The 227985-nt window shown below is 42.8% G+C and overlaps 4 protein-coding genes and 1 long non-coding RNA gene across 10 annotated transcripts; 1 reads left to right on the top strand and 4 right to left on the bottom strand.

Annotated features, from left to right (window-relative positions):
- Nucleotides 1-8288: 8288 nt before the first annotated feature.
- On the bottom strand, nt 8289-26012 carry CHRNA1 (cholinergic receptor nicotinic alpha 1 subunit). The gene is made up of 9 exons (XM_053410633.1): nt 25731-26012; nt 23749-23894; nt 20878-20922; nt 19996-20105; nt 17840-18035; nt 15436-15673; nt 13400-13623; nt 11206-11445; nt 8289-9865 (listed from the first exon to the last, which is right to left on the bottom strand). Exons 1-9 carry the CDS (start codon nt 25771-25773, stop codon nt 9734-9736), a joined length of 1374 nt encoding a protein of 457 aa, XP_053266608.1. The 5' UTR covers nt 25774-26012; the 3' UTR covers nt 8289-9733.
- A 10770-nt stretch (nt 26013-36782) lies between these two features.
- On the bottom strand, nt 36783-139115 carry CHN1 (chimerin 1). 2 transcript variants are annotated; one of them, XM_053410612.1, is made up of 13 exons: nt 138685-139114; nt 115642-115680; nt 113300-113355; nt 105982-106013; nt 102706-102819; nt 78862-79150; nt 68881-68958; nt 54570-54654; nt 46195-46368; nt 45196-45273; nt 44071-44208; nt 42252-42357; nt 36783-37872 (listed from the first exon to the last, which is right to left on the bottom strand). In XM_053410612.1, the coding sequence occupies exons 1-13, from the start codon at nt 138701-138703 to the stop codon at nt 37701-37703; spliced, it is 1380 nt and encodes a 459-aa protein (XP_053266587.1). In that variant the 5' UTR covers nt 138704-139114; the 3' UTR covers nt 36783-37700. The 2 variants fall into 2 exon arrangements, with proteins under 2 accessions (XP_053266587.1, XP_053266578.1); XM_053410603.1 differs by lacking the exon at nt 105982-106013 and having other exon boundaries at nt 138685-139115.
- On the top strand, nt 138559-158432 carry LOC128424449 (uncharacterized). Its single transcript, XR_008333027.1, has 3 exons — nt 138559-138692; nt 152673-152850; nt 157886-158432. It is a non-coding gene; the product is annotated as an uncharacterized LOC128424449 (long non-coding RNA).
- Nucleotides 154106-194319, bottom strand: ATF2 (activating transcription factor 2). 5 transcript variants are annotated; one of them, XM_053410560.1, is made up of 13 exons: nt 194175-194318; nt 185836-185910; nt 185218-185287; nt 180612-180708; nt 178464-178582; nt 177471-177599; nt 176625-176803; nt 175691-175805; nt 174435-174521; nt 164477-164626; nt 163021-163227; nt 160684-160789; nt 154106-156987 (listed from the first exon to the last, which is right to left on the bottom strand). In XM_053410560.1, the coding sequence occupies exons 3-13, from the start codon at nt 185263-185265 to the stop codon at nt 156761-156763; spliced, it is 1464 nt and encodes a 487-aa protein (XP_053266535.1). In that variant the 5' UTR covers nt 185266-185287; nt 185836-185910; nt 194175-194318; the 3' UTR covers nt 154106-156760. The 5 variants fall into 5 exon arrangements, with proteins under 5 accessions (XP_053266535.1, XP_053266545.1, XP_053266563.1 ...); XM_053410570.1 differs by lacking the exon at nt 194175-194318 and adding an exon at nt 193235-193360; XM_053410588.1 differs by lacking the exon at nt 180612-180708 and having other exon boundaries at nt 194175-194319.
- Nucleotides 194320-197543: 3224 nt separating this feature from the next.
- ATP5MC3 (ATP synthase membrane subunit c locus 3) lies at nt 197544-203491 on the bottom strand. Its single transcript, XM_053410546.1, has 5 exons — nt 203369-203491; nt 203143-203254; nt 201513-201590; nt 200317-200513; nt 197544-197788 (listed from the first exon to the last, which is right to left on the bottom strand). The coding sequence occupies exons 2-5, from the start codon at nt 203182-203184 to the stop codon at nt 197674-197676; spliced, it is 432 nt and encodes a 143-aa protein (XP_053266521.1). The 5' UTR covers nt 203185-203254; nt 203369-203491; the 3' UTR covers nt 197544-197673.
- Between the last annotated feature and the right edge of the window lie 24494 nt (nt 203492-227985).

The raw sequence follows: 227985 nt of genomic DNA, 5'->3' as shown, positions 1-227985 counted from the left end.
AGTTGTGTCCGACTCTTCGTGACCCCATGGACCAGAGCACGCTAGGCACTTCTGTGCTCCACGGCTTACAATACCTCAAACAAAGATCAGTAACAACACTATCAAACCATGAAGCAAAAATAATGTCGGTTTAAAAAATACACGACCCAATATGGCTAGGGCCAAACAATAAGCAGAAGAATAAGCAGAAGAGCACAATCAAAACCAAGCAGAGGGAAAATAACTTTTAAAAAAATGCCCACCAAAAATAACAATAAAATCCTGGCAGTTCCCTCCCTGCGAGAATTGAGGTTACAAGGAACCAGGCAGAGGGCCTTCTCGGTAGTGGCACCCGCCTTGTGGAATGCCCTCCCATCAGATGTCAAGGAAATAAACAACTGTCTTACTTTTAGGAGACATCTGAAGGCAGCCCTGTTTAGGGAAGTTTTTAATGTTTGATGTTTTTAATATTCTGTTGGGAGCTGCCCAGAGCGGCTGGGGATGCTAATATGATGATGATGATGATGATGATGATGATGATGATGATGATGATATCCCTCCCATCTAGCTGGGTTGCCCCAGCCACTCTGGGTGGCTTCCAACACATATAAAAACATTTTTGAGAAAACACATCAAACATTAAAAACTTCCCTAAACAGGGCTGCTTTCAGATGCCTTCTAAAAGTTGTGTAGTTCTTTATCTCCTCGACATCTGATGGGGAGGCGTTCCACAGGTGGGGCACCACTGCCAATACAACAAGTGGCATATCAATAATGACTATGGTTTGGATTATACGCCGTCCTATAGGAAATTGTTAGGGAGAGAGTTCTGCCTTTGAACACTATGACAGCCTTGGCATCTCCGATTCGTATGGTTCTCTGAATTTGCCAAGGCCTCAATTTCTATGTTTCATGTATCCATCAAGTCTATGAGTAGATACACAGTGTACATGCTGTATCCCCCCCCCTCTGGCAATACACCTTGTGCCCCTCCATTTGTAGACTGGAATCTGGATTTTAAAGCCATTGACTTAGAAGTACATTGTATTTCTTTCAGGGCAGTTTGACTCGTGCGAAGGTGCTTTGTCCCTACGTACCCACAATATCCAAACGAGGTGCTTTGCTTTGAAACGCTCCCACCAGTGTCCATTGACCTCCCAAGAGTTTATTGTCCTTGCCTTGCCTCTAATGGCCTCGATTACATCTATCTGGGGAGGGGGGGGAAACAGTGGTGCTCTGGGGACACAGATGCCACAGGCAAAGGGGCAGGCAGAAGAAAAAGAGCCCCATTAAACAGTAGGAGAGAGAGGCTGCTGCCAACTCTGCTTTCTCAAGTTGCAGGATGTGCAGAGGTGTGGAAAGGTCAATTGCTTCTTCAAATGATGCCCGCAAGCATCCCATCTTGATTCACATAAAAAATAGCATTAATAGGCAGGCTGTACAACTTTCCGGGTGTTTCTCCTCCACCCCTCTTCTCTTCAAACTTAGTTCTGTTTTGGTTTTTGCTCTAAATCTTCCCTCTTTCCTTCCTTCCTTCCTTCCTTCCTTCCTTCCTTCCTTCCTTCCTTCCTTCCTTCCTAGGCTTTGGGGAAAAATCCATCTTGTGCCATTATACAAGTTCTTAGGATAGGGCTTGCTTACTACTTTCTCAGGCTCAATGTCACAAAACGGGACATTGCATAGCAGGGAAGTTTCGGGTACATTGTGGCGCAAACATTTAGTTGGGGTGCACTGGGACCCAGGCATAGCTGTCAACCGTCCCTTATCTGGCGGGAAACTCCCTTATCCCAGTGCCGTGTCCCGCTGCTGTCCCAGATTGATGATGTCCCTTAAATTTCCCGGGTTTCATGCTCACCCGGCTCGGGAGGGAAGCAGCGGCTCGGGGTCCTCCGCCTCAAGTGAGAGAGTGGGCACGAGCTGCCACGTCTCCGTCTCTCCCTTTTCCCCCTCAGGGGCGCATTGTGAAAGACGGGTGGTGGCGGGCAGACAGGCAGCCCGTCTCTTGTGAGGCTTCCCGCCACGCTGCCAGGGGAAGCCGGAGGCGGCAGCGGCGGCGGCCTGAGGGAGGAGGAAGAGGAGGGGATGGGGAGGGTCACAGAAGGGCGGCGCTTCAGCAGCCGCAGTGGCGCTGCCACCGCCTCATGCCGGGCTCACAAGCGGTGTGGACAAGAGTCTCTCTCCCTCCCTCTCGGGAGGAACTCATAAGCTAAGCAAAATCCCTTATTTTGGCTGCTGATCCCTTATTTTCAAGGCTGCTGGTCCCTTATTTTCAAACCTGTAAGTTGACAGCTATGGACCCAGGTCTCTAATCATGCTCCAGGCCAGGTGTGGGGAACCTTTGGCCCTCCAGATGTTGCTGAACTGTCAGGCCCAGCAGGGCTGGTCAGTGCCATCTGGTGTCACAGTATGGAAGCAGGAACTGAGCAATGGGAGCTCACCCCGCCGCAGGGATTCGAACCGCCGACCTTCTGATTGGCAAATCCTAGGCTCCGTGGTTTAACCCACAGCGCCACCTGCGTCCCAGTAGTTTGACTTGAGATACGACAAATTCATATTTGCACACTCGGAAGCCCTGCATTATGTTGCTCAACATTTAAAGGGCAGGTGAGCCAAATATGGGGCAACTGAATAGTTCTGCTTTTGTTTTTTAATGGTTTTGGAGATTATTTAAGTAAAGACCACCCGGTAAAATTTGGGACCATGTTTTGATGTGGTAAAAGAGTAACTGCTGAAAAATGCAACTTTTGCAAGCCACCAGCAAGGTAAACAAACCCTACTGGTGATGAAATCCATCATTACGCAAGATTGCTTTGCTGTGATATTCCACCATGAATGATGTGGTGTTGGTGTTGCTCTTCTTAATGAGGCCCAGGCCCAGGATGGATTTTTAGCACTGCAGAGAGCTGGGCTGATGGATGCCGTGAAAAGAAATATCCAGCGCTGTTATCCTAAGCCCTGTCTTTTTGCCTTTGCTTCTTCCTGCAACTCCTTCTTGCAAATGTGGAAACAGGAACCACTTAGTCAGCATGAGACTCATAATGCCTCTGGGAGAGAGGAAACCACAGCAAAGAGGACAAATATACACTTAAAGTGAACAGAACAGTGGAGCTGTTTGAAAATCCAGCCCTAACGAGAGAGTGAGCACAACAGGAAATGTTTTAAAACTGTGGATCCAGCAGTTTGTGACTTGATGAAGCCAAAGATGCTAAGGCGGAATTGACATTTGCAAGTGTTCGATTTCTGAGCAGCAAAGGCCAGGAAGCCGAGACAGAATTTGTTTTGCTGTGGCTCACTTCCAGACAGAAATTAAAATAGAATTTCTGTTCGGTGGCATTCAGTTGAAATGAAAATGTCCAGTTAACATTTCTGCACTGTGGGCATAAGTCCCACTGAAATTAGGGGGACTTACAGTGGTACCTTGGTTCTCAAACGCCTTGGTACTCAAACAACTTGGAACCCAAACACTACTAACCTGGAAATAAGTGTTCCGGTTTTTGAACTTTTTTTGGAAGCCAAACATACTCCATTTTGAGTGCCACACTTCCATTTTGAGTGTTACGCTGAAGTCTGTCTGTTTTTGCTATTTATTTTGCGTTTTTGTTTTTGCAGCTCTTTTTTTGTTTTTGTGTCTGTGTGGAATCCAGTTCAGCTACTGATTCATTGATTGATTGTGTGACTGCAGTACCTTGTTTATTGTTTTCATTTTATGGATCAATAGTCTTGTTAGATTAGGCATAGGCAACCTTCGCCCCTCCAGATGTTTTGGCCTACAACTCCCATGATCCCTAGCAAACAGGACCAGTGGTCAGGGATGATGGGAATTGTAGTCCCAAAACAGCTGGAGGGCTGAAGGTTGCCTATGCCTGCGTTAGATAGTAAAATTCATGCTGTTTTAGGGGTAGTTTTTAAAAGTCTGGAATGGATTAATACATTTTGCATTACTTTCTATGGGAAAGCGTGCCTTGGTTTTGGAACGCTTTGGTTTTGGAACAGACTTCCAGAACGGATTAAGTTTGAGAACCACTGTACTTCCAAGTAAACATGTATGGGATCAGAGTTTAAATGCTTCAACCCCAATTACATTTGCTTGGGAAGGAACACTTTTTCTTTTTTTAACATTTCGACATGAACGAGTTTAATATTATGTACACATTCCCAGCTTAAAATGCAGTGGGGTCATTTTCATTTGCAGGTCACTGTACGCATTGGTAGGATTGGATGTGTTTCCTTGTCTCATGCTGTCTGTCCAGACTGGAGGGGGGGGGGGAAAGAGGCAGGGATGTTGTTATAGGGCATATGTTTTCCAATCGGATCAAAGCTGGTTTGCGGGGAAATGCATTAAAATGCAGCATTTCTCAAGAAACTACAGGATAGGTGTGGATTGCAGCTAACATCGTGTGTCCAAGGCTTGAGAAACCAGTGGTAGGGAAATTAACATGTTTAACTAGAGAAAAATCATTATTGACATTTATTACAGAGTGGAAACTTCTTATGGACTTTTTGTGTGAAAGAGAAAAATGAACTGGCAATATCTGGATTTGAAGATGGAAAAAATATTGGCTTATAGAAAATAGAACAGCTGGTTGTTAACGAGTGAATACTACATTTAGTTGCAGGACAGAGAACCCGAAGTCTTTAAAAACTTTTTTCATTGTCTTTTCATTTCATTTTTCTTTTCTTTTCTTTTCTTTTCCCTTTTCCATTCTCTCCTCCTCCATTCCTTTTTAGGTTAGATTTCAGAAGCATTTCTTTATTTTAGTGTACATATTATAAAAAGGCACTTATCTTTGGATAAGTATCAATAAATATAATTTTTCTTTAAATAAAACAGTGGTGTGAGTGCACTGGGTGTAGAATAAATGGCAGTGTGCACACAGCCTAAGAATAGGATGCAAATGATTTGAGATCTTCTTTCTCAGCAAGTCTGAAATCCTAAGTTCTCTTAGAAGTCCCACTGAACTCAGCAAATCTCACTTCTTAGTAAACATAACATAGGACTGAACTGCACACATGCACTGGAAGAAGGCAATCCACAGTCCCCGGCCGATGGAAATTATTTGTCTCCCTTGATTGTCAAAGATCAAGATTGCAACCCATAAACCACAGACCATCAGTTGAGACTCTCTCCATGTTGTCAGGATCTGTGGATGGCAGCCAGCCACAGACTGGGGTCCCACATGATAATAATGAACTCATATCTGAGCGTGGATCCTTATTTAGCAAAAATGAACAATCCAACACAAGAGGGAAGCATTATCAGACTCAGGGGAAATCCCAAGGTTTACAGAAGTAGATATTTTTAAAGAGAGGGGGAAACCCCCTATGGCAGTGAGGTCCAGCGCCGAGGGCCTTCTGGAGGTTCCCTCGCTACAATAAGCCAAGTTACAGGGAACCAGGCAGAGGGCCTTCTCGGTAGTGGCACCCACCCTGTGGAACGCCCTCCCATCAGATGTCAAAGAGAAAAATAACTACCAAACTTTTAGAAGACATCTGAAGGCAGCCCTGTTTAGGGAAGCTTTTAATGTTTAATAGGTTATTGTATTTTAGTGTTCTGTTGGAAGCCGCCCAGGGTGGCTGGGGAAACCCAGCCAGATGGGCGGGGTATAAATAAATTATTATTATTATTATTATTATTATTATTATTATTATTATTATTATTACGAGGGTTGATGAATAAGGGTGAATGGGGTTCTCTCCCACCAACCTTAGTCAGTTGTTAGCCAGCCCCCATCTGCCTGTCTTCTCACTTACACCAGAAATTGTGCGATCTGTCAGATTCCTCCTTAATCTGTGATATGTAGAACTCAGCAGGGAGGAAGGGGATGGGGACAACCAGAATTAGTTGGCTCCAGCTTTCAGCCACCTGCTGTTAGCCTCTCTGCTTTCCACCCTACTCCTAATGGGCATCAGCCACCAGTGCTCTAAGAGGGAGAGGATCCAGCAAACCCCCCAGTGAGGACTTTTCGGTGGCCAGGGAATGGTGATTGTTGGAGTGAGCAGGGGTGAGTGGAATAGGATGAGGGAGGGATGTAACTGAGTGCTCCGAAAGGAGGCATGGCTGGCTGGCTCCCTGAACAGGAACACTGTACATTGCAGTGCCTTGCCGAAGGTCCCACTTGTGCAAATAAATTTCTCAGGCAGTTCCTACCTTGCTTACAGTTTGGACCCTTCCTAGGACTGGAGAGCCTCTGGTCCCTGCTCACCACAGAATGCAATCCTTCCTGAAGCACTAGACACCTCTGGGCCATAGCTGTCAACTTACAGATTTGAAAATAAGGGACCAGCAGCCTCAAAAATGAGGGATCAGCAGCCAAGCCTGCAGCCAAACGAAGCTTCAAGCGGTGGTTCCCACAGCGCAGCAACCCGGCAAAGGGGATGCAGCAAGGAAAACCACCGTCACCTCTCCTCTGGGAAGTGCTGAGCAAAGGCGAGTCCCCAGGCAACGCGGCCGATTTGATCAGCACAAGGAATACAAGCTCTACCCCCCAGTCGTTCTTAGACTCCTTATTGGGTGAGCAATGCAGCCAAGTAACACAGTTGGAGCCTCCCTCCTCCCTGGCCGGCAGGGAGGGAGGGAGAGGAGCTGCTTCCTTTGAAACCTGGGAAAGTTAAGGGACATCATCAATAAGGGACAGCAGCGGGACACGGTGCTGGGATAAGGGACTTTCCCGCCAAATAAGGGACAGTTGACAGCTATGCTCTGGGCATTGATGAAGGTGGAAATTTCTTTTGTACTGAGAGCTTCCTTGAGCAAAGCACACACAAAACAGAAACCATTTTTCTGCCAGTTTTTTTCTGGTAGGGATGTGAGTACTGTATAGGTGGGGGGAGATGCTATTTGAAATAGGCGGCTCTGCTTCTCTGCCACGACTTTTCAAGGATATGTGTCAGTGGCTCTTTGCAACAGCCACAGGGGCATCTGTGTTCCAAAATGGGCAATAAAGTTTTGACAAAGGGGAATTATTTTCTTTAAAGGCCTTGATGTTGATGTAGGAAAGGCCGAACAGCAGTGCGAACAAATAAATACATATCTGAATTTATTTATTCTATCCTGTAGCATGGCAGGACTGTGTTCACAGGCTGGATGTGTATCTTATTATCTTCCATGGTAACTTAAACCATAAAATAGAGGGGGCGAGGAATATATAGCATAGCTGTCAACTTTTCCCTTTTCTTGCCAGGAATCCTATTCAGAATAAGGGAATTTCCCTTAAAAAAAGGGAAAAGTTGACAGCTATGATATATAGACTGAAGGCATGAACCACATTTCCCTTCCCCATGAAGACGAAGAAGTCATTTTGGTTCTGACAAGTTTTCCCAGCTGGTTAAATGGGTCTTTAACACAAATGTCCACTTGCTAGGGTTTTAGTCTTGTTTAGAATGCAAGAGCGAAACTGGGCTTTATTCCACCCAGGTCAAAGATCCAGTCTGGCAGACATACACACACACGTGTGCGCACACACACACGCATGCCAATTTGTGTACACACACAGAGGCCAGAAGTCTCAATGGCGCTCCTCTGGAGGCTTCACCTGGGGCAAAAAAACACAACATGGCTAGCCCCACCCCCCAATAGCTACGGCACTATAAAATGAATATTGTGGTGGGGTCAGGGTTGTGTGTGAGGTCAGATAGGCTAAAAGATAGTGGCTAGCCTGAGGTCACCCAGCTGAGATTTGAACCCTGGTTTTCCAGGTTCTAGGCCCAAACTCTAACCACTAGACCACACTGGCTTTTTGTGATCACCATGGTGATACATTGTCTATGAAGGGAGCAAAAGCGTGTGAATTCCAACCTATAGCTAAACAGCTTTCTTTCTTTGTCAATTAGTTCAAAACCTTGTTCTGGAATAAGAGTTGGCTAACTTTCCACCAAGGGACACGGGTGGCGCTGTGGCTAAAACCTCAGCGCCTAGGACTTGCCGATCGCATGGTCGGCGGTTCGAATCCCCGCGGCGGGGTGAGCTCCCGTCGTTCGGTCCCAGCTCCTGCCCACATAGCAGTTCGAAAGCACCCCTAAGTGCAAGTAGATAAATAGGTACCGCTTTATAGCGGGAAGGTAAACGGCGTTTCCGTGTGCTGCACTGGTGATGGCTCGCCAGAGCAGCTTCGTCACGCTGCCCACGTGACCCGGAAGTGTCTCCGGACAGCGCTGGCTCCCGGCCTCTTCAGTGAGATGAGCGCACAACCCTAGAGTCGGACATGACTGGCCCGTACGGGCAGGGGTACCTTTACCTTTAACTTTCCACCATGCCACTGACTTTACTGCTCCCGTTGTAACCGTGTCCATTATAGAAAGTCTGTGTTAAAGGGTACACCTGCAGAAATACTGTATTTCCACCACAGGAGGGAGCCTGTGACTCACAAATTCGACTGCAACTGGCATTTGCTTGAAGCGGGGGAGGGGGCGAACATTTTTTGGGCTGGGTAAAAATTAAAATCTGAAACATTTAAATTCTTATTTTATACAGTGCCCTAAACTGGGTGCTTGCATGCTCTCAGCACACATTCTCCAAAATTCTAGTGAGAACAACCAATAGTCAGATGGGCAAGTCCCATAGAATTCAATGGTGCTTATTTCTGAATAGCCCCACATAGGATTGCGCAGGATATAACAGTTTTTCCCGTTTGGCTTTAGAGCATGCATGTGAAATTGCGACATTTAGAATTGCAGTCAATTGGCCGGCTTATCTCATATCCGAGCATGTGTACAGGAGACATCTAAGTACTCCTTTGGCTGCTAGCTTTATCCCTGACTGTGAGAATAATGCTAAGAGGATCAAGTGAATTGTGAGTATTGCTGGCAACTGAAAAAATAAATCCCAAAGCAGAACTGAGATTGGGGTGGTGGTTCTTAAAAAAGAAAGAAAGAAAAGAAAATGAAGTATATTACAGAAGCACATTTAATAAAAAGTAAGTGCTCAGAAGGGGCTTCTGAATATTTCTGAGTAAACATGGTTTTGATAGGCCTGCAAGCAAGAATCACAGCTGAGGAAAGAGAAGAGAAAACAGCTTGGTAGGTAGACGTCAGTCAGTGACAATTTCCTCTTCTTCTGCATGGGCCACTTTCAGCAGAGTGTGGGAGATTCAGATCACAGATGTGCTCAGCCAAGTTTCTCTGACGGAGTCATTTGGAACATATCTATTTATTCAAAAAAGCAGCAAGGAATGGGAAGTGAAAAAATTGTGGGTTGAAGACATGTTCAATTTTTGCATCCTAGATTGCCAGTGATTAGGGACAACCAATAGACAATGAGATGAACCATTGGTATACAGCACCAATGCTGTTTTCTTAAATACCCAGAACAGACCGATGTCCTAGGCTCATTGACCTGGTGATTTGAACAATAAGAGGTTCTGACCCAGTGCTTTAGCAAGCTGGTTAGGTGCGACGAAAGCCATGCCGGTTGACATTAAAGACGCCAGTCAATCAAAAACTTTTAGCAGAATCACACTTTCTGGAGCCTGAAATTGCCAGTTCGAAAGAGGTTATCCCTCCATTTAGCCCCGTTTAGGCAGAGACATATTAACAACACATTAAAGATATAGGCTTGGATCTTAAGGTAAGCAAAGTTAAGGAAGTTTCTGGAAGGAAAGCTTACTGGCTGCAGCTCCCTACCCTACAAGCTTCTTTGAAAGGTTTGCTTTGCTGAGGGGATGGAGGAGAGGGAGATGGAAGACTTTCCTTCCATTAACTTTCTTAAGTGAGCACATATTCAGATCTAAATCAAGCTATCCCACTTGGTTTTCGCTTTTCAGCCTTGCTGCTGTAACTCGATGAGGCGACCGGCAAAGACAGCCAGTGTTCCAATGATGCAAACTAACATGAAGATGCCAAGCAGAAGGTGATCCACTACCATGGCAACAAACTTCCATTCTTCGGCAGCCTGAGGATGGGGAAAATAAAAAAAGACAAGAGGCAGTTAGAATGATCTTGGGCCTAGTCACTGTTTGCACTAGGGAGTTGGCACTTTTGAGCATTTATGCTTCTCTGTCTTGGAGGAAAAAATATGTTATTCTGTATGTTCTCCATTGCAGGAACAAACTTCAGTATGTAATGCATTCTAGTCAAAAACATGTCCTTGCATCATTGTGAGAATGACCTGAAACAGAGGAGTTTGACTATCAAAAAATATGTGTGTGATTTGGTGCCATTTTAGTGCACATTACAGAGTATATGCTGCCCCCTGGCCGGAGCTTGATGCACCATGAATTATTTCCATGAGTCATTTTGTTAGGCCTTGGGTCACAAGAGGGAGCCAAATACCATAAAGCAGCGTTTGTCCAAATTGAGGCTGAGTGGAAAAGGAGAAGAAACAACAAAAGAGACTCGTGGCAGCTTAGTTTGAGACAAACTGGCTTCTGGTGGCATCCGCTTTCATGCCACGGGATTGATTCCTTCTTCCTTTTCGAACAACAGATTAATACAGCTCCTGTTAGGGAGCCAGATATGCGAGAAAGGTTTCCACCATCAAGGAACAGCATTTTGGTTCCGTATCAGAAGCAGGTGTGTGTTATCATGAAGGCGATTCTGAGCCCAAGGACTCTGAAGCAGAAGGACAAGATTTCCTCAGAGACTCCTCTATAGCAGGCCTGAGCCTTGACTTGCGCCAGGCCTCACCTTGCCAGAGATCAGTGCTTGCCTCACAACAATAGCCAGGAGATTAATAATGGTATCCCTTAAACCAGGACTAGGAAAACTGTGGACTTGCCAGATGTTGTTGAACTCCACTTCCCAGCCACCCTGGCCAGCTCTCTCCACCTCAGCATCAAACCGTCGCTTGCCTGAATACAGTCTAGATTTCAATAGCACAGGTTCACTCATTTAAAACAGATTAAATGGTAAATCTGGACTATTTTAAAAGGATGCCCTCACAAACCCAAATTTGCAGGAAGCGTGCACTGATTTAGGATTTCATCTTTAATCCTGAAACCACTCTTGCTTGCCCACATGTTCTTTCTTCCCCTCTGCACTTAGGAAGCACTTAGGTTTTAGAAAAAAACCTCACATGCTGTTGATAACTCTTAGTTATCATTCTTTAACAGGTGCGTTAGAGACATTACAGCAGAAATGGGGAAGCTGTGGCTGGCCAGATGGTGTTGGACTACGACTCCCATCATCCCTGATCACTGGCCAAGCTGGCAGGGGCTGATGGGAGTTGAGGTCTTACAACATCTAGAAAGCCAAAGATTCCCATCTCCTAAAACAGAAGGAAAAGGTCCTTACATTGGTGGATTCCTGGTCTGACTTCATTGTTTCAGCAATGTATTTGATGCCCTCAATAGCACTTTTCACATCTGGGTTTTTGGTGAGAGAAGACTGGAAATTGACAGCAGCCGGACTTTGCTTCCCGGAGATTTCAGAAATATCAATGTCTTCAGTAAAAATCCTTTTCTCCTGCTTGTTTCTGGAAGGCCGTTTCATGGTTGAGAAGAACATGACGTTCGGAATCGTCTCGATAAAAATCTGAAAGAAGTTAATATTTGTTTTACAGGCAGTGTCTTTTTTTTTAATAATAAGAAAAAATCAGAATGAAAACAAGGGGCAAATATGTTCTCCATCTTGGCCTCAGAATAAAAAGGTTTCCTTTCTGAGGTTTGGGCTTTCTTCTGCTTGTGATGCCTGAGGCCCCAGGAAGCTGTCTGAGTTTTTCAGGTGAACAGATCTTTAAGACTCATTTAAGTGAAACCACATACAGATGGATACTAACCCCAAGTAATGCACCGTTATCAAATCAGCATGTGAAACTGAAACTCTGCTGACTTGATCAGTTTAGGATCCAGATGTTGTTTTTATTATTATCTTATCTGTATTGGGTGGGCCTCCACTGGCCCCAAAAGGGCTTTCCTTCTTCACTCCTTCCCCTAGCCCTGCCGAGGCCTCCCAAAAAAAGCACAGGCTGTTGCTGGATGTGGGAGTCAGTAGAAACTATGCACAACCAGATTGCCTTCGACTCACACTAGTGTGACCACCTCCCCTTTACTCATTTGTGAGCAGTGATGCTACCAGGACAGGACTATGGGGCAGAAGTCACCCATTCAGCACAACAGAGGTATAGCATAGTTGGTTAGAACATGGTGCTGGTAACAAGAAGGTTGCAGGTTTGATCCCTGTAATGGACACTTGCATACTCCTGCATCACAGGGGGTTGGAATAGATGATCCTCAGGGACCCTTCCAACTCTATAAAAACAAGGAGGCCCCAAAATTCACCTAGCCAGGCTTATTACATTTTTAAGTATGTCAAATAATACACATTCCCCCTCTAAAGACCCTGTAAGGTCATTAGACTAGGCTAAATTTCTGTCCATGGAGTTTTCTTGGCAGGGATACTGGAGTGGCTTGCCAGTTCCTGCTCCAGGTGGATCACATTTAGTCAAAACTCTCCACTATGACCTGTCTGTCTTGGGTGGCCCTGCATGGCATAGCTCATAGCTTCTAAAAGACGCCTGCTTATTGGGAGGAAAGTGATAACAAACCTAGACAGTATCTTAAAAAGCAGATACATCACCTTGCCGACAAAGGTCCACATAGTTAAAGCTATGGTTTTCCCATATTGAAAACTGAAATTAAACTGGTACCTTGGAGACATAAGACAGGGCCATGGGTGAATTAGGATTTGAACCCAGATCCAACACTTTGTTGGGGATGCGGGTGGCGCTGTGGGTTAAACCACAGAGCCTAGGACTTGCCAATCAGAAGGTTGGCGGTTTGAATCCCCACGACGGAGTGAGCTCCCGTTTTTCGGTCCCTGCTCCTGCCAACCTAGCAGTTCGAAAGCACGTCAAAGTGCAAGTAGATAAATAGGTACCGCTCCAGCAGGAAGGTAAACGGCGTTTCCATGCGCTGCTCTGGTTCGCCAAAAGCTGCTTAGTCAGTGCTGGCCACATGACCCGGAAGCTGTACGCCGGCTCTCTCGGCCAATAAAGCGAGATGAGCGCCACAACCCCAGAGTCAGTCACGACAGGACCTAATGGTCAGGGGTCCCTTTACCTTTTACCAACACTTTGTCAATCTTTATCCTATAAAGCAGGGATGGCCCTTCAGATGTTGCTGGAGTACAACTCCCATCATCCATGACCCCTGGGGCCATGCTGTCTAGGGGCTGATGGGAGTTGGAGACTGGAGGGTCTCAGATTCTCCCCATTTTTGCTATAATAAATGCCACCCGGTCCGAGGCAGCAAGCCCAGCCCAGCCTTTTCTCTTAGCCCTGTGTTCTGTTCTGAGCTTTGCAACTGTTCCAGGGGACATGTTTCTGACTATACGTCCGGAATTTTCAGGACATAGCCAGTATTCAGTCCCCTTAACCAGCGTCTAGGCGAAAATCGCTGAAATGTCCAGGGAAAACCCATAGATATGGCAGCCCATGTCCAGATTTTCACTTTATGAAATATGGCAACCCAACTATAGCTCATCTCACCTTCCTCACCCACTGCGGCATAGTGTGAGTACTTGGAGATCGGTGGTGGGTATTGATCACAATGACAGTGATGATGATGGAAGCTATGACGAAGACCATGGTGAACAGCATGTATTTGCCAATCAAGGGCACTGCGCTAGAAGTGGAAGGAATCAGCTCCACAATGACCAGAAGAAACACCGTCAAAGAGAGCAGGACAGAAATGCTCAGAGTCATCTTCTCTCCTGTGACAAAGAGTAAACAAAGAACGTGATTTTTTTAAATAACATTTTTTTAAAAAAATTCTTAAACATATTAAACATCAAACATATCAAACTCATTTTTTAGTATTATTTTATTTATAATTTTCAATTTTATACATTTCAGTAATTTTATAATCATTTTAACTTTTCAAAACTTGACTCCTTCCCCCCTCTTTCTGCAGTTCCTTAAATTTATTTTTTTAATATTTTCAGCATATCCAAATGTAACTTAATTTGTTCATTTATCCATCTACTTTAAATATACGCTCTTAAAAAAACCTTCAGGTTATTACAATAATCCTGCGTATGTCCTTATCTGTTTATACTCAAACTCATTCATAAGAAAATACAAAAACACAACTGGATAGGAAAAAGAAAGAGAGAAAAGAATAGCGAAAGAATAACGAAAAAAGACCCTTTATCACATTTATGTCGTGAATATCATATCGTTTACCCACACACAGCGAGGCAGATTCCCCCAGCTCTCATCTGGGTGCTTACTTACCCAGGCAGAGGGCCTTCTCGGTAGTGGCGCCCGCCCTGTGGAACGCCCTCCCATCAGATGTCAAGGAGATAAACAACTACAGTCGTACCTCTGGTTACGAACTTAATTCGTTCCAGAGGTCCATTCTCATCCTGAAACTGATCTTAACATGAGGTGCCATTAGCGAAAGCGCGCCTCCTGCTGTGCTTCCACTCACATCCCGGGGCAAAGTTCGCATCCGGGAGCAACTACCGTATTTTTTGCTCTATAAGACTCACTTTTTCCCTCCTAAAAAGTAAGGGGAAATGTGTGTGCGTCTTATGGAGCGAATGCAGGCTGCACAGCTATCCCAGAAGCCAGAACAGCAAGAGGGATTGCTGCTTTCACTGCGCAGCGATCCCTCTTGCTGTTCTGGCTTCTGAGATTCAGAATATTTTTTTTCTTGTTTTCCTCCTCCAAAAACTAGGTGCGTCTTGTGGTCTGGTGCATCTTATAGAGCAAAAAATACGGTACTTCCAGGTTGGCGCAGCTCATAACCCAACGCGTGCGCAACCATAAACGTTGGTATCCAGAGGTACCACTGCATCTGACTTTTAGAAGACATCTGAAGGCAGCCCTGTTTAGAGAAGTTTTCAATGTTTGATGTTTTATTGTGTTTTTAATATTTTGTTGGGAGCTGCCCAGAGTGGCTGGGGAAACCCAGTCAGATGATCAGGCTATGAAATTATTATTATTATTATTATTAAATTATTTTTCTCCTAGTCTCCCACCCTGAGAGATCCTTCCTACCCTGCCTTTTTTGCAGGGACCTCCCACCTCCAACTGTCCCCTTCCTGTGTGTGCCCTCCTATATATATATATATATGATGTGAATCAGATGGGATAAGAGGCAGAGAGAGGCTTTTGCAATGGCTGATAACAGATAAAACTACTTCTCCAACAGGGAAGCCAAATTAAGGGACAAGCTACCATGTAATTTCCTAAGCCGCCATCAAAACAGATGAATAATCAAGGTAGGCCTGAAAAGGGCAGGTTGTTCTCCCTGCCTGCTAGTCGCAGTACAGTGGTACCTCGGGTTAAGAACTTACCGGTAATTCGTTCTGGAGGTCTGTTCTTAACCTGAAACTGTTCTTAACCTGAGGTACCACTTTAGCTAATGGGGCCTCCCGCTGCCACCATGCGATTTCTGTTCTCATCCTGAGGTAAAGTTTTTAACCCGAGGTACTATTTCTGGGTTAGCAGAGTTTGTAACCTGAAGCGTATGTAACCTGAAGCGCCTGTAACCCGAGGTACCACTATATTCCACATACCTGAATCTGTAGGCAGGTAAAACACTAGTCCGGTTAGGAAAGAGAAGAGGAGACAAGGGATGATGACATTGACGATGAAGTAGAGAGGCAACCGCTGCAACACAAAGTGATAGGTGATGTCCAGGTAAGGTGTGTCAGGGCAGCAGGCGTAGGTAACCCAGTGCTTCCAGCCTCGGTAATCTTTCATGATCCATTCTCCGCTGGGCATGAAGTTACTCAGATCTGGGCGGTCACTTTCCTGAAAGGAGGATGAGCGCCATTAACATATAACTAAGGCCCGATGCTCCTTTACATTCAGGAAACATTCGGTTCCATTTAAATACTGTAAAATCAATATCTCCTTTTGTTGTCAGAATAAAATAAACACTTAGCCTGTTTTTCTGAGGGGGCAAGAAGTTACAGCGACCCAGGGTTTTCCAAGGTTTGGTTTCGTTTGCGAGGGTAATGGCATTTTTGTAATATAGTTATTTATTTGCAAATGTATAGGCTGAGCGTAGGTGGGTCAAAAGTTCACTGCTACCACATCCAATCTCCAGAAAGACAGTCCCTTAAAAGGTTTTCAGAGCCCAAATTCTGCTCTTTGTGCTTTGGTCTAAAATGGCACGTCATACAATCGAAGCACATTGCTTCCCACAGAATCTTGGGGGCCGTAGTGTACTCCTCATGGCGCTATAGCTCCCAGCACCCTTAAGAAACTACAACCCCCAAGCTTCTCTGCGGAAGCCATGCGCTTTGAACACATGGTGTATCTAGCAGCTGGGAAAGAGGAAGATCTGCCCTTCCCAAAATCGTCCAGTTATTTCCTACCCATTAAGAAAACTTAAGAAAAATGGAGAGACAGTTAGTTCCCATGGAAACACATCTCCAGGCTATTCACACTCTTTTTCCACATCTGTGGGCCAGCCAGGTATTTCCTCAGAGCAACCCACATGGTAGCCCCGCTGACAGAAACTGCATAAGAAACCTATAACAATATGTAATTTCCCCTTATGCACAGTGTTTAAAAGAACACTTGAAAAATAAAGAGCCATTCAGCTTATATAACTATATGCTTCAAAAATTTTTTCCCCTACCTAAATAAACTCCACACACCAAACAATATATCATGCAAATATATGAAGGGGTGTGTGTGTGTGTGTGTGTAGGGGGGTGCTACCTCTCCCCCCCCCCAGCAAAAAAAGAAAAGAAGAAGAAGAAAGTAAATAAATGTTTAAAAAGTTAGAACTTTTCACAAGTAGCAAAGATGAATAAAAGCAGCTTGGCACAGATATCCAATGAGGTTTCGAAAGAGCTTTGTGTCTCATTCTATGACTCTAACAAGGCCTTAGGATTCTTGAATTGCAGCCCCCATCCCTCAATACAACAAAATGGCTGGAAGTGCAACAGCCGGGAACAGTCAGTTTGCAACCTAATGCCACGAACTGGCAGGACAACGGGGAGCAGGAAAAGGAGGATCAGGATGGCAGTGAAGGGTGTAGCCGGGACTGGAACACACCGGGGCAAGTTGGGGTGGGGAAGAAGAGGTTGGGATGGACTCATAGGGTGAAGGAAGATCAGGGTGAAGGAACCAGAGCAGCAGGACCCATCACCAGAGCCAGAGGGGGGTATGGAGAAGCAGACAGGGTGCTCCAGGAGACTGAGGCAGACACAGGCCCACAGCCCATCTCCCTAGCTAGCCAGGTGGGGCTCGCTAGCTCTGGGAGGAGGGGTGTGATTCCTCCCTTAGAGCAGGTGAGGGTCACCTGCCTCATCAGGCCCAGGTGCTGCAATCAGCCTGCAAAGTCCAACAGGAAAGCAGAGCTGAGGGCTGTGTCTCCTCAACTGCCCATGTTGATGGGCCTCAGCTTGGATGCTCTGGGATCTCTGAGGGAATTTGGACATGTGGATTGTCCCTTGACCGGAGACTTGCCGCCAGGTAAGCCACAGGTTTGGGGCACCGAAAGGTTAATTTTGTTAGTATTGAAGTCAGCTAGCTAAGAGAGGTATGGGGTGGAGGTGTTTGCTTAGCAACCAGGGAGAGTGGCATGATGGTTTGCTGAGGTAACACATGTGGATTTCTGAGGGAGTGCTCTCTGTACGCTTGGTTGGGCGTCTCCTTGCCATATACAAGGCAGACAAAAACTCCCTGTCCTTTTCTCCTCAGACTATGTGCTGCTTTTGTTCAGTGTTATCAGGATTTATTTTCTCTCTGGGCTCTGTCTGCATTATTTAAGCGGCTTTGCCAATGAAGACAAATGACTTTTGACACCGAGGGAAGCTTCAAAAGCCCTTCAAGCACAGGACTGTCCTCCAAAGTAGGAACACACAGGAACTCTTTTCCAGCATAAGGGCCCCATTCCTCAATACCAAAACACAATGGCCTTTGGACTCTGGTCCTTGTCTCATATGCCCCGATGTTACCTACCGGAAAGATGGCGACCATTGTGCCATCGTATGTCCATGTGCCCAACTTCATACTACAGTTCTGCTCATCAAATGGAAAGTGGGTGACTATAATTTCACAGTAGCTTTTGAAAATGGCTGGAGGAGTCCAAGTAATGTGACCTGTATAGTCTAAGAGTACTTTGGTATCCTGGACGATAGCAAAATCTCCATCTGCACTGTAAAAGGAAAGAGATGAACACCAGTGCTGTGAATCCTATTCATTTTCACTGGCAAATGAGAAACAGCAGCTACCAAGAACTTTGGGAAGGCTGAGGGTTAATTTAACAGTGGAGTTCTATACAGTGGTACCTCAGGTTACATACGCTTCAGGTTACACACTCTGCTAACCCAGAAATAGTGCTTCAGGTTAAGAACTTTGCTTCAGGTTGAGAACAGAAATCGTGCGGCGGCAGCAGCAGGAGGCCCCATTAGCTAAAGTGGTGCTTCAGGTTAAGAACAGTTTCAGGTTAAGTATGGACCTCCGGAATGAATTAAGTACTTAACCCGAGGTACCACTGTACAGATATAATATGCAGTTTCCAGTGTTGAACGTGGGCTAACCCGGTCACACCAACCAAATGCAAAACTACTACTCCATATTGTGTGAAATATACTCAGTGTCGCAAAGTGATTTCATGCTCTTTATTCAGCTCATAGTGGTGAGGAGGAATGAATGAATGTCCCCTCAAAGTATCTGCTTTATATACATTATTTACACAATGGGCTGCACATGATTGGCTAATTCCGGAATTCTACTGTAAGCCAATCCGGTTGTGGATTCACTTCTATCTGGAGCATGATTGGGTGGTTCCTGCCAACCAATCATACTGCTGCCTTGTTCTAGGACCAATCAGACTGCTGCATTCTGAATCCTATTGTTCTAGGACCAATCAGACTTCTGCCTTTTGGATCCTATTGTTCTAGGACCAATCAGACTGCTGCAGTTTGGATCCTATTCAACTCAGTACATAACATTGTGTTTCTTGTTTGATCTGAAATACAGCAAATGTCTTGCATCTGCTTGAAGACATGTTAGGGGGGGGGAACAGAAGTTGGAGACAGGAACTTCCTGTCTGCCCTTTCCAGTTCTTTGGCAAATTTTTTTCATAGCACATAGGGTTTATATTTCACTTTTTCTTCCCAAATGAAGCCCAAAGCTGCAACAGCCAACACAAGAGCATCTCAACCCCCACCAGCAAAACAAAACTATCAGAATATTCAGTACAACAAAGCAAGTCAAATTGACACTCATGTCAAAACAATAAATCCATTCATCTGATAAAAATTTATTCAACTCCAATTGTCCACCATTTGGCCTTGGTGCGCCCATCTGATGTGCCCATACTAAGCTTAATTTGTACAGTGATGGGTCTCATCTCAGGGAGATGATCGTGGCCACTGATGAGTAAACCTGAATATTCTTCTACCTCTGACCCAAATTTCTTCATCCTCACATGCAGTTGGAACCTAAGTCATCCCTCAAATGTGCCTGTATGACAGCTTCTGCACTTCCTGACCACTGAATATGCTGGCTGGGACTGATGGTGCCTTGAATCCGAAAACTTCTGGAAAGTCACAAGTTCCTTAGCTTTGCCCTAGTGTTCCTCTTGCAGACCCTTACCTGCCAGCCTGTAAGTGCCCATGGCAGCCATGGGTAGCATCAGGAATTATGCAAAACAAAGCAGTTCTTAAAGGTAAAGGGACCCCTGACCATTAGGTCCAGTTGTGACCGACTCTGGGGTTGCGGCGCTCATCCCGGTTTATTGGCCGAGGGAGCCGGCGTACAGCTTCCGGTTCATTTGGCCAGCATGACTAAGCCGCTTCTGGCGAACCAGAGCAGTGCACGGAAACGCCGTTTACCTTCCTGCCAGAGCGGTACCTATTTATCTACTTGCACTTTGACATGCTTTTGAACTGCTAGGTTGGCAGGAGCAGGGACTGAGCAACGGGAGCTCACCCCGTCACAGTGATTGGCAAGTCCTAGGCTCTGTGGTTTAGACCAATTGGCTAAAGTTAGTTGGAGCTACTGGGGAGAAATGCTCTCATCGCAATTACGTAGTCACATACAGCACTTGGACTCTTTTGCAGCCTTGCTATGTGACTGCTGAACAATTAACATGAAAGAACCTTACTTACTTGTTGTACAAAACCAAGTCTGGACGCCAGAGTTCGCTTGAGGCGATGCGAATTTGTTTCACACCACCATAATCTTCTGGCTTCCATTTCAGGTTTACATCTTTCCATTGCTAGAAAATGAATTTAAGAGAGTTTAAAAACAAACAAACACCCAAACAACTCTTTCCTCTAGTGTTGAATGTAAGCCTAAAACAGAGCACTTATTTTATAGGGTGAAAAAATTCTGCAACTTATTTTGCCCTGTGTTCAAAGTAACTGGAATAATTGCTTGAAACTAATATGGCCATTTCTTTTTTGAGAATGAATACCTGTATGTACCCGTTATCAGCAATTCTCTGCCCACATTCACCATACATTTAAGGTGCTATGATACCACTTTAACTAGTCGTGTCTTCTCTCAAAGAATTTTGGGAGCTGTTGTTTGTTAAGGGTGCTGAGAGTTTTTAAAAGACGCCTACCCCCGAGCTAGAATTCCCAGAGTGCTGTAACAATCAATCCTTCTTCACAGGGAACTCTGGGAACTGCAGGGAGTTCTGTGAGGGAAATGTGTGTGTCTCTTAACAACACTCTCAGCACTCCTGAACTACAGCTCCCAGAATTATTTGTGGGAAGTCATGACTGGTTAATGTGGCGTCATAGTGCCTTAAATGCATGGTGTGAAAGTGGTGGCCTCTATAGTTAAAATCAGTGCAGTTCTGAAAGGTTAGGTCTGCCATCTTGATACAAAATGGCATCCAATTTCATCCCAAAATAGATGAAAACCTGTCCCTATTGTGCAAGATTGGCTTAAGACGTCTTACGAGGTGTCCAAATGCATAGTGAACAAACAGACAAGCTTGTTAAATGTGCAGTAGATTAATGAAAAGGGTGACAAAGAATTACCTGTTTTAGACGCACGTTGGTTGCTACAATCTGATTCACTTCATCCTTAAGAGAGCAAAACACTAAGATTAAGGGGAGAGATCTTAGCAGGCAAAATGTACAGTAAGACTTACTGGTAAATAGCTATCTGCTACTATTCCTGACTTTTCCACCCTATTCCTTTCTTCCCACTATCAAAATGTAGATTGTAAATGCCTGCTTTGTTTTAGTCTGCATACATGTCGTACACTTAAATCATGCAACTGTCCCTGAAGAATTCCGGGAGCTGTTTGTAAAGGGTGCTTGGAACTGTAGCTCTGTGACGGAAAAACTACAGTTCCCAGAATTATTTCCGCGAAGCCATGTGCTTTAAATGTGCTTTCGTCGTACACTGATGGCACTGTATAAGGGCACTTTATTGTGGACTCAATGCTGCAGAAATACCCTACAGGAATGTTAAATTTCATAGAATCATAGAATCATAGAGTTGGAAGAGACCACAAGGGCCATCGAGTCCAACCCCCTGCCAAGCAGGAAACACCATCAGAGCACTCCTGACATATGGTTGTCAAGTCTCTGCTTAAAGACCTCCAAAGAAGGAGACTCCACCACACTCCTTGGCAGCAAATTCCACTGTCGACAGCTCTTACTGTCAGGAAGTTCTTCCTAATGTTTAGGTGGAATCTTCTTTCTTGTAGTTTGGAACCATTGCTCCGTGTCCGCTTCTCTGCAGCAGCAGAAAACAACCTTTCTCCCTCCTCTATGTGACATCCTTTTATATATTTGAACATGGCTATCATATCACCCCTTAACCTCCTCTTCTCCAGGCTAAACATGCCCAGCTCCCTTAGCCGTTCCTCATAAGGCATTGTTTCCAGGCCTTTGACCATTTTGGTTGCCCTCCTCTGGACACGTTCCAGTTTGTCAGTGTCCTTCCTGAACTGTGGTGCCCAGAACTGGACACAGTACTCCAGGTGAGGTCTGACCAGAGCAGAATACAGTGGCACTATTACTTCCCTTGATCTAGATGCTATACTCCTATTGATGCAGCCCAGAATTGTATTGGCTTTCTTAGCTGCCGCGTCACACTGTTGGCTCATGTCAAGTTTGTGGTCAACCAAGACTCCTAGATCATTTTCACATGTACTGCTCTCAAGCCAGGTGTCACCCATCTTGTATTTGTGCCTCTCATTTTTTTTGCCCAAGTGCAATACTTTACATTTCTCCCTGTTAAAATTCATCTTGTTTGTTTTGGCCCAGTTCTCTAATCTGTCAAGGTCGTTTTGAAGTGTGATCCTGTCCTCTGGGGTGTTAGCCACCCCTCCCAGTTTGGTGTCATCTGCAAATTTGATCAGGATGCCCTTGAGTCCATCATCCAAGTCGTTGATAAAGATGTTGAATAAGACCGGGCCCAAGACAGAACCCTGTGGCACCCCACTAGTCACTCTTCTCCCGGATGAAGAGGAACCATTGATGAGCACCCTTTGGGTCCGGTCAGTCAGCCAGTTACAAATCCACTGAGTGGTAGCATAGTCAAGACCGCATTTTACCAGCTTCTTTACAAGAATATCATGGGGCACCTTGTCAAATGCCTTGCTGAAATCAAGGTAGGCTACATCCACTGTGTTCCCTTCATCTACCAGGCTTGTAATTCTGTCAAAAAATGAGATCAGGTTAGTCTGACATGACTTATTTTTCAGAAATCCATGCTGACTATTGGTGATCACAGCATTCCTTTCTAGGTGCTCACAGACTGTTTGCTTAATGATCTGCTCCAGAATCTTCCCTGGTATTGATGTCAGACTGACTGGGCGGTAATTATTTGGGTCCTCTCTTTTCCCCTTTTTGAAAATAGGGACAACATTTGCCCTCCTCCAGTCTGCCGGGACTTCGCCTGTTCTCCAGGAATTCTCAAAGATGACTGCCAGTGGTTCTGAGATCACATCTGCCAGTTCTTTTAATACTCTTGGATGCAGTTCATCTGGCCCTGGAGACTTGAATACATCTAAACTAGCCAAGTATTCTTGTACTATCTCCTTAGTTATTCTGGGCTGTGTTTCCTCTGCTGAATCATTTGCTCCAAATTCTTCAGGTCGGGCATTGTTTTCTTTATCAGAGAAGACTGAGGCAAAGAAGGCATTGAGGAGTTCAGCCCTTTCTGTGTCCCCTGTTTGCATTTCACCATCTTCTCCTCTGAGTGACCCCACTGTTTCTTTGTTCTTCCTTTTGCTACGAACATACCCATAAAAGCCTTTTTTGTTGCTTTTAACCTCTCTAGCAAGCCTGAGTTCATTCTGTGCTTTAGCTTTTCTGACTTTGTGTCTACACGTGCTGGCTATTTGTTTACTGTATTTTTGAACATATGTTTTATATCTATCCCACTTTCCAATAAATTCTTGTTTTGAATTGCCTCTCAGGGTATTTGTTAACTGCGCCATTTCAGCAAATTCTTGTAGCTTGTTGGGGGGTTATATTTTGATGAGGACAATGTTGAGTAGACATCATGGAAAGCTTTCAATGGTTAGCCAAGTTGTCTGTCGGTTAGACCTGCACACATTTCCACTTGATAACTTTGGGACAACTTTGTTAGACAAAATCCAAAGTTACTTGAACTTAATTCTCATTGAAATCAATTGAACAGGCTAGGTATTATTTAAGTCACATTGATATCAAAAGGACTAAGTTCAACTGATTTAGCCCAGATCCAACCCTACATCAAAACACACACACACACAATCTCCTGCCTAGTTAAAGGGGTGCACCATTTTAGTTGGTTAAACTGTTTATAACCGACTAATCAATTAAACATTACACCCTTCAAATAATTAAAACTGCTGCTTATTACTACTACAACTAACAATAATAATGGAATAATTGAAATTTGTACTATACCACATTGATCAACTGGATAAGCTGTAGTCCAACGGTAACGTTAACACTTTCAAGGTGGTTGTTTACTGGACGAATAACTTTGTTATAATGCTCGAATAAATCGGCAACCAGACGAGTTTCATGATCAGAACCCAGGACCAGAACAACTGCAGGACAATATAGAGCAAGACTTGTTAATTTGGTGTTGCAAAATTACTATTATTTCATCCTATTCCTGTAAAAGAGTCTGGAGTTTGGACAGAAAAGCATTAATGGGTCCAGAAAGTCTGATAAAAGTTGGGCAAATCTGCTGGCAAAGCCTGGGTTTACCTTCTTTTGTGACTGAAATTGCTGGCTAAATGACTAATAGATGCATTGTGAATAGCTAGGAAAAAGCTGGAAACTTCTGTACTGTTGTGTTCTAAATGGGAACATACCTTTTGCCATAAAGTAAACCTGCATTCTGAGATAGTTTTGAAGTAGGGAGACTGAGAAAACTGCAGAAGGAGGGGTGAGCTGAATTTTGAGGCTTTCTATCTGGGGACGTAGAGATGCCACTCTCTGGAGAAATAGATGTTCAGTGTTAAAGTTTTTAAGCTTCCTCCTCCACCTATGCCCAATTCACATCTTATCTGACTATATAATAAAATTGTAAGGTGTCGTCGCTCTGTTTTTATTGTCTGTTTTCCAAGGTTCCAAAGGCAGGTTGCTCTGTGAAAACAGTGTGCTAATGGCAGGGGGGTGCAGAAGTGAGCAAGGGCAGGTTAATACAACAGGTGTAGTCCTCTGGTGGCAGGCCAGAGGGAAAGTGAAGGAATTGGGGAGGGGCAAGTGAAGGGGGCATTTGAAGAAATAAGAGGGAAGGAGGCGTGTGTGACAGTTTTAGGCTGTTAGTGATGTTGGAGGGAGAAAGTTGAAGAGGAGGAGGACTTGAAGAGGGGACAGGTTGTGGGGCTGGAGTTAAAGGGGACATTTGCAGTGATGTGGAGGAGCAAGAGGATACACTGGGAGGAAAGAAGGGGAATAATGGTCAGAGGAAGGTTGTGTCTGTGGTATTTGATTTAAGAAGGCTTAAAGAAGTAAATCCAACTTCTTAAACCACTGTTTTGCTTTTTTGTTTGGTTTGCTTTACAAATGTTGTGGAAAGTCGATGATTAGAAGGAGATGGTGCTATGGTCGTACAAAGACACAGCCCAATCTTAGGCATGTTTACTCCATGACAAATCCCATCAAATTTAGTGAGGATTACTCACAGTTAAGTGTGCATTGGGCAGAAGCTGCAGTTTACCACAAGACCTTTGGTGGAACGTCTACATCTTTTTTTGAATGAACTAGAATCCCGAGGAGTTTCACCATTCATAAGTTGTTTGTGCTATTTAAAAAGGGACATGGAGGATCCTATTTATGACTGCAAATGCTGCTCTTAAAGAATGCGGATGTCTGTATCTCAGAAAACAAACCATCTCCTATTTCTTCTGCAGACCGGAAAGGTCTAACATTTCAGAGGGTACGTTTAAGACCCATTAACAGTCTTTTGGCAACACATGGAGCTGTCAATCAGTTCTGCTTCCATATCAAACTTCTGTACAAATAGAGGAAAAACATTCACCATATTATATTATACTTTAAGCTTTACCGTATTTATTTCATGTCCCCACATACATTTTAAAAACATCATATTTATTCTTCTTTTTGTTATTTATTATTTAGTGTTTTTTGTTTTGTTTTTTTCCACTGAAGCTTATTGTTAGTTTTACCCCTCATATTTCATTCTTTTCTGGTTGCAGTTTGGGGTTGGGAAAAAGATCTCCAACATATATATAAAACTGTGTTCAGCTAAAGCTCATCATAAAGCTATAGGAAGAATCTTATCTTTGTAAACACATGCTCTCTCCATCTATAACACACACACACACACACACACACACACACACACACACACACACTCATTGCAACGAGGCAGAAGCCACACCAAAATTATACTGCTGGTTGAAATGATTTACCTGGTCCAAGGAGCAGGAAGATTGGTAGACCACAGACGTCCATCCCTTTCCCTGTTCCAGAGGGTTCAAGATCTGTTACTGAGTAAAGCTTCGCCACTTCCAACTAGGGCATTTAGGAAATGTGACCACGGAGTTATTGTTTCATGACACCTGCTTATGGGGATGGCAGCTGGAAGCCAGCAGAACTCTTTGGAAATGGGAACAGGGTCTATTTTTGCCGAGCGCAAGTCCCCATGGCTCACAGTCAGGATTCTTTTTGTCTAAGTTACACATTCCATTGTCATGTGTGTGTGTATAGCAACTAGCAACCCAGGTTGAAGACCATTTGTTCCAATCCATGGAAGAAAATGAGGCACATTCTAAAGAAACTAGACTTTGTGTCAGATTGAGACCCTGAGGCCAGCTTACACCTATTATATTTCCATAGGTTTGGAGCTAGTACATTTTCTCCCCCAGTCAATACAACATTCATCATCAGAAGCAGAACAATCACCGGCCTTTTGGGCTAAGTTCAAGGGTAGAAGCAGAGCAATCAGTTTCTTTCTCTGCAATTTTCTCCAACCCTGCTGCTAAGGTGGAGTTGGCCAAATGGGCTGCTTTTGAGAGCTTCTGTTACATAAGCTTTCTAGCAGTGATTAGTTCCCCCCTCAAACAATAACAGGAAAGTTGTGATAGCACAAACACTCAGTGCACTAAAGGCTTTTTCTTCTTACAGTTATATCTAGCGGTTTTGCTCTTTTGCTTTCAAAAAGACATTCCGAGTGTTTTTCACCACCATGTGTAAGCTAGCTCAGGAATTAAGCTGTTTAGGAGATTGTTTTCTTCACTGTGTTCTTCCCAGCTTAATGAACCAAAAAAGCCTATTTTATTTCCCTCCATCATAGACACGGACAGATATGACTACTCAAGGTCCATATGGTTTAGCATCTTTGACTAGTGGCAACTCGAAAAGGTATTCTCTGGAAGCTCACAAACAAGTACTACTCTTTGTTGTTGTTTAGTCATTTAGTCGTGTCCGACTCTTCGTGACCCCATGGACCAGAGCACATCAGGCACTCCTGTCTTCCACTGCCTCCTGCAGTTTGGTCAAACTCATGCTGGGAGCTTTGAGAACACTATCCAACCATCTCGTCCTCTGTCGTCCCCTTCTCCTTGTGCACTCCATCTTTCCCAACATCAGGGTCTTTTCCAGGGAGTCTTCTCTTCTCATGAGGTGGCCAAAGTATTGGAGCCTCAGCTTCAGGATGTGTCCTTCCATTGAGCACTCAGGGCTGATTTCCTTAAGAATGGATGCGTTTGATCTCCTTGCAGTCCATGGGACTCTCAAGAGTCTCCTCCAGCACCATAATTCAAAAGCATCAATTCTTTGGCAATCAGCCTTCTTTATGGTCCAGCTCTCACTTCCATACTACTCCAGTACTACTCTACCCTACTCGTGTATTCCCACTATCTACTAATGTGAGTTATGCTACCTTTAATTATGGAAGTTCTTAACTATCATGGCTAACAGCAGCTAAACATCTTTTTGGGAAGGAAATTAAGGATAAGGCCCAGTCTACTGAATGTCCTTTCGAATGAGCCGTTTCTATACTTTGGCCCCCACAGATGTTGTTGGACTACAACTCACACCATCTCTCATGGCTTAGGTTGGCAGGTGTTGGAATCTGGCAGCATCTGGAGGGCTACAGGTACTACCCCCCCATCCCTTCTATGTTGGAAATTGACCATAGAGAACCAGCTCCAAGACTGGGCACTTCAGAGGGTGTAACTGGTGGTGACAGCAGCCCCAGGATATTGTGTGTGGATGCTTGGGCTGCAGTTGATTCATGGATTAGATTACTTGTTAAAAAGATCAACTGAAAAGGAGTCACATTAACTAGGGACCTTTTTTAAAAAAGTTTATTTTTAATATAAACCATGCCAATGATCGGCCACATGTTCATGAACGATAATGGCTAAACACCACCACTTATAATTATAATTTATTATTTAAACCCTACCCATCTGGCTGGGTTTCCCCAGCCACTCTGGGCAGCTCCCAACAGAATATTAAAAACATGATAAAACATCAAACATTAAAAACTTCCCTAAACGGGGCTGCCTTCAGATGTCTTCTAAAAGTCAGATAGTTGTTTATTTCCTTGACATCTGATGGGAGGGCATTCCACAGGGAGGGCGCCACTACTGAGAAGGCCCTCTGCCCGGTTCCCTGCAACCTCACATCTCGCAGTGAGGGAACCTCCAGGAGGCCCTTGGAGATCAATCTCCGTGTCCAGGCTGAACAATGGGGGTGGAGACGCTCCTTCAGGTATACTGGGCCGAGTCCGTTTGGGGCTTTAAAGGTCAGCACCAACACTTTGACTTGTGTTCATAAACGTACTGGGGTAGAAACTAGGGTAGAAAACAAGTTCCCCATTTCTTTCATGATCCGGACCTCATGAGAATCTCAAGGGCAGATTCCTCCTTCAGACAAACCACTGTATTCTCAGCCATTATGGCCAACCCATTTAAAGCACTCTTATGCCACCTTAGCAGTTACGGATCTTTCCTTTCCCCAAAGAATCCTGGGAACTGTGGTTTGTCAAGGGTGCTGAGAGCTGTTAAGAGACCCCTCCCAAAGCTACAATTCCCCTTTCACAGACTACAGTTCCCAGGATTCTTTGGGGGAACCCACAACTGTTTAAAGTGATATGACACTGCTTTAAATGTATAATGTGGATGGGGACCAGGTTTTGGGTGGTCTGTTGAGTTAGGAGCCTGGAGATGGGTGGTTGTGCGCAGCTGCCCCATGTGTTAAGCTACTGACCTACCGTATTTTTCGCCCCATAGGACGCACCGGCCCATAGGACGCACCAAGTTTTTTTGGGGGGAAATAAAGGGGAAAAAAATTATTTCCCCCCCAGGCGCTTGTGGGGCCGGCAGTGGGGAGAAGCGCTCTTCTCCCCGCCACCCGCCTTCAGATCAGGTCCGGGGACAGCGGGAAGACGCGCTGCGCCTCCCCACTGTCCCCGGAGCTTGCGGGGCTGGCGGCGGGGTCTCCCCGCTGTCAGCCTCCAAACCACTTCGGGAGACAGCGGGATGGCGGCGTTCCGCCTCCCTCTGTCCCCCGACCTTGTGGGGCTGACGCTGGGGCTCTTCTGAAGCCTGGAGAGCGAGAGGGGTCAGTGCGCACCGACCCCTCTCGCTCTCCAGGCTTCAGCGAAAGCCTGCATTCGCCCCATAGGACGCACACACATTTCCCCTTCATTTTTGGAGGGGGAAAAGTGCGTCCTATAGGGCAAAAAATACGGTAAATGTCCTATGGGGCAGTTGTACACAATTCCAGGCTCATGTCCCAGCAACACCCCCTGCCCCTAACAGCCATAACATGGCTTTCTCCAAAATCGTTAGGGACCAAGCTCTAATTTAAAAAAAAATTCCCTGTATAAGAAACAAAAATCTGCCCTTATTCCCTTATGGGGAACACAAGAGCCTGTATAGAGTCCTTTGTAGGTTCTCCATCGGTCAGAGAGAATAACAGAGGTCAACCAGAGAATACTGAGAAGCAAAGCAGCTAGCAAGCCTGATTTTTATTGAACTGTTGCAACATGGTGCCCCCTTCACACACAGGAGAAGGAGGAGGACACCAAACAAAGCTGTGCCCACCCTTATATAGACATTTTAAATTGCCCGCCCTGGAGTCCAAGACCACCCCCAGAAAGGGGTGTAGCTCAAGACCACCCCCCAGATACATCATACCTACATCACAGAAAGGGCGGTCTACAACAGAAATCTGAGTGTGTTGTTTATCTCCTATCTGGCAGACCTGTTAATGGTCACTTGAGTGGATACCCTGGGGAGCCTGGCCAGTCTTTTGTAATGACAAATACTTAGTTCCTGAGCCAGGTCACAGGCTTACCCTATTCATACACAGACATACCCTTAAGACAGGATTTGTGAACAAAAAGACAATGGGGAGGCTTTTCCGTTTTCCTTTGACCTTGCAGAGAAATATTTGAGGTCAATTTGGGAGGGACAAAATGGTTTCAGGACTTTTTCTGTGGGGTTTCAGACATGCGGTTTATATATGCAGTTATGAACATTTATCTCATATATATATATATATGAGATATATCTCATATATATATATATATATAACCTTAATTTTTTTTATTTCACCTGCCTAGACGAGCTCCTTTACTCCATCTCCATTATGAATAACTCCAAGACAAAATCTGAATATTTGAGAATCAGATGCCATTTCCAAATTGGCTTCAACCACTGTCCGAAGTAAGCCAATGTGAAATGGATACATTTCAAAATGCTTCGAACGATAAACAGGGAATGAAGCAGTCTTAGCAAACCTTTGTTTGAAAAAGGAAAGCATTCTGAATATGCGGACAGATCACAAAAAGAAAACCCACCGTCCATTTCACCATGATTCCGAGAGCAAGCTTTTCTGAGCAACATTTGACCCAGTGGCGTAGCGTGGGTTGTCAGCACCCGGGGCAAGGCAAGTAATTTGCGCCCCCTAACCCGTGGATTTTAGCACTCGAGTGCGAGTGTGCCCCCCCAGATGTTGCGCCCGGTGCGGCCGGCCCCCCCTGCTCCCCCCACCCTACGCCACTGATTTGACCAGTTCTGGAATAGCGTGAGAAAATGCCACATAGCTCTCTAATTATTAGGAGTTTGCAGTGCATTAATCTACAATTACATCGCCCTGAACAGTAACTCAGACGGATTTTATCATGCTTGACGTCCCTCATTTATAGTCATGATTTGTTGTACGGGGGGAGGGCAAGGGGGGGGAGAGGGAGGGCGGTGTTTAGCTGAGTGCTTTGCTTGTTATAGAAATGCATAGGGATTGTAGAGCTTGGCAGAGTGGACTCTTACCTACTCATTAGCTAATTGTACAAGAGGGGGAGGTGTGCAAGGGCCCAGCGCACGGAAGTGAGAATAATGCAGCCCAGCTCCCACTCCTGCCTCTCCCCACAGAACTGTTTGCCAGCGAGCTCGGCTCTCAATGCTGAAGGCTTCAAAAGTTCCCCATGACTGTGGGTGGCTCTTTCTAAAGCTTGATTGACAAGGCAGCCCATGGCTCCTGTGGGTGGTTCTGAGCTCATTGTGGAAGAGGACTAAATATTGAACCACAAAGTTTGTTCCCTTTATATACAGGACTCACCTCCTGCTATAAAACAAAAACGAAAGTCCCCAAGGGAGGGGAACTGCCACCTCCGAACCAAAAAGAAAGAAAGAAAAGCCTGGTTTGATTGCTAGTTGGAGTTATGACTAGAACAAGATAGCACACACTTTGGATAAGGATCTCTGAACAGCTGCCAGCGTTGTTGAGGAATAATCATTAATTCTGACAGCTGCTCTTAAAAGTGAACAAGGCAGTCCCAACTGAAAGCAACAATCTGTTAAAACACGAGGTTCTTCCGCCGATAGTTTCTAATTTCTAATTGGGAGAGCATAGCTAGAAAGAAGGAATCCAATTATCCTAATTGGGCCTCATTTATAATGCACTATTTACCTTCTGGAATGCCGAAATCAACAATTCAGAAGTAAAATCAGGGGGATGTGCTTGTCTGATCTAGTGCAGTTGTAGTGTTTTCAATAAGATATGGAATATATATATATGTAAGTTTTGCAGTAACCCAGGTTAAAGGTATTTGCAAGACTTAACAAGGTTCATCTTAGGTTTTCCTCAGCAAGGAATCTGCTTCTGTCTTGTAAAGAAAGGTAGTGGAAAAATCACAAGGTCATGCCTTGGCAGGACCACAGATATTTGTTGGGCCGTTCCTGATGGTGATTGCATGATTTAGTGCTAAACAGAGAACTCAGTACATAACCACACACAAGAAAATGTAAATTTTCTTCCAGCAATCCTGCTATAGTTTATATTTTGGACTGAACCAGCTGCGTCTCTGCTGCTAATTCCCTGGCCTGGAGTTGAGGGGATGGACAAGGGAATTGCGTGGCCTGTTAATAGTCTGTGACTTGAGTCAGAGCATCTGAGAAACTAACCTTCTAGAACTGCAGTGACATACCAAAGCCATATTTGTATTTTTTCCTTAGTCCTGAAGGAAGGGTAACCCTCCCTTAAAGAGAAAGAAGGCCAAGCAGAAATTGAGGATTTCAGTTTTTGTCTCAATAATGCAGATAAATTTGAACTGCATGGCATATCTGATTTTACAAATAAAGAAGGCTTTACAACTTAAGTCTATGAAAGCTGTAGGATTCTAGTGTGGCTACAGAACAATGTGGGCACATCAACCGTTATCAATTTACCCAGCCAAACAAAGGCTCTTGTATCTATTAGGCCAGGGACTCCTTGTGTGCAGAGGAGTCCCTTTCTTCAGTAGGGACAAATGTAAGGTTGTACACTTAGGGAGGAAGAATGACCTGCACACACATAAGATGAGGGGGACACCTGGATTGCCAGTAATACATGTGAAAAAGCATCTAGGGGTCTTAGAAGACCACAAGTGTAACATGTCAACAGTGTGATGCAGAGCAGCCAAAAAGGTAATGCTATTCGACTTCTGGGGTGGCGCCATTGGCAACTTGGAGGGACCAGCTCCGCATGAAATGGGTCCTTTCCGCTGCGGCGAAGCGGGGACCCTTCTGGAAATCACAGGCGGATGAAGCCTGTGACCGTGGAACTCGGCGGGCACCCTTAGCGCCCCCCCAACCCGCAAAGGAACCCACTAACGGGCTCCGAAGCGACGAGGGGGAAGTGGCGCGGTGCTGTGAGTCAATTGCTTTTTCTGCGGAGCGAAGCCGCATAGCCGTTGCCGGAGAGCGCTGCCTTCTTCCTGGGACAATTTGGCATCTAAAATAACCACCCGTGAGTACTGAAACATTGAACATTTGGACTTTAATAAAGAACTGGCGAAATAGAAAGGAATTCGGACTTAAAATTTATCCTAATTTGGTACTGAAACGGGAAGGTCTAAACAGGAAGTCAGCCTTCCATTTCCTTGTAGCCAGAACAAAGCAAAGACAACGTAAACTAGAGCTTTGAAAATCACTTTTAAAGGATTGGCTTTCATCATTTAAAATCGCTGAACCCCCCTTCGGCAGCAGGAGAAGAAGGGGGATCTTTTTTGGGCTGTTTAAACCTGCAGAAGTGAGTTTAAAGCAAAGTAATTTTCCACCGTCCTGATCCTGGAGCGGGGTGTCAGAATTGATGTTTGAAGCTCATTGACCAGAAACAAATGTCTCTGACAGATAGTTAAGAGAAGAGAAACATAGTGATTCCATTGTTTCCTTTCGCATTTTAAAAGAACAAATATGGACAAAATATCTTAAAAAAGAAACTTTGTTGCTATTGTTATCAAAAGAAAGAACAACTAGAAGCTTTCCCCCTAGAGGGGGACTGTGAAATTGTAACTAATTCCTGGGAGCTTGGAGCTGCATCAGATTACAACCGTGGGAAAGGATTTGTGACCTTGTAGGACAATGTCTTCAGAAGCACTGTTGGGTGCTCTCTGCAAGATAAATGCCCTATTGGGTCAGTTAAGCCAGAAGACGGATTTAATGACTAATGCGGCCGGAACCTTTGAACAGGTAGTGGGAAATTATATGGAGCCCACCCAGGAACTAAAACAGGAGTGTGCCATGACAGAACAACTGAAAGAAGAGGATGTTGCTGAATCTTGGGCGCCAGAGACGGAGGGAGCAGCGGCCCAGCAGGAACATAAATTTTTGGATTTGACAAATCAACTTGGAAAAAACTAGACTTGGAAAGATAAAGTTTGGTTAGGTTTGGAAATGGGGGGCTGGATAGACCCCCCTATACAGGGAGATTTGGACTTTTCGAGTCTGGCAATGGGCCGTCAGATGTCTGGAGCTGTGGGGGCTCTCAATTTTGGAGGGAATCTGGAATATGTTTTTAAATACCTTATGGAGTCCAGTCTGGTCTACGGAAAAGGGGCTGATCTGTTGAAAAGGGTCCAAAGCATTACCAAGCTGGAGCTCCCACGAATGAAAGGAAAATATGAAGAAGAGCTGCGGAAGGGACATGGAAGAGACTTGAGGGCCTTGGATATAAGATTACCAGGTTAATGTGCTAGATTAATATGATAAAAAGGACTGACAAAACCCGGGACCAGGAGGAAGGGACGCTGGATGAAGATTGGATTGGTTTTTTTTTGGTTTTTTTTTATCATTAGGACTGTTCTATAAAATTGATGAATGTTAGATAAATGTTGAAATGAATTTACTTGGCTCTTGTAAAAATGTCTAAAGAATTAGATAAGAATGTTATGGTTAGGAGAAGTTGGTAAAAATAATATTTAAGTTTTAAACTTTAAGGTTTTCTGTATGATAAGATGAAAATAGATTAAGGTAATGTAATGACAGAATATTATGAATTAAGGAAAGGATTTGCTGCGATTATTATTAATCAGGATACAAGAAAAGGGAGGAGGAGGAGGTCAAAGAAAGAAGGTATTGAAAGTGGAGAATTTGAGAAAGATGGTTTTATTTTTTATTTTTATTTTTCTGGGGTTTTTTTGTGTGTGTGTGATTTTTTTAAAAAAACTTTTTTCCAATAAATATCATTAAAAAAAAAAAGGTAATGCTATTCTAGGCTGCATCAACAAAAGTTGTATTCCAATGAAAGGAAGTCACAATCCCACTCTCCTCTGCCTTGGTCAGACAACACCTGGAATACTGTGTCCAGTTGTGGTTGCCACAAGGGATATAGATAAGATGGAATGTGTGCAGAGGAGGGCAATCAAGATCATGGGTCTGGAAACCAAGCCTTATGAGGAATGGTTGAAGGAGCTGGATATGTTTAGCCTGGAAAGGAGACTGAGAGGGAGATATGGTAGCCATCTTAAAATATATTTCAAGGGCTGTCACATGGAGCAAGTTTGTTTTCTCCTGCTCTGTAGGCAGGACCCAAACCAGTGGATCCAAGTTACAAGAAAGGAGATTCTGACTAAACATCAGGAAGAACTTTCTGACACTCAGAGCTATTTGATGGTGGAAATGACCCCCTGGGAGGTGATGGACTCTCCTTCCTCCTCTTGCTTCCTTTAAGCAGAGGTTGGATGGCCATCAGTCATGTATGTTCTAGTTGAGATTCTTCCATTGCAGGGGGTTGGATGAGATGACCCTTGAGACCCCTTTCACCTTTTGTGAGCTACAATATTTAAGTCAAAGAGGAACCACTGGCACTTCTGTGTGGGCAGTATGTTCCTCATTCACTTAGCTGGCAGGGACAGCTCTGCACATATAGCCATGATGTAAACACAGACTTGTCCTCAAGACTTGGTGAACGGAAATGAAGAATTCAGTCTTTATTCTCCTCCTGCTCATTACTTGCTCCATGGCAAAAATACCACCAGATCACACCTTGTTTGCTTCTTTCTCCTTGTGAAGGCCTAAAACAGTGGAAAGACGGCTCCCAATCCAGCCTTGTTCAGCTCTTCTTCATCATCTTCCTTGCGGTGGGAGGAGTCTGGGAGGCCCCCCGATTACGGACCTCTGACAGTAAGTAGGATCTTTTGTTCATATGGACCAAATGGCATATAAAGAACACAGACAAGGCCTGGAAGTCAGAGTGTTGCATATTGGTGTTTATTAAGTTTTGACTAGCAAGATTCACAATATTATGGCTCTATGTGTAAGGGGAGAGGGGAAGAATGAGACTCTCTAGTCTAGTACAGAGGTACCTCGGGTTAAGTACTTAATTCGTTCCGGAGGTCCGTACTTAACCTGAAACTGTTCTTAACCTGAAGCACCACTTTAGCTAATGGGGCCTCCTGCTGCCGCCGCGCCGCCAGAGCACAATTTCTGTTCTCATCCTGAAGCAAAGTTCTTAACCTGAAGCACTATTTCTGGGTTAGCGGAGTCTGTAACCTGAAGCGTATGTAACCTGAAGCGCATGTAACCCGAGGTACCACTGTACCTTTCTTTGAAATAGGCCATCAAAAGATCTGCACAATTGCCTGCATAATTTGTCAAAGCTCACCAGTTTCTAGAGAATATTATATATGAAACTGTATGTAAGATAGGACAGCTATATTAAGGGACTTGCAGGAATACTGACAGCAACTTATTTGCATGATTTGCTAAACCACACATACCCAAATAAATAATTTGTAACTTTAGGTCATTTCTCCCTGGTCTGAAGGGTAGAGTGCGTGGGGAAGTCACTATCCAACAATTTAAGCTATGATTTGGATTCATTAAGTTTGGATTGCTGGTTTGCATAAGTAGGCGGGCTGGCATATCATCAGCTGTACATTTAATTAGAAAAATGAACTAGACTAGGAACTGGTGGTTAAAAGCACTCCTGATAATTTATTACGTTTATTCTTTATGCCACAAGAAAACTGTTTTAGCCCCAAGGCCACACTCCACACTGGCTGCGTGCTTCCTACCCTCAAGTTTTTTTGCTTGCCTTGAATACGTCCTTTGAACTCTTGCTCACCTGGAGGGAGGATAGAGAGGGATATGTGTGCAGAAACCAGCCTACTATGGGGAGGTGAAATTTGCTTTCCTTTCTCTGCCCACTTTCACTTCTGGCTGCACCAGCCACTGGCAAAAGGGAGTGCAGCCTCAGGCTGAAATGGTTCCCCAATCCACTAACAGCCTGATCTTGTGTTGAGTTAGGCATGTTTAGGTTCCAGATTTCAATAGGCTAAAGCTTAACTCTGGAACTTTACAACCCTGTTATCTCATAAACAGTCTTGTGCGTTTATTACAGTCATACCTCGTGTTACGTTGGCTTCACCTTGCGGCTCTTCAGGTTACGAATGCAGCAAACCCGGAAGTGTTTACTTCTGGGTTCGCCACGCACACACGTGCAGAAGCGATCTGCGTGCATCGTGCATGTGCAGGAGTGCTCTATCACGCTTTGCAGTGGCGCTCTACTTACGGACTTTCCGGGGTGCGAACGGCAGCCTGAAACGGATCACGTTCGTAAGTACCACTGCATTTGGGAACAGGCTAAACTGAGAAGTCAAGTAGGACTTGTCAAATAAGTGTGTTTTTGTTTGGGGTGGGGGAATGGGCTGCGTGTCTGTGATACTGGGGCAAAAATGCAGCCAGACTTGGTAAGGTTCCAATGCAAAACTTTAATAAATTAATACGCATGCCCAATAAAAATACAAAATTACCATTTAAAACAACAACAAACCAGTCTTCATTCGTTCAGTTTGCCACCTTTAACTGGATCTTTACAAAAAAAGGCATGACTTAAAAGTGGCAACCACAACGTAAAAGAAAAATGCACGCCATCATTAAAACAAATGCTATAGAACCCAGCTAGAAATTACCGTATTTACTCGAGTCGAATGCACCATCAAATCTAATGCACGCCTCAATTTTTCAGCACCTTGGGGGTGGGGGAAGGATTTGCTGGCGAATGTAAATGTGCTATCGAATCTAATGAGCCCCTTAAATTTCTCAACATAATTTGGCCAAAAAAGGCACGCAATAGATTTGAGTAAATATGGTATATTTCAAAGTAGGCTAAGAATGAGGGGTGATGTCAATGAAGAGCTAGAGGTCTTGGTTCACTGAAATCTGCTCCCCCCCGCAACTGAAATATCAGAAACCAATTACGGAACGTAGTAAGAAACCCACAACAGATTTACACTGAGAAACATGCTAAAGTACAATCACAGACTATTCCAGAACACAGAAGCTGTGCTGTTCCTGTTGTGTCCTTTGCAGCAGAAGCCTCACAAGAGAGGGTAAAACAAGGAGGAGACCTATTTCAGTTTGAATTTCCTGTACTATGATGAAACCCCCCAGACCTATTTAGTACTGGAAAGTACAATATATGTTCCCAACATTGTCTGAATGATACCACACAAGCAACGATAAACAAGCACCTTTCATACATCAAAAACCTCACAATCAGAATTCCGCTGCAGGCTCCATTTCAAAATATTCCTTCATCATCCCCGGATTCTTCTTTTTCTATTTTGCAGTTCATTTAAAAACATACATGCACACCCACAAACAAGTTCAAAATAAAATATCTTCGTTTTTTATAAGCATCTCCACCACAAGTCTCTGGTAACGGATATCGTTCAGGGCAGCCATTGCATCAAGTTCTGGCGCTCGCATCAGTGTTGGTCCAAAAACAATGCCCAGGTTCTCTGCATTCATCAGATTCTCCTTTTCGTGGAGCGTCACCCTGAAACAAGGAGGGCTACAGTTAAAACACAAAGCACTGGGAAGACATTATTGGTAGCTGCCAGATTGATCTCACAAACATGGAACCAGAAACACAAACCACATTGATGCTAGTAATTAAATGTTTTAACGGTCATAATGCATTTTGCCCTATTGGCAGCTGTATGTCGTCATGGCAGATATTCTCCCCAGCGGCAGAGCAAGCCGATTGGGCGCCTGGGGCAGTGCGTGTGCCCTGTGCCCAGGGGCAGGGCCAGCTGCCTGTGAGGGCGGGGAAAACTGGGGCAGGATGCTCCACGGGACCTCCACAGAGTCTGCCTACCTCCTCCCACTCAGCCGCCCTACAGCTGAGGGGGAGGCGGCGGGTGAACCATTTGGGGCAGCGGGGAGCCTGCGTGCGCCCAAGCCACTCCATCACTCCCAGGAGATACGTGTGGCTCGGACGCGCTGCAGGCCCCGTGGTGAGTGAAGGCCGGCCTTTTTTTCACCCTCTCAGTGGTGACACCCAGGGCTGCCTGCCCCCACTGCACCCCCTTCCTCCGCCCCTGATTCTCCCCTCTCTACCCATTCCCAGACAGTCTGCCTTACGATCACTGCTTTACAGAAATCCAGTTGGCTAGACTTGGTGGGACACTTGAGTCCCAACTACAGGAACCCTGAGAATTACAGTTTTGCAAAGGAGTTCTCATTCTCCAACGAACTCTTCTCATGAAAACTAGTTTCTTTTGTTAGTGCAGCAGGGGGTTCGATTCACATACGGGGCCCAGAAAACCCTGCAGGCACCCTGATTGTGTTGATAATTCTGTACTCTTAAGATCTGACCTTACTACAATTACAGCATGTGAAATCTGATGTTAAAAGGGGGTCCTTGTGATTGTAAACAGGGTTAGAAAACCAGATATCTAAGCCAGGCACCAAATGGCTCCTTAAACCCAGGGTTAGAGTTACCAAAAACAGAATGCCTCTTTGCCATTTGGGGCCCATACGGCAGGAAAGTTTTGTTTTTTAATAGGACTTTTTGGTTCCTGAAATTCATTTTGATTGTGCAGATAAAATATAATGGATAGAATCCTACAGGATGTGTTGCTAGTATGTGAAAACAGGCAAGACCCAAGGATCCCCAGGCAGGCAACTCCAGATGGTGGAGATGTCCAGCACCATCCTGGTATCTGGGCATCGTCACTTGGTCACAAGTGGCCAATGGTCAGGTGAAAAATGCTCCTGGTGCTTGGCAAATTTTGAACATGTTGGAAACTACTGCCCTAAAGGACTACTGTGAGACAGATATCCCCTTATGGGCTCCTTAGAGCAGCCTTTCTGAACCTGTGGGTCCCCAGATGTTGTTGAACTACAACTCTCATCACCCCTAGCAAGCAAGGCCAGAGCTCAGGGATGATGGGAGTTGTAGTCCAACAACACCTGAGGAGTCAAGGTTGAGAACCGCTGTCTTAGAGGAAGGATGAAAATCTAGAATTGAAAGAGGCCACGTGCTTCTATAGAAGCACACACACATCCCTTTTCATGTTATAAACAGTAAAATGGAATAAGTATAAAGCACACAAAGCAAACCATCTAAATGCATAAACATCTACGATACACAATCTATGTAGTAAATGACAGGAAAAGTGATTGTCTTCCTCTCTTCGGACTCCGTTTGAATGGCGCAGCATGCAAGCGGCTGTCTTGAGAGGCTACAATACGCTTTACGGCAGTTAATTGCCTCTCAGAACAAATTAATATTTGTAAATTAGCTGGTGAACAGATTCAATTCATATCACAGGATTACAACTCAAAATCCCCGTCAAGGGCACACATATATAACTAAATGCCCACTGTTGAGAAGTCTGTGAATTATAAATAAAACGTGAGCAGCCCCCTCTCCACTGTGTTCGTTCTATATTATAGAGTAAAATAAATTTCAGACACCTATCATGATAGCTAGGAGCTGATAACTGTTTGGCATATTGTTCTGAAGCTGGCCAACCTTTGCAGTTTCTATTTACAGCGACTCCAAATATAGCCAAACAGGCTGACCAACTGAATTTGATAACAAGACTTCATTAGCTGTTCCCTCATCGCAACACGTCTTTGTGAGCATGCCTATAAAAAGTTAGATGCTGCTTATGTACCTATGTGAAATGGGGACGGCCGAATTATTCTTGCATCTATGGTAGTCATAAGAAAATTCTGCGTGGAAATTTCTTGGCTATTGCTATAGAAAACAGCTGGCTGGCCCTCACACTAAATAACAAGTTTTTGGGAATTCTATCAGAAACTACTCTCTTCCTCATTTCTCGCCTCTTTTGCTGTTTGCATTTGCTTTTTTGCACATTTGACTTTTAAAGAGGATTTTGATTGTGAAATTATACTTGCACGAGTGGAGTATGTATTTAGAGAATACTTTTTAAAGAATAAACCACTACAAATCATATCGGAAGTGGCAAGTGCACATTTGTCAACGGATCCCATTAATATCTCGCTGAGCTTCCAAAGGAAAATGGTGCTGTTAATAAAAGGGAATGAAAAATCGTTTTGGGTGTGATAGAGAGAAAGTAACTCCCCCTCTTTTTTGTTACCTTTAATAGAAAGAGAGGAGAGCAGGCCTTAAATGTGCTTCACGTAGTCTGGATTGCGGCTTTCCTTATCCATAGCAAATATGTTAATTTTTTCAAATTAAAAAACCAAAGCTATTGCCAAGAACTAAAAATGGTTGTTCAAAGAACAGGGTACACTATCAAAATATATAAAAAAATGAAACAATTGTTCAGTAGCACCTTTGAGACCAACTAAGTTTGTTCTTGGTATAAGTGCATGCACACTTCTTCCGATACACTGAAACAGAAGTCACCAGACCCTTATATGGCTTCTGTTTCAGTGTATCTGAAGAATTGTGCATGCACACGGAAGCTTATACCAAGAACAAATTTAGCTGGTTTCTAAGGCGCTACCTGAATCTAGGGCACACTATCATTACTGGAATTTTATTGGCTGGGTACAGCAATCCTAAACCCTGGGCTGGGAGCACTGGGCAGAGCAACTACTGCACCCAAAACTTTGCTGTTCATGCCAGCCAGGGCCGAAGATGTGGCGGAGGGGGTTGCTCAATTTTTAATGTTTCAATTACAGACTCGCACAGCTGAGTTGGTTCAGCCAGATTTCGACTTAGAAACCATAGGCCAAGCCATGCTCAATGTGGTAGACAAGAAAAACAATGCTGGGCATGATGCGATAGTCCATGTAACCGGGAAAGACAAATTACCGTATTTTTTGCACCATAACACTCACTTTTTTCCTCCTAAAAAGTAAGGGGAAATGTCTGTGCGTGTTATGGAGGGAATGCCTACGGGTGGCATGCCTACGGATTTTCTTCCTCTAAATACTACGTGTGTGTTATGGTCGGGTGCGTGTTATAGAGCGAAAAATACGGTAACTACCTGAAGATCCAAAGTTTGCATGGACTAACTAAAGGCATGGTTGCTTTGGGATAATCAGAATATTACTTTGCATTGTTTTAATGGCCAGAATGCTATCCTCCCAAAGAAAACTATATGGTCAAAGAAAGTTCCTCAAAAGAGGGGGAAATAAGATGTCTTTTTGGCGGGGAAAAAAGTTTTTGCAAAGGAAAACAAAAACCCAAACCAGAGAGGATTAGGATTACACTCTCAGGGAAGTTTAGATTTTTGAACAGTGGCATGCGGTCAGTGCAACGCCAGCACCACACTCTAACCAACTGAGCTATCCAAAGGGACAGATCTCACCTGTTCTTCAGTTGAGGGGAGCAAAAACAAAGAGGCATTTTATTGGGTCTCTATTTTCAGAGGAAATAAATGGGGATGAGGGACTGTGCTGTGTGACCTCACAAGGGCTAAGTAATTCCAAAACCAATCTATGATCATTCCTCTGAATTCACAAGCAGCCTCGTTTGACATGGAAACACTCGCATTGTTTCGTAGATAGTTACATGAAGGGGGAAATATGGAATTCACACTTCTTGTTGAGAATTTGCTTATCAGGGCTCAACACATGAATAGGGCACAAAGGGTGACATTCCAATGCTGTCTCTCCTATTGCCAGAAGGCATCCACCAACAGAATTGGGAAGACGGCAATTCTTCCTTCTGCTGCAGCTCCTTTCCTTCTCTAAATCAGCTTTAGAAGTTTGGGGGACCCTCCAGTTCCTACATTTTTTTGGGGGGGGGACACACATGTGACTGTAGGGAGGAGGAGAACTGCTGAAAATTGCCACTCCCTATTGAGTAATGCCTTCCATCACTGGAGTCCTACCCTTAGGATTTAATGCCTGCAGCAGTTGGCCCAAGAACCAGAGGCAAGAAACCCCCAAGAGGTACCAAGAAGACGACAGGACCATTCATTTCCATACCTTTTTAAATGCGCCATGAGATACCGCAAGGTTTCACAGTGAGCAGGAGGCAGCAGTTTCAGGGCTTCGTGAAGTATTTCCAGCTGTTCGTCAGGATCTGTGGTTTCTGAAACAAGAAATATCTGATCAAATTGAAGCCAAAATATGTGGGGGTTTCAGGAATTTGGGTAGTCTTCCCAGATAATTCTAGTTTATTGTAATTAAACAGATGAGGAATGGTTTGTGAAGCGGAGAGTTGCTCCGCAGCTCTCAAGTTTTAAGTTAGTTTTAACTCAACTAATCAATATTTTACCAAGCGGAGACCAGAGGACGGAGTCCCAATTTTATCTGCCCTGGGAGTCTGTTTTTAATGAATTTAGACTCATTCACGAAGGGAGTATTGCATGACACAGCGTTTTTCAGATATGGGCAGCTAGCCTGTATCATAAACCGTGAACAGCTGCATTTGTCGGTGTAGTAAAGTATTACTGCTGCTATTTACAGTTTGTTCATTTCAGGTAAGAAAACAGATAGGTGCTGTAACACCTTGCACAAATTTGCTTTGGACGGGGGGGGGGGGGACCTCCAATGTAACCTGCCTTGCCTAAAGTTTTAACAATAAAACAACAAACAGGGTGATGATACAATGACTACTGCAATCGACACAAGATAATATCACCAAGGCAACCATCTGTAAACAAACCAACGTCCACAAGAATGGCAAAAGTACTGTATTTTTCGCCCTATAGGACGCACTTTTCCCCCTCCAAAAATGAAGGGAAAATGTGTGTGCGTCCTATGGGGCGAATGCAGGCTTCAGGAAGCCCTGCGCAGCCCTCGGGAGCCCAGCGCGAAGTCGCGCTGGGCTCCTGACGGCTGTGAGGAGGTGCCTGCAGCCCCGGGCTTCGCGCAGCTCCGCGCAGCCATCCGGAGCCCGGCGCGAAGTCGCGCTGGGCTCCCGACGGCTGCGCGGAGCTGCCTGCATTCCGAAGCCTGGGACGTGCTGAAGAGCGTGCCCGGGCTTCGCGCACCTCTCCGCAAGCCTGGGGAGACCGGTGCGACTTCACGACGGGCGCCCTAGGCTTGCGGACAGCAGGCTGTTCTGGGGGCTGGGGTGGGGGGAAGCTCGGGCTTCCTCTGCGCCAGCCTCATGCCTGGGGGTGGTAATTCCCCCCCTTTATTCCCCCCCCAAAAAACCTAGGTGCGTCCTATGGGGCGAAAAATACGGTAGTTTCTTTCCCAAATAGGTTTTATCTTAAACAATAGCAAAAAACAAACAAAAACAAACAAACAATGGAACCTGTCTTGCCTGAAGTTTAGCATCTAGGACAGGAGTCGCTGAAAGGAATTGAAGATGAAAGAATCTACCCTACAGTTAGGTTTTCTTATTTCACCTAATATTTCGAACTTATCTGTTAGGAGATATGGTGGTCACACGAATGCAAAAAAGATGATCGAAACAAGTTTAGCAAGTCATTAGACATTTGGTGCTTCTGTTGGGGGTGGGTGGGATTGATGAATGTTTACTCTTGCTCCCTTGCATAAAGAAGTGAATACAATAAAATATTGGAGTGTTTTGTGTGTGTGTGTGTGGTTTTGATGTTTCTGATTCTACTTCTGAAAAGGTTGTTGACTTCAACTTGCTCTTAAAGGATGACTGTATAATAAAATGTTACTCTAGCTTAAACACACACAAACACACAATCCCCACAAGTTGCTTGACTCTACAAAAACAAAACCTATGGAGAATCTAGAGGTAATAAACAGTAAAAAAAAATAATCACTAAAAGGGAGGGGGGGAACAAAGTTCACTTGAAAAATAGTATAAACTAAAACTTACTTGCAGAATCTATAAACTTTGGGTAGGCATCATATGTGATTAGCGGAATTGGCAAATCCCTGAAGTACAGTTTAAGTGCACCTGTGATAATATTGATATCTTCATAAGTATTCACAGAGATGTCTGCTTTTTCCCCATCTGTAGGTAAAAACGAGGGAGAAAAGGGGGTGGGGGAGAGGAGAAGCAAACAGTGTAGGAGGATTATTTTCATACAAAATTGAACATTTACTGGTGCTCACCTTTTTGCTGTCCCAGCAAGCCTTTTGTAAACAACTCCAGTACTATATTGGCATAGGTTTCAGCCCTAAGTCAAGTACACTTAAACCAGCTTGTTCTTCTTTTCACAAGACGTTATAAATTAAATAATGATTGCTTTACACATTAAACCAAGTCTTTCTTCCTTACCGGCGAATTGGTAGATAGTGAGAATGTTAATTTACGTATACCTCAATTTGCAAGGGCGATTCCTTTACTAAGTGAGATGACAATGGCTGGATAAATCATCCACAAACACTACTCTGTCCTCTGCTCAGTAATCAAGGCCAATTCACCAGACCTCATACTGTCAACGTATACAATGGCTGGTATGCGAAAACCTTCCTTAGGTACAGTAGATCTGCATCTACTGGTCAACCTATGGTTGATTTGCAGTAGACTGGGAAAGATCCCTAAAACTTGAGTCGTTTTACAGCAGGAGCAATGAAATGACTCCCACCCCTAAATTTTACTTCTGAAATGAAGGAAGCTTGGGGTACCTAGGAGTGATTGTTTCGTGTGTTGAATGGCATCCAGTTGTGGAACCTGAAACCAATTCCTGACCTAAGAATTATTTTCATGCTAAGATTTCGGAATGGATGGATCTTGATCATAGCTGCACTAAACCATAGAATTGTAGAGTTGTAAAGGAAGCACAGGGGTCATCTAGTCCAAACCTTTGCAATGCAAGAATCTTTTGCCCAATCTGGGACTCGAACCCACAACCCTGAGATTAAAAGTCTCATATCACAAGCTTTGCAAGTCCACTCCATTTTAAAAATGGTCTGCTACCTGGGGTTGGTGCTGCGCTTTGGAGCCTTGGCCAATGTGTTGGATGTAAAAGCTAAAACATCCAGTAAGCAATATTACCTCGGTCAAAAGCCATTTTGACATCTTCAATTAGGTCACTGAATCCAGATACTCTGTAGAGTCCTTCAGAATTGAGACCTGTAAAATAAATAAATCACTCAATTAAACTTAGATATTTATCTTTTCTACAGTCACATTTCTTTACTGCTAGCAACGCATAAATCTGAGCTGAGCTTTAAAAGCCACATCTTCCTTTCTGAGCATAAATTTCACCGCCAGCTCTCAATCCTAAATATGTAACACTGTTGTGATCAGCACCCAATAATTTTACACAAACATATTTATGATAATGGTCCCTGGAATGAGGAAGATGTCATCAAATCACAAAGGAATTTGAAAACAAACCACTCACATTAGAATATCCAAGCTTATTTACATATATTTAAATATCGTAAGAGCAACATTCAAGCAAAGAATCATTAGCAGGGGTAGACGTTGAGGAGGAAATATGTAATTATAGTGCCTAGCTATAAATATATAATTTACCTGTTGTTTTCCACAGAAATATATTGGGAAGAGCGCATTTGTGCAAGTAGAACAAGAGATCACTCAACAGCAGGCATAAATATTAAAGCACTGGGAAGAATATTTTTTGTAACTTGTACCATTAAAGAAACAGTAATGGGGATTCAGCAGAGACATTACATTAAAAAAAACAAACCCCAATGCAAAGATAAGCATGAATTGCTCAGGGAAATAGGTATGTATTTGTAAGATGTGTCATGCAAAACAGTTTCAAACTTAAAATTCAGCTAAACCAGATCAATCTAAAGCAGAGTTTTCCAAACTCTACGTGTCGGTGACACACGCATCATTCTGCGACACAGCAATTCAGTTTTACTAGCAAACCGGAGGTTAAACTAACCCTTTACCAGCCCCCAGGAGGAGTGTTCGCACGACACACCTACATACTGCAGCCGACATGCTCACACAGTTTGGAAAGCTCTGATCTAAAGGAATTATAAGAAAAGGCAACAATATCATTTAAGGATGCCTTACCTCTCGATTCAATCTCTCTAATGCACATGTCTACAACCATTGGTCTCTTTGTGAAGTGCGCTTTTACTAGTGTAGTGAGATCACAGCTGTACACTTTTTTGACATGTTTCAGGTCTGGCTTGCAGTCGTTTGGGACCATCTTGGAGCATTGCTTATGAACGTTTAAGCCACAATCTGGTGGGAAAAGAATACAAGCAACAACAACAACAAAAATGGTTAGCCCAACATTTAGTGCTATGAAATTGTAGCTATGAAATCCTAGAGAGTCTGCTATTTTAAGGATCTCTTAAGTGACTGCATGAAGTACAGGACTTGTACACAGTTTGAAGAATATTATCACCTTGGTTCTACATGTTTATAACAGGTTATCAGCATATACTTCAATATGACTTCATTGCAAGTGATGCTGCAATGAAGTGATGCTACAGAATGAACTTATTCCCCTCTGCAGCCAAAGCACATGTTCTTTCATCAAGCTATGCCCATCTTCCATGTGTACAAAGTGGCCTCGAGTGTTCTGAGTTTGGCAGCAACCCCTTTATATAAACTAATCATCCAAAATTCACTGTCAGTCCCCTTCACAGCTTCTAAAACCACCAGCCCTTTCTATCTTATTTTCAGATTATCCAAATGTTTTCTAGCTTCTCAGACCACCAAGGCAGAGATTACACTATATGTAATTTCATAAATCGCTAGAAAGCCTAGAAACATGATGAAATAGATTCTCAGATACTGCAAGTTGAACTGTCTCAGATAAGCCGTTCTTCCCTTGCACTTTTCCAGGGCATCAATGGAAACACAATATTTAAGAACAGAAAATATCGATTCTCGCATTCTCCAGTGAAAGCTGTAATAATGTGCTTTCATTAATGCATGAGCAAACACAAGACCTGTAAGCACTGTATATTAAGATTGCCCCACGAGGACCCATTTCAAATATTTGCTGAGAGTACAATAAGCAAAGCTGTCATTTTCTCTTCCACTGCTGATTTGATTTTAGTCAGCCCTAACCTTCTTCTTGCTTCTAATTCACTGGAATATATATAGTTGCTGAATGAGCTTTATAGAAACATCCTCATATGTTAATGCGCGGCCATCGTATTTTATCAAAGCTACACTGGGGAAGGGTAGGCATTCTGTCACTTTTGAGAACAAATAGAAACGGAAATAATAATAATGTATATGCCCCTCAAAAAGACAACCACAGAGTTCCTTCAGTTTTATGATTGCCATGAAATCAAAGCAGGATTTGGGGCAAGTGGATGAAATAAGCTTCAGCTAAGTCCCACCTGGGGCTAATTTTGGATCTGTGGAAAGAAAAAAAACAATGTACTTGCACTTGCTCATATTAGCTTCCATTTAGTTGGTTAAAAATGCTGGGGAATCCTCATTTGCTGGTATTGGCAGCCTAGTGGCACACCAAGTATTCTACAGATATTGATTGACCCACAAATAATAAGAGACAATTGTGGCGATAACCATCCTAAGGAAGACTTTTTGAAGGAAAGAATCTCTATTATTTTTTCCAAAGATGACGGCAAACCACCAAGGATAGAATTTGCAAGCTCTTGAAGAAAAGTACTGCCTTTTATTTGCCAAATGGCCCATCGGTTGTTCAAGCATGCTAGGTATGGGTCACTTGCAGCTGCAAACAGTGGACGCATGCTCGCCGCAGGACATCTGGAGAAGGAGCCTGGTATGTTGGAGAAACTAGCCAGCATTCCACTCGCAACCCCCTATTATCTGTTGCTAATTTCATTTATAGCCAACCTTTCCTTCAAAGGGCTCAAGGATGGCATGCATAGTCCCCCTTTCCCCATGTTATCTACTCAACAACCCTGCAAAGTTGTTGGCCTGAGAGCTGGTGCCTAAAAGTATGTGCAATGTCTCTTTTTTCAAGTTATGTATTCTACAGATCAGTTTCATTTGTTGAGACATTAGTGTTACCTTAGGAAGAAAAGGGGGAAAGAGGTGGAGGGGGCATGGTGGTTGGGGGTGGGGTCGGGAGGTGATATTTCTATTTTGCTTAACGTATGTGTGGGGTTTTGTGTCAGCGTTGCTTGTGCGGGTTCTCTTTACTATTCGCTTGTGTTCCTTTGGTGGTGAGAGAGGTTGGGGTTGGCCTAGGGTGTGGTTGTTTGTTTGTGACTGGCCGTGGTGAACTTTGTTTTCATGTGTGAGTGGGGTGGGTGAGTGCTTTCGAATCAGGTTAGCCATATTGATTCGTGTGCTGTTGGCGGATTCTTGTCATTGTCTTGTTGGGCTGTGTATGTGATAAAGGGGGGGGGGCATAAAGGCGTCTTCTTCTATTTGTCCCCGTGTCAGTTTCAGTTTCAGTTTGCTGGTTAGTTTTTCTAATAAGGCTGTTTCCCATACTATTTGGTACCATTGGTCCATGCTTACCCCTGACAGGTCTCTCCAGTGTCTGGCTATGATGCTGAACGTGTCTCTTCCCAGTCCTAGTCACATCACACTGGCTCTCAAACACTCTCTTTTGTTGCTGTGTCAGGCAACTCTTGTGCTTCAAGGTTTCCTGGGCCACAGCAGCAGTCTGGCAGCAGTGACTCCTGCAACCCACCAACCTTGCCCCCCCCCCCGCACCACTTAATACTTTTGGGCTTGCTGTGTTGTGTGTCATGAAGGGGCCCACACTGTTGGAATAAATTGTCCTAACTGCCTAGGGATGGGGTTCAAGGGGACAATGCAACAAAAGCTGAAGACTTTGAAAGTAGCCTGTGGCTCACTGAATCAGTTACTAGTGCTGCAACCCTGACCCAGCTGATTATTAGACTCCTGGAACCCCAATTCATTTTTGCTCTGTGTCCCCAAAGCACCAAGTCCTGCACGACAGCAGTTGCCACCAAACACGATTATAACATTTAAGAGTTGTGACAACTGTCCTTTGACCTTGCTTATCTGCCAGTTCGGTAGCTCACAGAATCATTGCAATTAATTCTTTTCTGTCAATTAGCTGACTAGCTTTTATGGACATAACAAAACCGGAGGTATATTACATTAGCCTATGCTATGATGTGGGACGCAGGTGGCGCTGTGGGTTAAACTACAGAGCCTAGGACTTGCTGATCAGAAGGTTGGCGGTTTGAATCCCCGCAACGGGGTGAGCTCCTGTTGTTCGGTCCCTGCTCCTGCCAACCTAGCAGTTCGAAAGCACGTCAAAGTCCAAGTAGATAAATAGGTACCACTCTGGTGGGAAGGTAAACAGTGTTTCCATGCACTGCTCTGCTTCGCCAGAAGCGGCTTAGTCATGCTGGCCACATGACCCGGAAGCTGCATGCTGGCTCCCTCGGCCAATAAAGCGAGATGAGCGCCGCAACCCCAGAGTCGGCCACGACTGGACCTAATGGTCAGGGGTCCCTTTACCTTTATGCTATGATGTGGCTATTTATTGAAGCAAATAGTTTCTTTTAACTGAACAACGCTCTCACAAAACAGCCTACAACAAGCCATATCTAAATGAATGATCCCAATCAATCAATCAATCAATCAATCAATCAATCATGGCACAGTAACAGACCTGCGCTCTTGGAAGGCACCATTACCCAAAGGAATCTTGTGTCCCTCTGATACGGAACATCTCTTCCCTTCGTTCATTGCTCCTCTGGAATTAGAGGAGACCATTCATGCCCTTCAGGGGTAAAGTGAGCTACCCGGTTTCTAAGGCTTTCATCTCCTCTTTAGGCTAAACCTCCTTCTGAGTCGGTTACAGAGATTGTCTTTGAAGCTGCCTTCTGGCCAAGCTCCTTCTTAGCCATGGCAATGCTGTTTCGCTTGATCTACCCATCACAAGTTAGTGTCAATGCAACAGCAACTGAGATGCAAGCATTTATTTATCCCACTTGCATCCCACCCATCCTCCGAGATGCTCAGGGCATTGCACTTGGGTTCATCTCCTTTTGACTGCACAACAATTCTTGAAGCAGAGACATTGTTCAACACTTTAAAAGACTTGGGGATATGCCCATGACACTTTTTTTTTTTGCATAAACTAATTTATATGAATAGATGCAAGGCTTGGTTGACTTTCAGAGTGGAAAAACAAACAAACACTGGGCTTCCTCTGAGATATAGTGTGCCAGCAAGATTTACTGAGCCCAGTATGGATTGGCCCCTCTGCTCCACCTGAAATCTACTGGCAAGGGCTGCTAATTTAGGGACATATTAAAACAAGAACAATTGTCTTTGGACAAATTAAGATGGAAGGTGGCTGAGGTCTCAGAAACTCCAACGGGTGCAGAATGCCGCAGCGAGACTCCTTACGGGGTCCTCGCCGCAGGATCACATTCATCCAGTGCTATACCAGCTGCACTGGCTCCTGGTGGAGTACAGGATCAGCTTTAAGGTGCAGTTTTTAACCTTTAAAGCCCTATAGAGCCTAGGACCCCTGCACCTACGGGAACGCCTCTCCTGGTATGCCCCACGTAGGACCTTACGGTCCACAAATAATAACATTTTGGAGGTCTTGAGCCTCAAGGAGATTAGACTGGCCTCAACCAGGGTCAAGGCCTTTTCAGCTGTGGCCCCGGCTTGGTGGAACGCTGTGTCACAAGAGACCAGGGCCCTGCGGGATTTGACATCTTTCTGCAGGGCTTGCAAGACAGAGCTGTTCTGCCAGGCCTTTGGTCAGGGTTCAGTCTGGCTTTCATAATAACTTGCATGAAAGTGGCCTCCCAATTTTTCTCACATGTAAGTTCAGCACAAACAGTTGGGCCTGGTGAGCATTTAAGGTTCCCAACCCTAATCTGTTGGTTGCCATCTGACTGGATTTTATTCTGATTCTGATCTGATTTTAGGATGCATTTTAACTGATTGTCTGATTTTATGTTAATGTGTTATACATTTGCTGTTAGCCGCTCTGAGCCCGGTTTTGGCTGGGGAGGGTGGGGTATAAATAATAATAATAATAATAATAATAATAATAATAATAATAATAATAGTTCACGAGCACTCCACTTTGTATCATGTCTAGTCACCCTGAAACAAACTAAAAAAAGAAACCAGTTTACAGAAGGGGAAGGACAAAAGATCTGGGACTTAACACCTAAGACTTGGGGCTCAGCCTCCCCTCTAAACACACACCTGCTGTGAACTGATTTCCCTATGCCAGGGGGTCAGATGCGGCCCAATCGCCTTCTCAATCTGGCCTGCGGACGGTCCGGGAATCAGCGTGCTTTTACACGAGTAGAATGTGTCTTTTTATTTAAAAAGCATCTCTGGGTTATTTGTGGGGCATAGGAATCCATTCATTCCCCCCCCTTCAAAATATAGTCCGGTCTACCACATGTCCGGTCTACCAGATTGCCGGAAGAAATATCAACAACCTCAGATATGCAGATGACACAACCTTGATGGCAGAAAGTGAGGAGGAATTAAAGAACCTTTTAATGAGGGTGAAAGAGGAGAGCGCAAAATATGGTCTGAAGCTCAACATCAAAAAAACGAAGATCATGGCCACTGGTCCCATCACCTCCTGGCAAATAGAAGGGGAAGAAATGGAGGCAGTGAGAGATTTTACTTTCTTGGGCTCCATGATCACTGCAGATGGTGACAGCAGCCACGAAATTAAAAGACGCCTGCTTCTTGGGAGAAGGTCAATGACAGGCCTAGACAGCATCTTGAGAAGTAGAGACGTCACCTTGCCAACAAAGGTCCGTATAGTTAAAGCCATGGTTTTCCCAGTAGTGATGTATGGAAGTGAGAGCTGGACCATAAAGAAGGCTGATCGCCGAAGAATTGATGCTTTTGAATTATGGTGCTGGAGAAGACTCTTGAGAGTCCCATGGACTGCAAGAAGATCAAACGCATCCATTCTTAAGGAAATCAGCCCTGGGTGCTCACTGGAAGGACAGATCGTGAAGCTGAGGCTCCAGTACTTTGGACACCTCATGAGAAGAGAAGACTCCCTGGAGAAGACACTGATGCTGGGAAAGATGGAGGGCACAAGGAGAAGGGGGCGACAGAGGACGAGATGGTTGGATAGTGTTTTCGAGGTTACCAGCATGAGTTTGACCAAACTGCGGGAGGTAGTGGAGGACAGAGGTGCCTGGCATGCTCTGGTCCATGGGGTCACGAAGAGTCGGACACGACTAAACGACTAAACAACAACAACAACCACATGTTCTGAGGGACGGTGGACCGGCCCACGGCTGAAAAAGGTTGCTGACCCCTGCCCTATGCCACTTGGCTTGATGGCCCAAGGCGAAGATACTTTAAGTTTTAATAGTACAAGCCCCCAAAGCAAATGCAAAGCTCAAGAAAATTTAAAGGCGATAAGGAAGGAAGTTTGTTCTGTGGTTTGTTCAGGGTAAAGCAGGAAGCCACTTTTAATTTTCTTCCTCCCACTCAAGGACTTGGGTGTGTGTGTGTGTGTGTGTGAAATCTGGCCCCAAAACATTATTTTAATGTAGATGGCGATGCACAGTGTGTGAAAGAACATTATATAAACGGTAGCCATGCGGGAGGCAAGCACCCACCTACATGCCAGCTTAGAGAGAAGGGGCAAGCTAGTTGCCATGGTATGTCACGCACTGCTGAAAAGATACTGATTATAAAATTTACTTTGAAGAAAATGGATTGACAAGCTCTCATGCTATAAATTAATCTACGTGCTTACTGGAAAAATCTCCACATAGCATTCCACACACCCCCCGCCCCCCCGCCCCATTATTTCTCTCTTTCTGCTGACATGCAACATTGCAAAAGTAATCAGAATGTGCTCTGTTCATTGGACTTTGCTCAAAAACAGCTGGACTCAGAATTTTATACAGTCTTCTTGCTTTATAGCTGACATTGCTTTTACATGACTAACAAGCGCCCATTCCAATTTTGGTGCTCTAAGGATTGGAATCTGACCACAGAATGCTAACTAGGACCTTGAAGGAGCAACTGTAGGCCTATGCTCTTTCGATGTTGCCCTCCAGCAAGCACCTGTTTCTGAATCTGGATTACATTCTTCGCCCACCTTGATCTCAGACTAGGTAGCTTCACAGCACCTTCATGTGCAAAAAACATCTGCCTGCCCATGACAGTTTTCTTCTCCTTTGTACTCTCTGTAATTTAATATTGGTCTATAAACATTTTTTTTTTATTTTGGGCACAACCCAGCCAAAGATGAACACTCTAGGCAAGTCCTACTAATTTCAGTGATAAGAGAAGCTGCATTTAACTCTTTGGTTGAAATCAGAGAGATTTAAAAGTCTTGATTGTGCCCACAATAATAACTTAACATGATTTACTTTAGAATAACAACCTCAACTAAGAATCCGCCACCCACATGTTTTGATTTCTACGGCTAGAATTTTATTTTAAATAAGAAACGTAGACTATTTTATTTGCAAGAATTAAAAGAAAACTTTCTGGGCTTCATCTGGTTTAAGACAGCAGTATATCTAAAGAACAGTGAGTTTATTTCCATAGAAGGATTCCCCCTGAAGCACTGCATGCCTGTCTATACAGTCTTAGCATTATTATGCTCCAAGGGAGAAGACACCATTTGGAAGTGGACAGAATGTTTATATACTTTTATTCACAAAAATCCATGTATATGGATTTGTGTTTTAGTGTTTTCACATTCCTCCACCAACATGGCTCTCCGAAAACATATATTCACGACATAGAAACAATTCAGCATTTGTGTAACAATGTACACATGTTGTGTATGCTCATGTGTGGTGATTGCAATGTTTGTTTGGCTTTTAATGCTATTTTAATTATTGTGAGCTGCTTTGAGCTCAACATTTGCTGTTGGAAAAGTGGAATACAAATATTAAATCAAATCAAATGTGTACTGGACACCCATAAGCTGACCCATTCATTCATATGGCAATAATTTGTGATAGACAGACAACCACCCTAAGAAGTAAATTCAACTGTGTATTGAAAGCTTGGGATTTTCCTTGCAACTGTATGCTGTTCACCTATATACATATTTTATTGAATCTGATTACTTGCGACTACATTTTTGTAGCTTAAAGCTTGTTTGCTTTTGCAGAATCTTCACAGCCATTTCTCTCTTGGATGCTATCAACACATAATGATATCCAACTGGAGAAACTCTGACTTTCAGAATTTATAATTTATAGTTTTGTTGCAACTACTGCTGTTTTATGATGATTTTAGCATTGTTTCAGCCTCCATTTTATTGCTTTTTTATGTTAAAAGGCAGAGTGCCAAATTACCAATATACTTTCTGATTAATATAAGAGGCTGATCCAGTTACTTCTCGTGCCAATGGGAGTCATAACATTATTTACAACTGAAGTCAGTAAAGATTGAGGGAGTGCATTTCACTGTGAAATGCAAAACCTACTAAACATTCACAGCATCAGAAAGAAATAAAAGACCCAAGCAGTTGTTACCTGCGCATTTCACTCCCTGAGCAATGAGGCCCCACATAAAGTTGGCACAATATTCACACCAATGTGGACCCCTGAAAGTGTGAACCTGAAAAACAAAAGCAGAAGTCAACAGATGAGCGCAGTGATTTGCAAGTACGCCCCCCCAAAAAAATACACCAACCACACTCCCTCTCTTTCTGTCTCTCTGATTAGCCTGGCTTCCATGTTGTACCTACTACCACATAGTATGAGATACCAGAAACACAAACTTTTACAGAGACGGATTCAAACTGGAAAAGACTGCTTCAGGCTCCGCAAGAGATGTTCTTTTCAGCCTCAGGGCAGTTCTGAACAAGGTTGCCCCAAAGGTTTTCCCCTCTGTGTGAAGCTGTAGGCTTGAGGTTTAAAGAATCTTTGTGGATGATTGTTAGGGATGCTAGACACACGTTTCAAAAATGAGATACTCTGCCAAGCTGTGATACTTGCTCTATGTAGTATACATATAATACATCCATTTTGTACTTCTGTGGAGCTATGAAGTTTTGGAGAAGCATACATTTTTTTATCCTGCCCAACTCTGAAGCTATGGAGGTGGACAAAGCATCCTTGCCCCCTCTTCCAGCTCCAGATTTGGTGAGAGGCCTGGGACTTGACCAAACAGAGCCAACTAGGCAAATCCTGTGCCCACTCTTCCTGCTCCACCAAGAGACTCGTCAAAGCTAGAATACTCCCTTCCTCTTTTCCCTGAAGCAAAGGGTTGAAATATCAAGTTATCCCCATCCCCAAGCTTTTAAAGAAAAAATAATAATAGCCCATCAGATCTGAAAGGGAGCAGGGGACAGAGCTTTCCAATCCCTACATGGTAACCACCAAGATATTCAGATAAATCAACAGAGTCACTCTCCCATTGCTTCCTTCCCAGCAGAGGCTGTCCACACGAAGATGAACAAGGTGTCCTCAGTTTCTAAATGGAAGATGAAACTAGAGTGAGCACCAAGTGTATCGGTAGAAGTTATAGCATATAAATGCATATAGTACAATTGCCAGCCATTTTTCTCCATTTAGCACCACCAGCATTGCATGTGGGATATGAATTGCACGCTCAATCCTTGTCCCATTCATTTTTAATTTTTCTATAGTATCTTTCTGCAATGCCTATTACTCAAGACAGTGTACAGTGGTAAAACAACAACAACCTAACAGCAGATAATAGCTAGAAATGCAACCTGAGCATTGGAAAGAAAAAGGCTGGATCGTGGCCTTTAATGATTCTTAGCTATTTCTCCTGGAACAGATTGATCGATTATTTAAAAATTTAATTTAGCTATTCTGCTAGATACAGCAGAAACTGAAACTCGCTTTTACAGTTAACAGACTTAAAATCCACACTGGTTAGCAAAACTAATTATTTTTTATGCTAAGAACATTGTGGTGTAGCGCAAAGCCTATCATAACCAAGTCAACATTAGCTGCAACATTAGCAGGAAGATACTAAAGGAGTTGTTGTTTTTAATCATTAGCCTTGAAACTCTTTGTGCATAGGTAAGCTTCTATTTATTTTTACTTGATGCAGTCTTGAAAAGCTTATAACCTCACCATCATTCTGAAGAAAAAACGACTTCTTTCTTTAACAATTGTACCAAAACATGAAATCTTAAAATTCCTCCTCTCAACTTCTAGGGAAAGTTAGCCACTAAAGCTGAGAAAAGTAGCCACTTCCTTCTCTATGGTTGTGATTTTTCCCCCCTCCAGCCTCCTCTGACTGTCCTGTGGGAGCCTTCAGAATTCAAAATGGGAAGAACACTCTCCTTTGACAGGCCTGCTTCCACAGGGTGAATGCAATTTATAGCCAAGTCCTTATATGGGGAACTGGAGATGGTTCCACACCTGGGAAATCAGGCCTTCAGATGAGATGTGATTAAATAACTCTATGGTCTAAGCAATGAAGTCTAGCCTCCTATTGGCCACTGGCGGATTTAGCAAGTCAAAGGAACCCATAATTCTAGTCATTTCCATCTTCTGTTGGAAACAGCCTTATACCAGTTTAGACTGCTTGCTCCATCTCATCCAGATCTGTCTACGATGATCGGCATCAGCTCTTCCATGTAACAGACAGAGGGTCTTTCCCCTCACCTGTTTACCTAATAAATTTTAACTGGGGGATGCTGGGGGTTGAACCTGCTTGCAAAGTCAGCTTCTACCAGTAAGCTATGGCTCTTCTGCTCCAGGGTAATATAAAACATGCTGCTTTCTACTTTAATATTGTGTTTTGTTCTTTGAATTTTCTGTCAGTCGCCCAGAGAACATGTTACTGGGCTGATATATACAGTGGTACCTCGGGTTAAGTACTTAATTCGTTCCAGAGCTCCGTTCTTAACTTGAAACTGTTCTTAACCTGAAGCACCACTTTAGCTAATGGGGCCTTCCGCTGCCGCTGCGCGATTTCTGTTCTCATCCTGAAGCAAAGTTCTTAACCCGAGGTACTATTTCTGGGTTAGCGGAGTCTGTAACCTGAAGCGTCTGTAACCCGAGGTGCCACTGTATAGGAAAATAAATAAAAAGAAACTACCGTTTGCAACTATTATCCGACTACTTAAATTTATTTATTTAGAAGACTGCTTTATAGCTCCAAGGCAGCGCACAGCCACACCGTAAATCAATGCACATTAAAAGCACATTGTTTCCCCCAAGGAATCCTGGGAACTGTAGTTTGCTAAGGCTGCTGGGTATTGCGGGGTAAACTACAGTTCACATAATTCAATGCGGGAAGTCTTGTGCCTTAAATGTGCTTACCAAAGATTCACACACTGAAAATTGCATTCAGATCTGGTACCAGGAACAGAAATAACATTGGGTTGCATCCAACTAGGCAATGAAAGAGAAGACATTGAAACTAGAGGGTCTTCTCCATGTATTACTCAATTTGGTCCAAATTGTGTTCCGACGGGTGTCAGGATTATTCAGGTGGCATTTCCCACCTGCATCCTTAGTCTTCTCTTGTGTTGCTCTTTGGTCGCCACCTCTTAGGAAACTGCCTACGTCTTGGGCAGAGGTTCTCTGAGCAATGGCCTCTGAGGCAAGGAGGTGGGGATGAGCAGCTGGAACCCGCTCATGGCGAAGCAAGTCTTCCCCTGATGGCAGTTGCCAGGCAACACCACCCACTGATCTCCTCTGATAAAACCAAAGAAGGAAGAAGGCAGAGGCAGGATGCTAGAATGGCGATGAGACTCCACAATTCTAGTCATCTAGAGCAGTGTTCCCCAACCTTGGGCCTCCAGCTGTTTTTGGACTACAATTCCCATCATCCTTGACCACTGGTCTTGCTAGCGAGGGATGATGGGAGTTGTAGTCCAAAAACAGCTGGAGGCCCAAGGTTGGGGAACACTGATCTAGAGGACCAAATTAAGAGGAGATTAACACATGCAAAAAATCTATATTTCAAGCAGTGGTGCTTTAGATGGCCAATCAAAAGCTGCAATCCTGCAAAGAGAAGTCTTTAAGTGCAAAAAGGATGGTCATAACAACATTCTGGGGTGGTTTCCCCCCCAGCTTATAAAGCCATCAAAAAACCTGGTCCGTTTTCAACAGCATATTCTACTCAGTATGTGGCAGAGCAGCACTTGAATTCCTGTGGTACTGACTGACATTACAGGATTACTTTTCTTCTCCTTAAAAAAACAACATGTGGCAGACAAAAAATTCCACCCAAGATTTTCCAGGAAGATTCACTTCTCAAAACACAGAGGAAACAGCCTGTTTCTTTTGTTTAATGTATATAATATATAATGATCAAAAACAGCTGCATATTGGCTAAGCGGCTGCCCTTCTGAAGTACAGAATGCAGTTTCGAAGCCCTTGTTCCACAAATCACTTATGGAGGAGTCCCAGTGAATACAGACTTCTGATACTTTTCAATGTCCCAGTCATAAAGCCTGAGATATAAGGCATCTAATCCTGCTTCCCATATATAGCAAAGAGAGGGAAGCGTTCTTATTAACAGGTCTCAGTAGTACCACCCCCTAAGAGACGCCTATATTTCTTTTTGTGACTTAAGTTTTCTATAGGTTTTAGAAATGAATAGTGTGATTGCTAGAGAGGGCAGCCTCATTCACCCAGAGCTGTGCCCCTTTAATTAGGATTTCACTTTGCCTCTCCTTGTATTACTTGGCTGTGATTGCAGTGAGAGATACCAACAAACCATACTTCTTCATTGGCTAAAACTGAGAGAATATAAGATGCTAGATTTAACAAGATAAGACTTGTAATGCCACATTTGGTGGGGAACCATTTAACGAACAGAAAGCTCAGAAGGCAGATAAGGGAAATAAATGAATTAAGCCAATACCACACGCTTAATTAAAAAAAGAGGAAGAAATAATGGAGTTCAAATGCCTCCCTGAACACATGGCCCTCTGCCATGGAAAGCCCTTTAACCTGAAGCCAAAGTTTACGGTTATTCAATACTGAGGAGCGATGTGCAAATCTATCCATTTTCCATTTCTCTCAGTTTCTCATTTTTCCAATCTCAAGTTCAGTTCTGCACATTTCCACATCAGCTTGTGATCTTAAAAAAAAAGTCCTCATGAAAATTCATCAGCATTTGAGTACAATTCCTCCCCAGACAACCTATTAATGTGTGGCACGCTTCAGAGCATGGCGATGAAAATGGGGCCAGAGACTTCCCTCTACACCCCCAATTAAGACTGGGTGAAATCCAAACAAAGAAATAAAATACCATATTTTTTGCTCTATAAGACTCACTTTTTCCCTCCTAAAAAGTAAGGGGAAATGTGTGTGCGTCTTATGGAGCGAATGCAGGCTGCGCAGCTATCCCAGAAGCCAGAACAGCAAGAGGGATTGCTGCTTTCACCGCAGAGCGATCCCTCTTGCTGTTCTGGCTTCTGAGATTCAGAATATTTTTTTTCTTGTTTTCCTCCTCCAAAAATTAGGTGCGTCTTGTGATCTGGTGCGCACGGTAGGCAGAAGAAACTTCTAGTTCCTCATCCTCCAGAGTGTTTATGTAGACTTTCTAGAATTGTGCTTCCCTAATAGTAATAATAATAATAATAATAATAATAATAATAATAATAATCATTCATGCAGAATTTAACAGAGCTGCCTCTTAACTCTGATTCAGCAGCTGAAAGAGCAATGTCACAAAGACATTGATTTAAAAAAAAACTGATACATGGATGGGACAAGTGAGGCCCACATCATTTACCCAATGAGCCAAACAACAACACACACTGAATGATAGCACTGAGAGATAAAACTCTAGCATCTACCTTATGAATGCTGTCAAGAAGTCGCTTTCCCTTCAGCTATTCAGATAAGATTATCACCTTTGAAGGTTTGGTACCTTGTATATTGCAAAAATCAAGAGCAGTAAACCAGGACATGAGATGACAAATTACTTTCATATGTGCAGCAGTACACATAAAGATGATACCAGCCCTATATCTCCTTTGATTGCAGCACCGCCGGAATCCCTGGTTGCGTGGCATTAGGACTGGGCCAGGTTAGTATTACAAGAGGAGCTCGAAAGGGAAAGCTAAATAAAATTTTGTTTCAGCCATTCTAAAACCAAATGCTGCCATTTTGGGATCTCCTCCCAGGCTGGGCTGCCTCAGGTGGGCTAGTTGTGGCATAAACTGCAACGCAGCACAGAGCAGAAGGTGGGTGGGCTGAGATTTCTGCCAGCCTGTTCAAAGCATATTAACATGCTGGGAAGGCTTCCAGAATATTCTGTTCCCTGCCAAGGGTCAGCTGTTTGGTGGGAAGCTCAAGTTCCTCCCAAACTCCACTCCTAACTTTCTTCTGTGCATTTTTAGCGTAGAAGCAAATAAATGGAAGGTGGTTCTGCTTAATCTTAATTACTGATACTTGTTTTAAAACATTTACCAATACCTTTGCTCATATAAATATCCCAGAAGTACTGAAAGCATGATATGAACCCATCTACCGTATTTTTCGCTCTATAAGACGCACCAGACCACAAGACGCACCTAGTTTTTGGAGGAGGAAAACAAGAAAAAAAATATTCTGAATCTCAGAAGCCAGAACAGCAAGAGGGATCGCTGCGCAGTGAAAGCAGCAATCCCTCTTGCTGTTCTGGCTTCTGGGATAGCTGCGCAGCCTGCATTCGCTCCATAAGACGCACACACATTTCCCTCTACTTTTTAGGAGGGAAAAAGTGAGTCTTATAGAGTAAAAAATACAGTAGTTAAAACATTTCACGAGGAAAATACTGTTTTCGTTTCATGGATGAGAAAAGAGAGGAGGATAAAGATGAAAAGACCAAGGGCACTTGGCAAAATCTTGAAGAAATAGAATTAATGTAGTACAGTGGTACCTCGGGTTAAGTACTTAATTTGTTCCAGAGGTCCATTCTTAACCTGAAACTGTTCTTAACCTGAAGCACCACTTTAGCTAATGGGGCCTCCTGCTGCTGCCGCGCCGCCAGAGCACGATTTTTGTTCTCATCCTGAAGCAAAGTTCTTAACCTGAAGCATTATTTCTGGGTTAGTGGAGTATGGAACCTGAAGCGTATGTAACCTGAGGTACAACTGTAATATTGGAGATGATGGCTGGTAAAGTATGAATCTCAATAGGGAAATATATTTTTTTTTTTGAGTGGCCTGGTGAAGATATCCAAACCAGTCAGATACATCCATATGCATGGGACCTCTTTGGCTTGTAGAGAAGGAAAAAAAAAGATATAAAAAAGTTGGCCATTCAGGAGATTTAAGCAATCAAGGTTGAAAGCAATGGATGTTCTGCAGTAGCGACAAGGTCACTGAGAAGACTTTACGCTCTGCCTGCTGTCTTTCAGACAATGCTGAAGTTGCTCAAGTATCGAGCCTGCCCTGAATTTCAGCCAGCAACTTTGTCCAGGACTTCAGAGGACAATGGGGACATTTTGCACTGGGGCACTCCAGCATCCTTTGCCGCAGCGTATAAATAGCATTGTTTTATCAGCAAGGGCGGCGGAGACTCGAATGTCGAGTAGCCAAACATTCTTTACAGCCCTCACTCATTTCCCAGCCAGAGGTTCGGCGGTGACTTGTTTCACTTCCCTGTGGGTATTAAATGTGTCAGCAGGAATGTGAACAAGTGGAAATTGTATTGCAGTGAGGCTACTGCTAAACCAGTACAGGAAGTGGAAGACAATGGAACGCACACTATTTTTCTTTTAGGGATAAAGGGGTGGTTTTAAAATTAGTATCTACTGCACAGCACAGCCTATATAGATCTAGATTCTACTGTAGGGTATGTATTGCTTTTAGCAGTAAAAAAAAGGGCAAGCCCATCGAAAATGGGAGCAAGAGCGAAACTTATTGGCTAGGTATAGAAATGCACAAGACGACTGTACAAAGCTGCAAATGAAAGGAACTAGCTTGGCCATGATGCTCTAGCTAATTTGGAGGAAAAGCTGCTGATGATAAGAGGCTGTGACACACCATATCAAGTCCTTGAGGCAAACGCCTAGGCTGCCTCATTAGAGTCCTTCTACACTTCATCACATAGGGGAGCTGCTCAGCTCCTCAGGCCATGCATGTGCCAAGGCGGAAGACTCGCAAGCAGCAATGTGTCAAAGCTCCATTTGCCTAGGAAATATATACACACACAAGTTCCTATTAACTGGGCAGGGAGGGGGGGCTAGGGAGCCTATTTTCATAGCCTTAAATGTTTTGAAGCACAGAGAAAGCAGTGGGGTACGCGACTTCTGCATTATGCATATAACACTAATGAAATGCTGAAGGTTAGAAGTGGTAGGCACAGAGTTTAAGCCTAAATGCAGCCAAGTTGCCTTCTAGCCACTTCCTAAGATGTAGGTTTTTAAATAATAATAATAATAATTTATTATTTGTACCCCGCCCATCTGGCTGGGTTTCCCCAGCCACTCTGGGCGGCTTCCACAAAGACCAAAAATACACTAATATGTCATACATTAAAAACTTCCCTGAAGAGGGCTGCTTTAAGATGTCTTCTGAATGTCAGGTAGTTGTTTATCTCTTTGACATCTGATGGGAGGGCGTTCCACAGGGCGGGTGCCACTACCGAGAAGGCCCTCTGCCTGGTTCCCTGTAGCTTTGCTTCTCGCAATGAGGGAACCGCCAGAAGGCCCTTGGCGCTGGACCTCAGCGTCCGGGCAAAACGATGGGGGTGGAGACGCTCCTTCAGGTATACTGGGCCGAGGCCGTTTAGGGCTTTAAAGGTCAACAACAACACTTTGAATTGTGCTCGGAAACGTACTGGGAGCCAATGCAGGTGTTTCAAGACCAGTGTTATATGGTCTCGGTGGCCGCCCCCAGTCACCAGTCTAGCTGCCGCATTCTGGATTAGTTGTAGTTTCCGAGTCACCTTCAAAGGTAGCCCCACATAGAGCGCATTGCAGTAGTCCAAGCAGGAGATAACTAGAGCATGCACCACTTTGGCGAGACATTCTGTGGGCAGGTAGGGTCTCAGCCTGCGTACCAGGTGGAGCTGGTAGACAGCCGCCCTGGATACAGAATTGACCTGCGCCTCCATGGACAGCTGTGAGTCCAGAATGACTCCCAGGCTGCGCACTTGGTCCTTCAGGGGCACAGTTACCCCATTCAGGACCAGGGAGTTCTCCACACCAGCCCGCCCCCTGTCCCCCCAAAACAGTACTTCTGTCTTGTCTGGGAACCCTTACTTTTTTATTTCATTTTTTTAAAGAACTGGGACAGGAAAGTGACAAAGATCAGATGTTGCGCTGTAAACGTCTATATCAAAACAAGCAACTGCAACTAACCCAGCATTCGTAGAAATGTAGGGACAGCAGGGAAACGCTTCCTGCTCAGCATTAAAATTGCTTGAACATAAAGCTCATATTTAATGAGTGCATCAGGTCTGCTCCATCGAGAAATTTAAACTTTTGTACCAGCATGTCGTCAGCTAATGACATCATGAGCAGATAGGTCCATTTCATCCATCAATTTACTAGGCAGGCTTCACAGGCAGAAGTTAACAGAATATTGTATTCCAGCCCGCCTTAAACACTGTTTTAAATGCAGGAGACAAAGAAAACTAAAACCAGAGTTAACATCCCCCCGCCCATTGCTCATCTTATTCTAGGAAGTGAACAACAAAATCTGGGCCGAGTCTAGAATGGTTAGGTAGCTTTAACAGCACCACTCCTAAAATTAAAAGATCTTAGCATTCAAATATATTGCTCCAGCTGCTTGATGGTCTGCATCGTGTCTCCTCAGGAGTGGTGATCTAAAAGGACATGCAAACTGCAGAAGGAGCTGGCCAGAATTAAATGTTTCCAATACTCAATGGCTGCAGAGGCTGCAGGTCTGGCCCAGAGCCAACGAGGACTTGGAAAAGGATAAACTTCTCTTCGCAGAGAGCGGAGCCCTGCATTACATATAGTTCCGTGATTCTTTTTGCAGACATTTGCTTGGAAAAACCCAGCTGCTGAAGCTGCAATTTGAAGGTGAGAAAGGGTCTTTGTAACTGTTATCTCTCAACTTGTTTTCCCACCAAAAACTGGGCTCTCCAAGCAACTTCAAACACAGCCAACAGAAGTGACATGGGTACCTGTATCACTTTTGCTGTAGTGGTAAATGCAGCTCAGGAGCAACTTTTTGCTGGAAAGGGGTTTGAGGGGAAAGGGTGAAGAAGCCCCTCTCCCCTATACCAGCCTACTGTTTCAAACTGTGTTAATATATATTTTTTAAAAAAACCCAGAAACTTAGTTCTGCTACAAGGTGTTGCTCAAGCCAGTATCTCGCTTTCAATCTGTCCCTTTGGAAACAAGTCTAATTATTTCAAGTAAAGAAAACACTGCATGGTTAAATTTGTTTCCTAGCTGTAAATGTTTGACATAAACTTGAACCCAATTTGTGCTTGCATCCAGCATGTTTCTCTAGCTGGTACAACCAGTGTAATGCTCTTGGTATGCAACTGGAAGAAATACTTAGCTTTTTGAAAGTTCTTCAGGGCCTCTGAAGACTTAAGAAAACGAACAAACCTCAAACTGGACAATAGATCTCCCCCTTCGCACAATGCCTGCTTCAGTTCCAATATAACACCAGTGAAATATCCCACCCCCTAGTCCCAACCTAGCAAGCTCAGGAGTTGCAGTTCCACAAGTTAAGAACTTCTCTGCACTCTCACACAACTTTTTCTAGTTTGTCATGGAGAAGGGCCATTATAGTTAAACCAAATCTTATCTTTTGAGTGTCTGGTGTAGCCACTAGAATCCCACAGCTATGTACGGAATCACACCAATCATAGATGATCATTAATTCCAGAGCTGAGATTCAATGCTTCTAAATGGGAGAATCCAATCACTTTGTTTAAACATTGTTGTTTTATCCACTTTGTCAAGGAATCCAATTTAATATAAATTAGGTTTATGTTTTCAGAATGGCATGGAAAATTTGCATTATTTAAGAGGACATCTCCTGCTTTAATTTATTTATGTTCAAAATTCCCCTTGCTATTTGCTTTTAATTCAATGCCTGCTTTTAAATATATATTTTTTATATATACCCTGGGGGCAAGTTGACTGCATTCTTAAGCTCCAAACCTAAGGGACTGCCTTTTCGGCTATGAGCAATCATAATCTCTGCAGTTAACCTACGGCAGTCTTTTGATAATGCCTCCTGTGTATCAAGTGTGATGGGGGAGGGCACAAAGGGAGGTATTCTGTACTCCTGTTCCCCATCATTCCCCTGAAGATCTGCCAAAGGCAGTATCCTTCAAACTCCTCTTTATTTTTATTTTTCAAGTGCAGGCCGTTTGGTTGCCAAGGATACGCTTCTTCTTTTTCTTCCTTGCAATATGTTTCTCCTCTCCCATTTAAATACATTTCTAACCATTAAAAAACACACAACTGTTCAAAATGTTATAAGCAGACCAAGAAGCTAAAGGACCAAGGTATAATATGCATTTAAATATAATGCAAAATGATTGAAGGCTCAACAGAGGCACTAGGAAGGTTTCCCAGTGCTCTGCCTGGACTTAGATTCAGGGTAAACTAGCAAACCACTGTTTAAGCAAAATGGATTTGGGTGCTCTTCCCACCTGCAATATAAATGTTTCCTGGAAACTGACAAATATATGAATAGAGATAAGGACATTCTTATAGCATTCATGCTGAAATGTATTACTCTGAAGCAAATGGGACAGAATCAGGGCTTGCTTCGAGGACTGAAGCATGAAATTAATAAAATCTGGCACCAATCTTAACTTATATTGTGCATACTTTAAATTAATCCAGAATATAGATGCAACTGGGCATAGGACTCAAATTACAGGTTTGGAGAGAACTGTATAGCACAAGGGGACATAAAAATAAATGAAATCTCCTGAATAAAACTGGAGCAATATGCAGGCAATTATTCCCAAATTAAATCCTGCCCCCGCCCCCGAAATGACATACAGTGATTGCATTTGCATGGCACTTTAAACCATGGTTAAGCAAAACTATGGTTTAAAGTTGAGCACACAGCCTGCTCATTGTTGTTGTTGTTTAGTCGTGTCCGACTCTTCGTGACCCCATGGACCAGAGCACGCCAGGCACTCCTGTCTTCCACTGCCTCCCACAGTTTGGTCAGACTCATGTTTGTAACTTCGAGAACACTGTCCAACCACCTCGTCCTCTGTCGTCCCCTTCTCCTTGTGCCCTCCATCTTTCCCAACATCAGGGTCTCTTCCAGGGAGTCTTCTCTTCTCATGAGGTGGCCAAAGTATTGGAGCCTCAGCTTCACGATCTGTCCTTCCAATGAGCACTCAGGGATGATTTCCTTAAGAATGGATACGTTTGATCTTCTTGCAGTCCATGGGACTCTCAAGAGCTTCCTCCAGCACCATAATTCAAAAGCATCAATTCTTCAGTGATCAGCCTTCTTTATGGTCCAGCTTTCACTTCCATACATCACTACTGGGAAAACCATAGCTTTAACTATATGGACCTTTGTTGGCAAGGTGATGTCTCTGCTTTTTAAGATGCTGTCTAGGTTTGCCATCGCCTTTCTCCCAAGGAGCAGGCGTCTTTTAATTTCGTGACTGCTGTCACCATCTGCAGAGATCATGGAGCCCCAAAAAGTAAAACCTCTCACTGCCTCATACACCAGGCTAAAATTGGGAGAGTTTATTTCCTCTTGGTTACAGCTTGTGGTTTGTTTGTTTGGAGAGAAACAAATCACAAACCTGGATTCAGATCCCAAAACACGAATTAACTCCTGGCAGTGAGGAAGGAGAAAGCGCCCATGATTTTAGACCTGTGCAGCAGCACACTGTGTTTTCACCTTTAAACCATAGTTTAGCGTAATTATGGTTTACAGCAGCGACGGAGAACCTTGGCCTTCAAGCCAAATTAGTTCCAGCAGGAGGCCTAATTTTTGGCTCGCAAGGCCTTTCACCCAAACCATGTCCACCTGCACTATACCTGACAGCATATGTGATGTCAGATAAAGATGTGACTGCAAAGGAACAATTAGGAGCCCTATTGCGTGCTCCCAATTGCTCCTTAGCAGCTGATTGGCGCTGACAGCAAGCCCTGCTTACACACTGCATACATAAATACGGCATGTATATAAAGCCAACTGGGAACTCCATGCTTACAGTCAATCCCAGGTATTCAAAGCACATCATATATATGAAGGGCTTGGAATCCCATTAGGCAGGGTTAGCGCTGGCCTATATGGTGCCCTATAGAAGTTGCTGGCCTGCCAACCTAGCAGTTCCAAAGCACGTTGAAGTGCAAGTAGATAAATAGGAACCACTCCGGCGGGAAGGTAAACGGCGTTTCCATGCACTGCTCTGGTTTCGCCAGAAGCGGCTTAGTCATGCTGGCCACATGACCCGGAAAAACTGTCTGCGGACAAGCGTCAGCTCCCTTGGCCAGTAAAGCGAGATGAGCGCCGCAACCCCTGAGTTGTTCGCAACTGGACTTAACTGTCAGGGGTCCTTTACCTTTTGAGAAGTTGCTGGACTACAACTACAGCATCCCTGGCCACTGCTCATGCTGATTGGGGCTGATGGAGTCCAACAACATGCGGAGGGCACCATTCTGACTCCACCTGCTGTGAGTCGGTATTACTACCATCCATATTGCAAATAGGGAGAGAGTGACTTGTCTGGAAGCCACCGAGTGAGTTCATGGCAAACGCGAGAACCAGGAACTTGCCAATCTGTAGCTCCTTCTCTGAAACCATTATGCCCCACTAGCTCTCTAGATTTCAGCTTGGCTTTAAATAAAGCACCACAGCAGCGGGGTTCATATGTGTCTCCAATCCAGAGCTGTGTGTATATTCAGGTGTGTGCACACAAGTATTCTGATTCATAATGAACACATGTGCAATGCATTCCCAAAGAGCGAGCTTTGTATATGCAATGGAGCGTCCATGCCTAAAACTGATCACTGGATCAGAGCACCTGAGCACTGACTGCTTTCAAAAACAAGGAATACAGATATTTTACTTCGGGAGGAGTGTGGGCCAAATTTTTATTCTGACCCCTAATGGCAACCTCTTTTCTAACATAAAACCTACTGAGGTCTAGCGGTTTCTGTTCTCTTGGAATAAGACAACGAGTAAGAGCTCATTCTGTTTACAAGACCTTAATTAAAGCACCCATTTAATCAGAGGGATATAATGAATTATCTGGAACTATCATTAGCTCAGTGTACACGTCTAAATAAGATAATTTTAAGGGTTCCCAAGAAATAGTGAAGAAGACAATTGTATGGTGTGGTGTTTTTTTTAAAAAAATAGTAATAATCAAAAATAATAATATTCAGAAGCTACATAAGAAAATTGTGTGGGTCTTTGAGAGTCACTAGCATTAAGAGCCCTATGGTAACAACATGCTCTTTTCATCACAGTCAATTCATTAATGAAGGAGTCTGGGGGAGGGTGGAGGGAGAGAAATGAGCTAGGAAGCAGGAAAATGCAGACCATCTGCTCTGCCCAGATGCAATAAAAGCATGCTTCTGGCATCTAACACTATTTAATAGCAATGCACAGAGATAAGATCAGTAAATCCTTTGATCAAAGATCAAGTCTCTCACACACAAAATCTTTATGTACCTCTGAACTAAAAGCCAGAATTTAACTAATATATTTTCCCAGACTTTTTTACTTGTACATACACACCCAACTACTGTGTTAAGATTAGGAATTAATCAAATTAATTCTACATGCAATATGTTACTTTACTGAAGTGATACTGCTAGGGTGATTTTTGCCTAGCTTCAGAATGGAACACACAGGCATACAAACAAACAACTGCCCCAAACAAGCCTGGAATAGCTGCCCAGGCACAGGTATAATGAAAGAGGTGAACTTCTTACCTTGAAACTGTGAACCTTTTCATATTTTGGAATGTGTTCGTTTTCTTTCAGAGTTGCTCTTCTGACAAGTGATGTCAGCTGCGAATAAGCAAAGAGTTTAAGAGGTTGCCAGATTGTCACGGATGACTTTTGAAAGCCCAGTCGCATTCCCAAGGCTGCCATCAATAAATCTCTTTGACGGCTCTCCTGTTTGGAGTTGTGAACGGCAGATCTATTAGCTTTTTGCCCTGACCAAGACTCTTTGGATGGCATTTTAGAAGAACTGGCAGGCGAAAACCGAAACCAGGAACCAAAAAGCCCAAACACCAAAAATAAAATAAAAACAAGAACTTTGCACCGATCTCAATTTGAGTTAAAAGCAAAACAAAGGCAGCATTATTATCCTGAAGCCTAAACTGAGCTGAAGAAGGGCATCATTGATGCAGTTACTATTTTATTTTAAAAGAAAAATCTGGTTTGGCTGTGGTTTCTTCTCTCTTGAGGGCTTTTGTTTTTTTAAAAAGCTTTCTAATTCAAGCCTGAAAACTTATGGGTCTGAATGTAAACAAAAGCAGAGTCCCTGTTAACAAAAGAAATCCCAGAATGTCTTCATCCATTTAGAAACCTATGCAGTGAATTCAGAAGAGGCAGTTTTCTAGACTCTTTTCTTCCCTATTCAACCATACTGATGACCATTTTGTATCAAAAGATGCTCACATACTGCATATAATCAGTTTCCAGTTAACAGACACTCTGCTAACCTCAGTCTAGCAAGGAGAGGGAGGAGGGGGCGGGCTTTAGCCGGCAGCAATGAATCTGACTGGTTAGATTTAGACGGCATGCAACCAACGAAGAAGAGCCGGCAATAGAATTTAAGCAGCGTGGTGCTCAGGCTCACTCATCCCCCCTCCCACAGGAGACTTTCTTGCTGGCTCAAGAGAAAAAAAAAATCAGCAGGAAGATAATGAGCAATGAATGAGTCATGCATCATTGCAAAATGGCATCTCTGCCATTTAAAAACTAAGGAGATTGCTCTTCAGTTTTAATGCCTGGAAATGTAGTGCAAGCAGGAAAGGGAGGAAAGCTGCGTATTACATGGATGATTGAGACAGATGAACACTAATCCTACTGCTCATGACTATTCTCACATGCAGGGACACAGGTGGCGCTGTGGGTTAAACCACAGAGCCTAGAACTTGCCGATCAGAAGGTCGGTGGTTCGAATCCCCACAATGGGGTGAGCTCCCGTTGCTCGGTCCCTGCTCCTGCCCACCTAGCAGTTCGAAAGCATGTCAAAGTGCAAGTAGATAAATAGGTACCGCTCTGGCAGGAAGGTAAACGGTGTTTCCGTGCGCTGCTCTGGTTTGCCAGAAGTGGCTTAGTCATGCTGGCCACATGATCCGGAAGCTGTACGGCGGCTCCCTCGGCCAATAAAGCGAGATGAGCACCGCAACCCCAGAGTCGGTCACGACTGGACCTAATGGTCAGGGGTCCCTTTACCTTTATTTTCATATGCACCTCCCTTTACCTTTTTACAACAATTTCACGGTAACACAAAATGCCTTTTCTTTTGCACTTGTCGTCTACTTTGCTCAGCCCCTTTTTTCTTAAAAGGCTGTCACCATCACCTTGCACTCTACCAACATCTTACATCTAGTGTAATGATTCCCCACTGCATCCAAATGAGTTGGGGCGATGGTACTGAAATGGAATCAGTGGTTGAGCTGGATGCCCCCAACGTCCTTTTCCAGGAACTGATGGAACCATGGCAACTGATTGTAAGAATTATACTAGAATGATCAAACTAGCATGAGTGCTGGAGGTTGCTTTGATAGGCCTGGCAAACTGGACAAAGCAGCCATCCTTTGCTGTGGAGGAAGTTCTCTTTAGTTTTCATGTTCCGGAAGGGTCCAACGTTTTGGAAAGGGAGCTCACCTTTGGAGTCTCTCTGCCCAGTTGTGGAATGTGGTATTTCTGTGTGTGAAAGTCAAGATGACACAGGCTGAGAGTGGAATACAGTGGCACTTCGTGTTAAGAACTTAATTTGTTCTGAAGGTCCGTTCTTAACCTGAAACTGTTCTTAACCTGAGGTACCACTTTAGCTAATGGGGCCTCCCACTGCCGCCGCACGATTTCTGTTCTCATCCTGAAGCAAAGTTCTTAACCCGAGGTACTATTTCTGGGTAAGCGGAGTCTGTAACCTGAAGCGTCTGTAACCCGAGGTACCACTGTACACTGCTCACCAGAAACTTAGCAAGGATGGAATAAGTAAGAGAAAAGGTTCTCGTGTGAATCAGTAACTGGTTAAGAAACAGGAACTAGAGAGCAGGAATAAGAGGACATTTCTCTCTCTACTGATGGATCAAGAATTAGAATGAGCAGTGAGGGCTTGAAGATACCAAAAATGTTCAGGGATGTTGAAACAGAAAGGAATTGCCAGAAGCTCCTAATCACTGTCTCAAAACTGGGCAAATGGGCAGTAGAATGGCAAATGCAATTCAATGTTTTTGTTCTTGTGTTTATTATGCATTTTGTGTGTTTTTTTTATCTTGTATGTTATGGACTGCCACAAGATTTACAGCTGAAGAGTGGTATACGAATTTAATAAATGATAAATAATAATAAATGAAATTGACTGGGCCTGATTTTTATACTTCTGTGCTCACTGCAAGAGGCATAAAAGGCATGTACCTGCCAAGCCCATCATATGGCATGTAACATGGTATGGCATGGAACATGCTCTCAAATTTAATGCTACAGCTATATTTACAAAGGAAGGGGTGGGATGATTAACACGTGGAGAAGCATTCAGGTGAACAATAAACTACCAGCATTTAATTTTTCCTTCCCCGCTACTGGAATGCACTTTCAAGTTTGTGAAACTCATTATATGTTGTATCCAATTCTCGAGGCTACTTTGCATTTTGTACGTAGTAATTGATACCTGAATGCAAAACGCATACAGCCTGTATCAGCTGAGAATGGCATTTTTACATCTCAACTGTTCCTAGCAAAATACTTGGGAAGTAGAAGTCCAGGTCTTTCCCATTCATTACTTCCCCATTATTCTTTAACAAAAGCAGTGACTTGAAGTGTACATGAGCCACTCTCGTTTCATGCGTGGTGTACAGATTTTGTACTGTGGTTAATTTGGGTTTGAATAAATCTTAGATAGGGCTGCCATATTTCAAAAAGTGAAAATCCAGACACAAAAGTTGTTGAGCTGGTTTTAAAGCTTTTTTTCTTTTTTTAAGGAAAATAGCCAAAATATCAACACTTCCGATATAAGCTGCCATATGCCTGGGTTTTCCTAGACATTTTTAATGATTTTTGAAAATCCCACCCAGACGGTATTTTCAACGGACAAATCCTGGTTATGTCCAGGAAATTCCGGACATATGGTAGTTTGTATTAGGTGTTAACTTTGAGATAACGCAGATGTGTTGTGGCAAGAATCCTCTTAGAAAGTCATCTGCATGAGAGTTGGGGGAATGTTTTTTTAAGAGAACGTTTGCTATCTGTGGCTTTGATAGTTACTTGTATTAAAGCAGTAGTTTCCTCTTTTTAAATCTACTGTCTTGTTAATCAGTGCATGCTTTATTTCATTTTTAAAGAAGTTATTATATCCTGTAGCCCTAGTGAAGAGGTTTTATTTCACACCTGAGTGGGGAATATTTGGTCACGGGGGGGAAAATGGCTGAAAGGACAAGCTATTTATGCAGGCTTCCTCAACCTCGGCCCTCCAGATGTTTTTGGCCTACAACTCCCATGATCCCTAGCTAGCATGACCAGTGGTCAGGGATGATGGGAATTGTAGTCTCAAAACATCTGGCGGGCCGAGGTTGAGGAAGCCTGCTATTTATGCCAAAATAGGTGGTGGTGGTGGAATAGTTATGAAAGAAGCCTGTCTTCCTGGATCATCATAATCTCCACATAAAATAAATTTTAAAAATGCCACTTGTGCTACAAACTTCCTTCAAGCAGCTGTCCCTATGGATCTATTTCTAAGGCAAGGGGATTGAAAAATTCACTCATGGAGAATAAGGCATGGCTTTGTTTACAGTGGTAAAGCAATGGCTTGTATCCAAGTAAGTTATACTTAAAAGTAGACCCACTGGAAATAATAGAAACAAGTAACATAACTCCATTGATTTCACTGGTTCCCTGAAGCTGCACTGACTGTCTAGGAAAATAAAGTATTTTCCAGTTCAATTACCAGCAGAAATAAGCAAGCCACCAACTTTGCACTTATATAATTAAGACTGCACCTTCCAAGATCCTTGAAACATCATAAATAATTGTAAGTATTAACATAAATCATTTTGATATTTTTCTTTCCTCCCATGGCAAAGAGCATGTTTATATTTTGACGTGCTTATTTCCTACTTGTCAGTTTCCCTTTTCCCTATATTTCTTAAAACCTGATTTATTTTCAATTACACTTTAGGGTCACATTAGCAGAAAATGATTTCTGGATCCTGGAAAATTAAATCTAGAGAACGCCAATAAAAAGCAGAACAAAAGCTACCTAACAGGAAAAGGTCACCCCTACACAGCTATGATTATGAAAAAGAGATTTTAATCAGAAAAGGTAGTTTTAAACTAATGAATTTCCATTCTCATGTGCCTTTCTGCTACAGAAACCTATGTAACAATGTTACAAAGCTTACATAAATTAGTGCTACCTTGATCATCTGCGGGATTTTTTTTAAAAAACCAAAAAACCAAACAAACCCAAAAACAGTCATGCAGACTTAGAAATCACCCACACCTAAATCACGCACATTATTTATGAAGTTATATATTACCCAGGCAAATAACACACCCCAACCAATCTAAGATTCAAGTTGTTTTGTATGAGAATGCTGAATACCTATTCAAATACTGTATATTCAGAACAAAATTTTCCTGGAGAAAGCACTGGACTACACTTCATATTTGAATAGATGGTCTAATCCTACACAGTTGAATTGCCTGTGGACAAGATAAACCAGGACAAAGTGTTGCCTGAATGCCACAAAACCTTATTACACTGTTGTTATGAAGATATTTTTTTTCATATTATGCTGTCTATTATGCTTTTTATTATGTTTTTATTACTGATGCACCATAAAATGTTTTCTTAATGTTGTACATTGCCCAGGGATCTTTTGATAAAGGGTGTTATACAAACTGAATTGTTGTTGTTGTTAGTAAAATGTCTGTGGTCAATTGCTTCACGTATACTTCTATATTTCCTGATGAGACATATTGATATTCAATTGCATTCTCAACTTATGTCTACAAACTCTCTTGAAATTGGTCTAGAAAATAACTGACCTGCCTGGGAGTTAGGTTACAAGGTTTGAACAGAATTTGGGATGAATGCAAAATAAGATGACTTTATAGCAGTTCAGAGCTATAATTTATTGGTTTGTTTCTATATCTATTGTGTATTTTGTGTTTTTATATTGTGGTTTTCTGTTGTAGCCACCCTCAGGCCTGCGGGTATAGGGCGGTATATAAATTTAATTAATAATAATAATAATAATAATAATAATAATAATAAGTCAGAGATATCATGTGGACTTAGGAACTCCAACAAAATAAAGAGCACAGGAAGAACACTGGTATATGTGTAAATGTGAAATGGGGTGCCCTTTTTGTGGGAACTATAGACTCTCAATCAGGGTGCTGCTCCCTAGCTACATTGGGAAAGGGAAATGGCAGATGCTTATGGGCCTACAAAATAGTTGCATCTAGTAAGATGCAGTAGTTAGTGGTTTGTACAGAAATCTGCATAGCAATTCAACCTTGGCCAAAAGCCATTCTGGAAAATCAATCTTTTAATTCAAAATGGATTTTTGAAATCCAGCTGCTGTTAAATAAAACTGCAAATTTAAGACAATCTTTGTGAATTTTCAGAAAGCCCAGAAATGCCACAGTGATGTATCTCAACACTAATATATATTTACTCATATGATTCTTGATACATACAATTTTGTGGATGTCCAGCAAGCAATACATTAGCCCTTTCTGTGAAAACATCATACCTCCAGCCATAATATTTTGTTGTCTCCACAGGCATGTGAATGAACTTGATCCTCATGGATGTGAAAGTTAAAAATCTTATCTGATGTATTAATTTTGCAGTTCTTCAGTTCATGTAGCTGATTCAGCTCTGAAGGAATTTGGTGTATTTTGCTACTACAAACATCATTTGTTGCAGATTTAATTGGATGCAAGTTATCCAAACTAGCTTTTCAGAAACTGTAAATGAAAACTGCAGACTGGCCAAAGCGTTTCAAAGTGGCCATTCACCTATCACTAACTAAAATATCTGCCCAAATAATTTAACACTTTGTCTACTGGAAAATAATTGCAAACCACAATGATACAAATTTTGCTAAAGTCATTCAGTGAAAGATTACACTTGTACTTTGTTAAAATGATTTTGCTGTTGAGCCACTGCTGTTCTAGTGAGTTCACAAAGCTACTTAGCATTTTAAGCTACAGATATCCTTTTTTTTCTCTCTAGGTAAAAGCACTTTAGAAGCATCCATTCTCAGCGTTGTGTGAAATTGAGTCGCTAAACTATCATCTTCATCCTACAATGACATGACCTAGCCTTGCCAATAGCTATTCCTTTGAAACAATACCTCAAATTGGCAAGAAATCACACGGTGAAATGAAGGATTTTGCCCAATCGTTCTTTTTATAAATAGCAACAGGACAATGAGACAGAGTCAAAGTCCACAACTGCCTTCAAAAGTTAGATCAACGTCCCTCAGTAATGTCAGGGTCCTTCTTCACAAATTCGCCTCTAGTTCCTGAATGCAGCTAGGAATTGCATGATCTATTAATACGAGACAGTCATGTCCTAGACTCATGATCCATACGGGTGAAACTGTTTCTGCGGATGATCATTTCCGCCCTGCAATAATCCTGAGACAATGTGGGGGCCAATGTAATGTGTGGGCAGACTCTCACATATTCTCATTACTTACTCACTGCAAGGATGAAAACAACTGGCTGCTAAGGAGATTTGACAAGTTACCTATGGCTGATGTATCCCCATACTATTCAATGCATAAAGGTAAAGGGACCCCTGACTGTTAAGTCCAGTCGTGGATGACTCTGGGGTTGCGGCGCTCATCTCGCTTTATTGGCCAAGGGAGCTGGCGTACAGCTTCCAGGTCATGTGCCCAGCATGACTAAGCCGCTTCTGGCAAACCAGAGCAGCACACGGAAATGCAGTTTACCTTCCCACCGGAGTGGTACCTATTTATCTACTTGCACTGGCGTGCTTTTGAACTGCTAGGTTGGCAGGAGCTGGGACCGAGCAACGGGAGCTCACTCGTCGCGGGGATTTGAACAGCTGACCTTCTGATCGGCAAGTCCTAAGCTCTGTGCTTTAGACCACAGCGCCAACGTATATCAGAGGCTAAATCACTGTGTTGGTCTTTTTCCTGTGGCTTTGTGTTAAGTTTATTATTGTCATTTGCTTTCTATTTGTTTTGTCCAGTCATTACCTTACAACAATGGTATATGGCTAATTGAGCATACATTGTTCTGGGTCTGGGTCTGTGACTGTATAATAAATGATGTTATTTTATTTGACCGTATATCGTCAAATACTACTACAAGAACAGGCTTGCAAATTGCCATTTATATAGGCCAGAATACACACACACTTGCAACCCCCACAGTGCTTATACTGTACTTTCTTTGGCAAAACCCAACTGTGTCATTGCTGGGGATTCTTTAGAAAGGCGTTACTAATGGAATTTATTATTTTTGAATGATAGCAACAACAGAATTAGAAGGCACAATACGTCTTGTATATTTGTAACGATCTTCTGTTCCATTTCAGAGCCTGGGCTGTATTTTTATTTATAATAGCCTTTTTCATGTTTTTGGTTGTTGTAATAATTTTAATATGAGAAAAAAAAATTTGAAATATCCTTCTAGAGCACCAGGAAACAGTGCTCTTCAGAAACATTTTAAGTATATATACACAGCAAATAGTCATGATATTTCTGGAGAGTAAAAAATATAGTTTATCAGGATTGTACCGAAGGCCACAATGCCAAAATATCTAAAGCCCAGGAACAAGTAAGAGGCCAGCTTTATTATTATTATTATTATTATTATTATTATTATTACAACAACAACAACAACTCAAAATTCACAAAACCCAAAACAGCCTCTTCTGTATTTTATATTTAGACTGTTGCATTAATTTTCCTGTTACCATGAAGCTGTGTTCTGTGTTGTGAGCAACATATAGGGGTCTAGCAGGATGTTAGTGGCTTTAGATCAGTGGTTCCCAACCTTTTTTTGGCCATGCCCTACCTAAGCATCTCTAAAATCCTGATCCCCCCCCATGACATATAATTCTTATTATTCAAAAAGTGAATTCCTATTCATGTGGAGGAAGCCTAAAAGGCCATTCACTGTTAATAACTCATTCTTGAATTGCCCCCCTTAAAAATCAAACTGCCCTCCTGTGGGGTGTGTGCCCCACAATGGGGACCACGGCTTTAGATCAATAATGAACCATAAGCCAAAGCAGTGCATTGGATGGATTCCGTTTGTTAGCCAAAGTGGGGCAAGTACAAGGAGTCCCTATTCCTTGAAGCAGGAATAGCCCCAAAGATGCCTCACTCAGTTCCTTGGATGCCAAAAATGCTACAGATAATGTCTGCTAAACATGAAAGTAATGTCTCAAGCTTACCATCTATGGGGAGAAGGAGAGCTCCATTGTGACTGACAGGCCAGGCTTGTAATCAGAGGGAATGATAACACCCAAACTCTTCAATTCCCAGAGGTTCGGGGAAGGAAAGTGAATCCCTTTTAGTTCTCTCTCCTGCTCCCACATAAACTTTAAAAGGCGCCAAGCACAAAACAGCACTGAACCAGTCTGTCTGTAATCTGGCCGGGTACTTACCTAAGAGGGAAATGCTTCTTGTGTCTGATATATTTTCAGATTGATTGCCCATAAAACACCAGGAAGGATTAAATAATTCCTTGTTTACCCACCACAAAACTGTAAAGGCTGGTCTTGTGGAAACCACTCTAGTCAGCCTTCTGAAATTTGGCAAGATTAAAATCCTAAGAAGGGGCAGACATGTTTCTAAATTTCATCCAATTCTGCCCCAAAACTTTAAAAGTTATAGACTATTTTTTAATTCAAAAACTTTTAAAATGTGCACACAAAAACTCCTAAAACCATTTGCCAGTAGTTTGGCAGAGCCAATCCACTCTGGAGGTACCACCAATGCCTGTAAATTTCATCCGCTTCCTTCAAAAGGGGTGGGGTGGGGGTGGAGATCCGTTTTTCTCTCCATTGTGAATGACTTTCCCTGTGAAGTGAATTAGGACTCTGAGCAAGAGTTTAAGTCTCCAAACTGGGTTGTTTTCCAAAGCACCAATTCAGGGTCCAATTCTCTTGATTGTTGCATATCCCTATCCTCGTTCTCTTTGTTAAAATTTTGTTTAAAATTATATATATAAAAAAAAATCAGTGGGGTTTTTCTTCCATTATAAACAATATTTTTGACTGTTAGCATTTACTATATTACAACAAATAGTATACCCTTTGTTCTTAAACTTTCATTACACCCTTGATATTAATAATAATAATAATAATAATAATAATAATAATTTATTTATACCCCATCCACCTGGACTTTCACAATGAAAAAGTGGGGAAGAATCTTTTTAAAATAACTGATATTTACTGAGTAAGCATACCTTACTTAAGTTACTGAAAGATGGGGTGGGGAGAAAAATAATTTGCATTTAAACACGACCTGTAATTTCTCTGTTCCTAATACACCAGATGAAACACACTTCTCAAATGTTTTTTATGCTCTAAAATGCTTTTAATTTCTTTTAAAAATACAGTGTTGTTTCTTTCTTTCATACCCACTATCCTGTACGACAATGTCTTATTTTTTTAATCAGATTAGGAACTTTGGGAAAGTGTTGGAAGAACAAAATTGTGATTGAGTAACTTACCTTTTTTTCTACTATGTCATTGTCTCCTGAAGACTCTTTGCCATCAAGTGTATCTCTCACAGCCACTGTATGCTTCTTGTTTGTTGGCTCTCTGCTTAAAGTTGTATATCCTATGTGTTCATAAATTGGATTTATGGTCATCTTGGCAATGTATTCTGCTGCCTTGGTTTCAATATAAAGGGTGATCAATCCATCTGTCACCAGGTCGTGGATAGACTCAAAACGCTTCTCTCCAACGAAGTGTTTTCCATCATAGTAAAGTCTGAAGTTTCTGGTTTGATTTCCAAATCTGCCTCAACGGAAGAGAAGAGGTGTATTAAAAACAACAACCAACCTTCAGCAAGAGAACTTTGCACATAATAAACATTCTCAAACAAACCGAGGCTAGTATATTCCGTGGGTGGTTTGAACGAGGAATACAGAATGGTCAGTCTTTGGCTTCAATTTCCAGCTTCAAGGACGGTGTACAAATCAGAACCTCATGGGAGGGGGAAGCCAACCACTGTGGATAGAACACCAAAGATGTGCTTGGCCTTGAAAGACATGCTTTGTCCTCTAGTTACTTAATTATCTTGTGGACAAGCTGAAATTTAAAGCAGCTCAATGCTCAGTTGCTTGCCTATGAAGGGAGAAGTTCTCATCACACAGGATTATCTGTTGGAGAACATTAATACAAAGATCTGATGTCGCTCTGTATCTCTGCCCCCCATTGCCTTTCTGTCGGAAGAGGTCGTTCAGGGCAGAGTCGTGCTCAAGCGCCATCAATGATACTGGGTGGAACTATTGCCAGAAGTGCAGCCATGCAGGACACACTACGCACAAGGCCAAGCATTCTTCATTCGTGGCCAAAGACCAAGGACTAACTTTTCAAGCTTTGCATAAAAGCTGCCTTGTGCCGGGCTTATTAAGTCTGCAGTTCAAGGAAATCTTTGTGGCATAATGGCTCTGCAAGCTGGCGATTGATTCTGCAGCCCAAGTTGGAAATCATGTTCAGAGTAAGCTGAATTCTTGCACTTATGAAACATCCCACCCCAAGAGTGGAATGCAAGGATGCCTGCAGTAAGTCTTAGGTGGATGAACTCCCTTGGGGACTGTTTGTAGGTCTTTAGGCCACAGTCAGCACTACTTTTCCGAGAGGGTGAAGGCATCCCCACCCAAAACAACAACACCACATTTGCTGCTGTCAAGTGTCAAGTCACTGACCAGACAACAGTACCAGCTACCAGTTTTAGCAGTGTATGAACAAAGTACTTATTTGGGGGATATAACCTTGAAATGTCCATCAGTCCACTGGATACACTGGAGGTTTTAACCTACAACAGTCAACATCCATCGTAGTGACATGTAGTCCAATTTATGTATTCAGCAGAGGGTGTTCTGGAGAAGACACGCCTGCTTTGACCGATGACACCCACTGCAGTCCCAGCAATGAGGGTCAGAACTGGGGATAGCTTACTCATAACACCCCTTAGGTAACTAATGACAAACAAATCCCAAGATGGTGGTGGCAGCTGTGATGTGTATGTTGTGTAGGACTCCTGTGCCTTAAGCAGTTGGGCAAAGAAGTCTTCCTGTAATTGGGCAATAGGAAACCTTGCCCAAATGAGGGAAATATAGCAAAAGAATACAAAATCTGGCAAAACAAACGGACGTTGATGAGGCAAGGCAAGAAAAGGAGGGATTTTGAGGAACGTGGTGCTGAAGTTATATTAAACAATACACATTTCTTTAAATCCATTTGAAGCAGAATGACTTTTCAACCAAATTTCAGCATGGTGTGTATTTCTGGCTATACATGGGGAGGCTTACAATACATGGATTTTTGGGAGGAGGTGAAGAAGAATGGGTGCTGCTGGCAATATTCGGCTAATATACCCTGTCCCTGCACACTTCTGTTGCATTATAGGGATGGCAACGCTAGCATACCTTACAGGGCTATTATAAGGCTTGAGATACTGCAACTATGTGTTTTGAACACTTGAAATGCATTTTATAAATGTTATAATCCTCTACGGGCAAACAGTCGTCATTATTAAAATATTGCCTTTCTGTTCTGTGCTTAATGTAACTGTTTTCCACTAGGAAACCTAACCTTTACACATTTTTGCACATCTTGCTAAGTTACACAGAAACGCAACGATAACACTCACTTTTGTAACAGCTGCTTTTTGTTTATTAAACAGGAAATTGGGTGTATATAATCACATACTCTCATGTCTTAACAGAGGCTCGCTGGAAATGTTATTCCACGAACGTACAAAATGGGCTTTGACAATGTCATTAGGACACTCTAAATGGAATCCATTGTGCACTTATTTGCAAATAGCAGGCCTAAAATAAATGACTTGGTTGTATTAAAAATGGTTTGGGATGACTTGACTGCTCTCTCTTGCTGACCAGCAGCATGCGATAATTTGCACAACCGGGGAGGACTAAGTTAAACTGGAAGTACAGTTCTAGCTTTAAAACCACTCAAACATGCACACTTGTGAGAAAGCAGAAGGAGGTCAGGACAATTTTCAAACACTTCTCCAGTGGTTCAGTCACCTGGCTGAGGACCTCTTCTGCCTTCCAGTGTCATCTGGCAAGAGCATGGGGAAGATAGCAGCATATCCTGCCTGCCAGAGCAACTCCTATTGTCACGCAACTGGAGTCCCCCCTCCCATCGGTTATTCAGTTTTCACCTGCCATAACATGAGGGAAGCCTGGGCATTAGAGTGGGGGCACCTATTTCCTCGGCTTTTCCTTTAGCAGGGACAAATGGTTTTAGTACACAGTGGGCTCTGCTGTGGTGCCGCTGAAGGCGTAGGGGGCTGGAGAGGTAGAAATCCATGAATTGAATGTTACAGCAAGTCTGCAACCTACGTGCATTTAAACTTGTGTGATTCAGCTCCGTTTCCACCCCATCGTTCAGCCCGGACACTGAGGTCCAGCTCCGAGGGCCTTCTGGCGGTTCCCTCACTGCGAGAAGTGAAGCTGCAGGGAACCAGTCAGAGGGCCTTCTCGGTGGTGGCGCCCGCCCTGTGGAACACCCTCTCATCAGATATCAAGGAAATGAACAACTATCTGACTTTTAGAAGACATCTGAAGGTAACCCTGCATCAGGAGGTTTTTTTTAATGTTTGTTTTATATGTGTTGGAAGCAGCCCAGAGTTGCAAAATTATTGTTACTATTAAGCTTTACACAGGTGGCAAATAGATATAAAACAATTAAAAATGGGGCACGGTTCTGGGGGAAATGAGAATCCCTCCTGCCATTGAACCCAATGGGTTTGACTATATGTGATTTTGGCTTTAGAAGTGATTCCCAGAGCGTAATCCCTCATGAATTATAGTAGATTAAAGCAGGGGGAAAACAGGTCTCTCTTACACCTTCCCTGGAGCATTCTTGTCTCTAAAGTTGCATACTTTAGAGGAAGCTGGTAAAAAAGGCCTCTCTTTTCCAGTGTCACAAATGACGTTTTGTGGAATTTATATCATTCTAAAGCACACATTCATATGATGAATGATAGGGAGCTCAAAATTCAAACAAACCTCTCTTGATGGGATACGGAGCTTCAAAAATTGTTAACCTACCCTGGTCCCAAGTATCTTGTTGAAAGAGCTTCTTGCTTTGCCCACGAGACGCAGCAGACTTTGAACTTATTCTAATTTCAGGGCTGCTTCCAGCAGGAGAGCTGGGAATTTTATTTATTAATCTGGGAGTGGAAAGATTTTGAAAATGTGTAAATCTCTTATTTGAGGTTTAAAGAAGAAAGGCAACTATATGCTAGAGGCTTAGTACCACATGCTCAACTAATGACCCCCTCCCCTTTAGCCTGTTTCATTTTAAGGGGAGTCTTATTCGTGACACAGGTTATGTTCCTTGGGAACATTACAGCAGATGAGAAAAGACATTTAAGAGGGAAGAAAACTGAAGCAAAGATAGTGCCAAACTTAAAGTTGGACAGGACTGTCTCTATCCCAATGCGTTTCAAGCAGCTGCCTAGCCTAGGAAGGTGGCCACTCCACTTCATTAAAAATGAGAGTGAATTAGAACATTTCTAAAAATGAAACCTCAGTATGATTACTAGTATCAAGACTATCTCATTTTCTAATGCAACATTTCCATAGAATCAGGAAGCTGGAATAGGCCCATACCCACCTACATATCCCCCAACCATAGCCAAACACCCAAACTTCAGCTATTCAATCCATACCACAGTGTACCAAAAGCAGTTTTTTTTGCAGTTGTTTTAAGGCACAGAGATTTGGGTTTGGTTTTTTTTTACAATTTTGCAAAACAGTGATATGTCCATTATCACTTCTGAGGACCTCAACTTTTGCAACCCAAATGTTCATAAGGTGAGGTGACTAAAAAAACAACAAGCAGCAAAATCTAGCCAAGCAGCAAATTCAAGTTACTGGATATTTCTTCAGTATGTTCTCCTGTTAGTCCCTTACGTTTAAAAAGTGTCTTTATTGCAGAAACAGGTGATCTAAACTACTGTAACGTTGTGTGTCAAGGACAGATGGTAAGTGCTTGAATGCTGTGAAATTATTTTTGCATGTTAAAGAACTCATTAACAATGACAGAAACGCACGTTATCATTTGGGGGTTTTTTTTTGTTTTACTTGAGATGTCCTTGATTTTTCTTTATCCTTTGTCACATTCGCATAATGTATTTCCCCCCAAACATATTAGAAGACCTAATAATGAATAGTTGTAAGTCTGCAACAATTGCTCCTAATTACCAACATATTTCATTGGACTTGAACTCCCGCAGTGGTGGCAAATTATTGGTACAAGTTGTGAACCAATTGTTTTAAATTCCTTTTATAATACTACAAATCCATTGATGGTGCTGGAATTATATGTAGTATAATCTGGGAGGCATCATGCAGCGGTGCGCTACAGACCTTACAAGATGCACGCATCTTTTAGAATTGTACATATTGCACATATCAGCACAAGCATGATATATCATAGCAAATTGTGTTCATCTATTTTTCCTTTTCATCATGGTTATGGAAAGTCATTTTTCAACACATGCTTCCAGGCTGAGGTCTTATATCACAAATGGGTTTGTGTTTTCTCTGTATGCAGTTAGTACATCAGCTTCCACTCATTCTGTTTTTTCAGTCAGAGGCCCATTGGGATACCCAACCAGATGTAAAAGGTAAAGGTACCCCTGCCCGTACGGGCCAGTCTTGACAGACTCTAGGGTTGTGCGCCCATCTCACTTAAGAGGCCGGGGGTCAGCGCTGTCCGAAGACACTTCCGGGTCACGTGGCCAGCGTGACAAAGCTGCAACTGGCGAGCCAGCACAGCACTCGGAAACGCCGTTTACCTTCCCGCCAGTAAGCGGTCCCTATTTATCTACTTGCACCCAGGGGTGCTTTCGAACTGCTAGGTTGGCAGGCGCTGGGACCGAGCAACGGGAGCGCACCCCGCCACGGGGATTCGAACCGCCGACCTTTCGATCGGCAAGCCCTAGGCGCTGAGGCTTTTACCCACAGCGCCACCCACGTCCCCAAAGCCAACCAGATGGGTGGGGTATAAATAATAAAATTATTATTATCATTATTACCATTTGCTATTCCACACCAATGGGTTAGGCTTGATGGAATATTACTGTGATGGATTTTATTTATGTGTTTGTTTGTTCCTTGTTGTCTCTACTTACTCTGTCTAGGGCAGGCACACAGGTATTTCTGTACTTATGTACCTTTTTAAAAAAATGACTCTTGACAGCAAATGTTGCCAGCCTCTAATTGTCATGTTTCTAGAAAACATGTACTTTTTTTGTGAAGGGGGCGAAGTCCATTTCCAGTTGGTGCCTTAAAAAAGAAAGACAGAAAGAAAAAGCAGAGATCTTGAACGAGAGTAATGTTTAGCTATATCAAGCTGCAAAAAATGGCAAAAATGTGATAAACTGGTCTTGCACCAGACCTCCATATTATTTATTTGTTGAGGCTGCAATTCCTGTCTCCAAGGTAATCTGCATTAACTGTGTGGAGATCTTGAGAAAACAGCTCCTCCAGACATGATCATTAAAATCTGGCTGTGCTTTCAGCATGAGACAATAAGCTGAAGTAGGTATACTTGCACCATTTGGGATGTAGAAAAGAAAATGGCTAGATTGTGCTCAGGTGAGGAGAGACAGAAGTAGTGACCAAGGGGTGGTGTGTCCTGTTTTTGCTGTTTGAGGCAAAGCAGGAAGTGCTGCCATGCTGCTGCTGCCGCCACCACCTCTGCCACCAGCATTGGTGAGATTGCGTGTGCTCCACAAAATCTTGCCCCAAATCAGTGTGGAGGCAGCAGGGCCAGCCCTGGAAGGGGGTATTGGTAACTGAGAGTACTAACCAAAACCACATGTGACACACCACCCCAAAATATGGATTTTTTGTGCTAACATGCTTCCATGTGGATATATAATGTTGTTGTTGTTGTTGTTTAGTCGTTTAGTCATGTCCGACTCTTCATGACCCCATGGACCAGAGCATGCCAGGCACTCCTGTCTTCCACTGCCTCCCGCAGTTTGGTCAAACTCATGCTGGTAGCTTCGAGAACACTGTCCAACCATCTCGTCCTCTATCGTCCCTTTCTCCTTGTGCCCACCATCTTTCCCAACATCAGGGTCTTTTCCAGGGAGTCTTCTCTTCTCATGAGGTGGCCAAAGTACTGGAGCCTCAGCTTCACGATCTGTCCTTCCAGTGAGCACTCAGGGCTGATTTCCTTCAGAATGGATAGGTTTGATCTTCTTGCCATCCATGGGACTCTCAAGAGTCTCCTCCAGCACCATAATTCAAAAGCATCAATTCTTCGGCGATCAGCCTTCTTTATGGTCCAGCTCTCACTTCCATACATCACTAGGATATATAATACGCTCTTTTTATTAACTGGAGTTTCCAAGGGTGGAAAAATCCAGATTAAACGTAACAAAAGTATGGACTGCCATTTTGATGACATCGAATGGACCCCGCATGAAACTTGCATATACCAAACTGCCAAGATTGCATAATAAACTCCCATCTGAAAGTGCCCAGTGTTTTTATTCACTGGCTGTGAGTGCTCAAGTGTCAAAACATTCAAGCGCTGTATACATTAGCTTATCCAAGGAGCCCAGTTGCTTAGGAAGCTTAGCAGTTTGCATATACCTGAAAACTCCCGGAGTGTTCAAAACATGTCAGGGAGATTTGAGCTCCTAAACACTCTCAGATTTGCAAATGACCAAGGGCACAAACCATACAGAAAAGTTTAGTGTGCCACCCACTTCACACATGCAACTGGAAATTAGTTAAGAGCAGATTTCCCGTAGTCTTACTTGGAATGGCTAATAATTATTATTATTATTATTATTTTATTATTTATACCCCCGCCCATTTGGCTGGGTTTCCCAAATTGTTTTATTTTTAGACTGATTGTTTTGATTAAAGGCACTAATCAAAACTGAGAAGCAATTCTGTTCCTGTTGGTGTCACAAAAGGGCTTCTTAACCCAGCCAGTGCTGTGAGCCTTCGACATCACTACCTTCCCATTCCAAACTTACCTAGTAGCAGCAGTGACAAGAGGACTCAGTGGGGCTTCTGGCAGGCCCAAAACACTGTTGGAAGCATGCATGGCAATGTCCAGAGCCAATTAGGAACCACAAGAAATCAAATTCCCAGGGGTTTTTTGGTGGTAATTAATTTCCCATGGATCCTGGCAAAGGAGGAAGTCGTATTTATAGACTATGGGTGGTATTCAACTAACATTCGGCTCAGAATAGACTCACTGAAATTAATGAACATGACTAAATTAATTCGTTATTTTCAGTAGCACCACCCTATATGTGGTATTCCCAAATCTGCCCATAAGCACCAAAAGGTTGAGGACCTCTGGTCTAGAAATATGTCATCAGGAAAAGCTAGGAAATTATAAGAAAGGAAGGCACAGTACGTAAGGCACTTAGCAGGGCTGTATTTCAGGCCATTTTGACTCTAACTCGGCTGTTTCCACAGGGTCAGCCCAATTCAGAAAGGCTCTGAGAGGTCTAAATCCCATAAATTTGCACTTCAACCACCAAAATGTTGGCATTTGTCACCCATCACTAGTGAAGAAGTGTGGTAGATTTCTTTCTCCCCAACAGCAGGTTCTTGTGTGTGAACTGATAGTGTGTTATCTATATGTGAACCACCACTTCCACATTTGAGTCATGTATTTTATGTTATAATCTGATTTGGATTGCTATGCTATTTCTAAAATTTGTCTTCACTTGCTCATTTTCACATAAGTGATTTAGGAAAGGAGCTTTCCATTAGTATTTTTTAAAATACTGTTGAATATTTTAGACAGTAGATGTCTGGCTCTCCTGTTGATCAAAAAGGTTGACTATTGATTATCTGAATTAATACAGCTATTTCAAATATAATTTTTCTTCCTACACCACCCCCCTGAACTCACAGGGAGAAGGGGAGAGGGAGAGAGAGGGAGAGAGCGAGAAAATAGAAAGTTAAACGAAAATGAAATGGGATTATATGATCAGTTTTCCAATCAAAACCTTAACTGGAAAACAGTCAGTGAAATGTTGTTGTTAGCTTAGAGCTAACAAGAAGTGTTAAACAAGTGTTATGCTGCTAATAAAAATAGGTAGCTTCACCAAATTTATTTACCCCATTAATTCTCTTGACCAGGGTTACATAAACAAAATATGAAGTAGGAGGTTTTAATTACTGCTTCGTGGTATTTGCTCATAAAATTATTTCAGAGTGTGATACCCATAAACTAATAATGTACCAATTAATATTGCTTGTCCGTTCTATATTTTTCTTTTAAACAATACTGAGCAAAACACTGTAAACAAGGGAGATTCCACTTAGTGAGCATGCAAATAATGATAATTATCCACATGCACGTATGCCTATAAAGTGTTAAGTATGATGTAAACAGGAAATCCAGTTTTGTTTCTTCAACTTTCAGTGTGGTTGCTCCTATTTTGTGGATGTCCACTCTCTGTGCTTTCTGGGAAAAACTGAAGATGTTTTTGTTTGAACAAGTTTTTCCGCTGAATGAAAAGGTCTCTGACTTAGGTGTTCATTCTGAGTTATTTGTAAACATATCCAGTAGCTTTCTGGAACTGCTTTTAATAGGATGTTTGCAAATTTGCCTGGGAGACTCATGCAAAAGGCAATAAATCAGCAAAACAACAGCTACTATTCTCCCAAAGAGAACGGCACACACTTTTCCTTTTTCTTTAGCATTTCTGTTTTTTGATTCCCTTTCAAGCTACTGGTATTCTATTCAGTTATGCAATCATTCAAAGCACGAATGAAGTATCAAAGTGCCTTTCCATGGAGTGAGGGAAATATCTGGCACAAAAATCAAAGTCCAGTTATTTAGGTAAAAAACAAACAAAAAACCAGGCCTAGTTCTCATTTATGCTAGTATTAAGTTTCAAATTTATTCACAGAAATATGAACACCATATTGGAAAACTTGCCAAAGGCAATTTCTTTATTTCTCTCTCCACTGATGTCATCCACACATTCAAAATCCTTATTAGGTGTGCAGAGTTAGGGCAGAAAAATGTAATTAAGCTGCTACTGTAAAAACGACTTCCCTGCTATACCAGTTATTTATTTCATCTTTTATTTATTGCATTTATACCCCACCTTTCCTCCCACGAGAGGGAACATGGTTCTCCCCCTCCTCCTTTAATCAGCACAACCACCCTGTGAGGTAGGTTAGGCTGAGAGGCAGTGACTAGCCCCAGGTCACACAATGAGCTTCATGGCCGAGGGGGGATTTGAACCCTGGCTTCCCAGGTCCTAGTCCAGCACTCTAACCACTGCGCCACACTGGCTGTGCTATTATTAGGGCCGTGTTGGGTCAGGTGTCCCAAGTGGTCTGCTGCAAGGGCAAGAGACCAAGTGCATCTGCCAGGTGAGGCCAAATTTCCAGAGTGTTGCATAAATTCCAGAGGGGACAGAGGCAGGTGTGCAGTCAGGGCTGGCAGATGGCCAGGCTCGAAAGGGTGGCAGTCCAACGGGAGGCATAGCATAGGAGTCCGTATAGCAAACTCTAGCAGGGAGTTGCTCAGATCCTGGAACCAAGCCTGAAGCCAGTTATGTAAGGTCAAACCCTCCCCTGTTACCTTCCCAGCTCAGCTGGTCTGGTTGGGCTGATGAGGTGAAAGCATCTCATCTCTGCCCATTTTCTGAGTGGCACTACAGCAGAGTAAACAACAAACCTGAGAGTTGCCCCGACGGCACAAAGGGTGAAATGCTGGGCCTCTTCCCTATTCAGCTTGGCTCCCTGATGTAATATGTGCTGTAGGGAACTGCTTTTGCCAACACGCTTGCGGCAGCAACAGCTTGTTCTCTGCTTCTTAGTTATGCAATTCTTGGTACAGCGGTACCTCTAGTTGCGGACACAATCCGTTCCAGGGTGCCGCTCACACCCTGAAAAGACTGCAACTAGAGTGGCGCTTCTGCGCAAGGGGCGAAACCCAGAAGTATAATTCCGGGTTTGTCGTGTTCGCAAGCTGAAAAGACACAACATGAACCTAACGCAACACGAGGTATGACTGTACTTTGGCTGAATTGAGCATATTTACATCTACAGCGAGGGACGCGGGTGGCGCTGTGGGTTAAACCACAGAGCCTAGGACTTGCCATTCAGAAGGTTGGCGCTTCGAATCCCTGCGATGGGGTGAGCTCCTGTTGTTCGGACCCTGCTCCTGCCAACCTAGCAGTTTGAAAGCACGCCAAAGTGCAAGTAGATAAATAGGTACCACTCCGGCAGGAAGGTAAACGGCGTTTCTGTGCACTGCTCTGGTTTGCCAGAAGCGGCTTAGTCATGCTGGCCACATGACCCGGAAGCTGTATGCCGGCTCCCTCGGCCATTAAAGCGAGATGAGCGCCGCAACCCCAGAGTCGGCCACGACTGGACCTAATGGTCAGGGGTCCCTTTACCTTTTACATCTACAGCAAGGTTGTAAAAACCCCAAATTTCATTGGGAAACAATGGAAAACCACAACATTGAGAAAATAGGGGGCATTCAAATAAATAATTTTGTGAACAGAACAACTTCTGCTACTGCAATAGACTTCCCCCCTCTCTTCCCCCTGGACATACCCTGTGTCATCACGATATCTGTTTCAGGGGATTGGGGGAACTGGGAGATTTGATGGGGGGCATGGGGGGAGGAGGCGAGGAGAATGTTCCAGTGTAGAATGTTCAAATTTTCGCCTTAGTGCTACATAGATAGATACAAGTTCAGCTGTGGTTTACAGGCAAGAACAGCATAATCACCCTTATGTGAGTGTGGAAAGCATGAAAAAGAAGAATAAAATAGCCAGTGCCCTGTTATCAGATGGCAGTACAGAATGCATTGCTACACATTAACTCCAGTGAGCTCATTCCTGTAAATGCTTATCAAGATTTAACAATGTGCATTGACAGAGTTTCCCTTTGCAATGCTCCCCGTTCTGCACGGGACAAGAATCTCAGCAGGAATTATTTCCTCACTATTAAAATGCATTACACCCTGCCTCTGAGTATCTTGCCAACAATTGCCGAAGATACAAGAGCAGGTGGAAGTCTGTTGCTAACAGAACAGCTAAGGGTAATCTGGGATTTCTGGCCAAGGGAATACAGAACTGATAATAGAGGACAGATTGTTGGAGGAGGCAGTGGCGGCGGCAAGGAGAACGGGAACATAGCAAGAACCATACGGGAAGAAAGAGAGATAACAGTCTGGGGGAGGAAAGAATGGTCCAGGTAATTAATTAACTCTAGGTTATTATGATAAATGCAAGCTAGAGAACCAGCTCCTAGCTGCCTAGAGTAAAAAATGCACTGACAATAAAGGATGAAGGAACATTCCCTTCCTCAAGGCCATTTCACAAATTACACAGCAGCAACCCTGGACTTTGTGCACATTCACATGCAGCCTAACAGGTAGAGCGCTGTTCAGGGAAAAGGTTCATCGTTTTTGCACCTTACATTTGCAGGTGTGCACTTAAAAAAACCCCAAACAAAAGCAGCCAGCCAGCAGAACTACCTTTAGGGCATATAGCCTTGTTTCTCGAATATACCAAGTGGCCCCCAATGCTAGGAAATTATTAAGGAACATTGGAAACAAAGCGGGGCAAAACTAAGTTTTTCGGGATCACATCACAGAGCATTGAACAGGAGCTTCTGAAGACTTATGACCTAGCACAGGACTCCCAATACTAGGGGCATTGGCAACTACCATTTTTTGTTTTCGTTCCAGGGCTGCTGCACCCTATGTGATGCCATGGGTTGTTTTTGGTACTCTAGTCTAAATTGGCCAAAGATGAATGAATGCTGGAACAGCCTAGATGGGAAACTGTGGTCCTCCAGATGTTGTTGGACTCAACTCCCATCAACATCAGGCAGTGGGTGATGGGAGTCCTTAGTCTAACAAGATCTGGAGGGCCACACTTTCCCATCTAGGCTGTTCCAGCTTTCATCTTTGGCCAGTTTAGCAGTTTCCCTGCTGTAAAAAAAGGTAAAGGACCCCTGGACGGTTAAATCCAGTCAAATGGCGACCATGGGGTGTGGTGCTCATCTTGCTTTTAAGGCCTACTGTAGATTATGCCAGAGATGTGCCGTTATGAGACACACTGGCGGGAAGTACAAGAACCTGCTAAAATGATAATCTTGCAAGCTCCTTCCTGCTGAATTGCACATAAAACTTCTTTCTTTAAAATATCTTGTGATGTAGCTTAAAATATGGCCCACTGGAAGTAAAGATGCACATGGTTCTGGACAATGTGAACCACCCTCTTCTCTCAAGGAAGGAACCAAGCAGCACTAGCTTTTTAAGAATTTGGTCCAGTCACCTGAACTCTTAGTTAATCCCTTTAATCTAATCCATCTTTTACTTTATTTTTTTAACAGTTTCATCCTAAAACTCTCAAATTTCTTTTTGAGTCTCTTCACTGTTCGTTCCTATACTATCAACTTTTTCTTTTTTAAATTCCTCTTATCACTTCAGAATGCATTGCCAGCGTAGATGCAGATTGTTCAATTTATTGCTTTCTAGTTTCTTGTTTAGGGACGTGGGTGGCGCTGTGGGTTAAACCACAGAGCCTAGGACTTGCCGATCAGAAGGTCAGCGGTTCGAATCCCTGCGACGGGGTGAGCTCCCGTTGCTCGGTCCCTGCTCCTGCCAACCTAGCAGTTCGAAAGCACATCAAAGTGCAAGTAGATAAATAGTTACCGCTCCGGCGGGAAGGTAAACGGCGTTTCCGTGCGCTGCTCTGGTTCGCCAGAAGCGGCTTAGTCATGCTGGCCACATGACCCGGAAGCTGTACGCCGGCTCCCTCGGCCAGTAAAGCGAGTTGAGCGCCGCAACCCCAGAGTCGGCCACGACTGGACCTAATGGTCAGGGGTCCCTTTCCCTTTTAGTTTCTTGTTTAATTCACTGAGCATCAATTAAAAAAACACACAAAACATTCCTGGTGCCTACAACCTGCCTGTGGTTTTTCTTGGAAAGAGCACCCTGCATCTCAATGGGGGGAAAGAGACAAAGGATGTTTTTGTCTCCCTACACACAAAATCAGCACGTCTTTGATGTCCTGCTTGGGAACTTGCAGAGGCATCTCACTGGCGACTGTTGGAAACAGAAGGCTAGATTAGCAGAACAAGCACCCCTGCCCTGCTGCCCATGCCCACGTCACCACTGGCTGCTGATGCTCGCTGCTCCCGCCTGGGCACACGATGGCCAGACCCCTGGCTCGAAAGCAGGGGGACGAGGGGCTGGGACGAGACGGGCCCGCTCCCCCCACCCCAGCCCTGTTTCACTCAGGTTGGCGCCACGACCTCTTGGCACATGAGGGGAATGGATTCCCCATGGAATTAACGTACCACAACTTCCAAAATACCATTTTTACACGTGGCGTCCTCCCCTTCCTTCATTTCTGTTAGTATTTCATGCCTCGCATGCTGCAGATGAGATTGTTGTAAATCACATACCTGTCTGAGACGAGCGTGAGAAATGGAAGACAGTCTTATTTCTTCCGCTGTAATGTACCGTACTTTCACTTTTACTTGTTCTGTTTGTTCTCTCGGAGCTGGAGAGAAAGGACACCATTGTGCCTTTGTCTGCACATAGTGTGTAAATAAATAGATTAGATCTTCGATGTCTCGCTCTTTTGCTGTGTTTTGCCAGAAGATTAAATGTGCATATACCAGCTGGTATATGTACTTGAGTGCTCTGGAGAACAAGGGAAATGCCTTTTCCAGTGCTGTGCATACTGGAAGACGCTCAGAGATTTGTGGGCTTGCAGGCACCCCCAGGGCATTTTCCGACAATTTCGCAGAGCCACAGGAGCCTCTGTGGCCTACCTGTCTTAGGAGCTAGGAGACAGAAAGGAAAATAAAAGCAGAGGAAGAGGATACAGGTAGGAAATGTCCGGGAATCCCAAAGTCTAAACTCAACAGACCCTGGCTTATGTCTCGCAGCAGGACTCAGGATACACCCTGGACCTCAGCCTTCCTCTGTTCCCTCCCTGTGTCAAATTAAAGATTGTAAGCCCCCTTGGGGGCAGGAACCTCTTTCTCAAGGGTCACACGCAGTGATGGTGCAAAGAAATAACACAAAATAAATCTTGCTATGCTCCTGCCCTGTGCAAGCTGAAGCCCACTAGAGGCCTTTCCCTTAAAACCAAAGCTGGGTACAATACACACCATCCATTTGGGGCTCCTGCAGCATGAAAAGGGGCTAAGTCTGCAGAGCTGGAGTGCTGACAGGCAGGGGCTTGGACCTTAGAAATGCAATTGACAGAGAGGGCTCTGTGTGAGGACCTTTCCCCTGCTCTCCTGGAGAGAAAGGAACATATTGCACTTCGTGTTCCCCTCTCTCTCCCTTGGACCCGTGTTGGATGCAGACATGCCTCTTCCACATGTGCCTGGCATTGGTTATGTAAATGTCAGTTTTGTTACAAAAGTTGGGTGTAACAAAACTGACATTTACATAACCAACGCCAGGGGGGGTCTAGGCACTCACCCAGGGTCCATGATTCTTGGGAGAACAGAGACACGGCGGAAATGGTCGTAGCTCCAAGAAATATGCTTTATTCTCCTATTGCGACTTCCCGTCTGCATGGAGGGAATCCGCATCTGACAGCAGGGTCCTGTCAAGAGGGGCTTGTCCTCCACAGCAGGGCAGCCCTGGAGCCCAAGGCATCTCTCCCTGGCTCTCTGATGGGCCATTAACCCCTTTTGGCATGTTCCTGTCTCTATCCCAGGTGAGACCCTGGCTTGGAAAGAAATTGGAGCCTGCACTTTCCCACTGACCTCCAATCTTCCTTTCAATACTTCAAATCCTCAAAATCCTCCCATTTATTAATCTCCAGGTTTAGGGGTGTCCCCTGCAAATCCAAAACAGTATTTTGCCTGCATAGTTTTTACTGCTACTGTTGCTGTGAATGAATACATGATAATAAAATAAGGCTCATTTTTAAACTTCTCAGCTTGCTGCCGGATTCTTTCTGAAGTGGTCTTTCTGAAGCGGACTTGCTCCAAACAAGGTTTCGCAGCCTAACTCCTAAGCATTTGGTTTTGCTGCCATGGAGGGGATTTTAAAACTCTGTTCAGCTCACATTTGTGGGTATCTGGAGGGATAAATTTCAATTAATGTATGCTCTCCTTCCTGTTAAAACCCATTCAACACAGGGGCAAGATCCTGAAACTTTGGGAAATTCTCTTTAAAAAGATCTAGAACGTGTTTAGGATCGATGAGTGTGTATGTTGCCATTTTAATGGAATGACCCCGTGATTTCAAGGTGTGATGTGAATGCAGCCTTAGAGTAAAGAGAATAGAGGCATGGAAAGGCCATATGGTTCAACCTTGTAAGCAGCCAGATATTCACAACAGAAAATATAATCTGGGGACCACAGCTGAGGACCTGCCAAGCTTTCAACATCTGTGGACAAGTCAAGCCAGGTAGCCAAGCCACATGCACCAGTGATGGGTGACAATAACAATAACAATAATAATAAAAATTCTATGCCACTCATCTCCTCTGGGCCTCGGAGCTGCTCCTACCTTCAGAGTTCCTTCTCATGGTCACTGATGGGCACACTTCGGACCCCCCTGGACGTAATTGACCCGAATAGATCCTGCTACTGGACTACTGATCCTGAAGAGCTGCCCAGCCCAGCTTCATGTCCCCCACCAAGTGCCCCCCCTTCTAGAACCCACCACTCTCAACCGACTCTCAACAGCCTCCCCCCCCCAACATTCACTCTCCCTTTCTAAGCCTCCTCCAACCTTCCGTCTCCACCAGAATTCCACTCCATCTCTTTCCCCCCTCCCTCCCTGCTTGACATTCACTTGGGAATTCTAATAGAATCACCTTAATTACCCTATTGCAAAAAGAGAGGAAGAGGTTACACATGGGAAAGGTCCGGGAATCCCAAAGTCTAAACTCACAGACCCTGGCTTATGTCTCGCAGCAGGACTCAGGATACACCCTGGACTTCCTCTGTTTCCCTCCCTATGTCAAATTAAAGATTGTAATCTCCTTGGGGCAGGATTAGACAGACCTTCTTAGTCTGATCCAACAAGGCAGTTTACATAGGTATGCATATGTTGCACGTGCTCCAAACACTGAATTCCACACCATCCCATTCTAATAGGGTGTTTGCTGTAGAATAAGTTTGAACCTGATAATGTGAGCAAGCCTGACTCTTCTGTTTTCATAGCTCACGTAAGCCAGGAATTTTCCATGGATACTATTGCAGCGCTAAGGCCTAAAAGGATTATCAGTAATCACCTGACGTACAAATCCAAAAGCTGTTACACCTAGGCTATGTGGTAGCTGCATTAGAAAATATAGATAGATAGATAGATAGATAGATAGATAGATAGATAGATCCCTAGCAGCTTATGATCTCTTCTTCCTTTGGTATCCAATCCACAGGACCCACACATCATCACCATTTGTCCTCCACTACCACCATAGCGTGCAGCAGGCATAGGCAAACTCAGCCCCCTGCCTGGTGTGCAGGAACTCCTGTTCTCGGAACCAGCTTTTCCTCCACATCCTTATCCTCCTTCCTTCAACCCTACGCCTCTTTTTTCTTTTCTAGTCCTCTTTTCCTTCACTTGCTACTTAGCTAGTCTGTAGTTCTTTGTCTTTCAGGGTGTTCACCTCCTGGGCTCAGATTTCAACCTCAAGTCTTAGTAGCATTTCTGACTCTTGCACCATGCTTGCCATAGCTCTTACCAACTTGAATAAAATACTGGGGGGGGGGGGGAATGTAAGCCCCACCTTGCGTAACCAATCACATGCATACCATTTGAATGGCAGTCCCCATTAACTTTGGGGTGTGGGCAAAGCCCCTTAAATGTTTTATTGGGATGGCCAAAGGGACCTTGGGCCCTAGGAGTTGGATCTGATGGCACGTAGTCCATATTGTTTCTAGCCTATTGTTTCTCCCACTGTTCAGCTGACAGCTCCTATTTCACCAGTGACTCCACCATTTGCAACTACCCCATGTCACATGGGGCTCTCAGCTGACAGGAAGCTCCTGGAATGGAAATGAATCCTAATGAAAGCTCTCTCCTAATCTCTCTCCAGGCAAATTTGACCTTCATTACACCCCGTCTATCCAAATGTGTTTAAAATTGCTCCGAAGTTTTCAAGTTAAGTTCCGAGTCAAATTAGTTATGCCATTTCATGTTGCAGGCGCCTTATTTCTAAACCCCACCCCACCCGTATTTCTGATAATGCAACAATAGGGTTTGCAGGAAAGGAAACTATGGCAACCAGCTAAACATCATGTAGCAACAGCAGCCGCAGCAGCTATCATCTCAAAGGAACAGAGTGTGTTCCTACACTTCCAACGCCTACCGCCGGTACAATTCCTCCTCGCTTTCCTTATTATCTTTGTCCTAATTAAACAAGGTTCTCACTACCAAACTGACACGGGGGACGATGTCTTATTATTGTCATCATCTGTTATAGGTCTTGCTGTTAAGCAGGTCCTACTGTTTGTTTAGCTGACTTTAAAGGTAGCTTTTAACACCTTCTGGAATTAATTAGGAATTTCCTGTTCCTTTCAGCTGTAAGGAATTTCTAATTCACATTGCAATGTATTCTATTACCCTTATATCCCCTCACCTGCGATCTGGATAAAAAAAGCAATAATCTGTTCTGGCCAGAGTCCCCACCCTATGCCTCTTTGATAAACTTTGCTGCTTCTGGATGCAGAGAACTAAGAACAGTGCTCTTAAACTAATATTAATAAACAGTTTGCATTAATTTCAATGCATCTCCCAATTTCTATTCTCTTTGACAAAAATCCACACTCCTCAGTTCCATGGGCATTCACTTCGAAGCCAATAATCCAGTCTATTAAACACTGGATTGAGACCAATGAGCCACAGAGCAAATGCCATCAACACAACAGACTGCAGCAGAATCCTACCACAGTTGTCTACCCATGCCAGTGACGGCTGCTTCCTGAAATACAACCTTGAGCTTATTATTTTGCTTCTAACTGCAAGGGGGAAAAGCAAAAGGCAAATTTTCTGCCTTGACTGGTTTCAGCTGACCACTGTACCCTTCTGATCTAGCTCAGTGACGATGCCAAGAATCCACTTGGCTTAAATATAAAACAACAATCTATCAAGCCAACCATATATCAAAGCAATGCCATACTAGTAACTAAATGCCAGCTCTCAAAAGAAATGGCATATGGCATTTCAAGTATATATGTGTAAGCTTTGGCTTCTGAAGAAAATCCATAACTGCTGGTCAGCCACTGGGAATAGTGTGAACACTTCACGTACAGACTAAGCACAGATACAGTATTGACGGACTTGCAATGACATATAAGAGGATGAGGCAGCGACTGGTGTGCACATGGCCCAAGCCATGGACTTTATTTGTTTGCCTTGCCTCTTCGCAATGCACAACAATAAACGTCGCTTCTGGGATACAGACAACAATGCTCCAATTTAATGTTTTTTTGGGGGAAATGTAAAAGGACACTATTCATGTATGAACTAAAAATGCAAAAACACAGAAAGAACAGGAATATAAACCATATACCACCCTGTTAGGCCTGAAATCCGCAGTAGTTGATGCCAACTTCAGGGAGTTTTGGAGCATGTGTGCTTTATTCCCACCAGGAACTGAATCTTTCGAACAGTCAGGCTGGGGAAGCGCCACACGCAGCAGCATAATATATCCTGAGGTTATGAAAAGGTATAAATGCTTGCATCCAGGTTTGACACAGCTTTCTTATCTTACGAGATGAATCACCCACAAGGAGTGCTTTTCTTGGTTGCCATGGCATTTTAGACTTCAAACTGCTAACCTAAAAGGCCACTACTAGCACCCAAAATTAATGAGCGGCTGTTGCATTCATGCCCTCCCCAGAGATACACTAGCGCATACTATTCTCCATTCCACTCTGGGTCAAGTTGATGGTCTCCTTCATCTAGTTTCCAACCATGGAAATAGAGGAAGCAAGACAGGGAAAAGTTAGGAACCCTGAAAGACCACAAAAGGGAAAGCACTGTAGAATTCCTTCCTAGTCATATGTGTTAAGAGACTGTGTGAACATCACATATTATTTATTTAGCAGAGTTCCGGCCCACTCTTCATTAAAAATAATCTCAGAATAGGCTCCGATATAACAGACACAATAAAGCATTAAGTTATATAAGGCAAATAGAACACCAACACCAGTATTATACAGATAACCCCCCAGCAACACCAAAATATCACCCAACATCTTTCTTTGAATATATATATTCACTGGCCACTGTAGCTGTCTATAACATGTGCTATAAAACAGACAAACCTAACGAGTTAACACACAATAAAAAGACTGCATTGACAGGTCCAGAGGCTTTAGTAAATGTTCCATGCAAACTCCAAACAAAATTAGAAAAAAATATTTTAATGGCTCAGATGTATGCAGGATTAAGGTATGATCAAGGCCACTGAAAATCAACTGATTTACAACACATCTAACTGCACAGGGTGAGTTGTAAGAAAACGAGACCTTGATGCACCGTGGAAGGAAAATATTAACATCTACAAAAGCTATTATGTAACAAACTGACAGAGAAGGTCTAGTGAGAGTCAAAGACAACCTTCCAGTTGCTAAGTTACTCATAACTGATTCACATATGCTTTGAGGGGGGAAAACAAGGGCACCAAAAACTTTATAAATCTTACTTTCAGAAATCATGTTTTAAAAATGATAGGAAGAGGAGGTACCCCAAATACTTTACGGTTCAGCTTTTTTGCATGCCCTCATTATTTTTTACCACATAGATTAACTGTCAGTTTATGATTCTGGTTTTTATATACAGCGGTACCTCAGGTTAAGTACTTAATTTGTTCCGGAGGTCCGTACTTAACCTGAAACTGTTCTTAACTTGAAGCACCACTTTAGCTAATGGGGCCTCCTGCTGCCGCCGCACCGCCGGAGCCCGATTTCTGTTCTCATTCTGAAGCAAAGTTCTTAACCTGAAGCACTATTTCTGGGTTAGCGGAGTCTGTAACCTGAAGCGTATGTAACCTGAGGTACCAATGTAATATGTGCAGCTTATAAGGAAATAATTAATCAGTGATCTAGTACACCAAGCATGAAAAAAGGGTAGTTAACACTCCCATAATCCATACCTATCCTGTCATTTCTTATGAAATGCTGCATTTGGTTTTTCCCCCTTCGAACCAGGTTTGATCCGGATTGAGAAAAAGAGTGACCTTTCAAGTCGCTTATGTGTGCACAGTCTAAATGAAGCACATTTGCTGGAACAGGCTGTTGCTGATGCCTGCTCGCAACACAATAGCCAGTTTATACAGGGCTTCAAATGAATGAAATGAGTCAAAAGCTTGGTACTGAGGCCTGTGACTCATTTATTCTGTAACGGTGTGGTAACCTTGCTGAGAAAGGTTCTCCATCTGTCAACAAAGACCTTGTTGAGAAACTCCAGAACAATTTCTACCGTCGCCATGTACTTGCCTAGAAAGGTAAGAGATCTATTTGCCTTATTTTCTTCAAGGTTACATTTGTCAGTCAACATTTAAAAAGTACACCATACCAGAATGAGCCCAACTTCTGGTAAATATCAATAAAATCCACTGATCTTGCTGGAAGCAAAGATCAGAAATAACCACAACAGTGGTTTTTAAACTTCGAACTCTTAGTGAGCCCTTTCCACATGAACTTGCCTGCTGAAGAATTCCATGCACTCTTAAAAGTTGCTTCACACAGTAGTGGACAGCTATGACATCAAGTGATGACATGCCTCTATGAATGGATCATCACAGACCTTTCTGTGACCTCAGATGCAAGGCTTTCCAACAGAATCAGTTCATACAATCAGCATCATTAGGCAAAGCCTTCCTCTAATGGTGCGCTGTAGATGTCTGGTAATCCAAAACTTTAGAAGTGCACCGGAGCAGCAACCCTGCAGATGTTGTTGGATGCCAAATTCCATCAGCTCAGTGTGCATGATGTGCTACAGAATGCAGAATGAGAGTGCCTCTTCCCAGATGGTTTATACACAACACTGGAAGACCACCCTGATTATGTCTTATTTGTTCACGCAGAGGTTGAAACCATTTACGTACTGCAATGCACAGAAACTCTTCCCCAGTGTTTAATAAGCTCTCCCCACATGGATCACAATCTTGACACACGGCCAGAATGTCTCTGACTGATACACTCCTTGATTTGCTAGTAACTTCATGGAGAGGACAACGCGTCAGTTAAAAACTGGCACAAAGGCTGGATAAACCAGGGAGTCCAGCCAAACCCGAGAGGCTTCTGCTCAGGGAAATGCAGCTAAGCCCAATAGAAAAACGTGACAGTTGCCTTGAACCCAACCACGCACCAAATCCCTAAATCCTCAACCTCAGAAAGACAGTAAGAAGAAAAAAGAACTATGACCAGGATCCAGAACAATTACCGAAATCCATTTGTGCAGAACACGTCGTCTATTGTACTAGTCTATGTTAGCTGTATTCATGTGTCTGCAGTTGTGTCTCTGGCTGCAGAGATTGGGAGGACAGAAACAGTAGTTTCTATGCATCAGAAAGAATGTTGGATAACACCAGGCACAGCCAGCATGGTGGCCAGCAGACGTTGGATTCCAGCTCCCATCAGCCCCAGCCAGCATGGCCAACAGTCAGGGATACTGGGAATTGTAGTCCAACAGTATCTGCAGGGCACCACGATGGCGACCTCTGCATTAGACAAACAACCCAACTAGCCTTGTTTTTTCAAGGGCAGAATACGTACATGAAAGGTTGAGGCAATTTAGTGTAAGGAAGTTCACATTACTGGTTTTGACAAGTTTGAAAATTTGGTTGAGGATCATTTAAGATGGCAGTTCTGTCAGCAAGCAATGGTTTCATCACAGCAAGTTTCAAGTTGTGGGGGTGGGAATGATGACAAAGATGATTTATTCATAACAGAAGACTATACAAGCCAAAAGCGTACAACAGCTAGACTGGTGAACAAGTTGGATAAAGTTGGTTTCTGGCTTCAAATTTTCAAAAATTAGACCAGTTCAGAGGTGTGCGGTGAAATTTTTCATATGGAAAAACAGTGTCATTGCAATGTTCTGTCACTGCACACATGCAGCATCGTGCCTACCTCCCTAAGCCTGGCATAAGCTTCCCGGGCTTTGGGAAGGAGGTGCCAAGCTTTGATACTTCAATACTCTAATTTACCAGGAACACTGAAGAGACTAGCCTAGTCCCCCTAGTCCACTGACCACAGTGGACCAGTTATAAAGATGGCACTATCTATTCTATAATTGGTTGGTGCTTAACTAGATCTTTTAATGCACACTGACTTTTGTATAGATAGAACCAGTCCTCATTTGCCTCTCACTCGTCTGCATTACAGCTGAATAAAACCATAAACTTAATGGGAAGGCTTCTCACTTGGGAACCTGAACAAGAGTCAGTGTGTGTTCTCCAGGGGTCAGCAAACTTTTTCAGCCACTGTCCTTCAGTCCTTGTGGGGGGCCGGACTATATTTTGAAAAAAAATATATGAACGAATTCCTATGCCCCACAAATAACCCAGAGATGCATTTTAAATAAAAGGACACATTCTACTCATGTAAAAACACGCTAAATCCGTGGGCCAGATTTAGAAGGCGATTGGGCCAGCTCCGGCTCCCAGACCTTAGCTTGCCTACCCATGTCCCACACTATCTTGTATCTGCTGGTGGTGTTGGCAGTGAGAGTGACGTAAACTCCTGCACTTCTAGCTTAGTGCTGCAGCATCAAATGGAAAGTGCTATTAAGCTGTTCCATAGGCATGCAAGATGGACATGATTTTGTCTAGATATTAAGACTGTATCAAAAAGCCACTGAAAGGCTCTCATACATTGAGAGATGACCCTGATGGACTGAACAGCCTATTTGTTATTCTTCTCTTTAAAAATAACAACCACTACAAATGTGCTTTTTAAAAACCATCACCTACACACACTGTGATCTGCAGAATAATGCAAGAGGGGTGGTGTTAAGAAACCCCCCTGCTTACAATTCAAGCAGCTTTCAATTAAAACTTTTGGTAGAGCGAGGGAGATAGCAGGAGAGGACAAGTATTGAAAGTAGAACAGGGAGAGAGGTAAAGTGAGAAGATTTAAAATAAGCATTTCTAAGTTTACAATGCCCCAATATTTCAATTGCCTGTTAAGTTAAAGGACTTTGAAGGTAGAACTAGGCCACAAAAATATAATTCAGTTAAACCTTTATTTCAAGAAGATTCATAAATAAAAATGGAAAAGAGCTAATCCTAATATTCCCCTCAAGAGTATTCATAAATATTCTAATAGCCTCAAAATGAAATATTAATTACCAACCTCAAAGCCAAAGTGTACGTTCCAGGTTGCCGTTGGCTTTCGCGAATAAGATAACTTCCCTCTGCTACGCTCAATAATTGATCTGCTTCTTCTCTCGATATCCTCCCATGGAACCTGAAAAACAAAGCCCATCTTCATCAGCACAATAAAAGAGTTGTTTCGAGAGAAACGCTCACCAGAAAAACACAAGCCCTCAGCGCTTTTTCATTATAAAATACAAAAATAGCATCCTTCCTTTACTTTCAAGAAACACGCAGCATACTCAAAGTCAGCCCTGAATACAGTTATGTTAATTTCTCTACTTAGCATGCAGCTGGCTTGATCATTTTCAGCTGGTAGTTCTTAGTTATCAACTTCTTTTTTTATATATAAATAAAGCCTAGGGACACTGCCACCCTATAGGCCAAGTAAATTCTGTTCATAAGGAGCACTTATCAGCTTGATTTACAGAGAGGTGTAAATCTTATCTTACATAGCTTCTCATTTGACATTAAGGTTGCATATCCTTCTGAACAATGAGCCAGACTGACAGCATGCCAAGACCCTAAGGACAGATCTTAAATTCGAATAATCATCTCTGTATACATAATTTACATACATTTCTCCCAGTCATCGGCACAACCCATCTCTCCCTCCGATGTATTTGCTTTCTGTCTATTGACCCAATGGAAACACCTCTACTATAATGTATCATTATTGTCATGGCAAGTTTGTTTTCCTAAACACACACATCACAGTGAAAGTCACCCTGGAAAGCATCAATTCAGCGAATGCTGTATGTGGCAAATGTCAATAGTCACATTTGAACACTGACAATCCTAGATGAATATTATGAACATCCAAAGTTTCAGAGGCACACCCAGTGAACGCTGACAGTTCCCTCAATGAGATCGTCAGTGTTCACTCGTGTATTTCTGGCAAGTAGGAGCATAAGGCAGAGCGTGCTGACCATCACAAAATCTGTCTGGGATGTGAATGTTGACATCCAACAGTGTACATACTGCAATGAACTACGGTGTAGAAAGAGACAATGCTGTTATTTTACTGAGATCTGCTTTCCTCCTCAGATACTGCACAAAAGTACACCACTACAGTGGTACCTTGGTTCTCAAACGCCTTGGTTATCAAACACCTTGGTTCCCAAACACCGAAAACCTGGAAGTAAGTGTTCCGGTTTTCAAAGGTTTTTCAGAAGCCGAACGTCTGATGCAGCTGTCGGCTATTGTTTCTGGGGCACCTGCACCAATCAGAATGTTTTCAAACATTTTCAAACGGATTTCCTGAACGGATTAAGTTTGAGAACCAAGGTACACTGTAAAAGCCATATAAGAAATGACAATGAAATTCTGTAAGAGAAAATGTCTTTAACGAAAAGCATTGTACATACAAAGGGCAAAAATATAAAGAATGGGAAGTTTAGTACAGCTAGGCCCTGGTCCAAACTTTTCCTCTGCCATAATGCTCTGCAGGTGATTTAGCTATGTCACTAGCACACCTTCTGATATACTATTTCCCATGTGCAAGAAGTCTACTTTGGGAGTCCCAACTGAAGTAGTACAACAACAACAACAACAACAACAACAACAACAACAACAACAACAACAATTTATACCTCACCCATCTGGCTGGGTTTCCCTAGCCACTCTGGGCGGCTTCCAACAAAAGATTAAAAATACATTAAAACATCAGACATTAAAAACTTCCCTAAACAGGGCTGCCTTCAGATGTCTTCTAAACATCAGATACAGTGGTACCTCGGGTTACATACGCTTCAGGTTACAGACTCCGCGAACCCAGAAATAGTACCTCGGGTTAAGAACTTTGCTTCAGGATGAGAAAAGAAATCGTGCTCCGGTGACGCGGCAGCAGCGGGAGGCCCCATTAGCTAAAGTGGTGCTTCAGGTTAAGAACAGTTTCAGGTTAAGAACGGAGCTCTGGAACGAATTAAGTACTTAACCCGAGGTACCACTGTAGTTGTTTATTTCTTTGACATCTGATGGGAGGGCATTCCACAGGGCGGGTGCCACTACCGAGAAGGCCCTTCACCTGGTTCCCTATAACTTTGCTTATTGCAGTGAGGGAACCGCCAGAAGGCCCTCAGAGGAGGCCCTCAGTGAACGATGGGGGTGGAGATGCTCCTTCAGGTATACTAGGCCGAGGCCGTTTAGGGCTTTAAAGGTCAGCACCAATACTTTGAATTGTGCTCAGAAACATACTGGGAGCCAATGCAGGTCTTTCAAGACCGGTGTTATGTGGTCTCGGCAGCTGCTCCCAGTCACCAGTATGTAGCCTCCTACTTGCACAAGCTGATCTATAACCTGAAGAAAATCTTTCCAGCTTGATTTTACTAGTTGTACAAGCTCGCCCTAAGTTGCTGACATTATAGCTCCATAGTTTTGAATTCCATGTTACTTGGCTTTGTTGACAACTCAAATGATCTTCACTTGCAAATTTACAAGTCCAACAAGAATGTTGAAGTCCATTAATTCACTTTGGCAACTTTAAACTGCTCTGAAGATACTTTATTTCCAGACACGGAACTGTAAATTACCTCAATATAAAGGCGTCGAGTTGAACACCAAATGGATGGTTGTGAACCCATGAATTCCAAGAGGAACAAACTATAAATTTTGAGTTAACAAACAAAAATACCCCTGAACAAAATGTGTGAATGAAATAAAAGGTGACTGAAGATTTTTCAACTGCTGAAAAATACATATATCAAAATTCTCCTATGATGTGATTGCTTGTAATCTACTTCCCAATTTCATTGTATGGGTAAAGATGAAAATTGGCTATAAATTTCCATAGCCACTCTAAAAAAAGAAGAAGAAGAAAGACAGACGGGGGCTCTAGTGTGATTTTGCTCCCCACCCTCCTTAAATAAAAGGAAAAAAGAAAAATAACTCACACATTTTATTTTATTGCCAACAATTCTGCCAAATGGAAGCAGGAATATGAAGTAAAGCACTTTGAAGTACAAAACTGCTAGCCTGTCATCAGATTTGCAGAGAAATCTGACCTGACTACTGAAGATGTGCGTGTCAACATTTCCTTATGTGACCTATTCATGGTCGAGTAAAACTGCCTATGTTGTTGAAACCACCAGTGAATTGCAAAATAATCTCATCTCTGTATCCTCGAAGACAAATTGAGATGTTTTATGAACCCATTGAGAACATGCAGAGTAGCCATTGGGCAAAGTTTTGGTATTTTTGCTCTATTAGACTGCCCTTAGCTTAAGGCAAAAAATTCAGAGCACACTGCATTACTTACTCTCGTCCATAGTACTTCGGTCTGTTCTCTACCTATTGAAAAAGAAAAAAAGAAGCATCATTTTACCAGAACAATACAGAATATGTAAAGAGTTCGTGTTCTCCCTTAATGCACGGTTTATCCTGTAATTAACTGAATAACAGCTAATAGACAAAAGACACAAATACTGTTTATCATTTCTATATCTTTTTTGCTTACCTAGAACAGGGTTTCCCAAACTTGGGTGTCCAGTTGTTTTTTTGAACTACAATTCCCATCATCCCTGACCACTGGTCCTGCTAGCTAGGGATGATGGGAGTTGTAGTACAACCACAGCTAGAGACCAAAGTTTGGGAAGCCCTGACCTGGAACATACATTTTAAGTCGGATACCACAACTTTTAGTCATGAAAATCCCTTAGCTTATTAAAAGGGCCACTTCACAACTTGTTTCATGTGGAAATCAGCTGCATAGGTGAAATTTTGCCATTTCTACCAGCAAGCCACACCTGAATTATATGCACTAGTCTGGAGACCACAGCTGGATACAGTGGTACCTCTGGTTACGTACGTAATTCGTTCTGGAGGTCCGTTCTTAACCTGAAGCACCACTTTAGCTAATGGGGCCTCCCGCTGCTGCCGCGCGATTTCTGTTCTCATCCTGAAGCAAAGTTCTTAACCCGAGGTATTATTTCTGGGTTAGCAGAGTATGTAACCTGAAGCGTATGTAACCTGAAGCATATGTAACCCAAGGTACCACTGTATGGCTATATGGAAGCCACACAGCCCAGGAGGCCCCCACCCAATAGACCAATGCAGAATACAGAAGCAAATGGGTTGTGACCAAAGTTCCCATGAGTAGAACTCCGCTCACAAGACATGGCTGGAGGAAAGTGGGCGATTTTCACTTATTCCTCCTTCTCAATACAACCCCTTCTACCTCTCAAAAATCAGAAGAGTGTGGGAACCAGGGTGCTGAAGGAAGAATTGGCAAGAACAGCATCCCGCCAGTAACTCTTCCAGGGAATTGATCTCAGTCCCTTCTGCAAAGCAAAGGAGTCCTTTCCCTCCAATGTCACCCATATTAAATAGCTAAGGACATCTACTGAATCACATAGCCTAACATCCTGTTTCAACCAGATGTCTCCAGGAAGCCCACATGGTGACAATGGTTTTCTCTCTCGCTGTTACTCCTTAGCAACTGATACTCTCTGCAGCTGCCACCTGGGCTCGCTCCTCAACAGTTCTGATAATCAAGATGTTTCTCTTCCTTAATTTAGAACTAGTATCTTGTAAACTTTGGCGCGACCTTGCGTTTGGCACAGTTTGAAAGCACTCCCGGGTGCAAGTAGATAAATAGGGACCGCTTACTAGCGGGAAGGTAAACGGCGTTTCCGTGTGCGGCTCTGGCTCGCCAGAGCAGCGATGTCACGCTGGCCACGTGACCCGGAAGTGTCTCCGGACAGCGCTGGCCCCCGGCCTCTTGAGTGAGATGGGCGCACAACCCTAGAGTCTGTCAAGACTGGCCCGTATGGGCAGGGGTACCTTTACCTTTTAGCAAAGTGCTCAGCCCAGCCCAGCTTCATGCAGCCTCACACTTTAGGGGAGTTAGAACAATAAAACAATGAGATAAAACAATAAATTCAAACAACAAAACGAAGCACTAAAAGGAGTTAAGAAATAAAAGGGAAGAGAGGATAAAAACAAATGCTAAGGGTTGGTTCTAGAGCAGAAACTTGCCTTAGAGCTCAAAACCCTGCTTCAAGCATTCGGCAGCCATCTTAAAATGCAGCCTCATTTTATTGGTAGCCCATAGATCCAATATTCACAAACACGGTGCCTAGAATTCTAGAGGCAACGTATGTGCCTGGGTCCCAAATAAGTAAGAATGAGGGAAGGGAACATGGGGGAGGGGGCACATCTGTGTGTGGGGATGAAGCTTGTAGGAGATGTGTGTATGTGGTTCCCCCACCCCAAAAAGTAACTCAACAGCAGCTGAGTTCCATGACTCTGGCCAAAAATCTTGCTCCATGATAAGCCTCTCATTTGTGATTCGAAAATGGTCTAGCACAGGGGTAGTTTGGCACATAATACTCCTTCTGCTCTTGTAAGAAATCCATCTTGCAGTGTGGACCCTCTCATATTTTGGAACTCCCCAACTCTTTTCAATATCTGTTAAAACATTTCTGTTTATCCAGACATGTAGAAGCTGCTGGGGTTTTTTTTTAGCTTATTGTTGGTCTTAATTTTTTTTTAAAATACATGTTCTTAACTGCTTTTACTGCTAATTTTATTGCTTTATCCTTTTTGCAAACCGGTTTGAGGTTTTATCACAATTTTTAAAAGGTAAAGGACCCCTGACAGTTAAGTCCAGTCGCGAACAACTCTAGGGTTACGGCGCTCATCTTGCTTTACTGGCCGAGGGAGCCGACGTTTGTCCACAGACAGTTTTCCCGGGTCATGTAGCCAGCATGACTAATCTGCTTCTGGCAAAACCAGAGCAGCCAAAGAAACACCGTTTACCTTCCCGCAGGAGCAGTACCTATTTATCTACTTGCACTTTGACGTGCTTTTGAACTGCTAGGTTGGCAGGAGCAGGGACCGAGCAATGGGAGCTCACCCCGTCACGGGGATTCGAACCGCTGACCTTCTGATCGGCAAGTCCTAGGCTCTGTGGTTTAGACCACAGCGCCACTTGTGTCTCCTTAACACAATTAAGCAGTATATAAACAAACAAACTAGGTTTTTCCTCTAGTTCCTGCAGGCCAATGTGCAAAAACCTACCTACAAGCTGTTAATTCCAGGGAACAAATAGAGGAGATGAAGGGAAAACATTTAAAATAAAATAAAAAGAGTGAAGAGGAAAGTAAAACCCCTTAGGATGCCGAAAATATCTCCAGGAACTTATTTACCAGGAAAATCACCCAGTGGCAGTATAAAGGGCTGCTTAGGACAAGGTTGTTTGTGGATACTGTTCACTCAGGCTTGCTGGTAATTAGGGTTATATTAGCATGAAGCTTTACTATACAACAAGAAGAGGGGGATATTAATTAATTCAATCATCTGGTTCGCTTGATATCTTTTCATTTAAGATTATTTTAACTCCATGGCAAGATGCCAAGCTGTGACAGCAAAGGACATCTTACATGTGTGAGTAAGCCACATGAACAAACATGCAGCAAGGGAACAACAGTAATAAAGAATCAGGCGTTTTTCTTAAAAAAAAGAATAATAAAAAGCCTTGAAAGTTCATATTACAATTGGGGAGTATTAAATCAGTTGGAGATATGGTCAGTAAAAACTCGTATCATCTGTTTCCTATAAAATTACCCCTCTGCTTCAGTGTAAACATAGCACTGTAAAAAAACCCAATATAATTGGATTGATACTTGAGAGTATTAAGACATATTTGATTTAAAGCCTCTCTATATTGATGTCGGTGTCGCTCAAAAGAAGGCTCACAGTCCTGACTCCCCTAAGCACAACACTTTCTTTTCCGAATGACCTGGGGAAATATCTGAACACACTCTGATAATAAGGTCAAGTAAACAGAAGTGATATTTGTAAAGGCTTACAAATGGCTTAACCCTAGCCAAGAGGCAGCCCTGAACAGACAATGCTCCTTGCCGCACGTTAAGTTGTCCTTCTCACATCTCTACTTTTTGGTTGGTCTTCTCATCATGTCAGAAATGATCCTTCATCAATCCGCACCGCCAGTATCAGTATGCTTTTGGGGTTAGGTAAGGGTAAAGGGACCCCTGACCATTAGGTCCAGTCATGACTGACTCTGGGGTTGCGGCGCTCATCTCGCTTTATTGGCCAAGGGAGCCGGCGTACAGCTTCCGGGTCATGTGGCCAGCATGACTAAGCCGCTTCTGGCGAACCAGAGCAGTGCACGGAAATGCCGTTTACCTTCCCACCGGAGCGGTACCTATTTATCGACTTGCACTTTGACGTGCTTTCAAACTGCTAGGTTGGCAGGAGCAGGGACCGAGCAACGGGAGCTCACCCCGTCGCGGGGATTCGAACCACCGACCTTCTGATCGGCAAGTCCTAGGCTCTGTGGTTTAACCCACAGCACCACCCGCGTCCCTTTTGGGGGGGTTCCAACAAATCCTTCTAAATTCCTAGTTGGAAATAAAAGTTACGATTTATTTCAGAATGATCTCAGTTGAACGGTTACACTAGTCGTTGTTATCGGCATCACATTCCAAAAAGTAGTCTAACGAAAAAGGATACGGGGGGCATATTCTGGAATATGATTGTTTTGGCGGCCATTTCTTTAGCTTTATTATTATTTTATCTATGGAAGCATTTCTATGCTGCCCTCTCGCAAAACAGTGCACAGCAACCAAAAAAGAACCATGCAAAAGCAATAAAATTGCTTTTTAATTGGACGTGAGATTGCTATGCCCCTTACTTCTGTTGCTACTGAAAGAAAAGTTAATGAAATGCTTTTAAAAGGTTAGGAAAGGAGGTGGCACATATACATGGAACGGATTTGCAATGTTATGCAGCAATATGCAGTAGGTTGTCTGTGTGTCCTCTCAGGAGCTACGTCTGTGTCTGTGTAATGCCCATCAGAACATCAGCCATAATGCTAAGCGACTGGGCCTCATTTGGAGAAGAAAGAAAGACCAGGGTTCAGTCCCCTTGATGTTATTGCTGATGAACTGGTTAGGGCTTTTGCCGTTGACTGGTGCTATTGCTGATTTTATGATATGTTTTTCTGGGAGAGATTTCGAGGTGCATACAGCTTTGGCAAGGATAGGAAACCTGTGGCCATACAGATGATGTTTGACTCTCATGAAACCAACTGGGCTGTTCCAATGAAGTGAAATGTCTGTTAAGAGCGCTACTAAAATCCCAATGTCAGACAAGAGAAAGGGAACTGTGTTGTACACGTTTGCAGCCGTGCAAGAGAAAATTCTTACCAGGGTACTCATTAATAGGCTAGAGAGCAAAACCTTAATTTATCCTGATCACTACTTATCTTCATGAACAGGAATCAGCATTAGCTAGATAAATAATTAAAATGCCTGCCAAATCAATATTGGCAGAAACTGTAGTTTTCTTTGAAAACGTGGGCCACTTCACGGCCATTGGAGCTTTATTTTTTTCCATCCTAGAGCTTTACAGCACATTTGGAAGAATTGCAACTGGCATATGAAAGAGAGCAGCACAAAGAAACTCCTATTTAATTCAGTAAATTAATCCTGTTTGTGATCTAAGCGGTATAAGCTATTAAGGCCATGACAGTACTGTGCTCCCCTGTATTTAAGGCTATGTCAAAATGACAAACACATTTCGAAGATTAATTTCCTCTCCCCTTGGGTACATGATGAAAGTGTTGCAATAAAATTTAAAACTTTAATCATTTTCAGCGCCTATTTAGCATGAATGGTGTTTTGTGGCTGCATTATAACAAGTCAAATTTCACGCCGTAGCATATTAAAAATTGAAATTGATGTTGCGCTGTGATCCAGCAGAGCTGGCTGAGGAACAGATAAAACGGTTTGCCTAAAAACATAAAAAAGCTCCTGACATGGTGATTGGAGCTACCAGGTTTGTAACCTTGAATAGGTGGGCAAGTTCAGCTTTGTCCAGTAAGATGAGAGAGAAAACCAGACCAACATATTCTCCCTCCGCCAAAGAGATTAGACAGCACTGATCATGTCTACTGAAGGCAACCAGGGGAGAGACCTGGAATCAGCGAACAAGAAATCAGGGCTGCCGGGGCTGAAAGCAACGTGTTCATCATCCACTGCACACCCTGATGTACAATGAGAACTAGTCCCTGAGGATGATCCAAGCATGAAACCCTGTTTATGTGCATGGCTTACTTTTGCAGGACACGTTTTGGTCATCAGATAGTGCCCCAATGTCTGGGAAGGAAGGTCTGATTGACAAATGGTTGACAACTGGTTGGTTTCCTTGCTGGTTTTTATCCAGTGAGTCCTGCACTCGTTCTCCCTCTCCCTCCTTTCACCCCTTACAAACAATTAATTAATGGCTATCAAGCAAAAAAATCCAGCAAATCAGTAATAAGTGCCTGATTTAACAAGACGGACAGGTCAAGGGTGGTCAGACATGATGATGCAAATCATAACAATGACCATTTTTAGTTTAACTGCACAGTGCTATTTTCATAGAAAAAGAGGTGCTGGAGCCTTCGAATGGCAATGGTGCCCACCTGAGAGGTGCCAGAGCTGAGCTTTGGCTGAGAAAAAAAGCCCTAGGATCTTCAAAAAAGCAGAGACATCACCTTGCCAACAAAGGTCCGTATAGTTAAAGCTATGGTTTTCCCAGTAGTGATGTATGGAAGTGAGAGCTGGACCATAAAGAAGACTGCCGAAGAATCTATGCTTTTAAATTATGGTGCTGGAGGAGACTCTTGAGAGTCCCATGGACTGCAAGAAGATCACACCTATCCATTCTAAAGGAAACCAGCCCTGAGTGCTCTCTGGAAGGACAGATCCAATACTTTGGCCACCTCATGAGAAGAGATGACTCCCTGGAAAAGACCCTGATGTTGGGAAAGATGGAGGGCACAAGGAGAAGGGGAGGACAGAGGACGAGATGGTTGGATAGTGTTCTCGAAGCTACTAGCATGAGTTTGACCAAACTGCGGGAGGCAGTGGAAGACAGGAGTGCCTGGCGTGCTCTGGTCCACGAGGTCACGAAGAGTCGGACATGACTAAATGACTAAACAACAACAACAACATAGGACTGCACTCACCCTAAGTGCAAATGAGCACTAAACAAAACAGGAATAGTACCAGCTGAGCGGAGGTGATTCTCATGGGTGTCATGGCAGAGGAAGAACGATTTAACCTTCCCCTCCCTGCATGCTGTGGTCCCAGTTGAAAAATGACTTCCTGTTCTTTTCTTGGTATTAAATCTTTCAGAAAACAGAGACATGTTTGCTAATGATGTATGGAGAATCACACTTAGTATGGTCTCTAAGAGGGCTGCAATAAGGGCCCTGTGCTTTTATATAGTAATTGGAATATTAACAGCATGATTTCCTAGCCATGTTCAGGCAGAGAACTGCCTACAAGCCTGGCTCAAAGGAAACCAGCTAAAGCTTCCATCATGTAGTGGTGAGACTGGGAAAGAGGGACTAAGGGTAATTGGCTTATAAATAATAATAATAAAAAGGGTTAGGAACATTGTGGGAAATTAAAACAGTGGCCACAGGGAAAATATATTCAAGGAGGTCCAGGGAAGGCAGTGGTGGGCTGTGCCTGGTCGTGGAGGTTTGCCAGAACTAAACTAAGCAACAATATTCAGTATTTTTAAAAGCCTTCAATTACATTTAGCTTTCACAGTAAACCCACCTCAGATGTGCAGGTAATCCTTCTAGGGTGGGGAGCTTCTTGTTGCAACTGATACACTAGGAAAAGGCAGAGGAAAAATGGATTTCATTTTTATGTTTAAGACTGCAAGGAGGTAAACACTTTAGCATTTGTTTGTTGGTATTAATGAAATAGCCATTTTTGACATTCAGGGATCTGTCTACGCCAACGGTCAGTACCCGGTTCCTTTGTATGCCACATTGACTATGTTCGAAGCGGCATTCAATACATGGGAAACTAAAAGTATACAATATACCAACTACACGTCAGAAGTAGCTAAACAGCAATGTGGTAAGCTGGAGGCAGATTTTCATCCATGGAAGACTTTTGATCCAAGGGAGGGATTCTGCTGGCAAAGGGAGGGGCGAGGCAACCTTTGCCAATTTCCTCCTCCCACCCCAGCCACCTGTTATCGCCTCCCACCTCATTCTCCAAGACTGATTGCAATGATATTAGAGTTGATCCAGACAACAACATGACTGAGGAGGAGGGAGGCAGAAGTTAAAACCATGGCTTAGCTCTGTTATGCTGAAAGCTGTTTCAGATATCCTGTCCTGGACACTATAGGTTAGCACCCAACAACTCTCTCTGAATTCTTAAGAAAAGGTAACCGAGCACATTGGAAACATTCAACGGAATTGCATATTTTGGTTGAACCATAAACAAAAAAGGACAAAAGCTTCACTTTCCTTGCAAAAGGTTATTTTGCAGCGATTTATTATTGTTATTTGCAACGGGAGACAACACACATGCATTTCATGGTGACAAGTTGCTGGATGTATGGTTGTTGTGATTAACGATGTTTAATATAAGCGACACAATGAGTGCCAATTTTATCCTTTAATCATCAGCTTGAAGACAAAAAGCCTGCTTCGAGTCACTTTGTGTGTTAATGGTTTTATATTAAGTGACTGGCTTGGCATATGACAAGTGACTGATATAATAAGTTATGACTCGAAAGCTGCACTGTGGGACACTTAAAAGGCTCTGGAGCAGACAAAGGTTCTGACAATAGTGATTATGCGGCAGCAGCTGTGGGGCAGGGGACTCTTAAAGGTACCACGGTTCCTTCGAGGCTCTGAAGTCAAAGCCTGGGCACAAATGAAATGAAATGAAGGTTGACATTAATTTCAATACAGAACAGATTTAAATCATGGTGGGACACTGAACATGAAACACTAATAATGACAGATAAGTCCTGTTGGTCCAGCTACTCAGTAGCAGGGACAGAAGCCCTAGAGTAAAAACACATTACAGATATTATATCACGACAAGAACCTCCTAATTCTCTCTCTCTCCATATACATACATACATACATACATACATATATACATATATATACATATATATATATATATATATATATATATATATATATATATATGAATGAATGAGAGATACTGAGAACTACCATATTTACTCGAGTCTAATGCACCATCGAATCTAATATGCACCTCAATTTTCAGAACCTTTGAAACCAAAAAAGGTATTCGCTGGCAAATGTAAACACACCATCAAGTCTAATTCACACCTTAATTTTTGCAATTTGGCCCCAAAAATGTGCATTAGATTCGAATATATACGGTAATATGGTGCTATCTCTTGTTTCAATTTTGGGTCTTAAAAGAATACACAAACAAACACTAGGCACACAGAATTCTAGCTACAATAAAGCCAACTTTCCTATCGTAAGCCTGGGATTGTGAAAGGTGATTGTCCAATCCAGCATCTTTTCAGGATCTAGGTTTGTGATGGTTTTGGTCTTCCTCCACTTACTTTCTGATGCGCCCACAAATTTATGTGTAGATTTAAAACGGAGAGCAAACAGTTTAATGAAGGTTCCCCAAACTTCTAAATCAGACACCTGGTCAGAAGCAGATTTGGGGATTTTTCTAAAGGGCTTTTTTCGTCCTCAGCAAGAGAGCAGATGCAAAGTGCAATATCATGAAATCCTCTCATTTCCAAAATGGAGTATACAAATCTAGCCTCTTACGTTTTAAAAAAGAAAAAATATCCCCTGGTTCAACTGGTTTTAATAGAAGGAAATAGACCAAAAAAGTCTGTGACAACCATTGATCTTCTTGGTACAGTAAGGTTCAGAACCTGTATCCTAACAATATACTTTCATTCATAGTGTTTCATTCATAGAGTTGGAAGGGACCCTGAGGATCATCTATTTCAAGCCCCTCGGTTTCAGATGCTGCAGAGCAGAGGGATTCTGAATACACCGTGTTTATAAATTTCAAGACTTACAATTTCCACCATTTAAAAAATATTAACAGTACCAGGGGTAGGGACAAAAGTAACACAATCAACTACTTACGATAAGATTTCCAAACTGGTGGCCTGTATTCATCAGTATCTGAAAGAATAACGATACTCATTAGTACCCCAGTAGAAGATACTTGAGATAATTTTTTTTTTAATTGAGAGGTTTCAAATTAACAGCATTATTTGCTTCCATTCAACCCAGCATTGGCAATCTCTGGGCCTCAGGTCTAATTAGACCTGCCAGCCCTCCTCATTTTGGCCTGTGCTGCTGTTTTGGCCATGCCACATCACCAGCTGGTCAACAGAACCATGAAAACCCCATGCCAATGTGATATAGAGCCAGTGTGGTGTGGAATAGAGAGCCAGTGTGGTGTCGTGGTTAAGAGCAGTAGACTCGTAATCTGGTGAACCGGGTTCGTGTCCCCGCTCCTCCACACGCAGCTGCTGGGTGACCTTGGGCTAGTCACACTTCTCTGAAGTCTCTCAGCCCCACTCACCTCACAGAGTGTTTGTTGTGGGGGAGGAAGGGAAAGGAGAATGTTAGCCGCTTTGAGACTCCTTCGGGTAGTGATAAAGCGGGATATCAAATCCAAACTCTTTTCTTCTTCTTCATGCACAGCACTTTGCAAGGGCTGGCGATCTACCAGTTGCCACAGTTTCCATGCACAACACTATGCAAAAAGGGTTACCTGACATTACTGTGACATCACAGTGGCTCAGTCCAAGTGTCAAGCTTTCCCTGTGGGGGTGGGTGGGAAAGATAAGGATTCCCCCCCCCGCCAGAGTTCAGCTCCAATTCTATGGCTCTATGACTCCCCACCCTGACTCAGCCATTCCATTTTTCAAACTGATTATACATAGACAGACCTTGGGGGGGGGGAGTTTCTTTTTGCCCAAATGTATTCCGTTTAAAGGGACCCTCAAATATAATAGTTTTAAAAAAACAAGAAAACGAAAGGAGGAAGATACAATGAGGAAGGTACAACTATGACAACAGCTTGAAGCAAAATGTTCTTGTTCAATTGTTGGTTGCAAATTAACGAAATGTAAGACAAATTTAAGGTTTCATACCTATAAAGGAAGCACTGGTAACTTCATTTTAATCAAAGTAGAGATCATATGTTTAAGAAATTGTGTACAGTTGTTTCTCCTGATCAGGATGTGAGCATGCTCTGCTAGAGAACTCCCAAATGGCATCATTTACAGATGCTTGCAGCTATGGCTGAGCCCAGAGACTCTGGTTCACCAGAAGCGGCTTAGTCATGCTGGCTACATGACCCAGAAGCCGTACGCCGGCTCCCTTGGCCAATAAAGCGAGATGAGCGCCGCAACCCCAGAGTCGTCTGCAACTGGACCTAATGGTCAGGGGTCCCTTTACCTTTTAAAGTCACATGACCCATGGCACTCACCACTTCTTACTTTCAGAAAGATGGGATTTTGTTCAGATTCTTAAAATATATTTTGCAACTTTCCAGTTATTGTTTATATGATTTCAGTGCGCATTTGTGTTGTGTGCATGCACATTAAGACACCTTAAATCAGCTAGAAACATAGAACTGTAGAGTTGGAAGGGGCCTTGAAAGTCATCTAGTCCAACCCCCTGCTATGCAGGACTCTCAGCTAAAGCATCAATGGCATTAGCTCAGTTGGTAGAGCATGCGATGCTTGATCTCAGGATTGTGGATTCAAGTCTCACACTGGGTGAGAGATTCCTGTACGGCAGTGTTTCCCAAACTTGGGTCTCCAGCTGTTTTCGGACAACAGTTCCCACTGTCCCTGACCACTGGTCTTGCCAGCTAGGGACGATGGAAGTTGTAGTCCAAAAACAGCTGGAGACCCAAGTTTGGAAACACTAGTCTAGATGACCCTTGTGGTCCCTTCCAACTCTAGGATTCTGGGACAGATGGTCATCCAACCTCTGCTTAAAAACCTCTGCTTCATTAACCTCCAATGAAGGATAGTCCACCATCTTCCGAGGGAGGGACTAAGATGGATCAATGTTCTGGAAACCAAGCCTTATGAGGAACGGTTGTGGGAGCTGGGTATGTTTGACCTGAGTGGAGATAAGATAAGATCTTCAAATATCTAAAGGGCTGTCACATGGAAGATGGAGCAAGCTTGTTTTCTCTTGTTTTGGAGGCTAGGACCCGAACCAATGGATTCAAATCACAATGAGATTCCAACTAAGCATCAGGAAGAACTTTCTAACAGTAAGAGCGGAATGGACTTCCACAAGAGTTGATGGACTCTTATTCCATGGAGGTTTTTAAGCAGAGGTTGAAGGACCATCTGTCATGGATGCTTTAGTTGAGATTCCTGCAATGCATGGGGTTGGATAAGATAACCCTCAAAGTATCTTCTAATTCTACAAATTCTATGATTATATGAATTCATACTGTGGGGACAGTGGGGGAGAGGGAAGTATCAAATGATACCTCCTCCTGATCTGGCAGTGAGATTCTTCTGCTAGGTCAAAAGTCTTCTGTGGGCAGGAAAAAAACCCCCTTCCATCTGCAGATGGTGAAGTCTGGATCCCAATGCTTTTCAGTGGGGAACAGTTTGTACTAAGAGTCATCAAGTGAAGTACATTCACATGTGTCTACCGGCCTTAACTTGGTGAAACTCAAGCAACACTTTAATTAAACTTCTAGAGAAGGCTGCTTTGGCAGTGCTTGGATATTCCTACTTTACTAGCAACATATGCATGGAAATACATTTTACAAGTAAATTATTTAGGTGAGGAACCATGTGTTCAACTGTATAAACAGACAGCAAGACTGCAAATAGCTTTTGGCTGGAGTAGCAACACTACGGATACATCTTCATTACGAGAAATAAAGATGACTTAACGGAAAAGACTATTTTTCACCAGAGCCAGAACATCTTGATTAAATCTCAACCAAGAAGCAAGAAAACTTTGCATATAAGCTAATATTTATAATTTGGAGGCTGAAGGAGTGATTTATGCCACGCAGGTGTTCCAAAATGTTTTTGTATTAAAGTACTGCTCTCGTGTTTTTTGTGCAACCTCAAACATCCACGCTGGAGAAAAAAAATACCAAAAGTTATCCTATAAACATATTACATCAGTGATAGCTAAGCAGAAGCGTTTTATAGTATTTTTCTGCGCCTTTTACAGGGTGCTGATATATTATTAACAGATGATTGAAGTTCCACTTCTTTGTTTTCTTTTAAAATGATGAACCTGATGTAATATTCCAAAGCACAGCGACAGCTGGGAGACCACAAGATTGGCACATGAGGCCTCTCTAATGCTGGGACTTTTTGAACGCTTAATAATAATAATAATAATAATAATAATTTATACCCCGCCCTCCCCAGCCAAGGCTGGGCTCAGGGCGGCTAACAAGCAATAATAAAAACAAGTTGAATGAATACAACTTAAAAACAAGATTAAAATACAACATTAAAATATTGAAACATTAAAATATTAAAATGCAGCCTCATCACAAGAGGAGAAAGGAAAAAGAAAGAGGGGGAGGGAATCAAATTGGCTCTGAGCCAAAGGCTAGGCGGAACAACTCTGTCTTACAGCCCCTACGGAAAGAAATCAGATCCTGCAGGGTCCTGGTCTCATGAGGCAGAGTGTTCCACCAGGCCGGAGCCAGTGTTGAAAAGGCCCTGCTCTGGTTGAGGCTAATCTAACTTCCTTAGGGCCAGGGACCTCTAGGGTGTTGCTATATATGGACCTTAAGGTCCTCCGTGGGGCATACCGGGAGAGGCAGTCCCGTAGGTATGAGGGTCCTAGGCCGTGAAGGGCTTTAAAGGTCAAAAACAGCACCTTAAATCTGACCCTGTACTCCACCGGGAGCCAGTGCAGCTGGAAAAGCACTGGGTGAATATCCTTCCATGGCAGAGACCCCGGGAGGAGCCTCGTTGCAGCATTCTGCACCCGCTGGAGTTTCTGGGACAGCTTCAAGGGCAGCCCCGCGTAGAGCGAATTACACTAGTCAAGCCTGGAGGTGACCGTCGCATGGATCACTGTGGTCAGGTCGGGGTGGGGAAGGTAAGGGAAAGGTAAATGATGGTCTGCAGCACCTACGTACCATTGCTGGCATGCTGACACTGAAGAAAAGCCCTACTGAGAGGTGTGAGTGTTAAGACAACAATGGAGATAGGGCCATTAGGAACACATGGAGAGGCAGTAGAGTTGCTAAACCGGCAAACACCTGACCAGGTGACCACTAGACCGAATTTATCCTGGTAATTTAATTTTAGCCTCCTGGACCGATTAATCGAAACAAGAGATAATGGAGAGGGTTGCATTTACATATGAACCAAAACAGAATTAAATGAAAGGCAGGAGGATTTCGGGAGCTAGGATGCTGTTCTTGGAGGCACACTGTGCATAAAGGCGAATTTGGGACAATCATTTTCTGCTAAGGATAGCAAAACATTGGCACACAATATTAGCAGCATTTAGAAGACCTTAACTCAATCCATAGCCATTAGGGAGGTTGAATTATATGAAGGGAGTGCTTGGTATTGCAGCAAAATCAGGAAACAAAGGGCTTAATAATATTTTAACAAAATTTAAAGGTCATTTGGTGTTTTCTTCAACTGCAGAGAATGGGCAGGGAAACAAAGCAAACTTATGTGCCCACCGTTTCCTTTGTCTAGCACATAAAAAAGACAAATTAATTTCCACAAGTGACATGGGTTTGCGCAAAATTTGAGAGAGATGTCTTTTGAATAATTTTAAAACAAGGAAGTGTTGGAATGTTCTCTAAGGTTAACGTAAACCTTTGCCTCTTATCTGAATTATTTTGCTTTCCTCTTTAATCTCAGAAGCTGTTTTATGGTTTTGTTAATACAAAAAAAAACACACACCAAAAAACTAATCTCCTTTCACTAAGGATTTTCTAATACATTAAGCACTAGAAATATTCATGCAGTGTTAACAATGGGTTTTAATACATGGCAGAAAAGAAATTAAATATTACGGTCTCAAGGAAGCCATAATTCAGGCCCCTGAAGGCATATACAATAATCTGTATTAGTACAATGGGAATAATTAAAAATAAAACATTATTTTGCAAAGAATTTTCTGTTGGAAGACACCCTGCCACTGATAACTGCAAAAGACAATATATGCAGATTAGTAACTGTTTCCACTATACACCAACATGCAAAATCTTACAGGACCACATTTTTCAACAGCAACATAGGTTGCATACTGTTAATATAGCCATTATCTTTTAATAATATGGATAACATCCCTAGATAATTTTATTTCTTTCAGTGTGCAAGTTGGTGACGTACTATTTTATTATTCTGGAAATCACACTTGTGGACCTTGTAGCAGTGATTTCACACTAAGTCATCTAGTATTGTTATGTATCTTGTAAGAATTGCAAATATTCCTGTGTAATTTTATATCTTATTTGGCTGTTAGATACAATAGACTAATAAACCTCGTTGATAACTTACACCTTCCTTCTTCAATTATATTATATTGTTATATTATGTCATTATAAATATAGTATCATATATTCTACATATCTAGCTATCTATATCTATATATATCTCTATATATCTATCGGAAAGTTGTTCATCCATCTGCTCTCTATCCATTTGGACACCTCTTGAGATATAGTCATCAAATTTGGCAAAATGGTTTCTGCAACAGAGGAGCAGGTCTTCAACCATGTTTGTTGGGATACCATTGGATGCCATTTTGAATCAAGATGGCGGACGAAACTTCCCTAAACTGCCACTGACTGAGGCACCTCTGAATATATTGTAGATGTCATGCCCCTGTGGGAGGAATCCTGTCAAGAGGAAGACCTAATTGCTCCCGAAGAGGAGCAGACTGTGTCAGCGGACAGCGAGACAGAACAGAGGGATCCAGGGCCCTCAGGGGTCATGGCACCCCAACATCTTCTGCAAGGCACAAAACTGAAGGCAGAGGGTGAGCCACCATCCAGCCTGGAGGAGGACCAATGCCTAAAGCTGCAGAACCCAGTTGCCAGATATTTTTAAAAAAATAATAAACCAAAAACCTAGAAGCCAAGCCTGCCAAGTCTTAAATATATATACCTCCAATATAATACCATTTTGACAGAAACTTTACTTATGAACATGATAAATCATGTAGGATCTCCATCTGTTCATTTACAATATTGCTTTTCTGTCCAGTTGTAAATCTCCTTCCCAAAATCAGCCTTTAGAATTCAACACAGCTACCTCTCTTCCCTTATCAGCTTTATAAATTAAAGAATTATCCTGAAGGGAAATTAATATGTCATACTCCAGCGGTCATCAACCTTCTGGGATCTGCGGACATGTTTACAAACCACAGAAGCTGTTCTGTGCATCACACATGCCGCAGCCAAACACACACTGCAGCATGTTCTTATGGACAGCAAGAGAACACAACTTTCAAGCCTTGTTTCTCGGCAATGGGAGGGTGGTATCCTTCAGAAACCAGCAGAACTGTCTGTGAGCCCCTGCAGGCTCCACATTGGTGACCCCTGCTTTATTATTATAGAGGAATTATGCCCAAATAAATGAATAATAGTGATATGTTTGGGGGGTTGTTGTCTTGTTTTTGCTTTATTGTGTATTTTCTGTTCCCATTTTGTATTCTGATGTTGTGAACTACCCTGTGATCTTCAGATGACACACGGTATACAGACTCAATAAGTAAGAATAAGAGTAAATTCTACTGCGCTCCTTTAGCACCCTTCAAACTAGATCCGAGCTTTCCAAACTTTTCACGTTGGTGACACGCTTTTCAAACATGCTTCATTTTGCAACACAGTAATTCGGTTTTACTAGCAAACAGGAGGTTACGTTAACTCCCTTTTCAGCCCCTGGGAGGAGCGCAGGGAGTGTTTGTGCAACACACCTGCACACTGCAGCCAATGCACTAATATGTTGTGACACATATATGGAAAGCTCTGAACTAGAGGCTAGGAAAAGGAAAACCTGTGTACATCCCATTTATCCTTATCCATCCCTCTCACCCTACTCCCAAGGCAGCGTGAAGCAGAGCCTCACCTTGCCTTGGGAGTAGGCCCACCTATTATACCAAAGGGAAGTAGGGAATAGAAGAAACAGATCTGCATCAAAATGGCATGTGCACAGGGGCAAATAAAGAAATGAGTACTATACTGTATTTTTCGCTCTATAAGACGCACTTTTCCCCTCCTAAAAAGTAAGGGGAAATGTGTGTGTGTGTTATGGAGCAAATGCAGGCTGCGCAGCTATCGCTGAAGCCAGGACAGCAAGAGGGATTGCTGCGCAGCAATCCCTCTTGCTGTTCTGGATTCAGCGATAGCCGCACGAAGCCTCTTCAACAACATTTGATTCAGAGTATTTTTTTCCCTTGTTTTCCTCCTCTAAAAACTAGGTGTGTCTTTTGGTCGGGTGTGTCTTACAGAGTGAAAAATACGGTATTTTAAACCAAAATACCTCCCCTCCCAACCCCTGTTTGTAAAGACATGCTCTGGCAGTTTGAGTATGCAAGACCAAGGCGGTTTCTGCAACACGCTGAGCTCCCGTTGCTTGGTCCCTGCTCCTGCCAACCTAGCAGTTCAAAAGCACGTCAAAAGTGCAGGTAGATAAATAGGTACCACTCCAGCGGGAAGGTAAACGGCGTTTCCGTGCGCTGCTCTGGTTCGCCAGAAGCGGCTTAGTCATGCTGGCCGCATGACCCGGAAGCTGTACGCCGGCTCCCTCGGCCAATAAAGCGAGATGAGCGCCGCAACTCCAGAGTCGGTCACGACTGGACCTAATGGTCAGGGGTCCCTTTACCTTTACCTAACAGCAAATGGCCAGAGTCACCTCCTTTGCTGATGTTTACATTTAGCCCTCATTCTCATAATCTTGTGCATCTCATATAAACTTTTTTCTACTACTAGAAGTGACTTTTTAGAGCACAATAATTCATCTGTTTTGAATAAAGCATTTCTGGTGAAGATTCTTTAAGTTTAGAAGATGGAAAGCGCCATCTTGTGGCAATTTAAATCTATAGCTATATTCATATTATGGTCTTCAACTAAATCACCATGGCTTTATTTGGATATAAAAGCAAACCTTCCAAGCATAAGGAGGGTTGAGCCTTAGGTATGCAAGCTATTTCTCCCTTCTGCTACAAGAGGGAGGAGTTTAAAAGACTCTTAATGTAGGTTTTGCAGCAAACTAGAATTTCAAACCATGGTTCAGGGTCTTGGTTTGCAAAAAAAGCATATTTTATTCACCCTTAACATTCTTTATTCACTTCTTTTTCTATCTTCTCATGTTGTCCTCTACACTGTAATTATTTTAATTTTGTTCTTTTAATGTTTCTAAATTTTCATAACAACCAGATTTGTATCATAGCATACAAACCTACAATAAACAAGCAACAGAAACCACTTACAAATAATCATAAAATGGCAATAATCAAACAGTCAATGAGTATGAGTTATTTAAAAATATGCCACAATAATATATACATTATTACGAAACTTACAAAAGGTAGAATGTAAAAATCAACAGATAAAATAAAACTATAGGATTATAAGGTAAGGTCCATGAATCAAACATCTTCTGTCAACCAATAAACCCCCTTCCTATTTTACTAAGAAAGAATAGGGGAGGCAATTAGGTATACATATGATTCTTTAACTCAAGCTAGTTGACCAAATATTGGTTGAATATTTTTATTTGAGTTACTGGCAGCTCTTTAGCAAACACATACAGAGTGGCTTACAATAAAACAGCAAAACAGTTAAAACAACATCATAAATATATCAAAATAAAAGAAACACTGAAAAGAAATAGATACGTTTGCTATTTTATGCTACCCGTAAAACAAATGAAATAGAAGCTGTAGCGAAACAAAACAAAATAACTTTAAAAGTCTTATCTGAACTATGTATTTTATGTAGTAGGTCGGTCTGAAAATGACTGCCTAAGTGCTACCTTAGATAAACGAGGATTTGAACCCAGGTCGCAAGGGTCCCAGGCTGACAGCATGCTCATTTAGAAGTGGTCACTTTGCCACTGACCCCTGTTGCCCTTTTGGAAAGCCCTACAGTTATAGCAGGTAGCCATATTTTTTTTTGCTATGCTGTTCGGTCTGCTCCCTCTGACCACTGCAGGACTAGGAAGCAAGCTGTCCTCACTCTGGCCTGTTACCTACTGTATAGAATGTAGTTGTGCAAGTGTCTTATTGAAAGACATTCTTGGGTATTATTAGATTCCTCCCTAACTCATATCCTATGCTTATTTGTTTCAATAGGTTTATTTTATTTTAAAAAAACAAAACAAAAAACAAAGTCTTTTTATAAAATGAATAGATGTAGTTGACAGTTCAAGTTGTATTCTTAAACAAAAATAAGGAAAGCTGTCTTCCAATTATCACTGCTCCATGCATGGGCGTAGCCGGGGTGGGGGACAGGGGGGCAGCCCCCCCAAATCCTCAAAAAGTATTGAAAAGCATTAAAAATACTGAATTAACTGAGGTTCTGCCCACCTTAGCAGAAGCCTGCCCCCTAATATCCTCATTTTAAGTTGATTTTTAGCCATGATCTCCCCCCAAAAACCAACTTTTTTTGGGGGGGGTCCCTAACAAAAATCCTGGCTATGCCCATGGCTCCATGTATCAAAACTCTCATTATGTAATTATTATGTAGACTTCCAAACAACTACTTCTTTTTGGAAGCTACACTTTGCCCTTCCCAGGGGCGAATAATACATCTAGGCAAATTTGTGCAGAAGAGGCAAAGCAAAGTGTCCCCTCACCACCTACACCAAAGTATTCCTTACCTGTCTGCTATGTATTAAAGGAGTATTATTCACTCACTTTTTCATGGGACATCTATGTGACACTGTCATCCAATCATCATCATCCCATATTTTTTTCCTGTGCTTTCCTCGAACAGAAAACCCATTTTTTAAGAAGAAGAAGAAGAAGAAGAAGAAGAAGAAGAAGAAGAAGAAGAAGGGGAGATCAACAGTATAATCCATGAAAGGTGCAGGTGGTTCTTGGTGCAACTCTTCCATCTTTTACTAGAGACACAGTTTTGATGTGCACAGTAACAAGCCGTGCAGGTGAACTTATAGGTACTCAGCACATGCTCACTATCACCTTTCACACTGGCATCGTTTTGACATCCCATTTACTCAAATCCAACTTAATTGGCACCAAAATATTAAAGCAGATATGAAACAATGATCAACTGACAAACAAAAACTTTTTAAAAATTATTTAATGTGCTTCCAAGTAAGTGCCATTTTAGCAACCTTCCCCTGCACCACCAATTAAAACATGTTCACTTTATTTTAAAACGATTTTTTGCAAGCCATTAAAGCTAACATATTTTTCCATCTATAAGACACCCCCATGTATAAGATGCCCCCTATTTTGGGGGACTCGGATTTAAGAAAGTGGGGGGGGGGAGATGTATCCATGTATAAGATGCCCCCTAATTTTTGACATTATTTTTAAGGAAAAAACCCTAGTCTTATACACAGAAAAATACGGTATCACGCTGAAATAAGTGCCACGCACAAAGCGTGTAATTTGATTTTAAAAGGTATCATATAAAGCCCCACCCTCTTTAAATAGCTGCTCGTGTTAATTGTACTTCATCCTTTACCCAACCACATGGTCACATCACGCCCAGTGGTGTGGACAGAATATAAACATAAAAAGCACAGTATCCCCAGTAGTGTGGAAAGTCAATAGCAATTCTGCTTATGTAGCAGAAAAGCAAAGCATGTACTGGGGGAGGATGGAATGGGAAGCCCATCTGGAAACAGCCTTGTAGAAGTACCACACAAAGGTTAAAGTGCAAAGCGCTCCGTGGCAACCCGGAAGTAACGGAGCGTGTTACTTCCAGGTTTCACTGCTTGAGCGCAGACACTCAAAATGTCATCACGCACATGCGCAGAAGCAGCGAATCACGACCTGTGGACGAGCAGATGCACGGGCGCGGGTTGCGTTCGCTTCAGGATGCAAACGGTGCTCTGGAACGGATCCCGTTCACATCCAGAGGTACCACTGTACTAGAGAGTGATGTATTAAGAGACAGGAGCTGATTTTTAGATATAGCCATTGTTTTCCAATATAATATTTATATAGGAAGGCTGAAGTCTAATCTCTCAGTCTAAATCTTCTGGACTGGTCCTTACTTTAAAATCTTCCACTTGATTCTCATTTCAGTGAAGCATGTTCTGTTGCCATGGGCTATTGAAGTACAGGGGTATCTTACTTTCTCCAACGCTACACTGAGAACCAAGTCTTAAAGAGGCAGCCCCAGAACATGCGCTCATTAGCGCAGTCAAGTCTGAGTGCGCTGTGGCAGCTACTTCCTTAGCCTTCGAGTAATAAAGTATAAGACTGCAATTGTTTCAATAGCTGCCCCCCTCCCCTGGCTACGTTAGAAACAAGCAAGGCAATTTCAAATAATGGGATTATACAAAGTAGCCTTACTATGTGCCGCGTTCCCAAGGTCAAATGGAAAAGGAAGGCTCATTTAACGCAGCAAGCATGTTGGAACCTTCTGGTGTGATGGAATCCTAATGGCATTTTTTTTCAGGAATTCCCATTAAAAGCTTTATAAAAACTATCGCAAAATACCTCTCTGGAATTTATGGTTCGGCACACATGGGCTAGTTTGCCTACGGCATCTCCATATTTAAAGCAGACGTCGCACAAGAACTTTATTACCCCCCCTCTTTTTTGTTTTTCAATGGCACACAGCCCCCCTCCCCCCCGGCTTCCTAATGCTGAGGCACCTGGTAGCTCCCCAAAGGCGACATGCCTCTTATGTGCTCAACACTGTCACAGTGTACTGCGCGGGGAGTGGCGAGTTTTAAGAGGCAAGGGGCCAGGTTTTTTAAATGCAGGAGAGCCCTGGGGCGAAAGGAGGACTGAACCCTTGGGAAGCAACAAAACCCCCCTGGGGTGTATAGAAACTTCCTTCATGTAACAGTCCCCAGTGGGCCTTACACAACTCACACGGAGGCAGATGCCATTGAAAACCTTGATCCTTCAAGAATGTCATGTAAGAGAGAACCCAGGAAACTGCCTTAGACCAGGTAAGACCACCGGCCCATCAAGTTGAGTACCTGGGAAAGCAGCTCTTTGGGGTTTCTTTTTCTTTCTTTCTTTAAAAAACAAAAATAGTTTTCAAAAGTTTACATACTTTACCATCAACAATACGTTTAATTTATCCATCGATTTCCCATCCCGCCCTCCATGATGTTTTATGTTTATCCTTTAATGCTGCATATTTTAACTGATAACACTCCATATACACATCCTAAATTATTAGCTTTAATGTCTTTCTACTGTTGCTCATACAGTCATACCTCGGGTTGAAGTCGCTTCGGGATAAGTATTTTCGGGTTCCACGCTGCGGCGACCCGGAAGTAATGGAGCGCGTTACTTCCGGGTTTTGCCGCTCGCGCATGCGCACATGGTCAAAGTGACATCACGCGCGTGCACAGAAGCGGCGAATCGCAACGCGCGCACATGCAGACACAGACGCACGGACGCCGGTTGCGTTCGCTTCTGGATGCGAACGGGGCTCTGGAACGGATCCCGTTCGCATCCAGAGGTACCACTGTACTTCAAATCCTGCTCGCGATTTCATGCAATTATAGTAGTTCTTTAGATATTCTTCAAAAGGTTTCCAATTCTCAAAGAATGGGTCATCATTTTGATCTCTATTTTTTTTTGCTGTTAGCTTTGCCAGTTTTGCATTCTCCATCCTTTTAATAAGCCATTATTAAATGGCACCTCAAGCTCTCCAGGGTTTCAACTAGGAGTCTTTCCCAGTCTTACCCAGAGGTGCCAGTAATTGAGTGTGACTTCCTGTGGGCGTTTCCGTGTGCTACTCTGGTGCCGGTTCGCCAGAGCAGCTTCGTCACGCTGGCCACGTGACCCGGAAGTGTCTGCGGACAGCGCTGGCTCCCGGCCTCTAGAGTGAGATGGGCGCACAACCCTAGAGTCGGACACGACTGGCCCATACGGGCAGGGGTACCTTTACCTTTACTTTCCTGTGTGCAAAGTATGAATTACATCATTAAGCTATGGCATTTCCCTGTTATCATGTTTCTGGTGTTTAGGGGTACACATGCAGCACCCCACACTTGATAAGGTTCTAGTTCAGTTAAATCATACAGGGGTATTTTCTACTACAAAAAGCAGTACATCCACTGCAAGGCAAATGGTGTTGATTTCAAAAACAAAAATATAGCACTTGGCTCTTACATGGAGTTTAAAAATTACCGGTACACACAGCGCAATATTCAGGAGATGTGTACCCAACTGATGTGTTTGATGCAGGATACAAATACTTTGCCTGCCCACAAGTCAAGGCTGCCGGCTGCTTTCTCCATTCACTGTAGATTCATTGGCCACAAGGTGGAGCAGCTGCACAACAAATTTCACTATTATGCTGAGAACCAGTAAAAATTATGCAATGATTTTTGGGAAGTTAATTTATTTTACTTGTTACTGGTTTTTAAAGGTTTGCAGGCAGGAGTGTATTTTGCAAGAAATAAATGCCTATTTCTCATTAGATAGGGTTTTGATTCAGCTTTATTTCTAGATTCCTGAAGATACAGGATTTTAAGGTTGGAACTCTGAAATAGAAGTATGTTTTAACAAAGGTGTTTTGCTATAGAAGACTGTACAGTTGTACCTTGGAAGTCGAACGAAATCTGTTCCGGAACTCCGCTTGACTTCCAAAACGTTCGGAAACCAAAGCACGGCTTCTGATTGGCTGTAGGAAGTTCCTGCAGCCAATCAGAAGCCACGGAAGCCCTGTCGGACATTTGGGTTCCAAAGAACGTAGAATCATAGAATCATAGAATCATAGAATCATAGAGTTGGAAGAGACCACAAGGGCCATCGAGTCCAACCCCCTGCCAAGCAGTTCGCAAACGTTCCAGGTTTGAAGCGTTCAGGAGCCAAGGTATGACTGTACTGCCCTATAACCGGCGGTTTCAGATGCTAATTCCACCACGTGCCAGTCCTCAGCTTATCTGCATCCTTCATTCACGCCTGGAGGATGTCAAGATGCATGTTGGATGAAGCAGCTTCTGGAAGTCTGATTTCGTCCACTACAGGGTGAAAGTGGTAATGGGACATGCACAAAGTAGGTGCCTTTGAGTTTTGTTTTTATATTTTCCCAACCCTGCAGAAAACTTGGTACAGTTAAAAGTATTGTGGAATGTGCCAGGCTCTACAAACAGGGTCCACATTGTGGACAGCCTTTTCTGTTGTATGTATTGCAGCCTGTCATACAATTAACTCTCCCCTCCACCATTTCTGCAGTTCTGAACATACAGCTGGCGTGCTTAAGGGTTACAAGACACCTGTTCGCAACACTAAATCACTGCATTTAAGGACATGACTTTTTTAAAAAGAGAGAGTCTGCTAATGCAAATGGACTCCACCTATACATCTGCAAATGGACTCAACCTATACATCTGCTTGCAATATCTAAAATGCTAATGGACTCTGCATTTAGCAGAACCTAGAGGTTAAATTTTAGGGGGAACGTATTTGAAACGGGGAGATAGCCCCCTGGAGGCAAAATGGAACAGAGAACAGGAAGGAAGGTTACCAGATTTAATCTGAACTCTTCCCTGATTCCGAAACTGCTCTTTGCTTTGGGTGAACATTCCCAATCCTATCATTTAGTATAGCATTTTCCCTCCCTCAGGGGTGCAACAGGCGACAAAATGGCCAAAGCTCCCTTGACTGATGGGAGCCTGAAATTTATCAGCAACCACCTCTCCAGCCAGTTGCATTTACGTTTTTTCAAACCCTGAACATTAAATGCCACACTTAACGCCACATTTAATTTGCTCCTGCATTAAATAAAAGGAATTAACCAAGGGAGCAAAAGGGGCATTTCTGGAATATGTCAAGTTGTTCAGCCCAATGTGCAGTTTTCGTCTTCCTTTGCCACTTTAAGGCTGAATCTCTTGTGGGTTAGAACTGTGGTTACACAGAACAATCTGGCCCAGAGAAGCAAACACAGACTCTTCCTTTGGAAATCACAAAAGCCATTTGTGATTTAAGGATGTGGCTTCTTTAGCAAGCTGTGACCACAGCAGTTTGATTCACAAGGAAACTCTCTGGTTGTGCACAGGTTTACAATTCCTCAGCCCGTAAGAAAGCTGACATAGTGTCTGCGGCCAACAGGTTAACCCAAAATGATGAGGACCCAATGCTTCACTTTACTCTTCCAAGGGAGTAGCCAGAGTAAGGGCCAAAGATGACCTGTCTCTTTAAATGTGGGTCTGGCAATACAGTGGTACCTCGGGTTAAGTACTTAATTCGTTCCGGAGGTCCGTACTTAACCTGAAACTGTTCTTAACCTGAAGCACCACTTTAGCTAATGGGGCCTCCCGCTGCCGCCGCGCCACCGCCGCCCGATTTCTGTTCTTATCCTAAAGCAAAGTTCTTAACCTGAAGCACTATTTCTGGGTTAGCGGAGTCTGTAACCTGAAGCGTATGTAACCTGAAGCGTATGTAACCCGAGGTACCACTGTAATATCATGCACAAAAGTGGGAAATGTGGGGTCTACACTATCAGTAATCCAACACAGGACATTCTTCTACCAGCAGGCTTGATTCTAGCGTCACATCCCTGGGTAAGGGAAGTTGACTTCTGGGGACAGATTGCAGAGAAAACTGTAGGCAATGAGAGATTAGCATGTGCTCCAATATCCTTAGCACTGTCTTATCCTGACCTCAGCAACTGTGTTTACTACTTTCCCCAAGGCAGCAAATTGATCAAGCAAGTACTGAAATTTGTCATCATCGGGTATGAACCTCAGCCTCAGGATACTCAAATTATTTTATCTGCTGAAACCAATTTACCAGCTAACAGGTCCATTTTGTTTCCTGAGTTTCCAAGCAGGCTTCCTCTTCAATTTTAGTCAAGAGAATGCACTGCCAGCAAAAAGAATAAGATCCTCTCAAGGTTACCGTCTTTATTTGCTTCATTAGATTTTTCAAATTAGATAAAGAGTTTCACTGCACCAGGTGAAGAGAGCCATTTGATTCTCAAGGCCAGAAACACTTTTCAAATGGCACAGACCTTACGGCCTCCTGGGGCAAGAGGCTGGAGCAAGGTGGGGTGAGGGCAGAGAAAAGAGGAAGATTTCTTGCTTTGCCTGCAATGCACTCATATTTTTATTCATTTTTATTGCTAAAAAAATATATATAAAAATATTCAGCTATTGAGCACACACAGGTTTTAACTGCATAGCTGCATACATTGACTTGCTGGTGACGGGTTCACAAGACCACTGGCGGAGAAAGAGGGGTGCAGGGGGAGCGCACCACCCCCGGGACATGCATCACGCCCCCAGGAAATGCACCAGCCACGCCCCCGCCTGCTCTCCACCCCCCCCCAGTGCCAGAGCATGAAGCTCCGCCACTGCACAAGACCATTTTAACTGATAGCTCAGACTGTCATACCTTTTTTTTTAGTTGCCCAGTTTCACTCAAAAGAGCAAGTGAAATTCTTTAAAGTTGTAATAGCAATACTCCACAGCTAAAGTTTACATGTTAAAATAAAAAATCCAAGAGAGAAATATATGCACTGTGTTCAAAACTTGCACATACTTGTAAAAAAAGTCATGTGCTACCAAACGGAAGTCTTTACTAATAGCTGGCACCAATTTTATTGTGTAGTGGCTACTTGGACAGAAGTGAATTTGTGCAACAAAATAAAGCCGGGTACTTATTAGGGAACAGAGTGGTTGCCAAGAGTACAGAAGTTGGACGTGTCTATACTCTTCCTAACTTCCTAGCATTTTGATAAAAGATGTAAGAAAGCATTTGTGCCTTCTTTTTGTACTATCGCCATAGAGTTTGTAGGCTTTTGAAACACAACAAAACCCACAGTTTGCAGTGGATAATAGCGGGATGAAGTGTGCACACTATGCGTATAACACCCCGTCATACAACTTGTCTGATAATTCTAAAATAATGACTGGCATTTTGTTGCTTTTTGTTGACCTTTCCTAGCATCAGTTGAAACGGATATAGCACCGGCAAATTACCAAAATAAAGTATACAATTTTACTGTTCGTTTAAATGAGAAATCACTGTACACGTTATCGTTTACTTGGCTCCCGTGTACTCCTACAACTGGTGACTGAAGCCATGTACACATGAAGGTAACCACGATCTATATCTATCCTGTAGTTCCTTGAAAAATACTGTTTGTGGATGCATTTTCAGTCAAAACAGCTTCTACCTGACTTGAAAAACTAGGCTATATTCACTCCACTGTTGAACTGGGGTTTGTATGCTTCAGAGAGCCGTTGTACATGGACAGACAGCAGCTTCATGAATCAGAGTTGGGATATGTTGCAGGCATGCAAAAACAAAACAGGTAATATGCACTGGGTAAAGGCATTCAACAACCTCAGATATGCAGATGACACAACCTTGATGGCAGAAAGTGAGGAGGAATTAAATAACCTTTTAATGAGGGTGAAAGAGGAGAGCGCAAAATATGGTCTGAAGCTCAACATCAAAAAAACGAAGATCATGGCCACTGGTCCCATCACCTCCTGGCAAATAGAAGGGGAAGAAATGGAGGCACTGAGAGATTTTACTTTCTTGGGCTCCACAATCACTGCAGATGGTGACAGCAGCCACGAAATTAAAAGACGCCTGCTTCTTGGGAGAAAAGCAATGACAAACCTAGACAGCATCTTAAAAAGCAGAGACATCATCTTGCCGACAAAGGTCCATATAGTTAAAGCTATGGTTTTCCCAGGAGTGATGTATGGAAGTGAAAGCTGGACCATAAAGAAGGCTGATCGCCGAAGAATTGATGCTTTTGAATTATGGTGCTGGAGGAGACTCTTGAGAGTCCCATGGACTGCAAGAGGATCAAACCTCTGCATTCTGAGGGAGATCAGCCCTGAGTGCTCACTGGAAGGACAGATCCTGAAGCTGAGGCTCCAGTACTTTGGCCACCTCATGAGAAGAGAAGACTCCCTGGAAAAGACCCTGATACTGGGAAAGATGGAGGGCACAAGGAGAAGGGGACGACAGAGGACGAGATGGTTGGACACTGTTCTCGAAGCTACCAGCATGAGTTTGACCAAACTGCGGGAGGCAGTGGAAGACAGAAGTGCCTGGCATGCTCTGGTCCATGGGGTCACAAAGAGTCGGACACGACTAAAGGACTAAACAACAACAACAAAGGCATTCCTGCCCCTCTCAGGTACAAATGTAACTTGAAATGCAGCGGAGGGGAATTGCCTTTCTGCATTTTTAACTGCTAATGCCTACATAGCTTGGGATGCTAAAGTCTGATGGTAGCATAATGGACTGTTCCACCTAAGACTACAGATGCAGAATCACAATTTTTTGATGTTCTTTTGCTCCCCTATGGAAAAAAAGGGCATGGAGGATGTTACTGTCCTTGCAAGTTACAGGAAAGCAATTGTGCTGGGCAACGGCCTCCTTGATGTACTAGTTAAGGATGGGGGCTTCCTGACATGGAGAAACCTTCAAAAATGGTATCCTCCACCTGCAGCTTGAAATGGTGCAGTTCGCTGTACCATATTACGGTTTCATAACCTAAATGTGCAATAATCCAATTAACATATTAGTCTGACCTGCCTACAAACGCAGCACAATCCTGAGAAGGGAAGGTGGATTATACTATTGTAGACAGGCAGAAACATGTCTGAAAGCTCCCTTGCATTAAAAAAAAATCCCGCAAAAAGCAAACAAGCGTAAGAAGGACAATGGTTCCACTTTGTCAGCGTTGTTTTTAAATGCAAGGGAACATTTAAAAAACGTGATGCCCCACTTGGAAATCGAAGCATTCTTTTTTAAAACAACAACAGGAAGAAACAGGTCTTTCCTAACACAGAAGGGATGAAAATAAAGATAGTTGGTCATTAACTCTGTATCTGACCTTTCTCTTTCTGTTTTTTTGTAGCCATAAAAACCTCCCACCCTGCAATGAGCAATAAAGCACACCCATCAAATTTGTGTCAGAGAGGACGATCAGCTTCTGCTGGAGTCAGAAATGAAGGTGCATAGCAGTGGCTTGCAAGTGTGTGGAGCCCAGAGGTACAAACAGATATGGATGGGTGTTTTCTCTTTAAAAAGAAAATCGTGTTATGAACCATTCCAGTGTTTTACAGCAGGGGAACGCATGAACCCTCTCCAATTGCTGAACTCTCATCCCAGTTCAACAACACATGAGGGGCCAAGGGCTGTGGGTACCAAGAAAGGTCTCAAGCAAACATCTTTTCTGCACACTGCTGCATAGGCAACTGACAACCAGTGTAGCCAGAAAAGGAAGGGTGTTATATGCCCTGATCATCTAGAAAGATACTGGGAGGTAGCATTCTGTACCACCTGAAGCTTCCAAATCTCCTTTAAAGATAGCCCTGCATGCAGAGTGTATTATAGTAGTCATGTCTAGATGTAACCAGGGCATGAATCATTGTATATTATACACCCTTAGGCACCAGGCAAAAACGTTCCTCTTTAACCAGGCTTTTGGCTGACTGACAACCAATACCCTTTTTAAATGTGTTGGTGGGTGGGAGTTACTGGATTGTTTCTGTTTTTGATTTCTGTATTTTGTGTGTTTACATTGTGATTTTATGTTGTAACTGCCCTGAGACCTGCAAGTATAGGGCAGTATATAATAATAATAATAATAATAATAATAATAATAATAATAATAATAATAGAAATGTTCACTTTCTCTAGATAGGGATGCAGCTGGAAAATCACCCAAAGCTGATAAAAAGCTCTATTTTTAAAGAATATTAAACATTACTATTGCTGAGAAAAGCACGACAGGCATACCTCATGTTACATTTGCTTCATGATACGCTTTTTCAGGTTGCGTCCTGCGGTGACCTGGAAGTACCGGAAAGGGTTACTTCCAGGTTTCGCCGCTCACGCATACACGCAAAATGATGTCACGCGCATACGCAGAAATGGCGAATCGCAACCCGCGCGTGCGCAGACACGGGTTGCCTTCTTTTCATGTTGCAAATGGGCCTCCAGAACAGATCCCGTTCGCAACCAGAGGTGGGGTTTCTCCCCACCACAGCCAATTTTGTGGCCCTCTTTAGATGCAGATAATCCTGTGGAGGAGGAGAGAGGGACTATATATGTTTGCCCTGTGCTGGCCTCACATCAAAGCTCTCCATGTGTTGTGTGTAGTAGAGCAGCCTATTGAATGTGGCTGGGCTGTCCCCATTGAGCACTCAGGGCTCAAGCTCACAGGGAAAATCTACATGCATTCAGCAGGCCGCCCTGCTGCAAAAATGCCTCCAACACAGGGACAGCCTTGTGGAGGGGCCTGTACAGAATGAACCTGCACTGTCCCTCCTCCCTCCCATGATTTGCCTATGAATGACTAAAGAGAAACTCTTCTGATCATGTGCTGCTAACTCGTGGATCAGGCATGTCCAACGTGATCTACCAGTAGATCTCTGGAAGATCATTGGCTCCCCACAAAGAAGCTGAACAACTGAAGCTCCCCTAAAAAAAGCTCAACATTTTACCTCCTCCCTGAAAAAACTCAACAACTTTGATCCGAACCCCCCCCAAAATGGGCCTTCCTCCTTCCTAAGAGAAGCTCAACAACTTTGACCTGAATACCCCAAAGGGGGTAGATCACTGCCAGTTTTTAACTCTGTGAGTAGATCGCAGTCTCTTGGGAGTTGGCCACCTCGTCGTAGATCTTGCACAATAGTTTCTTCAAGGGACAATAGTGTCTCTTTGGCAATGCTTCTGTTCATTTGTTTGGTACTCATCACAGGACTGATGCAGAACACAGCTGGTGTTTAGCAATAGAATAATACATTAAAAGGGCACTAAATGCAAGGACCATCTATCTATCTATCTATCTATCTATCTATCTATCTATCTACCTACCTACCTACCTACCTATCTATCTATCTATCCATGGAGAGACAGAGGGAGAAAGAAGCAACATCTGCTAACCACACAAATAATTTTACCGACTACTCAGAAATATGTTTTAAAAGTAACAATAGAGCATCCAAGAGAAGCAACACATCAATAAGAGGTTTGTAGGTTTGTTCTTTGACGTCTGGAGAATGTAGAATTGTACATCATCATCATCATCATCATTATACAATGACTACCAGGATTTTATAAGAGTTGCTGCAAGTGACTGGGCTTTTTGAGTGTGTCTGTGATTTGCTCATTAAGGTTAAATCCCCAAAGTTGGTAATTCACAAAACTACGATCCAGGTTTGAAACAGTGTTTTACACACCTGCAAAGCTTAGGTGTTTCACAGCCTTTTATATTGGCTGTCTTCTGGTTTCTGCAGAGCTGCAGAGACTATGAACTAATCTTGATATTTTCATTGTGCTGGTGACCTCAGCTGCTGCTGCCACTTCACCTGCGCTCCTGGGTTGAGAAGAGGCAGCAATTATCAGGAGAATGGAGAGGGGAAGAAAGAGAAAAATGATGGGCAACTGGTCTCTCACTAGCTATGCAAGGCTTTCATAAGAGTTCTTCAGCCACAAGTAATCTCATTTTAGTCATTAATCAGCAGAGATGGAGGATCAATGAAAGACCTAAGGGAGAACTGCAATGTGAGTAATTTGGCTGGATAGTTTTCCATTACAGGTAGACTTGGGTAACCTAAAGTATAATTTCATAAGTTCTGTACATATCAAGAAATAGCTCTGTAGATAAATAAATTAGGAATCCACCAAGTCTCCCCTGAATAACTTTCACAAAATATAAAGAGCACACTAAATCGTTGGGATAAAAATGCAGCAGCTATAATAACATGAGGAGAAAAGCCCGAGAAAGCAATGCTGAGTCTTAACAAACTTTGCATTACCAGAAGTGTCAGACACTCAGCAAAAATCTGATTCTAAATATGAGAAGTAAACACCATCTCTATAAGATTATGTGGAAACACATTATGCATAAATTCTAATTATGCAAAATTAGTCAGTAGAAAGCACTTCTCAAGTTAAGTAGCAGCTATGAGTTATTTATGTAATGAAATTTGCTTCCACAAATGATATGTTAATATCGAGATTATATTTTGCTTCCTTCACTGTAGCAAAGTCATTTTTAATTATTACGTTAGGAATGTGCATAATTAAGTTTAATAATCAGTTTAAATATATTAATATGCCAGCATATAAAACTCTGCCATTTTATTGCTTTATTTACCAGAAACAGTGCCTACAGCTAAAATCAAATATCAACTGAAAGCTCTTTTTTTAAAAAAAGGACATTTCATTTCTTGGATGTATAGCCTCTCTTGAAATTGTTCAGCAAATTCTATGAAGATGCTCACAGCTTTTGCTGTCCAATATATATATATTATATCTGTTTAGGAGGAAATGCAAATATGTTATGTTCTGTACAAACAACAACAACCCAGTCCCTTTTGGTGAGAACTTCTTTCTCCGATGGCACAGAGAAGCTAAAAATTAAAAAATAAATCACAAATCCATATAGAGCAATATCCTTATTAGACCGTACAGATTTCGGATTTCTTTTTAATGTTTCCATGCCTTTAGAGAGATAGATGCTCATATATATATATGAATGAGTGCCTTGGAAACCAGAGGGATGACAGGGGCGGGGAAGTGATTTCAACACTTCTTTTGAGGGACCCCCACTTACCATTGTTTCAAATGCAAACTCTACAGCAAAAGCTAGTTATTGTATGGACACACAGATGGTGGTGGTGGTGGTTTTTTGTGTTGTTGTTGTTGTTTTTTAAAAGAGATCATCTGGAAAGTCTGGAACTTAGTACTCCGAGATGCCAATCAACTCCAAACCCCCGAAATTGGCAGGGGGGCCAAGCACACGCCCATAAGATGTGCCTCGAGCGGAGACAATGGGAGAAAGAGAGCAGCTTTGTTTTTTTCTAGCCAGGAATTAAGTGAATAAGGAATGCCACAGGCAGAGAGAGAGAGAGGCTGAGAGAGGAGGAGGGGGGAAACCAGGGGGCTCACACCTCTTAAATCCTGCAACGCAAACTCCCTATTGCATGCTGTCTAACTGACAAGGGGGTGGGGTGGAGAGGAGCTGGATGCCGAACGAGAGATCCTACTCACCAAACAAGGTAAGAGCCATTGCGAAGGTGCCGCAAGTCGCAAGATCACGTCGGGGCTGCTCAGGAGGGCTGGGCTGGACATTGGGCTCTGCAAGCTCTCCGGTCCGCGGCGGCGCGCGCAAAAGGCAGGCGGTGTGGGGGGACACACACAAAGAGCGGCGAGGCTGCAATAAAAAGTTATTGCCTTGTTGCCCAAGGAGCCACTTGCCCCAGAGAGGAATGCATTTCTCTCTCAACCCTGGAGAGGGATGGCCGGTGAGAGTTGGGCGTGGGGCGGCCAACTTAAGGAAGCCCCGCCGAGGAAAATGACTCTTTGCTCCTTTTGCAGAAGGAAGCGCGCGCCGCCCGCTTTGGCCACCTCAGGCTGCAGCCCTTCAGGCTCCGGGAGCCATCTTGTTTCGCCACATGACCAAGCTCCTTCCCCTCCCTCCTGCCTCCTCCGCGGCGTTGCCGAGCCCGGCGTGAGTTCCCATGGCAACGGGAGGTTCACGCGCCGCCACCTCCCGTCCCCTGGGCCCCTCCATCTCCATCCACCCCCCACCCACCCCGAGAGAGGCAAGGCCTTGACAAGACGGGGCATGGGAGGAAGGGGTCAGGGCAGCAGCAAGCCTCTAGAAATGAGGGTGGAGGTGCTCTGAGAAAGGGCTGTGGAGGAAGGGGGGGCTGCCCCTTCTCCAAATAAATACGCAGACACCCCCCCCCCCGTCTCCAAAAGCGCATCCTGGAAAAGGGCGCGCGCGGGTTTCCTTGTTTCTGAGCGCAGGTGAGAATTCTGAGGTCACCTGCGGGCTGTGGACCATTCCTCAAGGATGCTTTGCAAGGGCTACTGAAAAAAGGATGCTTCAGTCAGGGGCGTAGTCAGAGGGGGCAGCTGCACCCCCATCCAAAAGAATCAAGTAAATAAGTAAAAATACTTAGCTAACCAAGGTTCTTCACCCCCCCCCAAAAGGAATCCTGGCTACACCCATGGCCTCAGCACGGCTGCTAAAGACAAACAGCTCTACATTATTATCATTTAATAAATTTGTACGCTGCTCTTCATCCAAAGATCCTAAGGCATTCTGCAACAGGAAAAAATGAAAAACAAGAATACAAAATACATAATCAAACAAAAACAAATCGATTGCCCCACCTCATCCCATATTTAAAGAAACCATGGAATGTTTATCAGCCAAAAGGCAGGGGCGAAACTAGGCTTTATTTTACCCAGGTCAAAGACCCAGTTTAACACCCACCCACAAACATCTGCATATGCAGGCTGGGAACCTCAATGGCACCTGAAATATACTCGGAATCGAGAGTGGATTTCATGCTCTTTACTCAGCTCATAGTGGTGAGGAGGAATGAGAGTTCCCCCAAAATATCTGCTTTATATACATTATTTACACAATAGGCTGCACTTCATTGGCTAATTCAGGGATTCTCCTGTAGGCCAATCAGGTTGTGGATTCACTTCCACCTGGAGCTGGATTGGGTGGCTCCTGCGGACCAATCATACTGCTGCATTGTTCTAAGACCAATCAGACTGCTGCATTCTGAATCCTATTGTTCTAGGACCAATCAGACTGCTGCATTTTGGATCCTATTCAACTCAGTACATAACAGCACCCTTCTGGAGGCTTCACCCGGGGCACAAAAAAACAACAACCCAGCTAGCTTCCCTGTAGCTATGGCGCTGTCAAAGGCCTGGTTGAACGTTTGTTGTTGTTGTTGTTGCTGTTTAGTCGTTTAGTCGTGTCCGACTCTTCGTGACCCCATGGACCAGAGCACGCCAGGCACTTCTGTCTTCCACTGCCTCCCGCAGTTTGGTCAAACTCATGCTAGTAGCTTCGAGAACACTGTCCAACCATCTTGTCCTCTGTCGTCCCCTTCTCCTTGTGCCCTCCATCTTTCCCAAAATCAGGGTCTTTTCCAGGGAGTCTTCTCTTCTCATGAGGTGGCCAAAGTACTGGAGTCTCAGCTTCACGATCTGTCCTTCCAGTGAGCACTCAGGGCTGATTTCCTTCAGAATGGATAGGTTTGATCTTCTTGCAGTCCATGGGACTCTCAAGAGTCTCCTCCAGCACCATAATTCAAAAGCGTTGCCTGCTGTCAAAAGATATGTAGTGAAGGCAGCAGGTATGTATTCTGCAAATGGGGAGCCACCGCAGAAAAGGCCTGTTCTCAAGTTGCCGCTCTCCAGGCGGCACATGAAGAAGGTGATGATTGCAGGGTTTTGGGTTGCCATATTTCAAAAAGTAAAAACCAGAACATCCCGAAAAATTGTTGAGCTTTTTAAAGGAAAACCTCAAATGTGATCTTTTTTTAAAAAAGGAAAACCAAAAAGCACCACCTTTCGGAAATTCCCCTTGGACGTTTGGCAGCCCTAGTCTACTTAGGAGGTAGGGAGAGGACAGGTAATCCTTTAGATATTGCAGTCCTGAGCTTTATAGGTCAGAACCCACACTTTGATTTGGGCCCAGAAACTAATTGCCAGCCAGTGCAATAGGGTGAGGATTGGTGCAATATGCTCAAACCATCTTGCCCCGGTGAGCAACCTGACCACCAAATTCTGAACAGGCTGAAGTTTCTGAACTTTATTAGGGTGAACTCTTTGGGGCTTTGAATTTTTGACCTGGCAGCTCTTGGGGGGAAAACACACACGGAATTTCTGATCTTTGACATGCATATGCGGAATCTTGCCTTCTTTCAAAATCAAGCTGTCCTGCCCACAGTTGTGCAGAATATTCTTATGTGTTTACGAAGAAGAGGTCAGAATAGGCTAATATATATGTGGACTGTCCCTGGATCAAGTGACTTTTCTTCTTTAAGTTCTCAAAAGTCTTAACCTAGTTCAAAGTTGCCATCTGAACTAGCCAGATGTTTAACTGATAACCAATCACAGTTAGTCCATCATTTGAAAGACAATACTTTTGAGCCATCTGGGCCAGAAATGGCAACTAGACGTTCTGTTTTGGCGACTGTAACATGGTTTAGGGAGCCATTTAGTGCCTAGATTATATAGCTGAGTTACTAACACTGTGTAACCTGGGTCTGATGAAAGTTATAGTCCAACAACCTCTGAAAGGCCAAAGGTTCCTCGTCTGTGGTGTAAACAGTTTGGCACTAAACTGGAGGAGAACTTTGCTAATTCTTTCCTTGGTGTCATACCAAGGGAGGTCAGTCTGGGTGGAGATAGGAAGGGAAATTAGAAGTGTAGAAAGAGCACTGTAGACTCCAGAAGAGTCATTTGTGCATTTCCTGTAGAGTACTGTCCGAAACTGGTTGATCTTGTTGTTGCACATTCCAGACTTGGAAATGAGTTTTGCATACGGTTATGCCATAGTTATATCTTTAATGGGATCTCCTTAGAGAAACCTGATTAGTCATTACAGGCATACCTCCTTTTATTGCACTTCACAGACATTGTTCCTTGCGAGGATGTGGGTGCAGCTGCAGGCAACCCCGCTGCTTCCAGGGGAAAGAAGCCCCCGGCTGCCACTGTCCTTCTGGCCAAAGGAGTGGAGCTGGCTAGGGCTGGAGCCAAGTTTTCCCCTTGCCGCTCCTGTAGCCAAGGGGCCGTGGCTTAATAGACTACAGTATAGTGTAAACATAACTTTTATATACACTGGGAAACAATTTTGTGTGTGTGACTTGCTTTATTGCGATATTTGCTTTATTGTGGTGGTTTGGAACCGAACCCACAATATCTCTGAGGTATGCCTGCACTTTATCAGCTGCTGGGGGTGGGAAAGGAGGGTGGTTGAATCTGCTGAAAAGAAACCACTGCGTTTGCCCTAATTTACTTTTCCTCTTCAGCTGTGCCCCAAACGCTTCCCTAAATCACAGCAAGCATAATCGGCACCCTGAAGGCTATGTTCATAAATTCTCCTGAAAACCAGAAACATGCACACGGAAATGTCAAGAGATTGTCAAACTTTTCTACAATTCCGTTACATAGTATTGTGTCATTCAGATGAGGCCTTCAGCTGGCCTATCTAGGTTTTAATGCCCAAATGCGCTCGCTCGCGCGCTCTCTCTCTCTCTCTCTCTCTCTAACGTGACTAAATTTGCAAGAAGTCTCTGTGGTTTTTAAGCAAATAAAGCTGTCCTGAAATTGTAAGCTACCTTAGGTTGGCTCTGCTGCACCACAGGCAGATGTGACTGTCCCCTACACAATGATACAGAGGCAATTGCACACCCTCCAAAATTTCTCCAATGAAAATAGGGACTTCCTGTTCAACAACAACAACAACAACTTTATTATTTATATCCTACGCATCTGACTGGGTTGCCCCAGCCAGTTTGGGGGCTTCCAACATATATAAAAACATAATAAAACATTAAATGTTACAAAACTTACCTATATAGGGCTGCCTTCAAATGTCTTCTAAAGGTTGTATAGTTACTTATCTCCTTGCCTCGGGGGTCACACAACTCCATTCCTTCCAACATTTTTCTGATGAAAATAGGGACGTCCTAAGGAAAAGCAGGACATTCCAGGATCAAATCTAAAACCAGGACAGCTTCTGTAAATCCAGGACTGTCCCTGGGAAATAATGACACTTGGAGGGTCTGCAATTGCCCCTTCCCCCTACAAGCAATGGTTTGAGAAAAAGCATACCCCCAGGAAGAAGATATGAAAGACATACGTACTGGAACAATCAAGATTCTCACAGCAAGGATCATGGCCTGAACAGAACATTCCCCCACTCCCCTCTATTACTACACATTGCTTAAATCACCTTTTTTGCCATTTTCATTGTCTTAGATTCTATGTTCTGAACAATTAATAAAAATTAATTGTAATAAAGTACTTGATATGTTTAACTCTGTGTAATAGTTTATACTCAGTGCTTTTTTCTAAAAAATAGTCAGTTTTTTTCTAAAAAATTTTTTAAGGGGTACTGTCATTTTGACTCAAGAAAATCACCATTTTATAGTTCAAATCGGGTAAAATAAATACAGTAAATGGACAAAAGTACTGTACAAAGAACATGCATTACTTCATATTACACAGCTGACAACTCACAGTAACTGCCACGTTGGCATGAGGTTTCATCAGTAAAACACCATACATCCACATTCCACACAGCTTCACACATTAAACGCTTGCTTCCGTCTGAGACTCAGGAAACACCAGGAAAGGAAAGGAAGCCAACATCGGGGGTAGCAACGGAACTGATGATTCACTGTACTAGAGAAGAAACTAACATTTGTAATTTTTTTTAGTTTCTTCTCCTGTTGAGATTCACAAAATGTTTAGGGGTATGTGTACCCCTGTGTCCTCCCAGAAAAAAAAAATCACTGATAGTATTCAAACTAATTATATATTTCTACATATATCAAATCAGGATTGGGCCCTGAGTTACTTGCTCCAATACAGTGATTGTCTCAAGTGCTTGGGCAGGGTGTTTTATATTCAAAATAGCTGTTTTGTTGACATGACCCTCTATGAAAGCCTCAGAAAACATCTTAAATACTCAGAAAGTAATACAGTGGTATCTCAGGTTACATACGCTTCAGGTTACAGACTCTGCTAACCCAGAAATAGTGCTTCAGGTTAAGAACTTTGCTTCAGGATGAGAACAGAAACTGTGCTCCGGCGGCAGCAGGAGGCCCCATTAGCTAAAGTGGTGCTTCAGGTTAAGAACAGTTTCAGGTTAAGTACGGACCTCCGGAATGAATTAAGTACGTAACCTGAGGTACCACTGTAGATGAGCCACCTTCAGTACACATAAATGCAGCACCCCACTTCACATGGGCAACAAATGTAAGTCATGCAAGTTAGAGAACATTATTTTCATATCCATTTCCATGTGTGCAGTGTTGCCTGGGCAGGCAGATCTGCAGTTTAATGCGAATACATATCTCTGTCTTAACAAACACATCCTTCCACGTCTGCTGCTCTTGGCTCAAGCTCCCTGTCTAAATGTGGATTTCCCTCAAAACGTCAGTTGTGGTTCTTGGTATGCAGTAAAATGAGGGTGTTATAGGACTATAATAAGGAGTTGGATCACCACAGCTTTGTATTCAGCGATGCCATCTTCTGCTGGTGGTTCCCTCACTGCAAGAAGCAAGGTTACAGGGAACCAGGCAGAGGGCCTTCTCGGTAGTAGCGCCCTCCCTGTGGAACGCTCTCCCTTCAGACATCAAGGAAATAAAGAACTATACAACTTTTAGAAGACATCTGAAGGCAGCCCTGTATCGGGAAGTTTTTAATATTCGATGCTTTATTATCTTTTATATATTCTGTAAGCCACCTAGAGTGGCTGGAAAAACCTAGCCAGATGAGTGGGGTATAAATAATGAAATAATAATAATAATAATAATAATAATAATAATAATAATAATAATGGCTGCACTTTGGAGCAGAAGTCCAGGGAAGCAGCAGGAAGTCCCCCAAGCACAACAGGGCTGGCTTACCACGTTTTTTTAGATAAAGGAAGTAATATAAAGAGGAAGCCCTCTTAAGACCATTAAGCCTAGAGACTAAGATCACCTATCCGTACCACTGCTTGTATTGGTATGTTTATTATCGTTTATATAAAAAAAGGATGTTGAAGGATGCCATATAAATCCCATAACACATATGTATATATAGGATTTTCGGTTCTTTCAAAGAACTGAAAAATAGCACTGGGGAAATGTTGCCGAAATAGTCTCCCAAATGAGATGGGTGCAAGTGATTTGGAAATATGCAAAACAACACATTGAGGGATGTAAGTAAAAAAAAAAAAAATTAGAAGAGAAGAATGTACTATTTGTTTTGACCTGAGTTGAGAGCAATTTGGAATTAATACACAAGGGCTGCTTGATAATTAAAGTTTCATTCTTAGATTCCATGGAGAATTGTAACCACAGCCATTATTTTGCTCCGTCAGGTCCATTTAGGACAACATTACACGATCGTTTGAGAAGGTTAAATGAAGCCAATGAAGAATTTGGGATACTGCCTCGTCGACCGCATGTATTGAAACCGCTTGCCCATTAAGATGAAAGGCCTATCCAGCTCAGTTTTGTTTCTTCAAGAACCAACAATTCTCGTTGTTATAGAAATCTGTTACGGCTGCACAATGAACATTCCATTCTGTCCTGCTTACCTCAAGGTTCCAGAAATCTAGAATATGGGAATACCCACACATGAAAAGTAATTACAGTGGTACCTCAAAAGTCGAACGGAATCCGTTCCGGAAGTCAGTCCGACTTCCAAAACGTTTGGAAACCAAAACGTTTGGAAACCAAATCACAGTTTCCGATTGGCTGCAGGAAGCTCCTGCAGCCAACTGGAAGCCATGGAACCCGCGTCGGACATTCGGGTTCCAAAGAATGTTCGCAAAATGGAACACTCACTTCCGGGTTTGCGGCGTTCGGGAGTCAAAACGTTCGACTCGCAAGGCGTTCTTCAACCAAGGTACAACTGTATTTCAGCAATGAAATTTCACCACTGCTATTATAGATGGATTCATGCACCTGCTATACCTTAAGATATAACAGCAACAATTTTATTAAAATCAGCAAGGAGCAAATGGCAGTTCTTATTTCATTCTGCAACACTGTAGAAGGGCAGTGTTGATTATTAAAGTTTCATTCTTAGATTCCGTGGTAGATTCATACCACTGTAAACAGTAATACCTTTTTCCAAAAAATCCTGGGAATTTTAGTTTGTTAGGACTGCTGAGAGATGTATGGGGAACCCTATCTCCCTCACAGAATGACAATTCCCAGAGTGGTTTAACACTCATTCTCTCTGGGAAGTCTTGGAAAGCCCACCCTCAACTAATTAGCCTGTGACAACCACTAAAGGTAAAGGTAAAGGGACCCCTGACCATTAGGTCCAGTCGTGACCGACTCTGGGGTTGCGGCGCTCATCTCGCTTTATTGGCCAAGGGAGCCGGCGTACAGCTTCCGGGTCATGTGGCCAGCATGACTAAGCCGCTTCTGGCGAACCAGAGCAGCGCACGGAAACGCCGTTTACCTTCCTGCCGGAGCGGTACCTATTTATCTACTTGCACTTTGTGCTTTTGAACTGCTAGGTTGGCAGGAGCAGGGACTAAGCAACGGGAGCTCACCCCATTGCGGGGATTCGAACTGCCGACCTTCTGATCGGCAAGTCCTAGGCTCTGTGGTTTAACCCACAGCGCCACCCACGTCCTGTGACAACCACTACCCAGTCACAAATAACCTGCTTTTTAGGGAAGGTGATTGAGAGGGTTGTGGTGTAACAATTGCAAGTACTCTTGGATGAAGCAAATTGTCCTGACCAATTTCAATCTGGATTCAGGCCTCGTTATGGGACTGAATCAGACTTGGTCATCCTGATTGGTGACCTTTATCAGGAGAAGGAAGTGGGGAAGTGTGTGACTGTATTATTCTTGATCTCCCAGAAGCTTTTGATACCATTGACAATGCTATTCCAATGAGTATTGCTATCCCAATGGGTATTGGAGAACACTATTTTATAGTGGTTCTGATCCTATCTCCAGGGTCAGTTTCAAAGAATAAAATTGAGTGATTGTCTGAGAGTTGTGCTGTGATATCCATCTTGTTCCCCGTGCTGTTTAAAAATCTTTTAACCAGCTTGCTCACACTTAAGGCTATGAAAATGTTTGCACTGTTTACAAAAATGTCTTTGCCTTGTAACAACTGCGTTTACTTTTTTTCCAGATCTCTGAATAAAGGTTAATAATGTCAATCGGGGGAAATGCCTTTCGTTTCAAAAGTATTTTCCCAACATTATTTTCACTCGCCACTAGATGGTGCTTTATTTCAAAGTATGATGGAACAGTAGAAAACTAGGGTTTTGAAGGAAAGAAAACGACTGCTAGAGAAGAATAGAGTTATCTAAGGGGGGTTATCTAGTTGACTGATTTGACTGATGTGGCAGTGTCTGTTCTTCAGGTTATCTGACTTCTGTTTCACATAGTTTTTGGTCACATTGCTTCCACTGAGATCTACAGATAAAGGGTGGTATAAAAAATTTAAGAATAATAATAAAAGGGCGGAAAGGTAGTGGTGGGTGGGTGGGTGGGTGTGTGTGAGGGAGAGAGAGAGAGAGAGAGAGAGAGAGAGAGAGAGAGACTCTTTAAAAGTTCTCATTGCCTAATGGAAGAAATTCAGAGGATGACTCCAGTGTCAAACCAATGAATTAGAATCAAATCTGTTGGCAAGAGCTCTTTGTTGGGTATGAGTAAAGGCAAGGCCAGCTCAAGACATTGCGCTGCCTGAGGCAAAGGGCAAGATGATACTCTTCCTCCAAGTGCACATACAGTGGTATCTTGGTTCTCAAACTTAATCCGTTCCGGAAGTCCGTTCCCAAACCAAAGCGTTCCAAAACTAAGGTGCACTTTCCCATAGAAAGTAATGCAAAATGAATTAATCCGTTCCAGACTTTTAAAAACAACCCCTAAAACAGCAATTTAACATGAATTTTACTATCATCATCATCATCATCATCATCATCATCATCATCATCATTTATTACGGTCAAAGACCAGCTCGAAAAGCACAACTGGGACAGCTTTCACAAGAATAAAATATACATGTAAAGCAGTGTACAACAACAGCTTAAAGATTAAAATCTAAGATAAGCGCATATACACATAAAGACCTCAAAATTTGAGCTACCATAAACATTGGCTCTGACACCCTGGAGGCCAACTTCAACTGTTTTCCTAGCGAACTAATTTGTTTTGGGGGACGGTCTGCACCTGCAAATCTGCGCGCAGAATCTGGCGACCATCCAGGTCGTCTTGTGGTCTTTGCCTAAGAGGAGAAAATTGAGTTTAGACTTCTTCTTTTTTTTAACTATCTAACAAGACCATTGATCCACAAAATGAAAGCAATAATCAATGTTCTGTACTATAAAATAAGACAGTATTGTAGATGATAAAAATTAAAATTGTTGTTTGGAAGCTAAGCTGTTCGAAAACCGAGGTACCACTGTACAGGGGACCATTGGACTGGTACTCCAATACTGGCGAAAGGGCTGTGTCTTCCACTGCCCTGGAGGGCAGCAGGCTATAGGACAGGCCATGTGGTGCTCATAGTTCTGGCCACTTCCCCCACCTCAGTATCTGGTGCCTGAGGCAGCTGCCTCATCGAAGGGATGGCCCAGAATAAAGGCAAAGGTTTCTTGGCCCACTACCGGTATTAATATAGACATGCTAGGACAACTGTAGCCCTGTTCTGGCACGATAAGCCTAACACATGAGCAGAGCAGCCCTGTCCTCGTCGCTGCATGTAACTTTTCCCTCAGTATCTTCGCTCACAGTGGGAACATCTGCGAAGAGAAAGCCTTTGCTCCAAATGCTCTGGTTATACAGTGGTACCTCAGGTTACAGACGCTTCAGGTTACAGATGCTTCAGGTTACAGACTCCGCTAACCCAGAAATAGTACCTTGGGTTAAGAACTTTGCTTCAGGATGAGAACAGAAATCGCGTGGTGGCAGCAGGAGGCCCCATTAGCTAAAGTGGTACCTCAGGTTACCTAAAGTAAAGGTAAAGGGACCCCTGACCATTAGGTCCAGTCGTGACCGACTGGGGTTGCGGCGCTCATCTCGCTTTATTGGCCAAGGGAGCCGGCGTACAGCTCCCGGGTCGTGTGGCCAGCATGACTAAGCCGCTTCTGGCGGATCAGAGCAGCGCACGGAAACGCCGTTTACCTTCCCGCCAGAGCGGTACCTATTTATCTACTTGCACTTTGACGTGCTTTCGAACTGCTAGGTTGGCAGGAGCAGGGACTGAGCAACGGGAGCTCACCCTGTCGCGGGGATTCAAACCGCCGACCTTCTGATCGGCAAGTCCTAGGCTCTGTGGTTTAACCCACAGCGCCACCCGCATCCCTTAATATGCCACCTATTTATAAATAATTTTTTATATGCCACCTATTTATAAATAATTATTTATATGCCATCTATCTGACTGAGTTGCCTAAGCCACTTTGGGCAGCTTCCAACAAATTAAAACCCAGCAAGACATCAAACATTAAAAAACTTCCCCATTCAGGGCTGCCTTCAGTTGTCTTCTAAAAGTCAAGATTATTTCCTTGACATCTGATGGGAGGGCATTCCACAGGGCAGGCATGACTACCCAGAAGGCCCTCTGCCTGGTTCCCTGTAACCTCACTTCTCATAGTGAGGGAACCACCAGAAGGCCCTCAGAGCTGGACCTCAGTGTCCGGGCTGAATGATGGGGGTGGAGACGCTCCTTCAGGTATACAGAGCCAAATGTTTTGTTGTATTTCCTATACACCCATATGAATATATATCTGCCAGCAGAGCAAAACACCTTGTATACCTAATAGTAGTGGCCTCTAGTTTTTTTTTAAAAAAGGCTTATGCCATCATACTTTTGTTGTTATTTTTAAACTTCAAAGCCACTAGTAGCAAACCAGTGACATTTCTCAGATAACTAGCAGTACAAACAACTCTGTTCCCATAAAACTGCCCATAGTTCATGGTCAAATCCTACTGCAGACAAGCCCCTAAGTCACTCCTGGTCAACCACAGTATGCAAGCCTAGTTGAAATAAAGAACTCAAGGCTTAACTCAAATTTAATACCGTTTGCTTCAGTCATATTAAATTGGCTTCTGTCCAGGTACTTTGGATGTGGGTTAGAGGCTGGTAGTATTGATTTCTTGCTCTAAATGAGAGCTGTTTAAAGAATGCTTATTACTAGCAAATTCAGAAGTGCTTGCACACAATCTCACCATATTTTCTTTAAAATATAAACTCTCAGAGGGCAGATTATGGTGCATCAAACACAATGTCAGATACCTTGGCAGTTATAAATATGTAGGAAACTTGCCGTACAATCTTGTCCTGCTTTTTGCTTCTGCTACACCAGCAGGTAAATAATGGAGGATTTACCTTTACCACTCTAAGAAGGATAATGACATCTCCCCCTGTCTGTTCCCCCATCTATTGACACCTTGTTCCTCACTCTCAAGTTTCCAGTTGCTCATCTGCTGTGCTCACCATCCTCTGTGTGCTAGTGTTTCATGCCAGATCGGTATAGTTAATGATGGTGCTGATCTGATGTGTATTATTGAGACCTGAGTGGGTGAGCTGGGAGGAACTGCCATGGTGCTTCAACCCTTACCCACTTGACTTATTAATGCATAATGGGTGGATCTAGAGTGTAGTCAATCCATCTTTGCATGAACAAGTAGTCTTGTTCTTCTTAAAAGAGGTATCAATTCAACAACTCATGAAAAAGCTCACCTTGCCTCCATTGGCTTGACAACTTTTTGAAGAGTTCCAGGACGCTGAAGTCTGTTCAGATGGCTCTGTATAACATTGCAGGAACCTCCAGTGATATATCTTAATAGGTATGTGGAAACACATCTGATGGAGACCTCAATCAGGCATATGGAGGTAAGACATCTCACTTCTTCACTGCTGACATTGTAACTTCTTGTCATCTCTGGTTTCCCACTTTTCTATTTGGAATTGTCAGGAGAACAATACAATCTGTACAAAGCTGTATCCAACCAAGTTAAAGAACAGACCTGGTGAAACCAATGGACATGATTAACTGAAGCTCCTTGATTTCAACAGGTTGATGCTGAGTAGAATTTAGTTGAATGCAATCCTCTAAGTCAGGGATGGCCAAACTTGGCCCCCCAGCTGTTTTGGGACTACAATTCCCATCATCCCCGACCACTGGTCCTGTTAGCTAGGGATGATGGGAGTTGTAGTCCCAAAACAGCTGGAGGGCCAAGTTTGGCCATCACTGCTCTAAGTATAGAGCTGTTTCTGTAGCCCAGATCTGAAGGTGGTGCCCTGAAGGAGCCTGAGGCTTGTGAGAATACAGATCTGGAAGCAAACAAAACTCAGGTAACCATAACCATTTCTTGCATTCTGTAGAATCTAATGATCTGATGTTGCTCTCTTCCACGTAGACATTGAATGCTAGAAAGTACTCCTTCCCAAGTATGGTGCAGGGAACTTCCCTGACATAAAATTGTTAATAAAGCTTTTCCTGCCACTGCTCTATGATTTAATGGAGGGGATTACAGTACTTTGTTTTCTAAAACCATCTCGACTAGAATGGTTAGACTGGAGTCTTTGGGTCTGGAAAAATGGCTCCACTTAGCTGTTTCATTATCTTTCTTTAGAAGACACGTGGCCTTCTCTTCATTGGGTGTAATGCAGAAGGGATCCAGGACCCAACAGAAACAGTTTGGATTCCGAGAAGGGGAATGCAGCCAGGTTATTGTTGGATACTTGGACACAATTACGGTCATTGGAGCCCTTACATCCAGCTGGTTGTCAATTCAGATGGTTGATGTGATAAGCATAGTCAACTGAATAGCCATATACGGGGAGAGATACAACCCAGACATCTGTTTTTGGAACTGCCCAGCAACTCCCCAAGCTGGTAACTTGCAAATTAAGTTTTTTAACTTGGGAGCAAGATTTTAATATAACAGGATGTGCACCTATTACTCTTGCATTGGCTGGAGATTGTTCAAAAGCCACCATCACAATGTGGCAACACGCTGCTTTCACTCTTCCTAGGCTTTTCTAGTCTAGATCTCAAGGAAAATCCCAGATGCATCCAAGCACTCCCTCTTGGGACAGATGTTCTGTACATCTCCCAGTATCCCTGATCGTTGGCCTTATGGGCTGGGAATGATGGGAGTCCATAACATCTGGAAGGCACTAGATTGGAGAAGACTGTGTGACAGGAAAGCTCATTCAAAGATGTTTCAAATCAGATAAAAGGAGGTCCTGCATACAGGGTTTTGAGGGGCCATCATGTCAGTAGGGAAATAGAATATATACCAGATTGGCACACACGTGATCATAATGGGTATCATACCAGTTCAGTGTCTCTGGCACATGTTGGAGCATGTCACCAAGCCTGTAGCCACTAGCAGAAGTTGAGTGTTTAGGCAAGCTAATCCCTGGCTTCCTGCTTGTCTTTTTTGGAGTAGGGATGGGAGAGGAAGAACCATTTTGCCTAATAGTCAATTCTTGCTATTGTGTTCTCTCTGTCATTAGTAACTGGTCAAGTAGTGCTCCAGCTCAGATCTCCCATCTCCACAAAGGCAGGCAAGGAGAAAGTCACTGCTTGTTGCTACGGTCTGTTGTCCCTGACAAGGGGACAACATTCCCAATAATTCAGAATGTCCTCCTGAGCCTGCCCGATAAATTTTCGTGCTTGATTTTCAACACATGGGTAAGTAGTACATAGCTTGCCAACTTTTTAAATTGTGAGCCAATGAGTGCAGCTAACAAATGTTTCTATCATTCAATGACAAATACACAGCATCTGTTCTTCATTTAGCCACATTATCTACTTTTCCCACAAAAATAATTAGCCCTTCAGCACGGTTGCTCAGTTTGTTAATCGAACGGGACAATAAAAGCTATGGCAAAGAAATCAAAACATCCTCCTCTTTGTTATAAATCACAGAGGATGCACACATTGATCACTTCAATGCTCGATGACCTGGTAGTGGCAAGAACAGCTTTATGCAACTGTGGAACTCAATTCACCTACAAAAAATGTTCTACCTCTAGAACACACAACCCCAACAGCTAGACTAGGATCGCTACCAGAAGACCTGCTTATGAGCAATCATTCTGATTTGTTTGCGGGGAGCTAGATAACATTGTGTCAAACAAGTGTTGTGTCACCCTTTCTAATGTGTTTTCCTGTCTTTTTCCTTATAGCAAAAAGTTTGATCTTTGGGGGAATTGGGTGCACATGCCCTCAGGGTTAGCGTCTCAGTCCCAGGAAGTATAAGCCTTTCATCCAAGGACTCGCCAACATGCAGCTGAGGAAAGGCAAGTTCAAGAATGGAGAATCAGTCTTGGTCCAAACATGATCCGGAAACAAGAACCGGCAACAGTTGAAGGTCAATCTCACAGGGAGTTCAGAAAAGATCTAACACAGCAAGGCAAGGGATCTAGAATCAGGAACAAGGATCGAAAGATCAAGGAACGAGAGACCAGTGTTGTTTCCAGCAACTAGAAGGCTCAAAAAGACAACCGTATAACCTCTGGCCTTCGAGAGTGTACCCCAACCCCAGCTGCTAATACTAGTTTCACAGATTGACTAGTTTCTCACAAGTAGACATGTAAGCCATGCAATGGCTCTGGGTCTATAGACACACACTATGTTGTTGCTCTTTGGTATTGCATCCCATTTAAGAACAAGCATTCCACAAGAAGCTCAAATGACAAACCTATTTCCCCATTGCCAGAGAAAGTAAAACTGTAAATAGAAATATGTCCAGGCTGTCCAGGCTCTCTTCAGTCCCAACTTTTCCCACTAAGAAGTTGCTCAAAACAGCTTGAACATTTCAATGTTATGCTAAGGCCATCAGGGCAAGCGTTTCAGTTCTATAGAAACGGCAGGAACCATTGCAGCAGAAAAGAAATCTGATGCCGTCTTGGCCTTTCAGAAGTTAGAATTGCAATGCAGTAGATACAATTTAAAGATAGATTTTATTCTCTGATGACTTACTCATGCAAACTGCACATTGAAGAAAAACAGTACAGTTTGTGAAACATGTCAAATGCAAGGATCTCGAATGCGAAGTACAGAAGTAGTGTGACATACATTTTAAAACGGAATCTATGGTTATACAACTGTTCTCTTGTTTGCTGAACATAGGATTTTAACTAATCCCTTCATTAAAATCATTTACATCTCTCCTTGCACATATTTAGATTTATTTTACAACAGCAACAGCTTTATTACTAAAAAACAACAACAAAAAACTTTGTATTAAATAAGGTTTAAAAATAGGACTGTATTATACAACGTCAGGCACTGCTAATGCATGAACACCATTCATTTCAGTGGGCTGCTTAGGAGCAGAAATGAAGGTGGGTAGCAGAGCAGTACCTGGCAGATTATGCCTAGATTTAGTGGAGGAAATATAACCACTTTGTTCATCCAATCCACACACTCTCCACCCCGATCCATAGGAGGAGGAGTATGTGTGGAAGCAGGCTTCTACGTGTATATGAACTTGTGGAATTGCAAACCATGAGTATGCATCAGGCACACATACAAACGTAGACGTCATATACCTGCACTGCATGGCTTTCCACTGTATTTGCATCTCCATCCCAGTGTGATTAGAGTTGAATCCTCCAGAGAGGATTTTTTTTTAATAGAATTCACAGTTTGTGCTGGAGACTTCGTCACTATACTTGTGGGTTAAAAATAAAAGAAAATTAAAGCTTGTTTCTGAAATTAACCCTTTAAAAACTGATAAAATGAAGGTGTCTGGAGAACGTTTTGCAAACTATGCAAAAAAAACCTTGTTTCCTTACATTTTTAATACACAAAATATTTAAATTCTTATTTTCAGACTTAAAGCACTGAAATGATATATACATAATTTTAGGACTTCGTTCAGCTTCCATTCTAGTTTGGTTGTAAATCATACAAATTAAGAGTTGCTCTCTGCCATTACCACCAATTAAAATCCAATGATTTAAAACTGAATGTTTCATAGTTTGATGGCACCCTAGGTTAAAACAGAGCATAGAACATATGAGTTACACAAACCCACAATAAATGCATTAAATGTTTGTTATATACATAATGGAATTCTTTTTTTACTGCCAGATGCTGCTACTGTGTAGTTTTTCTCTGCTGTTATGCAAAGTTTTTCTGGTATGACAGCACATACCTGTTTTTTTTCTTTTTGCACTTTTACAACTTAATCGTAAAATATTATATATTTTTAACATGAGTACAGAATTAAAATAGATAATGGCACATTAAAAAACTCAATATCCTGCAGATGATTGGATAATGAGAAAAAGTGTACCTACAATCATCTTATCAGAAACAAACTACATCATGGAATGTTAGTTATCCAAATTCACACGGTAAATAACATTTCAAAAACTGCAATCACCTACCAAGCCAGCATCACACTGAAGGCATCTTTAAACATTCAAGCACAGATTGCCGGCGTAACTACTGAACCATTCTCTCGCTGTCTCATTCATACACACATACACACGTCACACTATAATTACATTGTTTCCACGGTACGGTAAATATTGATTTTTTTTCTCCCCACAAGAAAAGTATCAAAATTTTGCTACTAAAAGATGACAGTGCTTACACAAGAATAAAGTACAAGTTACCTTGCAAATACAATACAATAACAAAAAAAAAGGGTCTTGAGTAGTTTGATGAGGGAATTTCAAGCTTTCCTGGCACCCATACTATCTTTCAGTATGAATAAGCTCCTCTTTAAGACTCAAGAAACCACAAAATATCAAGTGAGCTTTGAAAAAGTATTCCATCTTTCACAACCCTGTTCAGAATCTTTCCGTTGTTCTTGGCTGTTTAGGAAGAGGGTATAGCTGCAGGTTTTTGTTTTTGCAGCAGAAGCAAAGCTCCTGATTTTATAAAATGGAAGTGCTAGCTAAGCTGACATCTATTTTAAAAAAGAAAATCTAGCTAGTAATGACCCTGATCAAGATTACATATGTGCATAAAAAGTACTGTATTCCATATACTGTACTGGCCCTGTTAAACAAAATTCTTTAAAAATACAGTTAAAAAGCCAAAGAAAATGCTACACAATATAATCAAACATATTCTCCCAAAGTTTTCCCCCCCTCTCATAATGTGCAAAACAATATAAAGGCAAAAAAGACTAAAAGCAAATTTCCTGTTCCTGTCTTTTTCTCTTGCCTAGTGCTTTAATGATCTTGTAGAGTTTACGAAGTCAATAGGATTCTATGCAGAACTTTGGTATAAAATATTACAAGATTACTATCACAGTTTTTTGGGGTGAGCATTTTACGTGACTGCTTGGAATACCACCAAATTAAAGTAGTAAGTACATTTAAACTGTACCGACACTTTACATGACGAGCACTGAAAATAACTAGCAATCCTAATTAGGAAAGGAAAATGAACTTGGTGTCTGTTAAGAGACTACAACCCGCTGTGCCATTCCTGTTCGCCAACTTTCAAAGCCAAATTCAAGTTTGAATTTTACAGATGAATCATTTTTAAGCTACAGATTTCTCCTAAATGAAGGCTGCTTTCCTTGGTTTCCCTTTGAAGTTGCTAAGGAGTATCTAAAAACAACGCAAGTTTTTAATCAACTTCCTGAAGGCTGCGACTGAGATGGAGGAGCCATTACAATCTGCGAAAGCACTGGCTCTGTACTCTGGTCTGCCATCTGGGTGAGAACCGATGTAGCCACTGCTTCTGCCTTGGAGGTTGAGCTTACACCATTGGAAGTGCTGACCGAACTATGCTGAATAGCTTCTGTGTGAGGACTACTTGGCACGGAAATGTCTTCGGAACTATCATCTTTATCTGTAGCTGAAAAAGAAAACAAAAACATTTCCATGTCCTCGTCAATGAAATGTGCAATTCGAATATGAGATGCTAGTTCCATATGCTGTATAAATTACCTGAAGGATTTTGACGATAGCCAAAGCAGTGGGACTGAAATATTGGATTAGGGAAAAGTACACTTATTTTAAATAAATAAAAAAATTGTCCAGTAGCACCTTAGAGACCAACCAAGTTTGTTCTGGGTATAATATTTCGCGTCCATGCACACTTCTTCAGATACACAAAAGCTTATACCCAGAACAAACTTAGTTCATCTCTAAGGTGCTACTAGATATTTTTTTTATTTATTTCATCTGCATCAGACCAACACGGCTACCTACCTGCACTTATTTTAAAGTTATGTTCTAACAAATTCAAAAACTTTGGGAATTTTTACTGGAATACCTAAATATTTTAAGATGTGACAGCTCAAGAGCATGCAGTTCCCTTCTGTTATTTAGATTTTAAGGGGGGAAAAGGAAGGCACTGACAACTTAACATAAGAATTTTAGCATACTTGATGAGCTGTGTGCATAAATGTATGTTTCCTGAAAACAACTGAAAAAAGTTAAATATAACTCTGACTTTGATTGAACCAGCACTGCAACCATTCTAGTTGTCCAATGTAACATGTATTGTAATCATTCATTACATTATTAATTAATTTTATGAAACGAAAGTGGAACATTTTTGTAAAAAATAAAGCAAAAGTGGAAACTTTTCCACATCACAGATGACACATCAATCAACTTAAGAGGATTTTAATTTTCATCAATCCTATAAAGTGGCCATGATGGAGAAAATAATGTTGTACATTTACTAACATAATTTTATAGTATAGGTAAATTCTACGTTCTGACACAGCTGTTTTTTGTATCTGAAGGCACCTATGTTATCAAGACCACTGAACAAAAGAAAATGAAGACTTGACAGACAAAGCGTTTCTGCGGACATTACCTCAAACATAGCATTGGATCCTGATTTGCTTCCACTGAAGGATGACACTGACAAGACAGTGGGTGGGTGAAGAGGCAATTTGCAGCACCAAGCACTACCTCTCCCAACTCTCTAAAACTACTCCTTTTTTGTGGGGGGAGGGGACACTAAGAATTGCAGGGGGAATTCTCATTTCTGCACCCCACTTCCCCTAATGGGAGCATCTCGCAAGCAGAGTTCTGCTCACAGGGACTTGAGACCCACAGCAATTAATTACTGTAAGTCCTTTCCCAAATAGCTGGCTTTTGCACTGAGGAATCTCTAATTCAGACTTGTCTAAAAAATGCTTCCAGTACACCAGGATCTTCTCTGAGGGAATCTCCTGAAACGTCATCACAGTTAAGGATTACAACGTGCCAGTTATGGATGTAGCCTTTTTCAAGTGAAGCCATTTGGTACTGCACTTTCACCTTTAACGTGCATGAACTTGCCAGTTAAGGTCAGAGATGCTGTAGCAATTATTACAGAGTTTATGCTTAGTTTATTCTAAACATCTAAGATGGTGCCTGAGGAAGATGCGAACATTGCCTAGAAGAGAAGAAGAGTTTGGATTTGATATCCCGCTTTATCACTACCCTAAGGAGTCTCAAAGCGGCTAACATTCTCCTTTCCCTTCCTCCCCCACAACAAACACTCTGTGAGGTGAGTGGGGCTGAGAGACTTCAGAGAAGTGTGACTAGCCCAAGGTCACCCAGCAGCTGCATGTGACGAGCGAAGATGCGAACCCGGTTCACCAGATTACGAGTCTACCACTCTTAACCACTGCACCACACTGGTTCTCACACTGGCCTAGCACAACATAAAGAAGAAGCTTTTGTTTCATGGTGCATTTTGTGTTCTTATTTTGTGTTTTTATGTTGTGAACTGCCCTGTGATCTTCAGTGAAGGGTGGTATACAAATTTAATAATATAAAGAAGGACTGGTGGTAGCCCCCTGGGAAGTTGCTTCTACTATCCCTCTTGCTTTCTTCAAGGCTTCAGTGAGTTGTATCACTTGTTTTCAGTATTTTCATAATGTAGCTGAGGCACCTTATTAAGAATATGCTAGGCTATACAGACTACAGAATGGAATTCAAGGTCAAGCAAATGTTCCATCTGTGCAACCATATCAGCATGCCAGATGGAACAATCCTGCCTCCATCTCAACATGGGTTTTCTTCTGACACCCCCCCCCCGCCAATTTTGAGGGAAAGCCCCAATGAGCTAGTGGAAGTCCTTCCACTGGGCTTCTTCCAGCGACGGGGCTCTATTGGTGAACCCTGCACTATAAATCTGATTCTGTCCAATCCATCTTATTGCATATTTACAATGAGCAATTATGTATAGTTATTCCTGCAGACCATAATCCAATATCCGCCAACAATGACAACACACACTGCAAATGAGTTTGCAATAGTGCAAATTTTGGAGTATGCACTTTCTCTCTGTGTTAGTACTTTAAACTTGCAAGCTAAATGTACAGCCAGATAGTTCTCTTTCATAATATCAGCATTCAAGACACCTAAGCACATTCAGCAAACTATGCATGCATAATGTAATCCTATAGCTGCTTCTATATGGAATAATGTTGTTTTGTCAGATGGGAACCATAATGGCCTCATCCCTGCAACAATCATTGTTAATATAAATTCAAAACATATTTCTGCACGGTTTCAATTTGCTCCAAGATGCCACTTTCCATCCTGTCAAATGACTGGAGATCAAAAGGACCGAGATTTATAAGCTCAAAACTGACAAAATCAGAGTTCTAAATATATACAGCCACAGAGTGTTGCTAAATCTCCGGAATCTCTTAAATTAAAAAATATTGCCCATTCTGATGAAACTGCTTACAATGACTACAAGTAAAGATGGTGGCCATTAAGTTTTATCGCAAGCACCTGAGGAACTGTTCGCATGCAATACAAAATGTTCTTTTATTCTCCTAAATTACTGACACTGGCAAATTAAAATGAAGTGGCTACATATGGCAGAAACAATCTTCACATTTACAAATATACTGAAATATCACTAAATCATAAAAATGAAAGCTGTGGGTTATATATTATGAATGTTGCCTAATGCATTCCCAGCTCAGTTATTTGTTACAAATTTGTGTACAATGGACAAAATTGGCCATTTATTCTACAGCAGCAGCTGGTTCTAGCGCTGGGTATTATATCCAAAAAGAAAAGAAAGAAACACACAATTAACCTTTGAAATGCTGAAAAAGTAAAAGCATTAAGAACATTTTCCCAACATTTTATCAATTTTACTTTTACCATAAGCATTAAAGCTCATTCTTCCTTCCCCGAATAAAATTATGGTAAACATTTATTTCATTTTATTTCTGGTGGAAAGACCGGTAAACAACATAAAGAGATTCTATCTCACTGCTATGACCTGTGAAATAACTAATTTTATTTTTTTATTAAAAAAAAAGTAATTGGATACTATTAAACTGCATACAATCTCTAAATATTAATACATACCATGCTGTAACTGAATATTTTTTTAAAAATTGTAAGAATCCAGAAGAAGATTCAATATATCATTGCATTTATCTTGCAACAGCCTTGTAGGAATTGTTATATTTAAAGTGAAGTATTTGAACATCACTTCTCAGTTGTAATGTTATCTCTGTTTGCTTTGGCAGTATTTCACTGGTACAGCCTAAGGCTATATAGGTAATGGAACATTACTCACTATGATAGCCAGACTTCTTCTGCATGGCTGTTACAGGGCAATCTTTATGAGCTAGAAGAAGCTGTTTCAGCTGCGCCACTTCATTTCTCAGCAGGGTGACTTCACTCTAAAGAAGAAGAAAAAAGTTATATACTTTACCAGGATCAAGTTACATACATTTCAGACTGAGATTTACAAGCTTTCGTAAAGACAAATACAAGACACAGCACACACTTTCTAGGCACATTAACACAATGGTTTATCTGTGAACTGCAGCAGTTTTGGCTAAGCAGCTTGTTTGTTTTGTACATTCAAAGAAAATATTGGAAGTTGCTTTACATTTGGTCTATTACATTCAACTCCTTTTGATCTCTTGCTTCTATATGCAGTCCGATATAGATATCAAAACGTTGTGCATCACATTTTAAGGGAAGTTAGTGGCATTGACTAATTTTTTTTTTGCCATTACAGATAATTGAATAGAGAATTCTAATGTGACGTATTTAAGATGAATACATTAAGGAAGTGGGGAATTTAAAATATACTGGACATAGTTCCATTGATCTCCCAATATTTTTAAATGTCGCTATGCAAACGATGCAAGTATCAATATTCGTCTGACCTCATTTTGCTGAGGCAGAAGCTGGGGGTTCTTCTGCTGTAGCTAAAACAACAAGTCCAGCAAGAAGAGCCAGAGCTTGAGCCCACGTTATCTAAACTCTGAAAGTGAGCCTCACCATACAGTAATATTTTTATATTTCATATTCATATGATTCAAACAGTATTCCCCAGCTCGTTTATTTTGTAAAATTGACAAAACTAGAATGAGAACCAGCACTTTTTCACAGCTAACATGCTGTGGAAGGCCAAACGTATCAAAACACATATTCAACTTAAGCCATCATGGGTTATTACTACCCAGCTGTGCCTGTTTTATCAAATGATGAATCATTCTGGAATACAGGATTAATATTTTCAGATAATGAATAGTTTAAATAATTTATTTGCCGTTCAATTTTCTTTACAAATCATTCTGTTCTTCACCTTTGCCAGTTTTGTTGCTGGCAGACTATAAAAAACACCTCTGCTTTGCGTGAAAGAGATTAACCCTTGAGACTCTGCCACGTGTGTGTGTGTTCCAGTCTATGCTTATAAAAATATGTTTAAGTAGGAAAAATCCATACAGAAATGTCCATTGTCTTTTAATGCAAAGGAAACATAGATGAGGTAACATTTATTCTAGGCCAGCCTCCCCCAATCTGGTGCCCTCCAGATGTTTTTGTGTATATTCTTATTAGCTACTGCCAGCCTTGCCAATCATACACACAGGCCTCCTGCACTTACGTTACACTGTTCTCTCATTTGTTTCTACTTCATATTCCATTATACCTCTCCTGTCACAAACAGAAACATTTTAAATTACGTAAAGTGAAGGATTAGCCAAGAAGGCGAAAATCTTTGACCTTCAATCTTACGGTTGTCTTCGGGTTTTTTTAAATAATGCATGGGTAGATACACCTGACTGGCTCTGGAAACTTTGCTGGAGCATATCTATACTGTGAAATGGGTACAAGCAGCTCACGCCCACCATGCCTCTCAAAGCAGGTTTGCATTATATGCAATGCCCAATGGCCACTTGTAACCTCACCTCACCCTATGTGCACCTCATTGGGGAAAGTTCCAGATATTCAGAGTTTGCACCCTTTCCCCATCTCTTTTTGGGGAGAAGGTAAAAGAAATGGAGCTCCAGAGACACTTATGGGGAGGGAAAGATGAAATATTATGGGGCGATGGGGTTCAGTTCCCAGCACTCCACCCTATGATGTCCCCCCCTACTCTGCCATGTGCCGGCAATCACACATCATTTGGGCAAACCTAAAATTACACTGTTTGCGCTGGACCTGTTAAATGGATTCAACTAACCAACTTTGATAGTGGAAGCCAACAAAAGATTCCTTTCCTCCCCTACCCAAAAATCAAAAGGAGATCATCCTTTCTGGCAAGTAGAACAATCATACAGTGGTACCTCGGGTTAAGAACTTAATTCATTGTGGAGGTCTGTTCTTAACCTGAAACTGTTCTTAACCTGAAGCACCCCTTTAGCTAATGGGGCCTCCTGCTGCTGTTGCGCTGCTGCTGCACGATTTCTGTTCTCATCCTGAAGCAAAGTTCTTAACCTGAAGCACTATTTCTGGGTTAGCGGAGTCTGTAACCTGAAGCGTATGTAACCTGAAGCGTATGTAACCCGAGGTACCACTGTACTGGCATAGCGTTGAATTCCACCTATTGCCCTTAATTATTGTATTACATTATTATCAGATTATTGTTTTAAAATTGCAAACAAGCAGAAGGAAGTACCTGTAATTGACCATTTAACGAGCTCAAGTCTTCAGCTTTCTTCTCCAAAGACTGCACCCAAACTTTTCTTTTTTGTCTACACCTTGATGCTGCCGCCCTATTCCGCTCTAGGAATTTCCGCCTTTTCTCATCAGGATCTTCATTTGCTGCCCTTCGCCGTCGACCCCCTGTATTTGGCGTTTGCGGTGCAAGCTGTGCTGGAGAAGCCTGAAAGAAGCAAGGAATGCCAGAGTTCATTGCCACAAAACTTTTAGTTCAAGCTTAGACTTTTGACAGAAATTCACATTCCTCTAATATATCACACAGCATTGACTATAATGGTCTCATTTAGTGCAGAATATAAATTGAACACATACAACCTTGAGCGTTAATTTTAAATAGTTTCAAAGTAAAACCAAAAGGCACTGTTGACATGTTGGCTATAGCAGACATACGAAACACAGTTTGGCAATAGGATGCTACAGCACTAAAGTTCCAATTCATGAAAGATTACCCTACCCAAATTTGAGCCATTCTCCCAACCCCACTGCAACCCTGTAAAAAATATATTAAAAATCCACAATATTCACTAGGCTCCCCCTCTGGAGAAGTTTTTCAGGGATGCAGAGGGGAAGAGAAATGATAGATTGGTTGTGTGAACTATCTTATACTTGCACAACCACTGGATACAACACAGAATATACTATTATAGAGGCAGACTGGAGCTGAATGAAATGATTTATCCACCCTCACTTTAAGGTAAGCCATATAATTCAGTGAGTTTCTCTCTTTTTTGTATTTAAAAAGAGGAAATTCTAGGATTAAAAAATATTTTGTGTAAGAGTTCAAGCACTTGCAATATAGGGCTGGTTCATATGCAATGCTAAGCCATGGTTTAGTGAATGAGCCTCAGTGAGCCTGAACAAAGAATAAAGGTAAAGGTAAAGGGACCCCTGACCATTCTAGTCGTGACCGACTCTGGGGTTGCGGCGCTCATCTCGTTTTATTGGCCGAGGGACCCGGCATTTGTCTGCAGACAGCTTCCGGGTCATGTGGCCAGCATGACTAAGCCGCTTCTGGCGAACCAGAGCAGCGCACGGAAACGCCGTTTACCTTCCCGCTGGAGCGGTACCTATTTATCTACTTGCACTTTGTGCTTTCGAACTGCTAGGTTGGCAGGAGCAGGGACCGAGCAACGGGAGCTCACCCCGTCATGGGGATTCAAACCGCCGACCTTCTGATCGGCAAGTCCTAGGCTCTGTGGTTTAACCCACAGTGTCACCTGGGTCCCTGGTGGGGGGGAACAAAGAATAGTTAGTCGCTAACAAGTCAACTACAAACCATGGGTTATGAAGCTGCCTTGTTTGTTGTAAGCCAAGATTGCTGGTTTGCACATAACATTAAGCTAAGAGTCTGTCAGGAGGTAACATGGGATGTTTACTTGGTAGCAAACAGCACCAGAAGCAAGGTTTCTTACCGGTGTTTCAGTAGTAGATGTAGCAGGCTGCTGCAGCGACTGTGGCCGAGCTTCCTCTGACTGAGTTCTAACCAATCCACTTGTTTGTCCCTTTGCAGTATCTCCATTTGTGACCTGAGAGTGCTGCTGGGTTAAGGCAGCTTTCAATCTCTGAAAGACAAAAATGAATTTTTCCACGATGAACGATTGCAGGCCGCAATGGTCAACTTACTCAGCTGTTCACTAGCTTAAGAGATGCCTGTGAAAGCTGCTCATGCCCAGTTTTCGGAGATTCTCTTCCTCCTGCTGCAGCTCCATTCCATACCTCTCATGAAGACCCCCAAAATTCCAGGAGAGGCTTTTGGGAGGGTGCAGGGTGCTGCCATGAGAAGGGAGGAAACTTCCCTTGTGCAAGTGCACATCCACTTGCACAGCACTGGAAACAACCAACTGCTTTCATTCTAAGCATATACAGTGGTACCTCGGTTTACGAACTTAATCCGTTCCAGAAGTCCGATCTTATACCGAAACCGTTCTTAAACTGTGCGCTTTCCCTAATGAAGCCTCCTGCCGCCGGTGTCCTTCCACCATTCGGCTTCCTTTCATAGACCGAGGTAAAGTTCACTAACGGAACACTACTTCCAGTTTTGCGGAGTTCTTATACCAAATAGTTCATAAACAGGGCTGTTATTAAACCGAGGTACCACTGTACAGGCAACCCCCAATTTGCGCAGGATTTGCATTCAATGTCACTGCACGCCTGTGTGAAATTGTGTTCAACTGAAACACCCCATTCTGCACCTGTTCTGCCTCCGCCCCACCCTTTCGGTGATGTCTTTTAAGACGTTTCCGGGTCACTTCCAGGTTCAATGCTGTGCACATGTGCGCAACTGCACACACATCAGTCGCGCCTAAAACAACAGTTGCCTGTACTTCATTTTGCCTCCCCTGTCTTTTTCCTTTTACAAAGAACTGACTAATACCACTTCTTCTAATTCCAGAAAGTTATAGATCCACAAGGTGAACAAGATGATGGGTATGAAACACAGAGTTAAAATGGTTAGCAAAAATACTACTATATGCTTAAGGTATCAGTATGTTTCTGAGCTAGTAAGAAGGGGTACTTCAGATTGTGATGTGAGTTGTACACCCCCTACCCAAAGTGATCCAGTGCTTTTGGCCAAATACAAGTACCAAAGACATCAAAGGGACCAGAGGATACAAATAGGTATCTGTTCCATAGTTCAATAACCAAAAATGATCACTAAAAATATTACGTTCTTTAATCAGTGGGTTGATAATATGGTAACACTTGCAACCTACGAGCGGACTGCTTACAGACGTAGACTCTGCTTGGATAAACATGACAATATTTGGAACGAATTTATACAAAATGTAATAGACTACTAATATTTCTATTCATATTAGGATAATATCAAAATTATAAAAGAATGTATGGGTTAGGGTATTTTTCATATTCATATAATGTTTTTCACTTTTACACAGTTCTGTGTTTTGTTTTTTTTCCTTTTCTTGTGTATCATTTTACTGCTCTATGTTTGATTTTTTTTTACAATAAAATATAAATTAATAAATGCAAAAAAACTATTTAAAACCCCCTAAAAACATTACGTTGTATTTCTAACTACATAGTATATATGGTTATGGAAGGAATATCCAGCTGATGGCCTTTAGGTCCATTTCCCGTCCATTCTCATACTTGCTTATGGCTTGACCACAGCTGTCCCCCTCCCCAAGCTATTTTGCTTAAGGAGCAAAGCAAAACTGGCTCAGAACCTGCTGCTTCACTCAACCAGCAACCTCCCCGCCCCCCCTCAACTGGAAAATATATCACTATATATTCACAGAAGCATTCACAAGCCACAGAAGTATTTTGGCTCAGCCAGCACCAGGCCCTCAGCCTTCAGGGTGATATTCTCTCCAGTCAAATTGCTGAGGCAGGGCAACAACCGCTTCTGAGAAGGGATGCCTCAAGTCCCCAAGGAATTGAACAATTTAGGCATCCACTCCCTGCCCCCACCATAGCATTAATGGACAAAAAATGGACCAAGTCACTGAAGAAAGGAGTGATGAAGTTGGAGAGGTGAGTCACAGGACAAGGGAAATCACAACACCTATAGGAAGAGTGCAAAACGATGCCATGCTTTCCAGGACAGCCCTGTGTAACAAGTTTGAATATTTGTTCCTAAATAGTCTCAAATATTTTAAAGCCTTCATAGTTTACCAAAATGTTCCAATAATAGACCCAATAATTTCAACATGTTAAGTAGATTCATTACCACCATTTGGAAGTCTGTTCTTCCTCCAAGGAGCTTGGGGCAATTTACATGTACCCCCAACCACCCGACAAAATAGGTAAGGTTGAGAGAGAATTTGCTCAAGGCTACCCACTAAGCTGTAGAATTGAGCTCTTTATTCACTGCACCATACTGTTGATAGTGATTGTTAATGTTCTCTCTAGTGATATAATAAAATACATATTTAAAGTATAATTAGAAATGATGAAGTACATTGATAGTCATTCAATTTGTATTTGCAATATTGCTGAAACACTGACTACATTCTAATCCTGAACAGCAAAGGCATTTTTTTTTTAGTATAAAAAATATGTATACCCTTCAAAATAAATCCCTATCACATCTGTCAGAATTGGTAGGAATAGATCACTCCATCACGAGTTCACAGAAACAAGAGGATATATTGTAGAAACAATTTATGAAAAAGTCAGATCCATATTTCATATCTGCCACAAAACCTCATCAGAGTAATAACCCTCCTTCTCCTGGGTGTTATTTTACCATCTGCTCCTCTATTACTTATCTTTATTTTGCAACTAATTAACAGCATAATCTTCTAAATTCAGCAAGTTAATTATCATTATTGTGGTCTTTGCAGCATCATCAGTCCTTATGAAGTCTTGTCTCTCCCCTCCCCCCAGAGAATCTATGAAAATGAAGTAGGCTGGGAGAGGGTCTGTTTCTTTAGAGCAGGCTCATTAGGTGTTTGCTGATTAGCTCGGCATGCAGAGAGGCAGGTCAGGAGAATTCTGCCGAACACAAGGTCCCATGCCGAGCTCAACAAAGTTAATGCGAGTTTCTGAACATTTGCCAGGCTGCCCTCTGTCAACTCTCAGTAGTAACCCCTGCAGAAAACCTACTGGCTACCCACTATGCTTCAGGTATTTCTCAGTTTGTTTTTTTAAAAAATGTATGCATAAAACTCCAGAGAGCATCACTTACAATATATATTTTTTAAAGAGGCAAGGCAATCCTAATTCAGAGGGTCTTATTTGTTTTTATATAGAAATGATTTGTTAACTCTGCACTTGCTACAAATATAACATCTCAGATGCTTTCTGAAACAAAATCAAAGACGACCATTAAATGAATTCACCCTCAATCTCTCATTTGAAGACACTTGTATCTATTATTTATGTACTGCCATTAGCATGCATTCCAATCTACAGAGTACAAAGGAACAGGTACTTGTCCCAGGGAGGCTGCAATAGAAAATTCAACAAAGGAGCAATGAAGAAGCTGGATCCAGAGTAACTGTGATGGAAGGGAGTTGGTGGAAGATGACTTTCTTGCCCCCTTCTCCAACCTACAGCTCCACAAGCTGTCTGAAACCGTCTCTCCTTAGGGTTAGGGGAACCTGCTAAATGGGGTGGGCTCGAGTGCGGGGGTTAACAGGGACTGCTCACTCAAAATGAGGCAAGGCACCTTCTGCGAGCAGCAGCTCGGCTCATGGATGATTTCTGACAATCTTCCCCTTCCCCCTCGGTCTCTCAAGATATGCACAGGAAGGAGCGTAACACAGACATTTTAGAGGTAATAATGAAGCTCTGCATCATCATCTAATGAATTTCTGCTTTAAGTTTTATAATTCTAATAATATTATGTTCAAACAGTATATATGCTGGCTAAGGGCACCCTACCCTCAAATATACGGTAAGTCAAGCATCACCAGAGCTCTAAACGTTGATATGTTGTATGTAGGTACTGAAATACTGTTATTTTCCCATAAGTGCTTAGTACGTACTGACTAAAATTGCGATTCAATCCCCTACAGCTTCAACTGAACTTGTTTGCCAGTGCATGCATGTTTGCAGTCGTTTGTTAATATCCCTGACATGTTTCAGTAGGAACTGTTTTACAAATTATTTTTCTGTATTTTCTTGTTATTTTATACCAGTGTTTCTCAAACCCGGATCTCAAACTGCTGTTGGACTACAACTCCCATCATCCCTAGCAGGCAGGACTAGTGCTCAGGGATGACGGGAGTTGTAGTCCAAAAAACAGCTGGGGGCCCAAGTTTGAGAAACACTGTTATACTGTATGACACCCTGAGCATTTTTTAAATTGAAAAAGGGGGTTAAATCTATGTTACACAAACATAATTTGCAATTTCAACCTTTGTTGAAAGTTGGTCAACCAAAGCCTAACTAAATGGAATCAGATTACCCCCCCCCCGCAGATTCACCTATTTCAGTATACAAGGCCTTTCCTATTTACAACTGGAATCACTAATTCTATACATACATATATATATATATATATATATATATATATATATATATATATATGTATATATATGTATGTATATGTCTTTGGATTAAATGTAAGACAGTGGTAATTATGTACACGTTAACAAGTATGGAAAGTAAGACACAGAAGTATCAGTGTGTGTGTGTATGTGTGTGTGTGTGTGTATATATAAATGTATGTGTGTGTGTGTGTGTGTGTGTGTGTGTGTATATATATATATATATATATATATATATATATATATATGTATGTATGTATATGTATGCATTCACAACTTAGGAATATAGAAGAATCTACTTTTCAGCATGATCTGCCACGTAAGTTGTGTAATTCCAAGCTGGCAACACTATGAAATGCCACTAGAGAGCACAAAGCAGATTTAAATGCAAGACAAACACTCCAGGCAGGGCAGGTAATTTATAAGGTATATAATGGGTAGAAGGGTATTCTTTTAGATAAATGCAGGATAGGCATATCAGACAAATTAATTACTGGTCTCATTTCTAAATTTCTCAGGATGAGAGAAAGGAAAAAGGAATTTTCAGTCATGATGTATGCAGACATTGACTAGGATTTAACGTATAAAATATGCTGAGATAAGAAATAAAAATATTTGTACTGTCATATGTAATGTTAGAAGTGAAAGCATCCCATAATCAGTAAATTAGTACTGGTGGGGAAAAAATGGAGATTTTAAAATGTGAGTGGGTTTTAAAACTTGAGATACCCCCCAAGTGATCCTCTAAACCTTTGAGACATTCCCAAACCATGCATTAATCAACAGAAGCATTTTCTAATTGTGTCATCTGAACTGAAGCAATTATTCCTTTTTCACTTCTGACCAACATTTCTCATAATTATCTTTAAATAGGTTTAAGTTCTTAGCAGTCATATTAACCCCCAGGTATTTTACTTTCTTAACCAATGTTAAACCTGTCTCCTTGTGAAACCTCTCTTTCTCAAACGGTGTTAAATTTTTCTCAAGAACTTTAGTTTTTAACTGAACTGAAGCAATTATTAACATTGCTGAAGAGGTAATAAATTCTAACTGGTTCATTAAGGGTTGCCATATTCCCTAAAGTGAAAATCCGGACATTTTTGGGAACATCTCCCCCCACTCCCCATTAATTTTTTAGGTTCTTTAAAGGCTTTTTAAAGCTTGGTTTTTAAAAAATTGCTCTGCTTGCCATACGTCCAGGTTTTCACTGACATTTTGTCAATTCGGCAAAAATCCGCCCAAACGCCATTTTCTGAGCCCGATTCCTGGACGGGTCTAGGAAAACCCAGAAGTATGGCAATCCTAGGTTCATAGCTCTAATATGTATATAAGGAACGATTAATATACTTGCATTTGAAACTCAAAGGGTGATAGTCCTACATTTTTACTGAACCTATACAAGAATCAGAACAGTACTCATGCTTTTTTGTCTTCTTCTCCAGGATAAATCCAGTCAGATACAGTTCCTCAGATTGTCTCCAAGCCCTGCAGCTCTCTCTGCATCCAAGAAACAAGGTTTTGATGGCTACTTTTTAAAAAATATCCATCACCTCACTGAAAGAAACAGTTGAAATGCAAATATTCACCAAATTTTATCAACTAAGGAGACTGCTAAAACTTAAACACAGCTATTTCTCCTGTGCTTTCTCAAGATGTCCTTCTTTTATATTTGTATAACCAAAAACGTTTGCCATGTTGCACATATAAAGGTTCACAGCACGCTGCTACATTGTTTTTCTTTTCTGACACATAAATTCTACAGAGGTGTTCCAAGTAATTCCATGTCAGATAACGCTGAACTACCAACACCAGTCCTGAGTTAACAAAGTTCTAATATGACTGCTATTCCTCTCACATATCTTTTAAAATCCTGGTTCAGACAAAATGGGAGTAACGTAGCCTTAAGGAAACCACTCTGATGGCGCAAACATTTCTGCTTGCCTGAATGAACAATCTGTGCTGTTTGAGGGGTCCTCTCAATCCCCCTTCAGCCAATTGTGGGGGGGAAGAGGCAGTGGGGGGGGAGAGAGCCCCGCTGCAATAGTGGAAGTCATTGCACAGGCTTCTGCTAGCAGCCAGGTTAGCAGAATTGAGCCCAGCAAAGTTTGCTACAATATAGAGCAGCGGTTCTCAACCTGTGGGTCCCCAGATGTTGTTGAACTACAACTCCCATCACCCCTAGCTAGCAAGGCCAGAGCTCAGGGATGATGGGAGTTGTAGTCCAACAACATCTGGGGACCCACAGGTTGAGAACCGCTGATATAGAGGATTTCTTCCACTTCTCCCTTTTCACATGGGGAAGTTGAAAGGTTATACTTTGCAGAGTTGGAAAACTTATATTTTGAGTAAATGAATTTCCTGTTTTCGTCTGAACTCAAGAAACTAGCTTATTCTAACTATGACTTGTTAACAAATCAGGATCAAACGACATTTGCTATCCTGGTTTGTTTTAATTAGTCACGGTTAAAATAAGGCAGGGCCTCCCAAGATTGAACGTAACAGGAATTGACGGTTTCCCTAAAGTGAAAGTGAACACTTTCAACCTGCTGCTCTTGAGGGCAAAGATGAGAGGGTGTCTGTGAGCCTGAGCCACTTATACACAACGCCAAACAACAGTGTGTTATTACATACAAACTCTGGCAATTTCTTGGCTACTTCTCATAAAATACATTTTCCTAATAATGCTTTAGTTGCTCTTGTAATTTTATCTTTTCTTAACAAAGGGTATTTATATATCATCCTTTCAATAACACACTGGCTTAACAATAATGTAATACTTCTATACATGAGTACATATTCATGGGCAGAGCTTATTTCATTTTAGGTCTGCAACAGGGAGAATTTAAGAATGATAGCCAGATGCAGCATCCCACTTACACAACCAATTTTCACTAGCACAAAATAGATTTACTCATCCTCCCTCCCTCCCTGCCACAGCCCTTGCAGTCACCCAGATGTGCTCTGGAGGCCACCTGAGGGCTGTAGGAAGGAGAAAGGAAGTCCTGCCATGCCCACCAGTGCAACATTGTACTTATCAAAACTTTCATTTCTATGCAGTATAAAATTAGCAGCCCATGCTGATTTCAAAAAATATCCATGACATTCTTTATTACTATGTATCCTTGACTTTGTGAAAGGTCACCACTGAATTTCATCTGCTACACACCAGCAGCGTTCATCTTAAACACCTACAGTGATGCAGTTTCATTCTAATTTCATTGCAGAAGGAACGTAGCTCAGTGGTAGAGCATCTGCTGTGTAATCATGATGTTCCAGGTTTAATTCCCAGAAACTCCAGGTAGCACTGGGAATGTCCATCTGAAACCCTAGGGAGTTGATGCCGGTCAGTGAAGACAACAGTGAACTAGATGGATTCAATATTAGGCAGTTTTCTACGTTCCAACTGGCCACAACATGTGCATGTTACCCCTGCAATGTTGAACGCAAAGCAGGTATGCAAGGTCCCTTTCCAACATAACCAGTCATATAAAATGCTTCATGTTGGGAATTAACCAATTTAAAATGAGGTACCCTCTCTCTAGCTACCAGGTAGATTTAGTAGTCTCTGTTAATGCATGCATTTTTTTGCTACTGCATTTCTACAATAAACGGAACAAGTAGTCTCTCTCTTTCCTCTCTGTCTTTGATTTTCTATCCCAATGCCACCCCCCTCCTTCCCAAACAGTTAGGATTTTGCATCCACTGAGCATACTCAGTCCTGGTTTTTTGTTTGGTTCTCTAAGATTTTGACTCCTGCCAAAGATCTTTTGGTCTTTTGAAAACCTCAGGGTTTCCCTGAACATGCCAATACCCCCTTTTTGCGTGTAGGTGGTGCCGTTTTGGATACATAAGGATAGGCACTTGAGAGAATGAATTTGCTATTAGTATAGATGCTAAACAAAGGCAATTAAATAAAGAATTCATTGGAAGCACTAATTTATGCACCATAAGGAAGCCAATGATTGATTTAAGCGATAAAAATATGATTCTGTAATTGTATAATTTAAAGAGTTATCTTTTAAAACCCTGTTTGATACCACAAATTAGGTAATTTTAATTGCCACTTCCCATGGTTCCTTTTCACTTGATAAGCAGAGTAGGGAGATCAGAATGTAGCAGACTTCCAGGCAATCCAAAAATTTGCGATTACCATTGAATGTCTTCAGAATTCTCCCAACCGTTCTACTATTCACTAACAATGGCTGTACTCGGGTGCCACACTAAAATATGGTTTAGTGTGGAGTGGGCAAACTGTTTTTCTATTAAAGGCCACATTCCACTGAGGGTCATTTCTTAAGAGCCTATATGTATGTGGACAGTAGGCAGGGCCAATTGTGGGCAACCCCTTTCTCTTTTCTCCTTCTTTTTCTGCTGTCCCTTTTCAGCAGGCTGCCAGAGGAGAGATGGATTGCTCTTGCCACAGGGCTGATTGCTTGCATGGTCTATCCCCTACTCTTTCATTATTCCATCTGTTCCTCCCCCCATGAAATTAGGCAAAAATTTGCACTAAATTAGGTCAAAGGGTGCCCATCCCTGGTTCAACAAGACATGAGTGAATCTAGCTGCTCCAGGCTCACTCACTCCTTGCACAAAGCTGGGAGGAGACATTTGGGAGCTTTCATTTGTTTGGATTAACTGAGCATGCTGTATCCTGTGACTATAACTTCAGAAGTCATGTTTTGAAATTACCATGTACTGTGCCAGGTTTAGTTTCAAATCAGTCTGGACAATGTAAGAAGCCCTGGTTAAGCAAAAGCAAAACACGAATGCTTCCGAGCTCCTCCTCCTACTGTGTGGGAAGATTGGGGGAGGGAGGTCAGGAGGAGGCAATATCCATTAATGTCTTGCCATTGTTTAGTAACATTAGTATGACGTCTGAACTCAGCCATTGTTTCTGGCCATAGGGGTCTTTTCAGTGATTCTCTACAATGGGTGGAAATTCAAACTGCTGAACAGTATCTAAGCTAAGAAAGGGAATTTTCAGTCACTTGTATGGTGCATTCAGTGCATTAATGCGGAGCGGAACTATTAACTTGTAAATCGTACATTGGCCCACTCTACAGAAAGTTCCACTAATGTAGAATTTGTGATGGCATTACATGATAACAAATTATAAATACTTTGAAAATTACAAAATTGCTGTATAATTGTTAGGTATTATTTACTCTTGCTGTGGTTGTTATTAAGTAGTCTTTTCTCAATGTCCTGCTTTCCAAAATGCAATAGTACTGCACAACACACAAAGACAGTCACAAAGCTAATTTCTTTGGGACTGAAAGTACAGTTCTTCTATATGTATGTAAAACAAAATTAGGTTGTATATAAAACAAAATAAATAAAAACCAAACATATTATTGGATTTTCTGGTTCACTTTCTATATTATACCTAAATTCATCTTATTGAAGAACTTACCAATTTTGCCTCTGACTGCACAGGTTGAGGAGATGAAGGTCCTGGAATTCCTGGGATACTAGGCACCATGGTGACAGGTCTAACAAGCTGTTCAATATAATCAAGAATTAATACACAACTAAAAGCACATTCTACTTTATAACAGCTAGGGTGCCTGTCTTTTCCACTAAAAGATTGCTCATTGAGCTGTTTTAGTGCCAACTTTTTGTGGCCATTGTCTGAGATTGTGTGTAGTTCACAAGGAGGGTCTTCTCAGGGGTGGCTCAACTGTGGATACCCTGTGGATATTTGTCAGGAGCCAACACTACTACCATCCAGGTGCCAAATTAAGAAGGCTCTTATTCATCTAGGTGAGCTCCCGTTGCTCGGTCCCTGCTCCTGCCAACCTAGCAGTTCGAAAGCACATCAAAGTGCAAGTAGATAAATAGGTACCGCTCCGGCGGGAAGGTAAACGGCGTTTCCGTGCGCTGCTCTGGTTCGCCAGAAGCGGCTTAGTCATGCTGGTCACATGACCTGGAAGCTGTACGCCGGCTCCCTTGGCCAATAAAGCGAGATGAGCGCCGCAACCCCAGAGTCGATCACGACTGGACCTAATGGTCAGGGGTCCTTTTGCCTTTAAGACCCCATCAAAAATCATTTTTAAAAAATTATTATATAAAAATAATATTGACTGTTGTTGCAAGTCCTCTGCTGTGGCCACCCAAGGCCCTGCTAGACACACACACACACACGTTTTTTAAAAGTTTTTTTTTTAACTACAGAATATGCTTCCACAGGTTCCCTACTGTAATACCACATTTCTTGGTCGCCCCTATTTCTCTTTTTTCTGCAATGACAATTTTTGTGACACCCTGAATTTAATAATGCATAATTAATGATTAAAAACGACTGAAAATAGCTGAGGGGAAAGATTTTTGGAAGGTAGCCATGGGAACCACAGTTCTCACCACATCCACTTTTATAGTTCAACCACATCCACTTTGACATGCAGTCCCAGGAACAGTGAAGTTCAGTTTCCTATGCTCTCAATTGTTTACTCTCCTGGGAACGTGCCTGGGATTGGCTTCAGTCCCCCAACGGTCAGCATGCTGTGGACCTCTGACCACCTGCCATCCTCCTGACTGGCTTCTACCACTCATTATCTTCTGGATCAAGTGGTACTAGAGTCACAGCTGTTTCCAAGAATTAGCATTTGAGGACTGGGACTTTTCAAAAGTCTGGGAGAACGTGTGTATGCCGAGTAGACACATACTTACTGGAACTGCCGTTGGGACATGCACGTTAGAATTTGTGATCGCGGCAGGAATAGCGACAGGCATGGTTTGTCCATTAGGAAGGTGCAACAGCAGTGGGAAGGGACCTGGCACCGGTCTAAGAAAACAAATGGAAAAAGAAAAACACTTATGGGACAAAGTACATTGCATGTTTCATTCATCTTTGGCAGTATGTATATTATTGATATGCCTATTTAAAGGCGGGATCCATAGATAGAGGAGACTGCATTTCTGTTTGCCTGACATAACCATCACTGCCTCCTTCCCCTGCCCCCCAAACAATGTTCTGGGGGCTCTCCTGACTACAGAGAGAGGATATGGAAGAGGCGCATGGGAATCCCTGTTGCACTAGCAGGAGTCCTTGCACTGGCTTCTGCTAGAGGAACAGGTTAGTTGAATCTGGCCCAAATTTTGGAACCAGACTTGCCTTACGTTGGACCAAGAACCGGAAGCTTCTGCTGAAGGAAAGGGGCAGGTGGTTTTCATTTAGTCACCCTTCCCCTGGCAATCCAAGCATCATCTCCCATACTGTTTCAGAGGGAGAAAGAGATATTGTCAAAAATCATATCCCCACCTCCAGTTGAAGCTTTTCATGAGTAGAGATCAACTCACAGGAACTCAAGATCCAAGCCAGAGAGATTATGAAGAGTGTTGCTAGGTCCCCAATATTGTTCCATATATATATATATATATATATATATATATATATATATATATATATATATATATATATATCAAACTTGGAATTAGTTTTTTAAATGACAGCCCTTCTAGCCATTAAAACCTTATGAGGTATTTTATCTTTAAATAAGATCAATCTAAAAAAGGATTAGGATAAATGAGGAGATAATATTTAAGAACCACAAACACACTTTATACAGATATTTCACTAGTTGTAAATATATAGAAAACTTACACTATTGGCCTGTTGGAGGAGGGAGCCTGGGTTATGACAGTGCTGGAAGTCGGTGAAGGTATGGCTTGCTGAATAATGACACTTGAGTCAGAACTTGCAAGCAACACATTAGGAACCTGTAGAGAAGCTGGACGAACAATTGTGGACGTAGGCTGGGCAGTCTGCTGCAGTGACACTTCCTACAGGAAACAGGAAACCATTTATTAACATTAGTTTTACCATTCAGTTTTTCCTCTATGGATAATAGAAACATCCACTTGTATCTGTATTGGATTTGATATTGTTTTTTATATATGCAACTGCTTTATTTTATATGCAGCAAGCAATTGTTTATGTCATGTTTCTATTGTACTGTGAAATTGCTTCATAGAAAGCAATTCATAAATAAGGAAATCTATGTAGATGTGGCTGCCAAGTGCAGGAGTTCCTCAATTTAGCCTCTCCTAACATGGGTGCATTCACATCAGCCTCTGTCGCTGTATCAATGTGCAATACTGGCATTGACTTTCCATGTGGATCTCTAGACTGTAATCTCCTTGAGATCATGGCAGGGAAGACTGCATGACAACTGCTTGGGAGCAAGTTGTGTATGCTTTAGAAATGTTCGCAATAATACTGTACTTTAATAATAATTCAGAACAACAAACTTTGCCCTTTAGATGACCAGACATAGAGGCTTTAGTAAACTGCATGAGTTGGGACTCTCTTGTGTTCAGACTATTGAAGTGCTGTAATTAATAACACAGGTGGAGAGGGGGACACAGGATGAGCAAAAATGTTTGAAGCTCTTAAGTTTCTTGAACTTACTGGTACAGACCACGCTTTTAAATCATGAGAAATTACTACCTTTTCGTCACTGGTAGTGGACTCTGGATGAGGTAAAGGACTATCCTGGTGAGTTGTCTCAACAACAGAAGGCTCTTCAATCTTATTTCGTATAATTGGTGTTGCGAGAGGCGATAAATCTAGAGGCATCTAGAAGAATTATCAGGTAGATGCATTTTAAAATCTGAGCAGGACTCTCTTCAAAGAGTAGGCAATTTACAGTGTTGCTAATATCCTGGCCAGCATTATTGTCATCTCTTTTTAGACAGTGTTGGCAGTAATAGCTAATGAAAGGAAATTACATTCTGCCACACTTTCCCTCGTTAAAAAAATATTACTCACGTTACAAGCAAGAGGAGTTCATCCCTGGCAAACAACACAAAGCAGATGCCAGTTAGGACACTTTTATACTTTTATTTCCTTTTTCAAGCAAAGTAGCAATAAATGACAGTAAGTATTTTGGTGTCATTTGGAATCATTCCTAGCACCCCAGCTATGAGAGTACAGTCTAGTCTGCACATCATGTTAAACCATAGTTTAACCATAGTGCCTGCTTTCCTCCTCCTGTCTTCCACCAGCTGGGAGGAAACATTGGCTTAGCATTATGTGTAAAGGGGTGTACTTAGTTTAGAGCCTGTGTTTGTAGAAATAAACCATGAGCGCTGGTCCACACACAATACTACTCCAGTACTGTGGTTTGTTGCCTCCCACCTGGGAAAGTCATAAACAGGAAAAGAGCAAAGCTGGCACAATTGAGAAGCATGCATTCGCATGACACTTGTTCACATTATAGAGTTGTGGTTTTTTTTATGTGATTGACTTGTCAGGACAGATTGACAGAAAGGTTACTTCACAGAATACTTGCTCCAAGTGTGGTTTCTATATATTTCTAAAATATAAGGATTAACAAGAATGACACTTTTTCTACCCGTGCAAGAGTCCTAGTGGTGAAGGGAACCCAAACAATTGCTAGTCTACACAGTGATTTAGCTCTGATCATCTTTATAAACATACTTTTTTAATATCATCTTCAGAAGCTTTTTTGAATTCATTTTCAAAAGGACTTGCAAGCTCATTGAATAAACCAACTTCTTCACAATTCTTCAGGAATCGAGTTGGCGTTGGAGTCTGATCTAAAATTCAAAAATATATATATATGATTTTCCCAATTATATATTGGCTTTTATACATATTTTCAAATTGATGTCAATTTTTATGTTTCAGGCACTCTAAAATTTGCAACTGATCCTGACCAGGAGTGCAGTATAATTAAAGGTTTCATATTAATGTATCCTTCAATGAAAAACAATGCTGCCTTTTTGCCAAATCTTTCCTTTTAAAACCAGTACTGTATCACCAATATACACAACACAATCAGAAGGCAAAACAATGCAAATTCTATGTGTGTTTGGGTTGCAAAAGTCTTAGAAACCTTACAAACTGGTCAACAAGAAATCACATATTTTAAAAGAGAGATATTCCTTGAATTTTTGTTGCTGCTGTGGCTGAATGTATGTTTTTCCTGTTCTTAATCAGGCTGCCTGTGGACAACCGGGGGGGGGGGGGAGAGTATGATAATGCATTGAAAAGTCTAGATTAAGGTGTTTTAAAATGGCATAAAGCTGTAGGGATGTGCCTGCCTCCCTGAATATACAGAAGAAATCGGGGAACAATTTAAATCGGTAGCATTTAAGCTTGAAAATTATCTCTTAATCTTTAGTTTATGAATAAAACAGCTGGAGCTAAAAAAAAAAATTACGGTAAGCATAAGGATTACTTTAACTTTAAAAACAAAACAAAACAGTATTGCACATTGGCTGCAATTCTTCACCCATTTGCCAAGGAATAATTTCCATTCATCCAAACAGCACTTATTCTAAAGCAAGCGAGAAGATGATTGCAACCAGAGCAAAACATTCTAATGAGAATGAACTTTAATTTCAACCATAATTGTTTAACTAATAGACAATAAAATACTATCCCAACACACAATAAACTTGCATTGTGGGGTTAACAAAGGAATAATAGTGATCACTACATAATGGCTGAAATTTAAAGATAAAGGGGAAAAATACTGAGGAAATCATGGCATTCTATTGCTTGTGCTTTATTTAACATCTAAAGATTAAAGATGTGTACAGAAATCAAGACACTTATTATTCACAGAGTAGTGACCTGATACTTTTCATATAGTACTTACATTGCCTGCAAAGGATCAATACTACACACAACTCCACTGTAGCCAATACAGTAGAAAAGTGTATGTTGTACTTTATTGCAATTCACAGTATCTGCCTATCAGGTGTTGGCTTTCATGAAAAATCAATGCCTTGGGTCTAGAGAAGAGCAAGAAAAATTCTAGTAACAAGGGAGAATTGGCAAAACTTATATAGAGCCTTGTGTGAGTACAAGTGTCCTTCTGCTCATGCAAGGCACTTTTGGATGCAACCCATTACTAAACTGGTAACTACTTCTGGTGAAGAACCATCGTTTCAGGAAAAAGTAGTGGGCAAATGTTATTAGCATGCACTTTTGAGAGGCTAATCCTTAAAATGTAATTCCCTAGAGTCAAGCAAGGGTTGTTTTCAGACCCTCCTCTTCATTCTTTATGTTTAACAAAACATTATCTTTATTTGCTATCCAGCCAAAATTTTTTTAAAGAGGGGGTTGAGATGAAAAGATCACCATAGAGGAAGGAACTGCAAAAGAAATTAAAAGATCAGAGGGTATATACTTTTACCAACTGCTTTTGAGATAAAAAATATTTTATGCTATAGCTAAATTTATACGGAGAAGCAAAATGACCGATAAATATTTATCCAATAACCATTTACAAATATATGACATTGATTTAACTAGGATGGTGCATGTAAGTGTTTTCTATCATCAGTGCCTTACTCTAATTGCCAGGTATGATTTGCTGTGACAACCCTTACAAATAGAATTTCAGTTTAATTGGACTGCTCATTATTTCATAGTAAAAGCCAGAAGATTAATTTTATAAAAGTAAAGTAAAGGACAACACAGTTTACAAATTCATTTCATAAGGAATCTTTTGATGTTGCTTCTGATGAGCCTAGAGATTTCGAGTCATATACAGAAAATACACAAAATGTGTGCACATTCCAAAAGAAAGATGGATTAATAGAAACATATACTAACCAGCTACAATGACACTGTCATTACGAGCTGGACCAAATTTCAGTGTCATCTCATGTTTATGTTTATGGACAGCCAAATGATCCTCGTTGGTAAAACGCTGTGGCAAAAAGTTTTAAAATATAGTTATAAATTTTAATTTCAACTAAAGTGATAACAACATGGAAAATCATTTTCATAACAGGTTAAAAGCCATTAGCAAGATGTTAACAGCTGATCTTTTTTTTTTAATGAAAGTCTGGATGGTACAGGAGGAAAATGATAAAAGTAAGCTTCATTGGACAAAAAGGTTGTGTGTGGTTTTTTTTAAAAAATAATCTGCAAGATATCCTCAACATATAAATAGCACCAGCATAAATACTAAAAGGTCAATACCAACTTTTGGCAAAGGTTTCACTCCACCTATAACCTTGTTTTGATGAGTAGCTGAATGATATCAATATTGTAGTTGCTCCGGCAGACTCACAATGGGATTGTCTGTATACAAAGTGACTCAATTAATGGCAGAACATTATTCAAGGGAATGCTAGAGAGGGAGGAATATGGCTTTTCTTTAAAATCTCTTATGCCAAACTCCCAAGCCTATTTTTGTACTTGGCAAAGCTTAACAGACACTTTGGGGTTTCTTTAGTGCAGCTTCTGAGAAACAAACTTTTTTAAAAAATTAAGTGTAAATGCAGGTGCACGCCCCACTGGAAGCTGGAGATTATCTGCCATTGTATTTTTCAGAATATAAAATTGCTGTTTCCCAAAAATGAAATGTTGGGGGGGGGGGAGTAGCCTGCAAGACTCAAACAAAGAAGAAAACACACAAAAATATCTGCTGATCATTTCTGAATGTTTTTTTCTGACATATCTACTCTTTTCTCACACTTGTTAATAGTCCAGTATATAGAATGATTTACAAAGGTGAAACTAGTGTACCCAATTACAATGTACAGTGGTGCCTGGCAAGACAAAAAGAATCCATTCCGCGAGTCTCTTCGTCTTGCGGTTTTTTCGTCTTGCGAAGCAAGCCCATTAGCGGCTTAGCGGTATTAGCGGCTTAGTGGATCAGCTGATAAGCGGCTTGGCGGATCAGCTGTTAAGCGGCTTAGCGGATCAGCTGATAAGCGGCTTAGCGATCAGCTGTTAAGCGGCTTAGCGGCTTAGCTGTTAAGCGGCTTAGCAGAGCAGCTGATAAGCGGCTTAGCAGCTTGGGAAAGAGGGGGGGGGGGAAGGAAAAAAACCCTGCAGGAACTCGCAAGAAATTTTCGTCTTGCAAAGCAAGCCCATAGGAAATTCGTTTTGCGAAGCACCTCCAAAACGGAAAACCCTTTCGTCTAGCAGGTTTTCCGTCTTGCGAGGCATTCGTCTTGGGGGCACCACTGTATTGGCTAAGGCTCCATCAGTATAGCTGGCCATGAGCGTTGCTGAACTTCACCCTATACGCTTTTCACAAATTGGCTAATTTGTTTTAAATCTAGCACTGACCAGTATTATTCTTGCAATGGACTTGACTTGGCATGGCCAGAAAGCTTTCTCTGCTGTCAAAGGGCTTAATGCAGACCACAAGTACAACAGCCCTATTGGTTGTGGTTGTCTATTTTGCATGTCACATTAAACCATAGTTTAAAAACAAACTGATGTGTGCTACTCTCCTGCTCCTGCTGCCACTGTGGATGAAACAAGCCAGAGCCTGGCTTGTCATGTTGTCCCAATCTGAGCTTGTGGTTTGTTTCTTTCACACAAACTGCAAGTGGTAAACCCCTGCGATACAGTTTTATGATACATAAATATTTTAACAAATAAATAAACAGGAAAAAACCATAGTTACTGCTCGTGGTAGCCAGCTGAGCAGCACAACAATAGTTTACTCTCTCTCTCTTTGTGTAACATTGATATTTAATTACATCAGTTTTAAACACGGAACTCAGTGGAAAACACATTGCAGAAATGCTACTACAAACAGCCTTAAGAACCATGCTGATGTTGTTCTAAAGTGACTTCAGGGCTGAGAGAGAAGTTTCAAATGCAGAAAGAAGTAGCTGAATCAGTCTAAAGGTTAAGAAGTTGCTTTTTTTCAAAATCAAAGAAACTGCATTTAATTTGCTGTTGAAGCTGATTATACCCAAAATAGATTCTACCACTGCAACAGCCATTCCATTACAAGGAACACTGACCATGCAACATGAGCTTCCACTAGGATGCAGTAAAATGTTTTTATGCACTGGGCTCATCTGCATGTCCTCCAAACTTAGTTTTAACTTGCCTGTTCCTGCCTTTTTGGGGCATGAGCCACATGATGTTTCCCCTCTCCTGTTCACATTTTGGGTGTCCTGCAGCAAAAACTTGCTCCCCGCCCCCCATCCAAGAGTATCACAAACAGTTTTTCCTCACATGCCAATATAATATGCCCATGAAGCACAGTAGGCATACCCCGTTTCTTGCCTTGTCTCGGATTTCCTTGCTGTGCCCACAACCATGTCACATAGACTTTGCCCCTCCCTGTCTCGTTTTTCTTCTGCTTCTGCCCATTTCCAGGTGCCACTTTCTATCCTTTCCAGGTGGATTTACCTGGGAGGGAGCTCCTTTGCACTCAATATGAGTAGGAGTGCCTGACTGCGTTGTTAGCACACCAAACCCAAAGCCCTATCCTTACTCCCTACTTCTCTAACTTGCAAGAGCTCTCCTGCTCACTCATTGTTTCGAAGTGTGTCCAATGGAGCTTACTCCCAGGTAAATGGGGCTGAGATTCCAACCATAGCAAGGGGAGCAAAAACTGGACTTCAACAATAATCCACCATCTCCTCTCAACTCTCTTATGGCTCTTCTTGGCACACAAACTTGCAGGAGAGTAGCGCAGCCACCCACAAAAACCCCTTTCCCCAAAGCTATTTGTGGGCAAACACACATCTACTTAGTACTAAGTCCTACTGAATTCAGTGGGGCCTACTATCATGTAAGTGATGCTCAGATCTCAGCTTTCGCAAGGGAGTGAAAGCTGGATTGGAGCACTGAACTTACAGTCATACCTCGGGCTGCGAACGTGATCCGTGCGGGTGGCACGTTCGCAACCTGCAGCGTTCGCAGCCTGAAGCGCTGCGTCTGCGCACGCATATGATGCAATTCGGCACTTCTGCGCATGACGTCATTTTGTGCTTCTGCGCATGTGCCGAAACCCGGAAGTAACCCATTCCGGTACTTCCAGGTTTGGCGCGCTCCGCAACCCAAAAACACGCAACCTGCAGTGTTCATAACCCGAGGTATGACTGTATTTTCTCTCTTTCTCTCCCCTACTCCTGGCTTTGGGCTGGAACAAACCACACATCTTTCTCCACCTCCCTTACATCCTTTTCACAAGAATTTAGGATGTATTTATCTGGGAGTCTGTCCCATTGAATTCAATGGGTTGTATTTCTGAATAGACACATGGGGGATTGCACTGTAAAAATCACAAAATTCTGTCCTTGTCATGCCCCATCAAAGCCTCACGAAGGGAAAGTTCAGAAGCAGATGAAACATCCATCACAGCTGCTCTGGGGAAAACAAGGCTTCATACTGTATAAGTGCTGATAGTAGGGTGAGGTAGAGATGTGCATCACTGAAATGCATTGCTAACAACGATGTTTAGTCAGAGTGCAGCAGTAATCAAACAATGTTATGGAAATACTGAAAAAGAAAATGTAGGTGCATGTTCCCCCCTAATTTCTGCTGCAAACAGTGACAGAAAGGAGTGTCCTCAACTTTATATGTTAATGACAAGGGTTCTGGGGGTGGGGTTTTCAACATGAAAGTAGATCTGAGAAACAAATGAGCAGAATGCATGATCCTCATACAGGGAAAAGTGAAATCAGTTGATAAACAGCAGTGGTATAGAACCACAGAGGCTATGATGCACAAACAATGCACAAAACGGATTTGGAAAACATGGGGTTTTCAAAGGCTGTGTAGAAGAGCCCATACAAAACAGGAATAAAGGGGAGGTGAAATCCCCTTATAGAAATGAAGATAACAGTCCAGTATGATAAAATACCAACAAGCCTTTTTTATATATAATTAAAGAGAGCTCAAGAAATCACTCGGTAACCTTGAGGATCTTGGTAATTCTTCAATTATTCTATTTTTCTTTGAAATACCATAGCCAAGCTGTATTTTCTGTCATCTACAAAAAACATTTAGCAATTCTAAAAGTTGCTGACATCATATACAAGTTGTCATCCCCTCTTCATCCAACCTTCTGCACACTGATCCCTCCTTGAATCAAGAGCTCTCATGAAAGTAGTTATTAATGTGTGGTGTTTGAAGCTATGCAGCTTTCATTGCTGGATTGGGGTGTGGTGTTCAGTATAGTCAGTAACACTGCCACACAATGCTCATTTGGAGGCTGTGGTGACAGAGTTCTCTGCTGCCTATGCCAAATAAGCAGCGTTGGCTTTCAGAGCTTACAGTGCCATCCATTTAAACAAGTAGTTGAACATGTGCAGCAAAGAAGCATGCAGAGTTTGACTGTTAACTTTAGGCAATGAGTAAAAATGTTCTTAGGACTCAAACTGAAATGTAAACTACTTCCTCTGATATAACAAATATTTCTCTGTTAACTAACACAGATAGTTTTAACATGTATTACCTGTCCACATCCAGGGGCAGTACATAAAAAGGGTTTGTCATCACTCATATTCCACAGGTCCTTGTATTACCTACATTGAAATAACAAACATATCCAGTGAGTCAGAGCAATTGCTCTAAGTCAACAAACTAACATCCTCCACAAATGCAAGAAGAAAGTCGGTGTGTATTGGTATTTCCCCCCTTATAAAATGTCTCTTTATGACCAAGTCTCAAAAGCAGCAGTATTTCAACAAACACTTTAACAGTTTTTAAGGTAGGCTTTCAAAATCATGTGAGGAACACCATGAAAGCCAAATAGTTTATGGTATTTATGTCTCGCAGATGTGAAACTGAATCTGACACATTCCTCTGCATGGCAAGCTGGGAAACATTTCTGCAAAATATAAGATATCCAATTGTGGTGGCCCACTCGCACAAATGAGACTTCTCCTGCTCTCTACAGCCCCCACATCCCTCCAAATCTGCTATGGAGGGTTGGAAAACATCTGGAAAAGGTGGGGGAAGACAGGAAGGGGAACTCCCATTGTGTCTGCTGGTACAATGTTGGAACTTGCTCACAGAAGCTGAGTTGTAAAACACAATATAAATGTATTAAAACATGCACATATATATATACCTGGCAGATTTCACATGTAAGCCAAATTTCATAAGGTAAACGATTTATTATAGCCTCCTTTTCATGACAGTGGTTCTGCAAATCAAGAAGGGAAAGTCAATTATTAAATTATCTCTTTTTTTTACCATATCTTAAATGGTTGGAGTGGATGCACCCGATTTCCATGGGAATGGTCTATTCTGCTTCAGTGCCTGTACCTTAACTCTGGAATCAAACATTCTCTAATAAAAAGATTGTCCTTACTGAATTTATTTCCCCAACAACATTATGAGGTAGATTAGACTAGAGGTGGGTTCATGAAATAATTCTGCCCCAGTAAATACTCTTGACAATCCCTGGGGTATGATGGATGTGGGCAAACATGATGAACTAGATGAATGTGGATATGGAAAGCAGTAAATTCTATTATCATGATGGCACTTCCTCCAGCTTGCAGTCATAGAACCTTTGATGGCAAAATCCATAAAAGCCTTGTTTACACATTATGCTTGCCCATGTAAACATGAACCTGGAGAAAGTCAAACCTACTCATAGGGAATAAAATGTATACTCTGGACTTATCCTTAAAGATAATTATAAGTCTCAGCAAGCTTCCTATTTGAACTATCCCATCTCATCTCCTATCCTGACACTATCCAGAGCAGGGGTCAGCAAACTTTTCTGCCAGCAGGCTGGATCGCCCATGCGCAGGAACGCGCACACTGGTACACATGCGCACACCACTCTTTCCCCACTGGCTTTTGAAGCCATGGCAGGGGAGCCGTTGTTATCTGCAGCTTCCAATTAGCTGCAGGACCTTCCTGCAGCCAATAGGAAGCCGTGGCTACATACTGGAAGTCAGTCCCCGCACAAGCTAAACCGGCGCGCCGCACTGGTTTAGCTCCACATGGGTGTCAGGCCTGGTCGTTGTCCTCTTCAAATCACCACACAAACGCTTCTTGTTCTTTTATAAAACTTTTTATTGCGTATTAACAAAACAATCTTATAAACGGTTCTTAAATATTATTCCTCAGAGTCACTTCTTTCAGATACCTTCTGAGCTCTGCTTCTCCATGACCAGCCACTCTCAAAATGTCGAACGCGCCCTTCCCTTCGTTTTCCCGCTCTTTTTTCTAACCTCCTGGCTAGAGCTGGCTTGTATCTCCCCTCCTCTGAATCTGAGCTAGAACTTAACCCTTGCCTTTCCTGGGAACAGCCGGTCCCTCCCTGTTGTTCCTCTTGCTCCCTTCTATTAGATTCACTGCTCTCCTTCCCCCCTTGGGGAATGCTTTCTCCCTCTGAGAAACTGAAAACTTCTAACTCTTCCCTGACAATGGGGACTGTCCGAGCGGACAGCAAGGGCTGGGGACCAGTTTAATGACCCCCTTGGGCCGTATGCGGCTTGTGGAACGTAGTTTGCCGACCCCTGATCCAGATCCAGAGTATCACTCTGTTGCTAAGAAATTAAGATGTTATCCAATTCTATCCCTTGCAGATCAGTTATACTATGCCAGTATTTATCTGGATTTGACATATAAAATGCATGAAGCCAACGGTTCTTGATACAATAAGCAATATTATTCATTTGTAGAATTGTATATTTGTAGAAGCACTGAAAAGTTGTTCTTTTCAGATGAACCAAAACAGAGAAGGGAGATAGGTAAGATCTGTCTCAAGTTACAGTACATGTGACAGCAGCAGGCTAGCAAGTCTAAGTCTGTTTTGCTTATTCAAGTAGTGAGCCCAACTGGCAGAAAAAGCAGGGAAAGGAAGGTAAGCAGCTGGGTAGTATGTAGTTCTCACCTACATACTTCCATATACTCTTAAATACGGACTTGATGAATAGTTGGGAGATAGATGGCTTAAATATCCAGATCTGCCAGTGTCATGTGCAATTTGAACCTTGGTATGATGATAAAAAGAAGTTTATAAAGGTGACCAAGACAACAAGGAAGCCAAGCCAAAAAAGCTTTATAGTAATCCCTTTTTATAACCAGAACAAAAACCTATTTTTATCCTGGTTATATAATGCATTAAAATTTTCATCAGTATTTAAGATCTAACGAACTTGAGTTTTTAATACAGCAGCCACACTTTTTTCCTTGACTGTATTAAACCTTCATTGGGGAGGAGGACTGAGCAGTGTAAGGAAAGGCCTAGTATTCTAATGAATTAGGGCTCACCAGCAACTCCCAAGACTACCCTAGCCATCGGGAGAAGTGGGGAGCTGCGCCACTTCGCTGGCGGCATTCCCCCATTCCCCCTTTGTTTTGACAGCTGGGGGAGGCTTAGGAGTAGTGGGCAGGCAGCGCACCGCATATCCGCCATGGGTGGCTCGCACTGCCCCTGTGGGCAGCTCGCCCTGCCCCCGGCTGCAGGGCACGCGCGCCGCTCCATGCACCCGAGCGGCTATCCCGTGCCTGGGAGGGCACCCTCTGTGCCTTGCCCCCTCAGGAGTGCACCTGCCCTGGGCAGTGCGGGCATATGTTCCACTGCTGCCTCCACTTGTGCATCAGAACCACCTTCCTTTCTTTCCACTTCAGTTCAACATACTCTCCCAAATTCTATTTTCCTTCTACCAACAGGAGTGTTCAATGGATCTATAGTCTGCTGTTAATAGGAGCTCTTTCATTTGCAGAAGTCATACTCAGGATACAAATAATAATAATAATTTATTATTTGTACCCCACCCATCTGGCTGAGTTTCCCCAGCCACTCTGGGCGGCTCCCAATCGAGTGTTAAAAACAATACAGCATTAAATATTAAAAACTTCCCTAAACAGGACTGTCTTCGGATGTCTTTTAAAGATAGCATAGCTGCTTATTTCCTTCACATCTGAAGGGAGGGTGTTCCACAGGGTGGGCACCACTATCGAGAAGGCCCTCTGTCTGGTTCCCTGTAACCTCGCTTCTTGCAATGAGGAAACCGCCAGAAGGCCCTTGGCGCTGGATCTCAGTGTTTGGGCTGAATGATGGGGGTGGAGACGCTCCTTCAGGTATACAGGACCGAGGCCGTTTAGAGCTTTAAAGGTCAGCACCAACATTATCTGTGACTTTGGTTAACCAAATGCAGCATCAACTGTATTGCTTTCAATGGGCAGAATTCACCTAACAAGTCCTGTCAGCAGAAGCCCTAAATAAGGATTTCCTCTTGCTGATGAGGCCTCCCCCAAACGTGTGTTCCCCACAATTGGCTTGGGGCAGATTAGGAGACCTCCTGTAACAGATTGCAGTGGGAGGGTAGGGGGATCATTCTGCCTTGCAAACTGAAATGCTTGCGCTGATGGAACGTTCAACATAGTGTGATAGAGAAATCCCCCTGAAGATAGAACAAGCTGCTTTAGTAATCCATGCCTGCTATTGAAAAAGCCAATGTCCAAAGTCTAAAATGTGGAATGAAATCCCCAAAGGCATAAGCACAGTAAAAGTGATTTTTAAAAACTATTTTAAGAAGAAATATTGATCTATAAAGAAACTGTTAAGTTACTTTCTAACAAAGAACAATTAGAGGCTCTCCAGCAAAATGGCAAGTTCTATTCCAGCACTGGTGAAAGCCAATTGCTACATAATATTATAAATCCTGATATTAAGGCAATTTGAGAGTGGGTTAATAACTGTTGTTCTCATGTTACAACTAAATCCCCCCTGACATGTGTTCTTAAAGAAGATAAAGGAACAAGAACAAAAAGTACAGCCCCTTCCACACGTAAAATAACTAGCTATCCAGTTTGCACATCATATTAAACCATAGTTTATTTTAAATTATGATTTAATGCTAATGAACAACATATTACTGCACAACGCTCAAAAGTCCTCACTTCACTTCTCTACTCCAGGAGAGAAGCAAACCTGAGGATGGCTTAGAATGAAATGCCAAGAAGCAAACTATAAGCTAGCTAGTACAAGTGAACAACTCATTCTTCCACATCACTGGATAGTGCCCCTGAGCCAAGCAATAGCACATTGACCACCATAAATGCAAACACAAAGGCACTGCAAAAGAAACCTTTTCAAAGCAGAGGTAGGCGATATTTTAGTGGCCAAGGAGAAGATAACAGGAGCAGAATCCATGCATAGCCTGCTCTTTTGATTTCTTTCTAATGGTTTTTATTAAAGATTTTCTTGGGTAACAAAAAGGTATTTCATTGCATGAAGGGCAAATAATGGCACCTCAAGTCCAGATGGTATTTTATGGTATTACTAAAAAAAAAGTGGTGTTATGAGCCATTAAACCTCGAAAATACACTTTTTCCAAAAGGTTTCCACAGTTTTGGACACAAGTATACAAATTATTCAGAAACTTTGAAAGGAGGGAAATTTCTGTATTTATAAATCACTGCTTCTTCAACAAACACACTACCGTATTTTTCGCTCTATAGGACGCACTTTTCCCCTACCGTATTTTTCGCTCTATAGGACGCACTTTTCCCCCTCCAAAAATGAAGGGGAAATGTGTGTGCGTCCTATGGAGCGAATGCAGGCTCCTTGGCTTCGCCGCGACGTGCCTGTCCTGGAAGCCGGAGGAGGAACAGAAGGGTCTCCTGTTCCTCCTCCTGCTTCGCAGCGACGCGCCTGTCCAGTGAAGCCGGAGGAGGAACAGAAGGGTCTCCTTCTCTTCCTTCTCCAGCTTCGCTGAAGGGCGCTGCACCTTCTCCCTTTCTGCGCAGCGCCTCTCCTGTGAAGGAGAGGCGCTGCGCAGAGAGAGAGAGAAGGCGCAGCGCCCCTTGAGCAACGCGCCTGTCCAGCGAAGCCGGAGGAGGAACAGAAGGGTCTCCTTCTGTTCCTCCTCCCGCTTCGCAGCGACGCGCCTGTCCTGGAAGCCTGGAATCAATGAAGTGGATTATCACATAATTTTTAAGCAAAACTCTTTCAAGGCTCAGCAAATGTTATAAACTTTAGCTTTATATCTTAACATACAGTTTTCCAAGTATCAATACTTTTGTTAATGCTGGCTTCCCCACTTTGGTGTGCTAGATATTTTGGAGTATACAACTCTCATCACCCCCAGCCACCATAACCAACAGTCAAGGATTATAGAAACTGTAATCTAGCAACTTCTAGAGGGCACCAGGTTGGGGAACGGTGCTCTTAGCTAAGACTAATTGTTTTCACAAGGAAGCCATGTTGGTCTACTACAGCAAAAACAAAGAGTACTGTGTCACCCAGAAGACTTAAACAAATATTATGGTATATGCTTTAATGGGATAGAGTCCACTTCTTCTGATGCATGAAGTACTGTCCTGATTATTTATTTTATGCACACCCACATGTACATTTGAGGGTGGGACCAGATTGTAAACAGTAAGGAAAATTGGAAAGCAAAGGCAGAAATAATTATGCTATTAATAGTGACCATTCACAAAGCAGTGTTGATAACACAAACACTGTTGTGGCATTGTTAAGTTAATCAACAGGTGTAATAAAAACCTGCCACCCTAATTCATGCTACAAGTGATAGAACTGAACCTCCTGATTAAATTTGGCAGACTGTCACTTTGTTCAGCAACAGTCATTCCCCCATCCTCCTCCCAAATGACAGGGAGGATTTCAGAAGCCCTTTCTTCTACTTTTGATTAATTGAGATTTGCCATGTCATCTGCACCAACAACGTGTTCAAGTTCCTCTAGTGGGTTATATGACCACAGTTATAACAACTTCAGGTGTTATTGTGCTACATGCATTTGATAAAGTACAGTGGTACCTCGGGTTACAGACGTTTCAGGTTACAGACTCCGCTAACCCAGAAATAGTACCTCGGGTTAAGAACTTTGCTTCAGGATGAGAACAGAAATCGTGCTCTGGTGGCACGGCAGCAGCAGGAGGCCCCATTAGCTAAAGTGGTGCTTCAGGTTAAGAACAGTTTCAGGTTAAGAACGGACCTCCAGAACGAAATAAGTTCTTAACCCAAGGTACCACTGTATTCAATTAGTTACAAAACTGCTTGCCATGATAAACTGCTTGTTTCTGGCAGGGTTTCTAAAACCTTTTAAGCCAAGACATCCCTCTAGACTTGCTCTTGCTACTTCCATGAACATGCCCAGCACCAAGTATTTGTTCCCATATAAACACACAAGGAGAAATTTTCCTTTAATTATGTGACATGCAAACCTGCTGCTGCGCAAAAGTACCTGCTTCCTGAAACATGTTGTCCCCATCAGCCCAATCATCTCATGCAAGGCTGTCTTGCCTCTTTCCTGGAGACATCAGTGAATGTAATGCCAGAATTCTGCTAGGATGTATTAATCTGCTTGGCTCAGGATTCTCTGCTTCTCTGAAACTTTAAACACATCCGCACTCTTCTGTGTCAACAATCCCAGTTTGAGAATCTACTGATTCTCTTGATTTACAGAATTATCTGTATCAACAGAATGCATCTTGGCCACCCAATCAGAATGATCCGCATGCTCTATAACGTAACAATCACCTTACACTTTAGAGAACACTAAATAATTGTGTATGTATTCTGTTTGTTCATTCCATAGTTAGTTTATGCTTCTACTAAAAAAAGCAGCTTTGAAATAATAGAAAACTCCCATCCCATAATCATCTACCCACAAGCCAATGGGAACAAGGAGGTGGGTTATCTGAATGGAAAAACTGAAGACAGAATTCTACAATTCAATAAAAATATTCCTATACTCCAGAATCATATACCCAAGAAAATTCCTCAGAGATTTAACAGGAGATGCAGAATTAGTTATTTTATATAAAGGGCAATGGGGAAAAGAATGTACACAAATACACCTGACCAAAAACGCATCATAGTGGTAATGAAGCAACTTACAGAAGAAGTTTGTTCTGAGATACCAAGGTTGTAAAACTTTAAACAACTCAGATATGCTGTATTATGCTAACTTCACACAATAAAAACCAGATGCTTTGCATATTCTAAGTCAGAAGGCAAGGCATGTCATTCTCTTACTGCTCTACAGGAAGCAAATGTTCTTTGGCTGAAGGATGGGATGGAAATTCCTTAAATAAACAAATACAGAAGAGGCGTCTCCAATTTCCTTGCCTTCTTATCAGTAGACTATGAAGAACCACAACGTAACTTACCACTACTACTTTATCAAACACTACCTATCAGGGAACTAAAATGTGGAATGAGACACAGCCTGATAACTAAGATTTGTGGTACAACAGTCTGATAACTGAGATTTGTGGTACAACAGTCACCTTAGTAGCAGTCTACCAGCAGCCCCTGAGTAATCTCTCTCTAACACAACCCAACCCAACACACTTCAGCAGTTTCAGGGAAAGCAGCATTTGGGCCTGAACACACCATGTGTTGCTACTGAAGTTCTGCCCTCCTTCACTTTGGAGAGCACAAAACCTAAGCAGGTAAATAGGTACATGCACATGCCTGAGTATTTTTTTTACCCCCCCCCCAAACTAAGTGTAACTGTTTGCACTCATTTACCTGCAGCAAACGGATGGGGACAGCTGTGTATGCCTCAGACCCTCCAAGTGTCCCTATTTTCCAGGGACAGACCTGGATTTACAAAAGCTGTCCTGGTTTCTGGTGTGATCCTGGAACGTCCGCTTTTCCTTAGGACGTCCCTACATTCATCGGAGAAACGTTGGAGGGCATTGCGTGCTTTCACCCACCAACTTTCCACAGCAGCGTGGTCCTTAGGAGAAATTTCGCAGGTGTCCTCAGCATCCACCCTTCCTCAACTGGGAGGAAGTGGGGGGGGGAGAGGGGGAAGGAAAAAAGAGAAAAACAGAGGGGGTGGGCAGAGAGAGACCAGGTCTCAGGGCACCCTCGCATCAGCGAGAACTATCCTATGTGTATGTATATTTCTCTCTGCAGTACAAACACTTCCCTGCACCCCCCATCCCACAAAACCCCCCTCCACTGTGACCTGTTCCAGCAACACACCGGGCGCTGCGTGAGTGTCAGGTTCTTTTATAACGTTCCTTCCAGGGAGGTGATGGAGTGGTCGGCACCAAGGGCAATGGGGAAACGGGGGGGGGGGGGCGAATGGTAGGAGCCAAATTCGGTCTGCCCACTCCCCTCGCCCCCCCGACGTTCTGTGACAGTTAGTGGCGGCGAGCAACGGCTTCCCAGGCTCGCGGCGTTCTATGGCCAACGGGCGCAAAAAAAAAATAAATTCCCACCCACCCCGCTCAGTCCTCTCTCTATGCAGAGCAGCGGCGGCGCCATGTTTCAGCCTGCCAGGCTCCCCCCACCTCCCCTCAAAACAGGGCCCGGCGACTTCCACCCCTAGCCCAGGCTAGGGTAAGGCCACACCCCGAGCTATTACACACAGAAAGAGGCAGCGGCTTCTCCACCTCCTCTGTTTACCACCATCCCCTCCCCGCCTCAAAAAAAGGCCACACACACACACAAAACTCACCCCTCACGACCGCCGGGAAAGCCGCTCATTAAAGCCGCCCGTGTCCCCCACAGGCTTCCGTCACATCTCGCGGGAACTCACTGACACATCTCTTTCTTTCTCGCTCTCTTTCCGCCCGGACCCCCTCCCCTCGCATCCACCACCAACACGCCGCCGCCGCCTTACCCCGTAGGAAAAGATGCAGCCAGTCACGTGACAAGGCGCTTTGGCGGGGAGGGGAGGGTGGGCTGTGGAAGGAAGGGGCAGAAAAGACACACACGCGCGCGCACTGGCGCCCGAAGCGGGTTGACACGTGGTTGCTGGGCGCCGCGAGGGCGGGGCCGCTGACCGAAGCTCCGTCCGGAAACAGCCGAACGCGCTCGTCAGCCTCTCGCTCGCCATCCCCCCTCCCCCCCACATGCCGCGCGCTCCTTCTCCGTGCGGCTGCGCGAGAAGCTGAGTCTGAGCAGCAGGCAGGGAGAGTTACTCGCGCACTAAATTGTGTATGAAGAGGCTTTTGGTTTCTACAAGTGTACACGTGACGTGGGATTCTTGGTCTTAGGCATCTCCAAACTCGGCCAAACCTCCAGCTGTTTTGGGATTACAACTCCCATGAGCCCTAGCTAACAGGACCAGTGGTCAGGGATGATGGGAATTGTAGTCCCAAAACAGCTGGAGGGCTGAGTTTGGGTGTACCTGGTCTTAGTACTTGCAAGAGGCTTTGTACTGCAAAGTTTGCAGCAGCACGTGCAACAAAATGGCGTCCAGCATTCAAAAACCTCCTCAGCTTGCATTAACTAGCCACACACAAGGCATGCAAGCTCCACCCCCCAGTAGTTCTTAGACTTCTTATTGGGTGAGCAACACAGCCAAGCAAAACAGTTGGAGCCTCCCTCCTCCCTGACTGGCAGGGAGGGAGGGAGAGGAGCTGCTTCCTTTGAAATTTAAGGGACATCATTTAAGGGACATCCATCAATAAGGGACAGCAGCAGGACATGGCCCTAGAATAAGGGACACTTGACAGCTATGCTTAGAACTGTAGAGAATCGTCTAGTCAGGCTTTCCCAAACTTGTGTCTCCAGCTGGTTTTGGACTACAACTCCCATCATCCCTAGCTAGCAGGACCAGCACATAGGGATGATGGGAGTTGTAGTCCCCAAACAGCTGGAGACAGGTTTGGGAAACCCTGGTATTCCAACTCCCTACAATGCAGGGATCAGTGGGGGGCTCGAACCCACCACCCTGAGATTAACAGTCCCCTGCTCAACCCACTGAGCTAAGTGGTGCAAGTGGAACTAGTGGCCAGCTTAGCCTAGTTCTGCCTGAGAAGCAGCTGCTCTCCAAGGTCTCAGCAAGATTGCAGGGGGTTGGACTAGATGATGCTTGGGGGATTCCTTCCAGCTCTACAATTCTATGGTTCCAAAATGTCTTTCATGACATGGGGAGAGGCTTTGGCTGGAAACAAACATACACATATCTCTCCTGGGGCTGTTAACTAGCAATGGGAGAGTTCTAGCTTTCACACATACACTTAAGAGGCAGCAGGCACTGTGTAGCAAGTGGAAGTTTTTTTTAAAAAAAAACAGTAAAAGCAACAGAAACCACCAGAATGACTGAAATCACCTTTCAAAAAATAATTTCATTATAAGCATTTAAGTGCTATTACTTCCATTCCAATGTTTGAGTGATCTTTACTATAAGCCTATCAGGTAAAGGGACCCCTGACCATTAGGTTCACTTGTGACGGACTCTGGGGTTGCGGCGCTCATCTCGCTTTATTGGCCGAGGGAGCCGGCGTACAGCTTCCGGGTCATGTGGCCAGCATGACTAAGCCGCTTCTGGCGAACCAGAGCAGCGCACGGAAACACCGTTTACCTTCCCGCCGGAGCGGTACCTATTTATCTACTTGTATTTTGACGTGCTTTCGAACTGCTAGGTTGGCAAGAGCTGGGACCGAACGGGAGCTCACCCTGTCGCGGGGATTCGAACCACTGACCTTCTGATCGGCAAGTCTTAGGCTCTGTGGTTTAACCCACAGCGCCACCCGCGTCCCCTGTAAGTCTGTAGATCAGCATTATTCCTGTATTTCAAGTAGGACAAGGCGGTGAAGGTGCTGGGCTTTCTAAACAACATGTCAGTGTTTGAACCAGCTCACATTTAGCCTAACCCCCCATCCCAACTACTGCATACTATAATTTGATGTGCTGCTTGCATCCTTAATTATGAATTTCCTATTGAATGCAGCTGCATAATTAAAAGCCGCTGGCAAGCACATCCTTATACCTGTACACCTGAAAAACATTAAGTGTTTTCAGCACTGTTTCTTTGTGTTCTGCAGCAGGGTGTCTACAGTATGGTGACTGCACAAGGAAAGGGAGTACCTTTCAATGATTATCTGAATAAATTCCAGCTTTTCCTTGCTATTTCCAGGCCAGACAGCAGCAAAGCAACAAAAGCCAAGCTATTCCAAGAAAAGAAATTGAGAATCCTTAATTTTCCAAATATATAAAAAAATAACCCAGTAGCACCTTAGAGACCAACTGAGTTTGTTCTTGGTATAAGCTTTCGTGTGCATCTACACTTCTTCAGATACGAAGCTTATACCAAGAACAAACTTAGTTGGTCTCTAAGGTGCTACTGGACAATTTTTTATATATATTTCGACTGCATCAGACCAACACGGCTACCTACCTGAATCTTAATTTTCCAGATGGTTCTATTTAGCCTGGATTTGCATTTGACAGAAGTCATGCAGCACCAAAGAAAAGCAACTTAAATTCCCTCATTGAACTACTGATCCTTATGATTTCAGCAACATTCACTACATTGGTGAGAATTTTAATAATGTTCAATGATAGCTTCAAGTCCTAGTCAGTACTGAGGTTTCTATTTAGAGACAAGTTAGTGGTTACTGATCTTTCTCATTCCTGAGCAAAACATTCATAAAATGTTACAGTAAGTATTTTACTTATTATCTTCACTTCCTTGGACTGAACCTCTCGTTGATGTAGACGATTTTATTGTAAGGTCCATGAATACTCTGGAATACATATAAAAGGACAAGGTCCAAGATCTGCTATATGAATTAAGGGTAAGTTATTTACATTTGCTAAAGCACTGCAGGTAGCTTATTTTATGGAGATCCATATATATATATATTAGCAAGTTCCATAACAAAATACAACATATAATTGTGGAAGCCAGGTTCGTTGCATGATAAAGTTGAAGTCAGGTGTTTATTATGATCTGTCAAGATTTACAATACTGTTGCACTGAGTTTGTCTCAATTTCTCTTATCTGGATTTCCCCTTCTAAAGGTATAAATTTAGACCTTGCAGCGTTTGGGAAAACTTATGACGAAGTCAAAACACAAACATGACACAGGCAGAGTTTAAACTCGTTACCATCTTTAATTAAGCTGCTTTGGAAGTAGCATACATTCCATGATAAACATTTTTCGAACCCAGGTTCACAGAATCACATTGTAGTTCATTAATGCCAATGTTACACACAGATCTCTTCACATGGCAAACAAGATCAAGAAAGCAACCATCAGACAGAAGAGACCCATGGCTTCAGACAGGGCAAATCCCAGAATAGCATATGAGAATAGCTGCTGCTTCAGTGAAGGATTTCTGAAATAAAAGATAAAAGTCATGTTTGCATTTATTCTGAAGCAAGTCGTTTCAACAAATCCACCAATATTACAACCTATGCCGAGGAAAAAAAAGTTACCAGCTTATGGAGCAAATTGCTTACACAAAGGGTTTAATAAAAAAGTTTGTGTGCAGGGCTTATTAAAGGTAAAGGTACCCCTGCCCGTACGGGCCAGTCTTGACAGACTCTGGGGTTGTGCGCCCATCCCACTCAAGAGGCCGGGGGCCAGCACTGTCCGGAGACACTTCCGGGTCACGTGGCCAGCGTGACATCGCTGCTCTGGCGAGCCAGAGCCGCACACGGAAACGCCGTTTACCTTCCTGCTATTTATCTACTTGCACCCGGGGGTGCTTTCAAACTGCTAGGTTGGCAGGCGCTGGGACCGAACAACGGGAGCGCACCCCGCCGCAGGGATTCGAACCGCCGACCTTTCTATCGGCAAGCCCTAGGTGCTGAGGCTTTTATCCACAGCGCCACCCGCTCCCTTATTACTATTATTATTATTACAAGGCTTATTACACAGCAACTAAACCATAATTTACACAAGTTTCAGCATGACTTCTCGGCCAAGTACCTGCAGCTCAAATGACGGAAAAGGCTGAGAACCATGTGGTTGTTCCTGAAAGCAATGCTATTTGGCAGGTGTAAGCATGTGAAGTGCATAGTCTTAACATTCCCTCTGGAAGAAGTGGGGAAACCTTTAGACTGTTCTACCTACAACTCCCATCAGCCCTTGCAAGCGTGGCCAGGGACTATGGGAACAGGAGTTCAGCAACATATGGAGGGCCAAAAGTCCCCTCTACCTGCTCCGAACAAAGTCAAGCACCAGCAATTATGTAATTTCACTGCTTACTAAAACTCAATTTATTTTCACATGACTTTGTTGGTCATTAGTACCAGTTGCTTGTATTTATTAATTTTATGGCTTTGTTTTATTTTGTATTGCAATTTTAAAATGTGTTTTTTACTATTCTGTTTCATAATTTGAAATGAAAGGCTGTGTATCTTTTAAAATATATAAAAAACCCAACCCTAAAGCTACTCAGAAAGTGGGAGGTTGTGGCTACACAAGACTTACCACAGGAGTTAGTAATTTCAGCTGCCTCCTCCCATGAAAAGTTATACCCACCAAACTTGTGTGGTTCCTGCTCCTGCTCAGTTTCCCAACAGTCTCTGGAGATTCAAATTGAATCTGAATTTTGAATCTGCTATCTTGGCTAAAACCACTGACATAGTATGCTGTTATTATACAATCCAGAAGAGTATTTAAGAAGTTTAGAACTGGAAAATTAAAGAATTCCCCTAATGCATGCAATCCCCTATCAGCACTAGTAACTATAATCCATTTTATAGAGAGAGATTTTAAAGACCTCCCACTTTCAGCTGAATAGTTTCAATTGTAAACATTTAGTTAAGGACCAAGATGAGGCAAAGGTGTTGTTTTTTTAAAAAAGAAAAGCTTCAAATGGCTTTAACAGTTTCATCTCTCCCAGTTCCTTGGTCTCAATACAGGAGGTGTCTCATCCCATATCAAGCTGCCCACGTGTTGAGATAACTGGCTGATGTCCTGCCCCAACCACCACCTCTATCAAAGGTAAGTTGTAAGATATGGATAGGCAAACTAAGGCCCGGGGGCCGGAGCTGGCCCAATCGCCTTCTAAATCCGGCTCGCGGGTGGTCCGGGAATCAGTGTGTTTTTACATGAGTAGAATGTGTCTTTTTATTTAAAATGCATCTCTGGGTTATTTGTGGGGCATAGGAATTTGTTCTTTCCTCCCCTCCAAAATATAGTCCAGCCCTCCACAAGGTCTGAGGGACAGTGGACTGGCCCCCTGCTGAAAAAAAATTGCTGATTATAAGAGAAGGCTTTCCTTCCAGGAACAATACCTGAATTGTAGACTGCTCCCTTCAGAAGGCTTGCCTGGCAACAACAATATCTTTGCACACGGCAAAGATCTTTCTGTTCAGCTAAACATTTTCAACATCCTGATCATCTTATGCTCCGACTTAACTATAAAAAGCATAGCTGCTGTTTCTATGCTTGTTTAATGACTGTAGAGGTTTTTAAAAGTCTTCTAAGCGACTTCAAAAGTTTTCTAACTTCAGCTCTACGGCAGTTAAGAAATGCATTAAGTAAACAGAATGAGTTATGCTTTGTTACTTTATACAAGCCCCAAGGTCTTCAAATTCCTGACAGGTCTAATTTGCTACTCCTTCTTACGCTTGGGGCAAGTGCTCAGCCCTTCTGACAAACTTCCTTCCATCCACACCCATTCTGTCCCCAGTATTAAGGAGCTTTCCTCCTTAATCCCAGGGAGAAGACAAATGCACAGCTGGCAGAAGCCCTGCACAGTTATTTCCAGCCTTCTCTGGCAGCCACAGCCAGGCTAACTGTGCCATGTGGGTGAGCAGAACAAGCTACAGTATCCTGAACCTGGAAAAAACAATGCTGTAACTTGAACCTCTTTCAGTATAATGCTGAAAGTTAGAAATAAAGGACCATTACCTGGCATAGCCAATGATTAAACTCCCGAAAACTGTTCCAATACCAGCACCGGAACCAGCCACTCCTACTGTGGCAGCACCAGCACCAATAAATTTGGCAGCCGTGTCAATGTCCCTGCTGATAGCACTAGTTTGAAATTCCCTTAGTGCTAGCTGACTGCCAGTGTTCTGAGCACCAGTAAGGAAAGTTGTGTTGCCCTGAAAGAAACAAGAACTGGATTACATTTGGCACAAGTATTTGCTATAGACTTGTACTAAGAAAGGCACAAGCTTCTACAGCAGGGAAGGAAAGGGGAGCTTTAAGACACATTTCTTTGGACAGGTGAGTGAGAAGATTTAGAAAGTGTTAGCTTCTTCCTAGTTTTTTTTTTTAAAGAACCATGGGGGAAAGTGCCCAAAGCAATTATGATTCTGATGTCCCTAACAACTTCTGCCCATCTGGAACCATTGACAGCATGACGCAATCCCACAGCCCTGGAAGCATTAATCCTACCGGACTGAAATTCTGCAAGAGAGGTTTAAGCAATCTACTGTGCTTTTTGCACTAAATGGCTTCAAGGCATATGGGGGTGGGGCAAAACCTAAGCTACTCTGACTGAGCAGTACCTAGATTGGAGACCATTTAGAAACAAACCAAAATATAAGCAGCTTCAAGATCCTTGGTATCATAATAATAATATTTATACCCTGCCCGTCTGGCTGGGTTTCCCCAGCCACTCTGGGCGGCTTCCAACAAAATATTAAAATACAATAGTCTGTCAAACATTAAAAGCTTCCCTAAACAGGGCTGCCTTCAGATGTCTTCTAAAAGTCTGATAGTTGTTTTTCTCTTTGACATCTGGTGGGAGGGTGTTCCACAGGGCGGGTGCCACTACCGAGAAGGCCCTCTGCCTGGTTCCCTGTAACTTGGCTTCTCACAGCGAGGGAACTGCCAGAAGGCCCTCAGCGCTGGACCTTAGGGTCTGAGCAGAACGATGGGGGTGGAGATGCTCTTTCAGAAGCAGAGTACAAATAAACACTTTACTACGCATACTCAGCTGCAGGTCTGTGTTGTTCCAAGTTCAGACACTAAACACAAGGCAGCATGTGTTTGTCAAAAACTAAAATCTGACACTTTGTTGCAAGTTTTACTATTACAAGGCAACAACACATGGGCTCACCAGATCGTTTAGGAAGCTACAGAATTGTTTAAGGTACCTCTGCAGTCCTGGCTTCTGGCCTAGACAACACCGTTGCAGAAATTGGTCTGTACAGAATTCTTGATCCAGTGCGCATCTGAGAAAGGGGGAGGATGAAGAAGTGTGTTAAAGTAATGGACACTCTCACAAAACTGCAACCATAGCCTTCAAAGCAATAACTACACAACATCCCAGCAGCTTTTAGATTCCTGGGATTTAGTTCTCTTTACAATCACAGTTCGGTAAGTCCATCCATTGAGGAAAATTCTTATTCGATGAAGCTCATCAATGGCTCATCAGGACTTGCAAAGGCACAATTTTGATCTCCAGTCATGCTTACTACACTGACTACAGCTAAAGTCAATGCCCCTAAGAAAAAACTGCTCTTGAAGTCTGACCTTCACTTTTGGCACATGTGGGTTGGATAACACAGCTCATCAGAACCTTGTATTCCCATACGGTATTAAAGTGTTTTTGCTGTTGAGATAAGGATCTAGTTGGAACTCTAAGCAAGGATCTCCTCTATTTCTCTCCTTCCCATGCTATCAAGTGTTAACGCCATAACCAACAGCGAGATTTCAGAAACAGCTCAATCTTTGGCAACTAACTTTCTTTTAGGACGGATTTCAGAGGCAGGTTAAGAGTGGGGAAAGTGTTTCCAGGTGAGATTTTATTTCAACAATCCTTCTTTCTGCCCTTGTCTACAACATCTCAAGAAAACAAGCCCACGGCACATAATTCCTGTTTGCCTTCATTCTACAGGTACCACTAAGAAAGCTCAGAGCTCCTGTAGCACACTGTCGTTTGTAACGTTGGCACACATTGCCTAAAAGTGCTGCAACTCTGCTGTGCTCAATGACCTTCAGGTCACTCCCGACCCTACAGGTCTGCAAAAGCAATTCTAATATTTAAATCCTAAGAACCATTAAAAGACAGGCCTGGCGAATTCAGCCTAACTCGTTTTGTGGGGCAACCAAGCAATCTAACACCCCAAGACCAGTCAGCGCCCTCAGATGAGCACCCCCAGACCAGGAAACCAGTTCCCCGCGAATCCGGCAACACCCCTCCTCCGCATTATACGTTGATCTGTCAATTGACAGATCGACCTGTCAATTCACCCTAGCGGCCTAGCAATCCAAGCACAGATTAAGAGGAAAGGCCTTATGAATGAATGGCTGAGAGGCTGCTGCGGCCTGTTCTTGCCCTTGGATCACCTACTCGCTTTTAAGGTCACCCAGTTTTTCCACCCTCTTTCTGCAGCAGTGGGCCAACTGGGGTGTGTGTGTGTGTGTGTGCATTTTGCAAGGAGGGCCGCACCGACCTTCAACTTATGCATGAAACGCTGATAGACGTGGAAAGCAAGCCCAGGCAGCAGCATGGAGGGCAGAGGAGAGAGAGGCATGAGACAAAAGTCTCCTTGCAAAAAGCACCATTAAGGCATGCCCTCCAAATGAATGATTCCTTGCAAAAAGACATGCCCTCCAAATGAATGACTTAACGGGGGTCGCCTCTGTCCCAGAGTCCAGATTCCCCCCCCCCAAAAAAAACCCCATCAACGCCCCCGACCTTTTGCAAAGGAAAAAAAAATCAAGGGCAAGAGGGGGAAGCGACCCACTCTGACCAATGCGCAGGCCCCGCTGCCAACTCACCAAGGCGGGGGACCCGGCGGCGAGCTTGACACAGGCGAACATGGCTGCGGGCGGGCGGGCGGGCCGGTGGAGCAACGGGCTGGGGGGTCCCGGGTCTGGGCCGTCTGGCTCGCTGCAGGGGAGGAGAAAGGAGAGTTTTAGGAGTCCAGCCGGCAGCGCTCTGGGAGCGGGAGGAAGGCTGAGCTCCCCGATGGAGGCGGATACAAGGAGGGGATCCGGGGCCTACCTCGAACCCGGCAGCGGCAAGCAGAGGCTCGTCCGGCTGAGCTGGTGCAGCGGTAGAGGTCGAAGGGACTGCGAGCTCTCCGCGCAGGCGCGGGAGGGGCGGAGCGCCAGGATGAGGAGGGGCGGGCGGGGGAGGGGGAGGAGAGGAAGTTTAATAGGAATTAAAAAGGAGGCGAGTAATACGTCCTAAGGTCGCTTCCGTCGTGACTTTGATCCATAATGTTGTGGTAGGAATAAAAGGAGGAAAGACTGCTAGCTGTATCGACAAGGAAAAACGCGCTTTTTAAATGATAATGATAATAATAATAATAATAATAATAATAATGCTGTAATAATAATGCTGTAATAATAATAATGATGACGATGTAAAAATAATAATGCTGCAATAATAATAATAATGCTGTAATAATAATAATTAATTTAATAATAATAATAATAATGACAAACCTAGACAGCGTCTTAAAAAGCAGAGACATCACCTTGCCAACAAAGGTCCGTATAGTTAAAGCTATGGTTTTCCCAGTAGTGATGTATGGAAGTGAGAGCTGGACCATACAGAAGGCTGATCACTGAAGAATTGATGCTTTTGAATTCTGGTGCTGGAGGAGACTCTTGAGAGTCCCATGGACTGCAAGAAGATCAAACCTATCCATTCTGAAGGAAATCAGCCCTGAGTGCTCACTGGAAGGACAGATCCTGAAGCTGAGGCTCCAATAATTTGGCCACCTCATGAGAAGAGAAGACTCCCTGGAAAAGACCCTGATGTTGGGAAAGATGGAGGGCACAAGGAGAAGGGGGCGACAGAGGACAAGATGGTTGGACAGTGTTCTTGAAGCTACCAGCATGAGTTTCACCAAACTGCGGGAGGCAGTGGAAGACAGGAGTGCCTGGCGTGCTGTGGTCCATGGGGTCACGAAGAGTCGGACATGACTAAACGACTAAACAACAACATTAATAATGTAATAATAATAATAAATTTATTTATACCCCGGCCATCTGGTTGGGTTTCCCCAGCCACTCTGGGCAGCTCCCAACAGAATATTCATAATAGTAATGGAGATGATGGAGAGAACTTCTTGAAAGACGTGCACTTTCCATAACTGTAGGGTGGGGTGCTTGTGTGCATGAAAGGCAGAAAATGCCACAGATTGCTATTTTCTTTATGCCAGCAATTTTGTTTTCTTTTTGCCAGGAAAGTGGATGGGAAAAGTCCCAGTGTCCCACCTGTTGAATGCTCCCTGAAAACAGAGAATTGAGGATCGGAAAAATGGTTAATTTCCATGCTGCATGTGGCATAATAAGGTGATGGTTGTGCACAGGTTGTGCTCCCATGCCCCACCGCCTCATTATTAGACATTATGCGCACCTCTCTCCAAATGCATCTGATAAGGTGGTCTGCAGTCCGCAAACACTTCTGCCATGATAAATAAATTTGTTGACCTTTCATGCAATGCAAAGCCCTTTGTCACTTTTGCTGCAGGAGGGTAATTCTAGCTACCCCTCTGGAAATTATCCAAATGAGGAAATGTAGGCTTGAATGCAACGGCACCTGTGCATGGAAAATAGATCAGAACAGCATAGCCCTCTTTTGGATATTTTTTCTTCTTTATATGGCTGCCTCTCAGTAAAATTATTTAGGCTGCTTTCAAAACAAAATCATGGGACTTTAAAAATACAATAAGAATGAAACCAAACCATATCATATACCAGCAAACATAAAGCTTCGGCTAAGCGGACACAGGAAAACCCCAAACTATTTGCATCTCAGCTTAAAATTACACTGAAAGAGTGAGAACATAAAGTTAATTGAAAACCACATTAAAACAGCGAAGGCCTGGAGTTGTTTTTAAAATACAGCTTTTGCTCACTGCATCCAAACAGTTGCACTGTCCAGCAAGATGTTTGGGTCCATCTAGAGAGAACATACTCTAATGATCCAAATTTGTGTTTGGGAACAAACCCTAGGTCTTCACTGTTTCATTGTCACACCCTCCAAGTATCCCTGTTTTCCAGAGACAGCCTCAGATTTACAGAAGTCGTCCCAGTTTCTGATTTGATAACAGAAACTGATCTCACCCCTGACCATTAGGTCCAGTCGTGACCGACTCTGGGGTTGTGGCGCTCATCTCGCTTTATTGGCCGAGGGAGCCGGCGTACAGCTTCCGGGTCATGTGGCCAGCATGACTAAGCCGCTTCTGGCAAACCAGAGCAGCGCACGGAAACACCATTTACCTTACTGCCGGAGCGGTACCTATTTATCTACTTGCACTTTGAACTGCTAGGTTGGCAGAAGCAGGGACCGAGCAACGGGAGCTCACCCCGTCGCGGGGATTCGAACCGCCGACCTTCTGATAGGCAAGTCTTAGGCTCTGTGGTTTAACCCACAGCACCACCTGCGTCCCTCAAAACAGGGAGACCTGGGCTTAAATCATTAGTCCTAACCTCTCAGCCTAAACCTACCTCACAGGACCGTTGTAAGAATAAAAAGGAAGGGTGGGATAAAAATGTAACAAATGAACCATTTTGAGGGGTGGGGAATTCATGTGCCTCTGCCTGTCATTTACTGCAAGCAGAACTCATTGTTAAGAGATGCACATTTGCATATATACTGGAGGCTTTCAGTTCATTGGGATAGACAGATGGAAGACACTGGCCTTGAACCAGGACTCCCTTCAGCAAGTATTCAGACCCCTGGCACAGCGTTTTCTGAGAACTGGGCCCGGGCAGAGACACCGAGAAAACTGACTATTTATCCCTGCTCCTTTGATATCAAGGAAGCATGTCTCCACAGAGTCCCCTACCCCAAATATTTAACTCATAAGGTTCATAACATAGGACCCATATTTAAGTTATTTTTTAAACACCACAACAATCTGATAATTCAGCATGGGTTTCCTTAGGTTTAAAAGGATAACACGCTCCTTTAACCCAAGATTTATTTCAAAGCCCTCTGCACTGCCTGCCGCGTTTGCGTTCCTGGAAGGGAACGTGTCCCTAATGTTCGGATTTGATGAACACACTCGCTCTCTGGCATGGCTAGATTCATTTCCATCTGTTTGCTTGGCATTGTTCCCATTGAAAATAAGCAGTGCCAACTTCAACAGGGCATAGGTGTTAACCAAGCATGGTTTTGGAAGGGAGGGGGGTCCTTCATAACACAGCAAGCGCCACTTCCACTGCCAGGAGATCCCGCTGTTTGCAAATAATTCCAGCTTAGGGCCACATGCTTCATTACATGAGATCACATCTGTAGGTGCTTGTGGGCGTCATAAAAGCAACAAATTGCTACTGGAGTTCTCTTTCCATCCAGCTCAGTGTTTGGACTATTGCATGGGAAAGTGTCCCTGAGCTTGGATGCAAGAGGTTTTATAGACTCGATCCTTTCGGCAGATCCCTACTTTGACTTAACCTTTTGGGGTTTGCATGGCTTGGTGGGTTTTTAATCGGTACAACAGCTTTATAGGCCTTTCGGGAGAAAGGACCATGCCTTGTCCAGGATAGCCAAAGATGTATAATGGACATAATTTACTAGCAAATCTGGCACCATGTGCATTAAGTCATATTAATGCAGGTACAAGTTTGGGCAGTTCTTTCACTCCATAGCCTGTGCTCATCAGCAAAGGCAGTCCGCTAGATGGTGCATGTGGTTGAAATAGCAAGAGATGAAGCTATAATGGCCTTAAATATATAAACTTGGCTATGAATTCTTGAGACTTGGATATGGCCAAAAGGGTATGTGAAGTTTGGAAAGGTCCTTTGATTTGGGCTATTTATTTATTTCAGGTTTTTTATTGATCCCAGATAGCAGTTTCTGCGTCCCAAACTGGGGGTGAAAGCTTTGCATTGCTTGTGAAAACAAGGGTGCATTGCTAAGAACAGGGGTCAGCAAACTTACTGTGTCTCGTTGTCTCCAGCACCAATTGCGCGGTGGTTCAGAGGGCGGGGAAGCGCGTGCCCATACGCATGCGCACACGCTATTTCCGGCGCACTTCGGGGTCGGAGGAGCACCGGAAATAGCTTGTGCGCATGTGCACGGGCCTCCTCCGACCCGGATGTGCACCAGAAATAACGCGCATGCACACAATGCTTGCACATGCACACAAGCTGTTTCTGGTGCTCCTCCGACCCGGAAGTGGACAGCTGTGCAGCGCAGCGCTGGTAAGAGTGGGTGGTGGCAGCGGGGGTCACAGCGGGCTAGATAAACGAGTCCCTCAGGCCTTATCCAGCCTGCGGTCCTTAGTTTGGGGACCCCTGGCTAAGAACCTCATGACTCAAGGTGGAGAAATGAAGCATATGCCCATATCTGCTGACTTTTACATTAGTTGTTCAAGTGAATGTTAGCACTTTCGGCGTGCAAAACTTGTCCAGTCGTCACTGTACCTTCCCTCCTTATAACCCCATGAGGTAGGTCACCATTATTCCCATTCGAACTGCTTAGAGCAGGCATGGCCAAACTTGGCCCTCCAGATGTTTTGGGACTACAATTCCCATCATCCCTGACCACTGGTCCTGTTAGCTAGGGATGGTGGGAGTTGTAGTCCCAAAACATCTGGAGGGCCAAGTTTGGCCATGCCTGGCTTAGAGGATTTGACAATGAAGCAGTATGCAAATTTTAAAAACAGATTTCAAAAAATAAGATGGACATGCTGCGTATTCCTAAAAGAAAAACATTTGCCTTGGTGATGAATGATTACTTCTCCCTCTGGTGGCTGGCATGTGACCCAGCTGCCTCACCATGGAAACTTAGCCCAGTTTAAAGAGGATCAGTCAAAGAACTGTTACAAAATAAGGATAAACGTATGTCTAAAATCTATAATTTCTTATTAGAATGGGAAACAAAAGACGAGATGGTTAAACCATCAATGACACACAATATAGGACACAATATAGACCTAAACCTCTGGGAGAAACTTTGGGAAAGTGATCTGAAATTTACTGCATGTTAGTCTCTGAAAGAGAACAATTTGAAAATGATTCATAGATGGTATTTAGGTTGGCTAAGATGTATAAAGCAGAATCAGATACATGTTGGAAATGTAAAGAAATCAGAGGTACCTTTTTTCATGTGTGGTGGATGTGCAGAAAGGTGAAAGAATATTGGGAAATGATTTATAATGAGCTGGAAGAAAATGTTTAACTTTACCTTCCCCCCAAAAAACAGAGTCCTTTTTGTTTTGAATAACTCAGACAGAAATTCCTAGGTGCCAGAAAAGTTTATTTATGTATGCAACAACAGCGGCCCGTGTTTCGTTGGCCCTGTGATAGGAATTTTGAGGTCTTAGATATATGGTAATGTTAATAACTGCATGTACATAGATCAGCACAGGAAGACCGACCTGAAGCCATTTTGATTCCTAAACTGAGCAAAGGTTTTCTCTGCAAGGTCAAAATGGAAAAGCCTCCCCATTGTCTTTTCCTTCACAAATCCTGTCTTAAGGGTATGTCTGTGTTTGAATAGGGTGTGAGCCTGTGACATGGCCCAGGAACTAAGTATTTATCATTACAAAAGACTGGCCAGGCTCCCCAGGCAATCCAATCAAGTAACCTGCCAGACAGGAGATAAACAACATTAAAATTTCTGTTTTAGACTGCCTTTTCTGTGAGGTAGGTATGATGTATCTGAGGGGTGGTCTTAGGTTACACTCCTTCTGTGATGTATGTATGATGTTTCTGTGTCTTGATCTACAGGATGGGAATTTCAAAAGTCTTTATAAGCCCTTGCACGGCATTTTTCTGGGTCCCTCCTCTCTTCTGCGGGTGAGGGGAGCACCCTGTTGCAACAGATCAATAAAGATCAAGCTTACTAGCTGCTTTGCTTCTCAATATTCTCTGGTTGGCCTCTGTTATTCTCTCCTACCAATAGGGAACCTATGTAAGGACTCTATATGGACTCTTGGATACCCCATAAGGGAAAAGGGCAATTTTTGTTTACAACAGCCCAAAAATGGAAAGTGAGCAAGGTCCCTTGTAAGGAGGACTGGCAACTTAAGATGTTAGAATATTCAGAACTTGCAAGTTTAACCCACGGAATAAGAGAACAAGAAGAACACATATTTTAAAAAGAGTGGAAAATGTTTATTGAATATATGGAAAACAATTGTACATAGCTGAAAATGCTGGCAACATTAAAATAAATTCTACAGAGTAAATAATATTTCATTGATGTAAAAGTGGGAAATTGATTTGAATGTTTATAGTAAAATATGCATGAAACTATGATTTTAAAAAATCAAAAATCTTTATTGCGGTCCAAAGACCCATAGAACAATTTCAGAACAAAATGCAGTTAAGACAGCCAACCACAACAGAGAGAGAAACTGAGGCGGTCATTTTGTTTTGTCTCCAGTTTGATGATCTTTGTTTGTTTTGACTTCTGAAAGAAACTTTGGCACGGCCAGTTTAATATCATTAGACCTGTCATCCAAAATATATTTAATATGGGAGGCTTCAGATTTTCCCGGCAGATTTGCCAGTCGGGGTTTGATCAATTGGTCCCTTGCTTGCTCGTATTGCCCATGATGCAGTAAGATACGCTTCATGCAATCAACATCCTGAGAACATAAACAAAGCCTATTCTGATAAGGGATGCCTCTGTCTACTATGTTTTTTTTGTTTTTTTAATAATTTTTATTGGAATTTTATTTACAACATAACATAACCCACCCACCCCCAATACATAATCCACCCTCATTAAACGTGAACATAACATAACATACAACAATACAAACAACAAAATAAAAGACTTCATTTATCCTGTATCTGGCCTTCTTATTTACTTCTTATAAACTGTTTATGAATATTTATTAAGATTTTTCTAATTATAACTTAAGTATCCACAAAGTCTCCTGCAGACATTAATCAAAACAAGTCCTGGTATGTATTTTAGGGCACTGTTTGGTGAAGTATTCTCTGCATTTTCCCCATGCTTTTTGAAACTCTTGTCTGGTGTGATCTCTAATTGCCTCTGTTAATCTAGCCAGTTCAATATACTCTACCAGTTTGTCTTGCCATTCCCTTTTTGTTGGCACAGTTTCTTTTTTCCAGTTTTTAGCAATTAGGATCCTTTCCACTCCTGTGGCATAGAGGAATATTTTCTGATCTTCTCTTGCTATACCTGTGTCCATTATCCCAGTCTACTCTGATATGTAATACAGTGGTACCTCTGGTTGCGAACGGGATCTGTTCCGGAGGCCCGTTCGCAACCCGAAAAGAGCGCAACCTGAAGCGTCGTATCTGTGCAGGTGTGCGGCGTGAGTTGGCGCTTGTGCGCATGCGCGAGTGGCGAAACCTGGAAGTAACCCTTTCCGGTACTTCCGGGTCGCCGCGGGACGCAATCTGAAAAGACGTAACCTGAAGCATCCATAACATGAGGTATTACTGTATGAACCATGCATGGAAGGAGAAGAAGGGAAGTCATTGGATATTTCAAAGTCTGTAAAATGTTTAATTTGATATGTAGAAAAATGAAAACTCAATAAAAAATATATAATAAAAAATAAAAAGAGGATCAATCAAAGTATTTTAGCAACAGCTCCACCCATTATGAATGATGAAAAATGTAACATCTGAATATACATTTGCATATATGAGATACATTTTGTTGTGGTTGGCGGGGTGAAGTCAAACAGTTGGAGAGTTACAGTGCTTTCTGTGGCTGTAGAGACCGATTCGGGAGAGACATGTTTTATTGCAGGTGGGGCAGATAAAGGGGGCCATTTTTGCTGCTATAGGTGCACTGTGGTGTTTTTTCTCTCTGATCTCCCCCTTCTCACCTGGTCCCCAACTCCAAAGCAGGCTCAAAACCGACATTGCAAAATTCGGAAAAGTGCAAATGTTTGCGTATTGTTTCAAAAAGGAGGTTTGCCTTTAAATGTGAGCTGAATCAAATTTCTTCTCTCCCCCTAGAAGTGACAACGTTTTTCTCCCACCACATGTTCAGCCAATGATATGTTTGGGACAGGGCAGTGAATGCCAAACATTATTTTATAAATGATGCAAGTGTTATTAGGGTTAATGAAAGAGAAGGGGTGAGGGGAGGATGGCTGCTGTTTTTGACAATGATCACACATTCTCCAAACCTCTAGTTTGGCCCCAAAATAACGTTTGTTCAACTTCCATGAGAATCAAGTTGCGACCTATTATTGTCCTAAGAGTCATGTTTTAAAATTACTGTTTGTGACCCTTCAATTAATTGTAGGTCCGCATTCCCTGAGGTCATTCAGCTTAAAGATGCATGACAGACTCCCCACCCCAATTTAAAACCTATTCCTTTAAAGATTGTAGCCTAATTTGAATATTAACCACCTGCCAAGTCCAACACACCTCTACAATAAACCTTACCTTCCTGACTTGTTGGACAAGAAGCACTGTGTAGCTCTCGTATAATGCCACAACTTTCCTCATTCTCTCTCTCTTTATTATTTTAATGACAGTGGCAAATGTCTGATTATTCCCAGGTGTTTCTCCCCCCACCACCCGCTTTCCCCCTGCTCTTCCAGCCATGAATGTGACCATCATTAGGGCCGGAGCCATAAAGGCTGTCTTTCCCCACTTCCTTCTACGCCTGTCCCTTAACAGAACTGCAAGTCCAGCCTCTTCCATCCCCTTCAATTCCCTGAGGTATCCACCAAGTATTTGTGTTGACTGCCTTAATTTTCATCTCCTCTAATCATTCCCTGCCAGATGGCACTTAAAGTTTAATGGCCCCTGTAAAGGCAGTCCCTTTCTTCTTTTAAGCCATCACGTGTGTTTGCTTAGTAAACTGTTAACTGTTCACAAAACATGAAAGGACCACCAACACAATTATTCCAGAGAGCTCACTTCCAAATCTTGATTTCAGTGGAAGGTGAGTAGGTGATATATTATCATGAGCTATGAGACCTTAAGGGACGCGGGTGGCGCTGTGGGTTAAACCACAGAGCCTAGGACTTGCCGATCAGAAGGTCGGCGGTTCGAATCCACGCGATGGGGTGAGCTCCCGTTGCTCAGTCCCTGCTCCTGCCAACCTAGCAGTTCAAAAGCACGCCAAAGTGCAAGTAGATAAATAGGTATCGCTCTGGTGGGAAGGTAAATGGCATTTCTGTGTGCTGCTCTGGTTCGCCAGAAGCGGCTTAGTCATGCTGGCCACATGACCTGGAAGCTGTACGCCGGCTCCCTCGGCCAATAAAGCGAGATGAGCGCCACAACCCCAGAGTCGGTCATGACTGGACCTAATGGTCAGGGGTCCCTTTACCTTTACGAGACCTTAGCTTTTCAGTCTGTACTTGATAAGAGCAGGTTGCAAGCTCAACTCACCAAATACAGTACAGTCGTATCTTGGAAGTTGAACGGAATACGTTCCGGAAGTCCGTTCAAATTCCAAAACATTTGGAAACCAAAGCGCAGCTTCTGATTGGCTGCAGGAAGCTCCTGCAGCCAATCAGAAGTTGTGGTAGCCCCGTCGGACGTTCGGGTTCCAAAGAACATTTGCAAACTGGAACATTCACTTCCGGGTTTGTGGCATTTGGGAGCCAAAGCATCCGATTACCAAAGTGTTCGAGATCCAAGGTACTACTGCAGTCTCTGTCCGGATGTGTGCTTGTGGATGCACTAGGCTTGCCCTCCTAATACACACCAGTTGCTACGAAGATAACGAACAATTCAGGTGTTTATCCCCAGCTCAGCAAAGCACTTCATTGCCATACAGAAGAATGTCATTCCTGATAGGCAAGTTTGTTACCATATGTGCACAGATTTATGCCTGCAGATTTACTAGCCTGCCTACCATGTCCGCATACAGGCTTTCGTGGCACAATGTCAACAGCAAAATAACCAACGCCATTCCAATTTTACTTCTTCGCCCATGAAACTGCAGCACTGGTGGGAGTGTTCTGCAGGTGTTCCGCCATCATATCTGTCAATATCGGTACATCTCACATCCTGACAGTATAGTGGTACAATATCCTAGAGCCAGTGTGGTGTAGTGGTTAAGAGCGGTAGACTCGTAATCTGGGGAACCGGGTTCGCGTCTCCTCTCCTCCACATGCAGCTACTGGGTGACCTTGGGCTAGTCACACTTCTCTGAAGTCTCTCAGCCCCACTCACCTCACAGAGTGTTTGTTGTGGGGGAGGAAGGGAAAGGAGAATGTTAGCCGCTTTGAGACTCCTTCGGGTAGTGATAAAGTGGGATATCAAATCCAAACTCTTCTTCTTCTTCTTCTCCTCCTCCTCCTCCTCCTCCTCCTCCTCCTTCTTCTTCTTCCTATTGATCCTCAGACGTAGGAATGTGTGTACAGGATTGCTCCGTCAGTCAGTTAAAGTGGCATGTGGAGAACGTGAACGTGAAATGATAAATGTTTGGCAAAATATGAATTGGATGTCTTCTGTCCCTCTGACCTGCTGCTCATTTGGACTAATCTCCACCTCTCAGCCTCCAAAGGCAATTTCCCTATTTTTTGACTCATTGGCAGAGTCTTAATTAGAGACAGGGAAACTGGCTGCTGTGATGATAAAAAAAACAACTGAAATTTTGCTCATATTCTCAGATGAAAGCAATAGCTGTTAGAGCTAGTGTAGCATCAGGGCAAAGAGACTGGGCAAGATATTGTTCTGTGTTCAAATTTTGCTACCGCAAACTCACTGCAGATGTCGGAAGGCCATCTTTAATATTAGGCAAGTGCCATCTTGCACTGTTTTTGTGATGGCCTGGGAATCTGATTCAGAGGCTGAACCGGAGGAATCCCAGCCTGCACAGGAGTCCCCGCCTCCAGGGCCTTGAATCTGAAGCGCCTGCACCTGTGCCGGATCCTCAGGAGCAGACACCAGATGAATCCACTCTGGCTCTGGAGGTGATTGAGGACCCATTGCCTACAGGTGCGCCTCTCCCAGCCCTGTCAGGGGAAGGTGAGCCTCCCCCTGGGTCCAGTAACCCTCCAGCCTCTCCTGAGCTGCAGAGGCTCAGGGCAGAGAGGCGGAGGGAACTGGGTTCTCTCAGGAGGAGTGCTCGCCTTAAGGCCAGGAGAGGCGGGTCACCTGTGGGCCGGGACCGCCCCTGGCCTCAGAGAAGATAAAGGCCAGTCAGCCCGGTCCCAGGTTGCAGGAGCAACGTCGTTGGAAACCTGTTTCTGCCAGCACCCAGACCTGTTCTTCCAGAGTTCCCCACCTTGCCCGGCTCCTTGCTTTGGACCCCCCTTCGCCCTTGGTGGACAGTCTCCAGACCCTTGACCCAGGACCGGACTCTGACCACGCCTCACGGTAACCTCCCCCCGGGACCAGCACAGTTTTCAATGCCAGCTAAAAACTTATTTTGCTTAGAAAAGCCTGCCCAGACGTGTATTTTATTATTTAGGTAAAGATAAAGGGACCCCTGTGCGTTAAGTCCAGTTGCGGATGACTCTGGGGTTGCGGCGCTCATCTCGCTTTACTGGCTGAGGGAGCCAGCGTTTGTCTGCAGACAGCTTCTGGGTCATGTGGCCACCATGACTAAACCGCTTCTGGCACAACGGGACACCGTGACGGAAACCAGAGCACATGAAAACACCATTTACCTTCCCACTGGAGCGGTACCTACTTATCTACTTGCACTGGTGTGCTTTCGAACTGCTAGGTTGGCAGGAGCAGGGACCGAGCAATGGGAGCTCACCCCATAATGGGGATTCGAACCGCCGACCTTCTGATCAGCAAGCCCTAGGCTCAGTGGTTTAGACCACAGTACCACCCGTTATTTATGTTTTAAAAACTTGGTTTTATCTACATTTTGATTAATTTTAGTATGTTGATCTGCATTTGATTTTATGTAAGATGCAAAAGTTGTGGATGATGATGATTTTATTTGTACCCTGACCATCTGACTGGGTTGCCCTAGCCACTCTGTGTGGTTTTTAAGGCATTGGAGTAAGTTAGACCCTAATGAAAGTGCATGCAGGAACTAAAACACACACACCTGTATGACTCTTTTGGTCCCTTGCCATTAATCCTCATACTATGGGGATATAATTTAAAAGTACAGAAGCACCTGCAAATATCAAGGATTTTGCCAGTACAAAATGGATACATGCAGCCATTTAAGACTAGAATGAATATATCTCCAGATAACCTCATGAGGCATTTTCAACATTACACCCCCTACATTTATCTGTAATGGGCAGTGCCTTCCTAGAAAAACATTGTGGTGTCCGGTGTATCCAGAATATATATTTTTTCTGCATCAACCTCAACTTCTAAAGGAATATTCTGCATAGATTCTAAAGGAATTTCCCATTGTTGAGCCTGTATAACACATTCTCATTCCCTATTCCACACATTTCTAAGTTCCCAAACTTCTTCCATACCAAAATCCATTAAGCTTTTGTAAACAACAGTTAAAGGTTTAACTTTCTGTAAGTATCCAGTATTTCCATCCCTCAGTTTAGGAGATGCCAAAGCACTCAAAGCAGAACTCACAACAAAAATGTTGTGTAGATGTTGCTATTCAGAACTTGCCAGTAGGTGATATTTAAACTATAAAACAGGCAATGACCAAAAGCTCCTCCTCCATCTTAGCCAATCAGCTGTCTGTCTATCTATCATCTATCTATCTATCTATCTATCTATCTATCTATCTATCTATCATCTATCTATATCTATCTATCTATCTATCATTCATCTATCTATCTATCTATCTATCTATCTATCTATCTATCTATCTATCTATCATCTATCTATCAATCATCTATCTATCTATCTATCTATCTATCTATCAATCATCTATCTATCTATCTATCTATCTATCTATCTCTATCTATCTATCTATCTATCTATCTATCTATCTATCTATCTATCTATCTATCTATCCACCCATGTACACCACATTTAAACAATTTCTTCCACAAAAAAGGTTGCCTCTCTCTCTATTAAAATCCTATAGAGGACTCAGCTACACTTGTAAAGCTACACTTTATATGCATTATAACACTGTGACAGCAGATGGCGCTGTGGAATCCCATTTTTCGCCAACGGGATTTCCCTGTATGAAGTCTACAACGCGTTTAGCTGAACTGCTTCTTCCATGTGACTGGATCCAGCCAAAGTTAATTTAGTGTGAGAATATGGGTCAAATTGTAACCGATGAGACAATAAGCACATCTCTCTATTTGATAAAAATGAAAGTGGTATAGTTCCTTTATTCTTACTGCATGCCAGGGCTGCCCAAACTTTTTTCAAAGAGGGCAAGATTTGATGAAGTGAACATTCATGAGGGCCGACTGTTAAGAAAGCAAGTCTTAAGCACTCTGAAAATCCTGCTTCCTGGAGGTTCTTGACCATCCCTGAAATTCTATCCTCTACTGGTCTTTCAGGTGCTATCAGTATGATTCTTTCCAGATTCCAAGAGATAATCTCGGAAGAACTTTTAAAAAATTAAAATCCCTTTGAAGCTACGTGTGCCACTCATGAGCATTTTAATAGATTTTGAAGAAAGGGGAGAATTCGGACCTGACAGCTTTTGGTTTTCAGTTGCAAAACTAATATTCATGCTAGCATGCCATCAAATGAAAACCAAAGTGTTTCTGGGAGAAGTCTATCATGCGCACACACACACACACACACCACCAGCTATTCACATTATAAAAATATAAATTAAGCTGTCATTGTCCAGAGGAGCATTTTTTGATGAAATGTTACTTTGGTTTTATTACTCTAAGCCATCCTGGGTTCCCTTTAGGAAAGAAAGGGCAGGTTAGGGAAGTAACAGCATCTTGAAAAGAATAGGATTTACTCACAAGTAAACCTATTTAGGTGGTTAGAGTCAAATTATGGCTAGTTGTCCGATCTAAGCAACACTTCTATACATCTATTTTAAGTGCCTCATCTATTTTACTTTTAGCCTGAACATGCATGTGTGTGTGTGTTGTGTGGGGGGGTATATTAATTTTAAAACATCTGCAGTGTTTTTAAAATTCACTGATCCAATGCAGTACAGTATGTGGTTTCATCAGGTCTCATGCCTCTCAGCAATGCCATTTTCTTGCTGTTGCACATATCAGCATTCCACACGATTTGGTCTTTGTCTGGCTGAAAGAGGCACACACAACAAATAAGAATATTAATGACATGTTTCTCTCTCTTTCACCCCCTCCACCTATTTCACCTTCTGCACCTTGGATGTAAAACAAAAACAATCTGGTTTTCAAATGTTTCTTCCCCAAACGTATTTATGCAAGCTGTTACGAACGAAGGTCAGTGCATGTTCTAAACTGGCTTGTCACTTTACAGAACCCTTGTCAGTCTAAGATGTGCTGAGGTTAATTTTGGCACATCAGAAGGAATCATAATATTTGGCCGAGGCGTTTGCATAGGCAGAAGGCAATTGCCAGCACCACTCCCCCCCTCAAAAAAGTATTCAGGGTTACTTTTTCCTTTCTCTACTTACAGCTCTTTTCCCCCACAAACATTTCGAACCATCCAGCAGTAGCATTCTGTCTGGTCCTCATGTAATGAAGGGGTTTTTTCTTGCTTTAACACCTTTGTGTTTATTTTCTTATATTTATACTCTGCCTCTCTTCCTTCATGGAACTAGCAATGGGAAAATCTTTTATTTTACATTCCCTACTGAAAAACAAAAAGTACAAAATTACAAGTGCACAGGGTAAGATAAGGCACAAAAAAAGAAACAAAAGTACCTTTGTAGGAAACAAAACAGAAAAAAGATATTGTGTACATTACAAAAAAGGTAGAAAAAAAAAGTTTTGGTAGTTAACCAGACCTTAATCTAATACAGTGGTACCTCAGGTTAAGTACTTAATTCGTTCCGGAGGTCCGTACTTAACCTGAAACTGTTCTTAACCTGAAGCACCACTTTAGCTAATGGGGCCTCCTGCTGCTGCTGCACCGCTGGAGCACGATTTCTGTTCTCATCCTGAAGCAAAGTTCTTAACCCGAGGTAATATTTCTGGGTTAGCGGAGTCTGTAACCTGAAGCGTATGTAACCTGAAGCGTATGTAACCCGAGGTACCACTGTATTTATAAAAATGAATTCCCAATATCATTAAATCTGTCCGTGACAAGTCTACGTTTGTACACAACTTGTTCATGTGCAGCAAATTTGTACACATCTTCAAATCAATAATTATGGGAAGCCACGTTTTTATTTTTCCAGTGATGGGCAAATCTGACCATTTTGCTTTCTTGCAGTTTCTCATTTCCCCACTAAATTCAGTTCCCCACATTTCCATATCAAGTTTGTAATATGGTTCGAGCCCACCCAGGGATGGCTGTGGGCAGGATTCCTGCATTGCAGAGGGTTGAACTAGATGACCCTTGGTGTCCCTTCCTACTCTACAATTGTATGATTCTGTGAAGTGTGTCGTGGGCCATGCCACCTTGAATGTCGTCCTGATACTATTTGGGGGAAACGGGTGCATCGATGGGGAAAACACTGCCAAGTTCATCAGTAAGTTTCTGAGCACAATTCAAAGTCTTGGTGCTGACCTTTAAAGCCCTAAACGGCCTCGGTCCAGTATACCTGAAGGAGCGTCTCCACCCCCATTGTTCTGCTCAGACACTGAGGTCCAGCGCCGAGGGCCTTCTGGCGGTTCCCTCACTGCGAGAAGCCAAGTTACAGGGAACCAGGCAGAGGGCCTTCTCGGTAGTGGCACCCACCCTGTGGAACGCCCTCCCACCAGATGTCAAAGAAAACAACAATTACTAGACTTTCAGAAGACATCTGAAGGCAGCCCTGTTTAGGGAAGCTTTTAATGTTTGATGCATTATTGTATTTTAATATATTGTTGGAAGCCACCCAGAGTGGCTGGGGAAGCCCGGCCAGATGGGCGGGGTATAAGTAATAAATTATTGTTATTATATTATTATTATTATCAGTTCAAATTCCACAGGCTTTCTGTTTTCCCCTTGCGGCCAGGAGAGGCCCCGAACACTTTGCAGGGTTTCTTTGTTCTCCTCTTTTATGACTTATGTGGCAATCACTTCTACAACTGTCATGCTCCTCTGCTCGATGACCTTGACAGATCACACCCATTAATATCTCTTGCAGGGCAAAAAATAATTGAGTCTTGTAGATCTGCATATTATCCTGTGCTGAAAGCTCATTCTGAATTGAAGCTATTAATTTAGCCAGAGTGCTTTCATGAGAAACACACTGATATGAGTCAGATATCTTCTTCCTTTGCCGTTGGTTCTCTACCTTTTTATTTTACCCTTACATTTGGTGTGAGGCTTTCTCTGGCTATACAGTGGAACCTCAGTTTAAGAACAGCCCTGTTTATGAACGATTCAGTTTACGAACTCCACAAAACTGGAAGTAGTGTCCTGGTTTGTGAACTTTACCTCAGTCTAAGAACAGAATCCAAAAGGTGGAAGGGCACTGGCAGTGGGAGGCCTCATTAGGGAAAGCGTGCCTCAGTTTAAGAACAGTTTTGGTTTAAGAACGGACTTCTGGAATGGGTTAAGTTCATAAACCGAGGTACCACTGTATATATAAAGGTCTGCTTGTCTCAGCATCGTCCATGCCTTGAGTGAAGAATTCCCTAGCTTATCATCTGATTTACAGTTCTACAAATCTACTCAGATGTCAATCCCACAGAGTTCAGTGGAGTTTATTCCAGGTAAGTAGACACAAGACTTTAGCCTTATCCTTGTGGGATAAGCAAGCAGGTGAAACACCTGAACCTTTGTAATTTGCGTTTTACGTCCCCATGTGGTTGACGTAGAACACTGAAGGACATCCAAGCTCATTGGCTCCAGAGGACCACTTCGCAAATTATATTTGAACGGTATGACAAAATGGACAGCGTGAATGCAAGGAATATGTGGATTACATAGGCATACTTCCTTTGCTTTTCTCTCTCTTTTGCTGAGGAGATGGCAATCTGTTTGTGTGTGTGCCTGATACAGTAAATGGACTGTGGACATATTTTCTAGACCCTCCAAGTGTCCCTGTTTTCCAGGGACGTCCCTGATTTAGAGAAGCCATCCCGGTTTCTGATTTGATCCCTGAATGTCCCACTTTTCCTTAGGACATCCCTATTTTCATTAGAGAAATGTTGGAGGGTATGGAGTTATCCAACCCACAAGCCATCTGTATAGGGAAGGGTTTTTTTTTTAAAAAAAAATGTTTAATGTTTTATTATGTTTTTATATACACGTGGCACCTCAGTTTAAGAACAGTCTGGTTTAAGAACGATTTGGTTGACAAACACTGCAAAACCAGAAATAGTGTCTTGGTTTGAGAACTTTACCTCGGTCTATGAATGGAAGCCAAACGGTGGAAGGGCGCCGGCGGCAGAAGGCCTCATTAGGGAAAGCGTGCCTCGGTTTAAGAATGGTTTCGGTTTAAGAACGGACTTCCCGAACAGATTAAGTTCATAAACCGAGGTACCACTGAATATTGGAAGCTGCCCAGAGTGGCTGGGCCAACCTAGTAAGATGTGTGGGGTATAAATAGTAAAATTATCATTATGGAATGGGACGTCTCTATTTTCATTGGGGAAATGTTGGAGGGTATGACTCTCACGTGAGTGTGAACCTTTTTATGGATTATTACACTCTACTGAAGTCAAAGCTTGAGTTGGCTATTTTGAATCGATACATGGAACAAGCCCCCTTTGTTCCACTTTTTCATTTCTCCCTCCCTTCTTTTTATATTCTACCTTTCCTCCCCATAGATCAAGGTGCTGCATATGGTTCCCGATTTTATCCTCCCCACAGTGCTGAGAGAGAAAGGGACTTGTCAGGGAACTGACATCAGAGATTAGCGGAGAGGGAAGTCGCTCCAATGATGCAGGGGAGGGAACCAGCAAGGAGAGAGGGAGAGCTTCGGCTGGGGAAGGAAACCAAGGTGACACCAGGAAGAAAGGGGAGGCTGAGAGTACTTCGGAGGGAAGGCTCCGAGACTCTGCCAGTGAGACCAGTGGGGAGAGCGCAGGACCTCCGCTTGGCATGCCTACTCTGCGCAGAAGGCTTCCGCGCAGAGAAGCTAGGCGGAGATTGGGGGTCAAGGAATTTTTATGTTGGAAGAAGTTCAGGAAACGCCCACTGACGGATTCTGCCAGTGATTGAGACAGTCGCGTTGTAAGGGGCTGTCAAACTAGGGAAAGTTTGAGCTATATAACCTGCTTGGGGGCAGTTTGGAGTTTTACGCATGAGCAACATCATTTCCCATTACAGGACTGGCCCAAGGTTACTCAGTGCACTTCATGGTTGAGTGGGGATTTGAATCCTGGCCTCCACAGGCCTAGTAAGAGAATTTTCGGTGGAGCAGAGTTGCATCAATAGCTCCTCAGCAGCAATACCCCTATTACTTACTGGGAGGGGGTACTTGCTAGCTTGGAAATAGCTGAACACTGTTAAAGAGCCCTTATGAACCTGTTATTTTGCTTCAGCAAAAACACCCACTTTTGACTGCCCTTGATCATGATCAACTTGTTTCTCGATTTGATCCTTTGACATGGTTTTGTATGTTTTGTGATACGTATTTTATGCATTGTGACTGACCGTTATTTTCATTTATTATAGTTCAGGAATTCTTTATTGCAGTTAAACTGTTTAATTATTATTTGCTAATGTTTAATTTTATTGTTTACTATGATATTCTAATGGATTATTGAATATTGCTTCATTTGATATAAGCTGTTTGTTTTAAAGTTATGTTTTTATTATGACTTTTTGTATTGGCTCAGGTGGTTATTATTAGGTGTGGGACTTACGCAGTTTTGTTGTTTCTTCAGTTTGTCATGATATAGAAAGGCGGTATGCAAATTTAAAGTGAAATGAAATGAAAATGAAATGATCTTCATTTCAAGACCATTTTAAAGCTGCTTCTGCATAAAGGGTCAGATTTCCGTTTCCCCTCTCACTAACCAGTAGAGGGAGCTCTGAGAATTAAACCGTATGAATCCTCCTCTGCCAAAACTACTACAAACAAACAAACAAACACCAATAAATGGCCAAGCATTCGAAAAGAGCACCTAGATATAGCTTGTATGGATTTTCCTGACGCTTGACATTCTTAAGTGCATCTCTTTTCCTAACATGTTTCTTACTTTACCATAAACAGGTATTTGTGTGACTGCTTATAGAAGCCTCAGACTCTGTAACTTGATAGCATATGCAAATGTTGTTTCTAGAGCTGTTGTTGCACTACAGAGGTACCTCGGGTTACATACGCTTCAGGTTACAGACTCCGCTAACCCAGAAATAGTGCCTCGGATTAAGAACTTTGCTTCAGGATGAGAACAGAAATCGTGCTCCGGCGGCGCGGCAGCAGCAGGAGGCCCTATTAGCTAAAGTAGTGCTTCAGGTTAAGAACAGTTTCACGTTAAGAACGGACCTCCGTAATGAATTAAGTACGTAACCAGAGGTACCACTGTATAGTCTTCCAGAAAAGTACTGTAACAGAACGCTTACAGTGTCTGTTGGTACAGTGGTACCTCGGGTTAAGAACTTAATTCATTCTGGAGGTCCGTTCTTAACCTGAAACTGTTCTTAACCTGAGGTACCACTTTAGCTAATGGGGCCTCCTGCTGCTGCCGCGTGATTTCTGTTCTCATCCCGAAGTAAAGTTCTTAACCCGAGGTACTACTTCTGGGTTAGCGGAGTCTGTAACCTGAAGCGTTGATAACCTGAGGTACCACTGTATAGCATTTTAATTTTTATTTTTAAATGGATTCTGAAGCCAATGAATTTAGGGCACCACAACCAGTTCTGCCGCAATGGGCGCCAAGCTTAAGGGGCTCCGCAACTATTATGTAGTGAATTGAGCAGAACGGAAGATGAGAGGCAGTTGGGGGTGCCACATTTTGGCCTTGCACTCCTGCCCCCCAAGCTGACTAGAGGGCAGATGATGTGCTGAAGATCTTACGAACGGGGTACAGCGAATATTTTTAATCTGTGCTATTTTTCCAGAAAAAGAGGTGCTGGAACTCACCATGAACACCTCCCTTGTTCTCTTGGAATGCTAATGGCACCTACCTGAGAGGGGCCCGGAATGGAGTTCTGCCAAGTTCCGGTTGGGAAAAAAGCCCTGCTCCAAGAATGCAGTTGATTAGTCCGAAGTGATTGCAGAAGATATCTATATCGGCTTTAATCCAATTACCAGGATAAATTGCACTGTATATGTCACACCTTTTATCAGTAAAGAGAAACCATAGAGCTTTGTGTGAGGAATGACTTCACAATTGCTTCCTGTTTCTTAAACACAGATCAGAAGCACTTGCATTAATTGTGATACTGCTCTTTTTTATTATTATTATTTCAGGATTCAGAACTCAGCAGCTGTTAATTGGTGTTTTCTTCACCTCATAATGGTAGAAAATGTGTTGGAAACATTTCAGAGTGCACCTCGGAGGTGTTAAATATAGCAGAGGTGTCCCATTCTCCAACTTCCCCTCCGGCTAAGAGCTGCTCATTTAGGTCACATTTACTTAAGTAACCAGCCATTTGATCTTTCCCTGGGGGGCGTTCAGGGTTCTTTCTTTTCATCTTCTCGGCGTGCAGTTCCCAAATGGCTCCTTGAACACTTTATGGTTAATATTTGTGTTTATGGGCAAAAGGCTACACAATCTATGGCAAGGCAAATAAAAGCCACATTTATAAACTTCAATTACAGATAAAGAGTGACTAATAGACCTTGGATATGCCTGTTAAAAAGATTACGCCTGCACATATCCTCGTTACCCATCATTAAAACCTGGTTGTTGATGTATCATGGGCATTTTAGTTGCAGAAGGGTCTAATGATGGCTACATAAATATGCAAAATTATGTTGTTAATTGGAAAAATAATTAAATGTAAAGGTCTTGATGTTGTGGCAAGAAAGGCTATTTGGATTTGCAAAGTGGTATTCTCATAGACCCGATTTGTAGGGTAGCAGTCTCTCTCCCTCCCTCCCTCCCTCCCTCTCTCTCTCTCTCTCTCTCTCTCACACACACACACACACACGTAATTATTACATGTTTCATTTTACAAAGAAAAAAAATTCTATATAGGAGAATTAGAAATAAGGAACTACAGACACAAACATGGCCTAAAAAACATTACAGTCGTACCTTGGAAGTCTAACGGAATCCGTTCCGGAAGTCCGTTCAACTTCTAAAACGTTTGGAAACCAAAGTGCGGCTTCTGATTGGTTGCAGGAAGCTCCTGCAGCCAATCGGAAGTCGCAGAAACCCTGTCAGACATTTGGCTTCCAAAAGAGTGTCCATAAACTGGAACACTCAGTTCCGGATTTCGATCGTTCAGGAGACGATTTGTTCAGGAACCAAGGCGTTTGAGATCCAAGGTACAACTGTAGTGGCAATTATAAGGTTGCAATCTTACCCACGTATACTTGGAAGCAGAATGAGGAAGGTGTTCATGGTGAGTTCTGGTACCTCTTTCTAGAAAAATGGCACTGTTTAAAAATATTTGTTGTGCCCCACTCGTATGACCTTCAGCATAACCTCTGTCCCTTGGCAGAGGCAGGGTGGACTTTGGCTTCCCATTCCACTGAGCTCTGCACATTGTTGCTTAGCAACAAGACATCCATAGCGCTTCATCCTCCCCAGTGCCCCAAAGCAAAAGGAAGCTCCAGGGTCCATTGTTTCATGTTGGACTGTCCTGATTTAGAGTATTTCTTCCCTGCTTCTTGGCCGAAATGTCTCTCAGAGTGGTGTACATCTAACCACCGACAGCTTTCCTGGTTGTGTGGCCAGCATGACTAAACCGCTTCTGGCACAACGGAACACCGTGATGGAAACCAGAGCACACAAAATGCTGTTTACCTTCCCGCTGCAGTGGTACCTATTTATCTACTTGTACTGGCGTGCTTTCAAACTGCTAGGTTGGCAGGAGCTGGGACAGAGCAATGGGAGCTCACTCCACTGCGGGGGTTTGAACCTCCAACCTTCTGATCGGCAAACCCAAGAGTTTCAGTGGTTTAGACCACAGGTGGACAAACCATAGCTGTCAACGTTTCCCTTTTTTAAAGGGAAATTCTCTTATTCCGAATAGGATTTTCCCTTTAAAAAAGGGAAAAGTTGACAGCTATGGGACAAATGCCGGCTCCCTTGGCCTGAAAGCGAGATGAGTGCCGCAACCCCATCATCGCCTTTGGACGTAACCGTCCAGGGGTCCTTTACCTTTTTCTTTTTTCTTTTTTTACAAATAACCAGTCAAAACAAGACAGTTCCCAATTGCAGGCCTATAGTCTAAAAAAAAGGACACACAAAGAAAAGGGACAGGGTGGGAAGAGGTGACAGTATCGGGAGAGGAGGAAGATGGGGAGCAGGCTGAAAAGAAGCTTACCTGACTATGCTGTTGCTTGCGCTGAACTGATGCTGCTCTAAAAGGTAGCATTGCCATTATGGATGTCATGTTTCCACCCACCTTATCCTGCTCAGCTTGTTTCTGTTTAAAAACAGAAAACTCCACATGTCTTTGAAACAATTGACCCTGGAGCTTCCTTCTGCTTGGAGCACTGGGGAGGGTGAAGCGCTATGGAAGTTTATGCAAGTCATTTGTCACAATTAAGGTTGCACCAAATGTTCTCCTGTTTCAGGTTTTTTTTGGGTCAAAAGCAATGCTTTCAGGGGAAGGGGAAAGAAAATATATTTATCCTAAAATAAGGAGAATTCACCTTATTTGAATGCTCCACTGTAATGCAATATTCCCTATAAACAGAGCACCAGGAGAGCAGGCAATAAGCTAGCCAGAACACTCTCCCTGATGTTCTAGTTTTGTATGTGCAAGGAAGCCTTTCCAAAATAAATGAATAAATAGCGAGGAGAGGCCGCACCCCCTCCTGCTACCTGAAGTGGCCCAGTCCACACCCCTAGACTCTTATCCAATTCCCACAAAGTGCTTATGCGATCTTCAAATGATGGTTTCTACAATACATGACTGAACAAAGTTCAACCATGGATGTGATTCTGCTGGATTTTCTTGTGCTGAGTAAAGAGAGAACTATGGGTCCTATTAGAAGAACCCCTGTAATCTAATCTGTCTGGGTTCAGTTCCATATCAAATTGCATCAAATGCAGCTGTCCCATTTTACAGCGGTATAGGACAGACTTGTTTCCATGGTTGACTTATGTCAGATGCATACACAGAATCAGAGCTGGACCTAACATTAGACAACGTCAGATTACCATCCCAGGCAGCAAATGTGCCAGTTCATTGGCTGTTCCTTCTATTGTTGTGATGCGTCTAAGGAAATGGGTAATTGGCAGGCCCCCAGATGGCTCCAGCCCACCGGCCAGTTGCCGGTTGAACTCCAGTCCTTGGTTCTGCATCAAACTGCGACTCAGAGCTTCAGAAGCCTTTCAGAAGCTGAGCACGCAAGCCAGCAGAGTAAGCAAACTCTTCGCAATGGAAGGGCAGATAGAGGCATATGTAAAGTGTATTTACAAGCAGTTTATTCAACATACATCAGGACAAAGGAAAAAAACATGCCTTCTCCCTTTCATGTCCAAGCAAGACAGCATAAGCAAAAGATATACACAAACGGAAGTTCCCAGCAAGCTGTGCTGTGCTGGAGTGTAAACAGGCATGTGACACACAACAATCATGCCTGTACCTTTTAAGGTGGAACGGAATATTCTAACACCGTCTAAGATTCTTAGAAGAACGGAATATTCTAACACCTCCGTCCAAGGGAAAAGTTGCATATTCTACACATCCTGCCCTGCCCCCCCCCTAAATTACCCTGCTGCCCTCAGGTGGAATGGTAAACACTGTCCCATCACTGGTGTTGTAGTAAAACCTAACTGATGATGATGATGACTATATTTATATGCTACCCATCTGACTGGGATGCCCCAGTCCATCTAGGTCAGTGATGTCTACACTGAACTGACTGGCAGGGGCTATGCAGGGTTTCAGACCAGGAGTCTTTTACAGTCCTACGTGGAAACAGCAGGGAATGAACCCAGGACCTCCTGTAAGCAATGCAGATGCTCTTATCACTGAGCTACAGCATTTCTCCTGAATTTCAGCTTTAGGTTGCAACCTACATTTTTCATGTATGAGACTCTCTTAAAGTGCTAAGTTCAATAACAACGTATCAATTTCTTTTATATGTATATGTTTCCCAAAGCATCTGATTTCCAGCTTTAAAATAAATGGGAAGGTTGTTTCCTTCTAAATCTAATTGCACTAAAGCATAAAAGCATAGGATCAAGCATAGCTATTTACAAATGTAAGCATGCTCTGTTACAAAACGACCACATCATACCTTGTGCTGGCAGTGAGTTAGCCCTTTCTTGCTTTTAAGAGGGACGTCAATGAATTAAACAGTTACTGCTAAAACACATAATGGTTTATCTTCAGTAAAAAGCAGGAAGCATTTTACTTTTTGGAAATCCATATTCAGTTCATGGTCTGAGCAGCTCTTCCGGACAAATGGCTCCAGTTCAGAAGCATGGTTGCTTGCTTTTAATCTGATTAATGATTCCATGGGTTATTTTTCACGGATTAATCTATGGAGTTGAATCCTACCCCCCATTGAAATCAGCGGCACAAATCAGTAATGACTTGAATTTAACAAGAACCAAGTACTATCAGCTTAGTCTTTAACCTAACCGATAGTTTCTTTTAAAAATATATATAACAGAATGTGTGTTATTCTGAAATCCAGATTCCATACGTTTATCTTTCTTTGATAAGTGTGGA

Source organism: Podarcis raffonei, chromosome 1, assembly GCF_027172205.1.
Source record: "Podarcis raffonei isolate rPodRaf1 chromosome 1, rPodRaf1.pri, whole genome shotgun sequence".
Taxonomy (NCBI): Eukaryota; Metazoa; Chordata; class Lepidosauria; order Squamata; family Lacertidae; genus Podarcis; species Podarcis raffonei.
This window is presented reverse-complemented; position numbering and strand designations above follow the sequence as displayed.

Coding starts and splice junctions, on each gene's coding strand:
- ATF2 (XM_053410560.1), bottom strand. CDS start 185,265: ATGAGTGATGACAAACCCTTTTTATGTACTGCCCCTGGATGTGGACAG. Junction 176,804..177,470: donor CCACTACCAGTGACGAAAAG/GTAGTAATTTCT, acceptor TGTTTCCTGTAG/GAAGTGTCACTGCAGCAGAC. Junction 156,988..160,683: donor GAAGAAGTCTGGCTATCATA/GTGAGTAATGTT, acceptor TTTCTTTTTCAG/CTACAGATAAAGATGATAGT.
- CHRNA1 (XM_053410633.1), bottom strand. CDS start 25,773: ATGGACGTCTGTGGTCTACCAATCTTCCTGCTCCTTGGACCAG. Junction 20,106..20,877: donor CCAACGTGCGTCTAAAACAG/GTAATTCTTTGT, acceptor TTCATTTTCTAG/CAATGGAAAGATGTAAACCT. Junction 9,866..11,205: donor CAGACCAGGAATCCACCAAT/GTAAGGACCTTT, acceptor CCCCATCCTCAG/GCTGCCGAAGAATGGAAGTT.
- CHN1 (XM_053410603.1), bottom strand. CDS start 138,765: ATGTCCAGCCCAGCCCTCCTGAGCAGCCCCGACGTGATCTTGCGACTT. Junction 68,959..78,861: donor ATGACATAGTAGAAAAAAAG/GTAAGTTACTCA, acceptor GCTTATTCGCAG/CTGACATCACTTGTCAGAAG. Junction 54,655..68,880: donor AAAAGGTTCACAGTTTCAAG/GTAAGAAGTTCA, acceptor TTTGTTTTTCAG/GTTCACACTTTCAGGGGTCC.
- ATP5MC3 (XM_053410546.1), bottom strand. CDS start 203,184: ATGTTCGCCTGTGTCAAGCTCGCCGCCGGGTCCCCCGCCTTG. Junction 200,514..201,512: donor CAGAAGCCAGGACTGCAGAG/GTACCTTAAACA, acceptor TGTTTCTTTCAG/GGCAACACAACTTTCCTTAC. Junction 197,789..200,316: donor TTAATCATTGGCTATGCCAG/GTAATGGTCCTT, acceptor CTTTTATTTCAG/AAATCCTTCACTGAAGCAGC.